This window comes from Bufo gargarizans, chromosome 5 (genome assembly GCF_014858855.1).
Source record: "Bufo gargarizans isolate SCDJY-AF-19 chromosome 5, ASM1485885v1, whole genome shotgun sequence".
Taxonomy (NCBI): domain Eukaryota; kingdom Metazoa; phylum Chordata; class Amphibia; order Anura; family Bufonidae; genus Bufo; species Bufo gargarizans.
In genome coordinates, this window is record NC_058084.1 from 393,812,304 (window position 1) to 394,100,661 (window position 288,358).

Genomic DNA, 288,358 nt, shown 5'->3' on the forward strand with positions numbered 1-288,358 from the left:
ATATACTTTCAGTAAAAACTGTTTTACAGTTATTGTTTTTGTCTTTTTTTATGTTATTACATTTTCTTCTCTGGTAATGCTTCTCCTGTGGACAACATTTCTGGTCCATCTTTTCCTGCATTCAGTGGTGGACCAACATGCTCACAGCTTCTCAGCTTCCTTCCTCATCTCAGCTGGCATAGTGATCTCATAGCGAATGAGATGAGGTGGCACAGACATCGTTCATCCAGCCTTCTGTGTTGTGTGCCGTGGCTGCTCTCTTCTCTTGAAAAAACTGCTCAGTCAGGGGGCGTTGGCCCTTCTATTGAATGACAGCCAAATCAGCGCTCTGCTGACATAATCCCCCTGCCGCCTGTATGTGCATGCGCTCTCCCGTTTGAGTCAGGAGTGACAGAGGCGCACGGTACAGAGAGACCGCGCATACGCTGACTTTACAGCTGAAGAAATGACAGGATTAACAGGTTTGACCGCGCATGAGCAGTTATGTGAGAGGAATAAACATACGAAGGGGGGCAAGAGATTGACTGCGCATGAACAGATATGCGTGAAGCTGGCCATCCAGCCTACAAGAAGACAGAGGAGGACACCTCGCAAGCGCGGCCATCGCGGAAGTGTTCCTGCGGTGGCCGTAACCATTGGCAGCCACATGTACACAACTCAGAGGAAGAAATGCAAATAGAGAGGAAAGGAGGAGGAATCGATTACAACATGTATTGGCTAAGTTGGATGTGGTGGGATAAAGAACACAATATTTGAAACTTTATTACATGGGATAACCCCTTTAAAGGGATATTCCGGGGCAAAAAAATGATTGCCCAAATAAAAACCCTCAGCTACATTTCAGAAATGTATTTTGATTTGAAATTTCTGTGATTTCTCTCTCTTCTTCACCTGTTTGTATAAGGCCTCATGCACACGACCGTTGTGTGCATCCGTGGCCGTTGTGCCGTTTTCCGTTTTTTTTCGCGGACCCATTGACTTTCAATGGGTCCGTGGAAAAATCGGAAAATGCACCGTTTTGCAGCCGAGGCCGTGATCCGTGTATCCTGTCCGTCAAAAAAATATGACCTGTCCTATTTTTTTGACGGACAACGGTTCACGGACCCATTCAAGTCAATGGGTCCGTGAAAGAACACGGATGCACACAAGATTGGCATCCGTGTCCGTGATCCGTGGCCGTAGGTTGCTTTCATACAGACGGATCCGAAGATCCGTCTGCATAAAAGCTTTTTCTGATCTAAGTTTTCACTTCGTGAAAACTCATTTCCGACAGTATATTCTAACACAGAAGCGTTCCCATGGTGATGGGGACGCTTCTAGTTAGAATACACTGCAAACTTTGTACAAGACTGCCCCCTGCTGCCTGGCAGCACCCGATCTTTTACAGGGGGATATGATAGCACAATTAACCCCTTCAGGTGCGGCACCTAAAGGGGTTAATTGTACTATCATATTCCCCTGTAAGAGATCAGGGCTGCCCGGCAGCAGGGGGCAGACCCCCCCCCCCACTCCCCAGTTTGAATATCGTTGGTGGCACAGTGTGCGCCCACCATCGCCCCCCCCTTCCTCCCTCTATAGTTAAAAATCGTTGGTGGCACAGTGTGCGCCCACCATCGCCCCCCCTTCCTCCCTCTATAGTTAAAAATCGTTGGTGGCACAGTGTGCGCCCACCATCGCCCCCCCTTCCTCCCTCTATAGTTAAAAATCGTTGGTGGCACAGTGTGCGCCCACCATCGGCCCCCCTCTCTCTATAGTAGTAACAACCATTGGTGGCAGTGTGCGGCCTCCCATCCCCCCCCCCCCGCCCCCACCACAGTAGAAGATTCATACTTACCTGCTTGCTGCTGCGATGTCTGTGACCGGCCGGGAGCTCCTCCTACTGGTAAGTGACAGTTCTTTAGCAATGCGCCGCACAGACCTTTCACTTACCAGTAGGTGGAGCTCCCAGCCGGTCACAGACATCGCAGCAGCAAGCAGGTAAGTATGAATCTTCTACAATTGTACTATTGCTAAGTAACCATGGCAACCAGGGATGCAGTAGCTTCCTGGTTGCCATGGTTACCGATCGGAGCCCCAGCGATTAAACTGGGACTCCGATCGGAACTCCGCTGCCACCAATGATGGGGGGGGGGAATGGGAGGCCGCACACTGCCACCAATGGTTGTTACTACTATAGGGAGAGGGGGGGCCGATTGTGGGCGCACACTGTGCCACCAACGATTTTTAACTATACAGGGAGGAAGGGGGGGGGGCGATGGTGGGCGCAAACTGTGCCACCAACGATTTTTAACTATAGAGGGAGGAAGGGGGGGGCCCGATGGTGGGCGCACACTGTGCCACCAACGATATTCAAACTTGGGAGGGGGGGGGGCTGCCCCCTGCTGCCTGGCAGCCCTGATCTCTTACAGTGCGGCACCTGAGGAGTTAATTGTGCTGATCACGGCCCCCTGTAAGAGATCGGGTGCTGCCAGGCAGCAGGGGGCAGTCATGTACACAGTTTTTCAGTGTATTCTAACCTGAAGCGTCCCCATCACCATGGGAACGCCTCTGTGTTAGAATATACTGTCAGAAATGAGTTTCACGATGTAGCTCATATCCGACAGTATATTCTAACATAGAGGAGTTCCCATGGTGATGGGGACGCTTCAAGTTATGTTCGGGTGTCCGCCTGGCCGTACGGAGGCAAGCGGATCCGTCCAGACTTATAATGTAAGTCAATGGGGACGGATCCGTTTGAAGATGACACACTGTGGCTCAATTTTCAAACGGATCCGTCCCCCATTGACTTTCAATGTAAAGTCTGGACGGATCCGTCTGAGGCTATTTTCACACTTTGGAAATGTTTTAACAATATAATGCAGACGGATCCGCTCTGAACGGAGCCACCGTCTGCATTATGAACACAAGTGTGAAAGTAAAGGGACTCCTGACTTTACATTGAAAGTCAATGAGGACGGATCCGTTTGCAATTGCACCATATTGTGTCAACGTCAAACGGATCCGTCCCCATTGACTTGCATTGTAATTCAGGACGGATCCGTTTGGCTCCGCACGGCCAGGCGGACGCCAAAACGACTTTTTTTTCATGTCCGTGGATCCTCCAAAAATCAAGGAAGACCCACGGACGAAAAAACGGTCACGGATCACGGACCCACGGACCCCGTTTTTGCGGGCCGTGAAAAAAAACTGTCGTGTGCATGAGGCCTAATTCTGTTGGTCTCAACATAGGAGGAAACATTATACTTGAGATGTCATCTAATCATTTGACCAAAGAGCTTTGGCTCAGATCTAGATAGTGTGTAAGCCTCTATCGTTTGATCCTCCCCCAAAATCTCCCTCATCAGAATAAATCTGCCCCCTAGCTGCATCACATTGGCCGCATCTATCCTGGATTATCCACATCTTCCAACAAGCTGTTCTATGATCCAGCAACACATCCACAGCTCAGGTGGCTTCCCTCCGCACCTCCGACTGGCATCTAGCCTATCACTATACCGTAGCTGACCACCTCACTATTTTCCTCACTTGTCATTTTCCCTTTCATCAACCCTCAGGAAATGAAAAAAGGAACATTGATATGATTCCCCCTACTAATCGGGCACTGATTCTGCTTGTGACAAGCACATACAGCAAACTTTAGTGTGCCCGAATAGCAGGAGGAATGGCAAATGCAGCTAGGGGGTGGGGTTATTCTAATGAGGCAGACTGAGGGGGAGGGGCAAATGGTAGAGGCTTAGACATTAGATCTGAGCCAAAGCCTGAGATCTGGGGTCAAAGGATTAGATAATGTCTTGACTAGAGAATGAGCGAAGTTTTGAAAAATTTGATTCAGCAGTTTTGCAGTAGTTCAACAAGAATTTTGTTTTGCAAATCATTATAAATCAGATACTGTATACCCAGACCAATCTGCCTAAAATAAACAGTGACCTGTAATACTGACGCACAGTAACTCTATAGCTAACAGAATGGATTAGCTATGAATATTGGAGTACTGCACACTTATGTACACAGCAATAAATTTGATCTGCCTCTAATACTGATGGCACAGTAACGCTACAGCTAACAGAATGGATTAGATATGACTCTTGGTGCACTGCACAGTTATGTACATGGCAATAAATTGTAGCAGAATCTGTAGTTCAGCAGTCTCCCTATTCTCTCCCTGCACTCTCCCTTTCCAATATTGTCTTACACTCTCTGTTAACAGTTTGCAGCAACACTGTCCCTAGTGCATGAGAGTCATGTCACTTCTTTCCCTATGCTCAGCTCACAGGAAAATGGTGGTGACTGTGGGGGATTAGGGTTTTATAAGGCTCTGTCTAGCTGTGACATCACAGGGGATAGCTATCTGCGGATTGACTGACTGCACGGCATTATGGGTGATCTTGCATTCCCGGGTTTGTCTCCCCTACACTTACTTTCACTCTTGAACATGTACTGCTGCCATTTTAGGAAAACCGACTCATTACCATAAAGCGCAAGGAAATTCAGATTTGTCTAGAAGTTTTTTGAAACTTCGGACCAAATTCCGCTTCGGATGATTTGTTTCGCTCAACACTAGACATAGGGGCGAACAGACTGTCTCATCCCCTGTTGAGAACAATAGAACTTCCGGTCATCTGGAACAGGTGACAGAGGAGAGAGGAATTATTGAAATTTCAAACAATGCAGTGTTGCTCCTATTCACTTCAATGGGAGGAGTGATGCAGTAGCCAGCTCCATTGGGGAATGGAGCTGTGTAGTTCTGGAACAGACTCCAGGCTGATCCCATTCCTATTACCAAGCAATGGGAAATAATTACATCACAAAAATGTGCTATTCTGGCGCAAGAACTTTTATAAATTTGGAGTATGTTAAATTCCACACCAGATTTGCACCAGAATTCTGCCAGAAATATGTTCATGTGCCAAAAATGTGTGTGTGCTGTGGCATTTGGCCACTAAATGAGAAGACAGACTACGAATACTATTCAACAGTAGGACAGTGTAAGCCTAAACTAAACCGATTTATCACAGTGGCTGGTCCTGGATGATAAATCTGTTGCACCTTTAGAGTGTCTAGCCTAAGTGTGAAACACTTTAAGGCCTCTTGCACACGAACGTGCCGGCCGCAATGCACAAACACCCACCGTGGGGCAGCCGCATCGGATCGTGGACTCATTCACTTTAATGGGTCTGCGATCTGGCCATTCCGCAAAAAGATAGGACTATCTTTTTGCGGAACGTAAGTACAGGATGAAACCCTGTGGAAGCACTCAGTAGTGCTTCCGTAGGGTTCCGTTCAGTACCATTCCGCATCTCCCGATTTGTGGACCCATTAAAGCGAATGGGTCCGCATCCGTGATGCGGAATGCACATGGAATGGTGTCTCTGTATTGCGGATCCGCAGATTTGGTTTGCAATACGGCCACAGAGCGCACACATTCGTGTGAAAGAGGCCTAAGGCTGAATTCACATCACCGTTTATTCTTCTGTTCTGATCCGTCCAACAGTTGATAAATGTGGTGCAAAGCATTTACACCACTTTTTGATGCAAATTGTACCAATAAACTGGCCCATTTTCAGTAGTAAATCTGCTCTAATTTCCCAAGTCACCCACAATGTATTCCACTATATGGGAACATTGAGGTCATGGGACAGTTGTGCCAAACCATGATTCCTGCGTGACCTGAAGTCGTTATGGAGACCTACTTAGGACTCCTAACAATCTCTCCTAACATACACTTTTTCTATCTTTTAGTATTATAAATTTAAATATTTGGAGAAAATTGCCTTTTTCATAAAAAGTGAGTTTCAGTCCGACAACATTAGCAACCGAGCAGCTATAAAAGTGCTAAAAAAAACATAGCAACCAAAATAACAAAAAAAAGCCCTTTTGTAGTAAAGCTGATGAGTTAACATGTGGCTCGCAGTGATTAATAATTTCTCCAATGTGTTTCAGATTCTAAGAGAGTCGGAGTGTTGACAAGTTCTTGGCATTGACGGATTCTGACTACATTGATGAGGAGCATTTAAAATAAAATACTTTCAGTTTACCATATTAAGGACCCCTGTATTTCATTGCATGATATGAAATACTATCTGGCGAACCGAGACTTGACCCACTGAGAAAATAAAAGGTCTTACCCTTTCCTAAAAAGAAAAAACAGAGCTGTCGATGCACATGTCGAATTAACAATTTGATATCTTTGATGAACTTTTATGCTCACTGTGAGAGGAATTGTTCAAATCCTTTATAGAATTTGTGTGGATATGTGAAATGCTGATTTGTGTTTGGATCTAGAATTCAACAACATAGTGTCGAAGTGTCTGTGTTACACTGGATTACACTAACCCCTTGTCTGTGGATGTTGTTACATGGATTTGACTTGCCCACATTGAACTTACATGGAAACATGAAAATCAACACATTTCTGAGAAATCTGCTCAATGAAAAGAAGGGATGTATTTGTTCAGCTGCCCACAAGCTCTGTGGGTTGTGTGATGTCACTGCACATGGTGGATTTATTGGATTATGTAATACACACCCATTTAATGTGGTGCATAGATTATTGCCAAAGATAGAGTGGAGCCAAGACATGTAAATGAGAAAATGGGACTGAAGATGCATGGCATAACCAACATAGCCAAAACTACTGATAAATATCTTTTACCCGGAGAAAGTTAAGGATTATAGACTGCTTTTAGCAGTAAATTATTATTATTATTATTATTATATGGTTATATAGTGCCATCACCAATATAGCATGCAATTTCCATACTATAATGCAGGGATGCTCCACCTGCGGCCCTCCAGCTGTTGCAAAACTACAACTCCCAGCATGCCCTAAAAGCTGTAGACTGTCCAGGCATGCTGGGAGTTGTAGTTTTGCAACAGCTGGAGGGTCGCAGGTTAGGCATCCCTGCTATAGTAAATGTAGTATGGGCTATAGAAGAGTAACCTAAAGCTCCTATACCCCAATGACTATGACTAGAGATGAGTACATTTTTGAAAAGTTTGATTCGACTGATTTACTGAAATTTACAAAACAAAATTTGCTTTGTAACGAATGACTTTTTTGTAAGTAGCGGGTGCAATGACAGGCAGCTGCGATTGCGCCACCCCCGTCATTGTACCCCTCAGATGCCGCGTTCATACATGATTGCGGCATCTGAGTATAGAAACAGAGTAAAATTAACATAAAAAAAAGGAAATTAAACTTACCACCTCCATTTGCTCGCAACAGGCCGGCCATCTTGCTTGAAGATCTGGCATGAAATCTTGCGCGTCGCGAGATTACATCATCGGGCTGGCTGGCATGGTGACATCATACGTCACTGCGCATGAGATTTTAGCCGAGATCTTTAATCAATATGGCGGCTGGCGGCCTGTCGCAAGCAAATGGAAGCGGTAAGTATGTTTTTTTTTTCCATTCGCTCACCTCTAACTATGACTTTTTGAGGCTCTTCAAGCACCAGGACTTAGGAACAACCGCAATCTTTTCACCCATACAGATATATCCTTGGTGGTCTGGTGGTGTTGCACCCCAGATGTCCCAGAGACAAACCTGCCCAATCAAGCTTCCATCATCAGGGCTGTTGTCTTACCAGGACAACCCATGTCTGTATGTCGGAGACCTACTCCCACTGTGACTGACCTAGCGTGTCCAGGCAGTACATGGATGGCCGTTCATTTGAATGACCAGCATGCTATGCTACATTTCCTCAGGAGGCAGTGGTCGCAGATTCTCCTGGCAATAAGAACCGGTCATTGAGAGTGACCCTAAGTTCACACCTGAGCGTTTTACAGCGCGTTCAAACGCGCTGTAAAACGCTCAACACTTGAAAACCAATGCTTCCCTATGGGAATGGTTCTCACCTGGGCGTTTTACAGCACGTACGATCGCGCTGTAAAACGCCCGACGCTCAAACAAGTACTTGAGCTTCTTTGGGGCGTTTTGACGCGCGTTTGTGGCCATAGGACACTGCAGTCAATGACACAAACGCGCGTCAAACGCGCGTTTACTATTACAAAAACGCGCGTCAGAAACGCGCGTCAAAAACGCGCGTTTGACGCGCGTTTGGGAAACGCTCAGGTGTGAACCCAGCCTAAGAGAAGCAAGCTCCTGAAAAAGGGGTTGTACTCATGAGTGTTTGCCTCACCAGGTCAACGCCTTTGCACATCTACTATTAGGGTCTTTCTAAAAAAGCAAACTGAGACTAAACAGGCTAAAATAATCAGTAATTTTATTAAATACAAAATATGACAAAAGACTCAAAAGCACAACTGTGACTGCCAGTTTATTGTTTGCCGTTTTTTACAATTTAGGTAGTTGCATATGCTTTTTGACATTTTCCCTTATTTTAGGGTTTAATATATATCTTACCTTTGTGTTGCACTACCTCTTTGTATTGCTACCTTGCGATTTAACACTAACAAGACAACTCCTGTGCATGCTATTAGGGTCTTTCTCAGGATTTCATAGGCAGAACAAAGAGCTATTAAAAATGTAAAGCGCCTGCTCTGATAGACATATCTTAGTTTATTCACACATTTTCATCAAGACAACACCTTAAAGGGGTTGTGTCAATTCAGCAAATGTCATTTATTACGTAGAAAAAGTTAATACAAGCCACTTACTAATGTATTGTTATTATCAATATTGCTTCCTTTGCTGGCTGGATTCATTTTTCCATCACATTATACACTGCTCAATTCCATCGTTACGACCACCCTGTAATCCTGCTGCAGTGGCCGTGCTTGTACAGTATGGGAAAAAGCACCAGTCTATGTAAGCTTCCCCTGACTCGGCCACCAGTGAGGCCGGCACTTTTTCCTATAGTGTGCAAGCATGACCACTGCTGCTGGATTGCTGGGTGGTTGTAACCATGGAAATGAGCAGCTTATAAAGTGATGGAAAAATGAATCCAGCCAGCGAAGGAAGCAATATGGATAATAAAAATACATTAGTAGGTGGTTTGTATTAACTTACTACGCACCAAAATGATACGCAACTGACAATACTAGCTAATTCCTCAGGCCGATGTTAAAAGCTGAGAACTTTGACAATATCTTCCAGTCAGGAACATATCGGAGCCCCTCATGCACCACGTCATTGTGTCTCAGCGCGCATGGGGTCCTACCACTAACCTGCCCGTGGTGTGTGAACAGGGTCTGAAGCAAATCACAGCCAGGCTCTCACATGCCTCTATAGTGGTATCACCAATGCACTGTGAGGTAAAATAAAGCTGTGAGCCGCACCCACAACAGACCATGTGACACAGAAGCTACCAGGTGCAAAAGAACGTTACCAGCAAAATGAAGTGGCACATTCCATACACATAAGGACAAAAACTCACAGAAAAAAGTGGCCTAAACGGGTGAAAATGCTCCAAACCCAGACACTGTAGCGTGTCTATAACCGGGGGAGCAATTCCTCTGCATGCGGAGGCAGGACCCCATGCGCGCTGAGACACCGTGACGTGGTGCATGAGGGGCTCCGATATGTTCCTGACTGGAAAATATTGGCAAAGTTCTCAGCTTTTAACATTGGCCTGAGGAATTAGCTAGTATTGTCAGTTGTGTATCATTTTGGTGCATTTTTTGCAGTGATTTTTGTATGTATATTTTTTCATCTGCACAATGTATCATTTTGTGTAAGATGTCCTTGTGGAGCAAGCGGTCCGCGCCGTCATCCTCCATTGTACGCATTTTCTGCTGGGGATTTCCGTTGTCTGCGGATCGCATGCGGACGAATTGCTCCCTCGGTTATAGACTCGCTACAGTGTCTGGGTTTGGAGCATTTTCACCCGTTTAGGCCACTTTTTTCAGTGAGTGTGTTTGTATCAACTTCCTCTACATAATAAATGCCACTTGCTGAAGTGAGAAAACCCCTTTAAAGAAAAAGGGCTAGAAATAAAGTAAAATTGCTAAACATTTTTTGAGGATGGCCAGTGATGTAAAACTTTGGGACACATCACCCCTCAGGCCAGTCATTGGCACCCCATTCGTGCCCTGGCCAGACGTAAACAAGTCTGTGACTGGAAAATTGCCAAACTGAGCAACTGCAGGTGAGTATGATTTTTTTCATTAGGTACCACATGCTAGTTAAAAAGGGCAATAAACCCCCTTTAAGGTTATATTTGACATGAAAGCTGCTTGCACTCAGAAAGAAATTTTAGTTTCATCTGCATATTGCTACATACTTCATTTAACATTTAGTTGAGAAATTAAATTTCAGCCTCCACTAGGGAAAATTCCAAAGTAAATAATGTTTGGGTGGATTTTTATTTACTTACCATTTCCTTTGAGAGTGATGTAAGAATTGCAAGATAAACCTAAAAGGGCTGTCCAACAGATTTTAACCCTAATACATTATCATGTACCGTATTTTTCGCCCTATAAGACACCGGCTAATAGGACGCACCTAGGTTTTTGAGGAGGAAATTAAGAAAAAATATATTTTGAACCAAAAGGTGTGCTTTTGGTGGGCTTTGAACTAATGGTAGCCTGTGAATTACACTATTATGGGGGATATGTGGATGACACTGTTAGGGGGGATCTGTGGATGATACTATTATGGTAGATCTCTGGATGACACTATTATGGGGGATCTGTGGCTGACACTGTTGTGGGGGTCTGTGGATGGCACTGTTATGGGGCATCTGTGGATGGCATGACACTGCTATGGGGGGATCTGTGGATGACAGATATATAGCATCTTATGCTATGTGTCATCCACATATCCGCCCCCCATAACAGTGTCCCTGTGTATTGTGAATGACCCCCAATACAGGGGGTAGGTGCTGGCATCTACACTAGTTTTGTAATGGAAGCGGGGCCTAGTGCAGTCACTGTATTCTATTGCACCGGGCCCCTGCTCACTGTACTAATCGTATCTAATTGCAGGCAATGTTTAACTATAGAATATCTTCAATCCAGCAGCCTGTACTTACGTCCGTAGCAGGTAGGAGGCAGGAGACTGGGCGGGTGAACAGGCACTGGCAGCATAACTCACTATTCACGTGCCCGCGCCGCCTGCTTCATTCATAAAGTATGCGGCGCGGGCATGTGACTAGTGAGTTACGCTGCCATCGTCCGCCCACCCGCCCAGTTTCCTGCCTCCTGCCTGCTACGGACATCAGTACAGGCTGCTTGATTGAAGATATTCTATAGTTAAACATCAGTTAGATAAAATGCAATAGAATACAATGACTGCACCGGGCCCCGCTGCCATTACAAAACTAGATACCGTCCCCCAGCCCTTCCTCCCTCCTCGATGATACACCTCCGACCGCGCTGTTCAGCATGCAGTCGGCGGTGTATCAGTCTAAACGGCAGCATTCACCCCATAAGACGCACTGCCATTTTCCCCCCTTTTGGGGGGGGGGGGGGGAGTGCGTCTTATAGGGCAAAAAATACGATACATGTACGTCATTATACTTAAGGCTTGTTCACACGACCATGTGAAGCCCATGCCTGTGCTGTGGACTGCAAATTGCTCTCGGCTAAGTACGGGCACCTGCCATGTTGCAGTCGCATAGGGATCGCGGCCCCATTCACTTGAATGGGTCCGCAATCCCTCGGTTCCGCAAAAAGATAGAGCAAGCTCTATATTTTTGCGGTGCGGAAGCACGGAACAAAACCTCAGAGAGCACTCCGTAGTGCTTCCGTAGTGTTCCGTTTCGTGGTTCCGTTTTGTGCACTGCACTTTCGAGACAACAGGCAGTGTAATGAAGAGGAAGTAGAGCTCGCATGGAGTGCCGCTTCCTCTTCAAACAGCAGACCTAGGTGCCAGGTGTCGAAAAACCCGCCAATCAGATATTAATGACGGTAAAAATCGATTGGGACATCTGTGAGGTTAGGCCTTTCAATTGAAGCCCTTGCAGCAAAATCGTGGTTGGTTAACATGACAGCCCGTCAAGTTTAACAAATCACCCCCTTTCCCAATTTTATATATAAAAATAAATAAACAATAAAAAAAATACACATAAGAGGTATCACCATGTCCCAAAATGTCCACACTGTTAAAATATAAAAATGTTTTTCTTCTGTGGTTAACGCAAGAAATTAGCGAATTTCAAAGCCGAATTTCCTCATGCTTCATGTTAGCGAGTCAATTTAACCTGAAATAATGTAAAAAAACAAAAAAATCATACTTACCTTAATTTACTCGCGACTGGCCGCCATCTTGATTGAAGATCTCGGCCGAAATTCCGTGCTTGGTGATGTATGACGTCACCACGCCGGCCAGCATGATGATGTCATCTCACGCCGTGTGAAATTTTGCGCCAGATGTTTAAGCAAGATAGCGGCGGTAAGTTTTATAAAAAAAAAATATTATGTTAATTTTACACCGTTTTTACACTCAGATGCCCTGATCATGTATGAGGGGTACATAACGGGGGGCGTTGCTATCGCAGCTCCCTGTCATTGCACTCGCTACTTACAAAACAAAATGCGCTGCTTGATGAAGTAATTAGTCACGAAGCAAATTTTTTTGTTAAATTCGGCGAAGCAGCCATATGGAACTTTTTAATAATTTGCTCATCTCTAGTTAACACTGTAACGAAAATGCACAATTTGCCATTTTTTGTTCATCTTTTCCACTAAAAATTTTTATGAAAGTGATCAAATAGTGTACATACCCCAATAATGGTACCAATAAAACTACAGTTCGATCTACAAAAAACAAGCCGTCATACAGCTCTGCTGATAAAAATAAGAAAAAGTTATGGCTGTCAAAATGTAGCAAAATGAAAACAGATTTTTTCAAAGGTTCTTATTTTTTTAAGTAGTAAAACAAAATAAAAACTATACAAATAAGAACGTTATGTCATTTTTAGCGCACAGTAAGCAATGCAATATCAATTCAAAACCTAATAAACCATGCAAGAATTATGGGATTTTTTTCAATCTCAAACCACAAAGATTTTTTTTCCTGTTTTCCAATACAAGATATGGTAAATTAAATATTGCCATTAAAATAATATAACTTTCTCCACAAAAAATAAACCCTCATATCACTCATATGTGACCGGAAAATAAAAAAAATATGGTTCTTGGAATGTGGGGAGGAAAAAACTAAATTGCAAAAGTGAAAATGGGCCAGGTCCTTAAGGGATTAAAATTCTCAGGGGAGCAGACAAGTTTATAAAATTATAAAAAAAAAAAAAAGCTTAACTCACCTGCTAAGGGTCCCTCCATTCCAGCGCGCTAGGAGTCCAGTTTCTGAATATCCGGTCACCATCAAACTTGTTCATGCACACAAGACCGCTGAGCAGTCACTTAAATTTGACAGGGACCAAACCTGCAGAGAGACCTTTCGCAGGTGATTTAAGCTTTTTTCCTTTCTTTTATACTTATTCCTGCTCCTTTGAGAGTTTTAAAAATGAAACTTTAGATTTTCAATATATTAAGATTATATTGTTCATAACTGACATGGTATAAATGCTTGGTCTTATTTAAAAGTTTAGATTGAGAGGTTTACATCTGTAGCTGCAACTCAATCCAAGATAATAATGGTTATAGCAGTCCTCGCCCCTTCTCACCCAGCCTGAAGGAGGGGGAAGGGGCAGTGGAGGAGGTGCTGACAGGCTGCAAGAGGAGAGACACAGATATTGTTCTGTCCCTGTCTAACTGTATATGGAGGATAACCTGGATTTCTGTGCATGTTATCTATCAGCCTCTCTTCCATCAATAAGATAGCATATTTTGTCTCTGATTTTTAAATATGACTATCTTCCTAGAAATGGAGAGTGAAGATTTTTTTCATCTAATCACTCCTCTGCACCTAATTAGACTGTATATTGATCCCGGACCATAGCGTAAGATTAATCACACCAAATATTTGTACTAGTCAACCCCCAGCCACAAACATCAATAAAGCTCCCATTTTACTTCCTTCCCATCCTGTTTGATCTTTAGTGTAATACATTATATGTGCCCTAAAATTGTTTAAAAATTACTTGTCCCACAAAAATCAAGCTAAATAGAAAAGTTATGACCGGAGGAACAGATAGGGGGAGAAATATCACTTGTTTACCCTTCCTGTTTCTGTAATGTGGATTTTATAAAAAGCCAAACAATAAAACAAGTTACAAGCATGACCACCTTCCTAGTATGTATGTAAAACCTGCATGCAGTTATGGTTGCTTGTACCAGCCATTTCGTGTAAGCATGCTTGGCTGTTTCCAAGATTCCTATAAAAGTGAATAGAAAGAACCATGCAAATGTGCTGCCACCTCTCCATTTATACTCTACCTGTAGCTAGGTCTGGGTCCCAGAAGTGGGGGGCATGCATTTATCTGACCCATTTATGGCATGTCTAGTGGATATACTATAAATGTCTAAAGTGGGATGCTGCATACAGAATACTGTCTATAGAAGGACCAAGCAGAATTTATACTTTGTAAGTGAATGGAGAAGAAAACAGTAAAGTAAATAAATAAATAAGTATGAGATGTGTAAAATATTTAGAATGTTATTCATGGAGTTTAAGGGGTGCGCAAAAGATCTGTAGAATTTGAAATCTAGCTTGCTAGGCACCACATGTGCTGAACCTTAGAAGGACCCCATGTACACAGGACTTTATCGATAAGTATGGACTTTGTGATACTAGGTGCTTTTGACCATGAGTCATTCATGTATGCACTATAATGTGAAGTATTTTTGAAACATAAAGAAGAAGATTATTTGGTTTTAGGTGCGTTTTTTCCTCTGGCACTTGAGGAGGAAGCACTGTGTGGGGACCACCTAATGGGACATCATACTGTGTGGCATCACTCTGGCACATTACACTGTGTGGGAGTCAGTTAAGGGTTCATTATATTGTGTGGGTGGGCCACTTAAGCAGACATCATACTGTGTGGAAGCCACTTAAGGGGGCATCACTCTTTTAACCATGAGGGGCACTTAGGGCCATCATATTGTGTGGGGGCACCAAGGGATCACCCTGCTATAAGAGGGCACTTAAGCGCCATCCTACTGTGAGGGCGCACTAAGGGAAAATCATTCTGTCTGTGTGGGGAGGCACTAATGGAGCACTATTACTGTGTTGTTGTCATAATGGGGATCAGGTGAGATCAGAGATGTGGCTTATTGTAAAAAAAAATTGCTGAAGGACTACACGCCTCTGGTGTGTCCATCCTTACATGTTTGTTTGTTTTGCAGACCTTCACCTGACGGTAGACCTAAGTATGTGGACCTTTACAAAAACTATGTGAATACCCCTGATTATATAGTGGTGGGATATATTTAGAGCTGGAAAACTTCAAAATGCTCATAAGTCTAACAAAAGAGCACATAGCTTAACACACAGGCAAAGATAAGAGGACAAATCTGTGACCCATAACCCTTGTCAAAGAACGTAGATATGTTTCCTTAGTGGAATTCATTACACATTCACTGAAACATGTTCTCTAAATTTGGAATAGGCTCAGAACTGGGTTAATTTTGTACAGTTTCACGTACACTTAAAATGACTTAATAAGGACAATGTTTAAAGATAAACATTTTAGAACTTTGGAATCTTTGCAGAAACATGCTTGGTATTAGGAGAAAATAGTTTACTATGTGTCCTGTATTTAGTTATTATTTTATTAACTTTGCCGAACTAAAGTTATGATTCTGGGGCTCAGACTTAGGCTTCATTCACATCACCGTTCAGCCTTTCTGTTCTCCTGCTCCGTTTAGAAGCAGGAAAATGGAAAGGACGGATTTGGCACATAACTGAGCTGAACGGAACCTAAGGACCCCATAGACTATAATGGGGTCCGTTAGGTTTCCGCTCAGATGATTTTGGAGCGGAGACAAAAGTAGTGCATGCAGGACTTTTTTGTCTCCTTGTCCGTAAGGAGAAGCTATACGGAGTAATGGTCAAGCGTACGCACTGCTGCTCCAAAATGCAATATGGAAACTATAGGAACAGCTTAGCACTCTCATTTGGGAGCTGTACCTCCCAATAAAGTTGTATCACACATGCATGGTTCTCCATCGCTAATACAATCCTTCCTCACCAGACATGTCCTGGTCTCCCAGTTCTAGAGATTACAAGGATTTTCTGGGATTTTAATATTAATGGCTTATCCTCATGATAGGCCATCAGTATCTGATCAGAAGGGGTAGTCTCATAACAATAATTTATAGAATATCCACGGGGACATGCATCTATCACACATTTATGTCATATCCTGTGGATTTGTCAGAAATGTCTGAGATAAGAATACTATTTTAATAGATGGGAATCCTCTGATTAGAATCCCCATCCCTGGACCAGAGTGAAAATGGTCCACAGAGAACATCTACTCCTGGAGACAATCTGTGTTGGGTTACACATACAGTACAGACCAAAAGTTTGGACACACCTTCTCATTCAAAGAGTTTTCTTTATTTTTATGACTATGAAAATTGTAGATTCACACTGAAGGCATCAAAACTATGAATTAACACATGTGGAATTATATACATAACAAAAAAGTGTGAAACAACTGAAAATATGTCATATTCTAGGTTCTTCAAAGTAGCCACCTTTTGCTTTGATTACTGCTTTGCACACTCTTGGCATTCTCTTGATGAGCTTCAAGAGGTAGTCACCTGAAATGGTTTTCACTTCACAGGTGTGCCCTGTTAGGTTTAATAAGTGGGATTTCTTGCCTTATAAATGGGGTTGGGGCCATCAGTTGCGTTGTGGAGAAGTCAGGTGGATACACAGCTGATAGTCCTACTGAATAGACTGTTAGAATTTGTATTATGGCAAGAAAAAAGCAGCTAAGTAAAGAAAAACGAGTGGCCATCATTACTTTAAGAAATGAAGGTCAGTCAGTCCGAAAAATTGGGAAAACTTTGAAAGTGTCCCCAAGTGCAGTCACAAAAACCATCAAGCGCTACAAAGAAACTGGCTCACATGCGGACCGCCCCAGGAAAGGAAGACCAAGAGTCACCTCTGCTGCGGAGGATAAGTTCATCCGAATCACCAGCCTCAGAAATCGCAGGTTAACAGCAGCTCAGATTAGAGACCAGGTCAATGCCACACAGAGTTCTAGCAGCAGACACATCTCTAGAATAACTGTTAAAAGAAGACTGTGTGAATCAGGTCTTCATGGTAGAATATCTGCTAGGAAACCACTGCTAAGGACAGGCAACAAGCAGAAGAGACTTGTTTGGGCTAAAGAACACAAGGAATGGACATTAGACCAGTGGAAATCTGTGCTTTGGTCTGATGAGTCCAAATTTGAGATCTTTGGTTCCAACCACCGTGTCTTTGTGCGACGCAGAAAAGGTGAACGGATGGACTCTACATGCCTGGTTCCCACCGTGAAGCATGGAGGAGGAGGTGTGATGGTGTGGGGGTGCTTTGCTGGTGACACTGTTGGGGATTTATTCAAAATTGAAGGCATACTGAACCAGCATGGCTACCACAGCATCTTGCAGCAGCATGCTATTCCATCCGGTTTGCATTTAGTTGGACCATCATTTATTTTTCAACAGGACAATGACCCCAAACACACCTCCAGGCTGTGTAAGGGCTATTTGACCATGAAGGAGAGTGATGGGGTGCTGCGCCAGATGACCTGGCCTCCACAGTCACCGAACCTGAACCCAATTAAGATGGTTTGGGGTGAGCTGAACCGCAGAGTGAAGGCAAAAGGGCCAACAAGTGCTAAGCATCTCTGGGAACTCCTTCAAGACTGTTGGAAGACCATTTCAGGTGACTACCTCTTGAAGCTCATCAAGAGAATGCCAAGAGTGTGCAAAGCAGTAATCAAAGCAAAAGGTGGCTACTTTGAAGAACCTAGAATATGACATATTTTCAGTTGTTTCACACTTTTTTGTTATGTATATAATTCCACATGTGTTAATTCATAGTTTTGATGCCTTCAGTGTGAATCTACAATTTTCATAGTCATGAAAATAAAGAAAACTCTTTGAATGAGAAGGTGTGTCCAAACTTTTGGTCTGTACTGTACATATTTCCCCACAAATTATCTAGTTGCAAGATGAGCGGCAGAGGTCATATTCGAATTCATGATATTTAGCGAATATTTTGTAGAATATTCGTCATATATTCCCGAATTTGTATATTCTTTATATTCTACATTCTTTTTTTTTTAACGCAAAAATCGGCAAGGTGATGATCGCGTAATATGCAAATATTGCACACTCAATACAGGCGTGGGTCAAAAACTAATATATAGCACTATAGAATATAGTGCTATATATTAGTTTTTAGAATATTCGTCATTTTTTACATGTGGACACATGATTCCTCCCTGCTTCTTGCTTGTGGGCCAATGAGTAATTGGCCCACAAGCAACTTAAGCAGGGAGGAATCATGACTTCAGATGGAAAAAAATGACGAATATTCAAAAATACAAATATATAGCACTATATTGAATAAAGTGCTATATATTTGTTTTTTTTTAATATTCCTCAATGCTGAAGTTGCTTGTGGGCCAATGACTCATTGGCCCACAAGCAAGAAGCAGGAATAATGTGTTCACATGGACAAAATTACGAATATTCAATATAACGAATATATAGCACTATATTTTAAATATTCGTGAATTCTGGAAATGGCGATATTCGCGATAAAAATTTGCTTTTTGAATATTCGTGCTCAACACTAGTTGCTAGTTGCTAGTCGGTGCCAGCAATTTTACACTTTGCAATCGTGTCATAGAAATCTTCTAAGAAGCAAAGATTGTCTAAAGTAAACAACCACTTTAAGTCACAAATGTGCTCCAAAATCTAAAAAGGATTTGACAATTGTCTTTTAAACTGTTGAATAATATAATTAATATGATTTAAAGTGTTCACTTTAGGCAATGATTTTGGGCCCCAAAAATAAGCTAATTAGTAATTTGTAGGTGAACCTAACAGAAAATGTTCAATCCTCCTGTAGCCCCACTTCGGGGAAAATTAAGCATTGCATAGTGTTTATTGAAACCTATGGACTGTCTACGTAATGCACTAAAAAGCCAAGAGAGATAGAGAGAGAGAGAGAGAGAGAGAGAGAGACATGCTTTCTACTCAATTTGATGGAAGTCATGACTGAGGGATTCTGTTATATTAACTGAGAATTCCCTAAAATGTTATTTGCAAACAATCTTTTTAACCAGTCAGTCTCATTAATTTCTAGACAGTAATTTTGAATACAAAGCCCAATCTACTTCTCTATACAGTACATTTCTTCCCTTCATTGGCTATTTATAATAAGTATATTTTTTTCTTTTTGGCCGTCCCGTCCCCAAAATCTCATGGGTGACAGGTGGAGCATAATGCATTAGCTGCTGCCAGGTCTGCAGGGAGACAAGTGGTTGTTGAGTCCATCAGCTTTGATGTAAACTGGTGATTTACTGTTTGAGATTCCTTTGCACCTGCCACCATCTAGTCTCAGAGCGTGACCACCAATCTGTATTTCGGCCACACATCTGGTTCTGTTTCCATAGTGATTTGAAATGTCTTTTTCTCAATTGATAAAGTGAGCAAATGCAATTAACAAGGCTGGGGAAAAAGAGGCAACTTACTTTATGTGAAAAGTTCAATTAGCGCTTTTACAGCAACTTCAAGTAAATAAAGCAAAAATGGATAGTATCTATATAATCAAAATACTAAGTATTGCTTGCAAAACTTTGTGTCCTGGAGGAAGACCAGCTATGATATTTTGGAAACAGATACATTTTTGGTTAAACGGCTATTCACACAACCATGTCTGTTTTGCGGACAGCAAACCGCAGATCTACAAAACACACACTGGCCATGTGCACTCCATATCACGGTGAGGAACTATTGACTTCAATGGGTCTGCAATCCGCATGTTGCACACAAAGATAGGACATGTCCTACAGTATAAAGGGTGCTGATTCTGATTAACCTTTGCTTACTATAGCTTGCAGGGTGTTTAAGATCTGGCAGATTCCCTTTAATGAGACATATGAAAATGAACGTAATAGTTAATAGAAAGATTGCAACATATAGTAGAAGTCAAAATTTCTAAGTTTTCAGAAATCGTCAAAAATTTTGCTTTTATTTTCGCCTAACAAAAAAGCAACAGTAGACAACATTTCAGCCTTCAAAAGCCCCTTTCCCAGTCAGTAAAGAGGCTTGAGTTTACTTGAAAACATTATCTAATGTTGCTTTTATGCAGGGCAAACATAAAAGCTTTGTTTTAGAAGATATATTTTGTACATTGCAAACGTGCAAATTACACAGGGGGAGATAGAATGGAAAGTTTTGGAAATTCTACAAATTCTAGAAAGTGTGTTATAAAATCCTATAAAAATACCCCTCAAGGACATTGTTTCAAGGACTTCTTATCGGTTTGTTCCCTGAACTGGCTACCTGACAATATGCATCCTTCCCACTGGTTATTTCTAATGACTATAGCCTTCTTCTCAAGGAAATCCCCTTATCTCTCAGTTCTCAAGAAGTACAAGGCTAAAGTGTGGGCTGGCATCTTGCTTACTGTATGCCTTACCAAATATCCTGGAATTATTTATTTGTCTACCCTGAAAACAATAATAAAGAAGAGCAAAGCAAAGAGAAAATGCCCTTTAACAGGAGGTTGATGATTGCGCAGGCCGCAGGCGGTACTGCGCCTGCGCGAGTTTTCTGGCCGCAGACAGGAAGGAGGACGGGGCATTTCTATAAGGTAGATTATGACGTGGGGAGGGGGGGCGGAACCGTTTGCCGGGCTGTGGGAGGCGTTTTGATGATCAGGAGGCTGTCTTGGGCACTGCAGGGGGGCGTCACTGGGCACCGGAGAGTGAAAAAAATGCCCCTCTGGGCACCGTGGACCCTAATTAGCATAACATAAAAATCGCTTTTATATCAAAACTACTAAACGAAAATAAGTAAAAAGAAGAGTCCTGGAAATAAGGTACTTTAGTCAACATAGCGATGGTGCCAGCTTAAAATGCTAAAAGCAGGTGACAGATTCCCTTTAAAGGAGTTGGCCACTTTCTGGATACTTCTTTGTACAGTTAGATGTCTATATGGCATTTACCAATATAGCCTTTATTGATATTCTGATCCATTTTTGGCCAAGTCTTTTGTGCTGTCAACATGGAGAGCCTGTCCATAAAATGGCTGCTGATGGAGGGTCATGTGACCAGGCAAAAATAACTCCAGACACATCACTCAGCTGTCACGGCTGAGGATGGGAAAAACCCTCAGCCGTGCGATGCCAGATGTTACGCGCTGCTTGACCAGGACGACAGTATTAGGGAGCAGGTCACCTCTTATCGCGTCCCTAAACTGACCCTGACTCCTATCCATATGAGTCAACCCTGAAGGTGGGAGGACTTATACACCGGATGCCTTGGGGTCCCTACTAGCCCTCAGGATTGCCCTGGAACAAGGAGCAGGGTAAGATGACCTGTTCCTTCTGGACACGAATGAACAGGAGTCTCACAGGCCAAGCTGCAGGGAAAGGAACATAAACAGCCTATGGATATGGCAGGAGGCTGAAAAGCACTTCCACACCTACCTGCCACAGACACACAGACTGGATCCCGTGCAAGACAGCAAGTGTCCACACCCAAACACACAGGAACCTAGATCCATAGGTGCATAACATAACAAAGGAAAACATCAAATGGACATAAACTAAAGAGTCACAGATAGTTTATGACCACAAGGGTGGCCCCCACTGGCAGATTGAATGCACAGGAGGCTGCTCCAGCTAAGCATGGCTGAAGCAACCCACTGAGACATGCCAAACACAGAGGCTTTATAGGCCTAAGTGGCCACACCTACACAGACACACCCAGTGTCTCACACACACAGAAAGGGAGTTAACCCTTCCACCACCAGGGAAGGGAAAACACCACTAAAAGGGGAAGTGCACACAATACATAATACCTAGTGCACACATACACACATATCACACGCAACCGCATGCACAACATAGCAAGCTGCCATGACACAACTCAGACTGCTATGCTGCCACATACACACTGTTGCCAGCGGCAACCACAGGTGAGGCAAATACCACAGCCCTCACCTGTGATTTACAACCAAACCAAAGACCGCTGACAACCACATGCGGTTCAGGAGTCATCGGCCTTCTCCATTCAAATACATTGCACCTGCCATCTACACTTGCACTGTTGGGAGTTTAGTGAAGGTCCAGTGTGTTAGAATGGAGGAGGCTGAGTGATGAGTCAGGTCACAAGACACTCTATCAGGGGCCATCTTATAGACAGAACCTATATGTGGACAGCACAGAAGATTTACCCAACAAGGGGACATGGCTTATGAAATATAGCAAATGGCACAGTATATCAACAAAGGCTAAATCAGTAAGTGCCATATATCTTACACAGACACTAGTCAACAGCAACCAGAAAATAGCCAACCCCTGAAGAACTTAACAACAATTTGTATTTAATAAATCAGTTTTTAATGGGAAAAAATGTATTTTGTGTGTGTTAAAATTGTTAAACATGTTATATTCCTTTTATTTTAGTCATACCATTAAATGACCTATAGTGAGCTCAATCACAATACGCATCAAAATTTGTGTACTGCAGTATATTATGGCATCAGCCTAATGGCAAACTGCCATTCTATTAGACTTTGCCTGTGGCAAGATGTAATGTGTATACAAAGATGGTCTCAGGGGCTAAATGGCAGATACCTCCAAGCCATTCAAGCAGAATGTTAGCTGTATGTTACAGATATAACACCTATTGCCGATGGTACAGACTCAGGCATATCACCCTAATGGGACCCTGTCACAATGAAAATGCAATGTAAGCTACCAGCACCATGTTATAGAGCAAGAGGAGCTGAGCAGAACTCTGGGCTTTGGAGTCAAGGAGGCAGTCCTACCAGTGATTGTCTTCCTTCTATGACTGTGTATACAGGTAGCTGTCAGTCAGTGATAGGACCGCCTCCTGGACTCCAAAGCCCAGAATGAGCAGGAATTTAAATGTATAAATGACAAACTATACAGAATATTTTTCCATAAAACTATATCAATCTGCTCAGCTCCTCCTGAACTATAACATGCTGCCTTCAGCTCAGATACCATGTTCAACGTGACAAGATCTCTTTAAGGCCCACCCACCCATGACATAATAATACATTATGGGATACAAAATATTAAAGGTGAAAGCAGTCACGCCAGCCCAATTCAACTCTTTGCAATTGCCATACATTACTGGATGCTGTACTTGGCTTCTCTTCTGAAACCCCACAGAATTGTATAGAAGCATGCATGGGTGACCACCATTCTATTCACTTCGGTTACTGTAGCACCTCAGTTTTACTTTTTATACAGTCTAACCTTTGTTAGGTATTGTGTTATGCTAAAGGAGTTGTCTCATCTGAGATAATTGGGGCATATCTACTAAACAGAGCCGCAAAAGTGGTGGAGGGCGCACTGCACATGCGCAGACGCCCCCCATTAATTTCTATGGAGCCGCCAAAAATATCCAAATGCTGGCTTGGCTATTTCCATCGGGCCCATAGAAGTGAATGGGAGCGGTGGCCAGTCATGCGCAATTCTCTCCCATTCAGTTCTATGGGGAAAACTCCAGCCACCACTTTAGCTCGCTCTGTTGTTGATATAGGGGCAGGTCTAAGCGATGCTTAGCTATATGCCCCCAATGTCTTAGATGAGACAACCCCTTTAAATATTATGTGTTGCTGTGCCTTGTCCTCTTGGTTAATTGACAGAAATTTCACTTCTGTGATTACATGAGCTTCTAAATATTTTTCAGAAATAAAGTATATTAGTAGGTTTAATTTATTTGTATTTGGAAACCAATCAAGAACTTTTTGTGTGTTCAGACATCCCCATTTGCACAATTCTGCATCAACAATGATTAAGGAGACCTATCGCACTATATGGTACTTTTAATAGTATAGACATCTGAAAGTAGAGGCCCCTGCAAAATTGAAAACATGTGTGCTGGCCTATAAGACTGATAATACATTGCACACATTACTACAGAGGAAATGCTACTACATTTAAATACACTTTGCATCATCCCTAAGGGATTTATACAGAGCGTGAGGTTTGTCTGGATTCATGTTATAAGCTGCCTTGTGATCTAATTTGATAAACCAGGAACATTTTCTACATTAACACAAACTTTGGAAATTTGCAACATAAGAGTTAGAAAGTGGGAGGATTACAAAAAATGACAATTTTATTCAAGTATGCTGCTTGAGGTGCTGTGAAAGCTACTTAAATTACTTTATATGAGATGATTTTACGACTTTTGAATAGCACTTAGTAGCTTGGTCAAGTTTTGGCAGAGAGAACTCTCAGTATGTAATGAATATTAAAAGAGATTGCTGTAAGAATCTTCACCAAGGCAACAACTAATACATATGGAACTTATAACTTTAGTTACACGGGGTGTGTGTGTGTGGATACCTAATGCATTACATATGTGATCAGGCCTTTAAAGTATCTATCTTCTGACTAGCTGCTGGAAAGTCAGGACAAGGCTCCAAGACACGGTGCAGTGGGACAGACAAGCCCCTATAATGGTCAGAAGATTAATGGAGCTAGAAGAGAATAATTCAGTGACTGATGAGGTTTTGGAAATTGCTTCCATGTGGGTTTGTGCTGTCAAATACACAAAGTTGTATTTAATGTGAATTAGTATGTGAATTACCATATTATCTCACACGGCACTGCTGTAATGAATGGGCTCTTAATGTGAATGTTAAACTATTTTTAGAAAAAAAGCATATTTCTATGATTATATATTATGGTCCAGGTAGAAGTTTTTTTTTGTTTTTTTTATTAGTCTTTATTTCAATTTCATAGAAAAAAACATCCAAAAAAGAACACATTAATCCAACAATAGATAAAAGTTAGATATTAACAATTAGTAATTACAATTTATCATTTTATTTTTTTTTCCCTTTTTTTTAAAATACCCTCCCACCCATGAAGAGAGGGGGGGGGGGGGGGGACGTGAAAAAAAAATAATTAATAAATAAAATCCAACCCTAAAGTAACCAGTTTTTCCATACTTGGTCGAGATTTTGTGATTTTTTAGTATGACTCTCCATCACACGTTCTTCTTTGATTAAATTATCTATTGCTTTTCTCCACTGTCCCACTGTCGGTGAGTCTGCCTTTATCCATTTCCTAAGTATAAGAAGTCTGGCCTGGAATAGTACTTTATTCAAAACCAGTCATATTTTTTTATTTAACTTCAAATGTTCAGTTGCCCCTAGAATACAGATTACTGGATCATTGGGCAACCGAACATTCAGGAGCAAAAACACGGTTTCCAATATTTCTGTCCAATATCTAAGGTCCAGGTAGAAGTTAAACATTTTGTGATAACTACAATGAGAATATTATAAATGGAGTATTGTATTGTATAAGAAAACTATTGTGCAGTAGAGAAACTTCTCACAGGGCACCCGTATCCAGGGTTAAATGCTCCGATTTATTTATGTATTAATGCCAGTTATCTGTAAATACCTTTAAAAATTATTACATTGTTTTAAAGAGCATCTGTCACCATGATCAACCCTATTTAATCAGGCATACTGTCTGGTAGGGTTGATCATGGTGAGTTTAACAACCCATCTCTTGCTGCAATCATTTCTTGTTGCAGATAACTTTATACATTTCGTATTATGCTAATGGGATGCTCAGAGCACTGAGGGGTAGGCCTAGCCCCTCAGAGCACTGCTCCTCTTCCTCCTTGACCCTGTTGACACTCCCTCATTGATTGACATCACATTGAATTCACTGGGGCACCGGCGCTGACCACCACAGGTCAAGCCAGAAGACCATGGGCTGCTACATCATCGAATGGGCGCATGCAACCACCCCCATGTAGTCAATCTTGGGCACGCAAGTACCATAATTATCTTCCATGTTGTGGTGCACATGAACAAGCTAATGTGACCACTGCTGTATATTACCGGCAGGCACCACTTTATCAGTGTGTAAATGGATGTGGTGCGGCACTTGTACCTTTTTCCCGGATAGGGATCATATCTATCCTTCATATCTGCATAGGGATGTGACCCTACCTATTGTCTTTGACTGTACTATTCAAGAGTGTTGATTGGAATCGTATGGCTGTAATGATTGACAGCCTGACACTGGTGACAATTTTACTTAGTGTCATCAGTGATGAGGAAGATTGTGTCCTATTCACGTTAATATTGATGCCTGTTAGGTCACTGAACTGTATGTCCCCTGATGAGCACAGGTCATTGGTGTGGGCGAAACGCGTTGGAACCATATATCTATACCAATAGTGCATTTGGCATCGTGATAGACGGCTGCGTTGTGAGAATACACCATTGTGTGCGCTAAGCAGCCGCCTATAATGCGTACCATAGAACATCTCTTTTCTCTTACTCTAACGACATACTGGATTTAGCACGTACCTATACGGTGCATATTTAGCAGTATATCTTGCTGCTTATATCTAAAAAAAAGTATATTTTTTATTATTTTCTGCATTTAGACCAGGTCATCACCAATTGGGCCTTGATTAGACCCAGCCCAATTATTCCCGGATAGGGTCAACCTAGGGCACTGCAGGAGGTTCCTGAACACGGGATCGCCCCTATCGGGCGGCTATTCCGTTTTTTAGGCAGGAATAAATATCTTAGGGCTATACCCAGGGACAGGCTCAATCGAGTAGCCATCGTCCTGCCTAGAATAAAGTGCTCTTTAGAGAATCTCACTGAGAAACAGAAATAATTTTTCTGAGTACCAACTGCATATCCACCCATGAAGTGTCGATTTTTCTTTTTTTCTTTGTGTGTTTGTCACTATGGGAGTTTGTTATTTTAAACGTGGTATACAATAAAGGCTACGTTTTATGGCAGGTGGTACCCTGTGACTATACATTGCAATCCTGGCTGTAATAATATCACCTATAGCTATAGGTAGCTGCAGTAAAGTGATCTGTACAGACCAAGAAGTGACACCTATTGCGAGTCTTAGTGGTCAGTGTGAAAACTGCAGGATTTTATGTTTTTTGTTTAAATATAGAAATTGGCATATGGATATAACACCACAAAAATGCTTAAACATAAGAATGTAATTTAAACAATAGGTCATTTTCTGACGACACATTTCCTTTAAGACAAGCCTATTTTGAACTTTTTAGTTTGTTTTTCCTTAACTTTTTTTTTTCTACATAGCTGTATAAGCATTCGTGGCACTTATTAAAAGTAAAAAAGTCCATGCTCATATAATATGGCGACACAAAAACAATAGACTCTAGCAATGCCTCGATCTGGCTGTTTTAGTGTAGAAACAGAAAATGGCAGTACAACACACAGGTGGGATGTTTGTATTTGAAATCACTGCCATAGCAAACAGGGGAGTAATTCATGAGGCAGGCAGCACTCTAACCTGTGCAACAAGTCAGCACCAGAAGTGTCTGGTAATGGCTCTCTCCTCTCTCTCTACCATGTATGTGTATGGGGGAGTCTAGAGGGAGACCGGTAATATAGCTGTTGGCCAAATGATCATTTGGCTGAAAGCTTTGAATGTGAATGGCCGGCCCTAGGCTGCAATATTCTCATCGCAACCATTCAGGGCATCAAATTGGGGGCAAATAGAGACAATCAGCAAGTGCTGTTCTACTGACATGCATGCATATTGTCTAACAACATCTCCTTGCATTTCAGATCTACAGATGAAGCACTGGTTAACCTGAGACTTATGGCTTTTAATGGCTTTTATTGTATTTAAGTTTGCTGAAATTGTATATTTAAAGCATTAAATGTTAAGTTACAGAATGCCACGACTGTACGCATGCTGCACACCTCTCTGTGCGTGGATGAGCAGTTCCATTGGACACCAGTAGAGGGCAGCTACATTTATTTTTACTATACACTGATTGTTGTACAGGACACTGAAGATGCCCCTTTCCTCATTTCCTCAAATAAAAAGTCATTCACCAACTTCTTGTTTAACTGCCCCTTTATACTGCCTGAGCATCATGCAGATCAGCGCTAAAAAGCATTCTTAGGAAAGCTTGTTAGTGATCATCTGTCCGTGTAAAGGTGCCCCCGAAACACCTATTCATCGGGTAATAAGATCGTTAGTGTGGACACCTAAATGATCATTTGCTGGCAGCAGATCATGCAGTCAAAACAGCACTCTGCTGCCAGCAAATAATGATTCTGTATGGGGACGAGTGATGGCATTAGTGATTGCTCCTCCTCATACTGTGGAGGAGATGTCGCTGTGTGTAAATGCAGTGGTCTATAGGCAATTTCTAGGAAGGGATGCTTGCTTTCAGACAATCCTATGCTCATTTGAGCAGTGTAAAGGTGCCTTTAGTTGACATTTTTGGGGTCTTGAACTGTGCTAAATTCTCCTCATAAGGGCACATCTAATCATCTAAGTGTTCACTTATTCTTCTCTTAAGATGCTACTACAAAATGGTTAGATAATTAAGAACCCAGAAAGTACTTTTTCCAAGAATCTTATCACTGTAAGGGTACATTCACACAACAGTGAAACAAATGCATGTTAGAAACAGATAAACTGTCAGTTTGCTATGGGCCTTTTCCATCTATCCGTGCATCAGTTTTCTGGCCATCTAAAGTCTGTCATTTTGCAGAGATGAATTTCATTGCCTTTTTTAAACCTCAACTCCTGCAGTGCCCCCAGTATATTTTAGGCCTCCCCACAGTGCCCCCAATATAAATAATGCCCCTCTGTAGTGATCCCGGCAAATATTGGCCCCTATAGATCCCCAGTGTATATAATTCTCCCACACAGTTGTCACTGCCTCCCCTGTGAGAGATCTGAGAAGATCAGATAGACTTGCAGCACGTGAGTCTATCTGACAGGTCTTTCTGTGTTTCCTTTCTGTTTGTTGTTGTGGGCTGGATCCCACCTCTTCACAGGTTCTGCTCGTTAGCTGGTTAAGAGGCTTTTTTTAGGTCCGCCTCTTACTGCTGACTTTGCGTTTGATATTTTCCTTCTGGAGTTCTATACTGGTAGTTTGTGGATCCTCTACTTCCCGCTCGTCTCAAGCTAAGTCCTACTGTTTTTTCCTTTGTGCGTGTGTTGCTCCTAGGTCTCAGGAAGACGCTGGTCCCTTCACGGTGGAAGGTACCGGCTGTCTCAATCCCAGCTCCCTAAGTTAGGGTTTGCTTCAGTGTCAGCAGGGCCTAGGTTCCAGCGTATGAGTTTGTTCAGGACTCAGGACTTGCTCATACTGTCAGCAGTCAGGGAGAGGCTCAGGAATTGTAAGGAGGTTACCATTCCCTCCTCCCTAGCTTTGGGGCCTTGTCTGTTTACCTGTTGCTGTTTGTTTATTGGTGTTCCTCTTATCCCCACTTGCCGTGACAACAGTGCGCTCGGTACATATATTGTCCACCCCCATATATATATATATATCCCTAATTATACTGAAAGTCATTTGCTTTTAATAGAAAAATGTGAGCTTGTAGGTTAAATCAAAATATTAGCTTTAAAAACATTGATTCAATGTTTGTGAATCCGGAGTGACCAAGAGAAGGGAAAATAGTGGTCATTGCTATATTCACTCAAACTTACTGACCTGTCCTAAACCACAAGCATCCAGCTGTACTAAGGCCTAAAACCATGGGTGTGATTTCCTATGAAAAAAGGTATCAGAACAATAATTAAAATGCAGTTTCTCATGTGATTAATCAGAAATGGTGTGTCACGTAATATATACTGTGAGTAATACATGTTACAGGAATGGATGCTTTAAAATTATTTATTGCCCTTTCCTATTTCTCCCTGAGGACCTCACTAATATGCTGTCTTTCTGCAGATTTTGTGTTGCAGATGACCTCTCTGGTGGTTCTGGTTTAGTAACATTATTCACCAGGAAATCGTTCACAACACCATAGTTCAATGTATAAGCATTGGCAAATGACCCTTTGAGGAATGTCACTGGGTAGAGAGGAAACCTGCAATTCAGAACATGAAATACAAGTTAATAGATTCATGTCAAGATCCTTAGCCACAGTGCAAAAGCTGTAAGAGAGCGTCCACCTACCATGTGCATTTCATACCAACATTTTCTTATGTGATAAAGGGGCTTTTAAACCCCTTCAGACACTAAGACCTGGTTGTGACTGCCACTGTCTATAGCAGGGATCAGCAACATCAGCACTCCAGCTGTTGTGAAACTACAACTCCCAGCATACAAATATGCTCGATTGTTCTTCTAACTCCTTCAGAAGTTAATGAAGCATTCTGGGAGTTGTAGTTTCTGAACAACTGGAGTGTCGGAGGTTGTTGATCCCTGGTCTATAGCTACACCCTGGGCTTATCATTAGAGATGAGCGAATCGAATCCCACAAAGTGGAATTTGATCCGAATTTCAGGATACATTCGATTCGCCTAGAAGCCAAATTTCCTCGTGCTTCGTGTCAGCGAATCGGTTTAACCTGAAATAGTATAAAAAACAAAAAAATTAAAACTTACCGCCTCCATTTGCTTGTGACAGGCCGCCAGCCTCTGTCTTGCTTGAAGATCTTGACCGAAATACCGTGCGGCGTGAGATTACATCATCACGCTGGCCGGTGTGATGACGTCATATGTCACCATGCCAACCTGCGTGATGACGTAATCTCGCACCACACAGGATTTCATCCGAGATCTTCAAAAAAGATGGTGGCACCGGCCCGTCGTGAGCAAATGGAGGCGGTAAGTTTGTTTGAATTTTTTTTATTTTATTTTACACTCAGATGCCGCGATCATGTATGAATGCCGCATCTGAGGGGTACAATGACGGCGCTATCGTACCTCCATGTCATGGCACACGCTACTTACAAAAAGATGCGCTTCGCGATGAAGCAAATTTTTTTGGTGAAATTTAGCGAATCTGCCAAATCGAACTTTTAAGAAATTCGCTCATCTCAAGTTATCATGTCTGGTATCAACCGGCATGAATGGCAACTCTTCTATAATATATAGTGTTGAGCAAATCAAAATTGACGAAGTGGAATTGGATCCAAATTTCAGGAAAAATTTGATTAATCGTGAATGTGAATTTCCTTGCGATTCGTGGTAAAAATCAGATTAAAAAAAAATTATTGCTGCTGCACTTGTTACATAGTAAAAGTAAGAATACCGGAAATGCGGAATCACCCATAATGCCGTGCAGACAGCCAATCATCAGATAGCCGGCCCCTGTGAGCTCTATAAAAAGTCTCATTCTGCACGGTCTCCACCATTTTTTGTGTGAACTTAGTGCAGAGAAACGTTATTCACACTATAGGGAAGAGAGCAGTGTCAAACTTGGCTAATTGTATCTATTATATCTATTCTATTACACTTTGCTGCACTAATTCCGGTTACAAAGTGTTCTAATACTACAGATTTTAGGTTGTTCACATTCTTTTATACATAAGTGATTCATTAATCCTTGATTCTGTTATTGAAGTAAAATTACGGTCTGATACAACTGATTTTGGGGTGTTCACATTGTTTTTTTTTACGGACGTAATTCCATTAATCTTTGATTCGGTTATTGGGGTGAAATTGCCATCTGATACAACTGATTTTGGTGTGACCACATAGTTTTTTTTATAATAATTATCAATTACTGACCAAATTCTGACCTGTGAAAGTGGAGGCTCAAAAGACATGATCCATTTTATTTGGGTTGCTCTTGTGACGGATCAGAAGAAGGGAAAAATAACCAGTGACGTCAACACAAACTTACTGCTGACACCCTCTCCACTCTGTCGGGGGGCTCTACTTGTATCATTGTGTGACAGAGTAGAAATCTATGTGGAATCAGCTGACGACGGTGTAAAAGGAGTGCGCTCTTTCACTCTATAGTAGGATCTTGGGCCTCTGCACGGTTCTTTATACCTCACGCTAACATCGACCTGTAAGACTGAGTTGACACTTCAGTTATTTGGTCAGTTTTGGACCTGTAACTGACCAAATAAGTGAAGAAGTGAAGTGTGAACTGATTCTAAGAGTGACGCTGTTACACTGATGCACAGTAACTGTTTCACTACCACAGCGGTCTAGCTATGCATGTTTCTGCAATGTACAGTGATGCATACCGAGATACACGTTCCCTGCAGCTGGGTTAGGGCTCTTTCACACTTGCGTTCTTTTCTTCCGGCATAGAGTTCCGATCAGTTTTATCCTAATGCATTCTGAATGGAGTGAAATCCGTTCAGGATGCATCAGGATGTCTTCAGTTCCGGAACGGAACGTTTTTTGGCCGGAGAAAATACTGCAGCATGCTACGCTTTTTGCTCCGGCCAAAAATCCTGAAGACTTGCCGCAAGTTAGCTTTTTCTTAATGGTTACCATGGCTGCCGGATCGCTAAAGTCCTGGCAGCCATGGTAAAGTGTAGTGGGGAGCGGGGGAGCAGTATACTTACCGTCCGTGCGGATCCTGGGGCTCTCCAGAGTGACATCAGGGCGCCCCAAGCGCATGGATCACGTGATCGCATGGCACGTCATCCATGCGCATGAGGCGCTCTGACATCATTCTGGAGCGCCCCGGGAGCCGCACAGACTGTAAGTATACCGCTCCCCCGCTCCCCGCTCCTACTATGGCAACCAGGACTTTAATAGCGTCCTGGGTGCCATAGTAACACTGAAAGCATTTTGAAGACGGATCCGTCTTCAAATGCTTTCAGTTCACTTGCGTTTTTCCGGATCCGGCGTGTAATTCCGGCAAGTGGAGTACACGCCGGATCCGGACAACGCAAGTGTGAAAGAGGCCTAATAGATGAATTTTAATGTGCTTCGTCCATGAATTAATTTGGATTGAATCCAAAATGTTTGGAAAATTCAGAGAAGCGTCTGAATCGAATTTTGGAAATCTCTAGTAACTATACCTACAGTATATGATGTCAAACCTTATCTGCCTATCCTGCATCTTCATCCACGTTTTTTTTACTGAAAGTGTAACCATTGCTTTATAAAACATTTGGCATTGTTATTAGGGATCGACCGATTATCGGATTTACCGATATTATCGGCCGATATTCAGGATTTTGAACGTTATCGGTATCGGCATCTATTTTGCCGATATTCCGATAACGTCCTGGGAACACAGATCGCGCTGCTGACAGCGCTCTCCGTGTTCCCTCAGCAGCAGCACAGGGAAGAAGGAGCAGTGTCTCCTCCCCCTGTGCTGCTGCTGCCGCTCCAGCCAATGGGAGGACAGGGGACAAGAGGAGGGGAGGAGCTATGGCCACTGCGCCACCAATGAAGCTTAATCTCACATTAATTCATATACAGGAGGCGGGAGCTACAGAATCACATAGCCGGCTCCCGGCCTCTGAGCTGTAGCTGCGATCTGCGGTAGTTAACTCCTCAGGTGCCGCGGATCGCAGCTACAGCTCATAGAGGTCGGGAGCCGGCTATGTGATCCTGCAGCCAGCTCCCGCCTCCTGTATATGAATAAATGTGGGATTAAGCTTCATTGGTGGCGCAGTGCACCCCCCCAAGCCCCCCAGTATCAGACATTGGTGGCGCAGTGCGCCCCCCCTCCCCCCCCCCCCAATATTAGGCATTGGTGGCGCAGTGCGCCCCCCCTCCCCCCCAGTATTAAGCAGTGGTGCGCCCCCCCCCCCTCCTACCCCAGTCGCAGTGCGCCCCCCACAGGATTCCCTCTCCCCTGCTCCTCCGATCGGAGCCCCAGCAGTGTAATGCTGGGGCTCCGATCGGTTACCATGGCAGCCAGGACGCTATTGAAGCCCTGGCTGTCATGGTAAGCTCCATGCTGCTGTGTGCACAAAGCACACAGCAGCAGGGACAGTGTGAGCTCCTATTCACCCTGATAGATCTCTATCAGGGTGAATAGGACAAGGGTTCTAGTCCCTAAGGGGGCTAAAAGTTAGTTAAAAAAAAAAGTAATAAAAATAAAAACACCAAAATATTAAATATAAATGAAAAAGAAAGATTTACAAAAAATAAAAATACCCATTAACAATAAACATTAATTTTCAGCAGATTTGTGGGAATTTTTTATTTTTTTTTTCAAAAATGAAAATTCCCAGAATATCGGTATAAATTATCGGCTATCGGCCTGAATGTTCACAAATTATCGGTATCGGTATCGGCCCTAAAAAATCAATATCGGTCGATCCCTAATTGTTATAGTGACATTTTAGAAGTTTTGATCATGGTGGTCCGGGTGCTGTGTTTTTTTTTACTTTGTCAGCTTTAGGCTACTTTCACACTTGCGGCCGAGAGATCCGGCAAGCAGTTCCGTCGCCGGAACTGCCTGCCGGATCAGGCAAAATGTATGCTAACTGATGGCATTAGTAAGACTGATCAGGATCCTGATCAGTCTTAAAAATGCCTGATCAGTCGAAAAAATGCATTGAAATGCCGGATCCGTCTTTCCGGTGTCATCCGGCAAAACGGATCCGGCATTTATTTTTTTCACCTTTTTTTCAGTCTACGCATGCGCAGAACGGAACGACCGATCCGGCATTCCGGTATTCTGAATGCCGGATCCGGCACTAATACATCCCTATGGGAAAAAATGCCGGATCCGGCGTTCAGGCAAGTCTTCAGTTTTTTTCGCCGGAGATAAAACCGTAGCATGCTGCGGTTTTCTCTTTTGCCTGATCAGTCAAAACGACTGAACTGAAGACATCCTGATGCAAACTGAACGGATTACTCTCCATTCAGAATTCATGGGGATATGCCTGATCAGTTCTTTTCTGGTATAGAGCCCCTGTGACGGAACTCTATGCCGGAAAAGAAAAACGCAAGTGTGAAAGTACCCTTAGGCTACTTTCACACTGGCGTTTGGTGCAGATCCATCATGGATCCGTTCAGATAATACAACCGTCTGCATCCATTCAGAACGGATCCGTTTGTATTATTTTTAACATAGCCAAAACGGATCCGTCTTGAACACCATTGAAAGTCAATGGAGGACGGATCTGTTTTCTATTGTGCCAGATTGTGTCATAGAAAACTGATCCATCTCCATTGACTTACATTGTAAGTCAGAACGGATCAGTTTGGCTCAGTTTCGTCAGACGGACACCTCTGCCTCCAAAGTGGAATGGAGACGGAACGGAGGCAAACTGATGCATTCTGAGCGGATCCTTATCCATTCAGAATGCATTACGGCCAAACTGATCGTTTTGGATCGCTTGTGAGAGCCCATGACGGATCTCACAAACGGAAAGCCAAAACGCCAGTGTGAAAGTAGCCTCAGCTACTTTCTTTGGATCCATACACCACACACTTGGCTCTCTGAAGAGGCACAATACTCAGCTTATTACTACTGCCCCTTTATTTAACCAATTAGTGGAGATCTCAGCATCTGCAACCCCACAACTTCTGACATGTGAAAACTTTAAATAACGACAGGAACGCTTTGAAGTTTCTCTCTTAGTATTTCATCAAATCTTTATAAGATGATCACCTTTAACATCCCGCATTCCCTAGCCCAGGGATGGCCAACCTGCGGCTCTCCAGCTGCTGTAAAACTACAACTCCCACCATGCCCAGCTGTAGGCGGATAGCTGAGGGCAGTCTGGGCATGCTGGGAGTTGTCGTTTTGCAACAGCTGGAGAGCCTCAGGTTGGCCATCCCTGCCCTAGCCAATTCTACATTGAGTTTCTTTGTTCATTCCCCATACAACTGCTAAAGTATAGAAAGGCTTTCCTAATGTGCGTACCCCATGCTTCCAAGAGAAAATTGGCAAAAAAAACATTGCCCTGACAACTTTACCTCAACATTTTCAGAGCATTCTTACATGACAACCTTCATTTGTAACTACCAAACTTCAACAATACAGAAAGCAACACTATAAACAAGCACTGTATGCAGGCAACATAATCTTACATGTAACTAAACCTGCTTTTTCTTCTATTCCCTTACTTTATGGTGAGTTAATCTGAAAAGGGTTGTCCTTCAAAGCCGCTTACCCTATGTAACGACAAAACATCAATTTACTATCTCGATCCACCCACGTTTACTAATCAATACCTTTCTTCTATTTCTTTACAGTATTGATGATATTGAAAATATGTCAATTGTTGAAATGTTACATGAACTCATAGATTGTAAGCTCTTGTTGACTTGTCTGTTGCTATATTATTTATCACTCTGTACACGAACCCCCTGATATGTTGACGTTATATAAATAATGATTATTATTTTTATTTACAAACAATGCAAACTTCTAATATATAATATTCTTGATATTATAAGAAACTTTTTTTTAAGTCTTAGGCCTAGTTCACACGAACGTATGGCTTTTTCAGTGTTTTGCGGTCCGTTTTTCACGGATCCGTTTTTTGTTTCCGCCGTTTTTTTTTTCATTTCTGTTCCGTTTTTCCGTATGCCATGTACAGTATACAGTAATTACATAGAAAAAATTGGGCTGGGCATAACATTTTCAATAGATGGCTCAGAAAAAACTGAACGGATACGGAAGACATTCGGATGCATTTCCGTATGTGTTCCGTTTTTTTTTTTGCGGACCCATTGACTTGAATGGAGCCACGGAACGTGATTTGCGGGCAATGATAGGTCATGTTCTATCTTTCAACGGAACGGAAAAATGGAAATACGGAAACGGAATGCATAGGAGTACATTCCGTTTTTTTTGCTGAACCATTAAAATGAATGAACACAAAAAAACGGCCAGTACACTCGCAAATAAAAAAAGTCCGTGTGAACTAGGCCTTACTGTTTCTTTTAGATGGAGCTGCAAATCCCTTGCTGGCCGCACAAAGGCAAAAGAATTAGAAGAAGCCTTTTGAGTTCAGATTAATACAGCACTCATTGTAGGAGTGCATTGTACATGCATTCATGTGAGACGCATGATGATGGGAACTAACCCACTTGCATTCGTAGTCACAATGAAAATATGTTCATATTGCTGCCGAAATCATAGATCCTGCATGAAAATATGCAGCAAGGGTACTATGGTTTTTATTATTCCCTAATTGGACTTGAGATAATCAGCCTACTGTGACATTCTGGATTTTTATTTCCAAAGATAAATTATTCAGAAAGCATAAAATGTCAGTTAGATATATTGTATAACTGAAGGAACAAATTGTAAGCTTAAAAGGTTAAAGGTCCGACTCTTAGCCTGACTGTAGTATGTATGACACATGCCATATGAGCCACACATAGAAAGTCGTTGGGAGACAGGCTGATAGTCTCTTCTTTATACTATATATGGCATTAGGATAGAGGAATGACGTAAGATCAAGTTATGAATGTAGCAGTGGTGAAATGTGATTTCCACAAATAGGGCAATACTCTAAGGGGATAGCAAAACACACTGCTTCAGTATATTACTCGGAAAAATGCAAAGATGTTTTTTTTTAGATAGGAGGACCAAACACCACTATTAGGGAGAAAAAAAAAATATATATAAATAAATAAATATATATATATATATATATATATATATATACATATATTTATTCTCTTTGAGAATGAACAGTTCCAAGGTTATAACCCACATTTCTGGCAGCTGCTAACGTTTTTTCAGTGGTGTAGTCTTTTTGTACAAGAAGATTGTAACATAGTAAGTGGCATCCCTTTCAGTAGGGTACTCTATGGCGCACCATATTTAAACACTTGGGCGGATATTTATGAAGACTGGCGTTTTCCATGGTGGTCTTGATTCCCCATGCACCGCCAGAGGATGCCCCACATTTGTGCAGAGGTGCATGCCTTCAATAGATTTGGCGCATCCATCCGCTGGCTGAGCAACAGTCTAAAATCTATGGCAGTCTCCCAGATGCCGTAGATTTCTGTCTTTATTCACGCCAGAAAACTCATGTGAATAAAGTTAAATGTGGCGGACCTTAAGCAACGCCCTCTCCCCTCCCTCGCCATGCCCCTTTTCTCGTCACTTCTAAAAAAATGGCGTGAAGAGGCAAAAGTCGCAGACTTTACAGGCAAATATGGCAGGCAACAAAATCTATGACTTTATTACACCACAAAATGGCGTAAATGGAATACTAAATCCTCCCCTTGGTTCTGTGTAAGGTTCCGTTTCACAGAACAAGTTTTCCAACTGAATTGAGTACTTCTAATTGAGAATTCAGTTTCAATATACAACATGTCACTGATCATATGGCAATTGTTTATGCAGATATCCAGTGATATAAATGAGGGCAACCAAGGACACTGGGACAGATTTAATAGGCCTATAAGTTTTCGCCCATAGTGCCTGATAACCCCATGTTAAAGAGGACCTTTCACCAGGATACATGTATTGAAATAGTTATATTACCTTATAGTGCGGCCCCCAGTGATGTGTCTCGGCTTTTTTTTTTCAAAGGACCCCCCTCTTTCACCCGCTGTGGTCCCTGTTTGTTTTGGCGCCTCATATGCTAATGAGGTGATTCGGTTCAACTAGTCGGGGACTTGAATTTGTCCTGGGCGCCGTTATCTTCTCCCTGGCTGTGAGCGCATCCAATCAGAGTGCCCCGCTCTTAGCCAGGGAGAAGGAGCTCAAGTTCTCGCGAGAATCGCAGCTCCTTCTCCTGCGAGAACTTGAGCTCCTTCTCCCTGGCTAAGAGCGGGGCACTCTGATTAGATGCGCTCGCAGCCAGGGAGAAGATAACCGCGCCCAGGACAAATTCAAGTCCCCGCCTAGTTGAACCGAATCGCCTCATTAGCCAAAACAAACCGGGACCACAGCGGATGAAAGGGGGGGTCCTTTGAAGAAAAAAAAAAAAGCGGAGACATATCACTGGGGGCCGCACTGTAAGGTAATATAACTATTTCAATACATGTATCCTGGTGAAAGGTCGTCTTTAAAATGCTGTAATTGTTACTCAATGTATGGAGAGCAGTCAGTCTGTCTCCAATGAGTTCATTTATTACTCCAATACACACAAAATAACACATAAGGCAACCTTGCCATTTTTGCACTCAAGGTGTGGGAATTAGTTGACTAGTGAGTTGAAAACCCCCCATTCACAGCCCCGATCTTTGCACATTTTAGACCAGGCTGCAGGTTTTAAAAACTGTAGCATGCACTTTTTGCCTCTAGCGATCAGCTGTAATAGAACTTGTCAATCGTGTTCAATCTCCGGGCAGCAACACTGGAGGAGAAATTAAATTGTAACTAAAGCTTTAAACAACTTTATTTAAAAAATGTTGGAAATTACCTTAAAATAATTTGCCTAATATACTTTATCAATGTATTTCACCTTTTTAATAAAGAAATTGGCCCCTGAACGTCAGCTCTTCTAAGGCCATTAGAATCGGTGCAATGTCAGCAGATGTACGTGTACAGATTCTACTGTCCTGGTGGAATGGGACCGTAGTGAGCGTTGTATGGATGACTGCTCCTGTGTGTGCCCCCTGAGCTTGGCTAATTCCACAGCACAGCACTTACCGGCAATGGGTCTTTCACTCCTTTAAAGGGGTTGGCCCATCTCGTACATTGGTGGCATATAGCTAGGATATGCCACCAATGTCTGATAGGTGCAGGTCCCACTTATGGGACCCACATCTATCTCTAGAATGGAACACGCAAAGTGAAGCTGCACTCCATTCATTTCTATGGGACTGCCGAAAATAGCCAATCGCTGGCACCGCTATTTCCATCAGCTCCATAGAAGTGAATGGAGTGGTGGCCACACTTGTGCAGCGCACTTCCCATTCATTTTTATGGGACAGTCCCCTCCTTTACTTTGCAGGCTCCATTCTATTGATAGGTGCGGGTCCCAGAGATGGACCACACACCTATCAGACATTGGTGGCATATTCTAGTGATGTATAAGATTGGCCAACCCTTTCGGTACAGGTCCACAACACAGCTGAAGATTTATCCAAATAAGGTTTGGGTCTTCAGTAAGCACTGGAAGTGTGAAACCAAACTGATTAGGACAATTGAATATTCCTTGTTCCAATCTTATTGCAATGTTGTCATATGTGAGTCAAGCAAACCTCACAGAGGATTATTTATTGCAGCAATACAACACATGCTTGCTCACATTCCTTTCGATGCATTTTTTGTGCTTAACAAGTCTAATGACTGAGTATTATCCACACATCCGGCATCTATCCAAATTGTTCTAAAATGATTTCATCGTGTCCACAATTCCCTCTTAGACTGCGGCTTTTTGTTGCCGATTTCATTCTATAATGGTTATTAGTCATTTATTGACACCACTATGAATATGGTCATTTCATGTTGAGTCATTTTCCCATAATGAATGTTGATACATCAAATAAAAATTGTAATGACTTTGGTCCAAATATGGATAATGGAAAAATCAGCTTTTTACCACCTTTTGCCTTTATATTAACAGGTATTTTGAAAAGTCTATAGACTTCGGCACGAGATGGAACGTAATTCCATAATTAAAAGTCCAGCACATTCACTTGAGTCAGTAATCCAAACCACAGAAGCGTTCTCAAGTCATTCAATCTTTCATGCATCTTCTCATTCAGACTGCAAATTGAGAATAAATCACACCCCGAATAAAGTCCACACACCCCAAATACACGCTGCCATCACCCACCATTACAGCCATTCCGTTAACATACAAGTATATCCTGATATGCTTTCAGGCATCAAATTCTCTTTGAAAGGCTACAGATTATTAGACCTACAAGAACTAGACTTCAAAGTTTAAAGCTTTAATACAAAAAGGTATAGTGCTTACAAAATATCAAATCACCACATAAATTTACATACAAGCAAATCAGTTAAACAGAATCTGGCTAATACAGCCTTAGGGTTTATGCACACAACAGTATTTAGCGTTCAGTATACTGGACATTTTTTGAGTTCAGTATGCGGAACATATACTGAACCATTCATTTCAATGGTTCAGCAAAAAATACTGAAGTGTCTCCGTGTGCATTTCACAGTATTTCAGTATTTCCGTGCCGTGAATAGATAGAACATGTCCTATTCTTGTCCGCAAATCACGGTGCTTGGCTCCATTCAAGTCAATGGGTCCGCAAAAAAAAACGGAACACATACGGAAATGCATCCGTATGTCTTCCGTATCCGTTCCGTTTTTGCTGAACCATTTATTGAAAATGTTATGCCCAGCCCAATTTTTTCTATGTAATTACTGTATACTGTATATGGCATACGGAAAACCGAAAAGGAAACGGGAACACAACGGAAACAAAAAAACGGAACAACTGATCCGTAAAAAACGGACCGCAACACACTGAAAAAGCAATACTGTCGTGTGCATGAGGCCTTAGGCCTCTTTCACACTACCGTTTTTTGTTTCCTTTTTGCGGACCGTTTTTTGCGTGCCGTATACGCTCCGTATACGGACCCTATCATTTCAATGGTTCTGCAAAAAAAACTGAATGTACTCCGTATGCATCCCGTTTCCGTATTTCCATTTTTCCGTTCCGTTGAAAGATAGAACATGTCCTATTATTGCCCTTCAAATCACGTTCCGTGGCTCCATTCAAGTCAATGGGTCCGCAAAAAAAAACGGAACACATACGGAAATGCATCCGTATGTCTTCCGTATACGTTCCGTTTTTTCTGAACCATCTATTGAAAATGTTATGTCTAGCCCAATTTTTTCTATGTAATTACTGTATACTGTATATGCCATAAGGAAAAACGAAACAACGGAATGGAAACGGAAACACAACGGAAACGTGAAAAACAGACCGCAAAACACTGAAATAGCCATACGGTAGTGTGAAAGAGGCCTTAAGGCCTAGTTCACACAAAGGTATGGCTTTTATAGTTTTTTGCGGTCCGTTTTTCACGGATCTGTTGTTCCGTTTTTGAGTTCCGTTGTGTTTCCGTTTTTCCGTTCCCTTTTTCCGTATGGTACATACAGTATACAGTAATTACATAGAAAAAATTGGGCTGGGCATAACATTTTCAATAGATGGTTCAGCAAAAACTGAACAGATACGGAAGACATACGGATGCACATTCAGTTTTTTTTGTGGAACCATTGAAATGAATGGTTCCGTATACGGACCGCATATGGACCACAAAAAAACGGCCCGTACACTCGCAAAAAAAAACGTTCGTGTGAACTAGGCCTAAGGCTGTAAGGCTACATGCACACAAACGTTAGGGCTCCGTGCTGCGGACCGCAAATTGCGGTCCGCAATGAACGGGCACAGATCTTGGGGCAGCCATATGCGGTTCGCGGACCCATTCACTTAAATAGGGTCCACGATCTACATCTGACGGTCTGCAAAACAAAAAAGTAGTGCATGCGCTACTTTTCTGCAGTGCGGAGGCACGGCCAAGAAACACCATGGAAGCACTCCGTAGTGCTTCCGCGGGGTTCCGATCTATGAATACGTTCCGGATCTCCGTGATTGCAGACCCAGTCAGACTCGCTGTATGCAGGCCACAATATGGCCATGGGGGGCACACGGCCATGTGCTTGTAGCCTAAAAATTTTGGTGTAGAAAAAAAAACAACCTAGAGGAATGTTGGTGTAAAAAAAATGTTGGTGTAAAAAGAAAACCTAGAGGAACTGAAGTTAACGTTATTATTAGAGATGAGCGAATTTTCCGGTTATGAAATTCGTTCATGGTTTGTTTACTGGCAAAAGGTGAATTGTGTTATAGATTCCGTTGCCACGAACCATAACGCAATTCTATACCACGAATGCATAACGGAATGCCTTTAGAGGCATTCTGTTATTAATTCCATCATAGTAGAAGTCTATGGGCTGCCTAACGGATCCGTCCCGTTTCCGTTATGCAGGAGGGGACTCCCCTGCATAACGGAAAACGGGACGGATCTGTTATGCAGCCCATAGACTTCTATTATGACGGAATGCGTTCCGTTATGCATGCCGTCATAGAATTGCGTTATGGTTTGTGGTAACGGAATCTATAACACAATTCACCGTTTACCAGTAAACGAAGCGTGAACAAATTTCAAAATATGAAATTCTGTCATCTCTGGTTATTTTTGCCATTGATTGTAGAATCTCAAATATCTTGAACATTTCTAAACCCCTTAAGGGTACTTTCACACTAGCGTTAGAAGAATAGCTGGATCAGGAAATCCGTATGCAAACGGATATCATTAGTTTCCGGATGCGGATCTGTTTGAAAAATGCATTGAAAATGTATTTTTTTCACATTTTTAAAGGTCTGCGCATATGCAGACCGGAAAACCGAGTCCGTCAATGCATCAATTTCCTGAACACTTGGTGCCGGATCCGGCATTAATACATTTCAATGGAAATTAACGCCGGCAAGTGTTCCGGAATTGTGGCCGGAGAAAATACTGCAGCATGCTGCAGTATTTTCTCCGGCTAAATACCGTAAAAGGGACGGAATGTAAGGCATCCTGATGCATACTGAACGGGTTGCTTTCCATTCAGAATGCATTAGGACAAAACTGATGTGTTTTTTTCCGGTATTGAGACCCTATGACGGAACTCTTTAACGCTAGTGTGAAAGTACCCTAAGCAATCTTAGGGTATTTTGTGGGTAAAGATTTAATTAATTTAGGCTCCATTTACACATCCGCAAAATGCTTCCGCATCCGTTCCGTAATTTTGCGGAACGGGTGTGGACCCATTCATTCTCTATGGGGACGGAATGGATGCGGACAGCACACAGTGTGCTGTCTGCATCCGCAATTGCGGAGCGCGGCCCCGATCTTCGGGACCGCAGCTCCGCAAAAGATAGAACATGTCCTATTCTTGTCCGCAGCTTGCGGACAAGAATAGGCATTTCTATGCAGGGTTCCGGGCTGGTGTGTTGCGGACCTGCAATTTGCGGGTACGCAACACATCACGGACGTGTGAATGGAGCCTTATTGGTATTTATCTAATAGAAGTATTTTTATTCTTAAGGGGATTCAATTTACTGTGTAATGAAAATCTAAAAAAACTAAAATACTTTGGTGGACATCTTTGCGGTTGTTTTTGTGTCCGTTTTACGCCTGTCTTTGCTTTGTAAGCCTGCACCAAACTTATGAAATGGTGCACCTTAATAATATATTTGGCGTGAGTTGCCATCAACATTAGGCAATAAGAATGAGAAACCTGCTTGGCCGATGCCAACAACTGTAACACACAGACAAGTGGAAATGAAAGAAATGTGTGTTTAGGTGAGCAAACAAGTTCCCATTCAGCATCCAGCAGATGTAAACATCCAGCCTGCATGTAGTGACAGCATGGTCAGCACCACAGAGGGAAGTAACAATGCTGTGCTCTAGGTGGTCAGCTAGTTAGACAAAAGGACTACCTAATCTGTCTTCTCTCAGCCAAACCACAAGTAGAGCAAACATCTATTATCTAGAGAAATTTAAGTCTGGAGACCAGGTTGCTTGTTCTAGTAGAATTCAGGTGGGCACAGTAATTAATGGTGAGTGCAAATGATCATTGTGTATTTGGCTGGCGTCCATGAGGAGGGTTGAGGTGGCCCCCTGGGCATTCGCCCACCAGGAAATTTCCCTTTAGGAACTATTGCCAGTCTGTCCCTGCCAAAGACATTTCTGGCTGAACAGGAGTCTATTTATCTGAGTTGGTTTATTCTTCCTAAGTGAATCATGCCATTCTTTGACCGTTGTGTCCATGTTAGCAAGCCACACCATGAGCCCCTCCCTCTCCCCAAGCAACATGGCACCTGTTAACATCATCCCAATACAGCTATCCTTCATAGCATTAACAATAGTATAAAATAACAGTTAAAAGTTCCCCAATACAGAGGGTGATCCTCCTGCACCCTTACAGGTCAACCCCTTTAAGGCAAGAGCTACACACCTTATAAGCAACCCAACTACAGTTGTACAACTTTTTTAGCTTGTCTTTCTCCTTGATATTTTATCACAAGGCACGTTAATGTTTGTCCTACACCATTTAATTGGTACCAGAGGGTGTATGACATGCCATTCTCAGTCTCTCTCTAAGATGTCGCTCCTTACATCAACTTCCTCCAGCCTCTTCTTGCTGTCCTCTGACCTTTCAGATTCAGGGAGGCCCATTTCAAGCTGCTGAGAGGCCTGTGGGGTCTCATTGTGGATGCTGCGTGGTACACTACTGCAACTAGCTGGTGAGAAAACACATATAAATGTACACCCAATTGCATTACAATTACCTTACATTAAAATACAGTATATCATAAAGCCTCCCTTTACATACGGTGGATATAAAAAGTCTACACACCCCTGTTAAAATATCAAGTTTCTGTGATGTAAAAAAATGAGACAAAGATAAATTATTTCAGAACTTCTTCCACCTTTAATGTGACCTATAAACTGTGCAACTCAATTGAAAAACAAATCTTTTAGGTAGAGGGAAGAAAATATATATATAAAAAAAATATGGTTGCATAAGTGTTCACACCCTTAAACTAATACTTTGTGGAAGCACCTTTTGATTTTATTACAGCACTCAGTCTTTTGGGTATGAGTCTATCAGCATGGCACATTTTGACTTGGCAAGATTTGCCCACTCTTCTTTGCAAAAACAGATTGTCAGATTGCGAGGGCATCTCCTGTGCACAGCCCTCTTCAGATCACCCCACAGATTTTCGGATTCAGGTCTGGGCTCTGGCTAGGCCATTCCAAAACCTTAATCTTCTTCTGGTGAAGCCATTCCTTTGTTGATTTGGATGTATGCTTTGGGTCGTTGTCATGCTGAAAGATGAAGTTCCTCTACATGTTCAGATTTTCTAACAGAAGCCTGAAGGTTTTGTGCCAATATTGACTGGTATTTGGAACTGTTCAAAATTCCCTCTAGCTTAACTAAGGCCCCAGGTCCAGCTGAAGAAAAACAGCCCCTTGGCATGATGCTGCCACCACCATGCTTCACTGTGGGTATGGTGTTCTTTTGGTGATGTGCAGTGTTGTTTTTGCGCCAAACATACCTTGTGGAAGTATGGCCAAAAAGTTCAACTTTGGTTTCATCAGACCATAACACCTTTTCCCACATGCTTTTGGGAGACTTCAGATGTGTTTTTGCTAAATGTAGCCTGGCTTGGATGTTTTTCTTCACAAGAAAAGGTTTTCGTCTTGCCACTCTACCCCATAGCCCAGACATATGAAGAATATGGGAGATTGTTGTCACATGTACCACACAGCCAGTACTTGCCAGATATTCCTGCAGCTCCTTTAATGTTGCTGTAGGCCTCTTGGTAGCCTCCTAGACCAGTGTTCTTCTCGTTCATCAATTTTGGAGGGATGTCCAGTTCTTGGTAATGTCACTGTTGTGCCATATTTTCTCCACTTCACTGTGTTCTATGGTATATCTAATGCCTTGTAAATTCTTTTCTACCCTTCTCCTGACTGATACATTTTAACAATGAGATCCCTCTGATGCTTTGGAAGCTCTCTGTGGACCATGGCATTTGCTGTGGGATGCGAAATGCGAAAATTTCAGGAAAGACCAACTAGAGCAGCTGAACTTTATTCAGGGTTAATCGGAGGCACTTTAAGTGATGGCAGGTGTATGCTGACCTATTTACCATGATTTTGAATGTGTACATTCATTCTGAACACAGCTACATCCCCAATGTGTACACTTATGCAACCACATTATATTAGTTTTTGTTTTGTTTTCTTCCCTCCACCTAAAAAGATTTCAGTTTGTTTTTCAATTGAGTGGTACAGTTTATAGGGCACATTAAAGGTGGAAAAAGTTCTGAAATTATTTATCTTTATCTCATTTTTTTACATTTCAGAAACCTGACGTTTTAACAGGGGTGTGTAGACTTTTTATATCCACTGTACATATGTCTTGCAACTCAATGTATTTCTATGTACTGTGACAGCCATGGTACAGGTGGTAATATGACTATAAAACATCTAGCTGTCTATTTCTAGCCCTATATTGCAGCTGGGGTTCTACAATGTTCTCTGTGTGTCTGTGCATCATCCATTGGTTAAAGGCACAGCTGACACTTGGGAACAGAGAACAATGGCAGCCTTACACTGTACAATGGACTAGTGACACTTAGTAATCCTCAATGTAACGTTGTTAATAGATGACCCAACACAAAGCACAATGACACTATGCTTCCCACAGAAAATTGTAAAGTGGCCCTTACCCCCACGACAATGTCATAGTAATAACTAGGATTTATGTACAAAGACAAACTGGCTTCAAATACCCCCAAATAATGGCAGACTGGCAGTAGGCATACCAGAACAATGGCACAATGTCTATACATACTATACCACTGAACAATGGCAGACTGAGAGTGGACTAATTAGAAGAATGGATCACTAACCATACATATATATCCTAAAAATAGGCCACCTCTTTAATGCACAGCCACCAGGCAAGAGGTATTAAACAGCATGCAAGTCTAGGTATTGTTTATAATCCTGGTGGTCTTGAGCAGTGAAGGGGTTAGTGTCTGCATACCTGGTATTCTATGGCAGTAAGGCATCAGTGTCAGCATCAATTGTAATCTTTGGCAATTTAAAGGGGATTTCCAGGATTTTCATATTGATGACCCATCCTCAGGATAGGTCATCAATATCAGAACGGCAGGTCTCCTGTCTCTCTTCCTGCTCGTCGCTGCTATATCGACAGCGAGCAGGAAGAGAGACAGGAGATGGCATGTACACATGGCACTTGCCTTCTCGTCATACAGCTTATTGGACCTCCGTTGATCTGATATTGATGACCTATCCTAAGGATGTTAAAAACCTGGAAAACCCCTTTAAGGATCAAAGGGCATCTGTCAGCAGATTTGTACCTATGACACTGGATGATCTGCTGCATGTGCACTTGGCAGCTGAAGGCATCTGTGTTAGTCCCATGTTCATATGTGCCCCCATTGCTGAGAAAAATTATGTTTGAATATATGCAAATGAGCCTCTAGGAGCAACGGGGGGGCGCGGGGGGGTGGAGTTGTCATTACACCTAGAGGCTCTGCTCTCTCTGCAACTGCTGTGCACTTTGATTGACAGGGCCAGGCAGGCGTGATCATGTTTATGATGCTTGGACCTGTCAATCAAACTACAGAGTACACGGCAGTTGCAGAGAAAGCTGGGCCTCTATGAATAATGGCAATGCCCCTGTTGCTCCTAGAGGCTCAGGATTTGTACCTTTTTTATACTAGAAAAGTGTTGTAGGAGTATGATAAGTCTCCCCTATTGAGTGTACTGTAGACACCTAACTAGACTTTTATAATTTCAGTGGCATCATAACAGTAAGCTTTTTTTAGAAAAATGGTTGACTGATAGGTTTCCAGAACAATGATAGGCTAAAGACCCCTTTACACGAAGACCCCTTTACAAGACCACCAAAACACGAGGCAATTATCAGAAATGAGTGGTCAGCTCACAAGAAGTCAAATATGGCTTATTTATTCCTAATTATAAAAACACACCTATGGGTCAGACCATAAGAATAAATGGTGCACTAAAAAAAAAATCGTATATATATATACAAATGACAATATAAAATGACAGTATCCTAAAATGGTCACGGTCCCTCCTTTATGGTGGGCTGCGGAGCTCTCGCAGCTCACAATTTCATATAGTGACTGCAATCCTATATAGCTTTATTGCAATTTCCTGTGTTATATAGTCCAGACTTTCGATGAAAATACAAGACTATGCAACTTTGGTTAATGTCCAGTGTGTCTGTGCGCATATATTCAGTGCGTCTAGTGGTTTAGTAGTAGCTTAGTATGACAAGATAGTCTTGTATTTCCATCAAAAGTCTGGACTATATAACACAGGAGATTGCAATAAAGCTATAAAGGATTGCAGTCACTATATGAAATTGTGAGCTGCGAGAGCTCCGCAGCCCACCATAAAGGAGGGACTGTGACCATTTTAGGATACTGCATTTTATATTATCATTTGTGTATATATATAAGATTGTTTTTTAGTGCACCATTTATTCTTATGGTCTGACCCATAGGTGTGTTTTTATAGTTAGGAATAAATAAGCCATATTTGACTTCTTGTGAGCTGACCACTTTTTTATTTGCTATGTATCAATAGCTATGGGATGGTAGCAGGTAGTGTTCTATTCTGGTGAGCTTCTCATTAAGTTATTTGTGTATATACAGGTCCTTCTAAAAAAAATTGCATATTGTGATAAAGTTTATTATTTTCTGTAATGTACTGATAAACATTAGACTTTCATATATTTTAGATTCATTACACACAACTGAAGTAGTTCAAGCCTTTTATTGTTTTAATATTGATGATTTGGGCATACAGCTCATGAAAACCCAAAATTCCTATCTAAAAAAATTAGCATATTTCATCCGACCAATAAAAGAAAAGTGTTTTTAATACAAAAAAAGTCAACCTTCAAATAATTATGTTCAGTTATGCACTCAATACTTGGTCGGGAATCCTTTTGCAGAAATGACTGCTTCAATGCGGCGTGGCATGGAGGCAATCAGCCTGTGGCACTGCTGAGGTGTTATGGAGGCCCAGGATGCTTCGATAGCGGCCTTAAGCTCATCCAGAGTGTTGGGTCTTGCGTCTCTCAACTTTCTCTTCCCAATATCCCACAGATTCTCTATGGGGTTCAGGTCAGGAGAGTTGGCAGGCCAATTGAGCACAGTAATACCATGGTCAGTAAACCATTTACCAGTGGTTTTGGCACTGTGAGCAGGTGCCAGGTCGTGCTGAAAAATGAAATCTTCATCTCCATAAAGCTTTTCAGCAGATGGAAGCATGAAGTGCTCCAAAATCTCCTGATAGCTAGCTGCATTGACCCTGGCCTTGATAAAACACAGTGGACCAACACCAGCAGCTGACATGGCACCCCAGACCATCACTGACTGTGGGTACTTGACACTGGACTTCAGGCATTTTGGCATTTCCCTCTCCCCAGTCCTCCTCCAGACTCTGGCACCTTGATTTCCGAATGACATGCAAAATTCGCTTTCATCCGAAAAAAGTACTTTGGACCACTGAGCAACAGTCCAGTGATGCTTCTCTGTAGCCCAGGTCAGACGCTTCTGCCACTGTTTCTGGTTCAAAAGTGGCTTGACCTGGGGAATGCGGCACCTGTAGCCCATTTCCTGCACACGCCTGTACACGGTGGCTCTGGATGTTTCTACTCCAGACTCAGTCCACTGCTTCCGCACAGTCCCCCAAGGTCTGGAATCAGTACTTCTCCACAATCTTCCTCAGGGTCTGGTCACCTCTTCTCGTTGTGCAGCGTTTTCTGCCACACTTTTTCCTTCCCACAGACTTCCCACTGAGGTGCCTTGATACAGCACTCTGGGAACAGCCTATTCGTTCAGAGATTTCTTTCTGTGTCTTACCCTCTTGCTTGAGGGTGTCAATGATGGCCTTCTGGACAGCAGTCAGGTCGGCAGTCTTACCCATGATTGCGGTTTTGAGTAATGAACCAGGCTGGGAGTTTTTAAAAGCCTCAGGAATCTTTTGCAGGTGTTTAGAGTTAATTAGTTGATACAGATGATTAGGTTAATAGCTCGTTTAGAGAACCTTTTCATGATATGCTAATTTTTAGAGATAGGCATTTTGGGTTTTCATGAGCTGTATGCCAAAATCATCAATATTAAAACAATAAAAGGCTTGAACTACTTCAGTTGTGTGTAATGAATCTAAAATATATGAAAGTCTAATGTTTATCAGTACATTACAGAAAATAATGAACTTTATCACAATATGCTAATTTTTTTAGAAGGACCTGTATGCAGCAATCATCTCCTCTATATGGGGACTAGTAGTTGCTACTGTGATCACTCATCCTCATAGAGAATCATTGCTTCTGAGCAGCAGATCACTGTTTAGATGTCCAGAAACAATGATTAAGGAGACCGCAAGAGCTGTGCCTTTACACAGGCCAATTGTTCCTAGTAACGAACTTCCCCGATAACTGCCCCATTCATTCGCCCACGTAAAGTTGAGATGCCAGAACAACAAGACCTTAACATTAACTTTCCAGGACAATCGGATACTGCCCTTAAAGGGGTTGTCTCCCTTCAGCAAATACAGTTTCTCATGTAGAAAAACTTAATACAAGGCACTTACTAATGTATTGTGATTGTCCATATTGCCTCCTTTGCTGGCTTGATTCAACTTTCCATCGTATTATACACTGCTTGTATCCAGGGGTTACGGCCCCCATTGTAGAGCAGATAAGAGGCTGCCGAGACGGGATCTGCTCCGCATGCGTGCCTATGCCCACTCCCACAGTCCCGTCCAACAGAGAAGCCAGCTCTTTTTCCTATAGTGTGCAAGCACAGCCACCGCTGGTGGATTCTAGAGTGGTTGCAACCCCTAGAAACGAGTAGTGTATAATGTGATGGAAGCATGAATAAAGCCAGCAAAGGAGGCAATATGGACAAGCACAATACATTTGTAAGAGCCTTGTGTTAACTTTGTCTACTTGATAAATGCCATTTGCTGAAATGAGACAACCCATTTAAGAAAGCTCGAGCATCAGCATATTATATATTACCAAATGGAACAGGGTGACTGTCAGGAAAGCTTAATGGAGCAAAATACAGAGATATTCTTATTGAAAACCTGATCCATAATATTCTAGACCTCAGACTGGGCCAATGTTTTAAGACAATGACCTTAATTACACAGCAAAGACAACACAGGAGTTGCTTAGGGACAACTCTGTGAATGTCCTTGAGTGTTCCAGCCAGAGCCCTGACTTGAACCCAATCGCACATTTCTGGCGAGACCCGAAAATGCCTGTCGACCGACATCCCCATCCAACCTAAGCTTGAAAGGATCTGCAGAAAAGAATTCACGTGTGCAAACCTTGTGGCATCATACCCAAGATGATTGGAGGCTGTAATCGCCGCCAAAGATGCTTCAACTTAGTCCTGAGTAAAGAATCTGAATACTTACCGTATGTTAATGTAATATTTTAGTATTTCATTTTCAAAAACAATTGTCAAGATTTTGAATATTCTGTTTTCCTTTTGTCGTTTAGGGGTATTGAGGGAACAATGATGGGGAAGCATTAGAATTTATTTCTTATTTTAGCACATGGCCACAACATAGCAAAATGTTAAAAAAGTGAAAGGATCCGAAGATTTTCCGAATGCATTGTATTTAGCCATATAATTACAGAAAACTGAAACAGGGACAACAGGAAATTAGCAAAAAATCGGAATTTGATATCATCTTTCCAGTAACAGGAATCTTTGAGCAGAGCAAATATTTTTTAAAGGGCTTCTGTCACCCCCCAAAAGTCATTTTTTTTTTTAGGCTAATTAAAATCCTTATACTGCGATTTTTCATTATATAGGGCTCTTACCCTTTTCTGTTGGCTAGTTTCTTTAAAAACCGCACTTTTATAATATGTAAATTACCTCTCTACCAGCAAGTAGGGCGTCTACTTGCTGATAGGCGCCGCATCCTACTTTAAAAAAAACGCCCACTCTTCCTGCTGATTGACAGGGCCGGATGCTATATTGCTCTATGCAAACTTTTAGGCTGTTTTATCAATTTACATATTTATTGTATTTATTAGTATACTGTACAGGTTTGCTGACTCTATTAAACACAAACCAGCTCTACCTGTATCCTGTTTTCTTTGTAATTTAGCATTTTATTAGGGATATCGTTGCTGATATGTACAAACCAAATAATAGAAGCGTCAGGTGAATTTTATGCCGGGTGGAGCATGATGACGCCTTAATTATGCAATGGTTTATGTCAGCATCGAAAACCCAGGGTAATTCACAGGGCAGTGACCAGGAACTATAATTTAGTCCTCCACACAGTTTTCTGTTTCATCTGGAACAAACTGTAACTGTCTGACTCCACCTAGTGAAGCCATGGGGGAATCTGCCGCACTTGGAATGAATACATCTGGACACTGACAACATTTTGGGAACTGATCTCCATTTATACAATACACATGCTGTGTTGCTATTCTTAGGGCACATCTGAAAATCATCTGTGTCCTAGAAAGCAAAAATTGGAATACTATACCGTGCAGCATAAGATCAGCCTTAACTTACTTGGACTGCAATAATCCATATGGTTTGACAGCAAGAGCCAATCATCCCACATAGTTCTTCGTCTCTCAGCAAGAGTCCGTTTTAATTACAGGTACAGAAATGGTGTTGTTAAGTACATAGGCCTCATATGCCTCTGATTACTCACTGCTGAATCAGTATTGAAAACGTGCCTCTATCCCAAACTGCAATATAAAGGTGGATATAATGAAAGCATGCTGATATCAATTTATCATGCATGTATGCCGCATTCATATTTGTAATATATATTACATTATATGCCAAGTTATTCTATGAACTCCATAACTATGATAAGTGCAACATATCAAATGATTTCTATAGGACATTCCATAAGAACCCTTTTACATCTAGACAGGCCGATGTCACACACAGGTTTTTATTGCAGCTTTTGAAGTAATTTTGTTTAAAAAAAAAAAGCCAGAAGTGGATCCAGCGGAGGGAAAAGTATAAGTCCTTCTTTTAAATTTCTCAATCCCTTCCAACCTACTTATAGTTTTGGCTAAAGAAACGGCATCAACAACTGCCACAAAAGCTGTGTTTGACACCACCTCCACTGCAGTTGAGCAGAATCTGGCAGAATACCAATTCATATTCACACTACTCCTGATGATAAAAGCCCCACAATAGTTATATTTGTCCTGTTTTCCCCAGCCCCTACCTAGTGCTGTCAGCAATTTAGCTGGCAGATTCCCTTCAAATGTCTTTGTTGCATTCCTTTATTTATTTTTTCTTGCATCCAGATGTTACAATAGTGTCTCCAGTGAAACACAAAGTAGTTTATATTTGGTGGCATTTGGTGGGGTGACACTTTGGTAGGCCTCTATGTAGGACAGGGATCAGCAACCTTCGGCACTCCAGCTATTTTGAAACTACATCAACAATAAAAGAGTCAGTCCTGTATCCTCACACGGACAGATTGCTTGTGCTGCTGCTGGTTCCGGAGTAGTGTGGTAGGTGTATCACACTGGAAATGCAGGTAATGAGAGTTTTTGGAACCGCGCTGCTCTGGACTATAATCTCCGGTCAATAGTGGATGGTGCCGGGCTCCAACACCTTTCCTTTCCACCCAAAAAAGGTCCAATCTTCCACAGATGGTTTCCTCTATAGGGTTCAAGGAAATTGATACAATAGTGAAGCACCCTTTGGCTTGATGTTATTAAAAGGTTTTATTATACTCACAAGAGTCGATCAACAAAAGGCATATATCAATAGATACAATCGTCTGGTTTCTGCCCGACCCGGGTTTCGCTGCCTCGCTTCTTCAGGGGCGACAACTGCGCATATGCGCAATGGGGCCCTTTAAATAGCCCAGCTTATTTCGATAAATGAGCCGGCGGTGATCCGGATCAAATCCCAACATTGCAGAAAAGTTTCCCATCATGCATTTTACAAGTATCTTCATATACCTTCCCATTCCGCATAAAAATTAACACATATACATATAAATAGATACAAAATTATAAAACTCTTGCTGTTATAAACAAGCTTGATCTCCAACACATTTATCTCTTATTCATCATTATTTTATACACCGCAATATTATTTAGTGGATATAGATCTTCATCCCACTTAATTCACCTACAACATTACATAAATCGTCCGATTTTCGATATGCTCTATACTTAAATATTCAAATATTCACAAAGCCGTCATTAATCCTCCACCCACTTTTGTGACGTCGCTTGGGTGCTCCGAACCCCGCCTCCTCCCTCCGACATCCGCGTCACACTCCGTCGCCATGACGTAGTTCGAAGGTCCTCAAGGAGCAGGGTCAGGAGAACCAAAGCAACGCGACTGGTCAGGGTGTTCTACAGTAAGCATGGTTTCAAATCAAATTCAATATTTAACCCACCTGGCTGTAGGGTTCCTAACTGATAAATCCACTCTACCTCCTTTCTATTGATTTGCGCCAGTGAGTCCCCCCCTCGCCAGTGTGGCTTGACAGTCTCTACACCCACAAATCTTAAACCCTTCGGGTTTTTTTCATGCGCGAATTTGAAATGGGCAGATACACTGTGGGTCAACAGACCTTTTCTAATGTTCCGTACGTGCTCCTGTATTCTGATTTTGAGCTTCCTTACTGTCCTGCCCACGTACTGGAGCCCACAAGGGCACTCCAGTACGTATATGATATTCTCATTCTCACAGGAACAGTTTCCTCTTATACGGAACTCCATTCCATTTTTTTTGGATGTTATACAATTGATGTTTATCTGTCGTTCTTTTGTATTCCTATTTTTACATCCTGCGCAAAACCCACACCAGGTGAATTTTCCTCCTTCTTTCTTTGGCTTAATGCTGACTGGAGGGATAGCACTATGTACAAGTTTTGTTCTGATACTAGCCGCTTTTTTGAAAATAAAGGAGGGATTGTCTGGTATAGTTTTTCTTAATACTGGATCGTTTTTAAGTATCCCCCAGTTCTTTCTCACCATTTTCTTGATGTTATCAGACATAGAACAGTATTTTGTCACAAAAGAGAATTTGTAATCTTTCTCACCCTTTTTTGCTTTTTCTCTCGTGTCTTTATTCTCTTCCTCTTTTTTCTACTTCCACAGCTTCTATGCATACGTCTAGATTTGCCTCCTCATAACCCCTTTCAATGAATCTGTTTTTTAGCACTTTGCTTTGTATTCGATAGTCTTCGACTTTCGTACAATTACGGGCCATCCTCTTGAATTGTCCTTTCGGTATATTCGTGAGCCAGGGCCCATAATGACAACTTTTTATGTCAATATAGGAGTTGACATCTGTGTCCTTAAAATGTGAACTTGTCATGAAGCGGCCATCTTCTATCCGTATGCATAGATCCAGGAAGGTGACAGAGACATTACTAATTTCTCCCACAAATTTTAAATTCCAATCATTAGTATTCAACTGATATATGAAGGACTCAAGGCCCTCCCTCCCTCCTTCCCACACTAGGAGACAGTCATCGATATATCTCCTCCAGAAGGTCAGTTTACCCCCTGGGGTGTCCGCTCCCAGTGTGGGAAGGATGGAGGCCTCCTCCCATGCCCCCATAAAAATGTTAGCGAAGCTGGGGGCGAATTTTGCCCCCATCGCCGTCCCGATGCACTGTACATAGTGCGAGTCCTTAAACCAAAAATAATTGTGATCAAGGCAATAGCTGAGGCATTCCAGGATAAATGTTCCCTGTGCATCTCCTAATTTCATATCTTTTTTGATCCTACTCTCTACAGCTTCCATACCCAACTTCTTCGGAATGACTGTATACAGAGATGCCACATCAATTGTGGCCATCCATGTATCTACAGTAAGGGGGCTTAGTTCCTTAATAAGTTGTAACACAGCTCCGGTGTCCTTCAAGTGCGAGGGGTTCTGCACCACATACCCCTGCAAGTAAAAATCAATATATTCGGTGATCCTGCATGTCAATGAGTTCAGGCCCAAAATTATCGGCCTCCCTGGAGGGTCGATTAAACTTTTGTGGACTTTTGGCAGGTGATATATTACTGGTACTAGAGGGAACGGTATGGTGAGATACTCATACTCTTTTTTATTCAATATTCCTTTTTTAAAACCCTCTCTCAAGATTCCATCCAGAATCTTTTTATATTCTTGGGTGGGGTTAATTTTCAGTTTTCTATAGGTTGTTCCGTCCGATACCAATCTGGCCATTTCTGCTTCATACTTCTCTTTGTTCATTATAACTACCCCCTTTATCCGCCGGTTTAATTGTTAGATCTGGATTTTTTTTCTTTCGATCTGGATCTAACAATTAAACCGGCGGATAAAGGGGGGGGGGGGGGGTAGTTATAATGAACAAAGAGAAGTATGAAGCAGAAATGGCCAGATTGGTATCGGACGGAACAACCTATAGAAAACTGAAAATTAACCCCACCCAAGAATATAAAAAGATTCTGGATGGAATCTTGAGAGAGGGTTTTAAAAAAGGAATATTGAATAAAAAAGAGTATGAGTATCTCACCATACCGTTCCCTCTAGTACCAGTAATATATCACCTGCCAAAAGTCCACAAAAGTTTAATCGACCCTCCAGGGAGGCCGATAATTTTGGGCCTGAACTCATTGACATGCAGGATCACCGAATATATTGATTTTTACTTGCAGGGGTATGTGGTGCAGAACCCCTCGCACTTGAAGGACACCGGAGCTGTGTTACAACTTATTAAGGAACTAAGCCCCCCTACTGTAGATACATGGATGGCCACAATTGATGTGGCATCTCTGTATACAGTCATTCCGAAGAAGTTGGGTATGGAAGCTGTAGAGAGTAGGATCAAAAAAGATATGAAATTAGGAGATGCACAGGGAACATTTATCCTGGAATGCCTCAGCTATTGCCTTGATCACAATTATTTTTGGTTTAAGGACTCGCACTATGTACAGTGCATCGGGACGGCGATGGGGGCAAAATTCGCCCCCAGCTTCGCTAACATTTTTATGGGGGCATGGGAGGAGGCCTCCATCCTTCCCACACTGGGAGCGGACACCCCAGGGGGTAAACTGACCTTCTGGAGGAGATATATCGATGACTGTCTCCTAGTGTGGGAAGGAGGGAGGGAGGGCCTTGAGTCCTTCATATGTCAGTTGAATACTAATGATTGGAATTTAAAATTTGTGGGAGAAATTAGTAATGTCTCTGTCACCTTCCTGGATCTATGCATACGGATAGAAGATGGCCGCTTCATGACAAGTTCACATTTTAAGGACACAGATGTCAACTCCTATATTGACATAAAAAGTTGTCATTATGGGCCCTGGCTCACGAATATACCGAAAGGACAATTCAAGAGGATGGCCCGTAATTGTACGAAAGTCGAAGACTATCGAATACAAAGCAAAGTGCTAAAAAACAGATTCATTGAAAGGGGTTATGAGGAGGCAAATCTAGACGTATGCATAGAAGCTGTGGAAGTAGAAAAAAGAGAAGAGAATAAAGACACGAGAGAAAAAGCAAAAAAGGGTGAGAAAGATTACAAATTCTCTTTTGTGACAAAATACTGTTCTATGTCTGATAACATCAAGAAAATGGTGAGAAAGAACTGGGGGATACTTAAAAACGATCCAGTATTAAGAAAAACTATACCAGACAATCCCTCCTTTATTTTCAAAAAAGCGGCTAGTATCAGAACAAAACTTGTACATAGTGCTATCCCTCCAGTCAGCATTAAGCCAAAGAAAGAAGGAGGAAAATTCACCTGGTGTGGGTTTTGCGCAGGATGTAAAAATAGGAATACAAAAGAACGACAGATAAACATCAATTGTATAACATCCAAAAAAAATGGAATGGAGTTCCGTATAAGAGGAAACTGTTCCTGTGAGAATGAGAATATCATATACGTACTGGAGTGCCTTTGTGGGCTCCAGTACGTGGGCAGGACAGTAAGGAAGCTCAAAATCAGAATACAGGAGCACGTACGGAACATTAGAAAAGGTCTGTTGACCCACAGTGTATCTGCCCATTTCAAATTCGCGCATGAAAAAAACCCGAAGGGTTTAAGATTTGTGGGTGTAGAGATTGTCAAGCCACACTGGCGAGGGGGGGACTCACTGGCGCAAATCAATAGAAAGGAGGTAGAGTGGATTTATCAGTTAGGAACCCTACAGCCAGGTGGGTTAAATATTGAATTTGATTTGAAACCATGCTTACTGTAGAACACCCTGACCAGTCGCGTTGCTTTGGTTCTCCTGACCCTGCTCCTTGAGGACCTTCGAACTACGTCATGGCGACGGAGTGTGACGCGGATGTCGGAGGGAGGAGGCGGGGTTCGGAGCACCCAAGCGACGTCACAAAAGTGGGTGGAGGATTAATGACGGCTTTGTGAATATTTGAATATTTAAGTATAGAGCATATCGAAAATCGGACGATTTATGTAATGTTGTAGGTGAATTAAGTGGGATGAAGATCTATATCCACTAAATAATATTGCGGTGTATAAAATAATGATGAATAAGAGATAAATGTGTTGGAGATCAAGCTGTTTATAACAGCAAGAGTTTTATAATTCTGTATCTATTTATATGTATATGTGTTAATTTTTATGCGGAATGGGAAGGTATATGAAGATACTTGTAAAATGCATGATGGGAAACTTTTCTGCAATGTTGGGATTTGATCCGGATCACCGCCGGCTCATTTATCGAAATAAGCTGGGCTATTTAAAGGGCCCCATTGCGCATATGCGCAGTTGTCGCCCCTGAAGAAGCGAGGCAGCGAAACCCGGGTCGGGCAGAAACCAGACGATTGTATCTATTGATATATGCCTTTTGTTGATCGACTCTTGTGAGTATAATAAAACCTATTTTGAAACTACAACTCCCAGAATCCTCCTTTCACTTCTATGGTAGTTACAAGAGTAGCAGAGTAAGTGTGCATGCTGGGAGTTGTAGTTTCACAACAGCTAGAGTGCTAAAGGTTGCTGATCCCTGCTGTAGGACCTAAAAGATTTACAGCATGACACTATATCAAAATGCCACCAAAAATGTATGTGAGGTGCAGTCACATCTGTGTTGTTGCAGAGTCCACACAAAAAAATTGACAAAGTGGAGCGGCATGCTGCCCTATTTTTTATGGTCAAATGAGAAACATCTTGATAGAAACCCAAAGGATACCCACATGGTCTGTTGGGTGCTGTTACTGTGTGACCACTGATGGTTCCAGTATTTCCATCACTGTTGCTGTTTTGCTTTTCTGATGCAGAACAACAAAGTGATTTGCAAAGGTGAAAAGCCCCCAAAACACTTGTTACAGATGAAAAAACACATTGATATCTTTAGGGCTCTTTCACACGAGCGGATGCCATGCGGGTAATCCGCTGCGTGAAAGAGTGCCAAGCCGAGCTCTGGACAGCAGAGACACGGAGCAGTAACATGATTGATAATGCTCTGTGCCTCTCTGTGATCTTTTTACTGCAAAATCACAGAGAGATAAAGTTGTCACCATAATTTTGTAGTAAAGAGATCACAGAGAGGCACGGAGCATTATCAATCATGTTAATGCTCCGTGTCTCTGCTGTTCGGAGCGGGGCTTGGCTCTCTTTCACGCAGCGGATTACCCGCACGGCATCCGCTCACGTGAAAGAGCCCTAAAGATGCGGTGCAGAACGGAAACAGGGAAGGAACCACATGGAAGCACAACGGAATGCTTCTTGGGGTTCCGTTCCTCCACACCGCAAAAAGATAGAACTTGCTCTATCTTATTGCGAAACGGACGGATTGCGGACCCATTCAAGTGAATGGGTCCGCGATCCGCATGCGGCTGGCCCACGTTCGGTGCCCGTGCATTGCGGACCACAGCACGGGCATGGAGGGGCAACGTTCGTGTGAACAAGCCCTAAATCAGATGTAAATGGAAGCCTCCCATTAGCATCCATTTGTAAATGTTTATAGTATCTGTTAAACAGAGCTGCTGAGCAGATGACTAAAATATAATGTGAACATACCTTTACATGCGTTTGATCATGCTGTTAAAAATATTAGAAAAACAACACTGGAGCAGATTTATGACACCGTCTTTACTCTCCATAACAACCAATCACAGCATAGTTTTGAAGGACACTATGAGAAATGAGCTGCGCTATGACTGGTTGCTTTGGCCAACAATGACAGTTTCTTAACCGTTTTTAAGGAAAAGTGTTTTACATGGTGTTTTCTATTTTGTAACACTTAACAAGCTTTTCTGCAGTTTTTTAAGTCCTATGAAGGCACTTATGTTTTGGTAGGGCCTAACAGGTATTACGGTATGTCACATTATGTCACTGCAGAAGTACTCAGAGCATCAGAGTATTGCAGGTTCAAGTCTCCTTCTAAAAATTAGGGCCCATTCAGACAGCCGTATGCTATCTGCAAAAATGCGGATCCGTTTTTTTGCGGATTAGATGCTGACCGATTCACTTCTATGGGGCCCTTTTCTATTCCACAGTTCCGCAAAACAAATGAAGCATGTCCTATACTTGTCCGTGAAAATCAGGACATGACCCCATTGAAGTCTATGGGTCCGCAAAAATACTGAATGCTATTATTTTTTTTGCGGATCAGTTTTTTTTGCGGATACGCAAAAAAACGGATAACATTCAGTATTTTTGCGGACAGCATACAGCCGTCTGAATGAGCCCTTAGAAAATAAGCGAACAAGGTAAGAAAATCTCTTGGGAAAAAAAAGAATTACATTTTTATGTTAAAAACACCTTCATTTACATAAAACATAAAAGAATTGATAATTGGTATTGCCACATCTATAATAATCCATACAACAAAATGTCACATTTTCTTCACCATACAGTGAACAATGTAAAAAAAAAAAAAATTCAAAGTTGCCTTTTTTGGGTTTTTTACACCTCCTGAAAAACACAATAAAGAGTAATTTAAAAGTTATATGCACCCAAAAAAAAATGTTATAAAAATGTTTTCATTGTACAAAAGTATGTATATTTGATATTTCCATAATCATACTGACCCACAGAATAAAGTTATCATGTTATTTATACCGCACGGTGAACATCATAAACACAAAGGGGGTCATTTATTATCCATATTTCTTGTGCAGATTGCAGAGCAAAGGTTATTTGCGCCACAATCTGCGACTTTTCCCCGCTCATGCCAGGTGTAAAAAAGTGGGCGTGCTATGGGCGGACAAGAGGATGGGCCAAATGGTCTAATTGTAAGCCAGCAAGGAAGTTGTCTTACATTTAGAAATGGCGCTGGATGCGCCGAAGTTATGTAGAGCCTGCTCCTCTTCATAACTTCGGCAGCTCCACCACCAGCTATAGGGGTTATTAAGTCCAGCGTCTAAAACGCCGGTCTTAATAAATGACCCCCAATGATTAAATGTTATACAATACAGTAGATGTACCCCAAAGTGGTGCCATAAAAAAATATTACTTGTCCTGCAAAAGTCCAGCCTAAGCACTCATATGGCTACACAAAAGTTCAGACTTTTGAAATCCAGAAATAAACAACTAAAATACCACCGCATCCTGAAGTCCAGAATAAGCAGCATTCTTAGGGCCTATTGGACCGCACTACTATCAGCAAATTATCAGGAACAAGCATGCGCATTAATTGGCTTGTATAATCTAGCAGCCGATCAAGCGCTCATTCATTAGCTGCTGGGCATCTTCTATCAGGATGACAGATGCCCAATTATCGGCAGCACATCGCCCTGTGTAATCAGGGATGTGCTGCCGATAATCAATAGGACAGAATGAGGGATCTGTTTGCATTGGCCTGTGTAATCCTGTCGGCGCGAATGAGCGCAGATGGATGTTTTATGATCCATGGGTGATTGCACTGCCCGTACATTGTGCACAGTAATACCACCTTTAAGGGGTTAATAAAGTTGTAGTACATTCCTCTTCTTTCTCAGTGCAACATTACCACTTTATTCATATCATCCTTGAAACTTTCATTCTGTTATGACCTTTAAATATTTCAGATTATAACTTGCTATAAAAAATCTCTACTACTTTCTGTTTTACATTGAGCTCAATAACTCAATTACAGTAGTCTTTGTGTTTGGCATATATTGCAGCAATGACTAACTTGCCCTGGCCTTGAATTATTATCCTGGTTTCAGTTTAATTGGCTATCATTTAACTAAGGACTTTCCCGGGTGATCCTATAATTAAGCTGAGGGTGCTTTCCACTAGATCAGTACTCTGACTTACTCATTGTTAAAACCGAAAGCTTGGAGGACAAGTCCTTTTTTTGTCATCTCTATGATCACTTTCAGGATTTCAGGATAATTAGGGTAATCCCACATGAGTAAACCCACCCATGAGGTGGTAGGCTTTAGGCAATGCAGACACAACTTAAGGCCTCATGCACACGACCGTTGTGTGCATCCGTGGCCGTTGTGCCGTTTTCCGTTTTTTTTCACGGACCCATTGACTTTCAATGGGTCCGTGGAAAAATCGGAAAATGCACCGTTTGGCAGCCGCATCCGTGATCCGTGTTTCCTGGCCGTGAAAAAAATATGACCTGTCCTGTTTTTTTCACGGCCAACGGTTCACGGACCCATTCAAGTCAATGGGTCCGTGAAAAATCACGGATGCACACAAGATTGTCATCCGTGTCCGTGATCCGTGTCCGTGATCCGTGTCCGTTTTTTCCTATCATTTCAATGGCAAACTTGACTTAGATTTTTTTTTTTCATTTTTCATGTCCGTGGATCCTCCAAAAAACAAGGAAGACCCACGGACGAAAAAACGGTCATGGATCACGGACCTACGGACCCCGTTTTTGCGGACCGTAAAAAAAAACGGTCGTGTGCATGAGGCCTAAGATGCTTGAATTACTGAGTCTTAAAACTAGATTTTACGTCCACCAATATAGCAAATTACTGGGCTACGTTCACATATGCGTTTTGCATTCCGGTTTTGAGATCCAGCAGAGAATCTCAAAACCGGAGCAAAATGTTTCCGTTGTGTCCCCATTAATTGTCAAAGGGGACAAACAGAACAAACCAGATCAGGATGCATTCCGTTCCGGTTTGTTCCGTTTTTTGACTGGCCTGCCAAACAGAATCCGGCATGAAAATCAATGTAAGTCAATGGTGCTGGATCTGGGTTTTTTCCGGTAATGAAAAAAAACGGATCTAACAACCATTGACTTACAATGATTTACTTACAATGATCTGGTTTGTTCAGTTTCTATTTAATACAACCAAATCCAGATGAAAGTGATGCATCCGGATGTATTAAATAAAATGGAAGTGTTTTATTCAGGCTTTGAGATCCTGTGCCGGAGTTCAAAACCTGCGCAGATGGTCCGATTGAGGCCGATGCCCATAAGTATCTATCGGGCATGCGCGGGAACTGACAGGATCAGGGAATGTAAGAACCGCCCAGCGCAGTGAATAATAATGAGCTGGGCGGTGCTGGGAATCGACAGTTGAGGCGCGGCTGGGCACAAAGGTATGAGAAAAAACACCCCTTGGGCATAAAGAAATGTGATTGACAGATGAATATAAAGTTGTTTTTACATGGTTTACAATGCGGACCGGGGGTACTCTTATATCATTGGAATACACTTTAATAGATCTATGACTGCATAGGAATAACGAAATATGTTTAAAGGGTTTATAGGGTCTGTCAGTGTCCCTTTAAGGTATAAAGCGTCTGTATGTGTCGGGAAGGGACTTGCTCGGACAGTCCTCTCCTTGCACTCACGATCTCCTGCTATATTTTATTAAGCTACTGACAGCAGGGGAAAACAGAGAGGTTAGCCGCGGTTCGCACTGTCACCCACCGCAGGGTGCACCGCAGGGTGCAAACTAGAGTCTGCAGGTGGGATCCAGAGAGGATCGCATCATCAACAGCGCTCAGATCTGACCGGCAGCGGGGGATGTGTACTACAGGTCGCAGAATAGAGTATGGGCGCGATGATATTATAATACTGCTATTTATTGAAGAGCATCCTGTCGGTTAGTTTAGACTACTGGTATTAGGGGCAAAGGTTACCGGCGGATCGCGCTGTTCCTCGTCGCAGAGCGCAAGCCCGAGTCTGCTAGTGGGATCCTGAGGAGATGGCATCAGAGGGATCCAGAGGGGATGGCATCATCACCAGTGCTCAGGTCTGATACTGACCGGCAGTGGGAAATGCGCACTACCGGTCGCAGCATATAGTGTCGATGTACTGATGTTGTTATACTGCTACTGGCCGAACAAAGATACATCCTGTCAGTCTGTTTAGACATAGTAACAGTAAAGTTACATTTTGGATATACAGCATACTTACACTAATACAGTAAGGCCTCTTTCACACTTGCGTTGTCCGGATCCGTCGTGTACTCCATTTGCCGGAATTACACGCCGGATCCGGAAAAACGCAAGTGAACTGAAAGCATTTGAAGACGGATCCGTCTTCAAAATGCGTTCAGTGTTACTTTGGCAGCCAGGACGCTATTAAAGTCCTGGTTGCCATAGTAGTAGTGGGGAGCGGGGGAGCAGTATACTTACCGTCCGTGCGGCTCCCGGGACGCTCCAGAATGACGTCAGAGCGCCCCATGCGCATGGATGACGTGCCATGCGATCACGTCATCCATGCGCGTGGGGCACCCTGACGTCACTCTGGAGCGCCCCGGGAGCCGGACAGACGGACAGTATACTGCTCCCCCGCTCCCCGCTACACTTTACCATGGCTGCCAGGACTTTAGCGTCCTGGCAGCCATGGTAAACATTCAGAAAATGCTAAATGTCGGATCCGGTAATGCGCCGAAACGACGTTTAGCTTAAGGCCGGATCCGGATTAATGCCTTTCAATGGGCATTAATTCCGGATCCGGCCTTGCGGCAAGTGTTCAGGATTTTTGGCCGGAGCAAAAAGCGCAGCATGCTGAGGTATTTTCTCCGGCCAAAAAACGTTCCGGTTCTGAACTGAAGACATCCTGATGCATCCTGAACAGGATTTCTCTCCATTCAGAATGCAGGGGGATAAAACTGATCAGGATTCTTCCGGCATAGAGCCCCGACGACGGAACTCTATGCCGGAAGACAAGAACGCAAGTGTGAAAGAGCCCTAAGATTATAATTATAAGGGACACACAGTATAAATTATAAGTGACATGAAGTAATTAAAATCTGCAATTATAATGGGCATATAATGGTTGTGAAAAAGAGAACTAATAAATAGATAAAAGTTGAAAAATAGTAAGAAGAGGGGGATAGGAAATACTAAAAAAGATTTTTTATATACCGGTATGTAAAATTCTTTTTTTATATGGGTAATAATTGATAAGAAATATATATACAAAATATATATATATAAAAGAATGTATATATATATATATATATATATATATATATATATATATATATAATTTATGATGGGAAAGGATATATATGTATATATATAATGATAAATGATAAAACTTACCAGGAAAAATTAAAGGACCTTAACATGTATAGCTTGAAAGAAAGACGAGGCAGAGGGGATATGATAAAAAAAAATTTGATACATAAAGGGAATCAATAAGGTAAAAGAGGAGAGAATATTTAAAAGAAGAAAAACTGCTACAAGAGGACATAGTTTTAAATTAGAGGGGCAAAGGTTTAAAAGTAATATCAGGAAGTATTACTTTCCTGAGAGAGTAGTGGATGCATGGAATAGCCTTCCTGCAGAAGTGGTAGCTGCAAATACAGTGGAGGAGTTTAAGCATGCATGGGATAGGCATAAGGCCATCCTTCATATAAGATAGGGCCAGGGGCTATTCATAGTATTCAGTATATTGGGCAGACTAGATGGGCCAAATGGTTCTTATCTGCTGACACATTCTGTGTTTCTTTGAGCATGTGCAGCCATCTCTGCAAGGTGGACAGAGAAATAAGAAAAAAAAATTGGAGGTATACACAGATTTCAATAAATAACTCAGTATCTATACTAAGATTTTAATTACATGCAATTACAAAAGTATTCCGATGGAATTGCTGAAAACTGCAGAATATTTTTTGTGGGACAACCCCAATTTTCTAATAGGACAGTTTTGAATATATTGCTCATTTACAAAATCAGCATTATAATTTGTAACTTGCTTAAATGCTTGTTGCCTGGTCTTTTCCATGATATGTATAATAACTGTGATGATAAAAGTGTTGAGTGAATCGAGCTTCGGATCTTAAGTCGATTCATTCAAAACTTCACTTAAATGCTGTATGGAGTTCCGTCTCCGTAAAGCATTAAAAAGTATGGCCTCCGGCAAGCTGAAATTCGTTATCACGAAGTCTCGTGAGACTTTGGTGAATAACTTTGGCCATCAATTTTTAAACTTAGAAACCATTTTAAACTTGGATCTAAAGTTGGCTTAGGTACCAGCTGGTACCTTGGTACCGAAGCCGACTTTGGATCCAAGTTTTAAAATGCTTTTCAAGTTGAAAAATCTAATTTATTCACCGAAGTCCCGTAAGACTTTGGTGACAACGTATTTCCCTCACCGGAGCCTATACATTTAAATGCTGTATGGAGACGGATCTTCGTACAGCATTAAAACAAAGTCTTGAACAAATCGACTTTGGATCTTGGATCGGAAGCTCGATTCACTCAACACTATTTATAACCATAGAATGAAGATTCATTTAGTTCTTACAATTTTGCTAAACACTAATGAACAATTGCATTTTACCATCACAGTTATTATACATACATAGGAAAGACCAGGCAGCAAGCATTTAAGCAAGTTACAAACTATGATGAGAAATCAATTCAAACGTATCCTATTCGAAGCTCGATTCGCTCAACACTATCAATGTCCTCCACTGGTAAGGGGGGTCCACATCGTCCACATCAAGGTTTTTGTCTTAGGTTTAATGTATGCAAAAAAGTATACACAGTGCCATTCATCACCATCACCTATACCATTTAAAAAAAGTACACGTTTACGTATAAATTTTTTGCTGGACTCTGCAGGATTATGATGCGTAGTATACTATGCTTTTGCATCATTTTTCTCCTCAAACATATATGTTAAACGTGGAGAAAAAACATGATGTGAACCCAGTCTACGTTGACATGTAGCTGATCCTATCCTTGATTTGTGGAATGTATCCACTACTCTATTATGTTTTTTCCGGTCAATATTTCGTCATCTTGCTTTACAATGTTTATTTGGAATGCTTTCTTTTCAGTACACCTTCTCAATTTCTTCTTCGTCATGCAAGTGTTAATTGTTCCTCTGTCATCATCTCTTCTCTCCTCACTTCATCTAAGGCCAAACAAGATTTTCTCCTGTCTTCACTGGGCTGTGTCTGTCTCTCAGCAGAATAGATGCCCTTTGATGTTACAGATCACTGCACATTTCTTTTGTAGTCCGAAACTCACCTAGTAACCCTGGACATGATACCTGGACCACTGCTTGCTTATCTATTTCAAACACCTGAGCAAACTCTTCAGTAATCAGTTTATTAGTTACCAGGGAATAATCCAGAATGATTGGAGCACTAAGGGCTTATTCACCCCTCCATGAATCATGGACGTATGCTGCCCGTGTTCTCCACAGCTAGCTCACATATCCATTTATTTTAATGTGTTTATTTACATATCATTCAATGAATTATATTTGATGGCAAATTCCCGTGTGATTTTCCCCGCTACCATGTACGATTCAGGTCCAAAGACTTGCCCATTCTAGTGAATAGGTGCTTGAGAGAAAAAGACTACATAAGGATGCCATGTTTAAAAACTCATCTGTGTTTAACCGCTGGAGTGCATGAGTTTAAAGGGCTTGTCCAGGATTTTGATATTGATGGGCTATCCTCAGGAAAGGTCATCAATATCTGACCAGTGATGGTCTGACTCTTGGCACCTCACCGATCAGCTGTTTGAAGGCCAATGATGACACGTTCATCAGTCACATGACGTGGGCGCAGTTCAGAACTATTCAAGTGAATGGACCTGAGCTGCAATACCAGTACACAAAATAAGGCACTGTGTTTGGTAAGTCTTGAGCCCTATGGTCTCTTCAAACAGTTGAGCAGCAGAGGTACTGTGAGTCAGTCACCTACCAACCACTAGTGAAGGCCATGCTTGCAAGAGCTTACAATCTAGGAGGAAATGGGGATGACACAAAAAAATAAAACTGATTGTTTTTTAAAGTGGCCCGGCCATCTTTGTACTAAAAAGAGAAGTGCAGATGGAGCTGGAGTAAGTATGGGGTGGTGTGATCATGTTTGGTTCTGAATAATGAGGGGCTGGGGTGGGGCTAGGGGTGTTAAATGGGGAAAAGTCGGTTTAGGGAACATGCTAAGCCTACCTATAAAGATGTGTTTTTAAGGCATGTTTTCAGAATGGAGAGTGCACGTAGGGTGGTATACAGATAGGAGGGAGGAGATGTATGGAGGTGCAGCACTGTGAAGAGATTTGTGAGTGAGGGTGAGGAGTTTGAACTGTATTCTATGGTGGAGAGGTAACTGTTACAGGCTAGAGGTAATGGTGTAATCTAAACATAATACTAGTCTAAGATTGTGTGTGCAAGTTGACCTAAGGGTGTTTTCACACATTTTTTTGTATTTGGGAATAAACAATAGTTTTTGTGTGAGTTTTTCCATGTAGTTTTTTTTTTAGACATAACATACAAAAGCATAAATAAAGGACTTATACATTTTCATCCTACTGGATCCACTCCTGGCTTAGGCTCCAAAAACTACTGTGGCATTGTTCCAAATACAGCCATGTATGAAACCACCCCTGGGACTCCTTCACACACACTATAATTTAAACATTTTTAAATGCTTGTGTAAAACGTTATGAATTTCACACATTTTTCATGGGCATTTATTTATTTTGAAAAACACTAACCCCCAAAAGTTGCAAAAAACTAAAACGCTGTGTATGTAGATTTTACAATATTTTAACATAGACTTTACAGTTCACATAATAGTAAAATAATAATTTTGTCGGCAACACATTGAATCTGTATGGGGACAAGCAATCAGTCGTCCCCATACAGAATAGATGACCCGCCTGTGGGTGCCATTCATTTGGACGGGCTGTTTTGGCAGCAAGCTCATGGATTTCTGCAAGCCCCATTCAGATTAATGGAACTGATTTTCTTTCACAGAAATTTTCTGCAACAAAATATGCCATGTGTGAAGGCAGTCTGTAAGTGTAGCTCTCACCTCTGCTCAAAGATCAAACAATTATCAGGAATGCAAAGTTCATTCCTGATTTTCTTTGGTGGGGTTCCTAGTGCTAAGACCCCAACTGATCATTAGGATAAGAAAAAAGGAGCACTTACATAGAGTGCTCGCTCTGCTCACTGCAGGAGTCTATGAGCCCACCTCAAGTTCCTGCCCTGCAGAGAGGAAAGAGGAGATTCTATGGGCGGCACGGTGGCTCAGTGGTTAGCACCGGTGCTGGGATCCTAGGTTTAAATCCGACCAGGGACAACATCTGCAGACTGGTGCCTCATGAACACAACTATGTCCGTTTTGTGGGCCGCAAATAGCAGATCCACAAAATATGGATGCATTCTGTGTGTGGTCTGCATTTTGTTGTGGACACATTGACTTCAATGGGTCCACGATCCACATATGGAAGGTATGGCACACTGCAGTCCTCTCCCAACAGCAGCATATGGACAACAATAATAATGATGGTTGTAGTACTCCCCTTTCACTAAGGACAATTTTCAGTCTCTCAGAACCACAGGCATGCAATGAGTTTACTCTTTAACTTCTGCAGTTCCTGGGCTGAGGGGTGAAGAACTAATTTAAGGGTTGCCAATCCATCTCAAACTATGGTAGGATGCTTTTACAATATTCCCATCCACAGCAGCAAAGTCTTTCTGAAAAATAAATGAGTGTATTACCTTGATGTCTAAATCCAATGCACGGCCTGGCAGGTTCTAGTCCTTCTTATTTTCTTCTCTTAGGGGTACTCTGATAGTAGAGTTGTTTCCTTAACAGCTAAACATTTAGAGACAAAGGCTCTCTGAACTTGAATCTGGAAAGCAGGAGCTTTCACACGACACACATCTTTTCTCTTGCTTTGCTCAGACTAGACTAACTAATCAGGGGTTAGACCCAGCCCATTTCCTGGTAACCTAAATAGTCTGCCAATTTGTAAACCTTTTGGTTGTCCATAGAGACATTGCAGTAGAAAGGGGATTTAAAGAGAATCTGTCACCAGCGACATCCCTATCCAACTGTTTGCATAGACAGATATCTGTGGTTGACCTGATTCAAACACTGCTTTCTTTTTTGTTGTTGTTCAAGGCTCTATTCCTGAGTTGTGATACTTTCTATTAAAGGGATTCTCTGGGAGTTAAGAAAATAAAAGTACTGAAATATTGATTTAATATAAATATATTTCCAAATACCTTTAATTAGTTATAATGGCTCATTTTGTCAAGGGAGCAATTATTAGGACAATTAAAATGGCCGCTGTCCTATTAATACACACAAAACCTGTTCCAATTACACAGGAGGACAAGTTACTTCACATCACTGAGCTGAAGAGCTGCCTCATCCTCCTCTCCTACTTTTCAGGAATGATGATCCTGAATACAGCATGAGAAGAACTTTAGCTGAATCTCTGTGAGAATGGAGTTCATGAGGAGACATGAAGTACAGAGAGGAAGGACAGGACAGACTGTGGTAATGGAGACTGCATACAAGTGCTGCTACTCATTATATACACCCCCACCCTCCTTTCTGTACTTCATGTCTTCTCATGAACTCCATTCCTACAGAGATTCAACTGAAGTTCTTATCAGCTGTATTCAGGATCATCATTCCTGAAAAGTAGAAGAAGAGGATGAGGCAGCTCTTTAGCTCAGTGTTCTGAAGTAACTTGTCCTCCTGTGTGATCAGGACACGTTTTGTGTGTACTAATAGGACGGAAGACATTTTATTTCCCCTGATGATTGCTCCCTAGCCAAACTAGCCATAATAACTAATAACATGTATTTTGGAATATATTTATAATAAAGTAATATGTAAGTGAGTGATTGAATTTTTTTTAAAATTCTGGAGAATGCCTTTAAGGTCTTATTTGCATATTCTTCTTAAAGGGAATGTGTCACCGATTTTTTTATTTTTTAAATCCTGACAGTAAAAACCACTGCAGTTTTTTTTTATTCTGGACATGATTATGGGGACTGCCATCTTGCCTCCGCTGTTCTTAACAGCATTTCAAAAGCATTAAGAAATCTGTTTCATGGCAGCCCCATGGTCCATAGACTCAGTGGACAGAAGAGGACCTCATTGACAGGGGTGCACCTAGGCTTTTTGCACCTAGGCGCCCCCGCCCATACCAAATTCTCAACCTAACCCCTTCCCTCCTAACATTACATATATCATTACAGAACATACAGGGTAATACAGCGCACATATCTCTTACATCCAGTGACGTCTCCTTTGATGTAGATGTTCTCTTTCCTCATCTTATCCTTTCAGACCTTCAGACCAGACCACCATTTTTAATCCATTTCTCGTCTCTGTAGTTTGACAAAAAAAAAACTACAACTTTTCCATCCTTCTATCTTCTGGACAAATCATCCTACCACCCCCAATATTGTGCCACTGTGCTCCCCAATATTATACTGCAGAAACAGATAAACCCCCGGATAATACTAGTACCATGCAGATTCATTTGGCACATAGTGTCCTAAAATAACTGTGCTAATAGTGTAAACATAATGTCCCCCAAAAATAACTGTGCTAAGCTGATACTGTGCCAAGGTGCCCCAGAAGTAAACATGCTCCCATAGTGCCCATACTAGTAATCATGTTCCCCATAGACACCCAGTAGTATTAAAGCCCACCATAATGCCCCCAGTAGTAATAATTCTCTTAATAATGTGACAGTACAAAAAATGCTCCCTTATAATGTGTGCCAGTGCAGAAAAATTGCCCTTTTAATGCCCCCCAGTTGAGCTTATGTCCCCATAGTGCCCCCATAATGTGCCAGTATAAAATACCCCTATATAGTGCCCCCTGTAAATTCCCCATAGTGCTCCTCTCCCCCTTCCTCTTAGTGCCCCCCATGATGTACCACTATAAAATGCCCCTATATAGTGCCCCAGTCGGTGCCCTCGGTGTTCCCCATAATTTGCAAGTGTAAAATACTCCTTCTTAGTGCACCCCATAGATGACCCCATAGTACTCCTCTTCGCCATAGTACCATAATGTGTTCCAGTATAAAATGCTCCTATACAGAGCCCCCATATAAAATACCCCTTTTTTGAGGCCTCAGTAGATGCACCCATAATGTTCCTCTCCCCCTTCCACCATAGTGCCCCCATATAAAATACCCCTTCTTTGTGGCCTCAGTATATGCCCCCATAGTGCCCCCCAATAATGTGCCAGTAAGAAGTGCCCCCATAGATGCTTCCAAAGTGTCACCCAATAATTTTCCAGTAAAAAGTGCCCCCATAGTGCCTCCCTATAATGTGACAGTAAAAAGTGCCCACACAGATGCCCCCAATAATGTGCCAGTAAGAAGTTCCCCCAATAATGTGCCAGTAAGAAGTGCCCCCATAGATGCCCCCAATAATGTGCCAGGAAAAAGTACCCCATAGATGCCCCCCAATAATGTACTAGAAAGAAGTGCCTCCATAGATGCCCCCACAGTGCCCCCCAATAATGTACCAGTAAGAAGTGCCCCCATAGATGCCCCCCAATAATGTGCCAGTAAGAAGTGCCCTCATAGATTCCAATAATGTGCCAGTAATAAGTGCCCCCCATAGATGCCCCCTAATCATGTGCCATTAACAAGTTTCCCCCCCCCCAATCATATGCCAATAACAAGTGCCCCCACAGTGCTCATCTCCTGTATGGTAACTTATAAAAAATAAAAATAAACTCACATAGTTACCTCCATCAGGAGGCCTCTTCCGGCCTGTGTCCCGCAATGTACGGCTCAGGCGGCGCAATGACGTCATCACGCCACCTACACCGGCCTCTTCTAGGCATGCTATGTGCAGAAGTCATTGTACAAGGAAAGAATAGATAAGCTTTGACAATCACCTATAGTGAATAGTGGATCCTGACTTATCTATACACAGAGGTGATATCATTACAGGCAGGATTAGACTGATAGGTAAGCAGGTAACTTCGGTAAAGTGATCTGTACTGACCAAAAAGTGATGCCTATTATTAGGCCTAGTGACCAGTGTGAAAACTGCAGGATTTTATGGTTTTTGTTTAAATTTTTATATTGACATGGAAAATTAAAGATAACATCACCTAAAATTATTTTAACCCCTTACGGCTCCGTGACGTAGAAGTTCGTCATGGCAGCAGACTGTCACTATATGTGCAGACATGTTGACAGAGCTGAGATCCCGGCTGAAGGCGGTCTCTGGCCGGTGATCGCTCTGATTGGCTAGTCTGTACAGACTAGCCAATCAGAGGATAATAGTGCCGGCGGAAGGTTCTGATCCCCACAGTCCATGACCTTCTTCAGGATGGCCGGCGGTGGCATGTAACGTGCTCCCCCACAACAACTATCTACATTCAGAAATGCCGAGCGTAGTCGTTGTAACAAACAGAGTGTCAGCTGTAACATACTGATGTCAGCCGTTGACCCCTTCCATGCCGTGGTCTGTAGCTCCCTCCCTCTCACATTGGGCCTCTGCTCTGCCATGGTAGTGGCCCGATGTTTAACAGAGAGAGGACGCTCCCTCCCCCATGAGGCCGCTGCGCTACTGTGGCAGTGTCCCGATGGTTTCCATGGACACAGGCATCCGGCTTGCCATGGTATATATGAGCCTGATCAGGCTCCTTCCAGAGGCAGGAGCCTGTTCAGGCTAAGTGTATAGCAGTGTATTTTAGAGCCATCAGACCCAGCCATCAGACCCACTGGATCTTGAAAAACCCAGTGGGTCTGGGTCCAAAAAATGTAAAAAAAAATAGAAAAAGGAAAAAAAAAAGATAAATAAATATCATTTCTTCAAAATAAATGTAAAAAATAGTCATATTAGGAATCACTGCTTTATAAAAATAGCACATTATCTAACCTGTCAGCTGAACATTGTAAAAAAAAAAAAACTGTGCCAGAACAGACATTTTTTGGTTACCTTGTTTCACAATAGGCATAATATTGAGCATTCAAAAATCATATGTACTCCAAAATAGTACTAATAAAACTGTCACCTTATCCTTTGGTTTCTAAAAGGGGGTCACTTTTTGGGAGTTTCTACTTTAGGGGTGCATCAGGGGTTCTTCAAATCTGACAAGATGTCTAAAAATCTGTCTAGCAAAATCTGTCCTCCAAAAACCATATGGCGCTCTACTCCTTCTGCACCCTGCTGTGTGCCCATGCAGCAGGTTACGGCCACATGTGGGGTGTTTCTATAAACTGAAAAATCAGGGTAATAGATATTGAGTTTTGTTTGGCGTTAACCCTTGTTGTGTTACAGGAAATAATGGAGTAAAATGGAAACTATGCCAAAAAAGTTAAATTTTGAAATTTCTTCTCCATTTTCCTTTCATTCTTGTGGAACACCTAGGGTTAACAATGTTAGTAAAATCAGTTTTGAAAACCTTGAGTGGTGTCGTTTCTAAAATGTCATTTATGGAAGGTTTCTACTATGTAAGTCCCATAAAGTGACTTCAGAACTGAACTCTTCCTAAAAAAGTGGGTTTTGGAATTTAAAAAAAAAAATTAAAATAAAAAAACTTAAGCCTTCCGATGTCCCCAAAAATTAAAATGGCATTTACAAAATGATGCCAACATAAGATAGACATATGGGAAATGTAAAAAATAAAAAAAAACTGTGAAATTCATATTTTGAAAATTGTGATTTTTTTTATAAATAAAGGTGATTTATACTGACTCAAATTTACCACTATTACGAACTACAAAGTGTCACAAGAAAAGAGTCTCAGAATGGCTTGGATAAGTTAAAGGGTTCCAAAGTTATTACCACATAACGTGATACATGTCAGATTTCCAAAATTTGGCCTGGTCACATGAGCGAGTTTTCCGCACGGGTGAAATGCGGCACCCGCACTGAATCCTGACCCATTTATTTCAATTCTGCGTTTGAAAAACACAGCATGCTCTATATCTGCGTTTTTCCTAAAGAAGTGAATGGGGCTTCAGTGAAAAACGCACTGTATCCAGAAGCAAGTCCGGATGCATTGCGTTTTTCACTGATGGTTGCTAAGAGATGTTGTTTGTAAACCTGCAGTCTTATCACGTGCGTGAAAAACACATCAAAACGCATTGCACCCGTATGGGAAAAACTGAATGCAATCGTAGACAAAAGTGACTGAACTTGCTTGTAAAATGGTGCGAGTTTCACTGAATGTATCTGGAGCCAATTCGCTTTCATGTGAAAGAGGCCTAAGGGAGAAATGGCTCAGTACTGAAGGGGTTAAAATATGTTTAACCCCCTTCCAGCCCAGCACCATACTATTACGGCGCGCTGATCGGGCGGTTGCAGGAGCTGCGCCCGCCCGATCAGCGGCGGAGTCTGGCAGTCACTGATAGCCGGACCCCTGCTGTATGCGCCGGCATTAACCCTTGATGTGCCGTGGTCAGCACTGACAGCGGCACGTGCGATGTCCGTGCAGGAATTGGAGCAGCCATCGGGTCCCCCTGCTGTGACGGGGACCCAATGGCAGGGAAGGCAGCCTGATGCCTTCCTTAGGCATCGTGGCTGCCTTCTGGGAGATCCAGTGAGATACAGCCCCCTGGATCTCACAGGGAGCAGGCTGTAAGTGTATTACACTGTGTAATACACTTACAGCCAACGCATTACAATGCAGAAGTATTGTGATACATTGTAAAGGGGATCAGACCCCCAAAAGTTGAAGTCTCAGAGTGGTCCAAAAAATACATTGAAAAAAAAAAAAACTTTAAAGCATAAAGTTTTACAAAAAAATGTAAAGTTTCAAGTAAAAAAAAAAAAAGCGTCCTTTTCCCAAAATAAAGTAAAAAACATTGTAAAAAATAGGCAAAAGAATAAAAGTAGACATATTAGGTATTGCTGCGTCTGTATCGACTGGGTCTATAAAAATATAACATGACCTAACCCCTCAGGTGAACACCATCAAAAAATAAAAACTGTGATAAAAAAACATTTTTTTGTCACCTTACATCTCTAAAAGTGCAACACCAAGCGATCAATAAGGCGTATGCCCCCTAAAATCATACCAATCAAACTGTAATCTCATCCCACAAAAAATGAGATCATACCTAAGACGATTGCCCCAAAAATAACAAAACTATGGCTCTCAGAATATGGAGACACAAAAACATGATATTTATTGTTTCAAAAATGCTGTTATTGTGTAAAACTTAAATAAATAAAAAAAAGGATACATATTAGGTATCACCGCATCTGGAAGAACCTGCTGTATAAAAATATCACATGACCTAACCCCTCAGGTGGACACCATAAAAAAATAAAAACAGTGCCAATCAATTATTTTGTCATCTTACGTCACATAAATTGCAACACCAAGCAATTAAAAAGGCTTATGCTTTCCAAAATATTACCAATCAAACCATCACCCCATCCTGCATAAAATGAGACCCTACCTAAGACAATCTGTCAAAAAATAAAAAAAGCTATGACTCTCAGACAATACACTAAAATATGTTTTTTTTGTTTTAAAACTGCTATTGTGCTAAAGTGAAATAAATAAAAAAAGTTGACATATTAGGTATTTCCGCATCCGTAACAACCTGCTCTATAAAAATATCACATGACTTAACCACTCAGATGAACACCGTAAAAAAAAAAGTGTGTCAAAAAAGCCATTTTTTGTCACCTTACATTACAAAAAGTGTAATGCCAAGCGATCAAAAACTCATATGCACCCTAATAGTACCAATCAAACCGTCATCTCATACTGATAAAAATGAGCCCCTATATAAGACAGTCACCCAAAATTTAAAAAACCTATGGCTTTCAGAATATGGAGACACAAAAAAATCATTTTTTTCAAAAATGCTTTATTATGTAAAACTGAAACAAAGAACAAAAAAAGTTGTCATATTTGGTTTTGTCTCGTCTGTAACAACCTGCTCTAAAAAAATACCACATGATCTACATGAACACTGTAAATAAAAAAAATAAAAAACTGTGCCAAAACAGCTATTTTTTGTTACCTTGCCTCACAAAAAGTGTAATATAGAGCAACCAAAAATGATATGTACTCTAAAATAGTACCAACAAAACTGCCACCTTATCCCGTACTTTCCAAAATAGGGTAATTTTTTTATTAGATTCTACTCTAGGGGTGCATCAAGGGGTCTTCAAATGTGACATGGCAGCTTAAAATGATCCCAGTGAAATCTGCCTTCCAAAAACCATATGGCGTTCCTTTCCTTCTGCGCCCTGCCGTGTGCCTGTACAGCAGTTTACGACCACATATGGGGTGTTTCTGTAAACTTCAGAATCAGGGCAATAAATATTGAGTTTTGTTTGGCTTTTAACCCTTGCTGTGTTAGCGGAAAAAAATGGATTAAAACTGAAAATCTGCCAAAAAAGTGAAATTCTGAAATGTCATCTCCATTTTCCATTAATTCTTGTGCAACACCTAAAAGGTTAAGAAAGTTTTTAAAAATCAGTTTTAAATATCTTATGGGGTTTATATTATGTAAGTCTCACAAAGTGACTTCAGACCTGAACTGGTCCTTAAAAAGTGGGTTTTGGAAATGTTCTGAAAAATTTCAAGATTTGCTTCTAAACTTCTAAGCCTTCTAATGTCCCCAAAAAATAAAATGGCATTCCTAAAATGATACGTAATGTACGGTATGTAAATAACAGTGAAGCTCTATTCTTAATCATGTTCTGCCTCTCTGCAGCAGTGGTCTTCCTATAGGGCAGTCATGTCCAACCTGCAGCCCTCCTGCTACAGTAAATCTACAACTCCCACCTTTCCTGGATAACTTACAGCTATTATGGCATGCTTAGAGTTGTAGTTTTGCTGCATTTGGAGTGGCGCAGGTTGGACATAACTGCTTTAGGGGCTTTGTGGTATATACGGGTAGTCAGGCTGCTGACACCCTGCTATTGAACTTGTGTGGCCCTGTTCACACTTATTTCTATATTGAGCCAAAACCAGTTGTGAGTCAAAAAGACCTGCAGAGAGCTGGTACCAAAATAACAGAGGCTACATAGTACATAACATAGTAACATAGTACATAAGGCCGAAAAAAGACATTTGTCCATCCAGTTCGGCCTGTCATCCTGCAAGTTGATCCAGAGGAAGGCAAAAAAAAAAAACTGGGAGGTAGAAGCCAATTTTCCCCACTTTAGGGGAATAAAAAATTCCTTCCCGACTCCAATCAGGCAATCAGAATAACTCCCTGGATCAACGACCCCTCTCTAGTAGCTATAGTCTGTAATATTATCACACTCCAGAAATACATCCAGGCCCCTCTTGAATTCCTTTATTGTACTCACCATCACCACCTCCTCAGGCAGAGAGTTCCATAGTCTCACTGCTCTTACCGTAAAGAATCCTCTTCTATGTTTGTGTACAAACCTTCTTTCCTCCAGATGCAGAGGATGTCCCCTCGTCACAGTCCTAGGGATAAATAGATGATGGGATAGATCTCTGTACCGACCCCTGATATATTTATACATACTAATTAGATCTCCCCTCAGTCGTCTTTTTTCTAAAGTGAATAACCCTAATGTTGATAATCTTTCAGGGTACTGTAGTTGCCCCATTCCAGTTACTACTTTAGTTGCCCTCCTCAGGTGCAGTTCTTTTCATTATTCCTAATCTCTGAGTAGCCTCCACTCCAGGTTTTGGCTCACAAAAAAAGTTGAAAATAACTGATCAATTTAATGACGTCTGAACAAGGCCTGTTTGAAGCGCTATGTCCGTATAAGTCATCCGCCATGCATGACCAGTGCAAAAATGGGTACACACACGGACACAGCGCTATCACACAGACATTTTATTACATTGGATATATAATAAAAAAAATAATTATAAACTCTTACCTCCTTAAGTACATAATGGGTTTTAAAAAATCCAGTTGACGTGTATATAAAAATATTTTTTTTTGATGACCCATCGCCACTGCGTTGTTTTAGATTTTGTTCTCTCCGATATTGGTCTCGGCAAGAGTACCACCGTTTTTTCAAGTCTTTGACTGTTCCAGGACAGATAGGACACAAAAAAACTGACCTTATATCGAATCTGTACCCAAAAATGACACATTACATATTATAATATATTTACTCACTAATTTTGTCACGTTTGGCGATGTCAGCGGACTCCCAGGAAGAGGTTATCAATTATTTCGCTATCTCCTCCCAACAGCGGTCCTTCAATGCACGGTTTTGATATTCTTCCTTCCTTGTATCCCACAAGGATGGGCGCTCCTGGATCATGATCATCAACTTTTCTACCTCATATGCCATGTTTTTTGTCGATTTTTCACTGAGCAGAGCAGACAGGATACAACTTTCCTTGGTACTGAAAGCACATGGCACAGGGGGCTGGCCTTTTTTTTTTCCTGTCAACGGATCTGCAAATGCGGATGACATGCGGATGCTTTTAGCACGTCTTCTGCATTTTTTGCGGATCCATTGACTACAATGGGACGACGGAACGGAAATTCAGACAAATAGTAGGACAAGGTATTTTTTTTTTCAGGATCCGCATGCACGGAACCCATGGAACGGAATCACGGATGCTGACAGCACCATGAGTGCTGTCCGCATATTTGCGGAGGCCATTGAAAATGAATAGATCCGCATAACGTTCTGCATTTTTGCGGGCCCTAAGTAAGAACTTAATGGAACTATTATTTGTTCCTCCTTCATTTACCTGCACCACAACACTAACGGCCCCCACCTTCCATCAAGCAGGAGACTCCAACCAGGGTGTACCCTGGGGGAAACAACTACTACTCCTATCTGCAGCTACCTCATCACTGTGTCAGCCCTGAAATTGAGGGAAGAGGACCCAGCCACCATGACAACTACCACTCCCATCCTCCCCTCCAAGCTTCCCACTGGGGTGTTGCAAAGGAAGGCTTAGGCTACTTTCCCACTAGCGTTTTCAATTCCGTTATCTCAATAGCGGAAGAAAATACTTCAGTTTCGTCCCCATTCATTGTCAATGGGGACAAAACTGAACTGAAAGAAACGTAATGCACTAAAATACATTCTGTTCCATTTGGTTGCGCTCCCATTGCGGACCGAATAAAGCAGCAAGCAGCGTTTTTCCGTCCGCGGTGTGTTGCGAAGCAAAACGGATCAATCCTGACAGACAATGTAAGTCAATGGGGACGGATCCATTTTCTCTGACACAATAGAAAACGGATCCGTCCCCCATTGACTTTCAATGATGTTCAAGACAGATCTGTCATGGTTATATAAGGGTACTTTCACACTAGCGTTATTCTTTTCCAGTATTGAAATCCGGTAAAGGGTCTCAATACCAGGGGAAAAAAACATCAGTTTTGTCCTAATGCATTCTGAATGGAAAGAAATCCGTTAAGTATGCATCAGGATGTCTTCCGTTCCTTCTATTGCACTGTATTTTTTCTAGCCAAAATCCCGTAACAATACCGCACTTGCCAGATCCGGAGATAGAGATGTATTAGAGCCAGATCCGGTCTGTGCATGCGCCGGGATATAGCTGGTTTCACTTTTGATCTTTGAATAAGTTTGCATACTGTTTGCTGTATCCGGCAGGCAGTTCCGGCAATGGAACTGCCTGTCAGATTCTAATAACGCAAGTGTGAAAGTAGCCTAAGATATAATACAACCGGATCCGTTCATGACAGATGCATGCGGTTGTATTATTGTAACGGAAGCGTTTTTGCAGATCCATGAAGGATCCGCAGAAAACGCTAGTGTGAAAGTAGCCTAAGCTACAACCGCTTTCATTAGCTGGTTTGGTACCGTAGCTGAATCTCCAACATGCCAGGGTATAGGAAATGGGAGAGGGTAATAAGAATCAGATGTAGTCCTGGATATTTACCTTGTTTATACTAAATAAAATGTAGTTTGTTTCACGGATTAGCAAACTGACAGAAAGTAACATGTCATCAGCTGCTCATTAACCGGGCATTTTCTCTATCGCTTTCCTCATTTACTCTTCAGGGCAGTAATTCTAGAATCTTTCCCTTCAGAGATAGGATGGAGTTCCCTGTTTATTTTTACACCCTGACTCACCCATCACCTTTATTTTACTTTCTTTCAAGCTGTCAGTCAAGTTATTGCAAATGATGGGAGTATAAAGAAAACACAGGGTGCTCAGGAAACTACTGATGCACATGGAGAAGCAACTAGTAAAAGAGTTAAATGTTACAATACCACACTTCCAGTTTAACCCCTTCCCACTGAAGCCAATTTTTATATCTCTAGTTTTCCTCTCCTCTTTTCAAGAGCCATAATATTTTACATGTTCTTCAGCAGGACAAGTCGTACTTATTAATGGAATTATTTCACTTATCAAATGTATTAAATAACAGAAAATCTTTTTGAGTGCAATTAAAACAAAACAACACAATTCTGCCGTAGTTTTTGAATTTTACTTTTACAGCATTTGTTGTGCGCTAAAACTGGCCAGTCCTGTATCTCACATGGATCCAGAGATCTCCCCATCCATTGCTTTGCTAGATTTATATCAAGCTGGAAGCTCAAAGGGAGTGTCTTTTCTGCTGCAGCTCAGGGGGCGTGTCTTTTCTGCTGCAGCTCAGGGGGCGTGTCTCAGCTCTACCAATCACAGCTCAGGAGGCAGTTGAAGGATGAAACTGAGCATGTGCGGCCATCTCAGTGAGCAGGTCAAAGAAATAAGAAAAAAAAAAAACAGCAGGTGGTGCTATATAGATACATTCTATTAAATAACTCAGCGGCTATGCTAAATGTTTAATTACATGCAATTACAAAAGTATTCAGCTCCAGGTGCTGGTTTCAAAACTGTAGAATATATTTTGTGGGGCAACCCCTTTAATATTTTCATTTAGATAGCTGTGTCAGAACTTGTTTGTTGCGAGGTAGGCTATAAGTTTCATTGGTACCATGTAGGGGTGCATGCAGCTTATTTATCACTTTTTATTCCATTTTCTATTCTGTGGGAAAGGTGCCCAGAAATGGTTACTCAGCATTCACTGTGCAGGATAAGTATTTTAATATTTTAATAGTGCAGACATTTTTGGACGTGGTGATGCCATTAATGTTTTTTATTGTTTATATATAAGATTAGGAAAGAGGGCTCATTTGAATTTTTAATCCTTGTTCTTTTTATATTTTTAAAAACAATTAAAAAAAAAATGTTTGTTCCCCTAGGGGACTTGACCCTATGCAGGACCCCATAACAGGGGATATCTTCAAATAGTTTGTTATATAATTTGTACTGTTATGTAATTTTACCCAGCATAGCCGTGTATGGATGGCACAACCAAATTTCAGAGAGAGAGGATGCTGTTGCCCCATGTTCCCTCTTCTTTGGCCCAGTAAGCTACAAAGACTCACTGATCTCTGCAGGAAGACAGAAAGAGAAAACTTAGAATCTGCATGGTGAAGCATAGGAGTTGGCAAGGTAACCTGCTACTACAGCCATTCAGACTTTGCTGAAATGAGGGACATCTTTAAGTCACTCTTCACATTTGGATATGTGCCTTCAAAACCCTGTATCCCACAGCAGACATGAGTACTAATGCTCACCATAGCTTCTGTTGAAAGATACTTTAGCTAGATAGAGAGGAAAGAGGGCCATAACTCTCATCCTTGGCTAAATCCATACATCGCTGAGACAGAATTTAACTGTGTACAGTTCCCACTGTCTTGCTATAACTGGATATACTATAACTCCCATTTTTCACTTAACTAAAGAAAGACATTAATTCTTCTAGAGTGGGGCAAAAAAGTATTTAGTCAGCCACCAATTGTGCAAGTTCTCCCAATTAAAAAGTTGAGAGGCCTATAATTTCCATCATAGGTATACCTCAACTATGAGAGACATAATGAGAAAAAAAAATCCAGAAAATCACATTGTCAGATTTTTTAAAGAATTTATTTGCAAATTATGGTGGAAAATAAGTATTTGGTCAAAAACAATATCTTTGTTATATACAGTGGGATGCGAAAGTTTGGGCAACCTTGTTAATCATCATGATTTTCCTGTATAAATCGTTGGTTGTTACGATAAAAAATGTCAGTTAAATATATCATATAGGAGACACACACAGTGATATTTGAGAAGTGAAATGAAGTTTATTGGATTTACAGAAAGTGTGCTATAATTGTTTAAACAAAATTAGGCAGGTGCATAAATTTGGGCACCACAAAAAAGAAATTAAATCAATATTTAGTAGATCCTCCTTTTGCAGAAATTACAGCCTCTAAACGCTTCCTGTAGGTTCCAATGAGAGTCTGGATTCTGGTTGAAGGTATTTTGGACCATTCCTCTTTACAGCCTGCATTCCCTGAACTGGATGGTAGCCGTCATGGCACCCAACAGGTAGGTTACAATGCAGGTACGTGGAACCTACACTCCCTGAAGTGTATGGTAGCCGTTATGGCACCTAACAGGTAGAATTTAGCGTAGGAACCCGTCTAACAGAGAACGCCTTGACGCTTGGCAGACGGGCTCAAATAATTTTGTACAAAATAATTTGCCAAGTATCTCGCACTTATAGTGTAGCACTTGTTATTTCCATGCAATTTTTGTACTTTATATTGCAGTGCATTGTCACATTGCATGTCTGTCTTTCTTCTAGAGTGGGGCAAAAAAGTATTTAGTCAGCCACCAATTGTGCAAGTTCTCCCAATTAAAAAGTTGAGAGGCCTATAATTTCCATCATAGGTATACTTAAACTATGAGAGACATAATGAGAAAAAAAAATCCAGAAAATCACATTGTCAGATTTTTTAAAGAATTTATTTGCAAATTATGGTGGAAAATAAGTATTTGGTCAAAAACAATATCTTTGTTATATACAGTGGGATGCGAAAGTTTGGGCAACCTTGTTAATCATCATGATTTTCCTGTATAAATTGTTGGTTGTTACGATAAAAAATTTCAGTTAAATATATCATATAGGAGACACACACAGTGATATTTGAGAAGTGAAATGAAGTTTATTGGATTTACAGAAAGTGTGCTATAATTGTTTAAACAAAATTAGGCAGGTGCATAAATTTGGGCACCACAAAAAAGAAATTAAATCAATATTTAGTAGATCCTCCTTTTGAAGAAATTACAGCCTCTAAACGCTTCCTGTAGGTTCCAATCAGAGTCTGGATTCCGGTAGAAGGTATTTTGGACCATTCCTCTTTACAAAACATCTTTAGTTTATTCAGGTTTGATGGCTTCCGAGCATGGACAGCTCTCTTTAAGTCACACCACAGATTTTCAATTATATTCAGGTCTGGGGACTGAGATGGCCATTCCAGAACGTTGTACTTGTTCCTCTGCATAAATGCCTTAGTGGATTTTGAGCCGTGTTTAGGCTCGTTGTCTTGTTGAAAGATCCAGCCCCGGCGCAGCTTCAGCTTTGTCATTGATTCCTGGACATTGGTCTCCAGAATCTGCTGATACTGAATGGAATCCATGCGTCCCTCAACTTTGACAAGATTCCCAGTCCCTGCACTGGCCACACAGCCCCACAGCATGATGGAACCACCACCATATTTTACTGTAGGTAGCAGGTGTTTTTCTTGGAATGCTGTGTTCTTTTTCCTCCATGCATAACGCCCCTTCTTATGGCCAAATAACTCAATTTTAGTTTCATCAGTCCACAGCACCTTATTCCAAAATTAAGCTGGCTTGTCCAAATGTGCTTTAGCCCACCTCAAGTGGCACTTTTTGTGCTGTGGGCGGAGAAAAGGCTTCCTCTGTATCACTCTCGCATACAGCATCTCCTTGTGTAAAGTGCGCCGAATGGTTGAACGATGCACAGTGACTCCATCTGCAGCAAGATGATGTTGTAGGTTATTGGTGCTGGTCTGTGGGTTGACTATGACTGTTCTCACCATTCGTCGCTTCTGTCTATCCGAGATTTTTCTTGGTCTGCCACTTCGAGCCTTAACTTGAACTGAGCTTGTGGTCTTCCATTTCCTCAATATGTTCCTAACTGTGGAAACAGACAGCTGAAATCTCTGAGACAGCTTTCTGTATCCTTTCCCTAAACCATGATGGTGAACAATCTTTGTCTTCAGGTTATTTGAGAGTTGTTTTGAGACCCCCATGTTGCTACTCTTCACATAAAATTAAAAGAGGAGGGAAACTTACAATTGACCCCCTTAAATACTCTTTCTCATAATTGGATTGACCTGTGTATGTAGGTCAGGGGTCACTGAGCTTACCAAGCCAATTTGAGTTCCAATAATTAGTTCTAAAGGTTTTGGAATCAATAAAATGACAACAGTGCCCAAATTTATGCACCTGCCTAATTTTGTTTAAACAATTATAGCACATTTTCTGTAAATCCAATAAACTTCATTTCACTTCTCAAATATCACTGTGTATGTCTCCTATATGATATATTTAACTGACATTTTTTATCGTAACAACCAACGATTTATACAGGAAAATCATGACGATTAACAAGGTTGCCCAAACTTTCGCATCCCACTGTATCTTTTGTTGGCAATGACAGAGGTCAAACGTTTTCTGTAAGTCTTCACAAGGTTTTCACACACTGTTGCTGGTATTTTGGCCCATTTCTCCATGCAGATCTCCTCTAGAGCAGCAATGTTTTGGGGCTGTCGCTGGGCAACACGGACTTTCAACTCCCTCCAAAGGTTTTCTATGGGGTTGAGATCTGGAGACTGGCTAGGCCACTCCAGGACCTTGAAATGCTTCTTACGAAGCCACTCCTTCGTTGCCCGGGCTGTGTGTTTGGGATCATTGTCATGCTGAAAGACCCAACCACGTTTCATCTTCAATGCCCTTGCTGATGGAAGGTTTTCACTCAAAATCTCACAATACATGGCCCCATTCATTCTTTCCTTTACATGGATCAGTCATCCTGGTCCCTTTGCAGAAAAACAGCCCCAAAGCATGATGTTTCCACCCCCATGCTTCACAGTAGGTATGGTGTTCTTTGGATGCAACTCAGCATTCTTTCTTCTCCAAACACAGCGAGTTGAGTTTTTACCAAAAAGTTCTACTTTGGTTTCATCTGACCATATGACATTTTCCAAATCCTCTTCTGGATCATCCAAATGCTCTCTAGCAAACTTCAGACTGGCCCAGACATGTACAGGCTTAAGCAGGGGGACACGTCTGGCACTGCAGGATTTGAGTCCCTGGCGGCATAGTGTGTAACTAATGACACTAAACTGTGTAAAGTAATTAATACTGAAGGGGTCAGTATACTACTACTGAGAGATCTGGATAGACTGGAGACTTGGGCAGAAAAGTGGCAGATGAGGTTTAACACTGACAAATGTAAAGTTATGCACATGGGAAGGAATAATGCAAGTCACCCGTACATACTAAATGGTAAAACACTTGGTAACACTGACATGGAAAAGGATCTAGGAATTTTAATAAACAGCAAACTAAGCTGCAAAAACGAGGGTCAGGCAGCTGCTGCCAAGGCCAATAAGATAATGGGTTGCATCAAAAGGGGTATAGATGCCCGTGATAAGAACATAGTCCTACCACTTTACAAATTGCTAGTCAGACCACACATGGAGTACTGTGTACAGTTCTGGGCTCCTGTGAACAAGGCAGACATAGCAGAGCTGGAGAGGGTCCAGAGGCGGGCAACTAAAGTAATAATTGGAATGGGGCAACTACAGTACCCTGAAAGATTATCAAAATTAGAGTTATTAACTTTAGAAAAAAGACGACTGAGGGGAGATCTAATTACTATGTATAAATATATCAGGAGTCAGTACAGAGATCTCTCCCATCATCTATTTATCCCCAGGACTGTGACGAGGGGACATCCTCTGCGTCTGGAGGAAAGAAGGTTTGTACACAAACATAGAAGAGGATTCTTTACGGTAAGAGCAGTGAGACTATGGAACTCTCTGCCTGAGGAGATGGTGATGGTGAGTACAATAAAGGAATTCAAGAGGTGCCTGGATGTATTTCTGGAGTGTAGTAATATTACAGGCTATAGCTACTAGAGAGGGGTTGTTGATCCAGGGAGTTATTCTGATTGCCTAATTGGAGACGGGAAGGAATTTTTTATTCCCCCTAAAGTGGGGAAAATTGGCTTCTACCACAGTTTTTTTTTTGCCTTCTTTTGGATCAACTTGCAGGATGACAGGCCGAACTGGATGGACAAATGTATTTTTTTTGGCCTTATGTACTATGTTATGCCTTGTTATTTTGGTCCCAGCTCTCTGCAGGTCATTCACTAGGTCCACCCGTGTGGTTCTGGGATTTTTGCTCACCGTTCTTGTGATCATTTTGACCCCACAGGGTGAGATCTTGCGTGGAGCCCCAGATCGAGGGAGATTATCAGTGGTCTTGTATGTCTTCCATTTTCTAATAATTGCTCCCACAGTTGATTTCTTCACACCAAGCTGCTTGCCTATTGCAGATTCAGTCTTCCCAGCCTGGTGCAGGTCTACAATTTTGTTTCTGGTGTCCTTCGACAGATCTTTGGTCTTGGCCATAGTGGAGTTTGGAGTGTGACTGTTTGAGGTTGTGGACAGATGTCTTTTATACTGAAAACAAGTTCAAACAGATGCCATTAATACAGGTAATGAGTGGAGGACAGAGGAGCCTCTTAAAGAAGAAGTTACAGGTCTGTGAGAGACAGAAATCTTGCTTGTTTGTAGGTGACCAAATACTTATTTTACCGAGGAATTTATCAATTAATTCATTAGAAATCCTACAATGTGATTTCCTGTATTCTTTCCCCCCATTCTGTCTCTCATAGTTGAAGTGTACATATGATGAAAATTACACCATCATTTGCAAATAAATTCTTAAAAAATCAGACAAAGTGATTTTCTGGATATTTTTTTTTTCTCATTATGTTTCTCATAGTTGAGGTATACCTAATAGTTGAGGTATACCTATGATGAAAATGATAGGCCTCTCTCATCTTTTTAAGTGGGATAACTCGCACAATTGGTGGCTGACTAAATACTTTTTTGCCCCACTGTACCTCTGGCCTGGTTTTCTGTTTCCTACACTATATGCTGGTCAATGTACTCCACACGCCCTGCCTTGTACCCATACAAACACTTAACATCATGGACACCCCAACTACCATCAGGCAGGAGCCCCAGAAACAAGGAAGAAAAAAAATGCACCCTTCTTTCAATGCACGGCCCTTGAGAGCAACAGTGTTAGGAAAGCCACTGTGATTAACTGTAACAGCCATAGCCACTACCGTTCCCATCCTCCATCCCTCCTCCTCCTGGGCCACTGCATCAAAAATTGGCATCTGATTGAGACTCCATGTCTTACTAAGAATTGGCCTAATTGTTGTGTGGACCGTAAAAAGACTTTATTGTTCTGTTGGAGTGACTGTTTTGTGAATTGTGCGACCACACTGTACTATACTGCTATGGATTATCTCATAAAGACACAAGTAGCGGAGTTATAGAATATTCACTTACACAAAGAGCAAAAACCACTACAATTTTACTTTTAATAGTATTAAATAAAATATTATTAACCCTTACATAAATATGATAGCTTATAATAATCACAAGTCCACAGAAAAACTAGTGTGACATGATATACTAAATATACCACGATAGCTACTAGCGATATAATTGGAACAAGCAAATAGGATTATCTAGGGCATAATATATCATACACATAAACAGTGCGAGACACTTGGTGTGGTTACTCATGGTTCCCGTGATTTTTGCGTGGTGCCACTTGAAAAAGTGACTCACGGTTACTGTGATTTGGGAAGATAACGCCCACTGGGTTGGATGTCTTGTCCCTGGGTGTCCCTTTTGAAGGTGCTGCTTGATGGATAGATCCACGGTTTCTATAGATTAAAGAATGGCGCCCATCGGATTATGAACTCACAAAAGGTGGAAGTGGTTGGGAGATGACTTGTCCCTTTTTTAGGCTATTCCTGCCTAAAAGCGGAGCACCCGCCCCGAAGAGGGCGACCCCATTTCTTGGTAGACTTGTGATTATTAATAATTTTATTATAAGCTATCGTCTTTATGTGAGGGTTAATTATATTTTATTTTAAACTATTAAAAGTTACATTTTAGGTTTTTTTTGCTCTTTGTGTAAGTCTATACTGCATACAGTTTTTTTTGTCAAGGCCGATAATCGCCCTACCATCTGTGTGCCAGCCTAAAAGGGGTTAATTGGCCATGATGGATCCGTCAAAGCTCTTCCCACTCCAGAGTGGGAGAAAGGAGCATATACCCAGCCTAGGCTGGAAAAGGAACTGCCACAGCCTGCCTAATGAGAGGAACCTACAGCTCAATAAGGGTGAGGACGCAGCTCACTGCGCTCTGTGGAGTTTGAATGTCTGGCACAATTATTCACAAACTTTATTTTCCAAAGGAAAGCTTCCTGAGAGAGAGCCTTTGCTCATAGGACAGAAACGGCTGTCTCCAGAAGCTGCCATACTGCTGAATCAGTTTGAAGAGAGACGGCAGGACTCCACCATTTGTAAAGATGGTGGTAAGAAGACTGAAGCCTCTGTGGTCCTCCATAATGTGGGTCTATGAACCCAAATTGTTGGAGCTCCTGGAGGACTTGAAGGTGGCCAGAGAACATGTCCTGCCACCCGTACTACCATCGCGAGCCGCAACTGCCAGTGAGGCGGTCATAGTCAGAGCTTCTGCTCCATTGCCTGGTCAGGGATTGGTCCACTCTACTAGTTTACCTACTATAGGACGAGGCCACAAGTTTAGGACAACTTCATCAGAAAGACAAAACGCACTGAAAAAGACCTCATCCTCTACTGCTGGCCCCAGCACTGTCACCACTGTAAGCCCAACCATCATGGTCACCACTGGTCTTAGCTTCATCTACAATTTGCCCTGGAAGTGGCCAGAGGATCAACAAGAGCAACACTGGGAGGAACATTATGCTAAGGATTTTTGAGGGATTCTTCCTGATCAAGCTGTTCCTGCTCATCTCTGGAAGAAGCCAGAAAGACTGCCTACTTTTTGAGTGTTTTTTGCTCTATATAACCACCCTAGTGCCTCTCCACCTTCAATGGACTCAACCATCTTTAAATCTCCAAGTTGTGTATGTTGCACTTCCTCATTCCTTCTCAGGCTAAACTCATGAGCCTGATAAAGACTGTGATGTCACTAGAGTTCTTTTGTTTGTCTCTTGTGTTTGTGTGTCACGTAGTGATGTGGAAGGGAACACCACACCGACAACAGGAGGGAAAGGAAAAGGAATTAGGCTTCAAAGCTAGGGAAAGGGAAACGGACACCACCCCGGACAGCCTTTGGCTGTGTGGGCATGCTGGGAGTTGTAGTTTTGCAACAGCTGGAGGCACACTGGTTGGGAAACACTGATATAGAGAAAGGATAAAAGAAAGAGACAAGAAGGTTCAGAAACCTGCATGGCTGAGCAGTGGAGTCAGTAAGGTATCCTGCCACCTAACCTATTTAGACTTTGCTACAGTGAGGGGAATACTGTTAAGACACCCTTTACACTTGGACACAACTTGGTCAGTCGTTTCTATAAAAAAAATTGTATGCCTCAGTTGCGAATTACAGGCACAATTGCAAGAGTGAGATTGCCACCCATAGATTCTGCAGGAGGAGACTTGAGAAAGGTAGACAGTACCATAATTCCCATCCTTGACAAAAATCTATACAAAACCATCTGGGAGAGATTTGCGCCCTGATTTCACTGCCTAGGAAGCAACAGTGTGAGAAAAGCTACTGCGATTGACTGTGACAGCCAGAGCCACTACCACTACTATCCTCTGCTTCTTCTGGGTTCGCTGCACATCAAATCATTCGATACCATATCATGCAATACTAGAGGAAGGTTACATTGGCTTGCCTAGGAACTTTCACAAGGCTACAATGACAGCTGAATAGCACCCTTGATTTCGCTGTGGGGGGCCAGTCGAAAGACAGCGGGAGTCTCTTCCTTCTGTGCAAATGCTCAAATGCTGTGGTTGCTACTAACCATGGCATCTAAGGACCAGGATCCGTACTATGTTGAGTCGCAGTCCCTGACTGGCTGTATGGAGCCTACTGATTGTATGGAGCCTACTCCATACACTTCTTCCTCCATGACGTACATGCATTTCGAATGTAAGGAAGAGGTTAATAAGTGTATTTTTACACTTCCGGCAGAGGATTCCAGCAGGTAGTTCCGTCGCCGGCATTGATGGCATTTGTCAGACGGATCAGGATCCTGATCCGTCTGACAAATGCATTGAAATGCTGGATCCGTCTCTCTGGTGTCATCAGGTAAAAAAGAATCCGACATTTATTTTTTTCACATTTGTTTACGGTCTGAGCATGCGCAGACCGCAAAAACCGATCCGTTTTACTGGAATACTCGGGGCCGGATCCGGCATTAATGCATTTCAATGGGAAAAAATGCTGGATCCGTCAAGTGTTCCGGAATTTTGGACAGAGTTAAAACCACAGCATGCTGAGGTATTACCTCCGTCCTGAAAAGGCAAAAAGACTGAACTGAAGACATCCTGAACGGATTGCTCTCCATTCAGAATGCATTAGGACATGGATGTCAAACTCATGGCCCTCCAGATGTTGCAAAACTACAACTCCCATCATTCCCTGATAGCTGTAGTATGCCCAGGCATGATGGGAGTTGTAGTTTTGCAACAGCTGGAGGGCCACGAGTTTGACATCCCTGCATTAGGATAAAACTGATCAGTTATTTTCCGGTATTGAGCCCCTAGGACGGAACTCAAAGCCGGATAAGAATAACGCTAGTGTGAAAGTACCCTAAATGAAATAAACATTTCAGCCAAAAAGTTGGGTTGTGAGTGTTCTCTACTAATAATTTCCCTTTTTTAAGTGTTGTACAAAAAACATTCATATCACTCTCCCCAGTGGGGCACAGGGTAATTTTTCACATTAAGAATAGCTCTGCAGACTACGCTGTTCTTGCCGTCAGAAATTTCAGAACCACTTACAGAAAGAGAATAACGCTAATGTGAACAGAGCCTTAGGTGAAAGTTCACTGTTTTAAAAAAAAAAAAAAAAAAAAAAAAAGACGCATCCATCAAGTTCAGCCTTTGTAAGATCTGGCTGTTTGATCCAGAGAAAGAGAAGAGGAAATCCCCAGAGAAATTGTAGTCCAAAGAAAGAAATGTCTTCCTGACCCCACACAACAGGTCAGTCATGTCCCTCTATCAATTAAAACATCATTCTCTCATTGCCATTGGGGTATGGCCACACGGTCAGGAGCTGAAATCAGGACCGGATCATAAAAGAAAAGAAAGTATAAAGGACAGACGCAACTTTTCTTTTTTGATTTCACTCCTGATTTTGATTTCCCAGTGGCCGTAGACCCCAGTCATGAGATAATGTCCAGATCAATGTATCTGCAATAACAACCTCTGGTGGTAAGACTGACTGTGAAGAACCCTTTCCTATAATGAAGATTAAATTGTCTTTCCTCCTAGCATAAAGGTGACGTTGAAATTTACAGGCGGGGGAGCACGTCAATGGCAGAGGGGCGTCAAAGGAGCCAAAATGCAGCAGTGGGGTGCAGAGATTCCCTCCACAGGTCCAGCAAGGTGGAAGGGTTTTGGCAAAAAGGTCTCCAAAGGTGGACAACCCCTTTACGTGCCCTAGTTTTGGCCTTTAGAGTTTTTTTTTTTTTTTTTGCATCTATTATTTATAAAGTTTCATTTTTATTCCTATATAGCTATTAATGGTTTCTTTTTTTTTTAAAACATTGAAATTATTTTGGGGGTACATCAAGTACTCACAGTGGGTTAAAAATAAAAAAAGAAGTCATTCTCACCATTACCAATCTCCTGCTGCTGTAGCTCCAACATTTACCAGTCCACTTATGTACTTTTCTCGGCTCAACACCCAGGAAATGCCAGAAAGCACTGGTTGAGACATTCACCGCTGTGACCAGTGACTGGCGTTTCCAGGCATTTCATGTGAGCAGGGGTCAGGAAGCTGAGAGCAGCAGGGACCGGTAACATTCAAATGGCAGTGGTGGGGTATCGGTGAGGATGAGTATGGCTTCCTTTCTATTACTAAGCCCTGTCAGCCCTATATAACAGGGTCTATAACTGGACAGCTATGGGTCCTTTGTTAGGCACCAGGCTGAGGTGAAAAAGGGAGTCCCTGGCTCCTCTCAATCTGTCAGCGTTGCGATCTACATTGATCAGAAAGGTGATCATATACATAACAGGGTAGTTGGCTGGGAGTTTTCTTTTACTCAAGCTGTTAGTCCTGGACGGTGGCTGTCAATCACAGCCTGCCTCTAGTGAGTGAGCAGCATCTGTGCCATATACATATCAGAGTGGATGCAGGAAGGGGACATTTCCTGCATGTGGAAAGGGGTTAAAGGGAACCTGTCACCGGGATTTTGTGTATAGAGCTGAGGACATGGGCTGCTAGATGGCCGCTAGCACATCCGCAATACCCAGTCCCCATAGCTCTGTGTGCTTTTATTGTGTAAAAAAAAAAGATTTGATACATATGCAAATTAACCTGAGATAAGTCCTGTATGTGAGATGAGCCAGGGACAGGACTCATCTATATATATATATATATATATATATATATATATATATACACACAGTACAGACCAAAAGTTTGGACACACCTTCTCATTCAAAGAGTTTTCTTTATTTTCATGACTATGAAAATTGTAGATTCACACTGAAGGCATCAAAACTATGAATTAACACATGTGGAATTATATACATAACAAAAAAGTGTGAAACAACTGAAAATATGTCATATTCTAGGTTCTTCAAAGTAGCCACCTTTTGCTTTGATTACTGCTTTGCACACTCTTGGCATTCTCTTGATGAGCTTCAAGAGGTAGTCACCTGAAATGGTCTTCCAACAGTCTTGAAGGAGTTCCCAGAGATGCTTAGCACTTGTTGGCCCATTTGCCTTCACTCTGCGGTCCAGCTCACCCCAAACCATCTCGATTGGGTTCAGGTCCGGTGACTGTGGAGGCCAGGTCATCTGGTGCAGCACCCCATCACTCTCCTTCATGGTCAAATAGCCCTTACACAGACTGGAGGTGTGTTTGGGGTCATTGTCCTGTTGAAAAATAAATGATGGTCCAACTAAACGCAAACCGGATGGAATAGCATGCTGCTGCAAGATGCTGTGGTAGCCATGCTGGTTCAGTATGCCTTCAATTTTGAATAAATCCCCAACAGTGTCACCAGCAAAGCACCCCCACACCTCCTCCTCCATGCTTCATGGTGGGAACCAAGCATGTAGAGTCCATCCGTTCACCTTTTCTGCATCGCACAAAGACACGGTGGTTGGAACCAAAGATCTCAAATTTGGACTCATCAGACCAAAGCACAGTTTTCCACTGGTCTAATGTCTATTCCTTGTGTTCTTTAGCCCAAACAAGTCTCTTCTGCTTGTTGCCTGTCCTTAGCAGTGGTTTCCTAGCAGATATTCTACCATGAAGGCCTGATTAACACAGTCTCCTCTTAACAGTTGTTCTAGAGATGTGTCTGCTGCTAGAACTCTGTGTGGCATTGAACTGGTCTCTAATCTGAGCTGCTGTTAACCTGCAATTTCTGAGGCTGGTGACTTGGATGAACTTATCCTCCGCAGCAGAGGTGACTCTTGGTTTTCGTTTCCTGGGGCGGTCTGCATGTGAGCCAGTTTCTTTGCAGCGCTTGATGGTTTTTGTGACTGCACTTGGGGACACTTTCAAAGTTTTCCCAATTTTTCGGACTGACTGACCTTCATTTTTTTAAAGTAATGATGGCCACTCGTTTTTCTTTACTTAGCTGCTTTTTTATTGCCATAATACAAATTCTAACAGTCTATTCAGTAGGACTATCAGCTGTGTATCCACCTGACTTCTCCACAACGCAACTGATGGTCCCAACCCCATTTATAAGGCAAGAAATACCACTTATTAAACCTGACAGGGCACACCTGTGAAGTGAAAACCATTTCAGGTGACTACCTCTTGAAGCTCATCAAGAGAATGCCAAGAGTGTGCAAAGCAGTAATCAAAGCAAAAGGTGGCTACTTTGAAGAACCTAGAATATGACATATTTTCAGTTGTTTCACACTTTTTTGTTATGTATATAATTCCATATGTGTTAATTCATAGTTTTGATGCCTTCAGTGTGAATCTACAATTCGTAGTCATGAAAATAAAGAAAACTCTTTAAATGAGAAGGTGTGTCCAAACTTTTGGTCTGTACTGTATATAGATAGATAATATAGGATCTGCCATTCACAATAGGTGATATCGCAGCTTATTTACTCTCTCCTGACCACAGGTCACTGAGCATAGCTTGAAACATAGATGTCAATGAGGTCCCCTCCAGTCCATTGTGTCCATGACCCATCTCTAAATGCTATTAACAACAGCTCAGGCAAGATGGCAGCCCCCATAATCATGTTCAGGAAATGGAATAAAAAAATCTTAAAATCAGGAAATAAAAACATATAAAAAAAAAAAAAAAGGATGTGACGCTATCTGGTGTTAACTAGCAAAAAAAATGATAGGTGACACATTCCCTTTAAGACTTTAACTACATAGAGGTTCTCCTATCCGACACATTTATGGGCTTCTCGGACTCCCACCTACTTGGAGAATATGGAAAGAAACGTCTTATGTCCCAGAAACTACAACGGAGAGAGCATTAGACACAGCTCGTTTCCATGGTTACGACCACCCTGCAATCCATCAGCGGTGGTCGTTTCCACACTATAGGAAAAAGTGACAGCCTAGCGCGACCACTGCAGTTGGATTGCAGGGTGGTCGTAACCATGAATCCAGCCAGCAAAGGAGGCGATATGAACAATCCCGAACATATTTGTGGTCCATATACTATCCACACTTTTTGCGGGTTGGGGTGTGCACCCATTCACTTCAACGGTGCAGACAGCACAGCCACGTAACTGGTCCGTGGCAACCGCAGAAATATAGAACATGTCCTATTACTGTCGCATTACGGATAAGGACAGGACTGTTCTGGGCAAAATGCGGAATGTGTACGGCCGTTACCACAGAAACGGCTACGGCCGATGTATGAGCCCTCAAAAATGTCCCTCTATGTTTTTTGGTAAAGAAAAAAAAAAAAGCTGCCTTGTTTTGTGGCTTTTTAGTTTTTGTTAAGAAATAGTGCGTCTCAGATAAGAACTCCCCTCAGAATGGCGTCCCTCCAGCCTTCTGTATCACTTCCATCCATCCCTGGTACATGAGGCGCCGGCCACAGGTGTCACCACCCCGGGCCCCTGCCTGCCCTGTGAGGTAAAGGCCACTGCTCCCCTTCCCAGTGCGCTCATGGAGGGTCCCAGAACAAGGCAGCCTGTGAGACGGGGCCAGGAGAAAACAAAGAAAAGTGGGAGCGCGAGCCGGTGACATCATGCTCCACCAATGTCTCCCGCCCACACTGCTCTGCCCGAAGCGGCCGCGCCGAGGATTCACAGAGTGCGGGTCCTGGTCTCCTAGCAACTCCCAACTCTGTGCGCCCCGTCACAATAGGACGCCAGAATCGTGGCATGTCGCAGCGGAGGAGCGCTGCCGCGACAGTGCCGAGCCCATTGTCCGCCTGCAGAAGGTGTGCGCTGCTCCCTGTCGGCCGCGGTCTGATCACCTTTTGTTTTGGCATGAGGCGGCATGCTAATGACTTGAAGTTTCTCGGACATGCGCTGAGGCGCGAGCTCGCGCTGCCCCCTGCTTTATAAAGCCACCTGTGTGCTGAACTTGGAGAGCGCGGCTGTGATTGAAGTGCGAGAATAGGCTCTTTGTGTGCGGCAATGGCAGCGCAGCCGGGCACCGCAGGTTGGCACTGCCTGTAGCGACCAGTGCCCCGCTCTGTCACAAGCCAATGCTGCACGTAGAGGAGAAGCCGGGGCATCTGCAGGAGGCGATATGCAGACGGCCGTCAGTGTGGAGGCGCAGCCCGGGCTCCCCGACACTCCTGCGCCCCTCAAAGCCTGCCTGAGGTGCACCATGCCGGGGGCAGCCCACCCTCCGCGCTGGCCCCTGGGCAGAGGCGCCCCCGGCAGCAGCCTGCTGGCATTCGGCCTCATCTCGCTGCTTCTGGGACTGTGCCAGTCAGGTGAGTTCTTGCTGTGGGGAGATGGGCACGGGGGTGGCAGCAGGTGCCAATGGCAGTGGTTCTATATATACACACATACACACATATATATATATATATATATATATATATATATATATAGTGTATTATGTGTGTGTATAATGTATATGTGTATTATGTGTAAGATATATGTGTGAATATATATATATATATATAGTGACATACCGTATAAATGTATAGAAGATTAATGTCTACCGCTCAGCGTTGGTTTGTATTCCGTTATACTTCTATAGTAAGGCGGTGGTATCCTGGTTTATTCCTTAGTATTCATTAAACCCCAGCCATCACCTGCTGAGGGGACCGGTATATATTGTGGGGGGCCGCAGTGATAGTAATACACCCACCGCCATACAGGGTGCCCTTTGGATCCATTCTCTATCTGGATGCTATATGCACTTACACAGTCCATATAGCCGCCTGTATACGGTATATAGTAATGTGCAGTATATATGTGAAGGCCTTTCCATGTACCTAGAGTCCATATAAGTGGGTGTATATATGGACCTAGATGTACATTTGGAGTTGATATAGCAGCGTATATGTATAGGCAGATACACTAACATATCTGAGAGATTATCTTCACTATATATGTATACAAGTGGACTTTTATTATTATTATTATTATAATATTCATTTCTATATTCACCGTGCTGCCACATAGCCCTGGCTCTGTGAGGTACATATAGCAGTATCTATAGGTAGATATCACTGTATACAGCCCCATATATAGACCTGAATCTATAAGCACACGTGGGGTTCATATAGTGTATATACTGTGACACAGTGAGAGGTATTTTGCTCCCAGCATGTGCTGCTGGGCAGATTAATAGCCAGGTGAGGTCAAATACTGGACCGGGTTTTGGCAGCACCTGGCTGTCCATAAATAGGCAGCTGGGCTCAGAAGCCAGGTCTCTGTGTTGGGATCTGGGAGCCTTGTGTCTGGATGAAGGCTTGCTACCTGTTTGGCATGAAAACAGATTGGTGCTGCTATCAGCAAGGACTCTTTGAGGCAGAGGTGTGAATTACCATTAGTGTTGAGCGAACTTGTGTTTTAAGTTCGGTGTCTAAAGTTCGGGTTATCGAAGAATCGCGTTAAAGATTCTAAATTCCGTTATGGTCCGTGGTAGCGGAATCCCTAACGCGATGATTCGATACGCCGAACTTAAAGCACAAGTTCGCTCAACACTAATTACCACGAACACCCCAAGGTGACTTTCTGTTTGTATATGACGGCTTGTTTTGTCACTTGCCTAAAGTGTTAATAAAACACTGAACTGTTTGATCCAAAGAACTTGTTGTTGCCTCTATACTGCGTCCGCTAATCCTGTCTACCAGAGCGAAACCCCATAATACATAGATCCTCTATTGCAGATATAGCCCTTGTAACTTTAGTATCTGTCCATGTAGACCTTGGTCTATAGGTACATATGGGATTTATATAGCGGGGTCTATATCCCAGATAGCAAGTAATTGTGCTGCAATTTTGAAAATGACTATTGCAGACTTGCCAAGCTTCATAAGTATGTTGCAAACTTGCTGCAAGTTCTCGGTAAGTTATTGTGCTCTTGCTAGAGACTTGCCAAGCAAATTTGCTGCAAGTTGAAAAAGTGTCAACTAGAATTTGTGCTGCAAGTTCTCTGTAAGTGTACAACTGCAGCACGTTAACAAGACTCACAATTTAACCCTGCCACAAGTTTGTGGCAAGTTATGCTTGTGATCTGGGATGTAGACGGTTTATTACATAGCTATCACTGTGCCTGTATAGATAGACCTGGATCTATAAGCCCATGTGAGGCTTATATAGTGTCTATATGTAGATTCTGTATTACAGATATAGCCCTTGTACCTTTAGTATCTGCCCATGTTGACCTTGGTCTATAGGTACATATGGGATTTATATAGCAGTGTATATACTGTATGTAGTTGTGCATGGTGTATTATATGGATATCGCTGGATCTATAAGCACATATGGAGTTTATATATTGTATATATGTAGATTCTCTATTACACATGTATGATGGTACCTTTAGTATCTGTATAGCTGTACATATATGTAGACAATGGTACATATGGGGTTTGTATAGCAGTGTATTATAGAGATCACTGTATGTATAGACCTGGATCTATATGCACATGTGGGGTTTATATAGTCTGTATATGTAGATTCTGTATTACATATATATGGCTGTAACATTAGTATCTGTATATCTGGACCTCGGTCTATAGGTACATATGGGATTTATATAGCAGTGTATTATATAGATATCACTTTATATAACCCTGTATACATAGACCTGGATGTACATGCACACATGGAGTATATATATATATATATATATATATATACAGATTCTGTATTAAATCTATAGCGCTGTACCTTTAGTATCTGTCTAGCTGTACCTATATGTAGACCTAGGTACTTCTGAGTTCATATAGCGGTGTGTGTATATATATATATATATATATATATATATATATAAAAAAGCTATGTGTAAGTAGATTTCACTGTATGTATTGGACACATATATATCAGCAACTCCCCCCCCCCCACAACCACAGTCCCCCAAATCAGCTGTAATATTATACAGTCATTATTCCAGCGGTATGTACATAGGGTCCCTCCAGGGAGCACAATGGATGCACATGTATAAATAACCTGGGCCGGCGGAGCTAGTACAAAGAGAACATATTGGGTGACAGGGATCAGAAGAGATTCCCAGCCCCGTACAGGACATTTGATGTGGTGCCCAGGACGACTACTATAGCTTCTCATCATAATGGCATTAGTCACAGTCCTGATGTAGGCACACAGCCCCTGCCGCCGAGTAGCTGAGAGCACCATGTGCGCCGCCGACTACCAGCCCTCTTTGATGGCCGTGGCTGCAGACAGCTGGCAGACTGACGTTCACATGCTTCACTTTTGTCATGCCGGCAGATTAGAGGCCACGAAGCGACTGTTATGTGTGCTCCATAGAGGAGCCTGTGTCAGGAGTTCACATCACTGATGTCCACTTATGTACTCTGGATGATCCTGGTAGATCCCGTCCCTGCTCGGAGGTTTACGTGAAACTATCAGAGATCTTTACAGGATATTTGTCAGGCTCCGATATTATGGGCACCAGACTGACACTGGCTAAGGTTACGGGCACACGGTCAGGTTTCTGGATGCGGTTTTGGAAGCCAAAATCAGGTGTGGATTCAAAAAAGAGAAGTCCTACCCGTCCTTTATGCTTTCTTTCCTTTTACGATCCACTCCTGATTTTGCCTTCCAAAACTGCATCCAGAGTGGTCGTACCCTAAGTGTTATACAGGGTATATTTGCCCAATTCATGTACGCAGAACCTTACATAGGATGTGTCCCAATAAGATTTCATACTTGGGCAGTGTAAGGCTACTTTCACACTGGCGTTTTGGCTTTCTGTTTGTGAGATCTGTTCAGGGATCTCTCACACGCCGTCCAAAACGGATCAGTTTTGCCCTAATGCATTCTGAATGGATAAGGATCCGCTCAGAATGCATCAGTTTGCTTCCGATCCATCTCCTTTCGGCTTTGGAGGCAGACACCAAAATGCTGCGTGCAGTGTTTGGTGTCTGTCTGACGAAACTGAGCCAAACTCAGTTTCATCCTGGGTATGTCATAGACTGCGCAGAGGATACATCCTGGGTATGTCATAGACTGCGCAGAGGATACATCCTGGGTATGTCATAGACTGCGCAGAGCATACATCCTGGGTATGTCATAGACTGCGCAGAGGATACATCCTGGGTATGTCATAGACTGCGCAGAGGATACATCCTGGGTATGTCATAGACTGCGCAGAGGATACATCCTGGGTATGTCATAGACTGCGCAGAGGATACATCCTGGGTATGTCATAGACTGCGCAGAGGATACATCCTGGGTATGTCATAGACTGCGCAGAGGATACATCCTGGGTATGTCATAGACTGCGCAGAGGATACATCCTGGGTATGTCATAGACTGCGCAGAGGATACATCCTGGGTATGTCGTAGACTGCGCAGAGGATACATCCTGGGTATGTCATAGACTGTGCAGAGGATACATCCTGGGTATGTTGTAGACTGCGCAGAGGATACATCCTGGGTATGTCATAGACTGTGCAGAGGATACATCCTGGGTATGTCATAGACTGCGCGGAGGATACATCCTGGGTATGTCATAGACTGCGCGGAGGATACATCCTGGGTATGTTGTAGACTGCGCAGAGGATACATCCTGGGTATGTCATAGACTGTGCAGAGGATACATCCTGGGTATGTCATAGACTGCGCGGAGGATACATCCTGGGTATGTCATAGCCTGCGCAGAGGATACATCCTGGGTATGTCATAGACTGCGCGGAGGATACATCCTGGGTATGTCATAGCCTGCGCAGAGGATACATCCTGGGTATGTTGTAGACTGCGCAGAGGATACATCCTGGGTTTGTCGTAGACTGTGCAGAGGATACACCATGGATATGTCATAGACTGTGCAGAGGATACACCATGGCTATGTCATAGACTGTGCAGAGGATATGTGACGTTGACTATAAATGTCTTGTCCTGACTATTAGTACAACTGTTCATTTACATTTCCTTGTCAATGCATAATTGCCAATTTTATGTATAACCCATAATGTCTAGATAGCAGCCAGTGTAATGTAGATGACCCTCGTGATATGTTTTGGATATAGGATACAGTGTGTGTGTGTGTGTGGGGGGGGGTTGCTGAATTATGTGCCAACCGGTGCTGACATTCATTTGGGCACATGCACTTTAATTTGTATGCTGTGTGTGGGATGGATATGTTCCTGGACCAGGCACGATGTGCCTACTGTAGATACTGGAGTTGGTACTAGGACCTAACTTTTTGGGTAATTTCCATGTGTTTATGGAAATTACTTGTATACTGCAGTTTTAGATTTAATAACCAAACCAAGTCACTCACTTTGTCAATGGCCGATCTTCACAGCAGAAATCCAGGGTTGTCACTATTTGATGGATTTTTGCTGTGGATGTGTCAGCAGATCCACATGCCGATTATTTCCGGTGCCTCCATTCAGTGGGGCTAATCCGTGGCTTCTCCGAGTAGAATTTGTGCAGACAATGAGAGAGCTGCAGATTATAAGATCCAAAGCTGTCATTATTCCGCTCTGATGAATAGCGCAATCATTCGCTTCGTATACAGGGTGTCGGGGAATCATCATCAAATCCTGAAGGTGTGAATACAGACCAGAGTGTACAACCTTTTTTGGTCAGAGGGCCACGTTATTAGAAGACTGTACCGCAACAACACTTAAAAGGTTATCCCTAGCTAAGGCTCCATTCACATGAACGTATTTTGACAGAATACGGCGTTCTCCTTCAGATGTCATGTAACTAAGCCATTCTCTCCTAGAAGTATGAAGGCACCCTATGGCGGCACAGTGCCCGGAGGTATAATGTATGGAACAGCAGAAGAGCTGTATCTACTCACTATGTAGAGAAATGATGACTGAAGTCTGCAGTCCAGAGACATGACCAGACCGAGCCACGTCTGAACTGTTGAGTGCCTTCACCACATGATAGATGAGGCCTCTGCATGTTGTAGTCTACTACTCCCCACTGGAGACTCCTGTATTCTCCATAAATAACACGCAGAATCTGCATGCCCGATGGTAATGATGGCACCGGCTAGAAGAAAGCCAGATAGCACTTGTGTCCAAAGCAGAGCAATGCAGTATCTGGCCATGCATTTCTATTTAGAAGACAGTTTCAAGTAATGGCCTTGAGAGGTCGAGCCGGGTCACCTAGAAATAATAAACTAGCATCTATCATTAGGGCGAACATCATTCCATATGAATCGTTTAAAGGGCAACAGGCACTAGGCCCCCTACTCTGTCATATTTGCTTTACATACAGGGATGTGTTATCTTATAGAGAATCCTTGTGTTGAGCACATGGCTGGATTCTGGGCAGGCAGGCAGCGGCTTCACTGGATTCTGGGCAGGCAGCGGCTTCACTGGATTCTGGGCAGGCAGGCAGTGGCTTCACTGGATTCTGGGCAGGCAGGCAGTGGCTTCACTGGATTCTGGGCAGGCAGGCAGCGGCTTCACTGGATTCTGGGCAGGCAGGCAGCGGCTTCACTGGATTCTGGGCAGGCAGGCAGCGGCTTCACTGGATTCTGGGCAGGCAGGCAGCGGCTTCACTGGATTCTGGGCAGACAGGCAGCGGCTTCACTGGATTCTGGGCAGACAGGCAGCGGCTTCACTGGATTCTGGGCAGACAGGCAGCGGCTTCACTGGATTCTGGGCAGACAGGCAGCGGCTTCACTGGATTCTGGGCAGACAGGCAGCGGCTTCACTGGATTCTAGGCAGACAGGCAGCGGCTTCACTGGATTCTAGGCAGACAGGCAGTTCCCCAAAAGCAAGCAGAACTGTCATAGGAACTCCATATTGTTGTAGCATTGTTACCATTTTCATGGCCTCACGCACACAACCGTATCCGTTTTGCGATCCGCGGATTCCCCATATACATATGCGGTCTGTGTGCTGTCTGCATTTTATTTGTGGACCCACTGTTTTCGATGGGTCCGTGGTTCCATTTGCGGAATGGATGATCCATGCGCTTTCTGCATCCATATGTCCTTTATGCAAAAAAACCACAGAACACCTCCCGAAAATGTGGACCATGGACCCATTGAAGCCGGATATGCCATTTGTAAGCCACAAAAAGGATACTGTTGTGTGCATGCAGAGTTATAAATGGCAGATGATAGCTGGGGGGATTTTGTATTGGGGTGCAGCTATGACTCATTCGGTAGAGTTCATGTACATTACACAGGATACATGTGGATGTTTTGCGGTGAAGCCTCCGGTATAGATGAGACAGCGTCAAATATCTCTCTGAAAAATACTCTCAAAATTCTAATCAAGTCTGACTGTATGGGACATCAGCAGAATAAGCAGCCTGCACGCCGTCAGTGCCTTGCTGACGCAGACCGTCTGCACGGATTGCCTCCTCTGTGTCGGGATTATGGGATCACATCCAGACATGAAAAGAGCAATTGCATAATAACTTTACACTGTATATTCCCAAGTTCTGCATCTAAATACAGTAATGGCTCTGAACTGGAACTTGGCTGTAACTCCATTGTGTTATCCTGTTTGATGTAATTGGCCCCAGCGTGTGTCCCCGTGCGCTACTGAAAACGGCTCTACTTTGAGAATGAACCATTATTCAATTAAAATGGTTGTTCAAAATTCGAAAAATAGCAGCTGCTCTTTTTCCAGAACCAGCGCCTCTCTTGTCCATAGACTACATCTGGTATGACAGCTCAGATGAACGGCGATACTGCACAAAGCCTACGGACAAGAATGGCGCGGTTTCTGGTGAAGAAGGCAAACTGCTGTATTTCTAGTCCTGTATAACGGCTTTTTATATCCACTCCCTATACCGTGTATATTTTATATGCTCTTTTTATTTAGTGTCAGCGCGTGCGCCCCAGCGCCTTGGGTATCTAAAAACCGCAGGTACGTCTCGTTAGTACATTGCAGTGTAGCCATTTTCTGGCCATGTTCTCTGATAAAGGTCACAGTCAGACAATATTTCCCTCCGGAATTCCTCGCTTGATCTGTAGAAAGGTTAGATTTTTCCACCCTTCGGCATCGCAGAGACTTCATCTAAGACCACAATTATATTTTCAGGGCTCCGTGAGGTGGAAAATAAGTATTATCTCTGACAGTTTTATGCTGTAACCCAGTGGCAGATATCCATACAAGGTTGCTGTAGCATACCTCAGCCTGAGCAATAGTAACTTGTCTATGGCAGGTTGTGTGACCGGATGATAGCATGCAGGTTTTCTCTTAAAAGGGTTTTCTGGGTTCAGGATATTGATGGCCTATCTTCAGGGTAGACTGTCAATATCAGATCGGTGGGGGTTCAACGATTGGCACTCCTGCCAATCGGCTATTTGAAGGGGCAGGGGCATTCCTGCTTCTTCATTGATTACATGGAGCCATCTACCTGCCCGCTGTTTATTTAGTAGTGGCAGAGTAGGGTATGAAAGCTTCTTCCCGTATAAATGACATGACAAACCTGCTATAGCCTACACCGCCACTACTAAGTAGGTGGCGTTCTGGTAGACAACGTGGCCCCTTCATACAGCTGAATGAAGGGTCCACGTTGTCTACCGGAACACCATCTACTTAGTAGTGGCGGTGTAGGCTATAGCGGTTTGGCAACTTTATCTCGCTGTGATTTTGTAGTAAAAAGATCAGAGAGGCAAGGAGCATTATCAATCATGTTACTGCTCCGTGTCTCTGCTGTCCGGAACGGGGCTTGGCTCTCTTTTACGCAGCAGATTACCCGCACGGGATCCGCTAGTGTGAAAGAGCCCTTACTGACAGTCTGACAATGTCCAATCAGTGTGGATAAGGCCATAGTAACACCCAGTTCTCAATTTATTCATAAGTTTCCAGCAGTGTTGGACTCGCGTGCCTAGGGCCCACCAATAAATTCATTCTGGGGGCCCACTGTACAGCTACATGCAAATACTACCTGCTCACAGAGCGACAGGCAGCGAGAAGACCCTCAAGATGACTGACCGTGGTGGTCTCTGCAACAACTTTGAGAAGGCAAGTTCCTTGGAAAGAAATAATTTAGCTACCCGATGCATCTACAGTATAATAATAAACTGGGTAGTTTCTTAAATAATTTACCCAGTTTTTTATATGCATGGAGACTGGTTGAGTTGATGTGCTGGGGGCCACCTATGTCAGGGGTCCACCTGGGGATTCACCTGTTCCCCTGTGGGCCAGTCCAAGCCTGGTTTCCAGTACGAATAACACAATGGAGAGGGAACTCATAGGGGGAGATTTATCAAAACTGGTACTGGGTGCAACCTTTTTTCTGTTGGGGCATACCCTTGGGGCCTCCTGCCTGGTTGGGTGCCCTTGGTGTGAGGCCTCATGCACACGGCTTTTGCCTGGCCGTGGCTGTATTGTGTCTCGAAAACAGCGGGTCCGCAATATGCGGCCACCGGCCATGTGCTCTCTGCATCAAGGATGCGGACCCACTCACTTGAATGGGTCTGCAGTCCGAAGCTGCGGTGCGGAACCGAGACACGGAAGCACTAGGGAGTACTATATTTTTTTCAAGTTGAATGGGTCTCGATCCGTCCCGGCTGCCACACGGACGTTGGCGGTGCATTGGGTCTCCAATGCATGGAACGGCTGCACAACAGTCGTGTGCAAGAGGCCTAAGACTGTGGTGCAAGGCAGGAGAGCAGCTACAGGGCTGGCAGATGGTGGAGGAGTCAATAACCAAGGGTGCTTGGTTTGAATAAAGTCTCTCTCTCTTGACTGAGCAGATGATGGGGGCTACAGTACAAATGCAAACAGCAGGCTCAGTTCTCAGGAATTTACCACAACAGGATTCTTCCAAAGGTTGTATATAGAAGGGGGAAATTATAGCAGTCGTTTTCCTTCTCTCTAAAGTCTTTCTCTAGATACCCAAATCACCACAGGCATGCAGACTCTCTCTATATATTCTGCAGTCGCAGGCTGCAGTCCTTAGGTGCAGACAACCAGTCCGTCTCAGAAGTGTGGCAGGCTCCAGTAGCTAATAACCCTTACCACAAGCAGTAAAGCCTATTGCCAATAAACATGCATTTATCTTACTGTATCAGTCCAGCGTGGCCTTTAAAATGGTTCTCAGCATTCTCTATGTATAGTCAATGCTATTGTTTCTCTCTGAAAGCAATCCATAGTAAAGATGTTTTCCACTCTCAGGAATGGTGTTTTCATGGATAAGGCTTCTCTCTAACCTACTTGGCAGAGCTCACCAAATCAGGTCTTGTTTCTTGCCTGTTCAGCAGCAGACTCTGTACTCTACAAACCACGGGGGCAGGAGCAGCCTAACAAACTAAAGAGTGCCAGGTTAACTACTTCCCACCTATACCTTTTGGGATTCACAGTGCATACATTGTCATCACAATAAACATTTTGGAGTAGTGAACCTGAGTATTAACCTTTTTACCAGTGAACCATAGTATTAACCCTATCCCCTGGGTCACTGAAACAGCACCCTACTGTACATTCTGCAGTGGCTGCACGTGATGCTACCCGTAGTTTTGTTCCATTCACTTGAATGGGACGGAGCTGTAGTACCACACTCGGCCAGTAGAAGACGGTGCCTGGTCACGAAGAGGCTGCAGCGCTCACCGGATCTTTTACATCATTTCTTGGATTCTCTATTAAAACTGTAATGCAGAAACCTTAGCTGTGAACAGAGGAAACAGAGACATCTTCATAATGGATATTAGGAAGGGGTTCCCTTTTCTGCTGCTCCACCACAAGGTATGACTACACGACCGCTGAATTGGCTACTGCAGGAAACCACGGCCATTAACACCTTGTGGTTCGGTTGAAAACCTCATCTGAAAACCGCACGTGGTTTTACCGCCGATTGCCGCTCTTTTACTCCAAAAAGTACAACTCCTCTGGAAAGTTCTAGGGAAGCAGAGGCCGTGTTATCTCTGTTTTCACATGGGCTCTATGATTTTCTGACTCTGCTGTGAATTCTCAAAAGGTCTGTGTAGTGTATATGGTAAAACACCATGAGCAATGTGTGGAAAGACTCCTTGCAGCCCTATGACTGGATCACTCCTATGTGAGACGCATTAAAGTGCTCCAAGGGTCAACTTCAGTATCATAAATTGCTGATAAAGTGGCACTTACGATAAAGCGACTGCTTCTGAAATGGCCTCTGTTTACAGAGCCCGTCTGTGAAGTCCTCAGGGTTCGAGGGCGAGGTGGAAAGTAAGAGTCATTGCATTAGATGGGGAATTCGCTGCAGTGTTGGGTTTACCTTTTAGAAAATCATTTATGAGCGTACTCAAGCTTTCAATTCAAGTAGCAGAAGGGAAATCCCAGAGCAATGACCCTACAGGCAAAACGTAGCAGTATAGCCATTCTGCCGGCAAGTGCGCTACAATACGTTTCTGGGGAGAGGGCCGTGCAGAATATTGATTCACCTTTCAGTCCTTGCTGGGTTCACACCTCAGCGTATTCGATAAGCGCTGTTTACAGGCGTTTTTATCGGGCATTTTTGAGGCGTATTTTGGGGCGTTTTTGTATTTTTCAAACGTGCGTCGTACGCACGTTCTTGCTATTGACCGCAGAGGCGTACAATGAAAAACAGAGGTGTTACGCGTGACCATATGCCCAAAAGAAGCTCCTTTACTTCTTGGGACGTTCGTACGCACTGTAAAACGCTCAGGTGAGAACCATGCCCATAGGGAAACATTGGTTTTTGCCTGTTGAGCGTTTTACAGAGCGTAGGAACGCGCTGTGAAACGCTCAGGTGTGAGCCTAGCCTAATCTTAGGCTACTTTCACACTTGCGTTGTTAATTCCGTATTAGAGTCGGCAGAGGATCTCAATACAAGAATGAAACCGATCCGTTTTGATTTTGCACATCAGGTTGCACCCGTTCTGTTAGGATTTGGTTGTGTGAAATCAAAATGGGGGAAAAAAACTGATCCGTCACTAAATACATTGAAATTCAATCAGTGACAGATTTGTTTTTTTAGCCTCCTAAAAATCCGTCAACATTGACTTACATTGTTTTCAGTGCCGGAACCGTTTTTTCCCCGTTTTTATGACCAGACACAAAACTGCAGCTTGCAGCGGTTTTGTATCCGGTCACAAAACGTAATGCTGCCGGAACGGAAGACATCCTGATGCGCCAGTGGATTTCCCTGATCATCAAGAGTGACGAGTGCCATGATAGGAGGCATCTATTATATGATGAGGCGCAGTCCTAGTCATAACATAACTACCTCCTGCAGCAGTCCGTGTGCCAGACTCAGATCTACTGCACCTCGGAGCTGCTGTTTTTTTTGGCCATTATTTACCCCAGTTTTTGTTTCGCTCCCTTTTTGAGAACCGCATTAAAAATGGCAGTTGTGCTAAAAAAAAAAAAAAAAAAAATCACAAAACCGGGCCTTGCGACTTTTTAACACTAGAAAACTGGCGTAAGGGGGATGATAAATTCCCCCCTATACGTATACTGTAGTAACAAATAAGCCATGGCTGATCATGGAAGTACAGGCCTCTCATTCATTTGATAGAAAATAATAAGTGTATTTTAGCAGGTGTGCATTTCGGATCCGTAAAAATAAGGAGTCGCAGAACGTGAGTCACGGTGAGCTCTTCAATCATTCAGGTCACGGCTGTTAAATGTCTGAGACAACTGCGAGTATTTCCAGTAGTTTGAGGGTCTTTGCCACTTTTATCAAGTCTGCAGTGTTTCGCTTCAGTGCTGACGGCTCTCCAGCTTCATACAGAGGCGGTATTGTTCCCGAAGAATGTGCTATTTAGGGAGAGGGCTTCTGCTCGGAGCGGAGGGCTCTGTTTGTACTGATTTGTTTTACATATGCCATATCAGATACTAATCAGCCACCCACTGATTCCCTGTAGTATCTCTCGCTGCGTCTACACCCAATGTTCAATGCGCTTCCTTGTTTTTCTAAAATGACATTTATGGAAAATATCGCCCTATCTATTTACATACACGTTTTCAATCACTTTCATTTTTTTTTTCTTTCAAAGAAAGACCACAATGTCTGTTCTTTCTCACCATGCGACTGTGAGACCGCTTTCAGCCGGGCCTCTGGTGAATTGGATACCCCTGTATAATCCCCAGTGGAAATGAAGTGAAATATCCTGGAGGTAGTCCACAAATATTATATAGCGATGCCCCACGTTTGCTTTTCTTAGTAACGTCAGGATGTATTTCTTAACTGTTAATGTATATTTTTAGATTTGGATCAGTATTGTCTGAGATTTTTAAAATCCTAGTGTTTTTCCGAGTGCTCCTTCACCTCTGCGTTCAGCTTACTAGTCTTCTGATCCGTCCGAAGAGCAGAAAAGGTAAAAATAATGGATCCATCTTATTTTGAGCATCAGTTTTAATTACTTTGTGTCACAGGAGAAAAAGTCCTGCATTCTCCCATCAAAAGTAACTGATCTCTGACAGAAGTGGCACAAACTGAGCACAACTGATGCTCAAACAGTAATGTGGCGACATTTTAGCCACAGTGGCCATGTGACGTGATAAATCATTGCACCAGAATCAGAGTAAGGCCTCATGCACACGACTGTTGTGTGTTTTGCGGTCCGCAAATTGCGGATCCGCAAAAACACGGATGGCGTCCGTGTGCATTCCACAATTTGCGGAAAGGCACGGCAGCCATTGAAATAACTGCCTATTCTTGTCCAGAAAACGGACAAGAATAGGACAGGTTATATTTTTTTTTGCCGACAACGGAACGGAGCAATGGATGCGGACAGCAGACGGAGTTCTGTCCGCATCTTTTCTGGCCCCATTGAAGTGAATGGGTCCGCATCTGAGCCGCCAAAACTGCAGCTCAGATGCGGACCAAAACAACGGTCGTGTGCATTAGGCCTAACAGAGACAGCAGCATAAAGAGAAATCCTCAGGCCCCATAGCAAGAGTTAAATTGGGCCCCACTGAGAGCCTTCCCAGATGGACTAGGCCAGGGATGGACAAACTGTGGCTCTCCAACTGTTGTAAAACTACAACTCCCAGTATGCCCAGTCTACCTACAGCAGGGCATGATGGGATTTGTAGTTTTACAACAGCTGTAGAGCTGCACTTTGCCTAGGCCTTTTAATATACTATACTAATTAATTTATGGCTTCCTAAATGTTTTACTGTTAGTTGCATGCAGCCGCCACAAGGGGGAGCAAACCGCATATAGATCTTGCATTGACATTGGACTCAATGGGAGCTGTATAAAACAGTGTGTATCGCGTTTCCCTGGCAGTGGCTGCAAGTAATGAAGCTAGAAAAGCAGTTCAGTACCTTACCATGTAGACTTATCAAAGTGCCGACATTTCAGATGTGGCGGTTACAGAATTATGTTTGCAGTTGTCTTTATAATTTTTCTGCATATTAAAGGCATTATCCCATAAATCTTTTCATGCCAAATGTCCTCAAAAGCTGTTTGAAAATAATAAAGTTTTCTGCTTCAAAATTACCTTTTTCATTATTTCTTGCTTTCTTGTGTCCCCCTTGATGCTGCTTGGATTCTTTGTTTGTCTCTGGACAGAATCAGTCTCCTTCTGCCTCTGGCAGCTGACAATAAGGTTGCTTCTTACTTCCCCTGCATAAGGGGTCTTTTCAGCTATACTGCCATGTTTCAGCAGAGGATCTATTCTTTGTCTGACCAGCAAGAGAGAAAGCTATTTCTATAGGCTATTCTGCAGTAATCAGAGGATCACTATGCATAGACCTGGTTGTGGGGAATGTGACTTTCGCATGCATGTGTACCAGCACACAGCTCAGTAGATGAATGTGCACGTTGAAGACTGGGTGGTGCCATTCTACGTAACTGATTGGATTGGTTTTAAGGCATGTAAAATCAATACTTTTTGTAAAATCTGTGCAATGACTATGATATTTAGTATTGGGAAAATCCCTTTAATTCAAAATGTAAACTATACAATGTGAATGTATGCTTTTAGAAAAAACTGTGCTTTCCTGAGCCTTGGCAAACTTAAAAATTCCTTTAGCCGCCCTTGATCATGATGTATTTGTCAGTAGCAACTTGAGCCCTTTAAAGCAGGGTTCCCCAACTGCAGTCCTCAGGGCCCACTTGCCGGTCAGGATTTAGGAGTATCCCACAGAATGAATACCTGTGGTAAATCCTGATGGATGGACACTAATTATATCAGCTGCCCAATACTAAGGAAATCCTGAAAACATGACCGGCAGGTGGGCCCTGAGGACTGGAGTTGAGGACCACTGCTTTAAAGAATCACTGTATCTTCACACAATTTCATTTAATAGAAAATAGTGCAAATTTCTAAGTAACTTCATTTTAAAAATCTGCCTGTATCCACTTGAAAAAAAAGTTGTAAAGTCATGCAGTCCACTGCCTGTTGTCATGCAAGATCCGTCCCTGGTAGCAGAGACTCTGAAGACGGCTGAGAGGAAGTGGAGGTGTCAGAACTAGCTGAGATCCTGAGCCTGATAAAACAACTGCTTCTGAACATCACCTCCTGTGTGTCTGTTAGTGTGATTTATCCCTCCTTATCCATTCTCTGAGCTCTGGAGCTGAAAAAAAACAGTGGTAAGGAAGGGAAAGGATGTCACAGCATTGCAGTGCTAGTAGACTTCCATAGAAGGGTTATGTCCCCTGCTTCTGAGTGAAATGCATCTAGCTGTGCAGCTGAAGAGAATACTATGGCTGAAAAAAAACATTAGGAAAGCCCTTCACAGTTATGATTGTACAAAAGAAGCACAGCTATTATGCAAACATCTATCCCTGTGCCGTCTGTGTTATCCCTCCATATTACTTGGTTGTGTTGAGGCCCATCTGTGTGTTAACTGACCTAAACTCACGGCATCATAGTGGACAGATAACATGGCTGGCACATGTATCTGTGAATCCAGCCATAGGTAAGTTATAGCACAGGACATACAAATAATTCTTCCATGGTATCACTATATGTTCAGAATATATTCATTATGTGATGACCATGTGATCAGAATCCTAGACATTCACACTTATTACAGCGGATTATGTGTAGGCTTCAAATATTACCTAATGAGTGAAGAGTGTGCTTTACAACCACTCACACACTAGCTGCAATAAGGCAACAGATACACCAGATCAAATATACCAAAGAACAAAAAGAAACAAGAAAGTTATTAATAAATCAACAATAAACTATGGGCCGTAGCACCACCATGGGGGAAACGTGCCTACAGGGTGGACTGTATTCCTAGCTTAGGCTGGGGTCTCGCCTAACGAACATGTCACGGTTGTGAATGCGACTGAGAATTGTATCAACATGGTTTCACCGCCAAGCGATGTGATTTTCAAGCTCATTGTGGTTGCGCTATTTGTGGTTAACAGTTTTGGCTACTTTCACACTAGCGTTCGTCGGTCCGCTCGTGAGCTCCGTTTGAAGGAGCTCACGAGCGGACCCGAACGCCTCCGTCCAGCCCTGATGCAGTCTGAATGGATGCGGATCCGCTCAGACTGCATCAGTCTGGCGGCGTTCAGCCTCCGCTCCGCTCGCCTTCGCACGGACAGGCGGACAGCTGAACGCTGCTTGCAGCGTTCGGGTGTCCGCCTGGCCGTGCGGAGGCGTGCGGATCCGTTCAGACTTACAATGTAAGTCAATGGGAACGGATCCGCTTGAAGATGTCACCATATGGCTCAATCTTCAAGCGGATCCGTCCCCCATTGACTTTACATTGAAAGTCTGAACGGATCCGCGCAGGCTACTTGCGCACTTGCGAAATTTTTTAAAGTTATTAATGCAGACGGATCCGTACTGAACGGAGCCTCCGTCTGCATTAATATGATCGGATCCGTTCAGAACGGATCCGATCAAGCGCAAGTGTGAAAGTAGCCTTAGGGTACTTTCACACTAGCGTTTTTCTTTTCCGGCATAGAGTTCCGTCACAGGGGCTCTATACCGGAAAAGAACTGATCAGGTATATCCCCATGCATTCTGAATGGAGAGTAATCCGTTCAGTTTGCATCAGGATGTCTTCAGTTCAGTCGTGCTACGGTTTTATCTCCGGCGAAAAAAAACTGAAGACATGCCTGAACGCCGGATCCGGCATTTTTTCCCATAGGAATGTATTAGCGCCGGATCCGGCATTCAGAATACCGGAATGCCGGATCCGTCGTTCCGGCATGCGCATGCGCAGATCGGTAAAAATGCGAAAAATGTACAAGACGGATCCGTCGGTCCGCATGACAAGCGGAGAGACGGATCCGTCCTTGCAATGCATTTGTGAGACGGATCCGCATCCGGATCCGTCTCACAAATGCTTTCAGGCAGCAGCAGATCGGCGGATCCAGCGGCCAGCTCCGACGACGGAACTGCCCGCCGGATCACACTGCCGCAAGTGTGAAAGTAGCCTTAACCGCTAGACTGCACGGTCATTAACGACCAGTTTGGAAACCTGGCAGATTCGCTGCCATACCACATATTGGTGCAGTTATCGGTCACATCGCAGCTGCACCTTGATTGCGCCATTTTTCCTTCCATGTCCGTTTAGCCTTCAGATGGTGGTTCACTGTAGACCTCTGCTTCCTGTGAGACATTTGGGATGGGAAAGCATTTATACATTGTGCCTCAATGGTGTTAGGCGTCAAAATACGGTCAGTAGGCTGTGCCAGGAAAAACTTGATTCGTGAAGGTCTGACTGCTGGGACACCCACTGACCACAAGGCCGGGGGCCCTAATGTCTCCTGTAAATCAGGGAGAAAGGAAATGGAGAAGTACATAAAATGCATGACGCAAAATTGTAAAACCCCTTTAAATATGAATACCAATCTGTGTATACAACGTTTCTGTAACTTGGCCATGTCCTGTGCGCCCCTGATCGGTGCAGCCTTGTCCTGGGTCGGAGCCAGCATTGTCCTGTAGTACTGAGCTCGGATCTTTGCGGTTGACATAAGCATACTATTTTTTTTTCCAAGTAAACTTTGCCTAAAATATATCCAGGGCTTGGAATCTGGTAGAATTGAATGCCTGCAATTTTAGCTACTGGAGATGGCTTGTTTGAAGTCTTGGGAAAGCATGCTATGAACTTGCTTTTATTTCTAAATAAAACTTTATGCTGCATACTCGTTGGAAAGCTGAAATATCATGGACAGTGTGACCGAGGTCCTGGCTGGGATAGTAACCTGCGAGATGTAGACGAGGGCTGCTCCTCTGTGTTATGTCTGTAGGCACAAGACTAAGCCCCGTGTTCACATGGCATTCTCTATATATTTGTGGAATAGCAGAACTTTGTGCAGCCTTAGGCCTCATGTTTTTCTCGTCATCCGTTCAGTTTTTTGTTTTGTTTTTTGCGGCTAGGATGGGGACCCATTCATTTCAATGGGTCAGCAAAAAAATGCTGATAGTTCATCCGTTTGTGTTCCGCGTCCTTTGTCTGTGTTTCCCTTTAGCAAAAAAAATAGTGCATGTCCTACTTTTTTCACATTTGCGGACAAGGGTAGGCATTTATTACAAGGGATCTGTGAAAAAAAACGGATCCTCAAAAAAAAAAAAAAAATGGATGCTTCATTCATTCAAGTTTTAATATATGCAAAATAGCCTCGAGGAGCAACAGGGGTGTTGTCATTACACCTAGAAGCTCTGCTCTCTCCAACTAATGCGCCCTCTCCAGTTTGATTGACCGGGCCAGGGAACAAAAACATCATAACGCCAGGCCCTGTCAATCAAAGTGCAGCAGTTGCAGAGAGAGCTGAGCCTCTAGGTGTAACAGCAACACCCCCATTGCTCCTAAAGTCTCATTGCTGTCTGTAATAATAAGTGGATCCTGAAAAAAACCTTAAAGGGGTTGTCTCACATCAGCAAACGGCATTTATCATGTGGAGAAAGTTAGTACAAGACACTTACGAATGTATTGTTATTGTCCATATTGCCTCCTTTGTTGGCTGGATTCATATTTCCATCACATTATACACTGCTCGTTTCCATGGTTACGACCACCCTGAAATCCAGCAGCGGTAGCCGTACTTGCACACTATAGGAAAAAGGGACATCCTATGCGTACTCCCATGATCCCGGCCACCAGAGAGGCCGGCGCCTTTTCTTTATAATGTGCAAGCATGACCACTGTTGCTGGATTGCAGGGTGGTCGTAACCATGTATAATGTGATGGAAAAATGAATCAAGCCAGCAAAGGAGGCAACATGGACAATCACAATACATTAGTAAGTGCCTTGTATTAACTTTCCCTACATGATAAATGCCATTTGCTGCAGTGAGAGGACCCCTTTAAGTGTTGATTAGCCAGACTAACCTGTGTGTGATCAGCATTCGTCCACACATACTGAATATGATTGCTCCATGTAACTTGAAGTAAACTAGGAGCAGTCCACTTATGACATCGCTAATGTGCGCTAGTTACAGAGTATAAACAGGCCCTCAGGGCATCTACAAACATGGCTATTTTAATGATGGTAATTGATGCCCTTTATCTTGCCCCCAATATTTGGAGTTTGAGCATTTTGGCCTTCATCTGGAGCCCTGTTATGTTTGACCCAGATAATTTAGTTCCGTGATCTTCTTAAAGGGGTTGTGCAGTGCTACAGTACCGACGACTGATCGTCAATAGCTGATCGGTGGGGGTCCAACTCCTGGAAGCCCCTCCAATGAGCAGTTTGAAGGGTCTGTGCGAGCGCTGCCTCCTCTTCACCATTTAGCTGCACGCCGTCTAGCTGGTTGAGACAATGCAGGGCAATTACATCTGTTCGTGCCATTCGCCGGGAGGAGCACTTTGAGTTACACTGCACCGCCTCTACATGCTAGACTACGCCCCGTCTAACATTGATGCAGCGCTCAAACGACCCATTCGAACAGCTCATCAGTGGCGGTCCTGGAAGTTGGACCCCTGCCCATTTGATACTGATGATCAACCTCTTTAAATATCTTACTTCTAGTCTTTTGTTCCCATCATTCTTATATATGGACCATGGTTACTATTCATTTACTATAAATGAAATCGGAGTAACTTCCAGTGTGATCGGACGCTTCATCACTGGGCCAGCTCCCAGGAGGGATCCACAAGGTACATAAACTTATAGCATTTTTCTCTTTTCTGCTTGTTGATCCACAGTTGTGACATTCCTAATCACAACTGCTTGTCCTAATAAATAAACCCACTTATTCCAAGTGATGGCATAGATAACACGGCCTAGAACAAACAAATAGCTGTGATTCTTTAGTTAAGGAAGTGCCAAGTGGAGGTCAAGTCTGGGCCCCAAGTCATGTCAGATGGCTGTACAAATGATTCTGACACTTACCCCTGCTGAAAACCGTGTCCTATTAAGTGCTCTTAGTTCACACATCTATTTGGAGAATAAATGATGTCATACCTACCAGACATTAATATTTCGGGAGACACATTCCTAAACTAGAGGCTATAGTTAAGGATGTGTAGCATGCACTTATTAGTACAGCACTTATTAGTGCAGCTACCCATAGCCCTCCATAGAAGTTTCCGTTCAGAGGGAAAAAAATGAAATGTCAGGTTTTGTCGTGTCTGCATTTCTGAAGAAAATATTCTGACGTCAGTGTTTTTATTTGACTTTTTTTTAACTGATTACTAGTGGCCTCCCTTTTACTTTGTTCTGCACGTTTGCCCCTTAGAACTAGAGGCAGTTGTTTTGACCTTAAATTTGCCATTAAAAGGGGTTTGTTGTAGATATTTATGACCTATCCTCAGGAGAGGTCACCAATATCAGGTCGGTGGGGATCCAAAACCCAGATCCATTACCAAGCTGCTCTTCTCAGCAGCCATGGATGGACCCAAAGGCTCCCTGGGTACTGCAGCTCATCTCTCCACACTGCCAGATCACAATGGCAGGAGATCTGCTTCTGGCTCTGTCCACTGTGTTATATCCGTCATTGGCTACTGCTAAGAGAAACTGATTTGTGGGCATTCTGGGCGTTGGACACCTAGCAATCTGGTTTTTGTGAGATTAGGTCACCTAGAACAAGGACAACCTCTTTAACCAAGATGATCGATGTTGTGACTTGTGGAAGCCATCTTGCTTCCTGTTTGGAGCTCCTTCAGATTACACGAAGAGCTAAACCAGGGATCGTCAAACTCCGGCACTCCAGGTGTACTGAAACTACAAGTCCCAGAATGCTCCATTCACTTCTATGGCAATTGTGAGAACAGCAGTGCATGTTTGCATACTGGGAGTTGTAGTTTCACAGCAGCTGGAGTGCTGAAGGTTGCTGATCCCTGGTCTAAACAGTGCTCGAGTGTAACAACTAGCTGTGTGTTATAGCCCCAAGTCCCGTTCCTTTGTCAGATTGTTCCTAATCCTTGACTCTACTTTGAACCCATCTTCATAAGCGTTTTTCTGAAGACCTTTATCGACTTCATGGCTGTGCTCTGCTCTTTTTTTTTTTCAGGCCATTACATTTTACCAGTGTTTCACCACTAACAACTGGATCCAAACAGTGAAAGCAGGCCAGAAGACTCTCCAAAAGCGTACAGTAGTGTAGATGGGTTGGGTGATCAAGACCCTGATATGAACAAAATGTGATTTGAAGATATTTCTTATATTGGAACATAAAACATCACCCCATAACTCTTCACTCAAGTTTTTTTTATTTAGTGACCTACCTAAAGGGGTTATCCAGGAAAGATATTGCTGATATCCTCAGGATAGGTAATCTGTATCAGATCTGCGAGGGTGCGACAACCAGAACCCCCGCCGATCAGCTGTTTGAAGAGGCCTTGAGCACCGCAGCCTCTTCTTAGGCCAGTGACATCACTGTACATCGGTCATATGGCCTAGTTGTAGCTGAGCTGCAATACCAAGCACTGCCACTTCACAATGTACAGCGCTATCCGGCAGCCTGCATCACTCACTAGAGCTCCAGTGAGCCCAGCGGCTCCTGACAGCTGATCGCAATGGATGCTGGGACAAGGATCCCCCCCTGTTGTGATAATGATGACCTATCCTGACTATAACACAAAGAAAAAAAAAACAATGCAACAGCACTCTGCAAACCAAATAAATTAAATTTAATGAAGGTCATTTTGACACCAAAAATGATAAAAAGCGGAGTGGACCCAGCATGCATGTGGAACCTGCACTCCCTAAATTTTATGGTGGCCGTTATGGCACATAACGGGTAGCATTTAGTGTTAGGTTCGCGTCTTACAGAGATCGCCTTGACGCCGGCAGACGGGCCCAAATTATTTTGTACAAAATGTATTTGACAAGAATCTCAAATTTACTAAATAAGTGTAGCATTAGCACCAGATAATTTTCTATTACTATGGCATGATTGTACTTTATTTGGTTTGCAGAGTTATGTTTTTTTCCTTTGTGTTTCTAGCCATGGCAGCGCGCACCTGCGCATTGGGATGTGCTGACTGACCCCCTTTTTCTTTCCTATCCTAAGGATAAGTCATTATTATCTTTTCCAGGATAACCCCTTTAAACTATTTCTCATTACAGAGTTTTAGCCAAATCCCATGTGTAGTAAAATCCCATAAAAAGACAATAAGTCATTGAAGCTTCCCTCAAGTCAGGAGCTAAAAATGTAAGTACCTATAGGGGAGTGCTATTTATTTTCCTCAGATCTCGCTCCTTGGCTGCTCTTTAGTTGAGCTCCATCAGGTCAGAACGGTGATGTGAGACTACAGTTTAGCGCCAATGTCTGGGGTAGTCTGAAACGCACCCCCGCTTCATCATTGGCTCAGGCTGCTGTAGATGTCAGGCCAGCTTCAGACCCGCTGTCTGCCCACAACGCAACCTAGAGGACACATTGGCGTCCGTCACAGCATATGGCCTGATGCTGGTCATCTGGATGAAGTGTATGGTTGTGTCTGCATTTATTGGGCTGTGGTCAGACTGATTTACAAATGATTTTCTTTGTTCTGTTCCATTATGGTACAGACACCACCATGGACTAAAATGGTCACTTTACTTTCATGCGACATATGTTTATTTGCTTCCCAGTGTCCGAAATAGCAAAAAATATAAATCCCTTTAATTAACGAAAAATTATTTTCTTACCCCTCTAAAAATGCTTTTAATTTCTGCCAATTCTTGGTCTCTCTTCATGCTTATTTGCCACCACTGCTGGTTGTCATCCGCAGTACGTCTCTAGCTGGTTTCTGGACGTCGGGGCGTGTCCTTTGTGCTTCTGCATTAGGCTACTTTCACACTAGCGTTCAGAGCGGATCCGTCTGGGGTGAAGTGTGAAAGTAGCTTCAGACGGATCCGTTTGAAAATTGAGCCATATTGTGTCAAATTCAAACGGATCCGTCCCCATTGACTTACATTGTAAGTCTGGACGGATCCATTTGCCTCCGCACGGCCAGGCGGACACCCGCCTGCTGAGCGGAGCGGAGGCCAAACGCTGCCAGACTGATGCATTCTGAGCGGATCCGCATCCACTCAGAATGCATTAGGGCTGGACGGATCCGTTCGGGGCCGCTTGTGAGAGCCTTTAAACGGAACTCACAAGCGGAGCCCCGAACGCTAGTGTGAAAGAACCTTACACAGACCTCATGGCCTGACTGTACACAGCCTCTGCAAAGTAAATCTGCTGTGACTTTTATTCTCCGGTTTCTTGTCTGTACAACAAAGAGAAGAAACCAGAGAATAAAAACCACAGCGCGTTTACTTTGCGGAGGCTATGTGCAGTAAAAGATAGAAGCAGGGATGAACTGAGATGATGAGGATGATGATTTGGGGGAGGGCAGCTGTATAGAAGGGGCACAGGTCAGGGCATAGACTGGGGAGGGTACCAGATATACAGCCCTCTCCCCCAGACCATCATCATCCTCTTCATTCCTGCTCATGTCTTTCACTGTACAAAGCCTTTACAAAGTCAATGGACTTTAACTTTTCTGACTTCTCTTCCCATACTGTAATATAGCAAGGTTTCCTCAGGACACAAATCTGATTGGACAGTCAGTGGACAGGAGGGCTCGGCATGTGTAATGCTGGCAGACTTCAGAGCTGCGGAGCCGCCCCCAGAACGCCAGGGAGGGAGCGGCGGGAAGGTTGGAGCACCAAAACACCTTTCTAGACCAAAAGGACCATATGTACTACAAGCCTGTGCCTTTAGGCTAACATTGTCTAATCAGATGCTAAAATCCACCTAATGACTCACCAGAGGACCGTGCTGCAGCCAGCTGCCCCATGCTTTACACTGCAGTTGTGTTTATTAATTTTTCTGCAAGTGTTGCTTTGTCCTACATGAAGATAATGCTGCTAAAGCTGCAACACATGGACAATTCTTACTATATAGCGAGGTCTGGTGACCGCTGGAGGCGATTTCTTTCAAGTCTTTGTTCTGTGAGATACAAAACAGTACGTTCCCGGAGTTTCTCTGCGTGGAAAAATAGAGGGGTGCACTGCACCATTGACTGGTATGGGTCCATGTGCAGCCCACGCTGATAGGACAGGATATATGTCCATCTGCATCAGGCAATGTTCCATGGGACAAAAATATGCAAATTAGTGGAGGGCTAATTTACATTCTAGTAATGCAATAGAAAGTATATGCTTCTGTCAGTACCATGGACAGTAAATGTGGTCATGTAAAAGTTGCAGCTACAGTTTTAATTTCCTTTTTTATTTTATTTTTTCTCAATAGGGAGAAATCAATTAAACCGGTTTAACCCGACCTCCCAAGTGTCCCTACATTGGAGGGACAGTCCCTCTTTTGACTCAAGTCCCTCTTTGCTCCATAAATGTCCCTTTTTGATTCTGAAGTATAGATTTTTATTACTGCTTTACAATATTGATCCAAAAGTTTTTGTCTGGTTCCTCTCTGGATATTAGAGCCCACCGTGTATATTATTTCAGCCCACCTTGTATATTTAGAATTTTAGAATTTCATGAGAGAAAACTATTTAAGGTTTATAAATATGTAGGAAAAAGGATCTTTTACGCAATGAACCATAAGTGTCCCTCTTCGAACATCCAAAAAGTTGGGAGCTAATAAGAACATATAAGCGAGTACCATTAATATACATTTCCAATTTGCAACTTAGCAAAATAAGATGAAAAAATGACATGCATAACAAAGTTAACCAACGAGGTTCACAATCCAAGTCATATAGCATCACAGGGTACAGGGTACAGTATGTACAGGAACCGCTAGGAAATACGGAATAAGACTGAGAGAGAAATACATATATAATTTACAAGAACTACGAGGAAACGATGGACCTAAATTCAGCAGACTCTTAACATATCCAGTAATGGCAGGATTTAGGAAATTTATCAGTGATACCTTCCTGTCAGGCATTAAGATCCTCCATTCTCATGATCTCCTGTACCTTGTTAAACCACAAAGAAATGGATTGAGATGTGACTTGTCTCCAAAGAGAAGGAATCCAGAACTGACCAGTCGGTGAACCACAGAGCACCAGTATCTAGACAGGGAAAATGTCACTGACGCTGGGTTCACACCTGAGCGTTCGCGATGGAGCGCTCTGTATGCGCGATTGTACCGGCTTTTGCAATCGCACATACAGAGACAAGAGAACGCCCATTGTCGCGTGTTCCCGAAAGTCTATGTACGGGAACGCGCGACAAGACGCCCCAAAGAAGCTCCTGTACCTCTTGGGGCGTCGGTCGTTTTACAGCGCGATCGTAAAATGCCCAGGTGAGAACCATTCCCATAGGGAAGCATTGGTTTCTCCTTGTTGAGCGTTTTACAGCGCGTAGGAACGCGCTGTAAAACGCTCAGGTGTGAACCCAGCCTGAGAGGCAGGTAACTAGTGTAAGACAGTCTGTAAATCTAGATGTTCTATGCCAGACGTCTGACCAAAAGCAGGCCAAAAGACATGAAGGATTGTCCCTGGATTCCTAAAGCACCTCCAGCGCAGTCTTCATTTTAATATTTGGCTCTCTAGTGCCACCTATTGGATGGCGATCCTGTAATATAATATCTGAGCCTATAAAATAAGCTTGGAACATGACTTAAATTAAAAGCCAAAACCAGAATAAAAAGCCAACCACCCACAGACACCAGTTTCAGGGTGTGTCCCTCGTCACTACAGAGCAGGGTTCTGGTTGCTTAGGAGAAAGGCGTTTGAGGTGGGTCTGGGGGAATTAATTTTCCACTTGTGGAGACCGCCAAGTTAACTAACCAGTACCCTGCTCTGCACTGCCGAATGGCAAAAACCCTGAAACAGTATCTTTTTCTTGCGCAACTAGGATAATCTTGGATAAGAGCTTATTCCCAGGACGCATTTTCTGGCCTATAAGACTTCCTACACCAACTTGGTAGTCTACACAAGGAGCAACTTAATTCCTTTAGGGTACTTTCACACTAGCGTTTTTGTTTTCCGGCATAGAGTTCCATCCTCGGGGCTCAACACCGGAAAAAAACTGATCAGTTTTATCCTAATGCATTCTGTATGGAGAGCATTCCGTTCAGTCCCTCTTAGGCCCCTTTCACACGGGCGAGTTTTCCGTGCGGGTGCGATGCGTTCATTCTATGGGGCTGTGCACACGAGCGGTGATTTTCACGCATCACTTATGCGTTGCGTGAAAATCGCAGCATGCTCCTCTTTGTGCGTTTTTCACGTAACGCAGGCCCTATAGAAATGAATGGGGTTGCGTGAAAATCGCATGCATCCGCAAGCAAGTGCGGATGCGGTGCGATTTTCACGCATGGGTTCTAGGTGACAGTCTATTCACTGTATTATTTTCCCTTATAACATGGTTATAAGGGAAAATAATAGCATTCTGACTACAGAATGCTTAGTATAATAGTGCTGGAAGGGTTAAAAATAATAAAAAAGTTAACTCACCTTCTCCTCTTGTTCGCGTAGAGGCCGGTCTGTTCTTTAGCTGTGGCTGAAGGACCTTTGATGACGTCAGATCACATGCTCCATCACCATGGTGATGGACCATGTGATTGGAGCATGTGATCTGACATCACCTCAGGTCATTCAGTCCACAGCTAAAGAACAGACCGGGATCTACGCTAACAAGAGGAGAAGGTGAGTTAACTTTTTTATTATTTTTAACCCTTCCAGCACTATTATACTATGCATTCTGTAGTCAGAATGCTATTATTTTCCCTTATAACCATGTTATAAGGGAAAATAATACAATCTTCAGAACATCAATCCCAAGCCCGAACTTCTGTGAAGAAGTTCGGGTCTGGGTACCAAACATGCGTGATTTTTCTCACGCGAGTGCAAAACGCATGACAATGTTTTGCACTCGCGCGGAAAAATCGCGCATTTTCCCGCAACGCACCCGCCTCTTATCCGGGCAAAAAACATGACGCCCGTGTGAAAGAGGCCTTACGTTTTTTGGAAATGTATGCTGCAGTTGTATCTCCGGCCAAAAATATTGATCACTTGCCGGCATTAATTTACATTGAAGCGCAATCTCGGCAAAATGGATCTGGCTTTCCCGTCTGCGCATTCTCAGACCTTTTAAAAATGCAAAAAATATATATATACCGGATCTGTTTTTCCAGATGACACAGGAGAGACGGATCCGGTATTTCTATTTGTATGACTGATCCGGATCCGTCTGACAAATGCCATCAGTTTGCGTCCGTATTGCCAGATCCGGCAGGCAGTTCCGGTGTGAAAGTACCCTAAGGCTAGTAATGGTGGTAATGGTACTACATGTCATGAAACATTGTAGTATTAGACGTGTCAACAATGTCTTTCCTGCTAAAATGTAAAAGTTGCCCATACATCTGTGAGATGCGCTTTTGTGTGAGATGGTAATATATACTGTATATATATATACTGGAGTTGTATATATGTAGACATTAATCTCTCTTGCATTGCTGTTTCTGTTTCGTGGTAGCTCCTATAATTTTATTCATAGACTCGAAATGGACAGTGATAATGGATATCATCCGTGTGCTGTCTGCATCCGTGTGACCGTTCTGCAGTTTATAGAAAATGCCCTAAAGTAAGAATTTCTACTGTCGGGCCCACGGAAAGTGTGGGCTGCACATGGCCGGGTTCCGTATTTGGTGGATCCACAATTTGTGGACCGCAAAACGTCTCCAGCCATGTGCATGAGCCCTAAGGTGTAAGGTAACTAATAGATGTTTTTGTTGAAGGCTACAGAATAAAGTCATGGGGCGGTGTTCGGGTCACATAGGGTAAACTATCCCTATAGGTAATGTTGTCGTACCCAAACAGTATACAGATAATGAGTACAGGACTTACACCTTAATTTTGATCAAAATTATGTGCAAAGATCTTCTATTTTTTCTTGTAGAAGTATAGCAACAATGCAGATTCCCCTTTTTTCATAAATTCACTGTTTACTTCTGTCTTTGTGCATTAAGCAGCCTGCTGTTACTTGTAGTTCTATGTAGGACTTAAACCTCAGACATGGTTAACATGTGAAAGACTGCGGGGGCGCTGACACCTTGACGAAGCTACTTGTTACTGGAACGAGCATTGACGTGTCAGCACGCCCGCATCCTTCCCATGCTTTTACTGGCTGGCTGTGACAACATCACTGAATTATACAATTATAATATATACATTTGGCGTAGATTTAAAATATCATTCACACCTTTGGAATAAACCCACCCACTTTCCTTTAGAAAAGTGAAAAGTTGCAAATTATGGGTCAAATATGGCATGCACCATAATTAGAATTTTTTTTTTTACACCATAACAGTAGCATAAAAGATTTGATCTGCCCCAATACGCTTGGGGTGTACAACCACCTCCGCCTGTGGCGTATACTACTGGATAAGCGTACAGTGACATCGGCTATAGACCGCTCTTCTAAAAGAATTTCCGGACCATGTAAGAACAGTAATTCATTCTTTCCTATGCAGTTAAAAACAGTGTACTGACATATAATATACCTGCCTGGATCCCCATAGTCCGACCCTCCGCTATCAATCTTTTATGCCGTCTGCAGTCGATTTAAGACCAAAGTTTAAAATGGAAGGAAAAAAGCCCTTAAGGAATCATGTCCTACAAGGAGTAAACCGGGCCCCGATACAAAACATTGAACAGGGCCCCTCTGGTACAGATTGCCAGTTCTAATACTGGTGTCGGGCACCATGTTTCGCTGTAGCCCCTGCGTGTCATTAGGTTGGTATCTTGCGTGTGAGATGGGACTTACTGGGGCCACGTTGGGGCTGATGTGTTTCATGACTCTGTGTACGGGAATATTTTAGGGCTATCCAAGGAAGTGTTTGCACTACAGGATCGTCGTAACCTAGTGGCAACCATTTTAGCAGTTTACTGCTATGGAGACTCAGCCGGTCATTGGCAGTGATAGAGTCGAGGCAGCGCGCGCCACCGCGCCACACAGCAGATATTGTGCTCATTGTCTGATAGATCCTGGATGACGCTGATGGGACACGTTGATAGTTTGTGTACACAGTAAGGCATGCGGAAGATAGAGCACAATGTTGCCAAATATTTTCCTGTGGAATGTGTTGCCGGATCTTTAGTGCTGAATCAATAATGACATTATGTGGGAAATTACATTTTTTCCCTGTAAAGTAACCGTCTGTCTGTTTTGCATTATAAAATACTAAGCTGAGGACAGCTATGTTTCTAGCCGGTATCTTTGGAACGGCTATTGTTTTACAGTTTGCTATTAAAATGTTGTATTATTTCTTTTTTATGTATAAATGAACATTTTGGCCTTTTTTTAACATTTAACACTAGTTTAGACACATCACTATTGAACTAAAGCATGCCACAAAAATGATTTGTTAATATTTGTAGTTTTTCAGTTTAAAGTCAATGGGTGATGCATTGTCCTCCAAAGTGAGAGCTACTCTTCATAGATGGCCAGACCATGATCTGAGGGGCTCTTAGGTTACTATATATCGACCATAGGTTTCCTGATCGAACAACTCCCTTCAACCACCACCTTCAGACAGCTTTCCATCAAATAGGTGTTTTGTGCAAAAATGGAAGGTCTTTTCACATTAGTTCACAATTCTGGTCATACACATAGGGGGTCATTTATTAAGACTGGCATTTTAGATGTCGGTCTTAATAAGCCTATGCGCTGGCGGTGAATCCGCTGAAGTTATGTAGAGGCGTCAGCCTCTACATAACTTTGGCATAGCCAGCGCCAGTCTAAATGTAAGCCAGCTTCTAAGCTGTCTTACATTTAGACCATTTTCTATGCCTAAAACAGGCATAGAAAAAGATTACATAGTTAATACGGTGGAAAAAAGACATACGTCCATCAAGTTCAACCAAGAGATAGGTGGGGATGCAAATCCCAAAAGGAATTGAGACTCAATTTCTACACGTTTTCATAAGCATTAATGTTTTTTACTTTTAAGAATTTGTCTAAACCCTTTTTTGAAACTGTCCACTGTTCCTGCTGTGACCACGTCCTGAGGAAGTCTATTCCACAGCTTCACAGTTCTCACAGTAAAGAAGCTTTGACGCTTCCGGAGACTGAACTTTTTCCTCTCCAGTCGGAGGCAGTGCCCCCTTGTCTTTTGAGGGCATTTTACATGGAACAGTTTTTCACCGTATTTTTTGTATGGCCCATTTATATATTTGTATAGGTTAATCATGTCCCCCCTTAGACGTCTCTCTTCTCAAGACTAAATAAATTCAATTATTTTAATCTTTCTTCATAACTAAGACCCTCCAGGCCCCTTTATCAGTTTAGTCGCTCTCCTCTGTACTTTTTCCAGCTGCAGTGCGTCCTTTCTATGTACCGGTGCCCAGAACTGAACTGCATATTCTAGATGACAGCCCATCCTTGCCTTGTCCACTTCTTTTGAGCTGGCGTGAGTGGGGAAAAGGCTCAGATTGTGGCACAAATAACCTTTGCACCACAATCAGTGCCAGAAATACGCCTAATATAGGTGTGTTTCTGATAGTAAATGACCCACATAATGTCTTTAGGCTCGGAACATGACCGTCTGTAGACTTCTGTACACTCCTATGCCCCCATTGTCTGAGATGGCAAAACTCCTTTAATAACTGTGTCCCATACTCCAGCCTGACTCCAGACCCTGACTTCTAGTCACCTGCCCTGACCTTAGCCTGTTTCTTGGATTGCCATATTGCCACCTGCCTTGACCTGAGACCTTTTTCTCTGATTTGTTTGTACACTGACTACCCCCACCATGGCCTGTTATCAGGCTACTTACACTTATACTGCCTGACAGTCTATGAATTGTTGTCTCTGACCCATGGGTCATCCCCCAAGTACCAGGACTATCTGAAGAGTTAACACTGTGGTGGCTCCCCTGCAGCTAAGACCAGATTCCTGTATAGGGGTTAAAGGATGAAAATCAGGGTACCGCCAGGATAACTCCCTTAGAGTTAGTCCAAAGTCAAACCAGTTAGTTAGTACAGTGGGTGCAAACCAACTGCCCATGACATAGGGAAGGAAAGTTTATGTAAAAAATGGCTTCTACAAATGAAAAGTGCACATACATTCTCCAGGTGCGTAAAAGCGTACCAAAACTGCATCACCACAAGTAAGCGTGGATTACGAGTGCTGATACATCTAATATGTACCCATATCGTGACAACTGACACTGCAGGTTATAACAGCGTTTATAGGCTCCTTTTACACTGCATTAGCAGTTTACGTGTATTATATGTGTCATTTTGGCCCCCCTCAGGCCGGGAATTATCAGGGACCATGATGATGGCCAGTTCGCAGTGTTCGCCAGCAAACACATGCGATCTGCCATCTTAACTGACAAGTCCGGCGAGGCACAGGTAAGTCCTTACCTGTGCCTGTGCGCGAGCCGGTCTGAAATGAAACGCGGTGTCCGGGAGCAGGCAGTTCCGAGAACAGCCATCTCTAATCAGGGAATTGCGCAGCAGAATGTATTATTCCATACAGATTCCTTCACACCATGCAGTGTATGGGTTTTTAACATGGGTACCTAATAGATAAATATCACTGGGGCCAACTACCTAACATAATAGATACCATAAAAGTATACCTCCAAGGTTTCCATCAGGAAATCCTCCCGTTGAAAATCTTGAATAGAGCCTTACAATTGTCTTCATGCAAACTTGTGCACACTTCTGACACAGGACACTCCTTGAATATGCTGTATCTTCTCTACAGATACTGGTTATCTTGCTAAAGACCCACGTTCACTGATAGCCTACTGTATTATACACCAGTCTGTAAGCAGCGACTGTTTCATGGATGTGATTCATAGAGTGGTAGGAAAAGTGACAGCATCCAGTAGCGGAATTAAAGCGGCCTTTATTCCTCCAACTCACAGAGGTTTTTCTCAAGTTCTTTTGTGGGTTGAAACGTTGTGTTGTACATGTTGGAGGAATAAAGGCTGTTTAATGTCACCTACTACTATTGTGTGTATGATGTCCTTGAAGGACCCCTGGATTTGTAGCTCTACACCCTTTAATCTCTAAGGCTACTTTCACACTCGCGTTTGGTGCGGATCCGTCATGGATCTGCACAAACGCATCCGTTCAGATAATACAACCATCTGCATCCGTTCAGAACGGATCCGTTTGTTTTATCTTTAACATAGCCAAAACATAGCCTTTTTCTATTGTGTCAGTGAAAACTGATCCGTCCCCATTGACTTATATTGTGTGTCAGGACGGATCAGTTTGGCTCAGTTTCGTCAGACGGAAACGTCCGCCTCCAAAGCGGAATGGAGGCGGAACGGAGCCAAACTGTGCATTCTGAGCGGATCCTTTTCCATTCAGAATGCATTAAGGGCAAAACCTTAATCCATTGTGAGAGCCTTAAAACTGATCTCACAAACGGAAACCAAAACGCCACTGTGAAAGTAGCCTTAAAGTGAACCTGTCACATTGAACATGGTGTCTGAGCTGTAGGCAGAATATTATAGAGCAGGAAGAGCTGAGCAGATTGATATATAGTTTTTTTTGAGGAAAGATTCAAAATAACTTGTATTTCATTCACTAAAAGGGATTGTCAACTTTTTACTATTGATGACCTATCCTCAGGATAGGTCATCCATATCAGATCAGCGGGGGTCCGACTCCCAGCACCCCCGCTGATCAGCTGATATGAGCGCTGCCTTCTCTGCTCTGTTAAACTGCTGCTGCAGCAATTGCAGTGGTGAACAGGTGTCATTACAAGTATGGAGGCCTCATTTACTTCTATGGGACGGCTCTGTCTGTTCAAGTGAATACTTCTCTTCAAACAGCTGATCGGCAGGGATTCCGGGAGTCAGACCGCCGCCTATCTGATCTGACCTGAGGATAGGTCATCAATTGTAAAAAGTGGACAGCCCCTTTAAATTCCTGCTCATTCAGGCTTTTAAGGGGGTTGTCTGGGTTCAGAGCTGAACCCAGACATATCCCTAATTTCACCCAGGCAGCTCCCCTGACTTGAGCATCGGAGCAATAACAGTTCATGCTCCAATACTCTCCTTTGCCCTGCGCTGAATCGCGCAGGACAAAGGTATTTTCAGGAGATCCGGTGACGTACCGGGCTCTCCTTAGGGCTGCCAGATGGCGGCTTTCGCTCAGCAGCGAGCCCGGTGACGTCACCGGCACTGATGGGCGGCCCTAGGCAGTGTGTTATTGTAAAGAAAAGAGCCCTTGACCTGCGCGATCCAGCGCAGGGCAAGGGAGCGCGTCAGAGCATAAAATGCTCCAATGCTAACATCAGGGGGGCCTGCCTGGGTGAAATTCTGGGTATGTCCGGGTTCAGCTCTGAACCCAGACAAGCCCTTTAGGTAAAGGTGGCAGCCCTATCAGTGACTGACAGCCTTCTCTCTATGACTGTGAATACAGAGATAGCTGTCAATCACTGATAGGACCGCCTCCTAGACTTCAAAGCCCTGAATGAGCAGGAACTTAAATGAATAAATTGCAAGTTTTACAGAATCTTTTCCCATAAAACGATATATCAATCTGCTCAGCTTCTCCTGTTCTATAACATGGTGCTGTCAGCTTGCATTGCATTTTGAGGTGCCAGGTCCCCTTTAATTTTTTCTGTTCACAAGTGGAGATTGTAGATTGTAGCTCATTTTCAACTCTGACTTGCAAAAAAATCTTTCTGTCCTTGCTATGGGTGAGCGCAGATGTGCAGAATAAATGCACCATTTCCTCTTATTTCAGCTAACAAATTTGGCATCAAATATGTCTCCTGAGGCACAACACCAATTTTCCTCTGCCTTTTGGCAGTGAGGAGAAAATGTGCTAACTTTGCTTAAGTTCAACATGATTTTAAAAGGATTTTCTGCAATTTTAATTTTGCTGACCTATTCTCAGGATAGGTCATCAATATCAGATCGGCGGGGGTCCGACACCTGGTCCCCCCGCTGATCAGCTGGTTGAAGAGAAGGCTGCACGAGCGCAGCCTTCTCTTCACTGTTTACCTGCTCGCCGTCGACATCGCAGCGGTGAGCAGGTGTAATAACAAGAAGCCGCCCCATTCACTTCTGTAGTGTACACGTCAATAGGAAGGAGCCATCCCATAGACATCAATGGGACCGCTTCTTGTCATTACACCTGCTCACCGCTGAGATGTCGACGGCAAGCGGGTAAACAATGAAGGGAAGGTTGCGCTCACACGGAGCGTGGCCTTCTCTTCAAACATCTGATCAGCGGGGTTACGGGTGTCGGTCGTCAATATTAAAATCCCAGAAAACCCCTTTAAGGAGTCATATTTCACCTAAAAACTGACATAAACACATTGGTAAATGTGGGTCACCAATGCCATATTGCTACGGTAGACATCGGTAATCTGTGATTCTCTCCAATCATTAGAATAAAGTGGCCGGGCGCCAGGTAATGGTGTGTCCTAGCTTTATAAGATGTGTATACCCCTGTCTCACTAATAGCATTGCTTATATACAGTGATCATCGGCTTCCATACCTGAAAGGTTAGCCGGAGAGCGGTGCATTAAACAATTATAGATGGCTGGCTTGGGTTCTGTGAAAAGTTTCCGTATTTCTGAAATATTTATTATTGTGTTTGGGAAAATGGAAAATGGTTTCAGGAAAGCAGTATTTCATACAGCAAAGTAGGTGTGATTTCCCACATTCCAAAAATTATATGGTGACTGCTTTCCGTTTGTTTTTCCACATCACACATTTATTAGGGAAGGTTACATTATACAGATAGGCCTGCCGTAATCCAGTCAGAAAATAACCCTCACATTCCCTTTGCAGGTAGCAAACACGTCCCAGGCGACTGATGGAGAGCCAACAGGATCCTGCTTTGTAGTCCATTTATAAAGGGGATAAATAATGGTCTCGGAGGAAAACTTTCCTCCTCTGTTCAGACGTTTGATGTTAGACAGATAACTTGTTTTTGACAGAAATGTATTCTTGGCTATTTATGAAATTCTAAGCTCAGGAACAGAAGACTCCCAGAGCCAATAAAGGAAGTGCAGCGTCTGAGGTTACCCTATGTACGGTATCTCATAGATATGGCGGTATGAACGTTCGGATGCCTAAATAGTGCATATCCTCCAGTCCTGATGGACAAGTGGTTAAAAGGGTTGTCTCACCATAGACAAACCCTTTGAGCTGACAGATCCCCATATATTAGGCTGCTGCCATACATGGATTCCATTCAGATGAATGGTTAAAGTTTGTAATACATGGATGGCTCGATTCCACCGGTGTACTAGTTAGCAGCCCTGGCCCATAGGGAGAGTCTCTTCTGGTTGATATTAGCATAGGTTGTCCTGATGGGACAAGGGAAGATGTCAGCAGTTTCATGCTGCTCTAACCGCAGGCATTGTGATATATCAGACGTTTGCCTCAGTACAATGAACTATGTTTTAAAGGGAGCCTGTCAGCAGTTTTGTCAATGCAGAACTGCTGACAGACATAGGTAGGGGAAGGGAACTAGAGGTAATACTTATCAAAAAGTGGGATAGTTACTCCCAAGAAGTGTTGGCTTGATGCAACCTTATGGGCCAGAAATGCACCACATCTTGCCACATTTCATATGCCAGCCTTAGTCAAAAGTCCATTGGCGCATCTTTGGCCTGTCCATGAAACCCAATCTGAAATCTACTCCAGCTATGAGCTGGCGCAGATTTCCGCTACGATGTATGCCAATTTTCTGGTGTAAATTATGATAAATATGCGGCCTGGAGAGGCCCTCGCCCGAGCCTTCAGCTAAGCCCCTTGTATATAAGTAGATGTTCAGGTCTCAGGTGGTAGGAATAAATTCCAATTCAGCTCAGATCCGGAGTTAGTCTGAACTCCTCAACATGTCAAGTAAGTCAAGAGGTTGATCCAGCAAATAAAATCCAAAGATACTTTATTTCTTAATTTAAAAATAATACAGCACAATTTCCATATTCTTCCCGCATCTTCTGACTCGTTTCTACCGACTAGGTCTTAATCATATGACAAAGACCTAGTCGGTTGAAACTATTGAGCTAAGCCCCACCTGAAACTTGGTGTGAGTGGAGGAAAATCTCAAAAAGTTGCACATTTTCATGCAACATTGTGTGCACCAAAAGTTAAATTTTTTTTTTTTAGGCTCTCTCATTTTGGACTGTCTGATTTATAGACTCCGGAGATATTGTTTGCGTTCTACTGAATTGGAAATCTATATTGGCTTGGCACAAAATGTGTGTTGGCATCGTTATTTGACCTTCAAAAAGAGACTTGGAAAAAACAATGGTCACATTAGACACCCTGCCTAGTTTTTCACATGCCCTCTTCGTTTTTTCTCCATCACAGGTTGGCATCTTTGGTGTTTTGCAATTCCATAGAATCACAAAAGGACAGTAAAATGAACGAAGGAACAAACCTTTTGTAATGCCACTTTATAACCACTGGCAGGAAAATCGTTCTTGTCAATCTGCCAGTATCAATAAATACCACAGGCATTAGAGCTACCTTCTCTGTATGAGGAAGGAGACAAAGTCAACAAGTACTTTACAGCTTTATTCTAAAAGGACTTTTAGTCATATTTCAGTATTAAAGAATAACTATTTCAGCTTTTATACTATCCAAAGTTAGTGCTCATTTTTCTTGAACCTCTTAGACCTATTGTGTGATTTAGTGTTTGTCCACCTTTATAATATAACTTCCCTGGCATCAGGACAGACAGCTTGAGATGCGGCCACAGGTTCAGGTTTTTTTCTGCAGTTTTTGAAGCCAAAAGTATGTAGAATTAAGTATTAAGGGAATGTGTCACCACATATATCAGCATTATTCCAGCTGACATCCAAGACGTGCACTTGTCAGCTGAATGTAATGCTGTTGGTCTATAGGTGACCACAATGTAGGGAAAATAGCGGTTTTATAATATGTAAATTAGTAGACGGGCAGCAGAGCCTCTCTTACTGCTATGAGGTGCAACGGCCCGCCCTCGTTGCACTAAGAGGCTTTGTTCCTTATCTCCTATGCTGTGCCCCACTGCTTTGACTGACAGGCGAGGGAGTGAAAACATATTCACACCTGGCCATGAAGTCTCCAGAGAGTACGTTGTACTGGACCAACAACGTTACATTCAGCTGACAAGGACACATTTCGCACGTCAGCTGGATTAATGCTGATATATGTGGTGACAGATTCCCTTTAAAGGGAATGTCTGGTTTCAGGCTAAAGCTGGATTACCCCCAGGACCCCAAGTACCTCCTAGATCCTACGCCACCGATCTGGATCTCCTGGCTGGGCTATATATACCCGGCTGCAGCAGTGACATGTCGACAACACATGGCTGCTGCAGCCAATTACTGACCTCCTCAGTGATTGGCTGCAGCAGTCATGTGCTGTCAACTTGTCATCACGGCTGCAGAACGGGTAAGTAATTTTCTGTTCTTTATGTCAGGTGGATCCTGAGTGTTGTTTGCTCCTGGAACAACCCCTTTAAGGGTCCATTCACACGTCCGCAAAATGGATCCGCATCCGTTCCGCAATTTTGCGGAACGGGTGCAGACCCATTCATTTTCAATGGGGCCGGAATGTGCTGTCCGCATCCACATTTGCGGATCCGCACTTCCGCATCCGTGCTTCAGTTTCCGCAAAAAAATAGAACATGTCCTATTCTTGTCCGCAATTGCGGACAAGAACAGGCATATTCTATTAGTGCCGACAATGTGCGGTCCGCAAAATGCGGAACGCACATTGCCGCTTTCCGTGTTTTGCGGATCCGTGGCTCCGTGTATCCGCAAAACACATTGCGGACGTGTGAATGGAGCCTTAGGCTACATTCACACGTCAGTATATTTTCTTTCCAGATTTGCGTTCCGTTTTTCTGCGGATCCGTGTTCCGTTTTTTTTTTTCAAAAGTGCATCCGCATCTTTTCAGTGCTTCTGTGTTTCCGCAAAAATCTGAAAAAGAAGGCGGAAAAGGTCACATGGGGCAGGATTCTTTTTCTATTTCCTGCAGATCCGCAATTTATGATCCACAATTGCGGAAGACATGCGGATGACATTTGACATCTTTCCGCATGTCATCTTTTTTTGCGGACCCATTCACTTCAATGGGGCGACGGTCCGCAATTTGCGGACAAAAGTAGGACATGCGGTACTTATTTGACGGATCCGCATTGCGGAACGGTACGGAATTGCGGATGCGGACAGCATACTGAATGCTGTCCGCATCTTTTGCGGCCCCATTGAAATGATTGGGTCCGCATATATTCCGCATTTTTGCAGAAAGGATGCGGAAAAAAAATGCGGACGTGTGAATGGAGCCTAAGGGCAGATGCTACCCTTTTCTCTTCTTTCGAATCCACTTCTGGTTTTGGCTTCAAAAATTGCGTAAAAAAACCTGAGCACTCTAAGGGCTTGTTCACATCTGCATTTGAGGATCCGTTCAGGATGCAAAAAAACAGCTTCCCTAACGGAAACCGAATAGATCCCATTGTAGTAAATGGGGTCTTTTCAGCTCTGTTTGTCAGTTATGTGCTTGTATAACCGGACAGATCGGTGGAAGTTAAGAACGCTGGTGTAAACCCAGACTTGGGGATCTTTTACACATGCTTTTTGTGTGGTGTTTTTTTATTTTTTTATTAATTCACATATTTTTCATATGCGTTTTATATTTCTTATAGACAAGCCTATGGTAATATGTATTAAATATATGCCACACCTCGAGCTTGCTGCATTTTGAACATGCGCCAAAACTTTCACCAAAAGAAAACAAAAATACTGCAAAAGAAAAACCCACTGGGGGATATTTACTGAGACGATGCATGTGCGTTGTCAGAAATTAGGCGCATATACAGACGTGGACAAAATTGTTGGTACCCTTTGGTCAATGAAAGAAAAAGTCACAATGGTCACAGAAATAACTTTAATCTGACAAAAGTAATAATAAATTAAAATTCTATAAATGTTAACCAATGAAAGTCAGACATTGTTTTTCAACCATGCTTCAACAGAATTATGTAAAAAAATAAACTCATGAAACAGGCATGGACAAAAATGATGGTACCCCTAACTTAATATTTTGTTGCGCAACCTTTTGAGGCAATCACTGCAATCAAACGCTTCCTGTAACTGTCAATGAGACATCTGCACCTCTCAGCAGGTATTTTGGCCCACTCCTCATGAGCAAACTGCTCCAGTTGTGTCCGGTTTGAAGGGTGCCTTTTCCAGACTGCATGTTTCAGCTCCTTCCAAAGATGCTCAATAGGATTGAGGTCAGGGCTCATAGAAGGCCACTTTAGAATAGTCCAATTTTTTCCTCTTAGCCATTCTTGGGTGTTTTTAGCGGTGTGTTTTGGGTCATTGTCCTGTTGCAAGACCCATGACCTGCGACTGAGACCAAGCTTTCTGACACTGGCTAGTACATTTCTCTCTAGAATTCCTTGATAGTCTTGAGATTTCATTGTACCCTGCACAGATTCAAGACACCCTGTGCCAGACGCAGCAAAGCAGCCCCAGAACATAACAGAGCCTCCTCCATGTTTCACAGTAGGGACAGTGTTCTTTTCTTGATATGCTTCATTTTTTCGTCTGTGAACATACAGCTGATGTGCCTTGGCAAAAACTTCGATTTTTGTCTCATCTGTCCACAGGACATTCTCCCAGAAGCTTTGTGGCTTGTCAACATGTAGTTTGGCATATTCCAGTCTTGCTTTTTTATGATTCGTTTTCAACAATGGTGTCCTCCTTGGTCGTCTCCCATGTAGTCCACTTTGGCTCAAACAACGACGGATGGTGCGATCTGACACTGATGTTCCTTGAGCATGAAGTTCACCTTGAATCTCTTTAGAAGTCTTTCTAGGCTCTTTTGTTACCATTCGGATTATCCGTCTCTTAGATTTGTCATCAATTTTCCTCCTGCGGCCACGTCCAGGGAGGTTGGCTACAGTCCCATGGATCTTAAACTTATGAATAATATGTGCAACTGTACTCACAGGAACATCTAGTTGCTTGGAGATGGTCTTATAGCCTTTACCTTTAACATGCTTGTCTATAATTTTCTTTCTGATCTCTTGAGACAGCTCTTTCCTTTGCTTCCTCTGGTCCATGTCGAGTGTGGTACACACCATATCACCAAACAACACAGTGATTACCTGGAGCCATATATATAGGCCCAATGGCTGATTACAAGGTTGTAGACACCTGTGATGCTAATTAGTGGACACACCTTGAATTAACATGTCCCTTTGGTCACATTATGTTCTGTGTTTTCTAGGGGTACCATCATTTTTGTCCATGCCTGTTTCATGAGTTTATTTTTTTACATAATTCTGTTGAAGCATGGTTGAAAAACAATGTCTGACTTTCATTGGTTAACATTTATAGAATTTTAATTTATTATTACTTTTGTCAGATTAAAGTTATTTCTGTGACCATTGTGACTTTTTCTTTCATTGACCAAAGGGTACCAACAATTTTGTCCACGTCTGTATGACAGTCAGTGCACCTGTTTGAAAAAGTACGCCAGCCCCTGTAAAGTAGTAAATTTGCCAGTGTCAAAGTGCCCCCACTCTGCCCCCATCCTGTCCATCTGTCATACTTGGCATAAAACGCCATTGTGACAAAATATTGTCACACAGGTATTAAAATAGTCTCAAAATGCCCTTTGACTATTTTTTATGCCAGGTGAGCTTTGATAAATGACCCCCACTGTTTATCAGACTATCTGGTCTCAGCATTTTTGGTATAAAAAAATTAAAACCCACATACTTGGTAATTGATATAAAGGTATTTGCAACTTGTGACTAGTGAACAGAGAATTATTCTTTCTGGGCAGCAGATTACACAGGACAGTCTCCTGCCCATAAAAAATGATTTTGGCGTCCGCATCAATGATGTTTTAATCCAATGGATAAGTGTTCATCGAGTGAACAGCAGCAGCACCTTTACACAGGGCCATTATCAGGAACAAGCATCTCTAGGAATGCTCCTTCCCAATAATTGCCCGATTCTTGGCCTGTGTAAAGGTGTCTTAAGCAGTCTTTTTCCAAACAATAGAACTTCTGTTTTGATAAACTGGGTGCTGTAGTTCACCCATTCCCATAATTAGGCTAAGGCTACATAGTATAGCAGGTCAGCCATAGAAATAAATGGGATCCCAGTGCAACTCGCATGTTTGCCCCAACAGGGAACCTATTATTGCAAGACGTCCAGCAGGGCTGGATTTTTAGTGATTTAGGGGCTGCACCCATTTAATTAAACAAATGCATCGCCAGGTGCACATGAATGGGGGAATGCCATAAAGTGTTAAAAATGTGAAGGATTTAAATTCCAATGTTTATTTTAGAAACTGAAATAATAGCAGTAGCAGGTTGCTCATGTATTTTACAGTATATCTCCACCAGGGAGCGCTGTTAATATTAATATTATTTCCATTTATTGAAGTAAGGTTTTTGGCTGTAAAAGAAATGACCTCTATAGATAAGGCTGTGTTCACATCAGGTTTGAAGCCTAGATTTGACGTATACAGTGGGAAGAAGCGTTGGATGACCATATATTTATAGCCCATCTGTCAGCAGATTTGTCCCTATGACACTGGCGGACCTGTTACATGTGCACTTGGCAGCTGAAGGCATCTGTGTCTGTCCCATGTTCATATGTTCCCCCATTGCCGTTACACCCAGAGGCTCTGCTCTCTCTGCAACTGCTGCACCCTCCCCACTTTGACAGCACCAGGTGTTATCATGTTTTTGCTCCCTGGCCCGGTCAATCAAATTGGAGAGGGTACAGCCGTTACAGAGAGAGAGGAGCATCTGGGTGTAACGGCAACGCCCCGTTGCTCCCAGGGGCTAATTTGCATATATTAAAACGTAATTTTTCTCAGCAATGCGGGTACATATGAACATGGGAACAACACAGATGCCTTCAGCTGCCAAGTGCACATGTAACAGGTCAGCCAGTATCATAGGTACAAAACTGCTGACAGATGCCCTTTAACAGGTTAGAAAATATAACCATCAATAGAAAGGTCAGCTAGAAAAACAGACGCCAATCCTTTCACTTTGTATAAAAGATGCTGCTAGTTGTCATCGTTAATAAAGTTAGTGCCCCTGATCCTGGATGATACCCCCTAGATCAGTGAGGGTCTGTGTCAGTACAGCGGCAGTATGAGCCAATATCTGTAAGCAGTAAAGAGGCTGGGGGGCTTGCCCGAGTACCGCGCCCCTTCAAACAGCTGAGCAACACGGTTGCCGAGGGGCAGGTTAACCAATGATTTTATATTGTTGGCTTATCCTAGGGAGTGGTCATCATTTTAGATAACCCCTTAAGGGTCCATTCACACGTCCGTTTTTTCTTTCCTGATCTGTTCTGTTTTTTGCGGAACAGATCAGGACCAGATCTGGACCCATTCATTTTCAATGGGTCCTGGAAAAAATCGGACAGCACAATGTGTGCTGTCCGTTTCCGTTGTTCCGTTCCGCATGTCCGTTTAAATATAAAACATGTCCTATTCTTGTCCGCAAAATTCGGATCCTGGTACAATACAAAGTCAATGGATCCGCAAAAAACGGAAGACATTCGGATGTCATTCCGTATGTCATCCGTTTTATGCGGAATCCGTTCCTGGAAACACATAACAAATTTATTTTATTTTTATTTTTTTCAATTTTTTTTCAAAGAAATCCAAACAACTTTATTTGATTATTGAACTTTATACATGTTTCCGTTTTTTGCGGATCCGCAAAAAACGGATGACATACGGAAACATTTTCAGGAACAACGGATCTGCAAAAAACGGACCGAAAATCGGGATATAGGAAAATACTGACGTGTGAATGTAGCCTAAATGACTTACACATCCTGTGAGATCACACCAACAAAAGGTAACTATTCCCTAAGTGTCCCCTAGAATCTATGATGAGTCCTCTCTGCATAGCCCTTCCACATTACTACACGGGGGTTGGACAGACTGGTACCCATACTGTACTCTACATGTAAATGTTGCACCCTGTGTTTTTTTGCAGTTGAAAACAAGTGTTCCTCTCCAAATGCAGCTACGTGCACAAGATGCCTCGCACTGGGCCCCGAATGTGGATGGTGTACTCAAGAGGTATGTGCCACATGTATTACTGCATTCCTGTTCATCTTCTGGCCAGCAATCAGTAAAGTCGCTGTAAGATGGGATGAAATGAGCCAAAATGACAATATAAAGGGGAAATGCCCCCCACCCCATATGCCCTAACGCCCCCCCCTATGACATAACTTTGGGAGGTGTTTGTCGGGTGCAGCGACTGCTACTACACCGATGTTGTCGTTTCCGTGATTCACAGAGGTCTGTCGGCTGCTCTGTCAGCGCTCGGCGTGGCAGCTCTTTCTGAAGTGATGTTCCTCATTTGCATATAATTTCCCCGTTCATATATAGAACAACTGCTGTTCTATTTCAGTCACATGAAACCTCGCTCTATATTCTGTTATCTCGTCTCTGGTACATTCTTTTTTCTTTTTTTGCTTTAAAAACAGTTATGTCATGTTTTGGAACAGACCTCCCTCTGGGGAATATTTTTCTTACTGAGCATGTGTTATCATCCTGTTATGTAACAGTGTATATTGCAGACTTCTTTTTAGGGTACGGCCACACGGTCAGTTTTCTTGATGCAGCTTTGGAAGTACAAACCAGGAATGAATGGATAGGTCATCAGTATCTAATCGTTGGTGGTCCGACCCCCAGGACCCCCACTGATTAGCTGTTTGAGAAGACAGCTTTCCCTAGACCATGTGGCAACACGTTCATCGGTTGCGTGGCCTAGGCACTCTATATAATGTATAGCGCTGTGCTCGGTGAGCGCTGAGAAGGCCACGGCGCTCACAGGAGACCCCACCGATCAGTTCTAAAGTCTTGGAAGAAAAAACCTTTTAAAACTTTCTCTCCTGATTTTGTCTTCCAAAACTGCAACAATAAATGTGACCGTGTGGATGTAACCTTAAAGTTGGAGACATCGGTTTCACAAAGGTTGGAAAATATGAAGGAAAGATTAAGGGCCGTTTCACACGAGCGGATGCCGTGCGTGGCATCCGCTCCGTGAAAGAGTGCCAGGACCCGCTGCAGACTGCAGAGGCACGGAGCAGTAACATGACTGTTAATGCTCCGTGCCTCTCTGTGATCTCTTTACTACGAAATCACAGTTGTCACTGTGATTTCGTAGTAAAGAGATCACAGAGAGGCACGGAGCATTAACAGTCATGTTACTGCTCTGTGCCTCTGCAGTCTGCAGCGGGTCTTGGCACTCTTTCACGGAGCGGATGCCACGCACGGCATCCGCTCGTGTGAAACGGCCCTAAGGGTTTCTGAAAATTGAGTATTTTTGTGCGCTAATTTGAAGACCTTTTCTGACACAGTTAGGCCTCTGTCGCACAACCATTTATTTTTTCCGTTTACAGGCCGTTTTTTTGCGTTCCGTATACGGAACCATTCATTTCAATGGTTCCGCAAAAAAAACGAATGTACTCCGTATGCATTCCGTTTCCGTATTTCCGTTTTTCCGTTGAAAGATAGAACATGTCCTATTATTGCCCGCAAATCACGTTCTGTGGCTCCATTCAAGTCAATGGGTCCGCAAAAAAAAAAAAAACACATACGGAAATGCATTTGTGTGTATTGGAACCTCACAAAAAAAAAAAAACTAAAGGAAAAAAAGGCAAATTAGTCATCATTTCACACAAAACTCTAAAAGTAGGCCAGACAAAATTGTTGGCACCTTTACAAAATTGTGGGTAGACAACTTTGTTTCAAGCATGTGATGCTCCTTCAAACTCATCTGTGGAAAGTAACAGGTATGGGCAATATAAAAATTACACCTAAAACCAAATAAAAAGGGGAGAAGTTGGCTCAGAAGAGAAGAACTGTCTGATGAATTCAGAACCAAAACTGTGGAAAAATATCAACAATCTCAGGCCTCATGCACACGACAGTTTTTTTTCACGGTCCGCAAAAACGGGGTCCGTGATCCGTGACCATTTTTTCGTCTGTGGGTCTTCCTTGATTTTTGGAGGATCCACGGACATGAAAAAAAAGTCGTTTTGGTGTCCGCCTGGCCGTGCGGAGCCAAACGGATCCGTCCTGAATTACAATGCAAGTCAATGGGGACGGATCCGTTTGATGTTGACACAATATGGTGCCATTTCAAACGGATCCGTCCCCATTGACTTTCAATGTAAAGTCTGGAGTTCTTTTATACCATCGGATTGGAGTTTTCTCCAATCCGATGGTATATTTTAACTTGAAGCGTCCCCATTACCATGGGAACGCCTCTATGTTAGAATATACTGTCGGATATGAGCTACTTCGTGAACCTCAGATCCGACAGTATATTCTAACACAGAGGCGTTCCCATGGTGATGGGGACGCTTCAGGTTAGAATACACTACAAACTTTGTACAAGACTGCCCCCTGCTGCCTGGCAGCACCCGATCTCTTACAGGGGGATATGATAGCACAATTAACCCCTTCAGGTGCGGCACCTAAAGGGGTTAATTGTACTATCATATTCCCCTGTAAGAGATCAGGGCTGCCAGGCAGCAGGGGGCAGACCCCCCCCCCTCCCCAGTTTGAATATCGTTGGTGGCACAGTGTGCGCCCCCCATCGGGCCCCCCCTTCCTCCCTCTAATGTTAGAAATCGTTGGTGGCACAGTGTGCGCCCACCATTGCCCCCCCCTCCCTCCCTCTATTGTAATAAATCGTTGGTGGCACAGTGTGCGCCCACCATCGCCCCCCCTCCCTCCCTCTATTGTATTAAATCGTTGGTGGCACAGTGTGCCAACCACCATCGGCCCCCCCCTCCCTCTATAGCAGTAACAACATTGGTGGCAGTGTGCGGCCTCCCATTCCCCCCCCCCCCCCCATCATTGGTGGCAGCAGAGTTCCGATCGGAGTCCCAGTTTAAACGCTGGGGCTCCGATCGGTAACCATGGCAACCAGGACGCTACTGCAGTCCTGGTTGCCATGGTTACTTAGCAATAGTACAACAGTAGAAGATTCATACTTACCTGCTTGCTGCTGCGATGTCTGTGAACGGCCGGGAGCTCCTCCTACTGGTAAGTGAAAGGTCTGTGCGGCGCATTGCTAAAGAACTGTCACTTACCAGTAGGAGGAGCTCCCGGCCGTTCACAGACATCGCAGCAGCAAGCAGGTAAGTATGAATCTTATACTGTTGTACTATTGCTAAGTAACCATGGCAACCAGGGCTGCAGTAGCTTCCTGGTTGCCATGGTTACCGATCGGAGCCCCAGCGATTAAACTGGGACTCCGATCGGAACTCCGCTGCCACCAATGATGGGGGGGGGGGGGGAATGGGAGGCCGCACACTGCCACCAATGTTGTTACTGCTATAGAGGGAGGGGGGCCGATGGTGGGCGCACACTGTGCCACCAACGATTTATTACAATAGAGGGAGGGGGGGGGGTGATGGTGGGCGCACACTGTGCCACCAACGATATTCAAACTGGGGAGGGGGGGGGTCTGCCCCCTGCTGCCTGGCAGCCCTGATCTCTTACAGGGGAATATGATAGTACAATTAACCCCTTTAGGTGCCGCACCTGAAGTGGTTAATTGTGCTATCATATCCCCCTGTAAGAGATCGGGTGCTGCCAGGCAGCAGGGGGCAGTCTTGTACAAAGTTTGCAGTGTATTCTAACTAGAAGCGTCCCCATCACCATGGGAACGCTTCTGTGTTAGAATATACTGTCGGATATGAGTTTTCACGAAGTGAAAACTTAGATCAGAAAAAGCTTTTATGCAGACGGATCTTCGGATCCGTCTGTATGAAAGTAACCTACGGCCACGGATCACGGACACGGATGCCAATCTTGTGTGCATCCGTGTTCTTTCACGGACCCATTGACTTGAATGGGTCCGTGAACCGTTGTCCGTCAAAAAAATAGAACAGGTCATATTTTTTTGACGGACAGGATACACGGATCATGGCCTCGGCTGCAAAACGGTGCATTTTCCGATTTTTCCACTGACCCATTGAAAGTCAATGGGTCCGCGAAAAAAAACGGAAAACAGCACAACGGCCACGGATGCACACCACGGTCGTGTGCATGAGGCCTCAAGGTTACAAGTCCATCTCCAGAGATCTAGATGTTCCTTTGTCCACAGTGCGGAACATAATCCAGAAGTTTACAGCCCATGGCACTGTAGGTAATCTCCCGAGACGTGGACAGAAAAGAGAAATTGATGAAAGGTTGCAATGCAGGATAGTCTGGATTGTGGATAAGCAGCCCCAATTAAGTTCCAAAGAGATTTAAGCTGTCCTGCAGGCTCAGGTTGCATCTGTGACTGCGCGAACTATCCATCGACATTTGAATGAAATGAAACGCTATAGCAGGAGACCCAGGAGGACCCCACTGCTGACACAGAGACATAAAAAAGCTAGACTGCAGTTGGCTAAAATGTATGTGAGTAAGCCAAAATCCTTCTGGGAAAACGTGTTGTGGACAGATAAGACCAAGATAGAGCTTTCTGGTAAAGCATATAATTCTACCGATTACCGAAAATGGAATGAGGCCTACAAAAAAAAAAAAAACACAGCACCTATAGTCAAATATGATGGAGGTACAAAGATGTTTTTGGGTTGTTTTGCAGTGTCAAAAAGATGGGTTTGCTTCCTAGGTCATGGGTTTTCCAGCATGACAATGGCCCCAAACATACTTCAAGAAGCACCCAGAAATGGATGGGAACAAAGCGCTGGAGATTTCTGAATTTGGCAAAGAGTCCCCTTGACCACCTTTGGAGAGATCTTAAAACTTCTGTTGGGAAAAAGCGCCCTTTAAATATGAGACCTGGTGCAGTTTGCAAAAGAAGAATGGTCCAAAATTCCAGTTGAAAGGTGTAAAAAGCTCTTTGATGGTTGTAGGAAGTGATTGATTTCAGTAAAGGGTGTGCAAACAAATAACGGTAAAGAGTTTTGCGTGACATTATGTCATTTTTGGCTTTTTGTTCTGTTTTTTTTGTGTTGTTCCAATACACAGAAAGAAAATAAACATGTGTATAACAAAACATGTGTAACTGCAATAAATTTCTGGGATAAGTACTTCATTTTCTGGAAAATTTTCAGGGGTGCCGACACTTACAACCATGACTGTATTAGGCTACTTTCACACTGGCGTTTCTAGGTCCACTTGTGAGATCTGCTTCCGGGCTCTCACAAGCGGCCCAAACGGATCAGTTCAGCCCCAATGCATTCTGAATGGATAAGGATCCGTCTAGACTTACAATGTAAGTTAATGGGGACGGATCCGTTTTTCACTGACACGATATGGTGCAATTGAAAATGGATCCGTCCCCTATTGACTTTCAATGTTAGTCAAGACGGATCCGTTTTAACAGACTTTTTTTTATGAATAGGGCAAACTGATCCGTTATTAACGGATACAAGCGTTTGCATGATTCGTGCGGATCCGTCTGTGCAGATACAAGACGGATCCGCACCAAACGCGAGTGTGAATGTAGCCTTACCTGTCTACTGTTATGTTTTGACTGTTGTGCAGGGGACATTATGGAAGAGTGCCCTACGGCACAGCCAGGACTGCCGAGAGTTAAAAGCTAGAGAAAATTATACTAAATGTAGACATTCCCTGCTTCAAAAGTCAGACTATACTGGAAACATTTAGACATACATTCATTTTATTAGAGCTAAAATAAGCTGAAGCTATAAAAACCTGCTTCTGACCTATTTTTGCCTCATTGAATTTTTAGACAGCAGACTGAAAAAGGCAACTTTATGAGGGAAAATAAAATCGCGTGTGACTGCTGCAAGCCATGTTTCTAATACATTCCCGCACTTTGTGTCCCCTTATATTCTGACACCTTGCAGCTGGGACATATTCCAGTGGTTTCAGGCATCCTGCTGGATAAGGTTTTATGGAAGTGCAGCCGTGTACGAAATGCAGCCACAGAGCGGTGGGGGCTGGGATGGTTCATTAAAGGACACATACTTTTTGTTCTGTAGTTTTTACTTACACAGCTGTTTATTTCATAATTTTGACTTTCATACAGTCACATGTGAAGCAGGTGTAGAATCTGGAAAGATTTCAATGTGCAGTGTGTGGCGGTTGTAGAATATCTTGTTTATGGGCGAAATTTCCAACCCCTTGCTGTGTGGTCATCGCTGAAGTAGCAGGCGTTACTTTGATAATGGCATCGGCACAGAGGGAGGCGGACATGTTTAGACCTTTAAAGGTTTTTTTCTAGTTTCCTGAGGATAGGACATCAATATAAGATTGTAGGGGTTCAACCTCTGCATCCCTACAATCAGCAGCTGCCAGTGCCGCAAACAACACTGTGGACATATCGAGAAGCAGAAAGTTCTGTCCTCTGTGCCAGTTGCTGCAGCTCCGCTACCAATCAAGTCAAAATAGGTCATCAATAGCTAGAAAGTGGAAACTCCTTTAAATAAGCGCTCTACAAACAAACTTTGCTTAAATCAATAAAACAAGTGAATATAAGAAACTTAATATATCTTGTTAGAGAAATATCACTTTTGAGCCCTTTCCTATCCTCCCCCCCCCAACCCCCTGCACAGCCTAAATCCCTAAAATTAAAAGACAAGTTTATCAAATCTCTGAGGGATCAGGTCATGTGCTTCCCATAGACATCCTGTGGAGAGTGTAGGAGGAGTGAGCTGCCAGAGGGAGAAAGAGGCACCAGCACACATATTCTGCTGCCTCTAGTAAGTTTCCTATCTCACCCCAGTGCTGGATTCATAGCTACACCACAAAGTATTGTTGTATAATGTTCCAATCACTATCTCAAGGAAAAACTGACAACTCAACATCGAGCCTGCAGAGGGGAAACTGGAGATATGTACAGGACAAAGCCGTATAATGGGGAGATATAGTGTTGTTCCTACATTGAACTTTTCAACTGAACTTCTGATTTTAGAGCGTACATATACCAGGGGTGCACAACTTGCTGCCCAGAGGCCACACTTAACCCACAATGCCATTCTGTGCAACCCCCAGCCAGCTAATGACAGGCATGCTTACCTGTTTTTGGTGTATTTTTTTAAAGGGCATCTGTCAGCAGATTTGTGCCTATAAAACCGGCTGACCTGTTGCATGTGTGCTTGGCAGCTGAAGGCATCTGTGTTGGACCTATGTTCATATGTGCCCGCATTGCTGAGAAAAATGTTTTAATATATTCAAATGAGCCTCTAGGTGACACCTAGAGGCTCAGCTCTCTCTGCAACTGCCATGGCTTTTGCACTTTGACGGGACCAGGAACTGTAAATGTCATCACGTCTGGTCCTTACTTCTCCTAAAGTCGTTGAAAGTTCATAGGACGCAGCATTTACAGAGAGAGCAGAGCTTCTAGGTGTAATGACAACGCCCCCATTGCTCCTAGAGCCTCATTTGCATGGATTAAAACATCATTTTTCTCAGCAATGTGGGCACATATGATCATGGGACCAACACAGATGTCTTCAGCTGCCAAGCGCACATGCAGCAGATCAGTCAATTTCATAGGTACAAATCTGCGGACCGATGGCCTTTAAGGTGAGCAAGAAGACAAGTGGCATAGGAGCAGGCACTGGGTAACTATTGATAGTGCACTGTACGACTATCTCGGAAATTCTCATATATTGGTTGAAAGGGGGTTTCCAGAAAGGAGTAGATGAAGTGGAGAGATGTTCAGTCGTATGTGTGGCTATCTTCATTGTAGTTTTACTGGAGTAGTGGAACCAGCATAAACTACTATGAGTAGAGCCGCATACATGCATGGTCTCCTCCCTTTTAAAGTCCGGACAGGGAAGAAGGAGACCCCAATACCCCTGATACTCCCGATAGTTGGAGTTCATGGAAGTGGAACCCGCATTTATTCATATACTTTTGCTATCCTATAAATATTGCAGATGGTAATAATACATTTTGTTGCTGTTTTGTGATTGGCTAAGTCAGACAATGTGGTCCTCGGAGCAGGAGAGCTTGTACATCTCATGTAGACAATGCCTCACCCATGTATCTCCCCACGACCACAGTCCTTGATACTACTGCCCAGGGACTGATATTTGATGCAATGTAGGGCTTTCATAAAGTGTTTTAAAAAAAAAAAAAAGCCTTGCAAAAGTACAAATTACGGCAGTTGTTCTTTGTGTGTGTTTTTTATTACAAAGGACCATGGGTGGAAGAACTCCAAAGTTCTTCCAAATTGCTGTTACGGCCATTGCCTTGTGGGTAATACATGCTTTGTTGTGGTTTCATGGTTTTTCCTAAAGAAGCAATTCTAAGAAAAGTTTCATGGTGTACAAATCACAATCAAGTTCACTACGTGTGTTTTTGAGGTTTCCTCAATGTACTCCATGAGGAAAAACCACTGCAAGACCATGAGAGCTAGAGAATGAGGTCGATTTTCAAATGCAGAATGCAGCTGAGAAAAATAGACTTGGCATTAAAGAGGATGTTTTTATGAACCACTTGCATTCTCCATATAATTAGAATTGTAAAGCATTGGTATGACTCTATAATGTGCCAGCCCTCTATTATTCCTGCTACAAGCTTATAAATAAGGGGGGGGGGGGGGGGGTTATATGAGCTATTTTTAAAGACCAATCAATGTTCAAAGTTTGATTTTGATCAATTTGGTCCATATTAGGACTGTGTGTTTATTTTTGGGTATTATGCTATTTTGGGGTCTTTCTTTGGGAACTGTGCCTGTGTTACTTCTCTAGGTACTGTGAATGTGTGGTCTTTGTCTGGGTACTGTGCCTGTGCGGTTTTTGTCTGGGTTCTGTATCTATGCGTTCTTTGTCTGCGTACCTTGCCTGTGCATTCCTTCTCTGGGTACTGTGCCTGTGTGGTTTTCGTCGGAGTACTGGGCCTGTGCAATCTTTGCCTGGGTACTGGGCCTGTGCGATCTTTGCCTGGGTACTGGGCCTGTGCGATCTTTGCCTGGGTACTGGGCCTGTGCGATCTTTGCCTGGGTACTGGGCCTGTGCGATCTTTGCCTGGGTACTGGGCCTTTGCGTTACTTCTCTGGATACTGGGCCTGTGCGGTCTTTGTCTGGGTAGTGTGCATGTGCGTTACTTCTCTGGGTACTGTGCATGTGCATTACTTCTCTGGGTACTGGGCCTGTGCGGTCTTTGTCTGGGTAGTGTGCATGTGCGTTATTTCTCTGGGTACTGTGCATGTGCGTTACTTCTCTGGGTACTGTGCCTGTGCGTTCTTTGTCTGGGTACTGGTCCTGTGCAGTCTTTGTCTGGGTACTGTGTCTCCTTACTTCCTGCTCACTTCTCCCCCTTCTCCTCTCTATAGACTTGCATTGACATGTGTAATATGATACTCCTGCAGAGATGATCCTGACTTGAATGGGAAAAAGTGAAAAGCAATTAGGGGGAAGGAGGTGTCCTGGGCTATGCCCAAACAGCACCACTGAAGCATGGTACCACTTGGTACTGTACTTTTTCCTGCTTGTTCCTATATAGTAGTGATGCCCAAACTGCAATCTTACAACCCGCTTATTTAGGCTACTTTCACACTGGCGTTTTGGGTTTCCGTTTGTGAGATTCGTTCAGGGCTCTCACAAGCGGTTCAAAACGGATCAGTTCAGCCCCAATGCATTCTGAATGGAAAAGGATCCGCTCAGAATGCATCAGTTTGCCTCCATTCCGCTCTGGAGGACCAAAACGCCTGACGATGCGGGCGCAAAATGTAAGTCAATCGGGACAGATCCGTTTTCACTGACACAATATGGCACAATAGAAAACGGATCCATCCTCCGTTGACTTTCAATGGTGTTCAAAACGGATCCTTTTTAGCTATGTGACCGATAATACAAACGGATCTGTTCTGAACGGATGCATGCAGTTGTATTATCGGTGCGGATCCGTCTGTGCAGATCCAAGCCCAATATAGTATATCTTCCATGTACTTTATCATTTAGCTATAATAGCCTGCCTACATTCAGTGCGCTGCCTGTGCCACTCATAGTGCGCCCTGCGCTGATGAATGGCTGGAAAATTCTAAGGCATATTGGTACACCATAGACTTTTTCCAGGGTGCGGGTGCCCACAGAGAGGGCTCTGAGTGCCGCCTCTGGCACCCGAGCCATAGGTTTGCCACCACTGCTATATGGGGTTTAGTATGTTGATCATATAGGGTTCCCTGTAAGTTCTGCTTTTTCCATCAAACAACCTCCTAGGGTATGGAGTGAAGCGCGCCAGTTTCTTCCTATCCAACTCTTGTATATAAAATAGCTTCCTAGGATAACATTAGTGCCGTAAGTACAGTGGCACAATGAAATTGTAGGAAATGTAACGAGTAATGTATTATTCCATTGTCTTATGTAACCGCTCAGCGAGATTTAGTAAGACTATAACACTAATTAGTAAATCAGCTCCATTCAGTCTATGATATAAAGCAGAACTTCAGAGCCTCCAACCATATCCGCCTGTTTGGCAACCTCTCGATGCTTCTGTGAAGACCCATCTTTTAATTATCTTTTTTTTTTTTTATTGCCTCTCAACAGGATTTTATGGTGGATTCGCTGGAGAATGAAAGATGCGACACTGTGATTAATTTAAAATCCAAGGGCTGCAGAGCAGACTCCATAGAGCACCCGTCAGCACAACTTCAGACTGTGAGCAGCAAGGAGGCGAGCAGTCAGGTCACCCCGGCAGAGGTGTCCGCCCAACTTAGACCAGGTTAGTCCGATGTCCTGGCTACATACCTATTTCATGTGTTTGTATTGTTATGTTTATTACTGATGGGTTAGGTTTTTACTTACCGTGCTCACCCATACGGCTCAGTGGCCACGTCATGTCCATAGACTACAGTACAAGGGGTCACAGTTTAGCTTTTTAATGGAGTTTCCCTTTTAGCCAGCATTATTTTTTTCTGCAAGTTCTTTAGAAAGGAGTGTTATCAGGTAGATGAGGGACACGGAGTAAATTGATCAGGAATAAGACTTAGGCTACTTTCACACTAGCGTTTCTATTTTCCGGTATTGAGATCTGTCATAGGGTCTCAAAACCAGAAAAAAACACTTCCGTTTTGTCCCCATTCATTGTCAATGGGGATAAAACATAACTGAACAGAGCAGAGTGCTCCAAAATGCATTCCGTTGCGTTCCCATACCCAGCATGCTGCGGTTTTCTTTCAGCCATGGGATGTGGAGCAAAACGGATCCGGCATGACCCACAATGCAAGTCAATGGGGACAGATCAGTTTTCTCTGACACATTAGAAAATGGATCCGTCCCCCATTGACTTTCAGTAGAGTTCATGACTGATCCATCTTGGCTATATAAGACATAATACAACCGGATCCGTTAATAACGTATGCAGATGGTTGTATTATCAGTAACGGAAGCGTTTTTGCTTAAACCTGCCGAATCCAGAAAAACTGCTAATGTGAAAGTACCCTTAGGCCTCATAAACTTGTCTGTATTTTTCATCCATTTTTTGTCTGTGCCCCCTTGTGGTGACTTTGCGACACCATTTTCTCCTCTAGAACCAGTGCTTCTAGTGGACAATAACTACATAAAAATGCCAGTCAATGGAGAATGTTACATTTTTGTTATGCTCTGTGTATGAATTTGTGAAGAAACGGACATGTCTCTGTATGGAATCGGCAGCATGCAGAGATACAGTATTGACCCATGGCTATGGCTACAGTGTCATGGATCCATACAATACACATCTGAAAGGGCCTGTTCACACTGCATTTTCTGCCCCTAATTTCGGCTTGTTTTCTGCACGGAATCCTGAATGAATGAGATCTTTGGGTCCATGCGAGGTACGGGGCTGCTTCTATCTTTGTTGGGAAGAGATTGCCATGTATTAGATGATGTCTGATCTTCATCTTTTACACTAGCCATGGGATAACCTCTAAAAAACCTGCTTTTAAAGTCTGCATTGATCTTGTGAGCGTACCCTTATACTGCCGTGTACGTGAGGCCTAATCCACATTATGCAGGACTGTTCGGAGAGCTGATTTATTTGCATAGGTTTCCTATGACTTCAGGGTCGCCGGCAGCGTACTCAGCTCCTCCGCTCCGTGGCCTTCTTCTACTGTACTCTGACTTACTCATAATATGACCTCACTTTAGAACTATGCCAAGCAGATTATATTGTATTACAAGTTCCAGAGAGATATAATGACCGCTTAGTTTATAATTGGATATTAGAGGATAACAAATATCACCCTTCCATGGAAATTCTTAGCTCATTCAGTGTGAAGTGCGCGCTGCAGCTAGAAGGTGTAAGTTTAAGGGGTTGTCCAGACCCCACCGCAGTTGTAGATAACCGGAAGAAACAAGGCTACTTATTTAGTCACCACCTCCCATTTCAGTGTCGAGGGTCCCATCCCCACTGCTTCGGGTGCCATGTGTCCCATCCATTGTCACGTGGACCACTGCAGCCATTCACTGACATGCCACGATCCATGTGACGATGGCCAGGATGTAATACTTTTCTATTGAACAGCAGAACACTGAAATAACGTTAAAATACCCCACATCACTTGGTATTGGTAGGTGTCTCTGCAGATGAAATCAGTAAGAAACATGTTATTATTTGAAAAAAAAAAAAGAGAAGATGACTCAATCTTAAGTCAACACATTTTATAAAATCCCCTAAGGCTTTAAATTATGCTGCAAATAATGGCTGGTTAGCTGTAGATTTATGTTTAGTGGTTTTTAGTTCAATTTTGCATCAAAGGGTTGTTTTAACGTCTTTTTGTAACCACTTCTTGTGCTAACCGTTATTTTCTTAGTCGTCTTGGCCGAGCGCCCATGTTTGCTGGGTTCTGCTGAAGGTGTACTGTAGATTTCTTGGGATCCTTAGTTCACCTTGGTTCTTGCTTTTCTGCTGTACACTTATTAACTAGAGTTCCTGGAGACCTAGCGACTACTCCGGATTACAGAGGTGCAGATGGGTCTACTCTTATCCATGACTCCAATTTCCTACACTATAGATTTCAGAACTCACATTTATTTTTCAAAGCTGGTCGCCTCGCACCAGTCATCTTAGGATTTCTCATGCCAAAAGGAAAGTTAAAGGTTTGGTCACTTTTGGTAAATTTAGAAAATGCCATGAATGGGTATGTTTTGTCCATAAATTCTGGACCCCTTATTGCTTACCCCAGCTTTTCATTTTAATGACCATACCGGTATGTGAGACTCTGGGTCAGTCCACGTGGCTTCCTCACCTCCCATTAATGAGGTCTACATGTAAATATTTCACATTAACGTTCGGACATTATTTTTTTTTGTATGTTTCGTTATGTTACCGTGTGGATCAGTTATTCCTGTGTATTCTTTATTCTTTCTCTGTCTTTATCTATTAGCCGGTGATATAACACAGCACATCACAGTATTAGCAGGCAGCAATATACGGTGACCCAGAGGCCACTGCTAATAGTAGAATTGACTGCTAATAATGGAGTTTTTCACTTGGTTAGGTATAAGCAATGTTTTTTCATTGTTATGTAACTCCTGGTTGAAACAGAGAGGGTTAATTGCCAGTTTCCTAGCAACTATCCCTAGGCAGTGGCGGACCCAACCCTTTGGGAAGGGGTGCCATTAGGTTAAAGGTCTGAATGTTTTGTCCCAGGCCCTGAATGTACTGTCCACCGGCAATTGTTCCCTGCCCTGCCATTCTCTCTCATAGGCTGCAGGCAACTAGGCCTGAGCTCTTTCAGGCGGGTCTTAGGGAGTACGATGACATAATGGCGCATCGGCGCCTAGATGCAGGCGGCGCATTGACTTCAACGCGAGTGCCTGAGAAGCAGGGAACACATGTCTGCTTTACTAACAAAGGTCGGAAATCAGGTGATTATCCTTTCCCCCCCCCCCCCCCCTCTTGTCTGTTGGGTAGCATGGGGGGGCATTATAAGGTCTGGGGGCACTACAGGGGGCAACTTTAAGGTCTGGAAACTGTAAAGGGGGCACTATAAGGACTGTGGGCGCTATAAAACTGCGGCCTCTACAGTGGGCAGTTTAAGGACTGTGGGCACAACTGGTGGCAGTATGGGGGCAGTTTAAGGACTAGGGCACTGTAGAGAGGAAAAATTCCAGAAAACCATTCAGTTTGAATGCAGCAAAGGATTTATAAACAGAAGATTCAGCAGCCAGATTGGAGGGTGCGAGGAAGGCAGACTGTGGAGGTAACGCAGGTTCCTAGTCATATGAAAGAGATCACAAATTGGTTTAAAGTTTATGCCCCCCAGTGGGCATTGTAGAAACATTTTGGGATAATATTGCACCCTTTAGCTGGACTACAGTGAAGCATACTGGGATATCAAAAGTGCATTCGGATGGGGTTTATGGAGTTAATTCTCTTGCTTTAGCCAGGAATTTATTGAGGCTGTCAGGCCTCATCCACGTGTCTGTATGTATTTTGCCGTCCGCAAATCGTGAATCTGCAAAATATGGAAGTGATCCATGTGGTGTTCACATTTTCTTGCAACCTATTAACTTAAACAGGTCCATATTCAACATTTTGCAGCCAAGTATAGGATATGTTCTATCTTTTTACAGAACGGACATACAGATACAGAAAGCACATGGATTGTCTGTAAACTTTCCGCATCCGTATGTTTGTTCGGCAAAAAGGTAGAATATGTTCATAAAATGCGGACCACAGACCCATTATTGCAAAAATAATAATATAATATATATATATATATATATATATATATATATATAGTCATGTGAATGAGACCTCACAGAACTGAAGTGTAGGCACAAAGTAATGATTCATTTTTCCATGACATTATACACTGCTCTTTTCAATGGTTACGACCACTCTGCAATCCATCAGCGCTGGCCGTGCTTCCACACTATGGGAAAAAGCACCAGTCAATGTACGGTCCCATGGTTCCGGACACCAGAGAGGCCCGCACTTTTTCTTATAGTATGCAAGCACGACCACCGCTGATGGATTGCAGGGTGGTCATAACCATGGAAACGAACAGTGTATAATGGGATGTATAAGGGCTAGCACATAGTAAAATAAACAAAAAAAAATTCCAGTAAAGGCTATGGGCACCTTTTCACTGTATGGTGGCCTCTGGCGGAGAATAGATCTGTAACACGGCACTTTTTTCTGTCTGAGTTTGTGCAGAGCCATAATATGCGCCATACCATGATGCCTTACCATAATCTTTATTTTTGCCAGTTTGACTGCAGCGATTATCTTGGGTCTGGGAAGGTTGCATTTCTCTTGTTGAGCTCACGAATAGTTAACTAGTTAAGATACTACTCAATTAGCAATTTACACTTTATGCTACAAATTGCCTAAAGCAATATGAGATCATAAAAACAACTTATTAAAATCCTGAAATAACACGTCAATGAAATAGTGGAAAATATTCACTCAGATGATCGCTGCTAAGTCTTGTGTAGCCGAAAACGCTGTGTACTTTAGGTAATGAAAAGTCTAGACTTTTTGGGGCCGAATGATCAAATACTCTGAGCAGCACTACTAAAACGCACGAGTGGGCACACTGGCAAACGGGACCTGGCAGTATATTCTCCGTTCTGGATTTCACCCTACTTGTGTATGTGTTGCAGGTGACAACCAAAGGAGTTATAAAGGCCAGGATAGTTTATGTCATCCAGTAGAAGGAATCCTTGAAATGAGACTACCGTATGAATATTGAAAGCAAGACTGCCAGGTGTTCAGTGATGCAATTCAATAATTATGTTAAAATAACGTTCTTTTCCTTGCCAGGAACAACAGTCCGCCATCAGATGCCCAGTTGAAAATTCCACTATGTCCAACCCTTCTTAATGCAAAAACCAGATCTCTACAAATACCATTTTTAATCCAGTTATTGTAGCTGTGCTTTATGCTTCTCTAGGATACATTTGTCTTTAGTTGTATCTCCCTTTAAAGCCCAGTACTTTCATAGCGCTATATAATAGCACAGAGGTCTGATCTAAGGTATTGTATCTGTAGAGTAAAATAGATCTGTAGATGTACTGCATCTCTTTTGGTCTTCTTACAGCATATGACTTCTTAGGCTTTATTCACACTGGGGTCAATGCTTCGTTGTGTACATGATTTATGGCGGATCCATTATATGTCTGTAATGTGTCTGTCTGGCTTCTGTTTTTTACTGATAGTAATGGTGGTAGTACTGATAGTAATGGTGGTAGTAATGGTAGTACTGGTGGTAGTGCTCTAAGCTATGCTATTTTAGCCATAAAAAACGAACACCTGTCAGAAAACGGTAAGGGCTCATTCAGATGGCCGTATGCTGGCCGCAGAAAAATGCGGATCTGTTTTTGCGGACCGTTCAGCATGTCTGCAAAAAAAAAAAAAAAAGATTGCTTTTCACATTTTTGCGAACCCATAGACTTCAATGGGGCCACGTCCCAATTTCCACTCCAAGTGTAGGAGGCGATTTATTTGTGTTGCGGATCCGTAGAACGGAAGAAAAGCGCCCCATAGAAGTAAATGGGTCTGTGTCTAATCCGCAAAAAAAAATACGGATCCGCATTTTTGCAAACAGCATACGGCTGTCTGAATGAGCCCTTAGTGTGAACAGAGATATTATTGGGATTCTGACTTTATCAAGAACCGTCTTCAGCGTGGACTTGAAGTCGCTCTCTGTCGAGGCCTGTGAGATGCACATTGAGTATCTCAGAGGCGTGCACGGAGAAGCTGACCTCCGGTCCACAGATAAGACTCTGAGAACCAGCCAGGGTAATGTGGTATAACCAAAGGCATGGAACAGGGCTGAGCGTTCACGAAGAAAGCCACGGGTGAGAGAATAAACAGCAAATCTAGTTGCGGGGTGTCCATTTCAAATGGAATAAAGAATAACATTTGGCCAGAGTGCCGCTTTCATTTTTTCTATTCAACCTCTAAATTGTACAGGGCTGTGATATGGCACCAAAACGTCTGTTGTACCACTGTATGTCTCCATATTAGATATATGGAAGCATGCAGTGTCGTCCCCCCCCAGATTCCTCTTCTAGGGGATGAGGGGGATACTACATCTCCTTATGGAGAGCGCCTGATAGATCAGGCAACACTCCTCTGGAATTCTGGGAAGAGCTCTTTGCAAGCTCTTTCTCTAATGCCACCAAATATAAGGTAGGTATCCCATACATAGCTACCTTACATGATGGCATTAGAGGCAGAGCTTGCTCAGAGCACATTTGCATCCCCCTTCTAGGGGATAATAATTCCACTATACAACGCCATGCAGAGCACCATATGGCTGGCTGCAGGGAGGCACTCCATGTGCTTCCATGCTGTGTGCATAGCATTTGCCACCCCAGCACTGTGAGCTGCCATGCCTAGCGAGAGCTAGATGTACGCTATTAGGTGCTGCAAATATTCCTGTAATGAGATCATACATGGCACAGTATAACCTGCCCTATCTTATAGACAATAAAGCTATTGTTAGATGAGGAGAAACATTGTAGGTTTCTCTGTTGCATTACGTAACCCTAATGCTTGTGTATGCGGAATGAAATGCCCCCAGCATTGCTCAGCTAACAGTCCCCTGAACGTCCTGGGAAGCCGTGCCAGCTGGTAAAATCCTGGAAGAGAGGTGCTAATGCGGACAACACGTCATCTGATTATTCAGGCCTCAGCACAGCTTCTTAGTAAGCATCAGACGGTCCAGACGCAGTAGTTGTTGTAGAATATAAAACAGACACCGCAACTTCCTGGAACATGGGGACTTCACCATATAGAATTGGTCATGCTGACATTTTTCATTCTTATTTTTTTCACCCTTCCAGGTTTTTATTATGTATACACACAATACGAATCGGACACCTCTCCGCTGCTGTGAACATGCTTTAATCTACTTGGCTGAACCATCTAGGGATGAGCGAACTTGTGTTTCAAGTTTGGCGCACAAGGTTCGGGTTATATAAGAATTGCGTTATGGATTCCGCTACCACGGACAATAACTTATAACGTATTTCTTAGATAACCCGAACCTTGTACGCCAAACTTGAAACACAAGTTCGCTCAACATTTCTTTATTTGTTCAAGGGGTTGCCCTTACTGTGATTGATAGATAGATAATCACTAGCTCCATCAACCTTGTAGTGGAGAGGGCTCATTACTATAGTGCTGCTCCCAAGTTGTCACCACACAGTGGACAGGTCTGTGTAGTTCCAGGCTGACTTCCCGAACTCCTGCATTCAGCTGCTCTATCCTGAGGATAGGTCATCACTTAGTAAAGGCTGGAAACCCTTTTAGGTGTTTCTACTTTTTAGAGGATTCATTTTACTGACATAGTAATTTGAAGAAGTTGTCTAAAAAATTTACATGTGATATTTTTTCTGTGTTCTGGTGAAAACAAATGGGACCAGATGCCGCATGTTAGTGATTTGTAGAAATCCTATTCCTTCACTTCGTCCCAGAGCTGTGTGTTCTCTACAACATCAGCTTGCTTTAGCTAGCTCCCTAGCGTTTCTGTAACGTTTTCCCCCATGACTTGAGATTGACGACAGCGATCTGGGCTTGTGCATGTGGTAGATAGCAGGAGAGCAGTTTCCCACAGAAGCAGCTCTAGGAAAATTGTCGGTCACCCCAATTTAAAATAGATAAACTAGTGCGTTCCAGGCACTTCTCAGTAGATGGTTGTCATTGGCTCGTTGCCTGGATGAGATTTGACCACCTTAATTTCTAATTTGTGTGCCGTGAAAGACATTTTTGACACAACTTTTTAACCACTCAATGACCAGGCCTGTATGTCCCTAAATGACGAGCTGCAGTTTTTTTTCTTTTTCTGGTTTCGGCATTGTTTTTTTTTTTTTTTTAACAATGAGGAACCTGATAACTAATCCTTCAGGTTATTACAGTCATGTTTTTACCTAATAAGTGTGCGATTGCTTTGTTTTCATGTAATCTATTCACAAGAAAAGGTATTTTGTACTAAATGATTGCGTTTGTAACAGTTTTTTTAAAATATTTTTTAAAAAAATTATTTTATTTCATTCTTTCTGTAGGCTAATACATTATACCTTATCACCATACGTTACAATTAGCGATGAGCGAAGAAATTACTTTGTCAAGAATCACTCTCCATTGTATGGAGCGGGCACAATGACGAGGAACGGTGATCGCGCCGCCCCCGTCATTTAACCCCTCAGATGCCGCGTTCAGCACTGATCAGAGAGGCTGTCCGCTCTCGTCTTGACTGAAGAAAACCCGCCAAAGGACCTGCGGCAAGCGTGATGACGTCACCACATGATCACGCTGGACACGCTGACGTCACCACTGATCCGGGACGCCACCGCGTGCACCCTGCGGGATCACTTGGTGAGGTTGTCATGCTCGCCGCAATTCCTTTGACTGTTTTTCTTCAATCAAGACTGGAGCAGACAGCCTCTTCGCGAGCAAGTGAAGTATAATTTTATTTTATTTTTTTCAGCCACCATTTTGGGAAAAATGTATTCATTACCATGAAGTGCGAGGAAATTCGGCTTCATGACAAATCAAAATTTAGCTGAAATTTGGATCCAAGTCCACGTTGGATACTTCGATTCACTCAAAGCTAGTTATAATACATTGCACCTTATCACCATATCACTATGACAAGCTGTTATGACAGCAACACTTTCAGTGCCCTAACAGCATGCTTGTACTAACATCACTAGAGTCCTTCCTAGGTCCCCAGACCTCACTGAATGGGAGTCCTCAAATCCCAGATCCTATTTAAGGGAAAAGTCCCTTCTTATTATACTTGAGTGCAATGATAGATTATTAAATAGCCAGGAACAGATGTTCCTCTGATCCTAGTTAATAGAGCAGCTTAAAGGAAATGTGTCACTAAAAATGTATCTGCCAGTTACAACTAGATAACTACGCATATTCTATTTTTCTAATCTCTTTTTATTTTCTGATTCCAGATTTTTTAATTCTGTTTTCTGAACATCACTATGGGGGCGGTCATCCTGCCTAAGCTGTTCTTAACAGCATTTACAAAGCATTAAAATTGCTTTACGGCAGCCAGAGGTCGCAATAACGCCTGTACAAGCGTCATAGACGCCTGTTCAGGCCATTTTACTCCCTGGAAAAAGCCTTATACTTTTCCCTATGATTCATCAGCGAAGGCCGCGCTGTGAACGTGCTGTAAATGCTGTCTGTGCCTGAAGTAACCAACAACAAAGCACCTTACAGCAAGGAGCTTTGGTATTGGTTGGTTTGAGCGGGCTGCCGACCATTCGGCACGCCTCTCTGAAGCTGCACCGCGCAATCTAACTAGGTGCAAACACCATCTGCACAGGGCAGCTCTCGCAGTGGGTGCTGCCCTCACTCTACAGCACCCGACTGACCTGTCTGACTAGTGATAAAGTACAGGGGAGATCCACTATACTAGACTATACTTTATCACTTTGCTATAATTGCCTGCTGTTTTTAAGACAAGTAACGGTTCCCTGCACACCCACCTCTTAGGGCCCGTCCACATCACCACTATTTATTTCTGTTGTTCTGCAGAACAATGAAAATAACGGAAGTGCTGGATCAGGCACATAACTGAGATGAACAGACACCATTAAGGCTCCATTCACACGTCCGCAACGTGTTTTGCGGATACACGGAGCCGAGGATCCGCAAAACACGGAAAGCGGCAATGTGCATTCTGCATTTTGCGATCCGCACATCGCCGGCACTAATAGAATATGCCTGTTCTTGTCAGCAATTGCAGACAAGAATAGGACATGTTCTATTTTTTTGCGGAAAGGAAGTGCGGACCCAGAAGTGCGGATCCGCAATTCCGTGTCCTGGCAGCACATCATGCTGCCCCATAGGAATGAATGGGTCCGCAATTCCGTTCCGCAAAATGCAGAACGAAATTGCGGACGTGTGAATGGAGCCTTACTGTTATGGAGTCTATTCAGTTTCTGTTCAGGATCCTGTCTTTTTACCAGACAAAAAAGTTCTCATGTAAGGTTTTTTGTCCGGTCTTTGACAGAATCTGCGACAGAGCCTCGTACAGAGCCTCCAGCGCAGATGTGAACAAGCCCTTAACATTATGTAGGCCTACTATTAGTTATTTCTACTACTTCAAGTTTCGTACTCCTCCTCGCCTAAAAATACTCCTCAAAAATGGTAAGAGGAGTATTTTTACTCTTCCGGAAAAAATGTAGTGCGACCTCTGACGACAGCCCCATGGACCATAGACACACTGGTCAGGCGGGGACCTCATTGACTTCTATGGGAGAGTTTTCTAGGCATGTTCTGTGCCCTGTGCAGAGGTCATTGTACAAGGAAGGAATATATATGCTTTGACAATCGCCCATTGTGAATGGTGGATCCTGTCTTATCGGTTATTGTAATCCTGGCTGTAATGATATCACCTATAGCTATAGGTAACTGCAGTAAAGTGATCTGTACAGACCAAGTAATGGCTCCTATTATTAGACATTGTGGCCAGTGCGAAAACTGCAGGATTTATAGTTTTTTGTTCAAATATAGATATTGGCATCATCAACAATTCTATAAAAATATGTTGAACATAAACGTTTTTAAACAATAGGTCATTTTTGGATGACACATTCCCTTTAAAAAAGACCTCTTAAGGGCTTGTTCACACGAACATGTGATGCCCGTTGCCCGGACCGCATTTGCGGATCAGCAATACACGGGCACCGTTCCGTGGCCATTCCATATCACGGATGCGGACCCATTAATTTCAATAGGTCCGCAAATCCGGAGATACAGAACGGAACACTACGGAGTGCTTTCTGGGGTTCCGTTCCGTGCTTCCGCACCGCAAAAAGATAGAACTTGCTCTATCTTTTTGCGGAACGGAAGGATCGTGGACGCATTTAAGCAAATGGGTCTGCGATCCCCATGCGCCTGCCCCACAGATGGTGCCCGTGCATTGCTTCCCGCTCGTGTGAACGAGCCTTAAAGGGAACCTGTCACCGGGATTTTGTGTATAGAGCTGAGGACATGGGTTGCTAGATGGCCGCTAGCACATCTGTAATACCCAGTCCCCATAGCTCTGTGTGCTTTTATTGTGTAAAAAAAAACTATTTGATACATATGCAAATTAACCTGAGATGAGTCCTGTATGTGAGATAAGTCAGGGACAGGACTCATCTCAGGTGAATTTGCATATGTATCAAATCGTTTTTTTTACACAATAAAAGCACACAGAGCTATGGGGACTGGGTATTACAGATGTGCTAGCGGCCATCTAGGAGACTATGTCCTCAGCTATATACACAAAATCCCGGTGACAGGTTCCCTTTAAGGACCATCGTAAAAACAGATATCACAGTCGTAAAGGGTTTAGACCATTGCGGTCCTCTGACCAAGGCCTTGTTTATCTTTATTTCATCATTACATTGGCCAGATGTGCACATTTTTAGATTGTGAACATATTTCAATCTTCAGATATGTTTTGATGTGTTTTTTTTGTTTTTTGTGCGATTACCCCAGCCCCCCCAATTCTACTGTATGTAGTGCATGATACTGGTTTTTCTACAACAAAAGACGTTGTATTACATATGCTTCTTCAAACATGTTTTGCTGCAGTTTATTTATTCTTTGGTGCTTACACTGTGCAGATTTAGTGATAATTTACATTCTCTCTCTTCCCAGTCCTATTTCAGTATCTCACACACATTTTCACAGAGGCCAGTTAATGATGTTTTTAGAACAGGTTGTTCCTGTACTGTGCTAAACACTGAACACATAGCTTGCCAATCTACAGGTGCGTTATTCAATGGCCAGGTGACATCGACGAGTTGCTTTCAAGTTAATGAACAGAATTGAAGAGCAAATGATGACGGCCATATCTAGGTTGTCATTACTTTCTTCTCATTGCCACCTTGCTGTTGTCCAAACATTCCAGAACTTCTACAAAATCAGAAAGAAACTAAACACCTTCCTTTCCACCGCATCCCAGCAATGAACATCTCGAGCTTATTATGTTTAATACATAGCTGGGTTAATTAGTGTTCCAGCCAATACATTCGTGAGTTAATAACTTCTGGTAAGTAGAGAAAAAGTTTAGTTCCTAATAACAAGATCCAGAAAAGTCCAATACTACAGGCACTTGTCCATATTAATAATAACAGTCTTTATGGTGGCTCAGTGGTTAGCACTGGTGCCTTGCAGCGCTGGGGTCCTAGGTTTGAAACTGCCAAGGACAACATCTGCCTGGAGTCTGTATGTTCTCCCTGTGTTTGCGTGGGTTTCCTCCGGGTTCTCCGGTTTCCTCCCACACTCCAAAGACATGCTGATAGGGAGCTTAGATTGTGAGCCCCATTGGGGACAGTTGGATACTAATGTCTGTAAAGCGCTGTGGAATATAGCAGCGCTATATAAGTGCATTAAATAAAAAATTAAATGTATTGCCACTTGCAGAAAATTGGCCATAGTAATATGCAAGGCTACCAAGGCTCACAACGGTTCTATCAGCCTTTTACTAAGTTTAAAGTCAGATTGGAAGGGTCGATCTTCTGGCACACCCATTGATCTCTCATTGAAGAGATTGCAGCGGTCTGGGGAGCCAGGGTGCAGTTCATTTTATACCAGGCACAGTACCATATGTTTTGTAATATCTGTGGGGCTGCAGCTCTCTGTGAATAACATAACTACAATAAAATGTAGAGTTGTGCCTGATAAACATTGTAGGAGACACTACTCTCACCAGAGTGCCGCAATCTTTTCATTGTGTACATGATTGTGTTTACCTGGGCACCTTCCGCTTAGTAGTGGCAGTGCAGCGCATTGCAATTTTGTTCTATTCAGGTGAATGGGATGAAACTACAGTACCCTGCACCCCAACTATTAAGTAGATGGCTTGCAAGTAGAACACAGTGTCTCATTCAAACATCTGATTGACGAGGTGTCAAGAGTTGAATCCAAACTGATCTGATACAAATAGCCTATCCTAAGGATTAGACCATCAATATTGTGATCCTGGAAAATCCCTTCAATGAATCCCCTCCTCTGATACTTCCACAACATATCAATATTTCTACTTTCACGGCATGCTAGCATATGGAAATAGGGAATTGCAAGTCTCACCATTTTCTGACGACATATTATTTATTTATTACCAACCCAATATGTATATTTTTGCCTCTTTTAGAACATATGCAGGTCTGAGGAAACTTGTTTTTTGTAGAAACTGTAACTCCACAAATCCACATCCCGACATTCTAAGATCGTTTCCAAAATCATTTAAACAAACAACAGAACACAAAAAAGTTACTAAAAAAACAGAAACTGACCTTTAGAGAAACATCATTCTTGACCAAAATAGTGTCTTCCCAAACATGTTGTACACTAAGCTGTCTCACTCTATTTCAAACTGTTATGACTAGAGGATGTGGAACCACTGTGTCAACCAAACAGTTTGACTTTGGGCTAAAACTAAGGGCATTATCCTGGCAGTCCCCTGGCATTTTCCCTATACAGGGATCTGGACTTCACTGCAGGGAAGTCACCAGGGGCTACCGACTAGAGTAGTATCGGTGTGGTGGTTAGCTGACCCACAGGGGTCAGAAACACTGGTGCATAGCACTGAGGGGTGAAGCAAACTCCTAGTCGGTAAGAGGCCGAAGTCAGAGCAGGCAGAGTTTGTGGAAATCTGTGAAAACGGTACAATGATAAGGCATGGGTCAGGTCATGCTGCAGAATCTGGGAAACAGGCAGGCAGTCATTGATAGACAAGCAGCACCTTTGCAGGATCTTGCAAGCTAGTAAATATATTGCTCAGGCAAAGGATGAGACAAATTACATGGTATATGTAACAGAAGTTATAGCACATTGGAAACAACCTAGCAGATGGACACAGAGCCAAAGGAGGGTTTAACCCCTGCAGCACTGCAGAATGAGTTGAGTTATATGAGCAATGTTCCTTAAAGACACACAGGAAATTGGAGTCTGGGCCTACTGCCGGAGTGCAGTAACTGCAACAGACATCGGGAGAGTGGAGCAGCGCCCATGCCTGCCTGAAGTAGTGCGGCAGCAGCGGGCACAAATTGCTGACATAGCACTAATAAAATTGTAAAAAATACAGAATATTGCTGATCTTCTTACTCATTTGAAAGGCTAACTAGTAAGCCCCCTAATAGACATACACTTCTTAAAAAAGCATAAGCTTCAACTACCACAGCATCTTTCTCCATACATTTCCACACAGACACAACAGGAGAAAACCTTAGTTGTATCACTGTCATCCCTAACACCCTGCTTTCATAGTAGAGAATTTTAAAAAAAGACATGTCCATCAAGTCTAACCTATAATCTTACAGTATTGATCCAAAGGCAGAAATCACTATGACACAGATGCCAATTATTCCATGATATGAAAAACTATGACTCCAAATATGGCAATACCTGGATCAATGATCTGTCTCCAGCAATCTACTGCACAAAACCCGTAAGAGACATTCAAGCCGCTCTTAAACTCATTCAGTGAATCAACCATCACCGTGTACTATGGCAGAGAGTAGGGGTGGGCGGTATAGGCGATATAGGCGATATGCGATATGAATTTGGGCCACGATATGGATTTTCGCCAAATCGCCGGACCGCGATATGATCGCGCACACCATTTTCTCCTGAGCCGACCGGCACAGAGGAGGGAGGAGGAGGGAGTCCCTCCCTCCTCACTGTGCGCGGCTGCCGCTGAACACCAATGAGGACAGAGTAGGAGGAGGAGGGGAGGGACTGTGGCCACTGCGCCACCAATGAATGTGCCGGCCATATCCCACAGGGTCCCCCCCCCCCCCTCCGATCGGTTACCATGGCAGCCAGGAGTCACGCTACTGAAGTCCTGGCTGCCATGGTATGTTAGTGAGCAGCGCATTATACTCACGTGCGCTGTGGCCGCCGGTCGCTCCTTCTTCTGTCTGTGCGGCGGATTGCTAATGCTTACAGCATTAGCAATGCGCCGCACAGACCTATGAGAAGGAGCGATCGGCGGCCACGGCGCACGTGAGTATAATGCGCTGCTCACTAACATACCATGGCAGCCAGGACTTCAGTAGCGTGACTCCTGGCTGCCATGGTAACCGATCGGAGCCCCAGCGTTACACTGCTGGGGCTCCGATCGGAAATGCAAACTGCCACCAATGATGGGGGGGAGGAGAGGGACCCTGTGGCCACTGCCACCAATGATTGATACTGGGGAGGGAGGGAGGGGGGGGGGGTTGTGTCATCAGAGGCTGGGGGGAGAAGATCAGAGGCTGGGGGGGAGGCAGATCAGAGGCTGGGGGGAGGCAGATCAGAGGCTGGCGCCATGGTCAGCTCCCTGCTGTTGCACAAAGCACAGGGCAGCAGGGAGAGTGTAAAGTCCTATTCACCCTAATAGAGCTCTATTAGGGTGAATATGACAAGGGTTCTAGCCCTTAAGGAGGCCAATAGTTAATAAATAAAAAGTAAAAAAAAAATAAAGTTTAAACACCCCCCCCCCCCCAATATAGAAAACAATATATCGCAATATATATTGCATATCGCACATGCTTAAAATTATATCGCAATATAGATTTTAGGCCATATCGCCCACCCCTAGCAGAGAGTTTCATAGTTCACTGTTCTTACAGTAAAGAACCTTTGATGGACGTTTCTTCTGGGTAATGGAACTTTTGACATCCATTTGATACTACCTCAGGAAAGAAACTAAAACAAAGTCCAACCTACTTTTGTTACTGTATGTTCATAACCCATCTTTCCTTGAGGGCACACATCATTTTGTGTTTGTTACACCTTGGATAATGTTCTATGTGCACCATGAAATAAAAAGTTATTTGGATGTATCCATATGGAGTTCGTCCAGAGTAGCACTTCACAAACGCATCTGCAAAGTTGTCTCTTGTTGTAGTGTGCTTCTACGTTCAGCTTCCTAAACGCAGCAGGTACTAGACATTGGTGTAAAAGATGAGGAACCTATGTTTATCCTGAAATGGAGACCATATAAGTTATCAATTATCTGGCATAGATGTATCCAGGGGAGCAGAGCTTCTAGCCAGGCATGACACCTCAGACAAGTGCATAGCTTAGCGTAACATTTCTTGTATCACAGAGGGAGACTCTACCTTCAGAGTGCCCCTTGTTATTAAATGTAAACCTATATTTAAGGGTGGTTTCCCTGTTGGAGCTCCACAGTCATAAGCTGGCAGACATAGTAACTATAATATCTTGAAGGGGTTTTTAGAAATACTTTAAATGTAGATTCTTGTTCACCAGCCTGTATAAATGACTGTTTAAAGGGGTTTTCCCCTTAAGAAACACTTACAACCCATCCACAGGATAGGTGGAAAGTGTCTGATTGCTGAGGGGCCGACCACAGGAACCCCCACTGATCTTGAGAACAAGGCTCCATTGCCCCAATTTAATAGTATGGTGGTCACGCGTACACACTAAGCTACCTCTCCATTCAGTCTTCAGTCAAGTATATCTCTGTCAGTCCCATAGACTTTGAATGAAGCAGCAGAGGACCTGTGTGATCATGGTTCTATTCAAACAGGGAAATGGGCCAGACATTTATCACCTACCCTATAGATGCAGTGCGTCTTAAGTGCTGATTATGGGAGAAACCTTTTAAGAAACCACCAAGCAAGTCCAGTATTGTCATTAGCCTAATTATCACCCAGGCTATATCTATTGGGAATAAATGGTTCCTTCTTAATGAGGACTTGTCAGCTGCTCTCCTGGGATGTCTTAAAACTGCATATTGTGCCATCCCCCTGTTATTCCACCTGGAAATGTATGGATACGTTTATGGCAGGGTGTTATCATTCTGCTTTCAATCGGCCCTATCCCTTCACACCCTGACACTGTCCAATCTGAACTGACAATGTGGACTGTAAAGGGATAGGCGGACTGGCCATAGACATTACAGGGAAAACTCATTTCTGAAACACTTTTAGCTGTTCATTTTTTCATAAAAAACTTAATTAATAAAAAATAAGTTGTAATGTTTTTTCTTTTACCAGGGGCTTCTGTGAACTTCTTGCTCAGAATTCAGCGTCTGGAGAAGTATCCACTGGACCTGTATTATTTGGTTGATGTCTCCGCTTCAATGATTGCAAGTATAGAAAAACTTAATGCCATTGGATCTGACCTGTCTCAGAAAATGTCAGACTTTTCTCCTGACATTAGGTTTGGATTTGGATCATTTGTGGATAAGCCTGTATCACCTTATATTAGCATTCATCCTGAGAGATTAAAGAATCAGTGCAGGTGAGTGTGAATTGGTTGTACCTAATGCCAGCATTGGATGCTCAGGTCTTTATTGCTCAGGTCTTTATGCAGGGCTTTTGGACACCTTAGGGAGCAATATTTTTTATTTTTTTATTACTGCATTAATACTTGTTTTGGGCTGAAAGTAATTTTTTTATTGGTCTTTCTTGAACAGTTTCAGTCACTTTTCCAGTATAATGGTGTAAACTTTGTATTTGCAGAGAAGCAGGGTTCTGTGTTTACATTGAATCCAGTCATCTGACAGCTCATATGAATCCCTTATCTGTGATCTAATGAAGCTCATAAACACTTTAAGCCATATTCTAATACAAGACATATGCTTTCCGAATTCTGATGGAAATTTCCATATTTTGCTGGAAATTTTAATAATGACCAATTGGAAAAAATATATATATATTTTTGCCCAAAATGAATAGTATGCAATGATAAAAAATATATGCTCCCAAAGGCGTCCATAGCCTTTAATCTGTTCCTGCACAAATCTGGTAATTTATCAAGAAGTAGAGGACAGATGGATGGCAATGAGACTGCAGGATCAAATAACACAGAATTCTTTGGAGTCTTTTACCGTGGAGACTCCTAGGTCAGCATAGAAACTGTATACACCAAATAATAAGATATTTTTTATCTGACTATTTAAATAGTTGCTTTATATTTCATGGTAGATGCAATGGAGTAATGAATCACAAAATTGTTTGTGAAAGGTAGCATAGCCTTTCATGATCCCAATACTGGAGGAAACCTATCACTATATACTATATTGTCATCAAAATATCCATGTACTTTTTTATACAGCTGCAACAAAGATGCCCAAGCATAAGAACATCTTCTAACATCCCAGCTATTATAACCTCTGGCACCTTCAACACGTATTTACTAAAAGGATTTTCCAGATCATTAAATTGATGGCATAAGAATGGTTTCACATTACTTTTTTTTTTTTTTTTTGTGTTTTTTTTTTTCTTTCTTTACAAATAACCTCACAGCCACTCTGGCTGTGGTGGGGGTTTTTAGCTCTATTTTTTTATTTTTTATTTTTATTTTTATGTGGAATTTTTTCACAGACTTTTTCCCAAAAATGTATGTATAGGAAAAAAATGGCTGAAAAAATATCAGTTGTAATAAGTCAGAGTAACTATTTTCTTTTTAAGACGTTTTGCTAGTTATCTGACTGTCTTTCTCACTTGCATTAAATACTGGTGACTCATGCTTCAGTTAGCATAATCTGCAGGGGAGGAATGGACATAGACCCAAAAGGGATATTTTTCAGTAGGCCAATGCCCAGGTGTCTGCCTGAGTTCTCCTCATGGCCGCTGGCCGGGTACATAATAATCTGATGCTCTCAGCATTAGTTAATGCTAAAAGCATTATGTAGTTATGTACCTGGCCAGAAGCTCCAGGTGGCCTCTTGAATTCAACCGTGTTGGATCTGCCTGTCTTCTGTCAGTTCTGACCCACCTAATACATGTGGCCTCTTTTAGGCTTAAAGGGCTACTTTACGTTACAGCCCACTCCTGATAATCTGTTTATCATAATAACAACCTAACAGCTTCACTCATACAAATGGCGATCAACATCTTGCCTCTATTAGTTCCTTGACTTTGTGTTGATTATAATAAACAGATTATGCTGTCTGAAGCATGAGTCACCACTATTTAACCCTTTCACAACATGTGACATACTATTACGTCACATGTCGGGTCTTTAAGCATGGCGCCCGCAAGCAACTGGGTGCCCGCAAGCAACTTTCACACAGAAGACATGGCGCCCGCAAGCAACTTTCACACAGAAGACACCCGGGGTAAATAGCCACAATTGGCAGTAATCCCAATGATGGATATTTAACCCCTCAAATGCCATTGTCAAATGTGACCATGGCATCTGGGAGCGCAAAAACCAGGAAGCGCATGTTTCCAGGTGTGAACCAGCTCCTACTAGTGAGGATTGGGGGAGCTGGATTTTGTGTGCGCCAGTCTCTGTACTCCTGAAAGATACCAGGCTGCCACACATAGGTCCCTATAGAGATCCTGCCTATGGCAGGGCTCCATTGGAACATAGCATAAGTCTCATAGACCCCAATGCTAATGCATTGGGGTCTATGAGAGAAGCAATCTGATGATTGCTTATTTAAGTTCCCTAGAAGAACTATTAAAAAGTGTAGAAACTAAATGTTTTTAAAAATCTAAAAACAAAAATATAAAAATTCAAGTCACCCCAAAATAAAAATATAAATAAACAATAGAAAAATAAACATCATGGGCATCGCCACATGCGGAAAACTATACAAATGTGGTATCACCAAAATCTTACTGACCCAATAAATGAAGGGCGCAAGTCAGTTTTACTGCATAGTGAACATTGTAAAAACAAAACCCATAAAACTGTGGCGGAATTGCACATTTTTTCCAACTCTACCTTATTTTTCCAGCTTCCCACTACATCCTATGCAATATTAAATGGTGCCATTAGAAAGTACAACTTGTCCCACAAAAATGGAAAATTGCTCTGTCTTCAAAGGGTTAATGCTTAACATTTCTTGTACATGTCATTCTTATTGAGAAAGCCAGTTGGGTCACTAGTGAAATGTTTTCAAGAAAAAATAAAACCCAGTCCAGGTGCTCTGACTTATTACTACCGATATACCATGACCTAGATGAATGAGAACCTTCACCGTCAAGCTGAAAAAAATATCATGGGACCAAAAAAACACCATCCCCCCCAAAAATAATTTTTATTGTTTTTTTTTTACCAGGCGAAAAAGACGTGGAAAAAAAATGTAGAGTGTCAGCACCCTCACCTTAGCATTGGCCAGTGATGGCAAACCTTTTGGCGAAGTTTACCCTGAATACTACATCTTCCATGTACTTCCCCTATATTAGCCGGCTTACTTTCAGTGCGCTGCCTGTGGTGTTCATAGTGCGCCCTGCGCTGATGAATGGCAGGAAAAGTCCAAGGCATATTGGTACACCATAGACTTTTTCCAGGGTGCGGGTGCCCACAGAAAGGCCTCTGAGTGCCACCTCTGGCACCCGTAGCATAGGTTTGCCACCACTGGCATAGGATGTCAATATTTGATCGGTGGGTCCGACAAACAAATGTTTGAATGGGCCATGATGCCCATTCTCGTGCCGTGTCTCCTTCATTGTTTCCCAGACACAGCTCTGTTTTTCTAGTAATAGCTCTGTCATGTATTTTGATTTACTACAGTTTTGTCCCATTTAAGTGAACTGGCATTTATCATGTAGAGAAAGTTAATACAAGGCACTTACTAATGTATTGTTGTTGTCCATGTTGCCTCCTTTGCTGGCTGGATTAATTTTTTCATCACATTATACACTGCTTTTTTTTCCCATGGTTACGACCACCCTGTAATCCATCAGCGGTTGTCGTGCTTGCACACTATAGGAAAAAGCACTGGCCTCTCTAATGGACGGGACCGTGGCAGCTAACATAGGCTGATGATTTTTCCTTTAGTGTGCAAGCACGGCCACTGATACTTAAAGGGAACCTGTCACCTCCCAAAACCGTCCCAAGCCGCCAGCAGTACCTGCGTGTAGCCAGCAATGTGTTTCTGATGATGCCTTTCTTCCTGAAGGCAGATGCAGCAAAAGTACTGAAATCGTTCTTTTATCCCCTGCCCGGCGCGCTTCTCCACGCTTCTCCTTGCTTCAAGTCACGGTAACCGCGTCCCCTTCCCTGCCCCTTTGCGGTGACTGACGGCGCTTATGCAGAGAGTTCGGCAAAGCCAGCCGAACAGCCGGCTGTCAGTCACAGTGAAGGGGGCGCGGTTACCGTGACTTGAAGCAAGCAGGCCGCTGCCTCCTTGACTTCAAGCATGTGTGGAGAAGCAGCGGCGGGCAGGGGATAAAAGAACGATTTCAGTACTTTTGCTGAATCTGCCTTCAGGAAGAAAGGCATCATCAGAAACACACTTCTGGCTACACGCAGGTACTGCTGGCGGCTTGGGACGGTTTTGGGAGGTGACAGATTCCCTTTAATTGCAGGGTGGTCGTAACCATGGAAGCGAGCCGTGTATAATGTAATGGAAAAATGAATCAAGCCAGCAAAGGAAGCAATATGGACAAGCACAATACATTAGTAAGTGCCTTGTATTAACTTTCTCTACATGATAAATGCCATTTGCTGAAGCGAGCCAACCCTTTTAAGAAACAGGATGACCCCTTTACATGTGTTCTAGGAATTTGGAGTCAAACCATAGTTTTAAAGTTTGCTTTTCTTAATGGTAAATGCCGGCCATTGTTAGCTGGCTGGTCAATATTTAGTACCCATTGATGGTTTTGTGTTGCAGCCTTGGGGTGTAGACACAGGTGGCTGTGTGTAGTAACCGTGTGACCGTGATTTCCTTACAGTGTCTACAACAAGAACTGCATGCCACCCCATGGATTCATTCACGTGCTCTCCTTAACAAACAACATCACTCACTTCAAGGAAATTGTTAGTAAGCAGAAAATTTCCGGAAATATAGATGACCCCGAAGGTGCGTTTGATGCTATGCTGCAGGCAGCAGTTTGCCATGTGAGTATGCGTTGAAAAATATTTATTGAACTAACTTAAAATCAAGCAAAAAATTAGACCCTGAAATCTTAACTCGCAGCATTTTTTTTCCATTTATTATATACTCAGATTAGGATTTGAACATTGTTTGAAATGATAGATTAAGGATTATATAACAGCACTGGCCTCTTAATAAATTAGCGTATTTTTCACCCTATAAGACACACCGGCCCATAAAATGCACCTAAGTTTTAGAGGAGGACAGTAAGAAAAAATATTTTTCATTAGACCTCAGGTCAGACCAGCAATCAGATCTCCAATGTCAATCAGACCTCAGATCACAGCTCCAATCAGATCCCCAATGTTAATAAGAACCCAATAAGACCTCAGATCAGATCCACATTCAGACAGCTCACACCCAAAAGTGAATGACCCCCAATCAAACCTCAGATATGAGCCCAAATATAAGTAAGCCCCCATTCAGACATCAGATCAGACCTTCAGTCTCAAATCAGCTCCTCATGCCTCATTTGATCAGCCCCCATGCCTCATATCAGCCCCATGCTCATATTGGCCCCCATGCCTCTTTTGATCAGTCCCCAGCCTCATATCAGCCCCCATGCCTCTTTTGCTCAGCCCTTCGTCTCTTTTCACCAGCCCCTATTGCCTCAGATGACATAAAAGAAAAAAATCACTTGCCTCCAGTGCTCCAGACAAAAAAATATATCAAGGAGCCATTGGTTCCTGATCTGAAGAATTTAGGAGCCAAATGAAATTTTCTAGTCGCCAAATTATTGTTGTAACGTAAAGGTCATAAACAGGGTTTTCTTTAGCCTCTTGGCTATTAGTTTTTCCATTCATAAACCTCCCACCACGATGGCACTTCTGGTGTGACATCACCTGGGCACATGGTCTTTGCTTAGCAGAGGTTCCGTTCTCGCCATGCTGTCCCTGGCACTTGAGGAGCAGTCAACAGTGGCACGTCCTCCCCTGCTCCATAAATGGCAGTAAAATTTAGGAAATTATTTACATTTACTTCGTTTTGCAGGAGCCTTGAAAAATTTACTTAGAGCTGTTTTTAGCAGGCTCTCGCACCTGGCGGGACTGTGCCAGACCGGAGACTGCAAAGAGTAAGGAGCAGAGCGATGAAATCTGCTGGGGGGATGTAACTCAGGATCAGTACAGGATAAGTAATGTAACGTACACAGTGACTGCACCAGCAGAATAGTGAGTGCAGCTCTGGAGTATAATACAGGATCAGTGCAGGTTATACATGTACTTTTAGGACAGGTCTGATGAAGCAGTTGTGGATGCAGGGTTGACCACTAGGGGCACTCTACCACCAGTTCTTAAGGGAGGGTTCACGTCCTCTGTTTTGGGGACAGGTGATGACCAGTAACTTCAGAGCAATTACTGAGCATAGATTTTAGGGTACCCTTTACATACACCCCCGTTGTGAAATTCCTGTCCTCTGCCGGCGGTCTCACCTCGATTGTGGGTTTCTTGGTCCCAGTATTGGTCTCCTAGTCTTCCTCCGGCTGCTCCCCCTCTTTCCTCTGGGCAGGGGGCAGTGTGAACAGTCTCCGGTCTGACAGTCTGGAGTACACGGCTACGGTGTGGGGAAAGCGGACTGGGGTGACAATACGCAGTCCGGCATGCTTCCCAGGTGTGGTACGGTACAGTAGGGGCCGCAGTGAACACTGAACAGACGCGTCCACTTTGGGGTTCACCTGAACCCCTACTTCTTTGGTGTAAGAGCGGCTAAGCCCCAGCTCCGGCCCCAGCTGGCTGAGCAAGGCCTGCAGCTGAGCCCACCGGTAGTTATCCAGGCAGTCAAAGGGAAGGGCAGACTTCATGGACCCTGGGGCCCCCTTGTAGGGAGGCTTCTGGTAGGGCCCCTTGGGTTTGTAGTAGGGGGGCTGCTGCCGGTAAGTGGGCCCATAGTTCGGGAAGGGTGGATAGGGAGGGTACATTACTCCAGCCATAGTGCCTGATCAGAGTCCTGCAAGGAGCAGGTGGGCTGAGCGACTGCCCCTTATATCAGCCTTTATAGCAGGCTTGTTACTTTAACGACCGGCAGCCCTGCGGCCTTAACCCCTTCACTGCCAGCCACACCTGAGCCTCCCCAGCATGGTGGCATCTCCGCACCGTAGACTGTACAAATGGCGAAGTGCTCCCTCATACCGATGGAACTGGCCACAATCGTACTTCTTATGAACCTACAAAAAAACTGTCTATAATTGACAGCACAACGTTCCACCTGGAATAACATACAATGTCATAACAAAAAAGCCAGTGGAGATAATATATCCAAATTCATATCACTTTATTATGTATAAAATATAGGAGAGAAAGGGCAAGATGGAAAAAGTATACAGAAAAGCAAAGGGCATATATTCCACTAGACTGTCATGTATCCCCACAAGGCTGATAAGCACTTACCGGGTACCAGGTCACCTCCTGACAAGGCCGCTGAGGTGGAACGCGCGTCAAGGTCCTGCGCTTAGGGCTATTACATCCATCTGGGCTTGGTCATGTCTTCAGGTACGTCCCAGGAGAAATATGTCTATTGAGAAATCATTATAGACACTTCCATATACAGCCTATGTTATTGATTAGGTCATATGTATATCATCGTGTGCTGTGCTTAGATTAGGCTGTGGATACTTTGGTACCAGGCACCATATACATATGTTGCTTACGGCTACCAAGGATGTAGACTGTGGATCGCACTAACATTCATGAAATATTCTTTGCTACAATTGTATTATATTATGCAATTTTCCATTGGGGTGTGTATATTATATATCACCTCCTTGGCATTCAGTGGAGACACAGAATTGGCCTGGTACCCGTTAAGTGCTTATCAGCCTTGTGGGGATACATGACAGTCTAGTGGAATATATGCCCTTTGCTTTTCTGTATACTTTTTCCATCTTGCACAATCGCACTTCTATCAGGCTAACACAAGAAAAGCCCCCCTTCCCCCCCACACTTCAGCATAAAATTGGAGGCGTGCAGAGAGGTAGGTAGGTGGGGAAGGGGGATACTGGCCAGGCGGCAGCCAGCAGCAAGTGAAGTGGCGAGGTGATCATCAGTCATCTCGCCACTTGCTAATGATAAGTTTCTGCAAAAAAACTTGTCAAGCTAACCTGTTTTATGGAGCAGTCGGCATGGAGCAGGCTCCCCGTTTTCATAACTGAAGAGCACGCTGCTGCTGTGTTCAGCGCAGGAAAATGGGGGTGGTGTGAGAGGAGCAGCGAATGGCAGGGCAGCCCGCGGATACTATGACCAATCAGCAGCCTCCTCACTAATAACAGAGCTGTGTACTGTGCGGAGCTCTGTAATTGGATTCTGTGTGTCTGCTGTATAAAATCCTATTCTTCTTAAAGTGGAGGGTCTAGGCACAAATGGCGACAAGACTACAAAGTCTTGTCGCCATTTTGCAATTCTAAGACGCATTGGCGACCATTTTGGTCGCCATCTAGAGCCCTGCTCTCCTGCTCCACACCGCCAGCACTCTTATTCCTTCTCCTCTGCTGTGCTGTGAACCGGCACGCACAGCGATCGTGACGTCACAGAGAGCCCTCACGCTATGCGCAGCTATGGCACAGCCGACAGCGGAGGACCAGGAAGCGGTGAGTACAGAGCCTTCACCGCTTCCTGGTCCTCCGGTATTAAGGAGCGCTTCTATTATGGAAGCGCTCATTAGTATTCACCCCATAAGACGCAAGGACATTTTTCCTTCACTTTGGGGGGGGGGGGGGGGGGGGGGGAACGAACTGCGTCTCATGGGGTGAAAAATACAGTAAGTGCATCACACCAGTCTTGATAAATGTCCCTCCTTATTATTGTCTTATTAAATATAATAAAATAAATGGAATTGCACTTGCACTGGTACATCTGTACACTCACTTTTCTTCGGTACCTTTTTATTCGTTGCAAAGTCTTCATGCACAAATATGAGGTGAATATCTTATGAACTACAAAGACCGTCTCCTCTTTCATATTGTGTCTTGGAAGGACAAGTTATAATAAGTCATTAACTATGTTTTATGTTGTAAAGGAAAGTCGATGCAGGACAAATGCAAAGGAGAATAGTCTGTTTAGTTTGGCAGCAGAAAGTACAAAAAGCCTACCGATTTATTTTTATTTAGCATGTCCTCTCTCCTTGTGTAAATGGATTCCCTTACAAATTAATTTTCATGGAGTGCTTAATTCATTGGAGCAGATGTATGAATCCTGCCTGAAATGTAGAGAGGGTAAATGTAGTCTAAAATGTATTGCAGTGAATCCACTGAATGCCAAGGAGGTGATATATAATATACACACCCCAATGGAAAACTAAAATGCACAGAACGGAATGCTCCAAAATGCATTCTGTTCCGTTTGGTTGCACTCCCAGACCGGATAGAAAACCGCTGCAAGCTGAGGTTTTATGTCCAGCATGGGATGTGGAGCAAAACAATTGACTTGCATTGTGTGTCATGCCGGATCCATTTTATCGGACATAATAGAAAACGGATCCGGCACCTATTTACTTACAATGGTTTTAATGCCGGATCCGTCCTTGCTATTTTAAAGATAATACAACTGGATCTGTTCATAACGGATGCAGGCGTTTGTATTATCAAAAACGGAAGTGTGAAAGTAGCCTAAGCCATGCCCGCTCGTGCATTTGCTTTAAAAATAGGCATTTCTACTCCAGAAATGAACCATTTGGCCCATTATTTCAAACCTCAATATACAAGATCACCAGCAAGCCTCCTTGTGTCCTTGATGTATTGGTGCACACCACCACACCATCCAGGTCACTGAGGCAGACGTATTAAGATGTTTATTTTGCACCAGAATATTTTGTCGGACTGGGAACTTAAAGTGGCCTTGGAAAAATAAACTAAAAGTGGCCCCAAGTTATAAGCGAGTTCAAATTGACAGGAGATGAGGCAAAACAAGTAGGTAGAGCCAACAGAAGCCACGAGTAGGCAGGGACAACAGAAGTAGAGTCCGAAATACCGTAGTGCAAAACAAAATACCACAGTGCAGCATAAAATACTGCTCTATCACCATACTGAGGACTGTGTACCTGATGCTTCTAGCATTAATTTAATAGAATCTGTCACCTAGAGAATTGATATTAAACCAAAGGATGTCCTTACAGCACTTCATTCCTTCTTTCCATAGGTTTTTCTTTTTCTTTGGAGCTAGTGTTAGATCTTCATAAAATTCACTTTTATCCATATGCTAATGAGGCATTTAGGTGGCCAGAGGGGCATTATTTTTATTCAAAGGTCGCTTGGCGCATGCCCAATGAAGCTGATGCCCTCATTTGAACTGGAAGATAGCAGGCGGCAATGTTTGGCGCTGCACCTGTCGGCTTTGCTGAAGGGAAAGGCTGGGCGGGGTTATTGGCCTCTCATGACATAGCCGGGGGGCAAGGCAACAGCACTGATGAGGGCGTGGTGTATGAGTGGAGGAGAGGCGTGCTTGGGCTCTGTAGGGGGGCGGCCTGGGCACTTGATGGAGGCGTTCCTGGGCACCTTTGAATAAAAATAACGCCCCTGTTGGCACCTAAATGCCTCATTAGCATATGGATACAAGAGGGTTTTATGAAGATATAATACTAGCTCCAAAGAAAAAGAAAAACCTATGGAAAGAAGGTATGAAGTGCTGTAAAGACATACTTTTGGTTTATTATCGATTCTCTAGGTGACAGATTCCCTTTAATACTAAGAGTATTGTTATGTACCTGGCTAGTAGCCATGAAGAGGGCTTGGGTGGCCCCCTGGGCATCGGCCCACCTGTAGTGTATGACCAGTCCGCCCCTGGTGTCTAGGCCATTTTTAGCTCGCGAGGCATGTATGGTTTGAAATGTTAAATGTGTCTGTGATGATGTTTTAGAAAGTGGAGAAGGGGGAATGGAACCCACTGGGGGACATTAACTAAAGCATTTATGCCACTATTGGGGCGCAAAAAAGTTACAAATTTTGACGCATGCCATATTTGCACGATAATTTGTGACTTTTTGAGGTTCTCGCCACTTTTCTAAAGTGGTGCGTAAAATGAACTTGACTTAGCAGAAGGGGCGGAGCTTCAAGCAGCCCGCCAACTGGAGTAAGTATTTGGGGAAGTCTACACCAGCCCCTAGCTACCCCACGGCAAGGTAGAGATGCACCTAAATAGGAAGCATCTGCCTCTTAATAAATTAGGTGCATCTCATGCCATTGCAGGCAGATCAAGACTGGCTTATGCCACAAAAATCGCCATTTGTGATACAATGGGCCATAGGACTTTATACTGTAAGTATTGTTGACTACTTTTTATACATTACCGCCTTTTAAGCTGGTATCGTTTTATACCAAAAACCGTCTAAAGCTGCCAAAAAAGGTTTAGAATTGGACTTTACAAAATGTTGGCACAAAACTGTCTAAAAACCTTTGTATAGCATGTCATAAATGAAACAAAATTATGGCACATACACTCATGTCAAAGCAAGCAGACCACAAAGTCTGACACAAACCGTGACACGTTCCAGGTGCAATGACATTGATACGTGTCAAAAACTTGCACACTAAGTGTCATAAATACACACAAAATAATAATATCGATAACAAAACCGTGAGAAATATATAAAGAATTCTATATGTGTCTCAGTAGATCTGTCCGTCCCTTGCCTCCTTCTCAGAAACCTTAGATCAGACTTGTTTCTAGGTATAAGGCAAGTTGCATAAGACCATCCCCAATCTGCTATAGGAGTAATGGAATGATTTAGCCCTCCCAACCATTGCCAGCTGAAAATGGAAAGGAACTGAAGGAAAATATCACCTCTGCTGCCTGTGCAGCGACCCAGAGGAGAGGCACAGGGCATAGAGGATGGGAGTGGTTGTTGTGGTCCTGAAAGGGGTAGTAGTACTCACAGTTCACAGTTGGCATTCCCCCATTCTTGGCAGAGTATAAAGGGCACACATTTTCTTTCCTCGAGGCACTTCCTGGAGTTGGGGCTCCTTCCTGGTGTTAGGTGGGGTGACTTTTATTTGATGTTATGTGTTTGTGTGGGTGCATGGTAGGAGTGCAGATGAAGTGGCTGGCAAATGGTGTAGTCAATATGCAGGTTGCAATAAATAAGTTCCTTGACTAAGTTGATGGTCAGTTTTGCAGGATCTTGCTGGACGTTCCCAGTTCGGCGGATGGTGGAGTCACTAACCAGGCTGTAGGCTGCAATAAATAACAGTCTCTTTACTGAGTAAATGATAGGAATAGTAGTAGTACACATAGCAGCAAAAGCACATTTCCAAAGTATATCATAGTGCAGTATTCTGTCATGTACAGTGTAGAGGCAACAACAATGATGGTAGTTGTAGTACCCCCTCAGTCTGACCCCAAACACTTTGCTAGCTTCATAATTCATATACAGTGGATATAAAAAGTCTACACACCCCTGTTAAAATGTCAGGTTTCTGTGATGTAAACAAATGAGACAAAGATGAATAATTTAAGAACTTTTTCCACCTTTAATGTGACCTATAAACTGTACCACTCAATTGAAAAACAAACTGAAATTTTTTAGGTGGAGGGAATAAAACAAAAAAGCTACAATAACTTGGTTGCATAAGTGTGCACACCCTCTTATAACTGGGGATGTAGCTGTGTTCAGAATTAAGCAATCACATTCAAAATCATGTTAAATAGGAGTCAGCATACACCTGCCATCATTTAAAGTGCCTCTGATTAACCCCAAATAAAGTTCAGCTGCTCTAGTTGGTCTTTCCTGAAATGTTCTTAGTCGCATCCCACAGCAGAAGCCATGGTCCACAGAGAGCTTCCAAAGCATCAGAGGGATCTCATTGTTAAACGGTATCAGTCAGGAGAAGGGTACAAAAGAATTTCCAAGGCATTAGATATACCATGGAACACAGTGAAGACCGTCATCATCAAGTGGAGAAAATATGGCACAACAGTTTGGTTGCCTTCTGTATTGCTATTGAGTGAAAAAACATAATAAATCACAACATTTAACTCAATAACATTGCATTAACGCTTTGGCAATAATTAACCCTTTGCAGTGCTCCTACTGGAGTACTGCACCTTCAGGTCCCTCCTGGAGACTGATGAACACTTCTCCTCACTATTCATGGCTTGCCGTCTTGTTGTAGTGAAACGGTTTTGCCTCCATGTCATCCTTCTATGACAGATCTTCCATTAAGTTTTTTAAATGTCATTTTACTTGGTGTTGTTTTCCCCGGATTTGGACATTAGATCCCTTGTCATATGATTATGATAGTGAGGGTCTTGTTACCCCCTGTCTATGTTCCAGAGTGGATAACCAGCTACTTGTACAGACTCAGGGTGTCCATGTGGAGTGTGCTGGCAGCCACTGCATAAGGGATTAATGTGCTTGTTTTATATATCATCTTCCCAAAGACTATATATATAGGGAATAGGGTTACGGAAAGAACTGCTGGATAAGGCCATGTTCACATCTGCATTTTTGCTGTCCAGTTCTGAGATCTGGCATGGGATCTCAAAACCACAGCAAAACGCTTCCTTTCTAATAATACAACCGGCTGCGTCCGTTCAGAACTGATCAGTTTGTATTATATCGAAAATAAAGAAACCGGATCCGGCACTAAAACCATTGTAAGTCAATGGGCTTCAGCACCTGGATCTGGCACCATTGACTTACATGGTTTTTGGTGCTGGATCCGGCTTCTTCAGTTTCCCGTGCCGCGCACAAAAAAACTACTTACAGAGATTTTGTCTCCGGAATGGGAACACGACACGCCAGAATGGAATGCGTTCTGGTGCACTCCTTTTCGGTTTGTTCAGTTTTGTCCCGATTGACTATGAATAGGGACAAAACTGAAGCTTTGTGCTGCGGTTTTGAGACCCTGTGCTGGATCTCAAAACCGGACAGCACAACACAAGTGTGAAAGTAGCCTAAGGCCTTATGCACACGAACATATTTTCTTTCCATGTCTATTACGTTTTTTTTTTTTTGCGGACCGTATGCTGGACCATTCATTTCAATGGGTCCGCAAAAAAAACTGAGGTTACTCTGTGTGCATTCTGTTTCCATATGTCCGTATTTCAGTTCCGCCAAAAAATAGAACATGTCCCTATTACGGACAAGAATAGTACTGTTCTATTAGGGGCCAGCTGTTCCGCAAAATACAGAATGCACATGGACGTCATCCGTATTTTTTGTGGATCCTTTTTTTGCGGACCACAAAATACACATGTGCATGAGCTCTAATAAAGAAAATTTAGCTGCCACACAAGGGAGAGTGCTGAGAATCTGCCGCGGAAGGTAAAACACCCATACGGTGGCTATAGATCTTGGTGGGGTAATAAATATTAGGTCCATCCTAAGGAGGAGAGACTGGCAATCTGTTGGACATACTGCACCGTACAGAGCATACTGACAAAGGAAGGGTGAATCGGAGATATTATACCCTTCAGCCTAAGGGTCCATTCACACGTCCGTTTTTTCTTTCCTGATCTGTTCAGTTTTTTGCGGAACAGATCAGGACCAGATCTGGACCCATTCATCTTCAATGGGTCCTGGAAAAAATCGGACAGCACAATGTGTGCTGTCCGTTTCCGTTGTTCCGTTCCGCATGTCCGTTTAAATATAAGACATGTCCTATTCTTTTCCGCAAAATTCGGATCCTGGTACAATACAAAGTCAGTGGATCCGCAAAAAACGGAAGACATTCGGATGTCATTCCGTATGTCATCCGTTTTATGCGGGATCCGTTCCTGGAAACACATAACAAATTTGTATTTCTCGTGCTTTTTTCCATTGGGGGACACAGACCATGGGTATAGCTTAGAGGTATTAGTAGGAGGGACACTATGCAAATGAAAGAGCTCCTCCTCCTCGGGCTATACCCCCAGACTCCACCAGGAGGAACTCAGTCTTTGCTTAGTGTCTGGTGAAGGAGGTTGACACTCTCTGATTCTACTCCTTTTTGTTATTTTTATTCTAGATGGGGACACGGGTCGGCATGGCGCCTTCCTGGTCCCCCGTGGAGTGCCCGCCGCCGTCTTTGGGACGTTGCCTGGCTGCCTCCATTTCCCCCCAAGAAGATAAGTGGATCCGGGCTCGACCTGTTAGCTCCGGCATCCCACCAGCTGCTGGGACGCCTGCTGCCTACCCTCCTCCAGAGCACTGTTCTCCTGGATTGGAGTCAGAAGTCTGAAGAGGCGCATCCCTGCTGGTCTGGACATCGAGGGAGCATGCTGAGCAGATAAGTGTTGCAATCCCTCCCCCTCCCTCTGTGTCTATTTGTCTGTGGCTGCCTGGGTGAGCTTGAAGAAGGATCCTGATGGGGCACTTTCTTCATTTTGGCACTGGAGTACTGGCATCTCTTCCCCTTAAACTGTGGGCTTCAGCGCTTCTCTCGTCGGGCCTTGGCTGCTGCGCTCCCTCAGCGCCCGCCGGCAGGCCGCTCCTCCACGTGGTGCGCTTATTTTCGCGCATATTTTCGCGCGCGCGCATATTTTCGCGCGCGCGCTTATTTTTCGTGCGCGCGCTTATTTTCGCGCGCTTTTTTCGCGCCATAATGACGCGTTAGGGGAGGCGGAGCCTCGGCATGCCGCTCTGACTCTCCTTACACCGGAGACTCTGTTTGCTCATGGCCGTGCAGCTCCTCATCACTCTACTCCGTTTTGTGCCAGGCAAGCTGGTAGCTCAGTGGTACTGCTGCTGTTGCCCCATGTCCAGGCTTTCTGAGTTCAAAGCCCCTTTCAGCCTTCAAAAATTGTTCATATTATTCTAGATGGGGACACAGGTCGGCATGGCGCCTTCCTGGTCCCCCGTGGAATGCCCGCTGCCGTCCTTGGACGCTGCCTGGCTGCCTCCATTGCCCCCCAAAGAAGACAAGTGGATCCGGGCTCGACCTGCAGCTCCGGTATCCCACCAGCTACTGGGTCTCCTGCTGCCACCCTCCACCAGAACACTGCACTCCTGGACAAGGAGTCAGAAGCCTGATGAGGTGCATCCCTGCTGGTCCTGGAGTCGAGGGAGAAGTTCTGCAGGAGCAGATAAGTATTACCTGCATCCCTGCCTTACCCCCCTCCTCCACCCCTCCTCCACGTCCCTGGGGGCCTGCGGTCCCCGCTTGGGCATCTGCCATGTCCAGCGCGGCCGCTAAATTGGTCTTAGTCACCAAGGCAACCATGTCCTTTAATCCTGTGGCGCTAACGACTCCATCTCTCTCAGTGGTCCCCACAGTGGGTGACTGACTACGAAGAGGCAGCGTGAGCGGCAGCATCCCACCTCGGATGTCTCTGTCTCTCCACCCCCCTCACCTCGCCGGTGGCGCTTGCGGACTGCTCTTCCCCCTCCCTAGGGAGAGTACTCCGAAGGAGAATTATCCGGCTCGGACGAGCCACGTCCTTTTTGGACTATAGGGCATTTTCAAATCCTGTGACGCCAACCACCTCTCTAAGTGGTTTTCCACAGAAGACGCCCGAATACTAACAGGGAGCGTGAGCAGCAGCATCCCTCCTCGGATGGCTCTGGCTCTCCCCCCCCCCCCCCCCCTCGTCTAGAGGCGCGTTCGGGCGACTCTCCCCTCCCTTAGGGAGCGCAAGTCTGAAGGAGAATTTCCGGCTCTGATTAGGTCATGGAGCGGGACCCCTCGCCTAAGCTCTCCACCAGGGTGGCTGACTTAGTGGTGACTGTCCGAGACACCTTTATTCTCCAAGGGGATTCTCCTCCTTCCACTGGTCAGGAGTTCCCCCTTTTTCCGTCCAGGCAGGCGGAGACTACCATGTTCCCGGTCCATGAGGGATTTTTCCGCGGTCATGTCCAGGGCCTGGGGTGGTCTTAATAAGGTTCTCGACCACCCAGCGCATGAATATACTTTCCTTTCCCTGCTGACGGCGAGGAGAGGTGTCTCCTCCCCCTAAGGTGGATCCTCCGGTGGCCGGATTAGCCAATTATGTGGCCCTTCCTGTCTTAGTCAGTTCCTCTTTCCAGGATGCTGTAGACAGACGCATAGACTCTCTTCCAGGTCCTTTTTTCGCTGGCAGCGCGTCCCTGTGACCTACCTTTCACTCAGCAGGGGTAGCCAGTGCTCTCTCGGTGTGGTTACAACACCACCACCAGGAACTGGCGGTACGAGATGCGGCTACTAACACACTGGAGTTGGTTCTCCAGATGTCTCAGGCTTCTAACATTCTTTGCGAAGCTTCTAGGGACATTGTTTCCCTCTTTGCCCGCAGGTTGGCCATCTCTGTCACTCAGCGCGAAGAGATCTGATTGAAGGTGTGGGACGCTGACGCCTCCACCAAGCGTTCCCTTGCTAATCTCCCCTTTGGGGTTTCCAGGCCTTGTGGGGATCAGCTGGACGAGTTCGTCTCTGCATGCCTTTTGCCATTTCTCATCTGGTAGGCCGTCGCCTGCTTCCTCCGCCGGGGGTCTCAGGTCGCCCGCAAAGAGGCCTTCCTTTGCACCAGCCTTCCCGGCACTAGAGGGCCCAGTCAGCCCGCCCTGCTGCTCCTAGGCCTATCACATGTCCCGATTGCGGAATCCCACCATTGATTCCTGCGCTTCGCCATTATGGGTCGACACTGTCAGTTTGTCGCCCTTCCTTCGGGTTGGCGACCACCCCGCGGGTCCTTGCCACGGTCCTGGACCGCTCATGGCGCTTCTTCGTACCAGGGGCATTCCTTTGCTGCCCTGTCGGGACGATATCCGGATAGAGGCCCCCCTCTCTACCGCAGACCACGGACAGCGTCCGGATCACTGTTCAGACCCTGGAACGGTTCGGCTGCCTGGTAACTTTCCCAAACTCCTGCCTCTTCCCGTCCCAGAGGCTCTCCTTCCGGAGGGTGATTTTGGACACCTCGGCTGCCAAAGTATTCTACCAGCCTTCAAGTCCTCCCAGGTCCAGGGGGCAGTGTCGCATCTGCTGCGCTCCCCGTGCCTCTCCATTCGGGAATACTTGCAGGTCCTGGGTCTTATGGTAGCCTCTTTCGAGGCCTTTCCATATGCCCAGTTTCACACTCGCCTGGCGCAACAGGAGATCCTTTACCTTTCAGCGGGTTCGGGCAGTTCTCCCTTGGTGGCTGTTCCCAAAGAACCTGAGGTCGGGGAGTTCCTTTCTCGCATTCTCCTGGACGATCGCCGCCACCGATGCCAGCATCCTGGGTTGGGGGGGCGTTTTCCAGTCTCGCACGGTTCAAGGAATTTGGCCGGCGGCAGAGTCTCGCCTTCCAATCAACTTTCTGGAATTGAGGGCGATTTTTTCCGCTCTCTCTCTCCTATTGGACCTCTCTCCTTGCGGGCCTCCCAGTGCGGGTTCAAACGGGCAATGCCGCGGCCGTGGCCTATATCGACCATCAGGACGGGACCCGCAGCCGGATGGTGATGCAGGAGGTGAAGTGAATTCTGACGTGGGCGGAGACTCACGTTCCGGTGTTGTCAGCAGTTTGCATTCCAGGAATGGACAACTGGACAGCGGACTTTCTAAGCCACAACACGGTGGATCCAAGCGAGTGGTCTCTGCATCCAGAAGGGTTCGAAGAAATCTGCCACAGATGGGACCGTCCGGATGTGGACTTAATGGCGTCCGGGTTCAACAACAAGATCCCAGTGGTCCTGGCTCGCGCCCGAGATCCGGAGGCGTACGGATGGATGCGCAGGTGTCTCCGTGGCAGGACTTCAGCCTCCTCTGTTTTCCTCTCCTACCAAAGGGTCTACGCCAGTTCGAGGCGGAAGGGACTCCGACCGTTCTCATCACCCCAGAGTGGCCTCGCCGCGCGTGGTTTTTCGGACGTGGCTCGGTTGCTGGCGGACGCCCCATGGCCTCTTCCCGACGGACAGGACTTACTGTCTCAGGGCCCGTTCTTCCACCGGAATTTGCGGTCTCTTCGTTTACCGGCGTGACTGTTGAAACCGCCATCCTGATAAAGATGGGGTTCTCGGATTCAGTGGTTAGGACCATGATCAGTCCGGGGAAGTCTTCTTCCTCCCGGATTTACTATCGTACCTGGATGGCCTTCCTATCCTTTTTTGAGGGTTCGGGGTTCCCTCCCCTTCGGTTTTCCATCTTGATGGTACTGTCTTTTCTTCAGTCTGGGCTTGTGCAGGGACTGTCGCTTAGTTCCCTGTAAGGTCAGGTTTCGGCGCGGGCCGTCAGAGGTCCCTTGCTCTTAAGGGTCCGGTGGTGACCTTTCTTCGGGGGTGGCGCATTCGGTTCCCCGTATGTTCCCCCTTTGTCTCCTTGGGATCTCAATTTGGTTCTGCGCGCTCTGCAGTCGGCTCCCTTCGAGCCTTTGAGGAGGGTCTCTCTGACTGTTCTCATCTGGACTTCCTTGTGACCATAGCTTCTGATACAGCTACATAGCGTAGTGATTAAAGTTCTGGGCTATTATGCAGTGGCTGTGAGTTCACGTCCCATCACGAGCTTTTAGGTCAGACTGGTGTCGAAGCTGGCCGCTCTTTCCTATCAGGAGCCTTAATGGTTTTCCTCCAGGATTAAGTTGTGCTCCGTCCAGTCCCCTTCTTTTTGCCCAGGGTGGTCTCTCCCTTCCGCCTTGATGAGGATCTTGTCCTGCCTTCCTTTTGTCCTTCTCCGGCTAACCCCAAGGAACGCACTCTGCATTCCCTGGATGTTGTACGGGTCCTGAAGGTGTGTCTCGCGGCTACTGCTTCCGTCCGCCGTTCTTGGCGCTCTGGATCTGCTTGGCTATTTCCGCGGCTTGTCACGCTTGTGGTGGAGTTCCCCCGGCTAGAATTGCCGCTCACTCCATTGGGGCGGAGGGGGCTTCCTGGGCAAGACGCAGTCGTGCCTCTGCGTCTCAGCTGTGTACGGCGGCCACCTGGTCGTCCTTGCATACCTTTGCAAATTTTTGTCAGTAGCATTCACTGGCTTCGGCTGATGCGGCTTTGGCCGCAGGGTTTTGCAGGCTGTGGTTCCTGTTTGACCGTTGGGGCGTTCCTCCTGGCGGTGCTGATATTTTTTCCCACCCCATGGACTGCTTTTGGACGTCCCATGGTCTGTGTCCCCCAATGGAAAAAAGCACGAGAAAAGGAGATTTTTGTGAAACTCACCTGTAAAATCTTTTTCTCGTCTTTTCCATTGGGGGACACAGCTCCCACCCATTATTCCTGTTGCAGGAGGGGTCTTTAGTTCGGTTTTTCTGTTTCTGGTTGGACCTTATGGCTTGGTCCGATGGTTTCCATGATTTTTTCTTGCTCCTTCTCCTACTGCTTGTGCAACGCCTGAGTTCCTCCTGGTGGAGTCTGGGGGTATAGCCCGAGGAGGAGGAGCTCTTTCATTTGCATAGTGTCCCTCCTACTAATACCTCTAAGCTATACCCATGGTCTGTGTCCCCCAATGGAAAAGACGAGAAAAAGATTTTACAGGTGAGTTTCACAAAAATCTCCTTTTTTATTTTTTTATTTTTCTATTTTTTTTTCAAAGAAATCCAAACAACTTTATTAGATTACTGAAATTTATACATGTTTCCGTTTTTTGCGGATCCGCAAAAAACGGATGACATACGGAAACATTTTCAGGAACAACGGATCCACAAAAAACGGACCGAAAATCGGGATATAGGAAAATACTGACGTGTGAATGTAGCCTAATTGGGAATATTGCATTAGTTATCAGGAAAGGGTCCTCAGAGGTAGCCTTATGCTGTTTATACCCCCTATACATCGCCTTGGAAAGCTGACTACCTCTGCCAGCATGTGTATTTGTCAACTGCAGAGGTTGACAGTAAGATCTGTTAATTCAGAAAACTCATCATTGCATGCACCAACACCTGAATCGCCATGGACTCATACTTTGCCACCTTCAAGGGAACCCTGCCTTGCACCCCCAAAACCCACCAACACCATGGGAATCCAAGCCCACCATCAGGCAGGAGATCTCTAAAACAGGGTGTGTCCAGAGGGAACAAGGGGTCACCCTCCCATCACTGCACTGCGCATAAAGCGCCAGATTGGGGACTGCCACTACTGCTCCCATCCTTGCCACCACTCCTGTACTCCCTGCTCTCTCTTCCCTCACCTGGGCTCACTGCACACGTATCATATAGACTGCTATGAAACGACATTTCCAAAAAACCATCAGCCGGTGACCTCTTCCCCAAAAACAGCTGTTTGCCATCTGGATGCCGGGTGATCAGCAGATCACTGCGGAGGTTTTTATATCACTCTTCTCTTATTTGGGATTTTTCAGAAATCCACTTTTATGAAAAATATTTTCGCAGAGGATGTGGACGAAACCTTAGCTGACATATGCAAAAAAAAGAAAATGACTACTCAGTAAACACAACTTTTGTGTAAATCTAGTGAAACACAGATGATTGTCCTAATAAGTGACACCGCCATCTGTCTGCCTCACTGCAAGGGAATGTCGCTCTACAGTGTATTCAACTACTGAGCTAATCCGTCCAGTTCCAAGGTTTATACAGTACGGTGTTATGTATTAATATGTATTAATTATTGCTGTATAATAAATGCTTTGTGCAGAGTCAATCCCCACATTATGATGGAGAGTTTGTAGTTGTAAATGGTTTCTGTTTGCAATTCATTTCCTCACGGCGAGATTTTCTGTAAACCGCTTTCAATGCTTTTATGCTTTTATGTTGCAGAAAGAAATCGGCTGGAGGAAAGAAGCAAAGCGCTTAATTATTTTGATGACGGATCAGACTTCTCATTTAGCACTTGACAGTAAATTAGCAGGGATCGTGACCCCGAATGATGGCAAGTGTCATCTCAAAGACAATGTTTACACTAGAGCTTCCGATATGGTAAGGACCTGTCTGTATGAAGGGGTCATAATCTTGGCCCTAGTGCAAGTTTTAATACTGATGACCTGTTCTCTGACCGGTCAGGTTCCATCTGCCGATACCCTCGCCGATCAGGTGTTTGAAGAGACCGCGGCACACGGTGGCTTTTTCTTAACCCGGTGACGTCATGTTCATTGGTCACTTGGCCTAGGCGCAGCTCAGTCCCATTTAAGTGAATGTGGCGGAGCTGCAATACCAAGCACTGCCACTATCCAATGGACAGCGCTGTCCTTGGTAAACTGCGAGGAGGCTGCTGCACTCAACAGAGCGCCATAGTCTTTTCAAACAGCTGATCAGAGGGACCCCCCACCTATCGCATACTGATGACCTATTGTATCCCAAGAATTGGTCATCAGTATTAAACACTCGGACAACCCCTTTAAAGAGAAAGGTTGTCAGGAAGAGGGTTTTGTTTGTAGGTATGGTTGACATATTCAAAAGCGTCAACATATGACCGTGGCTTTAAAATATTTTAAGTATTGTTAGTACAGTGATTGCTACCACTTTAGATTGACCCTCCAGACTCCGTCACCTCTCCTGACGTCTGTTTCTGTAAGTACTTGCAGTCTCCATGTAAGAACATTTCTGGAGCATCTATTCTCTGTGATGCGCCATTATTCTGTCATTTCTGCTAGAAGCTTATGAATGAATTGTCAGCAGTCTGCAATAAAGGACTCACTGGGTGTTACCAGTTGGAGGTGTGTCCCTGCACAGTCTGACACTATCCAATCAGTACAGCCAGTGTCAGACTGTGCAGGGACACCCCCCCAACTGGTAACACCCAGCAGGACCTTTATTGCAGACTGCTGACAATGAATTCATAAACTAATAGAGGGAGTCATTAGAATAGGTGCCCCGGAATGGGTCTAAAACATGTAGAATGCAAGTAGCTACTAGTACTTAGCACCCCTCAGGAGAGGGGACAGGTCCTCTTTAAACAAGAACATCATTATTTAATGCTCATAATGAGCAAAACATATGGGTGCTAAGAACATGTACATGTTCTAGCGTATACTGTGGATGGCACACAACTACAATGGGAACTAGGGAGGAGTTTGATGACAGACCGGCTTTATTGGCTCCAATCAGTCAATTAATATTGGTTGACAGGCATAAGGCAAGTGACCGACAGCAACTCGGTGCTCTTGTCAAGTGTCGTAGCTGGGTGCCAAGCACAATTAGGTGCCCAAGCTCTTTGTACCAGGCGCACTTAGCACCCAATTCTTTACCTCTTTCCCAGATTGAGACACCTCAAGAAAAAAAATCTGACCAAAATCCTTATTTAGTGACAGCCAAGCTATGGGAGGGGTTTCCAAGGAACACCCAGTACATAGAGCTGTAAACATTGTGTACTGCACACAGGAATGTGCTTATAAATTGTGGGTTTCGTCTTGAAATTTCATTTACTGTGCTCAATTTTCTTTGATACAGACATAATCTTAAATTGCTGAGTAAACTTCATAAGACACTTGGATCACGGGATGTAGGTTCCGTGGCAACATCCTGTAATGTGCAGCTGCTTGCTTCCAATTTCTGATGTCTGATAAACATGCAGTATGATAGGAAAGAGCATCTAGTCTATCGTGTAATAGGTTCAAATTACTGTTATCTGTCATTTACAACCAATACCAGTTTTAGAGACCAACTAAAATCTTCTCTTGCCAGTGTATACTGTAGTATTCCTGTAGGTTTATATCAGGTAAACATACTGTAGACTAAAAGAGTGGGGCAGAATCAGAGTGGCTGGTGCACCCCTATTAGTTGGCTTACTTTATGCCAAATGTTTGTCACATATTTTGGCGCACATTGTTGCCTTGTTGGTCGAGTCGTAAAAGTGTGTAAAACAATTAATGAATGTGGTGCCAATCACGTACACCTGTTTTTTTGGTCCAATTTGCGCCAGAATTCTGCCAGATTTTGATCCAGCGTATACATATGTCAGATTTTATCCTGTATCAGGATAGATACACTATTCAGAACTGCAAAGAATCCGTTTCTAAAATTAAAAGCAGATGTCTTGTTGTACTGTGGCTCAATACAACACGGATGTATAATACAGTCCATGGGAGGAAGTTACCATGAAGGTTATATTTGAAGGCAGTTTTTCTTAAAGGGGTTATGAGGATTGTGCCGCGATCCTGTGCCCAATCACATGCCTTCTGTGAGCGCGTGATCCAAGCCTGGGGTTAGAACTCAAAAAAAGCCCACTTCCCCACACAGGTTTCAAAACTGGTGGTGTAAAAATGCAAAAAGTTGCAAAGTAATACTGCCTCCGATTGCCCGATGAATGAGCAAACGCTCGTTCATCAGACAATCCAAATCTTTTGACATGTTAAAAAATGATCATTTACAAGCGGCAGATCGTGGTGTCTAATAATGATCTTATGCCAGCAAACTACTATACAGCATGAGGACGGGCAATGGCACAGAGAATGCTCCTTCCCAGAGGAGAACGCCTTCCTCCTGACAATCGTCTGCCACATCGGGCTGTGTAATACAGCCTTAACTGTTAAAAAGGAGATTTTGTATAACTTACCAGTTAAATCTCTTTCTCGCTCTTCCTTGGGGGACACAGACCTTGGGTATAGCTCAGCTCCCTAGGAGGCGTGACACTAAGTAAAACTGTTAAGCCCCTCCTCCATCAGCTATACCCTCAGCCTGGAGATAGAGGCTACCAGTTGCGTGTCCAAGTAGTGAAAGGAAACAACCAACAATGCAAACAACAGCCAACAACCCAACGGGGCGCCAGCCAAAACCCTAGAACCAAACACAGAAGGGTGGGTGCTGTGTCCCCCAAGGAAGAGCGAGAAAGAGATTTAACTGGTAAGTTATACAAAAATCTCCTTTTCTCGCCCATTTTCCTTGGGGGACACAGACCTTGGGACGTTCAAGAGCAGTCCAAGAAGGGAGGGACCATAACCCAAGGCGGACCACCGGAGCATCAGGAAACCGCAGCCTGCAAGACCAGGCGGCCCAAAGCAGCATCCGCCGACGCGTGCGTATGCACCCTATAGAACCTGGTGAAAGTGTGCAAAGAGGACCAAGTGGCCGCTTTGCACAACTGCTCAGCCGAGGCTCGATGCCTCTGCGCCCAGGAAGCCCCGACTGCTCTGGTGGAATGAGCAGTGACGCCGAAAGGCGGAGCCCTACCCTTGGCTCGATAAGCCTCAGACACCGCCAGTTTAATGAACCGGGCAATGGCCACCTTGGAGACCGCCAAACCCTTGCGCGAACCCTCCGGGACCACAAACAGGGAATCCGTGCGCCGGAAGGATCCGGTGACCTCCAAGTAAATCCTCAATGCCCTGACCACATCCAGACGGTGCAGTTCCCGTTCTCTGGAGTGGGAAGGAGAGGGACAGAGCGACGGAAGGACGATGTCCTCATTGATGTGAAAGGCGGAGACCACCTTTGGCAGGAAAGCCGGGACTGGTCGGAGCACAACCTTATCCTGGTGGAAGATCAGGAAAGGTTCGGAACAAGAAAGAGCCGCCAACTCAGACACCCGCCGGAGAGACGTGATGGCCACAAGAAAGATGACCTTGCAGGACAGAAGGCGAAGGGAGACCTCCCGCAAGGGCTCGAAGGGGGCAGATTGAAGCGCCGAGAGCACCACATTCAGGTCCCAGGAAGGAACCGGAGGGCGATACGGTGGAACAGAGTGAGCCACCCCTTGCAAAAAGGTCTTAATCGGCCCCAGAGGGGCCAGGGGACGCTGGAGAAGAATAGACAGCGCCGAAATCTGTCCCTTCAGAGAACTGAGGCCCAGCCCCAGGTCCAGGCCCGACTGGAGGAAGGACAGGATCGTGGGAAGAGAAAACCGGAGAGGTGGGACGCTCCGGGACTCACAGAACCCCAGATAGGACCTCCAAACCCGATAGTAGATCCTCGAAGATACGGGTTTACGAGCACGGATCATGGTGCGGACAACGTCCGCGGAGAAACCCCGTCGCGTTAAGACGGCGGTCTCAACAGCCACGCCGTCAAACGTAGCGAGCCTAAATGCTCGTGGAAGATCGGACCTTGAGAGAGAAGGTCCTCCCTGGAGGGCAGTGGCCACGGAACGTCTGCCAACAGCAACATTAGGTCGGCGTACCAGGACCGACGGGGCCAATCCGGGGCGATCAGAATCGCGGGAACGCCCTCTGCCGCGATCCTCCGAAGAACCCGTGGCAGGAGGGGAAGAGGAGGAAAGATGTACAGAAGGGAGAATTGGCACCACGGAAGGACAAGCGCGTCGGCGCCGTAAGCCTCCGGGTCCCGTGCCCTGGATACGTATAGGGGAACCTTGCGGTTGAATTTGGAGGCCATGAGGTCCACGTCGGGGCGACCCCAGCGAAGACAAAGGGCCTCGAACACCTCTGGGTGCAGGGACCATTCTCCCGGATCGATGGTGGACCGGCTGAGGAAATCTGCCGCCCAGTTGTCTACCCCCGGGATGTAAATCGCAGACAAGGCTGGCACGTGCGTCTCCGCCCAGAGGAGAATGAGGGACACCTCTTGCATCGCCGCAGCGCTGCGAGTGCCTCCCTGATGGTTTATGTACGCCACCGCCGTGGCATTGTCCGATTGGATCCGAACAGGGCGGCCCCTCAGTAGATGGGTCCAGTGTCTGAGGGACAAAAGAACTGCCCTCAGCTCCAGAATGTTGATCGGAAGTCTGGACTCCGATAGAGACCAAACGCCCTGGACGGATCGGGGAGGGAAAACCCCCCCCCACCCCCGTAAGCTGGCGTCGGTGGTAATCGCCAGTTCAGTGGAAGGAAGGACCTCCCCCTCAGAGGGAGATGCAACCACCAGTTGAGGGAAGCCCGAGCCAGGGGAGGCAGAAGGAAGGTCCTGTCCAGACTCCTCGGTGATTTGTCCCAGGCTGACAGAATCGCCCTCTGAAAGGTGCGGGAATGGAATTGTGCGAACGGCACTGCCTCGAAACAGGCAACCATCTTCCCCAGCAACCGCATGCCGGATCTGAGGGAAGGCCGGTGATGACGGAGAAGGCTGCGAACCGACCCGCGAAGGGCCAGACGCTTGTCCGACGGAAGACGGACCTCTGCCAGTTCCGTATCCAGGAGCATCCCCAGGAAGATCAGCCGTCTGGAGGGGGTAAGGGAAGACTTGGGGTGGTTGATAATCCAACCAAACCGCGTCAGGGTCTCCAGAGTGAGATCCACACTGCCGGATGCCTGTGAAAGGGAGGGTGCCTTGACCAAGATGTCGTCCAAGTACGGAAGAAGAAAAACACTTCTTGAACGTAGAAGGGCCAAGACAGGGGCCAGGACCTTGGTGAACACCCGAGGAGCCGTTGCTAGACCAAAGGGAAGGGCAACGAACTGGAAGTGATCGTCCCCCACCGCGAAGCGTAGGAAGCGGTGATGACATGGAGCAACCGGAACGTGGAGGTATGCATCCTGAACGTCGATGGAGGCCATGAAATCCCCCTTTTCCAGGGAGGCCACTGCGGACCGGAGAGACTCCATCCGGAATCTCTGCAGGCGGAGGAAGCGGTTCAGGCGCTTCAGGTCCAAGATCGGTCGCACCGAGCCTTCCTTTTTGGGGATCACGAAGAGGTTCGAGTAGAACCCCCTGAACCTTTCCGTCGGAGGCACCGGGGCGATGACACCCTTGTCCATGAGTGAGCGAACGGCCGCGAAGAAAGAGGCCGCTCGTACGGGGTCCCGCGGAGGACGGGACCGGAAGAAACGGTCTGGCGGAATGGCCGCAAATTCGATCTTGTACCCGCAAGATACAATCTCGAGCGCCCATGCATCTGAGATGTGGTTCCGCCAAACGTTCCTGAAAAGGAGAAGGCGGCCCCCCACCCGGGTGGGTGGGGGCGCACCTTCAGGCAGAGGGCTGCTGGCCTGTGGTAGCCCGTGCAGGCTGGGTCTTGCGCCAGGTAGGTTGCGCCCGAAAAAACGGCTTCTTGCGTCTATCCTGGGTTGGGCCAGAGGAAGAAGAACCGGCCCTGGGTCTAGATCCGGAGGGCTTACGAAAGGACCGAAAACGGGACGAACCCGCGCGACCCCGTGGGGCGCCCTTTGGCCTGGACTGGGGAAGGAGAGTACTTTTCCCACCCGTGGCCTCTGATATAAGCTCGTCCAGGCGGGTCCCGAACAAGCGGGAACCCGTGAACGGTAGACCGGCCAAGGAGCGTTTGGAAGCGGCGTCCGCCGCCCAAACCTTCAGCCAGAGTTCCCTCCTGACAGAAACCGCCAGGGCAGAGGAACGGGCAATGAGGGCCCCCGCATCCAGGGAGGCCTCACAAATAAATTTTCCAGCCTGGATAATTAGCTGGGCTAAGGAACGGAGGTCCTGAACAGGAACGTCCGACCCCAACTCCTGCTCCAGCTGCAAACCCCATTCAGAGACCGCTTTGCCAACCCAGGCGGAGGCAAAAACCGGTCTAAGGGCTGAACCAGAGGCAGAAAATATTGCCTTGGAAAGGGATTCCGTCCGACGGTCCTCAGCGGACTGGAGGGAAGATCCGTCCTGTACAGGAATAGCAGTGCTTTTGGACAGGCGAGCCACAGGAGGATCCACCTTGGGCGGAGATGTCCAGGTGGTCACAGACTCCGCCGGAAAGGGATAACAAATGTCCAGCTTTTTTGGTGTAACAAAGCGGACGTTTGGCCGAGTCCAAGCCTTGGATACCACAGAAGAAAAATCTGCATGTATGGGAAAGACCTTGGAGGCCTGTCTGGGTCGGAGAAAGGACACGCCGGCCTGTTCAGAGCTGGGGGGGTCATCGTGTATCTGAAAGGTATCGCGGATACTAGTGATAAGATGCCCCACCGCGGATGACAATTTTGACGGAAGCTCTGAGTCCATGTCCACATCCGAATCCGCCAGTTCTCCCTCAGAAGGCGTATCCCTTTGAGAGGATAGGCTTGACTGAGCTCGCACGCATGGCGGAGAGAGCGAAACATCAGGAGAAGATGTGCGCTCAACCCTTGAACGTTTCTGAGTACGCCGGGCCCTGGAAGATTCACTGGGAGGCAGGGAATCAGTGGGGGCGGCAGAAACGGCATTCCCAGCAGGTGCGACAGGGATTTCGGCAGTCTGCGGGAGAGGCGGTCTATCCACGAGACGGCCCACCACGTGTGTAAGGCTCTCCACCGCCAGAGACAGAGACCTAGCCCAGTCAGGGGGTTCAGAAACAACAGGGGGCACAGCAGAAAGCGGGCCCTGCACCGGGGCCTGACATGCAAGGCAATGCGGCTCAGATTGCCCACTTGGAAAAAGTGCCTTGCAGGCGGTACAGGCGTGGTACCAGGGTTTGGGGGCACCCGTGGGATCAGACATGCTGACAAGTGGTCGTACCTTGATACAGGGACAAGGGATTGCAGCGGCTATGACCAGTGGGGTTAGGAGAGGGTTAACAGCCCTACCAGTGCCTCAGAAGAACGTCAGGTCAGATCCCTAGGAGCGAAGGTCCAGATCAGCAGCCGCGAGGCAGCCAGAAAACCAGCGTGCGTCCCCAGCGATGCACCGGTGTCTCCCACGTGTCTCCACTTCAGTCCGGAGTGAGGAAGCGCGGCAAGCTTGAGCAGAGACGCGGGAACAAGCTCCGCCCCCTCCACGCTTGAATGTTTCATAACGAAACTCCGCCCCCATGACGCGCGCGCGCGCGAAAAAACACCCGCACCCCGTGCTGCCCGAGATTCCCAGGCATATGTTGTCAAAGAAGGGCCCGCAGGCCCCAAAAACGCGGCGGTATAACCGGACGTCGGAAGGTAAGGTGGTCACCTGACCCCCGTCCCGCCGAACCGAACCACCGATGCCGGGCCTAAGCCCCGCCCCCTCGATCACGGTACGGAGCGGGCGGCGGCGGGGAGGTAGTAAGAAGCAGGGGCTATCTTAAGCGTAAGATCGGGAGGTACATGAAAAGCAGGCAGATGGGGAGATCCCACAGAGCGCTCTGAGAAGCGCAGGAAACGGCCGACCACGGGTGCCCCCCCCCAAACCCAGTGCAACAGGGACAGGGAATGGGCTGGAAAAGCCATCTTACCTGTCTTCACCCTCATTTCCTTCCAGCAGGGTCGCCCCTTCAGCCCCTGGCACCGCAGTGGCAGGAAGCTGGAAGAGGGGCTTGGCGTGCGGGCGACCCCCTAGCTGGCGGGATGTAGGGGAGCCGGTGCTGCCCAGATCCTCCTATTGCTTCAGTGGGGGAGGCAGCAGCGCAAATACGTTGGCACTGGTGCAGCTCAACCCCGGGAGAACAGAGAGGTCCAATGCGTCTCTGGTATCCCTAGGAAAAAACAAAAATAAAATAACAAAATTAGAGAAAAAATTAAAACAAGGAGAAAACAGCCCTGCAGTAGCAGGGGGTGTCTTGCCTCCTTGGACACTAAGCTAAAACTGGTAGCCTCTATCTCCAGGCTGAGGGTATAGCTGATGGAGGAGGGGCTTAACAGTTTTACTTAGTGTCACGCCTCCTAGGGAGCTGAGCTATACCCAAGGTCTGTGTCCCCCAAGGAAAATGGGCGAGAAAACAATGTTCGATATTTCCTAATCCCATCTAATATGTAGACAGAGTAAACTTTAGACAGTCTGATGCTGGATGATAAACCTGGCACCTTCTATTTGTGGTACTTGGCTTTATGTCAAAAATCTGTCCACATGCCCTGAAAATGTGTCCTAATGAGCCAAAATTCTGTCCACCAGAAACTTTAGATGAACTCAAGTTTGGTCTAATTTTCACCACTTTTGCACCAGAACCAGGGATTTCATCTTCATAAATGTATCTACAAGATGGACAACAGCTGGCCATGCCTACATTCTAGTATGAAACGATGAAGTGTCGAAGAAAAAGTTATTTTTTGGTCACCTGAATAATAAATGTGTAATAACATAAGATTCACCAAAAGTGGGGAGCTTAGCATAGTAAATGTGAGCCGATTATTTGGATATAAGAATATTAGAAGATAGCGATACTCTATATACCTGGAACACAGGCGAGTTTATCCTGTATAGAAAGTAGCATCGCTGTATGTAACGGAACACATCATTAAATAGTTAATACGTGTTTGTGTCTTTACAGGAGCATCCATCACTAGGTTTGCTGGGGGAGAAATTGATAGACAACCATGTTTATGGGCTGTTTGCTGTCAGGGGAAGTGCCTTTAACTGGTATAAGGTAAACATGTTTTCAGTGACTGTGAGTTCTTGAATAGATTGTTTCCTTTTAGTTGTAAATGACCTTTATAATGATTTTTTTTATAGGATCTTTTACCATTGCTGCCAGGAACAATTGCCAAAAAACTGGATGCCACTACATCAAACATTAAGAATGTGGTGGTTGAAGCTTATCAGGTTAGTATTTCAGAATATACAGTAGTAGTCATGTTGGGTAGATGTTACCATAAGATTAAATTTTCTTTTCATGAAGTAAGCATTGAATATTTTCCAGACGGGGTTCGAAAAACTTTCTGCCAATTCCACTGCAATGTTCACAATCTCTATGCAGTACCTTCTTGACTTGCTGTCCCCAGTGGAGCTCACAATCTAGGTTCCCTATCAGTATGTCTTTGGAGTGTGGGAGGAAATCGGAGAACCCGGAGGAAACCAAAGCAGACACAGGGAGAACATACAAACTCCATGCCAATGTTGTCCTTGGTTGCATTTAAACCCAGAACCTCAGGGATGCAAGACACCAGTGCTAACCACTGAGCCACCGTGCTGCATACTGGTCAAAGGAGGATCATACTTGCGTACTTTTTGCAATGAAAGGAATATATAATTGTGTCCACATTAATATGATGTATTTCGGTTGGTTTTCCCACTTTTTTATGCACATGGGGGTAATTTATCAAGCTCTTCAGGTCATAATTCTGGTTTCAAAATGTTGCAAGTAGGGGCTTTTGACTTTTGGAGTCACCTGTGCAAACTTTTTGTGATATTTTTCTTTATTGTTTTGAGCACTGTGCCTTCCAGCGCCACCTACAGATCTGGAGTGAAAATGTGGTCAGGATGTCAAAGTAGATGACACATTTATGAAGTGTGACTTTTTAAAACGTTGCAGCTTCAACGCCAGGCATCCCCCAGACATACTTTTACTGAAACAAGTGCAACCGCTTTGCATTTGTGCCATATTTATTATTACATTGTGCAATTTTCATAAACGTGGCACATGTGCACTAGGCAGATCCAATCTAAAATCTAACCTTAAATAGACGGACCATGATATATTGCTCCCTTAGTTTCAGAAGTTAAAGACACAGGTCCTTTAAAGGGCATCTGTCAGCAGATTTGTCCCTATGACACTGGCTGACCTGTTACATGTGCACTTGGCAGCTGAAGGCATCTGTGTGCTCCCATTTTCATATGTGCCCACATTTCTGAGAAAAATTAGGTTTTAATATATGCAAATGAGCCTCTACGAGCAACGGGGGCGTTGTCGTTACACCAAGAGGCTCTGGTCTCTCTGCAACAGTCGCACCCTTTGATTGCTTGGACCAGGCGGTGAAAACATTACACCAGGCCCTGCCAATTAAAGTGCAGAGGGTGCAGCAGTTGTAGAGAGAGCTGAGCCTCTAGGTGTAACGGCAACGCCCCCGTTGCTCCTAGTGGCTCATTTGAATATATATTAAAAAAAAATTCTCAGCAGTGCAAACATTTATGAACATGGGACTAACTGTTGCGCACGTGCAACAGTTTCATAGGTACAAAGACGCAGCAGAGTTTGACCTGATTTTTTTTGCCTGCACTTCAGAAGTGACATCGCTATCTCCTTGCGGACTTGGTAGGTGATGTTCTCATAATTACTGGCTTCACCCCTACGATGAATGCAGTGTGCAAGTGACATTAAACCTCTGATCATTTTACGGGTGACCCGCTGTTGGCTGTCAGAATAGGGGAACTTTCGGCGTGATTAAATGGCGCTCCTCTGTAGAGCACGTGTTTCCATGCAGCTAGTGAACGGGGCTTACAGAGAATTCTTTATACATGGGAAGCTGTTCATCTACTGTGACAATCTCACACAAACAAGATGTTCATCACCCAGTGGAATGAAGCAATGGCTGCTTATGTAAATAAAAGCTAACTTTGATGTGTTCCTTTTAGGCCCTCCTCTCAGAAACGAAGATCCAAGTGGATAATCCTATGAAGGGTATTTCTGTAAATATTACTGCTATATGTCCAGATGGAAGCAGACGTTCTGGGATAGAAGGATGTCGTAACGTACAGAGTCATGATAAGGTACAGTATATCTGAATATCCTCCACCGCGGTGTAAATGCCTTGCCTTCTATATCTGCTCAAGTAACCTCGTGCTTAATCGTCATTCTGTAGATTTCATCCAAACTAGCATTTTTTCATCTGTTCCTTGTCATTGCTGATGAAAGAAACTTTTATCAAATGTACAACCTCATTTAGGATGTTGAAATAAAAAAGTTCTGCATGTACAAGCCTCATATATTATGCAAAAGTGGAAAAATATGCTGAACACATTAAAAATTATGGTTTATATAAATTTAAAGAGGATTTGTCAGTTCTGCTGACATGTCTGCTTTAGAAAATGCTTGTATTCCCTATGAAATAGCAGGAACATCTTTTCTCATGAGTCTTGGGCTTTTTCTCTATTATTACTCCTAGAAATTTTTGAATAAATTGACAGCTGGGTGTTAAGGGGAGAGTCCTTACACATTGATTGGACATTGCCAGAACGTGCAGTGACATGCCCTCAGCTGGTAATGCCCCTTTGTCGATTAATGCACACATTTCTGGGAGAAATAACACAGTAAAAAAAAATATATTTAGCGTGCTAAAAAAAAAGATGCTCCAGAATGATTATATTTTGAGGAATGCAATTATTCATTATACCAGACCAACCTAACCGTCTGACTCCACCTTGGCTGTGTATAATACTTTCTCTCAGAGCTGCTTGAACTTTCCCTGTGCCTTGACAATTGAGGGAACCATTTTCACACCGAGGAATTTGCTTCCTGGACTAATAAAATACAGTATTACAAGGTTAAAGGGTTTCTGTCATCAGTAAAATCGTTATGTAGCTGGCTGATATTAGCAATGTGCTAATGTCAAGAACATAGCTGTATAACTTATATCTCCTGGCCTGCAGCCGTTTGCGCAAAATAATTACTTTTATAATATGGGAATGAGCCTCTAGGTGCTAGTGGGGCGTTGCTGCAGCACCTAGAGGCTCCGTCCTATCACCGTTTGGCGCGCCCTTGTAAAGGTGATTGACAGCCTCGGTCTCCTCCGTGCCCCGAAAATCCTGCGCCTGTGCTGTCCATTTTAGTGTTAATATTTCAATAGTCTGCGACTATAGTTTCCTGTTTCTGGTCTTATCATTTGAAATAAAACTTTTATTCGTTCTTTATTAAACAATACACTGCCACGAAAACATAAAGTGAAAATGTAAAAATACATATGGAGGGCTACTATATTTGGGGCTGAGGGTATAGTATCTCTACTTTGTTGGTAGATCAGAAGGATATTACTGCATATCCATCTAGGAATAGAGTGTAGTCTATATCATTATAATTTGTATGTCTGCAATGTCATGCAACACCAGCCACTCTATCATCTGGACTGCACTCTATCGGCTGATTACCCTACAGGAGGTGCTCTTTTGATTGTGTCTGGCACCTTTCTAGGAGTCTCTCAGTAGCTGTGCTACTGGCACTTCAATTTCTATCTGTGCTGCCCCTATCATGTAGTTGTATATGCTCGGCGTCTGCAGCTCGCCGTGCTCCTATTAGGTTATTTGCCCTGCCATAATTAAAAAAAAAAGGTATTAAAGATGAAGCTCCCCGACATTATTTCACCGCTATATGCGGCGTCTTCAGGGGAAAAAGGAGCTACTATCAACGCTGATCAAATCAACGTTGATAGTAGCTTCTTTTTCCCCTGAAGACGCCGCATATAGTGGTGAAATCATGTCGGGGGAGCTGCATCTTTAATACCTTTTTTTTTTAATTATGGCAGGGCAAATAACCTAATAGGAGCACGGCGAGCTGCAGACGTCGAGCATATACAACTACATGATAGGGGCAGCACAGATAGAAATTGAAGTACCAGTAGCACAGCTACTGAGAGACTCCCTAAAAGGTGCCAGACACAATCAAAAGAGCACCTCCTGTAGGGTAATCAGCCGATAGAGTGCAGTCCAGATGATAGAGTGGCTGGTGTTGCATGACATTGCAGACATACAAATTATAATGATATAGACTACACTCTATTCCTAGATGGATATGCAGTAATATCCTTCTGATCTACCAACAAAGTAGAGATACTATACCCTCAGCCCCAAATATAGTAGCCCTCCATATGTATTTTAAAATTTTCACTTTATGTTTTCGTGGCAGTGTATTGTTTAATAAAGAACGAATAAAAGTTTTATTTTAAATGATAAGACCAGAAACAGGAAACTATAGTCGCAGACTATTGAAACATTAATTTTGACCTCCTCGGTACAGTGGGTCATTTGAAACATGAACATTTTAGTGTTAGGCGCAGGCGCAATGAGTGAAGGACGGCAGCAGGCAAGCGTCCTTCACTCACTGCGCCAAATAATAAAATGGACAGCACAGGCGCGGAATTTGCGGGGCGCGGAGGAGACCGAGGATGTCAATCACCTTTACAAGGGCGTACCAAACGGTGATAGGACGGAGCCTCTAGGTGCTGCAGCAACGCCCCACTAGCACCTAGAGGCTCATTTGCATATTTGAAATGTTCTTATTTAGCGCGAGCGGCGGCAGGCAGGGAGATGTAAGTCATACAGTTATGTTCTGCTGACATTAGCACATCACTAATGTCGGCCAGCTGCATAACGATTTTTCTGATGACAGAAACCCTATAAAGGGGTTGTCCAGAAGTAAAAAAATTTACCTAAAAGGCAGAAAATATAAAATAATCATCAACAGTTACTCACCTGTTAAGTCCGCCAATGGTCCCTCAGTCTTTGTTTGGATGAAGTGCTGTAAGAACGGTGATGCTACCATGCCCGTCACGAGGGCCAGTGGATGCAAGGCATATAATCCATTAAAATGAAAAAAAGACCGATGAGGACCACCGGGGCTTTGGCACTGGAGCAGAAGGGGATTTAACAGGTGAGTAATGGTTATTTTTATCGTTTTATAACATTTTCCTGCTTTTTCAGAAGGACTTCCACAGAAAATGTTTATTCTTTAACCTACTAGAAAGGTACATGATGTAATCTGTAGTGAATGTAATCTTCTCATCAGTGTGTTTGTGAGTTATCCCCTCCCTTCTGATCCTTAGCTGTGTCATGTGACCAACTCTCTGATCTCCAACTGACACAGGACAGGAAGTTAGTTACTTTTCTATTCATTCCTATGAGACTGACATTGAGGCTCCCATAGAAATACATAGAGAAACTGACTTCCTGTCCACATAATTAGATGCTGTGTTATTTGGAAATTCTGATTGTTGGTCACATGACACGGCCAAGAAGCAGAAGGTAGGAGATACCTCACAAATACAGACACTGGTAAGAAGATTACATTCACTGCAGATTACATCATGTACCTTTCTAGCAGGTCAGAGAATACTTTTTTTTTGTTGCAGGAGTTCTTAAATTTTTTTTTAAAGTTAATTTTTTAAAGTTTCCAGATAACCCCCATGTTTACCAACTGTATGGAACCACTTTCTTGTTATTAGGGACAGATCTCTAATGATCATTTATTTTTTATTTTTTGTCACACTGAGGCACATAAAAAGCTGCAGAACAAGGACCAGGCAAACAGCCCCCCCCCCCCCCCCCCCCCATATCCCAGTTTCCTGGAAGTATAGTTGGGCAGTACAGCTAACAGATTTTTTTCATTCAAACAAGACTTTTTTCTATTCTCACTTATAAATTAGACAGTTTGACTGGCCGTCAGGGGCGGGTATTTATTGTGCTTGTACAATATAAATTTGCTGTGCGTTTGTACTGAGCATTTACTATAGTCTGCAAATCGTTACATGTAAATCATCAATTGCTCTCACTTGATAGGGCTTTAGCTATGGATACAGCAGTCCTGTGTTAGATAGGAAACCTAATGTTATAAGACTGTGATGCTAACATTAAAGACTAAGATTAAAATGAACTATTTTTGTTTCCTTTTTTTGCATGTTGCTATAGTTGCAGCACATTTCGCATAGCTTTTTCCTTTCGGAGAGTTCTAAAACACAGTGTCACCTATAAAACTTTATGCAGCTGCGTTTGACCTTTGTGTGACTTGCACATCTGTTATGGGAAATGATTGCACACACTGTAGATTAAAAGTGTCAAACTATCCCATCTGCACTTTCCACCTTCAGCTACGTTTTTCATCATTACACACTGTTGCCAAGATGTCTGACCGTGTCACAGCTCCAGCGTGAGCAAATGTTCTGAAGGTCGTTTTAGGAGTCCCTGCACAGTGAAATGCTGAACACCAGAAATATTGGGTTGTCATCTGTTATTAAGGACTTCTCTAAAACATGATACACACAGTGTGTGTGCGCTTTATTACAGGGAGCAGGAATGAAGTGGCCTATTGTTAGTTGCTTTTTAAGGAATATATTGAAACATGGTCTACCTGCATGGTGGATCTTCTGAGTTGACATGGATAGAGGTCAGCTTTGGTATTAAATCCATGAGCAACGGCTGATGAGAGTAGAAACCAGTTCACAGTAGTAAAATCAGGAGACAGGATTTGTTGTCTATTAAAGAGGTTCTCCAGGAATTAAGAAAATGAAAACACTTAAACATTACTTTATTATACATATATTTCCAAATACTTTTCATTAGGTATAATGGCTTGTTTTGTCTATGGAGCAATCATTAGGAGAAATAAGATGGCCACCTTCCTATTAGTACACAGAAAACCTGTCCTAATCTATTTGTAGGACAAATTGCTTCAGAACACTGAACTAAAGAGCTGCCCCATCCTCTCCCTGCTCTGCTTGTCAGGGATTATAATCCTGAATACAGGTGATAGACAGCTTTAGCTCAATCTCTGTAAGAATGGAGTTCATGAGGAGACATTAAGTACAGAGAGGATGGACGGGACAGACTGTGGTAATGGAGACTGCATACAAGTGTTGCTGCTCATTAGCCACATCCCCACCCTCCTCCCTGTGTCTCCTTATTAACTCCAGAGATTCAGCTAAAGTTCTTATCAGCTGTATTCAGGATCATAATCTCTGACAAGAAGAGCAGAGAGGAGGCTGGGGCAGCTCTTTAGCTCAGTGTTCTAAAGTAACTTGTCATCAGTAACTGTGTGATTAGGACAGGTTTTCTGTGTACTAATAGGACGGCTGCCATTTTATTTCCCCTGATGATTGCTCCCCAGACAAAACAAGACATTATAACTAATATAAAGGTATTTGGGATATAGTTATAACAAAGTAATATTTAAGTATTTTCAGTAATTTTATTTTCTTAATTCCCAGAGAACCCCTTTAAGCTAAAGGTCAGGACTGGCAGAGTTAATGTAATACAATAATCCAAGCAAAGTCTAAGGTAAGCCAGGGCCAATCCAAACACAACAAAAACTAGCAAACCTATTGCTCAGGCTAGGATCAGTCGGGGAGGGGCTTAAATAACCATACAGTTCAATACTGAGTTAAAGGGGTATTCTGGTTATGTATAGTTTTCCCCTATCTACAGCGGTAGTACCCCGACTGATCCCGGGAACGAGACCCTGTACCCTGTGGACCCCCCCAAAACGAATGGAGCAGCTGGTTGTGCATGCACTCGGCTTCTCCATTTATTTCTAAAGGAGTTCCAGATATAGCCAAGTGCTGTACAAGGCTATCTCTTGAACTCCCATAGAAAAGAATGGAGTGGTCCTGTGCATGCCTGACTGGCTACTCCATTCATTTCGGGGACTCCATGGGGTCCACATTCTGTAGATTAGTGGGGTCTCTGCAGATCTAATAGTTATCCCTTATCCGTTGAATAGGAGATAACTTTACATAACCGGAATACCTCTATAAGGACTGTTTAGTTGCTGAATTTAGTGTGGTCATGTAAGATAGTAAAATCAATTAGCACAGATAGTATAGCTGAAACATGGTATCCGGTCATTGTGGGCGGACAGCATGATTATTATTTTTTTAGGGGAGGGGTGTTAATACTACTTTTCATACATTTCTGATGTAGTTTTTTCCAAATGGCAGCCTGGCTAAGCCCACATGGGTTAAGATGCCACATTCTTGGTGGCGGCAGTCCAGGGCCTCTGACAGTCTGTCCCTAAAGACTTGTGAGATGTACATCCAGTAGTGTATATCATTGTTCATCATGTGTAGGTAATGATCAAATTCAATAGCGTTTTACATCAGCCTACTCACCTCCTTCTCTTTCTGTATATTTATACTGTATGTACAGATATTTCCGCCCTTACCTCACTAATTTCTCTCCAATATAAATTCAGTACGTTATCGCAACATGCTAGGAAAACACTCAACAAGCTGCAACTCACATCACAACCTCTATGTGGCCACATATAGGCATGTAGCGTCTTGCACCACTCATCTCGGGATATATTAAGACGAGCGTTCCTCCCTCAGCGAGTCCGCATCACAGATCACAGCACCTGTCCTGACCTCCCAGCACTGACCTGATTCACATAGCATTATATTGATTTATGATGCTATGTAACCCTTACAGTTCTGGAATGTATTGTATTACACTGGCAGCATTATGCCAGTGTTATCCAATACATTACAGAACTGTAAGGGTTACATAGTATCATAAATCAATATAATGCTATGTGACCCCCGGCAGCGCAGGGAGGTCAGGCCGGGAGCTGCATTGCGGACTCACTGCGGGAGGAACGCTCGTCTGCAAGGGGCCAAAAGGTTTTAAAAAAAAAAGGTAAATCTATATGTTTGTGTATGTACACACATGCACACTATTGCACACCCAATATATTAGTAAATTCTAGTTGCTCTGGAGCAGACTTTACACCAGATGGCTTCAAACTACTTCAAACTGCTTGACGGCTGTCGAGTGATGGACAACAGTTTAATGACACCTATAATCCCTCTCCAAATTGAAAAGTGGAGCAGTAGTCTTAGATGTCCTCATTTGGACGGCCCAACCCAATGTTTTACTATTATGTGATGTGCAATTCTTGTAGTTATTCATATACAGAACATGCACAAAATGTATTGATGAAGCACATACAACTTTCTTACTATTTTGTTGCAGTGTTGGATGATGATACCCAATAGTGTTAAGGGAAGTTATCAAAAATTCTATTAAGCTGCTTCGCCAAATTTTACAAAAAAATTTGCTTTGTGACTAATTACTTCTTCACGAAGCGCATTTCTTTGTATATAGTGGGCACAATAACAGAGAATGGTGATTGTGCCGTCCCCTGTTACTGAACCCTTCGGATGCCTCGTTCATTGTTGATTTAAGGCATCTAACCTTAACATTGATCGTGTAGAGGCCGCGGCAGCCATCTTGATGGAAGACACTGTGCGAGATGTCACGCTGTGACGTGATAACGGCATCACGCTGCCCAGTGTGGTGATGTCATACATCACCGCACGCAAGATTTTGCCCATTATCTTCAATCAAGATGGCCGTGGCGGCCTCTTCTTGCGGAAATGGATAAGGTGAGTATGTTTTCCCCCCCCCACCATTTCAGGGAAAATTGATTCATTACCACAAAGCGCAAGGAAAATCTGCTTTGCGACGAATGAAATTTTTCCTGAAATTCGGATCAAAGTCTATTCATTTGAGTTTGATTAACATAGCACTAATACCCAATGCCAGGTATGTGTGATGGAAAAAGTTACAATCACCAGTTATATTGCTGCAACGTTTAGGACACATTTTTTTATGAGTTGCTTAAAAAATGTGGCAAAATATTTGTATGACCTCTCAGTCATTTGCCTTTGGGGTGGGTGTTTGCCAGTATGTAAAAATATATTAAAGGGGTTCTCCAGGCTTTTTTACAACGCGTGTCCTTTCTTCTGCCCCCTTCCACTCGCAAGGCTGCGGGCTCTTCTGCTTCGGTCCCAACTGGATGTCTTCCCTAGCCTTCCTGTTCAACTGCATAGTAGTGAATGAGACTTTGCAAAAAGCCAGGAGAGCCCCTTTAATGAACATTGTACACAGAAATATCAGAACTTACTTTGGCGCACACGTCATAATAATTCAGTGGTGGAAATGTAGTGCAAAATTTAAACCTTTTTTTAAATATGTCCCGATGTGCTTAGTCATTATAGTACTGCCATGGAGAGCTTGTGCGGATTCAGATCACCAACCATATCAATCTTCCCACCAGGTAAGAAGTGCACATTGATACAGATGGTGATTTGTATCCACACACGTTACCTAACAGAATGCAGAACAGGAAATGTTCTCATCAGGACCTTGCAGTGATGAGAACCTGGGCTTTGGGCCAGTTACTTCAAGCAATCATATCTCTGCACAGGAATAAGACGTTGCGAATGTGAGGTCCTTTTATACAATTCTTCTAGCAGATCTTCTTCAAGTTTAATTGCAAACGCAGTTTTGCATTTGTCTTTACTGGTCGATTAACGTCATTTGACAGGTTTTATTGTATGTCCAAATTTCCCTGCCAAAGCGAAGACCGAGGAACTGAATGAGCGATATAATAAAACAGAATGGCTTAAGTTTAAATCTTTATTTGCTGTGCTGCCAAAAGGACAGAGTGTGGCTAAGTAGAGGGCTTATGCGGGATGGTATGTTCTTTCTCACTAGCCAAGTAAGGTGTTAGCAGTTCATAATAGTGTGTTTTTTTTTATTTATTTTTTAAGGAGGTCCTACATATCTCGCATATGGTCTATGGCCTCCCTGTACAGCGAGCTGCAGCCTCTATTGCCTAAATGCACTGCACTCCTCAGTTCCCAGAATAATTAAATGTTCCAAGGAGACATGTCTTATTGCACAGACCTGACCTGAAAGTCATTGTTGCATTATGTTTTGTGTCTGGGATAGATTCTGCAAAAAGGGTTTTCTATATTTTAGTTTTCTGTTTCATTTGGGAAGTTTTCTCCACAATCGTAAAGCTATATTAGTCATAAGCCAGGACTGAGCGGAGGAATTAGCAGGAGATACAGTCATCTTTGTTAGGATGTATGTTAGTCCTCAACTGGTACAGTGGCTTCATTTAATGTCAGTGTTTTTTGTTGTTGTTTAGGTTCTTTTTAATGTATCCGTTACTATGGACTCTTGTGATGTAGAAGGAGGACATAACTACATCATACTTAAACCTATTGGTTTCAATGAAACTGCTAAAATAAAGATCCACCGAAGTTGCACATGTCAGTGTAACAATCCACTAAGGCATAAGGACAAGTGTGTCACCGAGGTCCATCCAGACTGCCCAGGAGTTCCATGCACAGACAGCAACTGCAGCTCGGGAGAGAAGGAGTCTCAGTCTGAAAACTGTAATCAGTCCCCATCTGATTCTGAATGTAGTGGAAGAGGAACGTGTCTATGTGGAAAATGCTACTGCTCTAAAACCAAACTGGGGAAAATATATGGGAAATACTGTGAAATGGACAATTTTTCCTGCCCATACAACCTGGGAAAACTATGTTCTGGTAAGTAGCTTGGCCTTATTGTGGGCTATGTTCCCACCTACATGGCTTTAGTCCACTAGTCTCCCAAGCGGTGGTCTCACATGTGTACTTGCACTTCAAATATAGGACTGATGGAGGTAGTCGAGTACAGTACTCGGCTGCTGTATCTCCTTTAGTCCCATAGACATTCAATAAAGCAGCAGGCACATTCTTGGCCACCACTTCATTTAAACTTCAGGTTGGGACCCTGTATTCATCAGTGGCAATGAGGTCCCCAACAATTATATATTTTTAACTTATACTCTAGATAGGAAAAAAATGCTTTTCGTGGAATAAACCCTCAAACAGAACCATGACCAAAATTGTTGAAACCTAAATGGAATTCAGTGGCAATCAAAGTTTTTTTTTTTTTTCCTGGTCTGCAAACATAGTACTCCAGCTAATTTATATAATAATAAAAATAATAAAAAAAAGCCTCAAAAAGTACGTTGCCTAATAGTGTCGCAGGTTCGAATGGTGAAGTGGGTGTAGTTCACACAGGTAAATGCTACTGTGAAACTACAATCCAAAACATGCTAAAAGAAATGTTGAGAATTTTAGTTTGATGAGAGGAGGAATGTCTCTGATATGCACAGTGATATGGACAGTGAAGCGTTCTGTGTAGTAGGAAAATGTACTATAAGACAGCCAGGTTTAGGCAACAAAAAAACGGAGAAAAATGTTTTCTTATTAAAGCTTCCCAGGGGGCTTAATAAATGGCTGGGACAATTTCAGTAACTTACACACAGCACTGCTACAAAGCTCTGCTACATGCATACTCACAGCTCTGCTACAAGTACACAACAAACAGCTGTACTACATGCACAGACAGCTATGTTACATACACACAGCCCTGCTACATGCCCTCTCACACACACAGCTTCTGTAACGCACACACACATAGACATACGGTACAGCTCATTTTCCTGCACTTCCCATCTAACCCCACCCACCGGTGACATTATGGAAGGTCCTTGCAGGACAGAGCTTTCATCGAAGCGTTCTTCCCGCAACTTCGACTGGATTTTTTTAATTTTTTTACTATCACACTACTCTGGCAGCATGTGTTGAAAGAGATGGTTCACCCTTCTCTACTGCCTGCACTGATCTCAGGGAGAGAGAAGTATGCAGACACAAATTTCTCTCATTGATTGGGCAAATAAGCACTCTGCTACATCATCAAGGAAGTCGGGGAGGTTTCTTGCTTAAAAAATCTATAAAGTCTTATAGTCCAGAAAATATGATAGTTAAGAGGAATCAAATTTTATTTGCACTAGTTTTTTTTAAATATCTATCAGTGACCTTGTTGCCCATGGCAGTTGAGACTCCTGTGGACATCTAGGCCACTCTTCCCCATTTAACATTTCCTTATAACTTAGGAGCAGTTCACAAAGTTTTTGACTGCTGAAAGTGGATTTGACACTTGTCCTGTCTTGGCACTGTTGCAGCAATAAGCCATGACTGTATGAATGGTGGCGCAGGAATTCATGCCAAATTCAGCTGTCAAAAAACTGTGTGCACGGCCCCTTATTCTGCCTGAGCAATTTTGGGCTATTACAGTCTGACTGACCTGGGACGATCATGTTTTTGTACCTTAACGAACACGTTCATCCGGTAATGGGTCAGATACTAGTTGTGACCTAGGTTTACAGCTTACAACAGGCACTTGCTCAGGAAATGAAGCGTTGTAAGACTTCATTGATCAGTATTAAATCTGCCTGGAGCTCATAGGACCCCCTCTGCTTGAAACTCGTGTGTACCATGAACATGTACGTTATTCATAGCGTGTGAAAAGGCATAAACTTTGAGAGCTAAATGCTGCATTGCAGATGATTTGTGGTGTTTGTTATGTTAAGCAGACGTTCCTCTGCAGGGGAGCCATTCAAAACACCACTGAATTACATTTGGATTTGGAATGTTTTTCCTAGACACCCCTAGAACAGGATCATTTATCCTGGAATGCTTATGGCTTATGAAACACAGATCATTCTGTAAGCCATCCTGCAAAGTCAAAAGTATTGCTTTAAAAAAATATCATGAAACGTTACTAAGAATTTCCAGTTGACATTTATGATGTTTATCGCAAATAGTCATAAGAATCAAGTCAGTGGGGGTCTGGCAGCAGGGGTGCACAGTGATACTGAGAAGAAAAGAAGTGGAGAAGTGGAAATGCATGCATATTTTCTTACTATTACAATCAATGGGAGTCATAGAGAGGACACACATTTCTGGACCTGTGGTAATTGACTGTACTGTACATCTCTGTCTCTCCATGAACCTGTGTTTATGAGATCAGTGGGGTCCTAGCTGTGGGGTCCCTACCAATTTGAATATATTGTAGGTGGTTTGAAACTTTATGAAAGTCTACTTTGAAAAATCATTCAGATCCTTATAAAGAGAGCATTTGCCATGGATGGTGAAGCCATAAGCACTACAATTGTCAATGATGTAGTCATTCTTAATATAGTAGTTCATAAATAACTCAACCTGTAAAAATGGTTCCAGTTGATATATACAGTGTTTGTGAACCCTTTAGATTTTTCTATATAGCTGCATACATTTGAGCTAAAATGTCATCAGATTTTCACACTAGTCCTAAAATTAGATAAAGACAACCAAATCAAAGAAATGAGTAAGTAAAAAAAATTAGACTTAATAATTTATTTAAAACCTACAAATAACTTCCAGACCGTTTGTAAGTTAATATCATTTTATTACATAATTGCAAAAAGCTATCTCACAAACATGATTAAAAGAACATAGGTGCAGGGGAAAAGCGCCATCATCTGGAGGATGAACACGTTCATGGATCTGTCCATCTATACAAATATGGTTAACAATAAGGTGCCAGTGCAGAAAACATATGACATAATAATCGAATAGACAACAAACAATTACCCATGCTGTGCCCACTCCAGGATGGCGCCAGCCCCGACGCGCGTTTCAGCGAACCTTCGTCTGGGGGTGGCAACCACAGGCTTATGTGTGTATTTATATTCATGTGTTTGAGAAGTTAAGGAATCCCTGGATGGGGCATATAGGTTATTTGTTTGATTTGGTTATCTGTATTTAGTATCTACTTTTAGGACTTGTGTAAAAATGTTATGTAGTTTTAGGTCAAATTTATGCAGACATAGAAAGTGCAGAAGGATTAACAAACTTTTAAGCATCACTGTACAAATACAACATATAATATAATGTTGCCGATACAATATAAAGGGGAAAAATAAGCAAACACTAGAGCTGAACGTGTGCCAAATTTATAGGACCCATAGCGAAGCCAGAATAACCCTCCTTTACTTATAGACAGGAGGCTGAGAGAAAGTGATCGATAGGATAACACGTGGCTTTCCGTTCACCTGCATGTTTCTTCCCAGCTCTTACCAGCTGAAGATATAGATGTTGATAGGGAATATGTCACCTCTTTCCAGTGTATGTAACAAATGCCAATGCATTCTAGTTCCATTTACCATCATGTACGTTTGTTAGGGATATCACTGTTTTTGATCGGCAGAAAATGTAAGTTTGTTACAAATGCTAATTAGCCTTCAAAGTGCCCAGTGGTGCGTAATTACCAGTTGGTGGAGCCCAAGTCCGCCTCTTCCAAGCCTGTCTCCATGAAGAGCCCAAGCTCTCCCCCTCTACTCAAGTTCTCAGTTCCTTGTGCCTTCATGTTGGCCCACTGCTCTGCAACATCACGATCTGCATATAACTTTGCCTGCCTGTTAATCGTGTGCAGAGCTATTGAGTTGTGTGCAGATCATGTGTAGCAAAGAATTTGGGACTTATTTCGATTAGAAAAACAAAATTGTATTCGGTGGTGGACATTTGCTTTAGGCCTCATGCACACAGCCGTTGTTTTGGTCCGCATCTGAGCCGCAGTTTTGGCAGCTCAGATGCGGCCCCATTCACTTTAATGGGGCTGCAAAAAATGCGGACAGCACTCCGTGCGCTGTCCGAAACCGTTGCTCCGTTCCGTGGCCCCGCAAAAAAAATATAACATGTCCTATTATTGTCCGCGCTTTGCAGTTATATTAGGCTGTCCGTTCCGTTCCGCAAATTGCAGAATGCGCACGGACGCCATCCGTGTTTTGCGGATCCGTGATTTGTGGACCGCAAAACACACAATGGTCGTGTGCATGTAGCCTTAAAGGCATTTTATAATAATAATAATTTTCTGGGAGTTCAGTATTGATGACTTATCCCTGGGATAGGTCATCAATATCTGATAGGTGGGGTCCGAATAATGGAACCCCCTGCCAATCAGCTAGGTAAACTTATGCAGTGGCCTCTTTCTAGGCCAGTGATGTCATGTTTGTTGGTCACTTAGTTCCACTTAAGTGAATGAACTTGGGGTGCAATACCAAGCATAGCCGCTTGGTGCAATGCTTAGGTATGCTGACCGATGGGGCTGCTGGAAGGCGGACCCCCACCAATCAGATATAATACATATATATTTTAATTACTTTGTTGTCATTTTCACTTTTTGATAACTTTCTTTTTAAATCTGTGATGCTAGTGAATTTATGTGGCCCTAATCAGTGTTTGTCCTTTTTTTTGTATGATAGGTAACGGTGAATGTAACAATGGAAATTGTAGATGTCACAGTGGCTGGGAAGGTGACCGATGTCAATGCTCCTCATCAAAGAAACACTGTATGGATTCTAATGGACTTATATGCAGTGGGAGAGGAAGCTGCATCTGTGGCAAATGCGAGTGCACTAATGACAAAAGCTTTGGCCCTTTGTGCCAATACTGCTCTGGATGTAGCAATACCTGCACAGACAACTGGTGTGTTCTGTTTGTTTGCATTTTTTATCAGCAATCTGAAGTATTGTAATTGTAGTTAGAAGTATGCTACCTGGTATAAATAATGTAGACAACCATCAAATCCATGAGGTCTACCATTTCAACCATAGGTGTGTTTAATGAAACCTAGAGCATTATAGTTGCCAAAGGTGACTTTTCCAATTTCTACCCTATTGCAAGGATGGGAAGTTTTTAGTAAGGATATTTCCTGGTGCATAAACTGATTTGTCAAGTTTAGGGTAGGAGAGCTTATTTGGGTGTTTGAGCCAGTTGAACAGTGCTTGAAGAACTACAAGCTTACTCCAGCCTGTTTAACCCAACTTCTTTGCCCATTCTCAAAAACTTGGAATTTGTGTTATTCAGGTACTTGAATGCAGATAGCTTGTACTGCATAATGTTATATGTACTTAAAGGGGTTATCCCAGGCTTATTGTAATTTTTTTTATCATATCTCATATAATACATGACAATATCTTTCTAACAAAGCTAGAACCATCCCTGTGCCTCACATGGATCCAGAGATCTCCCCATTTATTGCTCTAGTTGCTCTGCTAGACCATCTTCATGCTGGCAGCTGAAGGGGCATTTCCTACTGGTGGCAGTTGAAGGAAGGAGCTGAGCATGTGGGTCTGCCTCAGTGAGGTGGATATAGACATTAGAAAAAGAGCAAACAGCAGGTGGCGCTATAGATTTCATTGAATAACTTTTAATCACATGCAATTAAAGTATTCAGATCCACGTAGTGATTTGGAAAATGTAGAAAATTATTCATGGGACAACACCTTAACTTTTTTTAAAGTTAAAATCTGATTTTGCTTTTCTACATAAGCTCTCCAAGTTTCCATCTCAGTAGATAGATGGCGCATAATTTACACACTGTATTGTATCTTGAATATGGTGAGGAACTGAAACTCAAAATATATGTAGGAAGTTGTATAACTTTTCATTATACAGTGATTTACACCTCTCACACAAAATAGTACATCAGGGTGGTTAGGTTGTCAGCACACCATGATATATTAAGGTAATTGCATGGGCAGTACCACTGTGACCACATGGATACTGGGGGGGAAAGCTGTGAAAGATAGCCACACTCCCACCACAACCTCCATGATCACAGAAGACTCATATCCTGGCAGTTTGTAAAAGGCTCGAGCCAAAACTAATCACTGATAAAGCTATTATGCTTTGAATAAAAGTTTCTTCATATCGTCAAGAAAGTGAGTACAGCTCCTTCTTCGCTATTAACCCTCTGATTGTAGTGATCAAGCCACATTGCTGGGACTGGAGCTATTATGGAGCTATGTAGAAAAAAGTCCTAGCCTTGGGATAAAAAATTCAAGGCTTTATTCAATCTTCTTAAAAACTCTCCAGAACACATAGGCAAGGAAGGCTCCACATTGATGTTTTCCAGGTTTACTGTACAATGCATCCTTAGTAGAGTTGAGTCCCGTGGATGTTCGGATTTGCCGGGTTTGGCCGGACCCTATTGAAGTCAATGGGGACCTGAGCTTTGGTGCACTAAAATGGTTGTAAAATAGTCGTAGTAAGGGCTAGAGGGCAGCAAAATGACGCAAAATGCCCTGCAAACAAATGTGAATAGGGAAATGGCTTAAAATAACATAGAATAGAAAAAAAATTTAAATAATAATCTTCGAACTAGGAGGCGGAGGTAAAAGTGGAGTAGGAGGTTGAGAAGGCAGTGGACGTGGCGGTGTAGGTGGAAGCGACAGTGAAGGAGGAGGAGGTAGCCAACACTGTTTTTGTTTTTTTCATTCATTTTTTTTTTTTATATAAATTTGGGAAGACCCCAAAACATTGGGAAATAGAAAATAGAATGCAAAGATAGAGTGCGCTGGAGTGTAACAATGGCTGGGTGCGGCCGGTATACTTGTCTACTCAGCCCAACGTACAGACAAGTCCTGTGGGATCTATGCCTGGTTCATTTTAATGAGCGTAAACTTGTCCACGTTGGCTGTGGACAGGCAGCTGCGCTTGTCTGTGATTACCCCCCTGCCATGCTAAACACACGTTTGGACAATACACTTGCTGCAGGGCAGGCGAGCACCTCCAAGGCGTAAAGGGCAAGCTCAGGCCATGTGCCCAATTTGGAGACCCGGAAGTTGAATGGGGCAGACCCATCAGTCAGTACGTGTAGGCATATACACACACACTGCTCCACCATGTTGCTGAAATTCTGCCTCCTGCTAAGGCGTTCCATATCAGCTGGTGGTGCTGGTTGTTGTGGCGTGCTGACAAATCTTTTCCACATTTTGGCCATGCTAACCCTCCCTTCTGAGGTGCTGGCGGTGCCCCAGCTGCGTTGGTGACTTCTACCTGCTCCTCTGCCTTCTCCTTGTGCTTCCACTGAGCCCCCAGTGTCAGGTGGGAATGCCATCAGCAGTGTGTCTACCAGCGTGCGCTTGTACTTGCGCATCTTCTGATCACACTCCAGTGACGGAATTAAGGACAGCTAGTGTTCCTTGTAGCGGGGATCCAGCAGGGTGGCCACCCAGTAATCAGCACTGGTTAGAATGTGGGCAACTCGGCGGTCATCATCAGCACTGGCCATGTTGGTGGAGTACTAAAAACAGCGCAACACGGCACACACGTCCTGCATTGAGGCCCACTCATTGGTGGTGAAGTGGAGCTGTTCCACAGAGCGTCTCACCCATGCATGGTGCAGCTGAATCTCCACTATCGCCTGCTGCTGCTCGCACAGGCTCTCCAGCATGTGCAAGGTAGAGCATGTGCAAGTTGGTGAGCGGGAAGGCCGAAGTCACGCTGCAGCGCAGACAGGAGAGCAGCAGCAGAGTGAGAATGCCGAAAACGCGCACAGACGGCGCATACTTTCTGCAGCAGCTCTGACATATTGGGGTAATTTTTCAGGAACCTCTGCACCACCAAATTCAGCACATGCACCAGGCAAGGGATGTGCGTCAAACCGGCTAGCCCCAGAGCTGCTACGAGATTTTGCCCATTATCGCACACCACCAGGCCAGGCCTGAGGGTCAGCAGCACCAACCACTCATCAGTCTGTTGTTCCATGCCTGTCCACAGCTCCTGCGCAGTATTATTATTTTTTCCCCCCAAACAGATGAGTTTCAAAACAGCCTGGCTGTGCTGACTTTGGTGGTGAAGGTGTTACGCTGACCGGATGAGGAGGGGGTAGAGAAGGAAGCAGAGTAGGAGGCAAAGAGAAATTACCCGCAATCCTCAGTGGCGGTAGGACATGAGCCAAACTGCTATGCGCCTCAGGCCCAGCCACCACTGCAGTGTGCAGTTAGGGAGATATAACGTCCCTGCCCGTGCTTACTGGTCCACGTATCGGTAGTTATGTGGACCTTGCCACAGATAGCGTTCCGCAGTGCACACCTGATTTTATCCGCCACTTTTGAATCCGCCAGTTGTGCAGGACAGGTATGGCTGCCTGGAAAAGTAGTGGCGGCTGGGAACCACGTACTGTTGGACAGCTATCGCCATAAGGTTTTTAAAAGTCTGTCTCCTCCAAATGGAATGACAGCATTTCAAAGGCCAGGAATTTTTAAATGCTGGCATTCAGGGCCAGGGGTCGTGGGTGGGTTCCTCTTTCTCTCCAGTGTTTGGGGGATGGACAGCTGAACGCTTCCATGGGACAGTGTGGACATGCTGGGTGACTGTGGTGGAGGTGGTGGTGTTGCTGCCACATCCTCTGTTTGCAGGGTGGCAGATGCCACTGTCCCTCCAGAGGGTGAGGAATAGGCAGAGACCGCAGCAGAAGAGGGAGCAAGAGGAGCCTGAGATCTTTTGTGGTTTTTCAGCTGTGTACTCCACTGCAGCTCGTGCTTTGCATTTAGATGCCTGGTCATGTAGGTTGTGCTCAGGTTTAGAACATTTATGCCTTGCTTCATTATCTGATTGCACAGCATGCAAAGCACTTACGTCTTGTCGTCAGCACATTGTCTGAAGAACTGCCACGCCAGGCAACTCCTTGGAGCTGGCTTTGCTGTGCTCGGTCCCTTGGTTCGGTGGGCAGTAGCAAGCGTACTGGCTAGGGGATGGCCACTCTGCTTTTGCACCCTGCTCCTTCTTTTGCTGTGCAGCTGGCGCTGTGTGACCACCACCTTTTTCTCTGAACTGCACATGTCATTCGCATGACCTTGATAGAATGTGGGGTCTAGGACCTCATCATCCTCCACATCATCTTCCACCCACTCTTCACCCTTGCCCTACTTGCCGGTCTGTACACGGCAGAAAGACACAGCAGTTGGCACCTGTTTTTTATCATCATCAGAGACGTCCTGCGATGGTCCTCCCATGTCCACATCCTGAAACATAAGTGGTTGGGCATTAGTGCACTCAATCTCTTCCACTTCTGGGGCAGGTCTAGGTGGATGGCCCACGGAAACCCCGCCATTCTTTGAGGTCACCCACTGAACTAACAGACAGATTAACTATATTAATTTCCCTGTCACGTATGCAGTGCACTTGTATTTCACACCAAAAATGGGTATATATGTCACCCACCGAACTAACAGACAGATTAACTATATATTTTTGTGTCAGAGGTACAAAAATGGTGCATTGCAGCCACAAAAAATCGCTATAGGTCACCCACAGAATTAACAGCCAGATTTATTATTATATTCCTGTGTCAGGGGTGCAAAGCTGGTGTATTGAACCCACAAAAAAACATTATAGGTCACCCACAAAACAAATAGCCAGATTCCTAACACTTTCCCTCGCTTCAGCTGCCTGCTTCCTGTCCCTGCACCACTCAGAGCCGATGGGCGGTGCTACACGTGATCCAGCTTGTATAGAGGCTGGGTCACATGATGCACCGGCCAATCACAGCCATGCCATTACTAGGCATGGCTGTGATGGCTTCTAAGTGCCCTGCAGCCTTTCAAAAGCTTTATTAAATGCACAAACTCGAACCCAAACTTTTCCGGCAAAGTCAACTACTTAGTACTATGGAGCTTCTCTTGTAAAAGACTGTTCGGGCATACTAGTGAAATGCCCATACTGTGCCTATGCATATTTCTATGAACAAGCACAATATACTGGCATATATAAATATTCCAATATATTGTATTAAAAAATGAAATTAAAATGATGTATGCATGTCTCTTCATGGGATGAAAAAAATAAAGTATTGGTAATAAAACAATATACGGTAATAAACATGATGCAAAATATATTTTCTTAAATCCTATATTAAAACATTGAGTATCCTCTTAACCACTTCCAGACCAAGCCAATTTTCTCCTTCCTGACCAACTTAATTTTGCAAATCTAACATGTCATTTTATGTGGTAATAACTTTGGAATGCTTTTACTTATCCAAGCAATTCAATTTCTCATGAAAACTTCTTACTTTATGTTAGTGATAAATTTGAGTTGATTTGGTTTGATTGTTCAAATGAGCAGTTTTTTAAATCTGAATGTCTCTGCTTTTGAGACAGATAGCTGATAGTTCACAAAATAGTTACTAACATTCACCATATACTTTATTTTGGCATCATGTAAATGTCATTTACATTTTTAGGATTTTAGAAAGCTTATAGAATTGTAGAGGCAACTTTTAAAATTTTCAAGAAAGTCACTGACTTTTTAAAGCACCAATTCAAGGGCTTACATATTGGAAACCATGCATAAATTACCCCGTTTTAAAAACGACAGCCCTCAGATTATTCAAAACTGATTCCAGAAATGTTGTTAACCTTTTAGGTGTTCCACGGGAACAAAAAATGGAGGTCAAATTTAACTTCCTTTGTTTTGTAGATTTTTGTTCCTGTAAGGCCTCATGCACACGACCGTTGTGTGTATCCGTGTCCGTTGTTCCGTTTTCCGTGATTTTCTGCGGATCACGGATTACAATCTTGTGTGCATCCGTGTTTTTTCACTGACCCATTGACACAAGATTGTCATCCGTGATCCGTGTCCATAGGCTACTTTCATACAGACGGATCCGAAGATCCGTCTGCATAAAAGCTTTTTCAGATCTAAGTTTTCACTTAGTGAAAACTCAGATCCGACAGTATATTCTAACACAGAGGCGTTCCCATGGTGATGGGGATGCTTCAAGTTAGAATATACTACGAACTGTGGACATGACTGCCCAGTGCTGCCTGGCAGCACCCGATCTCTTACAGGGGGCTGTGATCCGCACAATTAACCCCTCAGGTGCGGCTCCTCCTACTGGTAAGTGACAGATCATTAAGCAATGCGCCGCACAGACCTGTCACTTACCAGTAGGAGGAGCTCCCGGCCGGTCACAGAGCGCAGCAGGTAAGTATGATGCTTCTAATATTGCTAAGTAACCATGGCAACCAGGACTGCAGTAGCGGCACAATTAACCCCTCGGGTGTGGCACTTGAGGGGTTAATTGTGCGGATCACAGCCCCCTGTAAGAGATCTGGTGCTGCCAGGCAGGAGGGGGCAGTCGGGCAGTCATGTACACAGTTCGTGGTATATTCTAACTTGAAGCGTCCCCATCACTATGGACACGGCTCACGGAACTATGGAACCCGTTTTTGCGGAACGCAAAAAAAACGGTCGTGTGCATGAGGCCTAACACAGCAAGGGTTACCAGCAAAACTTCAATATTTATTTTTATTTTTTCCTGACTCAGTATCACCCCATATGTGTCATAAACTGATGTATGGGCACACGATAGGGCTCAGAAGTGAGTACCATTTGCCTTTTGGAGGGCTCATTTTGCTGGATTGGTTCTTGGGCACCATGTCACATTTAAAGAGACCCTCGAGTGGAAACCTGTAAAAGTGACTTTATTTTGGAAACTACACCCCTCATATTCAAGGTGCGTAGTGAGTACTTTGACGCCACAGGCTTTTCATAGAATTTAGAAATATTTGGCTGTTTAAAAAAAAATATATATATATTATATCTTTAAATAAAATGCTGCTTTAATCGCAATTTTTGAAGTAGTAATAGGAGAAAAAACACTTTTTAAGAGTACAACAACACCCGATAAGTGGTCATACTGCTGTTTGGGCACACTGCATGGTTCAGAAGAAAAAATAGCACTATGTTTATTCAAGGCCTAGGTGATTTATACAGCACTGGTCAACAACTGAATTTACCAAAGGGTGTACTAAGAATTTTGACCACACAGGTGTTTTTCAAAAATTTACCCATTGAGCCCCAGAGGAATTTTTGTTTTTCTTTTCAATTTTCTACTCCCTGCCTTTCCAGAGCCATACGTTTTTATTTTTCTGTTCACATAGCCAAATGAGGGCTTGTTTTTTTCAGGACAAGTTGTACTATTTAATATTCCATACGATATACTGTAGGGGGAAGTTGGAAAAAATCCAAAATGGAGTGAGATTGGGGAAAAAACAAGATTCCACCACAGTTTTACAGGTATTGTTTTTACGGCACTCCCTGTTACCTTCGATTTCTGGGTCAGTACGATTACAGCAATACCACATTTATATTCCATATTTTCCTCTCTATAAGACACACTCCCCCCCGCCCCCTAAAGTTGGGGAAAAATGGCAGTGCGGCCTATAAAGCAAATACTAGTGAGTGCTTCCATAAGTATCCATAGTATGCAAGAGTCACGGGGAGTTGGGATTGAAGAGCTGCTACCACTGCCGATACTTACTTCTCCCTGCTTGATCTTCTCTGCTGCTTGATCATCAGGTGCATCTTATAAAACCAAAAATATGGTATTTTTTTGTGTTTTGATACTGAAAAAAATGGAAAACATAGATTTTTTTTTTCTTTTTATCTTCATATTCTCACCCCCGCAATTTTTTATATATTTACATATATGCAGGGTCAGACTGGCCCACCAGAGGATCCTCCGGTGGACTCAAGCTCTGCCAGTAATTGACACTAAATAAAACAGAGCCCTTGGGTCCTATATACACAGATGGTGGACCCCCAAAATCATTTACTCTGGTAGGCTCAAGGGACTTTAGTCCAACACTGCATATATGGTGCTGTGTAAGGGCTAATTTTTTGTGGGACAATCTGTAGTTTTCACCAATACAATTTTGGGGTATTATCACTTTTTTATCACTTTTTATTCAAATATTTTGGAAAGAGAAGTGATGGAAAAAATGGCAAGTCAGCTAGTTAGATTTTTTTTCTTAATTTTGCCGTTTGCCATATGGGGTACATACTTTTATGTGTTAATAGTTTTAGGACATGGCGATGCCTATGATGTTTTTTTTTTTTTTTAACAGATTCCCATTTCTATTCAGTAATGAAATTTATTCCTGAATAGATAGGTATATTCCAATACAGTTCTGCCACCTGCAGGTCTGCATTGAAATATATCAGTAATAGACCTGGAAGCCTTGTACAGGCTTAGGCCTGTTACTACTAAGGAATGCCTTATATGGGGGATGGGGGGGGGGTCATTTTCTGTGCGATAAGTTGATGTTTTCATTGATACCATTTTGAGGTACGCAAGACTTTTTGATATTTTTTTGGGGGCGATGTGACCAAATAATAGCTGGTCTGCCATCGTTTTTATATATATATATATATATATATTTTTTTTTTTATAGCGTTCACCTGATGGGATAGATTGTGTCATATTTTCATAGAGCATGTTGTTATGAACGGCAAGTGGTGATTGATGATACCAAATATATATATATATATATATATATATATATATATGTGATTTTTCAGTTTTACAGTAAAAGAATTTTTGAAAAAAAATCAAATTTTTTTGAGAGCCATATTTTTTATTTTTTGGGTGATGCTCTTGTGCAGGGGCTTATTATTTTTTTAGGAATGAGGTGACCTTTTTATTGGTGCCATTTTGAGGTACTGTACATACAGTCGTGGCCAAAAGTTTTGAGAATGACACAAATATTAGTTTTCACAAAGTTTGCTGCTGAACTGCTTTTAGATCTTTGTTTCAGTTGTTTCTGTGATGTAGTGAAATATAATTACACGCGCTTCATACGTTTCAAAGGCTTTTATTGACAATTATATGACATTTGTGCAAAGAGTCAGTATTTGCAGTGTTGGCCCTTCTTTTTCAGGACCTCTGCAATTCGACTGGGCATGCTCTCAATCAACTTCTGGGCCAATTCCTGACTGATAGCAACCCATTCTTTCATAATCACTTCTTGGAGTTTGTCAGAATTAGTGGGTTTTTGTTTGTCCACCCGCCTCTTGAGGATTGACCACAAGTTCTCAATGGGCTTAAGATCTGAGGAGTTTCCAGGCCATGGACCCAAAATGTCAACGTTTTGGTCCCCGAGCCACTTAGTTATCACTTTTGCCTTATGGCACGGTGCTCCATCGTGCTGGAAAATGCATTGTTCTTCACCAAACTGTTGTTGGATTGTTGGAAGACGTTGCTGTTGGAGGGTGTTTTGGTACCATTCTTTATTCATGCTGTGTTTTTGGGCTAAAATTGTGAGTGAGCCCACTCCCTTGGATGAGAAGCAACCCCACACATGAATGGTCTCAGGATGCTTTACTGTTGGCATGACACAGGACTGATGGTAGCGCTAACCTTTTCTTCTTCGGACAAGCCTTTTTCCTGATGCCCCAAACAATCGGAAAGAGGCTTCATCGGAGAATACGACTTTGCCCCAGTCCTCAGCAGTCCATTCACCATATTTTCTGCAGAAGATCAGTCTGTCCCTGATGTTTTTTTTTTTTTTTTTTTTTGAGAGAAGTGGCTTATTTGCTGTCCTTCTTGACACCAGGCCATCTTCCAAAAGTCTTCGCCTCACTGTGCATGCAGATCCGCTCATACCTGCCTGCTGTCATTCCTGAGCAAGCTCTGCACTGGTGGCACTCCGATCCCACAGCTAAATCCTCTTTAGGAGACGATCCTGGCGCTTGCTGGACTTTCTTGGACGCCCTGAAGCCTTCTTAACAAGAATTGAACCTCTTTCCTTGAAGTTCTTGATGATCCTTTAAATTGTTGATTGAGGTGCAATCTTAGTAGCCACAATATCCTTGCCTGTGAAGCCATTTTTATGCACACGTTTCTTTGCAGGTCACCATGGTTAACAATGGAAGAACAATGATTTCAAGCATCACCCTTCTTTTAACAGGTCAAGTCTGCCATTTGAACCCAATCAGCCTAACATAATGATGGGTCAACATTCTCATCTGAGTTAACAAGACAATTACTGAAATGATCTCAGCAGGTCCTTTAATGACAGCAATGAAATGCAATGGAAAGTTTTTTTGGGGATTAAGTTAATTTTCATGGCAAAGAAGGACTATGCAATTCATCTGATCACTCTTCATAACATTCTGGAGTAAATGCAAATTGCTATTATAAAAACTTAAGCAGCAACTTTTCCAATATTTATGTAATTCTCTAAATTTTGGCCACGACTGTACAACTTTTTGATTGATATTTTTTGGTAGGCGAGGTAACCAAAAAATTGCTTTTTTATGGCTTTCATCTGACAGGGTAGATCATGTGATGTTTTTATATAGCTGGTTGTTACAGACACGGCAATACGTAATGTCTTTTTTTTATTTTTATTTTTTTACAAAAATGAATGGCTTGATGAGGGGAAAGGGCCTTTTTTTTTTTTTTACACTTGAAGCTTTTTTTTATAAAACACTTTTTTAGTTTTTTTTTTATTCTTATATTTTTATCTTACACAGTTTTTCACCATCAATACCTTCCCTATCACTCTATACACAGCAGGCTCCCCACTCAGCATCTGCACAAATAAGGGTACTTTCACACTGGCGTTTTTCTTTTCCGGCATAGAGTTCCGTCACAGGGGCTCCATACCGGAAAATAACTGATCAGGCATATCCCCATGCATTCTGAATGGAGAGTAATTCGTTGAGGATGCATCAGGATGTCTTCAGTTCAGTCATTTTGACTGATCAGGCAAAAGAGAAAACAAAAAACTGAAGACTTGCCTGAATGCCTGATCCGGCATTTTTCCCCATAGGAATGTATTAGTGCCGGATCCGGCATTCAAAATACCGGAATGCTGGATCCGGCCTTCCGGTCTGCGCATGCGCAGACTTTTAAAAACGTGGAAAGATAAATACCGGATCTGTTTTGCCTGATGACAACGGAAAAACGGATCCGGTATTGCAATGCATTTTTCTGACTGATCAGGATCCTGATCAGTCTTAAAAATGCCTGATTAGTCAGAAAAATGACATGCGTTTGAATACAGTTTGCCTGATCAGGCAGGCAGTTCAGGCAATGGAACTGGCCTGAATCCTCTGCCGCAAGTGTGAAAGTACCCTAAGCTATGATTTCTGGACTGATGTTTTAAAATGTCCATTTAGAGATATGTCCTGACTGAGTGGACATATATAGTCTTTGGGCGGTCGGGAACTGGTTAATTGTCATAGCACTATAAATATAGGTCAGTGATGAACAACATAAAAAAAGTGGTGAAAATATGGCTGCATGGTAGCTTTTTTGCTTTACCCTCCAAAATTAAATCAATAAAAAAAAACTCTATAAAAATGTACCCCAAAATTGAAAACGCAAATCCAATGCAAAACAAGACTGCTGCAATAATGCAAAAAGTTGTTGGTAACCGAGTGGTGAGATGAAAAATTCTAAACTTCTTTTTGGTCCCTAAGACCAAAATAATTGCCTAGTCCTGAAGTGTTAAGCTTTAATTACATAAATACTATAAAACCTCTTTAAATAGTGTCCCTTCTGTGGCGCTTATCTATGGGGTCCTCATCTAGGGTGCTCATTCTTTCTAATAAATATTTTCTATTTTCCACATTTTCCGCTAGCAGCTGCTTATGATAACTGAGAGGCAAAGCTAGAAGCCAAGCTGTAAGCATCGAGATGCCTATACACAAATCGGTGTGCAGTAAGTTGATGAGTCATCACAACCACATTTGTAAGCCCTCCCAGCCCTATAATCTATTTAAATGCTACAGACACATTTGGGAGCAATTTTTTTTTATCATTGCATTTTTGTCATTTTGGGCTAAAAAATTTTTTCAATTGGTCTTTATTACATATTTTAATGGTATCTAAAGACATTGTTTTCTGCTCCACTGTGAATCTCTCAGGGAGCCTCTCTGACTGCTTAATTTTTAGCCCTTATCTCTGAACTCCTGACAGCTCATAAACACTCATTTCTTTCTCAATTCTTATCAAAATGAGCTGTCGGGAAAGTTTATATTTGTGCCATCAGAGCAGCCCTCTGACAGATTCAGTGGGAAGCTGATATTTTAAAAGTAAAAAAAAAAAATGTAGAGGAAAAACTTCACAACATCTAAGACCTCAATAATATAGTAATTTTGAAGTTTTCTGGTTTACAGTACAGTACATGAGGTATGACCTAATTTTTGAGTATTATCTTTATATAATGCATTATGTTTTTATGGATATAATGACAGAATGGTAGAGTATACAAAAATATAAAAATAATATAAACGTGATGAGCGAAGCAAGCTTCTGATGCTACATCCGAAGTTGCTTTGTTCAAAAATTTGGATTAATACTGTACGGAGATCTGTCTAAATACAGTATTAAAATTTACGGGCCCCGATGAGCCAAAGTTAGTTATTTGCATAGTTGCGCGTGACTGTTGAATAACTTCGGTAGTTGATTTTTATAGTGTAAACGCACTTTTGAACTTAAAACCGGACTCTGCTTCGATTCCGAGATATCAGTTGGAACCGAAGCCGAGTTTGGTTTCAAGTTCAAAAGTGCTTTTTCACTTTAAAAATAATAACTACCAAAGTTATTCAACAAGGTCACGTACAACTTTGCAAATAACTTCAGCTCATCGGAGCCCATATATTTTAATACTTGACTGTACCGTACAGTAATAATTTGAAGTTTTGAATGAAGCAACTTCAGATTTAGCATCCGAAGCTTGCTTTGCTCATCACTAAATATAATCATTAAAAAAAAACTTTCTCTAGTACTAAATACTTACTAAATAAATACATGTAGTGCACATTTTCCCTATTTTAAGAATGATAACTTCTATGTTTTTCCCTCTGAGTTAAACATTGTAGAATCATATCCTGTTTGCTTATAAACCAAGGCATGAGCTGCAAATCACAGCCTCTATCTGTTTATACAGCTACTCCCTTCCATCCAGCATGCAGAAAATGTTTTTGTAATACTAAGGCAAAGCTTACACGGTTCATGTCCCTTACAGAATATGAAACCACTGTTCATTATATTCTGCTTCTACTTGTTATCTTAAGAAATACCAGTACATCCGCACATCCTCAATTTACATAATCATCGTCTTCCTTAAGGGTTATTCAATTGACTTTTATTTCATTTTATTGCCTCCTCCTTCTCCCACTATAAACATGTGACAGGTGGGAGTATAAAACTCATGAGGGAGGCAGTGTAACATGATAAGGTACAGGCAGTAGTGAGAAGAAGGCATATTGTATAATAGCTGGAAGTATTGAGAGTATATGATGGAGGAGATACTATAATGTCATGCAATCTGGACCTTGTTGCATTTTTATTGGGCTTTTTTTTTTTTTTTACTCATTTTGACTTTGACCTTCTTTGAATCACATATTGATGTTGTAGATCATTTGTGGCCTTTGTGGCCACCTCTTTGTTATCATTTGGTCCAATAATCTATTTTTTGGGGATAAAAATGTATTTGCTTGACTTCAGTAGTAGTAAAAATATTGGAAACCCTCCTGAAAAAGAAGATAGCAACTTATTGGATCCAAAACAGCATGGCTTCACGAAGGGCAGATCATCAAACTATTCTTATTGATTTTTTTTTTACTGACACAAAAGTGCTGGACAAAGGTGGCACCATAGATATTACATACCTGGACTTCAGGAAAAGCCTCTGAAACAGTGCCACATAAATGGCTGATAGATATTGAACATTGCACTTAATCCCTGGATAGTTCAGTGGTTTGCGGTTGGCTGATGAAAAGGCACCAGAGTGTTGCTGTTAATGGTGTGCATTCTGAGAAGAGTCTTGAGCCCTATTCTATTTAATATTTTTGTAGGTGACCTACAAAGAATATTTGGAAAAAGATTTAGATTCTCTGGATAAATGATCCAAATGATGTAAACTGTAGTTCAATGTGTCCATGTGTAAAATAATGTACTTGGGGATAAGGAGCTCCAACGCTTCAGAAGACAAGGATCTAGAGTTCCTGATATCCACTTCAAAATGAGAGAACATTGTGGGCAGGCAGCTGGGAAAGCAAGTCGGATGCTTGGCTGTATAGCTAGAGGTATAACCAGTAGAAAGAGGGAGATCGCGAGACCACATCTGGAGTTCTGGAGACCCTACCTACAAAAAGATATAGATAAAATGGAATGGTTGCAAAAGTGGGTTACAAAAATAGTGGAGGGTCTAAAGCATAAAATATCAGGAGAGACTTACAATCTATGTACAGATTCAGAGGCAAATTTTTTTATAATTGCATTTTACTAAATTTGTTCCAAAAAAAAAAAAATTATTAGTTTTTATTAAAATATTGAGACTTTTTATCACAAAGGGTTAACTGTCCAGCTGTGTAAATGTACTTTTTACTTTCACTTTGTGCCGGTCATCTAATAACCCTTATCTCTAATTTACTAAACATTTTTATCAGTAAGATGCAGTAATGCAATAATTATTTTAAAAAATGCCCCCAAAGATGTACATAGCCTTTAAAAGAATGTAATCTGTATAGCCTTGAGAAAGAAAGGGAAAAAGGGGACACGATCAATACCTTTAAATATGGTAAAAAAAATAGGTAAGGATGAGCGAACAAGTTTTTTGATATTTTATGGACGGCAAACTAAACCAAATCTTTTCGGGTGTGTTTCGGATGAATCCAGTAAAATGGTGTGTATGAAACACAGATACCGACCATGTGCATTTTGCTTTTTGCGGACCTTACACGGCCGGCCCTATGATGGAAATGCCTATTCTTGTCCGCTTGCGATTGCGGACAACAATAGGACATGTTCTATCTTTTTTGCGGGGCCACAGATTGGAACTACGAATGCAAACAGCAATGTCAATCTTTTGCGGCCCCATTGAAATGAATGGGTCCGCACCCAGCGGATGCGGACCCAGAACTACAGATGTGTGTATGGACCCTAAATGTATGTGAATACTGTGTCAATATCATCACATTAAAAAAATTATTACAAATAAATGAAAAGAGATAACACGTTTTCCTAAAAATGATGAGTCCTAGGAGGCTAGAGGGGGTTATATGCCAACATTCAGGGTAATTTGAGCAACTTCGATTTGACCCAAACCAAACTTTTTAAAACATTTGGCGAACCGGACCCGAAACGAATGTTGACTGGTTCGCTTATCTCTAGTTAAAGGAACAAGGGGTACAATCTAAAATTAGTTGGAGGAAAGATCAGAACCAGTATCAGGACATATATTTATAATCTGAAAGGGTATTTCTGGCTTGGGCCAAACTACCAGCAGAAGTTGACAGTAAGTTAGAAATGTAAGTTAGAATAATAGGCAGCTGTAGCTCTCATAAGTGCTTTAGAATCCCTATATTTTTGCACCACCATGAATCACTTCTCCGGCCTGTGCCCCCTGATCTGGCTAAATCCTGGCAGAGCACTTATCGATGCACAATGCCAGGATTTAGCTGATTGGAGCAGGCTCCTGTCTGAACCCACTCCGCTGACGTGGAAGCTCGGAATAGCACATTGTTACAGGGGAGCTTTCAGCTGAGCAGAGCTATGTAGGTCCTGCTTTGCACACCTGAAAGCACTCTGTAACAATGTGCTATTCAGAGCTTTCAAGTGAGCGGAGCAGGCTCAGGAAGGAGCCCGCTCCACCCAGCTAAATCCTGGCATAGCGCATTGGTAAGTGCTGCGCCAAGATCAGGAGCAGTGGTCGCTGCGGCTCCGTTTCACAGTACAGTGGAATCCGTACACATTTACACTACTGACATGTGATTCTAAAAGAGTTTAGGAGAGCCCACGTTCAGCTGCCTATTTCTTTAGTAAAAAGGCAAGTACATTAATAAATTATATGACGAAAAAAGTTTTTAGGACATTTCCAACATTTTTAAATATCTTTTTTAAACATTTAATTGCTCTTTGAACATGCCTTGGATAAACACATATCTATCCTAAGATAAGCAATAATATAGACTAGATGGCCTACGTGATCTTGTGACCATTTCCTTTTTCACCTCACACACTCCAATTTTGTCTCCATTTCACCTCAGTAAAATTGTAGTGTAGAACGTGGAGTAACATCTCAAGAAAAATGTTCATCTTAAAGATGCACCAAACTTGGCTCAGATTAGGGCAATGCAGACGCTTTCAAAATTGTCTTTAAAATTCCCCTAAGGATAAATTCCCCCATGCTTATTTATATAACAGAAATAATGTTGTCATTGGATTTTTCTGTATTACATGGAAGAGGGTGGCCTGTTCTGTGTCTGCCAATCTGTATCGTAAAGGGGTTATCCCATGACTAATGTAAAAGATGAAAATCAAACCTCATATAGTACATGACAATCTCTTTCTAACAAAGCTCGAACCAGTCCTGTATCTCACATGGATCCAGAGATCTCCCTTTTCATTGCTCTGCTAGATTTATATCAAGCTAGACGCTCAAGGGGAGTGTCTCTTCTGCTGCAGCTAGGGGGGCGTGTCTTGGCTCTCCCAATCACAGCTTAGGAGGCAGTTGAATGATGAAACTGAGCGTGTGCGGCCTTCTCAGTGAGCAGGACATAGAAATAAGAAGAAAAAAAAAACTGCTGGTGGAGCTATACAGATATATTTTATTGAAAAACTCTGCCAAATGTTTAATTAAATGCAGTTACGAAAGTATCCAGATCCAGGTGGTGGTTTGAAAACTGTAGAATTTTTTTTTTTCTTGTGGGACAACCCCTTTATTAAACAAAAAACTTCCAGAGGCTCAATATACAGATTGCTTCTGATCAGCTATTAGGCCAGTATTGTTTGACTTGTAGCCTTCATCCTGCAGTGTTTCTCTATTAAGAAGTTGATGTGACCCTTTAGGGCAGTGTACAGTCAATATGATGTTTACTTACAGAGTTTAACTTCATTGATAAAAAGTTAGGTCCAAGAAGATGTTCATGCTTTTTCAAGTACAGTTTTTGCTTGCTTGTTTTTTTTTCTTTTGTTTCTTTTTGCCTGCTCCCACGCATTAAGTCATCCTATTGAGAAACCGCTTTAATAACTGTGTGACTAATCTCTTCTGTTTATGTAATACACAGGAACTGTGAGCACTCTCATGGCTCACTAAATGCATCTGTCAAGCCAATGGATCCCTATAAAACAAAATGTAACACGCTGGTGTACTATATGGATCAGACTTCAGGTAACAACAGCTTGGATAAAACATTTTGCCTTACACTAAGTATTAGGATTTTAACCACTTAGCTCATTAGACATTTTGGACCCTAACGAGTAGATACAGTTTATAACATTTCTAGCATGTGTAAGTTTAAGGCCCCTTTCACAAGGGCGAGTTTTCCGCGCGGGTGCAATGCGTGAGGTGAACACATTGCACCCGCACTGAATCCGGACCCATTCATTTCTATGGGGCTGTGCACATGAGCAGTGATTTTTGTACGCATCATGCTCTATATTGTGTGTTTTTCACGCAATGGCCCCATGGAGGTAAATGGGGCTGCGTGAAAATCGCAACCATCCGCAAGCAAGTGCGGATGCGGTGCGATTTTCACGCACAGTTGCTAAGAGACGATCGGGATGGGGACCCGATCATTATTATTTTCCCTTATAACATGGTTATAAGGGAAAATAATAGCATTCTTAATACAGAATGCTAAGTAAATTAGGGATGGAGGGGTTTAAAAAATATATATAATTAAACTCGCCTCACTTGTTCGTGCTGCCCGGCTCGTCTTCTTACTTCTTCTTTGATGGCCTGGGAGGAAAAGGACCTTTGGTGACGTCACTGTGCTCATCACATGGTCTCTCACACGGTCCATCGCCATGGTGATGGACCATGTGATGAGCGCAGTGACGTCACCAAAGGTCCTTTTCTCCTAGGTCCTCAAAGAAGAAGAAAGAAGCGAACAAGTGGATTAAGGTGAGTTACATATTATTATTTTTTTAACCCCTTTAGCCCTATTTTACTAAGCATTCTGTGTTAAAAATGCTATTATTTTCCCTTATAACCATCTTATAAGGGAAAATATTAAAATCTACACAATACCTAACCCAAACCCGAACTTCTGTGAAGAAGCCTGGGTTTGGGTCTGGGTATCATATTCAGTTTTTTCTCACGCGCGTGCAAAATGCATTGCACTCGCACAGAAAAAACGGAATAAGGCAACGCAATCGCATACAAAACCCACCCCACTCGCAGGCAAAATCGCATGATTTTCCTGCGACGCACCACTCTTGCCACTTTTGAAAAGTGGGTGGGTAAGTGGGCGTGGTTAAATAGCCAAGTAGCCAGATTTAACATAATTTCACTCAATTAGGGGGTGGCTTAAAAACTGGAATAACAATTGTAAATATATTAAACATATGCCAAATCTATCAAATTGTGTGCATGGTTTTCATACATTTGTGCATATTACAGGAGCAAGAATTCAGGCTAAACAGATTTTAGAACTCTCCCCCGTAGTGTTCTTTGTAATGCAGTAGCAATGTAGGGATAGTGTTTGTTTTGGTCAGCCATACGGACCGTGTCCGTTTTGCGGTCTGCAAATTACAGATCTGCAAAACACGTATACTCGCGGTATCCATCCTGCATTTTCCCCTTCCGCAGATCCCACACTATGTAACGAATGTGCCTATTCTTTTCCACAAAATTTACAAGAATATTACATGTTCTTGTTTTTTTGTTTTTTGTGGGGACGCGGAACGGGCATACAGATGCAGACAGTACACGGTGTGCTGTCTGCATCTTTTGCAGCCCCTTTGAAATGAATGGGTCCGCATACAATTCGCTAAAAAATGTGGATCGAATGTGGACTGAAAATACAGTGAATGTGTGAATGGACTCTAACTGTATGAACAAGCTTTACATAATACTATAAGTGAGGGTGTATAGGACAAAACGCATGTACTCTATATACCAGACACAATAAAATATTCACTTCTCAAGGCAAATTACTGGAGGTGATACTTAAAAGGGTCAATAGTGTACTTGAAAATACGAGAACATGTTTTTACACCACAAAGCCTGAGCTCTGTTACTTCTATGCCCTCATATGCTCTGGCCGTGTTTATGCGTATTTTAGTGATGTGGTTTTGAATCACTATCCAGATCAATTCCTACATCCTAGCTGGCGTGAATTACTGTCCTGTTTGTATATGTGTTTATATTGATGGTGCTTTAGATCCACATTCTCTTCCTAAGACAGCAGGACAAGAGCATAAGCAGAAGTGTTTTCAGTTAGAGGTATTCCAAACTTCACCCATGTGAAGAATCCTGGCTGCCACATCCAGGCGATGAATGAATGGAAAGGTGGCTACACATGTGAAAGGTTCTTTCCATTCACTTCTATAGAGGTTCCAGAAACAGCTGAAGAAGCATGATCAGCTGTTTCTGTAACTTCCACGGTAGAGAATGGAGAGAACTGCCACATGCACAGCCAGCTCTCCATTCATTCTCCACCAGGATGTGGCCTCAACGAGCCAGGTTAGTACTAGTAAGTGACCCAGTGTTTTCATTGCAGCATAAAACTGGTGACAGATGCTCTTTAACTAAATTGATCTGTTTACCCATAGAGATAACAAATGTAATGTCGAGAAAAGGGTTAAATGCTGTCTTACATATTCATCCAAAAAGTTTCAAGTCACCAGTTCAGGAAACTAGTGATCTTATACATAAACACATATATGCTGGGAATCAGTAACATTGCCTATGACAGGGAGAAATGGAGCAAGTGGTGTTTACCTAGTCTTTAACATCAGGATAATTGTGTAGCCGAAGAAATGATTTGTCTAGATGAATTCCAGACCTCTTGTACGCACTTCAAAGTTATGGAAGGTCATCGTCAATGGCAAGGTCATGCTGTCTGATAAACTGAAAGTCAAGTAATTTGTAGACTTACAACAGCGTAATATGTCATTTTTCCAAATATGTTAAGGTTATCAAAAGGTCTTGATGTATCAGGCACAGACTGTTCCTCCTTCAGCTTATTAACAGCCTCCTATTGTGTTTAGGAAGTCAGGGGAATTAGAAGTCATAATCTTACAAGACAATGACTGATGACTTGCAGTCTTTGAGGATATCCAAGAGACTAGTTTTCGTGGGAGTCATTAAGAACTATCAGACTACCTAGTGAAAGGCCTGCAGAGCATGTAGGATACAGCACAGAACCTTCTCCTGACCAATATGAATGTTGCTTTCACACTTATATGTATTAATATACCTTACAGTGGAATATTACTGTTACTGACAATGGTAGCGGAACCACCATGTCAACTAACCGGATTGACTTTGAGCCGGCATTTCTCAAGGCATTGTCCCGGTGGTCACCCTTTAACCCCTGTACAGGGATATGATCTTCACTGTAGGAGAATAGCCCCAGTTTATGGCAGCTGACCCACAGAGGTCAGACACACTGGGGCAAAGGCAGGCAGAGTGCATGGGAATCCTAAAAACAGGACCAGAGGCAGGCAGCACAGGGTCAGGATAATAGGCCAGCAGACCAGGGTAACAGACACAGATCAGGTCAGATGACAGATGGACAGAATAGGGAGTCAGGCAGAAAACACTCCACAGACAGACAGACTATATCTCCTTCACAGGATACAGCAGACTACAATGACCAGACAGAACCTGTTGCTTAGGCCAGTGGTGAGGCACACCACACAGAATATATAGCAGGGCTGATTAGCCCATTATCCATTATTCAAGCATGTGCACACAGAAACCAAGGAGCATTAACCCTTGTAGTGCTGCACAGAATAAAATAATACAGAAACAAAGGAGCGATAAACTCTAGCAATGCTACAGAAGGAGGGGAGTGGGGCAGCAGCAGGCACAGACTGCCAATGTAACAATTACAAAAAGAGTGCATGTATATCATAACTCACTAAAGCAAAAAAATATATAAAAAAATGTAAAAGAGGAACCAAAATGTTCTGTAGGCAAAGATAACAGAAGCAAAATGTTTAATTGCCTGATCGTGAGGGTGATTGCTACTCTTACATGCAGCAATCATCTCCCCTTTTATGAGGATGAATGATCACTACTGTGATCGCTCATCCCCATACAGATCCATTATTTGCTGGCAGCAGATCCCTATTTACAAAGGACAACGTGCGGCCGGCAAGCAATGATTTTATGCGCCACATAAAAGATGCCATCACCCGATCAATAAATGTTTGCTTCTTCATTGGTGATTGACCACACATTTACACATGGAATTATTAGGAACAAGTGTTCCCTCAAATGCTTATCCCCAATAATTACCGCAATCCTCAGACCAGGTAAAAGGGACCTTAAAGAGGACCTTTCATCAGTTTAGCCTTAGTCTAATTATGGTCTTACCTTATAGGGCGGCCCCCACTGATGCCATGGCACTTTTTTTTCCCCCAAAGAACCCCCCCATTTATGCGCTGTTTGCCCCGTTGATTTCGGCACACCTTATATTATAATGAGCCGACTGGGTTATACTAGGCGGAGACTCGCAGTTTCGCTGGGGGCGGTTCTCTTCTCCCTGGCTGTGAGCGCAGCCAATCTGAGCGCACCGCTCTTAGCCAGGGACTCCATTCCCAGGTTTGTTATTTTTGATCAGAGAAAATGTACTGTCTGCAGGACTTTTTTACATCCAACATAACGAAAGCATGTTTTTAACATTAAAGTCAAAGAATGACGGATGAAAATGGAAAGTGTTCGGTCCCTTTAACGGTTCTGTCTTTCTATTCCTCTGTCAGAACAACACAATGGAAAAGGTAATACAGATGTCAAAAAAGCCTTAGAATGCAGATAACATTTAATAGGGCATTATGCCAGTGTTATCCAATACATTCCAGAACTGTAAGGGTTACATAGCACCATAAATCAATAGAATGCTATGCAACCCGTCAGTGCTAGGGAGGTCAGGACGGGAGCTGCTGCATACTCGCGCTGCGAGTCCAAAGCGTGAAGCTTGCTCGTCTGAAAGGGGCCTTAAGGCAAGTCGCAGTAATATCTGGCAATATCACAACTTGCACGACTACTTCAGTATTTCCCAATGGGGAAGAAGTTACAACCACTAGGTAACCATCGAAAAAAGACCATTTAGAAAATTTTGAGATGGCTGCAAGGGCGCTTTCTCTGCATTTTCTGAATAAGGATTAATGGAAGTAGCAATGTGCGTCGCGGTGGTCTATAATGGATTTCTACACCTTGCATCTAGCGTGACAAGAAGTGGAGGAGATGTTATTGTTAACATGAATTTGTCTTTTTTTCCCCCATCCCAGAATGCTTCTCCGATCCTTGGATCCTGAAGATATTTTTCATCATCTTCACAGCAACTTTCTTAATTGGGTTTCTTTGTGTACTTCTAATTAGAGTTAGTATTTTACAATGCAGTAACAACAGGAGGACCTCATCATCTGACTACAGGGTGCCGACATCAATGAAGGTAAGGACTCCCAACAAATGCAGTCTCTTCCAGTCTCTTTTAGGCTGTTTCATCCAAATTTTTTCTACCCCACAGGATAAAAATGGCTTGCACAGTGTGTACTCGAGGACAGTAACATATACTCGGGAAAAACCAGAAGACATTAATATCGGCATTGGAAAACTGGCAGTACATGAAGCATTCAAGTACAAGTTTTAAGGACCTGTTTGCATTAGGTGACCAACATCATCCCGTGTGGTTTGCATCTAGTGACTTTTATGCCTCCTGCTATAAACATTTTCTTTGAAAATGTAAAAAAAATGAAATTAATGTCATATAAATGGGCAGGGCCTGTTTATTCAGCACGTGCCAACACGGAAAACCACCAGAACGGATGCCATACTTTTGCTAAGCAAGCACCAGTGGTAACAAGACATTGGGGCATTCTGCAGGTGATGGCATGCAGTTACATTGTGCGTTTTCTCATCTTGTATAGATTTGGGAACTGACAACTACATAGAATTATTCTTTAGCTGCTCTAATGGATTCATGTGCGTTACTACTGTACGGTACAAGGTTTGAATGTAGCACTTTATTATTTGTATTTTCTTTTGTATGTTTTATACAAAGCACTGGTTACACTTTAGCTAGATTTTCTGTGCACTCCGCAACGAGGTTTGCAACCTTGTCATAATACGGATGCAGTTGGCCTGAGTTTGTCATCTGGCGCAAAGCTTTGTCATTATTGTTGATGCACAAAAGAAACTGTTGAATGACACATTTAGCTCTGCTACATCTGCAGACATGAAACAAAAACAACTTTTGAGTGCTTGATCTGCTGCAAAAGAAAATGTAGGCGGTTTTGATAAATTCAGTTTTGACTTTACTTAAAGAGGACCTTTCACTACAATAAAAAATCTAAACTAACTATACAGACCTGGAGAGCGGCGCCCAGGGATCTCCCTGCACTTGCTGTTATCCCTGGGCGCCGCTCCGTTCTCCCGGTATAGGCTCCGGTATCTTCATATGTTCGTCTCAACTGGGTGGAACCTGCCGGCGTCTCCTTCTCCCAGGCTGGAGCACTGGCCAATCGCAGCGCTCAGCTCATAGCCTGAGAGGGTTTTTTTTTCTCTCAGACTATGAGCTGAGCTCTGCGATTGGCCAGCGCTCCAGCCCGGGAGAAGGAGACCCAGGGATATACCGGGAGAACGGAGCGGTGCCCAGGTATAACAGTAAGTGCAGGGAGATCAATGTCTGTATGCTTAGTTTAGATTTTTTATTGTAGTGAAAGGTCCTCTTTAAGAAAGTACTGTAATGGTGGGCTTTAAACTCCTATGGAAACTTGTGTGCAAAAATAACAAAAACATGCACCTTTTTATGTGTTGGTCTAAAAAAAATAATGAAAGCAGATTATTTTTATTTTTTTAAGTTTAAAACTAAAGTTGGAGATTGAGTTATCCAAAAGTATATGATTTCAAACAATATAACAAACTAAAAGCAGCACAAAAGATGAGGAGCTTTTAGATCAAAAACCATCCCTTAGGAGCCTCTAGCATTTATAATCCAACTCTACAAGCAGGGACTTAATTCCCCCAGACTCATGTCAAACCTTCACCAGGGGCAAAAATCCTGAAACAGCTGTCTGCGGATGGAAAAAGATTGGTCCTGGCTTCTATCCCAAGTCATGCACCAAGGCCTGTTTAAAGGGATTTTCCAGCATTTTTGTATTGATTGTTACACCAGTGCCTCTCCCAGTGGATTGCCGAGTGTCAGACTCCTGTCAATCAGATACTGATGGCCTATCCTGAAGAAATGGAAAACCCCTTTAACGGTAGAGTCAATGACTTAGCCACCTAGAGAGTGGGCTTTTGTCCTCTTAGATAAGAGCTTATAATACTATAAAGGGGTTGTCCAGTCGTTAATATTGCTGACCTATGGTCAAGATAGGTCATCAATATCTGATCGGTGGGGGTCTGAATCCCAGCACCCCCGCTGATCAGCTGTTGGAAGAGGAGACGACGCTTTGTGCGAGCACCGCTTATTCTTCATTACGCTGCACTTTGCTTCGGGAACTGCAGTGTAATCCAAATACCCGCTCCATTCAAGTGAACGCAGCGAGAACTTGTAATTACACCGCTCCACAGGAGACGAGGTGTAGTGTAAAGTCCAAGAAGCGCCGCCTCCTCATCAAACAGCTGATTGTCGGGGGTGCCGGGTGTCAGACTTCTGCTGATCAGATATTGATGACCTATCTGAACGATAGCTCATCAGTATTAACGGCTGGACAACCCCTTTAACAACTGCAGCCTGAATGGCCATATTGGTGCATTTTCAGGATAATTTTTTTTCTGGTTTCTTTATTACAGTTTACAAATCATATGACCTTACAAAGAGGATCTGCTTTTATTTTCCAGAAACAATACCACCTTTTTCTGTGGGTTTTATATGGTACTGCATAGTCATTTTGAATAGAATCAGTATAATGGTAGTATAATTGTTCCTCCACCATTACCATGACTTGTGGCCATACGAGTAGCAACTGTTTTGTGTGAGATGGCAGTACTAAATATAGTAATGAAAATTTTTGTAAATGTAATATCACAATAATTCGCGATAATGGGTGTGGATTTTCAGGAGAGAGCCAAAAGTGAACTGAATTGTCTGCAGTATTACAGTAAACTGCCGCCTGTCAACGTGTTACCTCTATGGCCATCTGAAGTAAAGCAAATCAGTTAGATGTTTCCATTCTGCTATGTTAGCCTCTGCGCTATACTATAACGTGTGTCACATTCTGTTTTATCAGATTATTTCAGAACACTAAACGGCTTTGAACCAAGTATTGCAGCAGTACAAAGTGAATGCCGGAGCGTACACCAGACCTCCGCTAACTTAATAAGTGTTAGTGAGCTATATCAAGAACATCAAAAATAATGTGAAACATTTGTTTGACATTACCTTAAAGCACGTTCCCAACCATTTTAAAAGGACCATCATTTTATTTTGATGAATTTCGTAATATATCTTTATGGCGGCTGGAGTTCAAGCTTTGAGACACAGATCTCAAAAGTTATCTATCTGCCACTAAGGCCTCATGCACACGACCGTTGTTGTGTTCCGTTCCGCAAAATGGGGTTCCGTTGTTCTGTGATCCAGTTCCGTTTTTTGTTTCCGTGTCTTCCTTTATTTTTGGAGGACTACCAGACATAAAGGAAGGTAAAAAAAAGTCTAAGACAGGTTTGCCATGCAAATGATAGGAATAAAACGGACACAGATGACAATCTTGTGTGCCTCGCGTTTTTTATCGGTCCCATTGACTTTAATGGGTCGGCAAACCGTTTTCCGCAGACAAGAATAGGACAGATTATATTTTTTTGACACACTGGAACCACGGATCACGGACGCGGATGGCAAACGGTGCGCTAGCCGCATTTTCAACGGCTCCATAGAAATGAATGGGTCCGCATCTGAAACGCTAAAATCAGCGGAACGGACACGGAGACAAACAACGGTCGTGTGCATGAGGCCTAATTGTGAATGCCTAAGAGCTTGCTGTTTATACATTGAATGGCATAATAAACCAATATGCACTATGGGAAAAATGTATCAGAACCTCTGCACCACTTTTGTGGTGTAGAAATGGCGCAGGTGTTGTCTGTGCGTGACATTTAGTGCATATTTTTATGACATTTGGTCAGATTTTCCAAGTGAGCCTCGCCACTTAGAAGTGCAGTGAAAAGTAGGCCATGATTTCAGACTAGAACGCTTTTAAGTCTTATTTACGAGAAGTTGCATCTCCAAGCCAGGCAACCCTCCCTGGTGTACATTTACAGACACAGACCACATTGCACTTGCGCCAAATATATCATTAATTTGTGCTATTTCATAAATTTGCCTCAACCTCACATTGCAAAGACAGACTTAAAACTGACACCAAAACTGCTGTGATATGAATGATAAGTGTCTTAGCTCCCCCTAGTGGTGGCTGAAGGCAGACCAAATGTTTTTTTTTTTTGTTAACGCTGTGTCTGTACAAGGGATTTGGAGGTCTACATCAGATAAAGAGAGCTCCACCACCATAAAGATATATTAAGAAATTCATCATAACTGATTTTGGACCTTAACATGGCATGATCTTAAATGGGGGATATTTATTGCAATCAAATAAATGTTGAGGAACTGGTGACCTTAGAGTCAACCTTACAGAACGTTAAAGCCACCCCAGACGTATCGCTTTCAAAATTGTCAGTGTTCACTACGAAACATCCCAATTACTGATGTGATCTTATATTAAATGGGTTGTATACTTGGATTTCAATATTGCCATGCTATCCTGAGCTAGGTGCCAGTGTTGCTATGTTGAGAGTACATTGTCCGATATCTACATGTTTGTGGTAATATGTAACATGATGAAGTATCATTTACTGACTGTTCCATAATGATCTATTGCGCCCGGGATTTTGCACTCAATTGGTTCCAGTAATATTCTAGAGAAGTGACCTAACAGTATTACAAAAAAGTCCTGACTTGCCATACCAACCAAAGTAGCAGCGATGCAGACCGGACTCTGGTCCAGAGCTATTATTGGGTAACTGTTCACTTGGTATAGTTTAGCAATTATTCTCTTTCCACTACATATGATGCCCACCTTTCATAGGGCACTGATGGCAATAATATTGGTCTGATTCTTCTGTGCCTTTTCTTTTATGTAAAGGAAACAAGGAGAATATTATGTATATATTTTTTTTAAGAGTTGTGTTCTCTTTGTGGACCTGGTGGTTTGACTTCTGATGGGGGATCGAGTGGCACTTCAACGACCTTCCTTTTCTGTACAAGTACGAATCTCTGTAGCCACTGCATATCATTAGCACACTTTGGTATCTGTAAAGCTACATTCACACGACCATATGTGTTTTGTGGTTTGCAAAAAATAAGTATGACCTTCGTATTGCATCCGTTTTTTTTGTTGAGGATCCGTTGTAACAATGCCTATCCTTGTCAAGAATAGGACATGCTCTATCTTTTTTTGCGGGGCTACGGAACAGACATACATATGCGGACAGCACATAGTGTGCTGTCCAAATTTTTTGCAGTCCCATTAAAATGAATAGGTCTACCTCCTATCCGCAAATAAAAACGGACACGGAAACAAAATATGTTTGTGTGCATGAGGCCTAAGTGATAGACCTGAAGACACAGATGGTTCATAACATTCACATACGGTAACTTGCCCAGTGTCTTTCATAGTAGCAATAACAGTTAAATGTTGTCCCAACATTTTTGATAGTTTGTATATGATCTTTTTAATTTTTAAAGGAGTGACTTTGTTTTCTATAGTCATAACCTCTTTGATATGCTCAGAGGAAGGCACAATGTGTCGGCAGAGCCACAGCTTTTGGTACTTAAAGAATATGTACCCTTTGTGGAGACATATGGCTTTATTAAATTCTTACAAGAGAATGGGATCAAAAGAAAACCAAAAACAACCAAAATGTTAATAGTTTTTAAAAAGACAGAATGTGCAAACCACTCATTGAATTAGCAGCCAAATAGTCCATGAAATGAAAAATGCAAGACTGATGTGACAAGGTATCTAAAGGGTCTCAGGGAATGATTAAAAGACCACAACGTTATTATCTTGGCATACTTGCATTTGTATTTCACTGAAAAAAATATGGAACCAATGATTTACATACTGGTTCATTTAATGTTGCTTAGCAACTTGATGTCATATTATCTAAATGGCATTTTATTGCAGTTTTCCAAGAATTTAACCAAAAACAAACGTGTTCTAATGTTTAATTGGGATTGTTTATGTTTTCATGGGTAACATTTATTATACTCAGGGAAAGTTGTGGAAACAAATTGTGCCTTCAGGAGTATATATCTTCAAGTGGTTATTTGAATTTCAGCTGAAAAGTATCAAAAAACATGAACAAATGCTACTAAAATAGGCACTTGAGAATATTCAAAAATTACTAAGAAGAAAAAACTGCCATAAAAAGACCCCAAAATAATATATTTGTTATCCTGTTTGAACAGCCCAAACAATGCTATGAAAAAAGAACCCTACAATGTGGGATCATCACTGTTTCAGAAGTAAAAGGAATACTCAAAGCAAAACTGATCTAGTGGAGGAGATCTACTATCTAAATGTGGCTGAATCTAGGCCAAAAATGGTTTTAGACAGGCAAGAAGGGAGTGGCTTAAAGGGATTATCTCTCTTCAGCAAATGGCATTTATCATGTAGAAAAAGTAAATACATGCACTTACTAATGTATTGTGATTGTCCGTATTGCCTCCTTTTCTGGCTTGATTCCATTGCATTATACACTGCTCTTTTCCCGGGGTTACGGCCATTGATGCAGTGCGGATACGAGCTGTACAAGAGCTGCTGTGCATGCATGCCTATGTGCGCTCCCACAGTCCCAGCCAGTAGAGAGGCCTGCACTTTTTCCTATAGTATGCAAGCATGACCACTGTTGCTGGATTGCAGTGGTGGTCCTAACCCCTGGAAATGAGCTGTGTATAAGGCAGTCCAGGGGCACACGTTCACTAGCGGCAGGACGGATCCGACAGGCTGTTCACCCGACGGAACAGCCTGACAGAGTTTTGTGCCGCTAGTGTGAAAGTAGCCTTACTTGGTTTAAGTGAATGCTGTTTTAATATTAGGATTAGTAAATCTTCCTAGTACGTTATGCCTGCGGGGTCAGTGCATGACTTCCTAATTGCAGGAATTCTCTTATTGGTGTTCTTTTGAAGGAACTATGTATCAGCCGGAACAGAGATTCTTTATTTTTAGCAATATATTTTTATTTTGATCAACAACCACACATGATGCAGTTTTAAATGTATTTATTGTATTTATTGTATACTTATCCTCTAGTTCGCCCTTTTAATTCTTTTTGTCAGAACTCTCTTCAGTCACTAGAAGAAATTAGTTGTGAATGCTGCATTTCTTAGTTTTTTTGAGATTGGCCTTTTTATTCTAGCAATTAGCATGTCTTCAAATGTTATGTCATTTTTGTTTTTTAATGTGTACGGACAGTGAATGTAAGTTCTTGGTAATTTTTTTTTTCCATTGGAAAGATAAAAGGGAGCCCTGCTGCCCACGATCAGCACTGGCAGTAGATCAAGTACAGATGTAGCAATCCTCTTTTTGATTCTTAACGTGTTAAGTAAAGAATGGCAAGACATTTTTAACTGACTTTTTCAATGGCTTTTGTGTCATGATATCATGGGGTGACAAGTTGAAAACTACTACATCTCTATGCAGGGAAGCTTATAAAATTATATATTTTTTTAGTAATATTTCTTACACAAGGGAGGCAGGGTTGGGGTAGTGGCTGGAGCAGGGAGAGCAGAGGCAAGCTGAGAAGGCTGCCCCTGCAGCTTACACGTATGGTACCTATACAGGATGCTGAAGATGGAGTTTCTTTAGCCACGCTCAGTTAGAGGGTTGGTAGGGGAACACTTTACATGCAGTTTTCTAATAAAAATGAACACACTCACATTCACTGTCCCTACATATAAATGAAATGAATACACTTTAATATACATACCTACCTACAAATGACTGCACACTGTGATGTAACCCATTCTAAAACCTGGTTTGGTAACTGGTATTTCTGAGGAACTTTTCAGATAATTAAGCATTAGTGTGTCACTTTGTTCCCATTGGGTGTGGGAGCAGGACAGCCACAAACAGATTGATTGCTGCTTCCCTTCTTACCATTAGCAGGCTGTAGATCCTGAAATAATCAGACTTCACTATTTGTGGACTGCTTCCACAGCGAAAGCATGTCTGCCTTCTTCCAAAAACAGCGATAACAATGGAACTGTTGTAAGGTTGTGTGTGGTATTGCAACTCAGCCCCTTTCACTTCAATGAAGAAGAGCTGCAGTACCACACAAACCATGTGTCATCAGCTTCTAAAATATAGAAAGGTGATTTTCTAATCCAGTGCGACCCCTGTAATATATATATTTTTTTATATTCTTATAATTTTGTGGCAAATCTTCTACAGGTTTGACATTTTTCCCCATATTTATGCCTAAAATAGGTGCTAATATCAGACAGACTTGCAGTGTTGTGTAGTCATAGTTGTTAGACACCGGTAGATTATCGGGAATCGGGAAGTTATTAGAAGATGGTTAGCTCGAAAAGCCATGCTTGTTTCTAAGCTTTTTTCCTCCTAGAAAAATAATAAAGATCTTGTAGTGCAGATGCCACCGTTATAAAATGTTCTTAGATACCTAATGCTGCTGGGGCTGTAAAGTGCAATCTGTACCTAATACTACCTGTTTGTCTTATCATAGATGTCAACCCCAAGTATCTAATGATCCCCACTGGACATAGCTAATGAGCATGACATTGATATGGTAAGAGTGTATCTTGCCTTGTTAGAAACAGTAGGTTATGGACTGATTGTAAGGCTTTTAGGACACTAGGGTTTTCAGGGTTAGGGTCCACTCAGACGTCCGTAGTGTTTTGCGGACCGCAAAACACTGACACCGCACATCGCCGGCACTATATAGAGGATTCTTATTCTTGTCCGCAGCTGCGGACAAGAATAGGACATGCTCTTTTTTTGCGGAGCCGCGTACCGGAAATGCGTTTTGGTGTCCGTCTCCAAAGCGGAATGGGGACTGAACTAATGCAAACTGATGCATTCTGAGCGGATCCTTTTCCATTCAGAATGCATTAGAGCAAAAACTGATCCGTTTTGGACCGCTTGTGAGAGCGATGAACGGATCTCACAAACGGAAAGCCAAAATGTGAGTGTGAAAGTAGCCTAAGATGTCTGGTACTGTCATTCAAGGGAAATGGGGAGTCTCTTGAGCAACAGGCCAACGCCTCGCTGCAAAAAAAAAAAAATAGTTTTGAACAAATTTGATTCTTTTGAAACGATTCACTCATTTCTAGCCCCTTCACATTAAGTTGATCACAAATTGTCCCCCTGCTGGAACCCCCAGTGATCAGATATGATCTATGGGGAAATCTGACAGTAAGTGTTCAATTTTCTTGCAACGACAGCTAAACTCATTCAAATGAAAGGGTGGTCCTCCAGCGTGAGAGACACCATTTTTAACCATTCTCCAATGTGGCTAGAAAGTTAGTACAGTTTGAAGGGTTAAATTAGTTGTTTCTTTATTTGAGCATATGGATGTCCTAGAGTGGGGTCCTCTACTCCAGACTCCCCTCTACGTGCCAGAACAGAGAGCTGCTATGATTGGCCTTTGCTCTGGTGGACCCTCTTGATCCATTTATTACATAGGTAGCCATTCATTGTACTACTTAAATGCATGCCTTGCGTTATCTTCTCATGCCAAAATAGTAACAGATGATCGCCTACTGTAGATGGATTTCATCTGAAAAAAGGGTTGTGTTTATTTATGTGAAAAGTAATAATTTACAGCGTCTCTTTATTAGCACCTATTTAGCCTATGCTTCCATAGTTATGTCTTAGTGATGTGGGTCTTCTTGGGAAACTATAGTTAGTAGTGCGGAAGTTAGTGTGATATGATATGAATAAGCGAACTGTGGGATCAAGGGAGCAGGATAGTTTAATGTACGTTGTAATTGAATTGACTGGAATTAATCTGCACATTCTAAGTGCTCTATGGGAACAGGGAGTCGTGCATTTTGTTGACTCCAAGCAGTAGGCAGATAGTCTGGAAGCTGAACTGCTTTGACAAGACGGATGGAATTCCTAGTGGGTGACAAAGTGAGATATCTGGTCTGTGTAATGATCCTTTCTCACATTATACACCCATCTGATCAGTGACATTAATAGAGCGTTTTTTTTTTTTTTTTATCAACCATCTTTAAATCTTTTCTTGTGGTACAGAAAAATAGTTTTGTTGCATAGGAAACTGGCCAAAAAACTCTTGTGTAATTCTCCTTCCATTGTTTTCTTTACAACATTCTTTCTTTGAATTATGGGGGAATTTTCAAAGGACAATTCTGTTTCTCAAATTGTGAGGCATACTGTATTCTTTCCACCCACTTAAATATTTATTGTCAGCTGATAATATATTTGCTTTTCAACTAAATAATATATTTATGCTGTACCTCCACTTTCAGATTACTTTTCAAAATAAGCTGGCATGTTTGTGTATATGAGGAGTAACAGTGTATGTGGCTATTATATGACATGTGTTGGTTAGCAGTCTATCCTTCTACAGACTCTCTCATTCTCAGTTCTTCCTGGGCTAGTGGGTGGAGACCTAGATGCTATGTCTCCCCATAGACTACACATAGAGAAAACAGAAGATTCTGATTATGCAGCCAGTGAGAATTAGTCAGAAGCACCATGTAGGACATGATAGAGAAGTACAGAACAGTATTGATGTGACTAAAGCACTTAGGGTGAAAACTTGATATTAACTGCTGCAGCCTCTGTGTCTATTCCTGTATCTCTCTCACTGCAGCTCACTCCTCCCCTCTCTATCCTCTTTTGTGGGCAGCTGTCCATCTAGGTCTCTTTAAAGAGAACCTGTCACCGTGAAATGCAATGCAATGTGCACACAGCATGCTATAGAGTAGGTGAAGTTCAACAGATTGATATACATTTTTGTGGGAAATGATTCAGCAAAATGTGTAATTTATACATTTAAACCTCTGCTTTTTCTGACCTTGTCTGCCTCTGTATACAGATATCAGTGACTGACAGTTATATATGTAAACACACACAATGCTATGAATCACTGGTAGGACCTTTCCCGTGAACAGCTATCAGTGACTAACAGCCATCTCTGTATACACACACAGAATTGTATCAATCACTGATAAGACCATCCCTATGTACAGATGAGATCAGGAATAGCAGAGTTTAAATGTATGAATTACAAGTTTTACTGAATCTTTTCCAACCAAACAATCTGTTCCGCTTCTCCTGTTTTATAACATGCTGACTGGAGAGAAAGTACTTTTGTATGACTTTTTATCCTGCCAAAAAATACTGATACTGACAGAAGTGACACAAAATGATCATAACTGATGCTCAAAATAACAGATTCATTTTTATTTTTTTCTGTTCTTCTAACGGATCAGAAGAACAGAAAGTTAATTGTGCCGGAAGCTGCCTAAATGTCTGTCGGCCCCATTAACTATAATGGTGACCGGTGGAGATCTGGCCGCAGCCCGGCAAATATGCCGCGAATCGGCCGGTAGAATAGAGCTGCTTGCAGGAGTTTTAGTTCTTGCCATGTTTGCTAGGTTGCCTATTATTTGCTATTCGGTAAACCTGTGCAGACAGTCTTATCTCTAGAGAAACGTACTGTTGGCAAATAAGTGGGTAAAAAAGGATATGGAAACCCAATAATCAATATAATCAGGGGCCATTATTCTATGGGCTTTGCAGTATGGCCAACTCTCTTTTACATACCCTACTAGGGCTATCCAATTGCCTTCCAGTAATAAAGCTGTTGGATGAGGTGCGGGTCATAATTCCTTTAACATTTAGTGGGTATTCAATCTAGTGGCAGCTGCAATGATGCCACATTTTTAAGTTTTGTAAGTGAATGAAAGTCCATTGTTAAAAACAAAATAGTTTGGTTTTAATACTTTCAATATAGGATTTAGCTGTCGTTGGGTTCTCAGAGAGTATTTTATATACCGTAATCAGTTTCACGCACCATTGTCTTTCTTCTTCCTGATAGGTAATAAACTGGACAGGCAGTTACATTTCCAGTATAAACATGCCTTGTTCTTTTTCTGGAATATTAATATGGATGTGCAGCATTGGGGTAATTACATTAGAGCCTTGAGACTTTATCAGATTTGCATCGGCATGATAAAATAGTTTCCTTTCAACTTCCAAACAAAATTTTTTTTTTTTTTACATATTTCCCAAGTATAAAATATGCTTCTCATTATATGCAGTCCTTTATCATGCCAGTTAATATTACAATGTGTTATACTGTGTATAGCTACCTGTTTATTTAATGCATTTCACACTGATATGTACTTATTTCTATATTTCCAAAAATGGCCACATTCTAAAATAGGATTGCCTGGCAATTAGACACAAATATCCTTAAATACTAATCACAGGATTTATACAAACCCTAGGTGCTCAAATAGCATTTGCCTATAATTTTCTTTTTTGACTTTTACGCTTCATGCACATGACAGATGCTGTATCACACATACTAGTGACTTAGCATTAGTACGGATCCGGCAGGCTGTTCCCCTGCCAGAACAGCCTGCCGGACAAGCCTAACGCTAATGTGAAAGAAGCTTAATACGCCACCCAATGGAACATAGTACATTTTTCTGTCGGATCCTATATAAAACAAACAGAACATTTTTCTATATAACTTTATGCAAAATCAGATGCACATGGAAGAACAGTATGGCCACAGAGAAACATACGATAATACACCTGTGTGCATGATGCCTTCATACGTAACATATTGTTTTTCTTCCAACCCGATTAGCCCCCCCCCCCCCCCCCCCCCAACCACCACACATTAGAAAAGCAGGTATGCAGTGGCTACATTGTGATAAATGCAAATTTTTAAGTTCTGTACATTTTCATTTCTAAGTTTTTTGTGGATAAAATATCATTGTATTATCATTTTTCTTCTGATTTTAATTCCTGGAATGTTTCAGTTCTTGTATATATTATAATTTTTAATAGTTAATTTAATGACTACTAAACTGTATGTTAATATATTTATTAATGAACTGACACTGTAGAATATAGAGTTTATTTTTTTAATAAATTTGCTGTTTTGTAACAGTTTTCATTTCTTTGGCTCGTTTATTATTGGGTGTTGTAGGCATTCTGTGGGAGCCACTAGGTGTCAGTATGCTATTACAGTATACAAACCGCAAAGTCAGTCTGCAGGTGAGAATCATGAAAAATACAACAATATGTAAAACAGGCTTGATTTCTATTCTTCATCTCTTCTACCCAGTAGAAAAAGGAGAGAAGTAATTCTATGATTCGCCCAAGCATAGTGCTCTGAAATACTGTGTTCACAACAAAAACCTTTATTCTTCATGTTCCACATATAAATCTACTTATAAAACGCAAAGGTAAAAGCCTTATAAAATATATGTATACAAAAATATTTGCGCAAGTTCCCATTGAAAAAGTCACAAACTTCAATTTTGCAACCTTTTCATTCCACAAATGTGGGGTATTTAACCGATAAATTTGGTCCATACTCTGTTACAGTTATGCTCCTTATGTCTTGCTAACCTACCCGATGTAAATTAGCAAAAAGTAGGATGTTTAGTGCTGTGCTGTCCGGGTGTTGAATGAAAAGCACCGAGACTGAACACTGACACATTAAAGTCGATGGGGAAGATGAAGGAAAACTGGCTTAGTTGCCCATAGCAACCAACCAGATTTCATCTTTCATTTTCCAAGGGGGTCTGAAAAATAAAAGGTGGAATCTGATTGGTTGCTGTGGACAACTAAGCCAGTTTTCCTTTACACCAGTTTTGATAAATGTCCCCCAGTGTGTCAATTCACGTGTGTCATTATCCGCACAGGCTATTGTTCAATAGTAGCATGTACCATCCAGGTCTGATTTTCTCGCAAGCCTCACCATTTCTAGTGAATGGGTGCAGAAGAAAATTGGAGTGAACACAAATGACATCCATGTGTTGTCCATTTAAATACTCATCCATATTTAGTGGCGGGAACTTGGGCGAGTTTGCCATTGCTTGTATGAAAGAGTCCTTAGATCCTCATATGAAAATTAGGAGATTTCCAATCAAGATTATTTACAAAGTTGATACATCTTTAAAGTTAATCCATCTTCAAGATAGGTTATCAATATCAGATCGGCCAGGTTCAACTCCCGTCACACCCCCTGATCAGCTGTGTGAGGCCGTGGCACTCTTGCAAGTGCTGATTCCTCTTTATTGTTATCCACACGCTTTTTAGATTGTAATGGAGGTGCAGTTTAATTGTAGCTTCCTCTCCCATTTAAGTGAATAGGAAGAACAGGTGTAGTTACACTGCACCACTGCTACAATCTAGATGGCACACAGGTAAAAATTGAGGATGGAGAGCTTGCACAAGCGCCGCGGCCTCTTCTTACACATTGATGATTTGAGGATAGGTCATCAGTATCATGAAACTGCACAACCCCTTTAAGAAAATGTATTCAAAATGGTGCATGTGGCATGACAAATGTGATGCAATAATGTTATAGGCACATCTCCAAACAGATTTTCAGAGGTTCTGACATTAGTGACCCATCGTCAAGATAGGTCATCAATATCCAGCCGGTGGGGGTCCAACATCAGGCATCTCCACCGATCAGCTGATTCCTACAGCCTCTTGCTCTTGAACTACTACTTTGAACAGAGCCCTGTTCAAAGTGTAGTGGCCATGTTGGGTTACTGCAGCTCAGCTCCCATCAACTTGAGTAACAGTTGAGCCGCAGTAACCCTACATGGCCACTAGACTTTGAACAGAGCTGTGTTTTCAGCTCTGTTCAAAGTAGTAGTTCTGAAGTAAGAGGCTGCAGGAGTCAGCTGATCGGTAGAGGTGTCAGGTGTTGGACCCCCAATGATCAGATAATGATGACCTATCAGTCATCAGTATTGGGATCCCGGAAAACCCTTATAAACAGGTTTTCCCACGCTTATGGCATATCCACAGGATGCGTCATAAATGTCAGAAAGATGTGGGTCAGACCTCTGGGGCCCACACCTATCTACGGAACAGGAGTTTCACAGCCTCTCTCCCATAAAGAGATGACTATACATGCACTGTTGTTTCCATTCACGTCTATAGAAAGTGAAAGGCATGCTTTGCTGTTTTTGGACCCACACACCCACAGAAATGACTAGAAAGAAAAGAAAGAAAAGCAAAGGCCTTTGTACCCATTATCCATGACTCCAACAGAGTCACTAAGAGAGACACAAGCACTATAGTTGAAGCTTTGTAGATTCTACCATGCAAAATATAATCTAAATAGCAGAGGTGAAGTTCACACTCAAAGAGAAGCTGTCACGGCTGTGTCATGGTCTGGTGTAGTGGACCATGACACTTTTGCCATGCCTGCTTGTTGCTGGTGGCAACATGTTGTTTTGCATGTTTTGACACTTCCCCTTTAAGTTGTGTGTCCCTTCCCATCCTGGTGTGTTCGGGGTTAAGATGTGTGCTTGGTGGAGCTGGGTGTGTCCTCTGGCTCTTCTTATACAGTGTTGTGAGCTTGAAGGTCAGTTGGTTGTTTGCCTGTATATGTGTAGGAGCAATGCTCCTTTCTGGATGTGTCATCTTACCTGTGTGAGGGCATCCTAGTTGGACATCCTTTGTCTCCTTTCCCCTACTCACCTGTTATGTTGTTTAGTGTGGTTTATGTTGGGGTTTAGTTGTTTATGTCATGTCTGGTGTTCTATGTCAGGTCGGTTTGGTGTTGTGATCTGCATGGATGATTGATATTTTCCCCTGTCTGTTGTTACCTCTGAAAGGGGGTCCCATTGGTTTCCCGGAGGGGTGAACCTAAAAGATATTTGCAGCCTTGCATGGGGGTCCAGGTTGTTTTGGTGTTTTTCCATCTTTGCTGCGGCAGGTAAGTGTTTGATGTTCTGGTGTGCTGTTGTTTCTCCAGGTGCTTACCTGCCGTTCAGTTGCTGCTGATTCTATCTTTTCCCTTCTGTTACTAGGCCACTGGAGACTCTGGTTTGTCTGTTTCCTTGAGGAACCTTTTGTCTCCTATTCCTGACCTCTATGCAAGGGACCGTTAGGGTCAGTAGGATCCAGGTTCGAGTGTATGAGCCCTCCCACCTTTTAGGGGGCGCTCATACGGTCAGGAGATCAGGGTCAGGATTAGGGCGGCTGTAGGAGGTGACCTGCTCCCTATCCCTGTTTTCGGGCTTAGTAACAGCTCTAATTATACGGTGGGGGTTTCTCCCACTCCCCACCATGACAGAAACCATCACTGTATACAGGAAGTTCAGCACTCACTTTCTCTGCTCTCTTTCTCCACCCAACAAGCAGAACACTTCAATCTTTCACAATACAAGGAAAATCCCAAATCTTGAAAAGCATGCCAAATACCTTGGACCACATGGTCTCCCTCCTCAGTATTAATTGACCTTTTAGCCTTTACTCTTGTTTTATATGGTAAAATATTTCAATGAAGATCTGTCAGGGACCTTTTTGACCCCTAAACTTTACTTGCTTACATATCAATAATTCACAAACGGAGGAAGATCCTGAAGCTTGCAGTAACTATAGGTCAATCTCTTTATTGAATATATGGTAGACTTAAAAGTATTTACCAAGCTACTTGCACTAAGAATTCAACTACTTCTCCTGACACTGATCGATTACGACCAAGTCAGTTTTGTAATGGAGAAAAAGAGTAGTGATAACACATACGTAAAAGTTTTAAATCTTATCCAACTAGCACAACAATACAAAGACCTGTACAGGAAAGCAACACTATTTAAATTCCAATTTCCCCCACAATTTGTAAATACAATATTTACTACAGTTGTGTTCAAAATAATAGTAGTGTGTTTAAAAAGTGAATAAAAATTTAGTATTACTGTTCAAAAAATAGCAGTGTTTGTATTCTTCTTTATAAACTCAAACATTCACTATATAAACTGAAAAATGTTTGAAGATTTTGCTTTCCTTTGAATCACTTAACTAATATTTAGCTGTATAACCACTGTTTCTGAGAACTGCTGTACATCTGTGTTGCATGGAGTCAACCAACTACTCGCACCTGTGAACAGGTATTCCAGCCCAGTATCCACGGAATGCGTTTGCTGAGCCATAAGCTTGCGCATGCGCCGTGGATACATATATTTTTCTCAGTTCAGGTTTTTGTCTAACGTCTAAATAAATGAAGGCAATTCCCAGATCCTTAAAGGGTATTCCCATCTGAGACAATGGGGGCATATGCAACACGCCAGACCTGCAGGGTATAGCGAAGCGAGGTCACGGTTATGGGCAATCGAGGGTTACTCACTGTATTGGAGAACCCTGGGCAGGCGCGTGGCAGTGAAGGAGAGGTATACACGGTTCCTCTGGGGCACACTCTGCATGGAGGGACCAGGCCTGATGGTGGATGAGGTGCCCTGGATGTTACAGGTATTTTGAGTGCCTGGGGCAAGGTCCCTGTTGGATTCGTGACGCCAGTGCCTTTGGACGGTGGCATGCCGCTTGGTAGTTGGAATGATGTAGGTACACAGGTAGAATAATGAACCAAACGTTACTTTTACTGGACAGTTCAACTTTGTACAGCAGGTGGTAACACAGTCTTTCAATCACAGTTCCACAAGTAGGCTTATTCACAAAACGGCAGGTAATAATTATGCAAGATACGCAGAGGGTAAATTCACAATGCACTCAGAAGCAGGTTGTACCTTTCCTCAGAAACAATGTACACAGTTCTTTCTAGAACTCCTGTTCTGGCTTTATATCCCAAGGCCCGGATGCCTAAAGGGTGGCTTAAATCCTTGGTAACTATCTTCCTCTGGTATTAATTAAATCCTTGCTTTCCTTTCTATTTGCATCTGCCCATCAGGGTTACTTATCTTTCCCTGGCATTTCCTTACTCGGCTGGTGATTGACTGTGGGTTGCTCCCAGGAGGTTCTGTCCTGCCACTGGGGTATCTTCAGAGCTAACTAAGGCTCTCTTGGCTTCAGGCAGGCTGGATCTCCTCACTAGCCTCCTGGTCATAGCTAGCAGCCGGGGCTATCAAGCTGCATGTCAGGAGCAGGCTTTCTAACCTCTGTCTTCTCAGACTCCTGACTCTGCACACCCTTCTCCCTGTCTGGGCCTGGACATTTATACTAGGGGCTCCCTATCTCCCTCTAGTGTCTGGGATGTCTAACTACACCCAACTAGGCCTGCTATTGCATCATACAGGGGTACATTGCATATAACAACACATTAGAACATACATTAAATGCACAATTAAATATAACATTTCTGTCCCTTGTGAGTAGGAGTAACACGCACACCAATTGACCCTTGTGTAGTGCCCACCCCTACCTAGTGGGACACTACATACCCCCACGCTATAACGTTGCCCGTCCTCGGCGCAACATGGAAGGGGCCCTGCTCAGCTGGATACTGCACCTGAAAAAGAGAAAATAATGCAAAGCAGGAAAATTTCATCTACATTTGCGAAAATACATTATATGTATATATCAGGCAGTTCCACTGGCTTAGGAGCAAGTAATGGTGAAAAGGGCGTCGTTCTCTTCTCTCAGGATAACACAATGGGAACAGGGGCGCTGACCTGGCACAGCGTAACAATAAATACCAGGATAGTCCATAATAATACTTTCAAGTGCAAATTGTCCATGATAGAACAGTTGTAGTCCATGGAAACTGTAAAAACATTAAATAACAATTCTTGGAGGCTCAAAGCATATAAAATGAGTCCGTACCCAGGTTCTTTTTCCATCCACCAAACAAGTAAGGATTTCCCAGACGATAAAGCAAGAGGAATAGGATCACAGAGGCTCGCACATGGTGGAGTCCATCTCTGGGCACATTTCTTTAAAATAGTAGCAATATCTCAGAGGCTCATGTGCATTTGAGTCTATCCCTGGGCACAATCTTGAAATTTAAGTTGCATAATAAAATAGCAGCACATAAAATAGTCCACATTATTTAAATGGCATATATAAAACAAGTGCTGTAATACCCTTAATCAACCTGAAAAGGGGGTGAAAGGGTTAAAGGTGCAACTTATGAAAACAGGCACAACTGGGTTTTCACTCTGAGAAAGCAGGCAGGAGGTCCTGTAAACAAGATGGCCTTGCTGCACAAGGTATTTCAGTGGTTTGCCGCCTCCACTGAGCCGTGGGTAACTGGCAGCAGCAACAGAGGGCCAAAACAACGAAGGACTCCTATTCTGAAAGGGTTAAATCTTCTTTAGGATCCCTTGGCAAAATAAATCAAACATCAAGGGCCTAGCAGGCCAATTCACAGGGGCAATTCATATCCACTTTGCATTTCAGTGGTGCTCCCTGGCTCCATTTGTATATTGGGCCTGTACTGAGGATCAACAGACGGATGTGCCCACAACACTGTATTGGGGGGCAACTGCAGCATAAACGGACCCCTAATAGGTATAGGCCCCATAGGCCTAGGGGTTATCAAAGTCGCTGACCGCACCGGAGCAGGCATAACAATCGTGGGCTGCTGCACTGGCCTGGGTACCACTGCTGCAAGCGGTCCGGTGGGTTCTGGAACGACTGGCTCTGTGCGCCGGTGCACAGCGTAAGAAGACCCCACCGCAGGTGCCGTTACTAAGGAGGGACGACTGGAAGGGACAGGTACTCTCACCTTGGACCCGGAGACGTCCGAGTCCTTACGTCCACTTTCTTTTAGGTCAGGTGGAGTCCGGATCCTGGCGGAGGCAATCTGGCGTAGCTCCCGTAGTTTCATCTCCAGCCGCACGATCTGGTCGTCCAGGCTTTCGGAGTCGGGATTGCTGTTCTCCGCTGTCGCCGTCGGCACTTGGAAGGTGGGTGGCTCGTCCTGCGCAGCCGCTGCAGGCTCAGGTGAGGCGTCCGCTTTCCTCCCTCTTCGGATATTCTCCAGGGTGGCTCGGAATCTTTCTGAATCTTGAAGTTCACGGACAGTTTTCTCCCTGCGAGGCAGCTCAGGTGAGGGCCATGGGCTAACCCTCTTCTCCACCACTGTTGGTTGCCAGAATACATTTGGGCCAATGAAAGAGCCCCGTTCCTGAAAGGCATGATGGGCCGGTTCTGGAGAGCACACAGGTTTGCGCTCGCAGCCAGGGTGGTCCTCATCAAGGTCCCAGTCCTCCGATTTCTTTTTAGGACGGGACACGGCAGTGGCGTAGGGGCCTCGCAGGCCCTCAGCAGGGGTGAACTCAACCTCCTCTCCCTCGCGGAGGTTATGCAAATGTTCTGGGGAGGTAGCTCCGCTTGACGGACCTCCGATTTACATACAAGTCTCTTCCAGTAAGGTAGTCCTTTATGAAACCGAAGCCTCGGTCCTTGTCAAAGGCCACAACCAACCCCATTCTCCTTTCCAGGCGGGGTTGGGTGTCAGTGTGGCACTCATGAACGGTCTTTGCCAGTTCTTCGTAGTAGATTTTGGTTTTAGTAGTCTTCTTTATTGCGGCCTCCCGAATCTCTGCCATCAACGCTGACCACTTGAACGAGGGCTGGAAGAAGTCTCTCCAGGAGCCATAGTAGGTCTCCGGTTGCGTCCTCGGTGGCGGGCAGGCGGGTCTCTCCGGTCCCGGAGAGTAGGCCGGTGGAGCGTCCTCTTGCTCTACACCAGTCACATTCATCGTTAGTAGATCAGGCGCAGACATCTCAGCAGAGCAGTCCTTACTCCTCAACATGCTCGATCCTTCTCTGGAGAGCGACAGGGTGGCGCCAACAATTGCAGACAGCTCCTCCCATTGCACTGGGAGGCCGCCCCCCAGGTACTCCAGTATGGGGGAGGCGGAGTCCATTTCAGCAGACATGCAAATGTCCAGACAGGGCGGTGGCGCCAGCATACAGCCTTCCCGCACTTTTCCGCAGAAGGCGCCAATTTTTACCGCCAATTCAGGATGAAGATGACGCAGCAAACAAATCCAATCAAGCTCAGCGGCCATCTTTGTGCAAAATCGCTGTCTATTCACTGACAGCAAGCGGTGGCTTAAATAAGCAGAAAACAGTCCATACAATGCAATTTTCACACCGCAATTATTACAGTTCACTTTGGCCCAGCAATTTTCAATAAAACAATTGGGGCATATCACTTTAAGACAATTTACAGCACACAGTTTTTAAATCCGCAATGGCGCAGGAATATTCGTATCCTGTTTGTGACGCCAATTTATGCAACACGCCAGACCTGCAGGGTATAGCGAAGCGAGGTCACGGTTATGGGCAATCGAGGGTTACTCACTGTATTGGAGAACCCTGGGCAGGCGCGTGGCAGTGAAGGAGAGGTAGACACAGTTCCTCTGGGGCACACTCTGCATGGAGGGACCAGGCCTCATGGTTGATGAGGTGCCCTGGATGTTACAGGTATTTTGAGTGCCTGGGGCAAGGTCCCTGTTGGATTCGTGACACCAGTGCCTTTGGAGGGTGGCACGCTGGTTGGTAGTTGGAAGGATGTAGGTACACAGGTAGAATAGTGAACCAAACGTTACTTTTACTGGACAGTTCAACTTTGTACAGCAGGTGGTAACACAGTCTTTCAATCACAGTTCCACAAGGAGGCTTATTCACAAAACGGCAGGTAATAATTATGCAAGATACGCAGAGGGTAAATTCACAATGCACTCAGAAGCAGGTTGTACCTTTCCTCAGAAACAATGTACACAGTTCTTTCTAGAACTCCTGTTCTGGCTTTATATCCCAAGGCCCGGATGCCTAAAGGGTGGCTTAAATCCTTGGTAACTATCTTCCTCTGGTATTAATTAAATCCTTGCTTTCCTTTCTATTTGCATCTGCCCATCAGGGTTACTTATCTTTCCCTGGCATTTCCTTACTCGGCTGGTGATTGACTGTGGGTTGCTCCCAGGAGGTTCTGCCCTGCCACTGGGGTATCTTCAGAGCTAACTAAGGCTCTCTTGGCTTCAGGCAGGCTGGATCTCCTCACTAGCCTCCTGGTCATAGCTAGCAGCCGGGGCTATCAAGCTGCATGTCAGGAGCAGGCTTTCTAACCTCTGTCTTCTCAGACTCCTGACTCTGCACACCCTTCTCCCTGTCTGGGCCTGGATATTTATACTAGGGGCTCCCTATCTCCCTCTAGTGTCTGGGATGTCTTACTACACCCAACTAGGCCTGCTATTGCATCATACAGGGGTACATTGCATATAACAACACATTAGAACATACATTAAATGCACAATTAAATATAACATTTCTGTCCCTTGTGAGTAGGAGTAACACGCACACCAATTGACCCTTGTGTAGTGCCCACCCCTACCTAGAGGGACACTACACATATCGCTAGGATATGCCCCCATTGTCTGATAGATGCGGGTAACACCTCTGGGACCCACATCTACACAGAGAACGGAGCCCCGAAAGTTGTGGAGGGCGCACTGTTCATGTGCAGCTGCCCACCATTAATTTCTATGGGGCCACCGAAAATAGCTGAGCGCTGGCTCGGCTATTTCCGTCGGCCCCATAGAAATGAATGTTAGCAGTGGCTTCTCATTCACTACTATGGGGAGAGCGTTTGATGGTGTCCTGGACCCGGGGAAACCCGAGGTCCTCTGGCCACCACCTTCCCGGCTCTGTTCTCGGTGTAGGTGTGGGTCCCTAGAGGTGGTACCCGCACCTATCAGACAATGGGGGCATATCCTAGCAATATGCCCCCATTGTCTCACATGGGAATAACCTTTAACTTACCACTCTCCAGTTAAACTCGCCATTTAATTGGTTCCCCTCTAATATACGTTACTTAAGAATATCTATAGCAACCAATTTTAGCCTTTTATACAGTCTAAACTATATTCCACTTTTACATAAGTTAGTGCCTTTTACATCTTGTATAGGCAAGAACAACACATCAAAATGTTTAATCATGCCCAAGATAATGTACTTATTCCAGAAGCTGCAAATAGAACTTCCTTAATCCTTTGCGTCTCTTTGCTCGCTTTATTTGATAAACTGGACAAGCAAGAATTGCTTATAACACACCTACCTGATTGGATCGCAGTAGAAGTATACAAGACCAAGAAAGCAGTAGAAGTATAGTAATACATCAAATAAGAAAAGGTAGGGCAGCACTCACCACTGTAAATCAAAGCAGGTCCTTTATTCAGCAATACACGCTTCAGTACAAACAGGCTGGGGAAGCACGCGTATCAAACACACATGGCGGGGAAGGCCGTTTTGCACAAAAATGCGCTTGCTCAGGCCACTAAACATCAGCACGTACTCCCGTGCTGACCTTTAAAGCGTCCCACCGCGTAGGTTGCCATGGAAACACATGACTCTACTATGCCCAGACGTTCTCAATGAAATAACATACACAGTTAAAAACAATATATCTTAAACAGGATCCATTTCGCTTCTCTCTGGAGGAGGAGTCGATGTCTGTCACCGCCCTGTGGCGGCTTAGAGACTGCCTCAATACCTGCAAATCTTATAGGTTCAACACTGCCCCCATGTGCCTCTCTCACAAATTCAATGAATCTGGGACAAACTTTCCCCGATCTTACCGAGTTCATGTGTTCTCTCACTCTTTCAAAGAGGCACCTAATCGCTTTCCCTATATAGAACCGGCCGCATGGACAGATTAACAGGTAAACTACAAATGTACTCCTGCAGGTATTTAAATCTTTCACTTTATGATGGATACGTCCAAAATTCAATATCCTCCTCTGTAAATTATATTTGCAGAAAGAACAATTCCCACACTTAAAATTCCCCTTTGGCCTACTCTCTTGCAACCAATTGCCTCTACTTTCCCCAAATAGCGGCTCCTTGTCACTCTGTCTTTGATTGTATGACCGAGGGAATCCTTTGATCGCAATTCGAGGGGACCCTGTGGTGGGGATACAGCAACAATTAAGGATGTTTCTACAGAAGTATGTGATCAGAGATTTTCTCACTAGTAGAATGGCAGACAAACGTGTACCACTTTTTCCCACTAAGCTATCGTGGTATTTACTGCATAAAATCCACAAGTCGCTGGGCCAACCCCCTGGCCGCCCTATTGTGGCGGGAATTGGCTCAGTGACTGAACCGCTGTTTAAGTATGTGGATTTGTTTCTCAGACCCTTACTTGATTGTGCCCAGTGTATATACACAATACCAACAAAGGATTTTCAGCGGCAGGGGAGCCTGTATACCCGCATCCCCCACAATGCTGGGTTGCAGCATTTTTCGACGTCCTGCGGAATGTGGGCAAGAGTGGTCTTTTTTGTGATTTTGTGGGAGAGGCCTTGTATTTTATTTTGACCAACATTGTGTTTAGGTTTGGGGATCAGTGGTACAAACAAAAGCATGGTACCTCCTCCATGGGGGCCCCTGTTTCTTGCACACTTGTGAATATTTTTCTGGCTAGACTTAGGTTCATTTTCACAACTAGCAATCCATATCTGTGCATCATATATGTGGACGACATCTTTATGGTATGGTCAGGTACTGAGACCCAGTTCGGAGAATTTGTGGATTTTTTGAACAGTGGCAATGATATGGGTATGAGCTTTACTCTAAATTTTGGGGGCCGTAGGCTAGAATTTCTAGATGTGGCTGTCTTGGTGGTTGGCGACAAGTTGGTCACGGAGGGCTTTTGCAATCCCATGGCGACCAACTCTTTGCTACACTATGACAGCTTCCATCCTTATTGTCCCTTATGGACAATTTATTAGACTCAGAAGAATTAATAGTGAGAAAGAGGGATATATTAAACAAGCGATGGAACTAAAATGTTTTCTGTATTGGGGCTACCCGAAAGAGATGTTAAAGAGGACCTTTCATCTCTTTAACCCTAGTCTAATTAGGTTCTTACCTTATATGGCGGCCCCACTGATATCATCTCACTTTTTTTTTTCAAAGTTAGTCCGCTGTTGTCCCCCGTTGATTTTGGCACCTTCTATTCTAATTTGCCAACTTGGTTAAACTAGGCGGAGACTGGAGCGGTTCTCTTCTCCCTGGCTGTGAGCGCATCCAATCAGAGTGCACCGCTCATAGCCAGGGAGGAGAAAGTGTCAGCAGTAAGTGCCATGGATGAGATAAAGGAATAAACACCACACCGACAACCAGGGGGGAAGGGAAAAGCCACTAGGCCTCAACGCTAGGGAAAGGGTCACCACCTAAAGAACCCTACTCCTGGCCCTGACTACTAACCGTATAGGCACCCCTTGAAGGTACAAATGCCCATACACATGAACCTGGAAGCCCTGGAGACCCTGAGGAGCCCTAAAGTTATTGGCAGGGCTGAGACAACTCGCTCCTTCCAAGATGAAGTAAAGGGTTGTCTCAGCCCGTTCCTTCCAAGATGAAGGAACAAGAGTCTCCCTGAGGCCTAGTAACCACAACCAAGGGGAAAAGACAGCATACAAACAAGCGAGACACTTAGCTTCTGTTGTAGAAGGATGAGCAGGAACACAGGGAGAACCACACTCCAGCTCTTTCCAAAACCAAATGAAGCAATCTACTGCATAGTCAGAAGGGCGGGGTCAGACTATAAAGGGTAGAAGAGATGACCACTGAGCAACAGCTAAGACGAGTGAAGTAGGCATTAACCCTATCAACACTGAATCAAGAGAAATTAATGAGGCTGTTAGATTCCTCCACGCTCAGCCAGTCTTCTTGATCTCCAGACATCAGTCACCTGAGGGACCATGACAATACCCCCCCCCCCCCCTTCTACGTGACCTCTGGGCACACAGGACCGACCTTATTAGGATGGGCTCTGTGAAAGGCCTTTACTAGACGATTCGCATTAACATCGGCCATTGGAACCCACATCCTCTCCTCTGGTCCTTAACCCTTACAGTAGATGAGATACTGAAGGGATCTACGGAGAACTCGGGAGTCCACAATCCTGCTGATTTGAAATTCTGAATTACCATCCACCATGACAGGAGTGGGAGGCAAGGAAGACGGCTCAACAGGTTCGACACCTTTCTTCAACAACGTTATACATTATGAATTTTCAAAGCCTGAGGAAGTTCAAGACTGAAGACTACAGGGTTCATATGGACCAATAAATCTTGGGCCCAACTTCCAAGAAGGTACCTTAAGCTTAATGTTTCTAGTGGACAGCCACACAGAATCACCCACTCTCAGGTCCGGACCATTCATACGTCTCCTGTCAGCCACATGCTTTTACCTGTTGCCCATCTTTTTCAGGTTATTTAAAATTTTCCGCCAAATCGAAGACAAAGAAGAGGAAAACTGTTCCGCCTCAGGAATATTGGAAGTTTGAGAACCAGAAAATGTGCCAAACTGCGGATGGAATCAATATGTCCCAAAAAATGGCGACTTACCAGTGGACTCCTGTGTACAGTTATTAATGGCAAACTCCGCTAACCACAAGAATAAAGACCACTCCTGCTGGGTCTCCGAAACAAAACATCTCAAGTAAGTCTCCAGATTATTATTGTTGCTCTTCTGCTGTCCGATCAACTGAGGATGAAAAGCCGAAGAAAAGGACAATTGTACCCCCAGTCGAGTACAGAATGCTTTCCAGAATCTGGAAACAAACTGAGTCCCCCGATCAGACACCACATCAGAGGGAATGCCATGTAGTTTCATGATGTTATCGACAAACATCTGTGCAAGAGTTTTGGCACTAGGTAGTGCAGGCAATGCTATAAAATGCACCATTTTGCTAAATCGATCAACTACCACCAGGATCAAGGTTTTTCCGAAGAATTTGGTAAATCCGTGATAAAGTCAAGGTCTGGACGTGATGGGTAACAGAAGAAGAGATCCAGAAGGCCGAGTACTGTATGTGTCACCTGAGCACGAGCACAGGTACAACAGGCTGACACATAGTCCTCAACACACTTACACAACTCCGGCCACCAAAATCTACATGAGATGAGATTGACAGTGGATCTACTCCCAGGGTGTCCAGCCAAGACAGTACAGTAATGTTCCTCAAATACCTTGTGACGTAAGTCTGAGGGAACAAACAATTTCCCTGGAGGACAAGAGTCCGGCGCATCCTCTGTGGCCTCCAACACCTTAGCCTCAAGATCAGGATATAGGGCAGATTTGACTACCTCTTAAGACAAAATAGGACTAGGATCTTTAGAATCGCCCCCCCCAGGAAAGCTGCGCGACAAAGCATCCAACTTGAGGTTCTTAACCCAGGGCGGTAGGTGACAATGAAGTTAAATCTAGTGAAAAACAGCGATTATCTGGCCTGCCTTAGATTCAGTTGTTTAGCCGACTCAAGGTAAGCCAGATTTTTGTAATCAGTATTTACCATAATAGGATGAATTGCTCCTTCCAACCAATGGCGCCATTCTTCAAAAGCCAACTTAATGGCCAGCAATTCTCTATTACCCACATCATAATTTCTTTCAGCAGTCAAGCGTATTTTAGAGAAAAAAGCACATGGGCGCAATTTACTAGGTGAAGGACCTCGCGACAAAACAGCTCCCACGCCTACCTCGGATGAGTCAACCTCTACAATGAATGACACATCTGGTTGCATCAGAATAGGGGCTGAAGCAAAACATTCCTCCACAAAAGAAAAGGCTTGTAATGCCGCCTCGGACCAAACAGAGAAATCGACCCCCTTCCTAGTCATGTCTGTTAAAGGTTTAACCACAGTCAAATAGTTCAAGATGAATTTACGGTAGTAGTTGGCAAATCTTAAAAACTGCATAAGCGCTTTCAGATTTTAGGGTCGATCCCAGTCCAACACCGCACGGACTTTCTCAGGATCCATACGAAAATCTGAGGATGAGAGCAGGTAACCCATGAATTGCACTTCCTGAACAGCAAAAACACATTTTTTCCATCTTTGCATACAATTTATTCTCTCTTAGGACGTGTAACACCTGTTTCACATGATCCTGATGAGTCCCCATGTCTGCAGAATAAATTAGTATGTCATCCAGATATATAACAACAAATCTCCCCACCAGATGATGAAAGATTGACAAAGTGTTGAAAAAACGCTGGAGCATTGATTAACCCAAAAGGCATGACCAGATTCTCAAAATGACCCTCAGGGGTATTAAAGGCCGTCTTCCATTCGTCCCCCTCTTTGATCCTTACCAAATTTTATGCCCCCCTTAGATCCAATTTAGAAAAAACCTTGGCACCGACAATTTGATTAAACAAATTCGGAATCAAAGGAAGGGGGTAAGGATCACGGACAGTAATCTGGTTGAGCTCACGGAAGTCCAGACATAGTCTAAGGCCTCTTTCAGATGGGCATTCCGAATTTGCTCCGGATGCGTCCCGGGTGCATTGCGGGAAACCTGCGCGAGTGCGCACACAATTTCAGTCAGTTTTGACTGCGATTGCGTTGCGTTGTTCAGTTTTTATCGCACGGATTCGTTTTGCACGTGTGGCGTGTGATAAAAAACTGAATGTGGTACCCAGACCCGAACTTGAAAATAGAAGATCCTTCTATCTTCATTCAGCAGGATCTGCGCTGACGTGGTGAGCGCGATTACATCATCAAAGGTCCTGAAGGAATGAAGGAAAGGGTTGTCTCAGTCCGTTCCTTCCAAGATGAAGGAACAAAAAGTCTCCCTAAGGCCTAGTAACCACAACCAAGGGGAAAAGACAATATACAAACACGCAAGACACTTAACTTCTGTTATAGAAGGATGAGCAGTAACTCCAGCTCTTTCCAAAACCAAATGAAGCAATCTGCTGCATAGTTAGAAGGGCAGGGTCAGACTATAAAGGGTAGAAGTGATGACCACTGAGCAACAGCTAAGACAAGGGAAGTGGTCATTAACCCTATCAACACTGAATCAAGAGAAATCAATGAGGCTGTTAGAGTCCTCCATGCTCAGCCAGTCTCCTTGATCTCCTGACATGAGTCACCTGAGTGACCGTGACAGTAAGTTTGTGTTGATGTCACTGATTATTTTGCCCTTCCTCCGATCCATCAGAACAATAACCCCCCAAAAAAGGATCCTGTCTGTGGAGCATCCGCCTTCATTCGGTCAGCATTTGGTCAGTAATCCATTAGTATTGCTAATGCCAAAAAAACAGGAGTGGATCCAAAACAGAGATGACACGTGAATGGAATATTTGAATGTCTTCTGTAGTTTGTACCCACTCATGCTTTTGGTTACCAAATCATAAGGCAATTCTGATGAGACATACAGGCCTTACAGCTGCTACACAGACAGGATCCACTGTGCATCTCATGTTTCCTTCCTTCTGACAGATCAGAAGAAGGTTCAAATAAATGATGATGTCACCCAGGCCGAAAGGCAAAATAGTGGCCCAGTCATGAAGTGGGGGGGGGGGGGGGAGCATAAGAAGTCCACAGAGTTGCCCTATGACATAGTAGTGAGGTAGAAGCAGCATGAAAAGGCCACAGAGCGGCACAATGACAATGTGGAGGTGGTAGAAGCATGAGGAGACCACAGAGCGGCACAATGACAGAGTCTGGAGGTAGCAGAAGCATCAGGAGGCCGCAGAGTGGCACAATGACAAAGTCTGGACGTGGCGGCAGCATCAGGAGGCCACAGAGTGGCAAGGTGACATAGTGTGGTGGTGGCAGCATCATCGGGAGGCCGTAGAGCGGCACAATGACATAGTCTTGAGGTGGCAGCAGCATGAGGAGACCAGAGAGCGGCACAATGACAGAGTCTGGAGGTAGCGGAAGCATCAGGAGGCTGCAAAGTGGCACAATAACAAAGTCTGGACGTGGCGGCAGCATCAGGAGGCCACAGAGTGGCAAGGTGACATAGTGTGGTGGTGGCAGCAGCATGAGGGGGCCACTGAGTAGAATGGTGACATAGTGTAGAGGTGGATGGCAATACCAGTACCCTCTGAAGATATTGGGTGAAATAAGGAGCACTTGAAATCAAATGTGTGGGATCAGGCGGGTGGCAGCATCTGAATAGTTGAGTCATGTAGCCAGAACAAACCAGTCTCTTTTGTCAAAGTGTTGGTGTGGCACCATGGATGATCTAGTCTGATGCATCAGGAATTGAAGAAAGCTGCTCATTAGCGACTCTAGACTCAGGCTGCCGCTGATGGAGATGGTACTGCTCCTGCCACCCCACCCTTCCCCAGCAGCCATGAATGTGGAACTTGAGCGCAGTGGTCCCCCGGTCAGCCCTGCAAGAAGATGGACGTTGGCGCAGATAGGCAGCCCCCAACTCACTACATAGGATGTCTCTATAGTAGTTCAGTTTGTCCTCCCTGTCAGCGGATGTAAAAAAAGACCCCCATTTTGGAACGGTAGCGAGGGTCCAACAAGGTAGAGAGCCAGAAGTCATCCCACTGCCAAATGGTGACAATTCGGCTGTCACTACCCAAGCAAGTGAGCATGCTCCGGGCCATTTGCGCAAGTAACTCAGAGGGACCCCCTGCCAACATCATCACTGCATACTGCCACGGTGTGTCTGGGTCCTCTGCCTTGTCCTCATCGTCCTGTAGCTCCTCCGGCTGCTCCTGCTCCTCCTCTCCTGTCCCCTGTGTAGAAAAACTATCCATTTCGCTACACATTGATTGTGCATTAATGTCCTCCTCCTAGCCCTCCTCCTCCAGTTCAGCTCCCACAGGGCTCATGTGGCCATGATATCTAGGCGCCACGTCTCCAGCCCCCTGACTAGCCAGATTTATCAGCATCTGTTCCAGGACATGAAGCAGTGGAATAACATTGTTTATCCCGTAGTCCTAGCAACTGAAAAATAACGTGGCTTCCTCAAAGGGCTTGAGCAAACGGCAGGTATCATGCATGAGCTGCCACTGGCTGACATCAAAATTACACAGGGCAGTACTCCTGTCCGCTTGGATCATCAAGCACCATAAAAATGTTATTTCCGTTGTCGGCCACCATTTTTCCGATTTTCAATCGTTGCAGAGAAAGCCAGGATTTGATTTCTTGCTGAAGGACACAGAGCAGTTCCTCTCCTGTGTGACTCCGTTCGCCCAGGCAAGCGAGGTGCAGAACAGTGTGACACCACTGTGCCCTGCACATATGGTATGCTGGAGGGGCACTGTGAATTGGCCCTGCAGTGGAGGCTGAGGACACAGTGAAGGATGAGGAGGCAGATGCGGACGTGAGGATATGGAGGCGGAAGTGGCGTCACCTTGCCAAGTTGCTAGTGTGGCTTTGCAGGAACCACATTCACCCAGTGGGTCGTAAAGGACATGTATTGTCCCTGACCGTAGTTACAGCTACACATGTCGTCGCTTCCGTTCACTTCGGCACACACAGACAGGCTCAAGGACTGGCCCACCTTCTGTTCTACATGTGTGTGCAGGGCTAAGATTCTACATATGGCCATGTTCACCTCCTCCGGCAGCTTAACATAAAACTGCCACATCGCAGAGTAGCTGATTTTACCCCCAACAGTACACACTAAATGACTGCTACCCAGGGGCGTCGTTAGGTCAAAACATTCGGGGCTGGTGCCCCAAATGTTTTTTTCCAGTGCCCCGAATGTTTATGCCGGTCGGGAAGAGCTATACTCACCCTTTACTTCCTGGCCCTGGGCGCTCCACTATGAAGGCTGCACAGCAGACTATACAAGAGGATTACCGAGTGGTGAAGAGCAGCAGCATCCGGAGCAGGAACTGTAAGTGTTTTTTTTTATTTATTTTTTTATTTAGGGGCTGATGGAGGCACTGGGGGCTGAAAAGAGGCTGCTGGGGGGCTATGGGGCACTGGGAAGCTGATATGGGGCACTGGGAAGCTGATATGGGGCACTGGGAAGCTGATGTGGGGCACTGGGAGACTGATGTGGGGCACTGGGGGGCTGAAGAGAGGCTGCTGGGGGCTGATATGAGGCACTGGGGGGCTGAAGAGGGACACTGGGGGACTGATATGAGGCACTGGGGGCTTATATGAGGCTGCTGGGGGGCTGGAGAGAGGCTGCTGGGGGGCAGAGGCAGAGGGGCAGTGTTGGGGGCTGATATGAGGCATTGGGGGGCTGAAGAGGGGCACTGGGGGATGATATGAGGCACTGGGGCTCTTATCTGAGATCTGATTGGGGGTCATTCACATTGGGGTCTGATCTGAGTTCTTATTGGGGTTTTATTAACATTGGGTGTCTTATTGGGGCTTTCAGCTGAGGTTTGATTAACATTGGGGGTCTGATTGGTGGTCTGACCTCGGGTGTAATGAAAAATATTTTATTCTTATTGTCCCCTCTAAAACATAGGTGCGTCTTATGGGCCGGAGCATCTTATAGGGTGAAAATATGGGTAAGTTTGAAAATTATCTCTTCTCAATTCATTATATTGATAGTGCGGGTCTGTATGTATGTATGCAGAGTGTATTTGTGTATATACAGTTGCAAGAAAAAGTATGTGAACCCTTTGGAATGATATGGATTTCTGCACAAATTGGTCATAAAATGTGATCTGATCTTCATCTAAGTCACAACAATAGACAATCACAGTCTGCTTAAACTAATAACACACAAATAATTAAATGTTACCATGTTTTTATTGAACACACCATGTAAACATTCACAGTGCAGGTGGAAAAAGTATGTGAACCCCTAGACTAATGAAAGATCATTCAAAGTGTAGGGAAAGAATAGGGAGGCACTATCCACACTTTAAGTAGTGAACACAGTCCAATGGTGAAGTGTAAAACCTGAGTAATATGAGCAATTTTATTACACCTTGCTGCACTAATTGGGAATCCAAATTGCTGTTAAACTGCTGCTTTTAGGTTTGCACTATATAATTAGAGTTGAGCGGACACCTGGATGTTCGGGTTCGGCAGGTTCGGGCGAACTTGAAAAAAACTGTTCGGGTTCAGGACTCGAACTTGACCCGAACTTGACCCCGAACCCCATTGAAGTCAATGGGGACACGAACTTTTGGGCACTAAAATGGCTCTAAAATAGTGGATAGGGAAAATACTTAAAATAACATTAAAATACAGAAAAATTAAAAATAACAATCTGGATCTAGGAGGTTGAGGAAGCGGTGGATGTGGTGGTGTAGGTTGACGTGGCGGTGTAGGTGGAAGCGGCGGTGAAGGAGGAATAGGTATCCAACACTGATTTGTGTTATTTTTTATTTTTAAATTGGGGTATCCCCCAAAATATTGGGACATATAACACAATAAAACTAAGAATAAGTGCACTTGAGTACAAGAATGGATGGTTGAGGCTGGTATAAATGTCTATTCTGCACAAGGTACGGACAAGTCCTGTGGGATCCATGCCTGGTTCATTTTAATAAACATAAGCTTGTCCACATTGGCTGCAGCCTGTGATAATGCCCTCTGCCGTGCTAAACACACGTTCACACTATACACTGACTGCAGGGCAGGTCAGCACCTCCAAGGCTGACAAAGCTTTTCTACATTTGGGCCATGGTGCCCCAGCTGCGTTGGCGACCTCTTCCTCCTCCTCTGCCTTCGCCTTGTGCTTCCACTGTGCCCCCGCTGTCAGGTGGTAATGCTATCAGCAGCGTGTGCTTGTAGTCGAGCATCTTCCGATCAGTAACAGATGTTTTCACTAAATTTAGTTCCCTGTCAGCAATGCAGAGCAGGGGTTCATTCACGGCAAAAGGGGGTTCATGTCACCCAGCAATACAACAGAGGATCTTTAGAGATTTTGGCCTCTGTCACCCAGGCACAGCAGGGGTTCATTCACGGCAAAAGGGGGTTCATGTCACCCAGCAATACAACAGAGGATTTTGAGAGATTTAGGCCCCTGTCAGCAATACAGAGCAGGGGTTCATTCATGGCAAAAGGGAGTACATGTCACCCAGCAATAGAACAGAGGATTTTGAGAGATTTAGGCCACTGTCAGCAATGCAGAGCAGGGGATCATTCACGGCAAAAGGGGGTTCATGTCACCCAGCTATAGAACAGAGGATTTTGAGAGATTTAGGCCCCTCTCAGCAATGCAGAGCAGGGGTTCATTCACGGCAAAAGGGGGTACATGTCACCCAGCAATACAACAGAGGATTTGGAGAGATTTAGGCCCCTGTCAGCAATGCAGAGCAGGGGTTCATTCACGGCAAAAGGGAGTTCATGTCACCCAGCAATTGAACAGAGGATTTTGAGAGATTGAAGCCCCTGTCACCCAGGCACAACAGGGTGACAGGGGCCAAAAATGGTAAAATGTCACCCGACAATTGAAAATAAGATTTTTTTCAATTTAGGGCACTAAATTGATTTTTTTATTTATTAAAATGGCTCTAAAATAGACCTTGAAAAGGCTAGATGGATGTAAAAGGCAGTAAAATGTGCTTAAGAGCATGGCAACTGCTCTGCAAACAAATGTGGAAAGGGAAATAACTTAAAATGAAATAAAATAACAAAAAATTACAAATTATTAACCTGCAACTCAGAGAAGAAGGTGGATATGGAGTCGGAGGTTGAGGAGGCGGTGAATGTGGTGTTGTAGGTGGAGGCAGCAATGGAGGAGGAACAGGTAGCCAACAATTTTTTATTTTATTTTTATTGGGTAGGTAACCCCCAAAATATTGGGCCAAATAAAAAAAAAGAAAACAAAGAATCATTGCACTTGACTTGAGTACAAGAATGTATGTTTGATGGGGGTATAAATGTCTGTACCTTCTGCAGAATAGACAAGTCTTGTGGGATCCAAGCCTGGTTCATTTTAATGAACGTGAGCTTGTCCACGTTGGCTGTGTACAGGCGGCTGAGTCTGTCTACAATGACGCCTCCTGCCGTGCTAAATACACGTTCAGAGAGTACACTGGCCGCAGGGCAGGCCAGCACCTCCAAGGCATACAGGGCAAGCTCTGGCCATGTGGACAATTTGGAGACACAGAAGTTGAATGGGGCAGAACCATCAGTCAGTACGTGTAGTCGTGTGCACAGGTACTGTTCCACCATGTTGTTCAAATGCTGCATCCTGCTAACACGCTCCATATCAGCAGTTGGGGCCGGTTGTTGCGGCGAGGTGACAAAGCTTTTCCACATGTCGGCCATGCTGACCCTGCCTTCTGAGGTGCAGGCACTGACACAGCTGCGTTGGCGACCTCTTCCTCCTCCCCTGCCTTCGCCTTGTGCTTCCACTTGTCCCCTGGCTTCAGTCGGGAATGCTCTCAGGAGCGCGTCTACCAGCGTTCGCCTGTAGTCGCGCATCTTCCGATCACGCTCCAGTGAGGGAATTAAGGACGGCACATTGTCTTTGTAATGGAGATCCAGCAGGGTGGCCACCCAGTAGTCCGCACACGTTAAAATGTGGGCAACTCTGCAGTCTTTGGGCAGGCACTGCAGCATGTAGTCGCTCATGTGTGCCCGGCTGCCCAGAGGTAAGGACAAGCTGTCCTCTGTAGGAGGTGTATCATCTGCATCCTCCATATCCCCCCAGCCACGCACTAGCTGCGTTGGATGCCACCCCGCTGTGAACATGCTTCATCCCCATCCTCCTCCTCCTCGTTCTCCAGTAGTGGGCCCTGGCTGGCCAAATTTGTACCTGGCCTCTGCTGTTGCAAAAATCCTCTTTCTGAGCCACTTCTAAAAGACTGGCCTGAAAGTGTTAGAGATGACCCCTCTTCCTCCTCCTCGTCCTGGGCCACATCCTCTTCCATCATCGCCCTAAGTGTTTTCTCAAGGAGACATAGAAGTGGTATTGTAACGCTGATAATGGCGTCATCGCCACTGGCCATGTTGGTGGAGTACTCGAAACAGGGCACACAGGTCTCGCATGGAGGCCCAGTTATTGGTGGTGAAGTGGTGCTGTTCCGCAGTGCGACTCACCCATGCGTGCTGCAGCTGAAACTCCTCCATGGCCTGCTGCTGCTCGCAGTGTCTCTCCAGCATGTGCTAGGTGGAGTTCCACCTGGTGGGCACGTCGCATATGAGGCGGTGGGCGGGAAAGCTGAAGTTACGCTGCAGCGCTGACAGGCGAGCAGCAGCAGGATGAGAACGCCGAAAGCGCGCACTTTATGCAGCAGCTCAGATATGTCGGAGTAGTTGCGAATGAATTTCTGTACCATCAAATTCAGCACATGCACCAGGCAAGGGATGTGCGTCAAACCGCCTAGTCCCAGAGCTGCAACGAGATTTCGCCCATTATCATACACCACCAGGCCGTGCTTGAGGCCCACTGGCAGCAACCAGTCATCGGTCTGTTGTTCTATACCCCACCACAACTCCTGCACAGTGTGGGGCCTGTCTTCCAAACACATCAGTTTAAGAACGGCCTGCTGACATTTAACCCTGGCTGTGCTGAAGTTGGTGGTGAAGGTCTGTCGCTGACCGGATGAGGAGGTGGAAGAAGAGGAGGAGGAAGCCAAGTAGGAAGAGGAGGCAACAGGAGGCAAAGAATGATGCCCGGCGATCCTTGGTGGCGGAAGGACGTGCGCCAAACAGCTCTCCACCTGGGGCCCAGCCGCCACTACATTTACCCAGTGTGCAGTTAGGGAGATATAGCGTCCCTGGCCGTGCTTACTGGTCCACGTATCTGTGGTTAGGTGGACCTTGCCACAGATGGCGTTGCACAGTGCACACTTGATTTTATCCGATACTTGGTTGTGCAGGGAGGGCACGGCTCTCCTGAAGAAGTAGTGGCAGCTGGGAACGACGTACTGTGGGACAGCAAGCGACATGAGCTGTTTGAAGCTGTCCGTCTCCACCAGCCTGAATGACAGCATTTTAAAGGCTAGCAGTTTAGAAATGCTGGCATTCAGGGCCAGGGATCGAGGGTGGCTAGGTGGGAATTTACGCTTTCTCTCAAAGGTTTGTGAGAAGAGCTGAACACTTCCGTGTGACATGGTGGAGATGCTTGGTGACGGAGGTGGTGTTGTTGGTGGCACATCCTCTGTTTGCTGGACGGCAGGTGCCAACGTTCCTCCAGAGGCAGATGAAGAGGCTGAGGCAGCAGCAGAAGAGGGAGCAGGAGGGGCCTGAGCCCTTTCTTGGTTTTGAAGGTGCTTACTCCACTGCAGCCCGTGTCTCGCATGTAGATGCCTGGTCATGCAGGTTGTGCTAAGGTTCGGAACGTTAATGCCTCGCTTCAGGCTCTGATGGCACTGCGTGCAAACCACTCGGGTCTTGTCGTCAGCACATTGTGTCAAGAAGTGCCATGCCAGGGAACTCCTTGAAGTTGCCTTTGGTGTGCTCGGTCCCTGGTGACGGTAGCCAGTAACAGGCAAACAGTTTTGGTGACGGCTGCTCTCCTTTTGCACCCTGCTCCCGCTTTTGCTACGCTGTTGGCTCGGTCTCACCACTGCCTCTTCCTTCGAACTCCGAAAGTCAGTGGCACGACCTTCATTCCATGTGGGGTCTAGGACCTCATCGTCCCCTGCATCGTCTTCCACCCTGACCTCCTTTTCGGTCTGCACACTGCAGAAAGACGCAGCAGATGGCACCTGTGTTTCGTCATTATCAGAGACGTGCTGAGGTGGTATTCCCATGTCCTCATCAGGAAACATAAGTGGTTGTGCGTCAGTGCATCTATGTCTTCCACCCCTGGGGAAAAGCTAGGTGGATGCCCTTGGGAAACCCTGCCAGCAGAGTCTTCAAACAGCATAAGAGACTGCTGCATGACTTGAGGCTCAGACAGGTTCCCCGATATGCACGTGGGTGATGTGACAGACTGATGGGCATGGGTTTCAGGCGCCACCTGTGCGCTTTCTGCAGAAGACGGGGTGGGAGATAATGTGAACATGCTGGATCCACTGTCGGCCACCCAATTGACTAGCGCCTGTACTTGCTCAGGCCTTATGATCCTTAGAACGGCATTAGGCCCGACCAAATATCGCTGTAGATTCTGGCGGCTACTGGGACCTGAGGTAGTAGGTTCAGTAGGACGTGTAGCTGTGGCAGAATGGCCACGTCCTCTCCCTGCACCAGACGCTCCACCAACACCACCATCTGTCATGGATGATGTAGCAGAAAACAAGAAGTTACAAATAAGGATCCAATTGGCTTGTTCCAAAACTAAGGAACAAAAGGGTAAGCCCTATTAAAGCCCTGAAGCTCTCCTTGTCTTCTCAGCCCATGCAAAGATCTCAATGATAGAAGGTTGCATGCCAACATGCCTAGACTGAGTGACACCAGCAAACCCTATAATAGTGAGGGGACACGACCACCGGCTCTCTGCACTTAATACGGAGGGAGTCAGGGCCACCTAGAATCAAGCCAACATGAAAACAACAAATACAGACATAGACTCATCTGAAGAAGCAGCTGTAGCAACTCCAAGCTGAGAACACAATCCAGGAAGTAGTATAAACTGCAAAGTGAGGCAGTATGGGAGGAGATATATAGGGAGGCAATCACTGCTAATAGATGACAGCTGGGAGAGGGAGGAGAGATGTCAAAGCGAAAGAAAAACAAAAGAACATCATACAGGAGGTACTGAAAAACGTCTATCAGAACTTCTCAGAGACCTGGCGGTGACACCTTCATGACCACGTCCCTTATTAGATGTTTGCCTCATAGTTAGCGTTTCCAAAGCAAAGTAAAAAGTGGTTAAGTCTGTTAAAAAAAATGAACCACCAATAAAAACCCTGATGTAGGGTATTGCACTCAATTTTTTTTTTTTTTACTCTATATGACATCACGTGTAATCCCAGATGTTCAGTATATCTGTAGTGTCCCACAACATAAGGGTGGGCACTACTAAGGGTCATGTTGCCCCCACCTCCTGTGGGAGATTGGTATTTTGTATTGCATTATAGTGTGTGTTGTCATGTTGTCTCCTGTGTACCAGGCCTGTTAGGGGTGTAGTTCCTCCTCCTAGGCAGTAGAGGGAGCTAGGGAACCCCCTAGTATATATATAGTTAGGCCCAGACAGGAAAAGGGCAGTCCAGTCTAGTCCAGAAGGCTAGGTAGTGCAGTCTAGCCTGCCTCAGGTGCTGAGCAAGAAAAGCTCAGAAGTTAATCCAGGAGAAGGAGTTGCCTCCTGAAGATATCTAGTACATTGAAAAGTACAGAGCAGGGCCACTTTTATCCAGCCAAGTAGAGAGCTGAAGGGCAGAAGGATATTCACAGCAAGAGGATATATACCAGAGGAAGGTTTCCCTACCCAAGAATAAAGCCAGCAATAGGGCATACGGGCCTTGGAGAAAGCCAGACAGGATCTGAAGAAAATACAGCCTGATCTGTGAGTGTTTATTCCCTCTGTGTATCTTGCGAAGACTTTACCTGCCATTATTGTAAAGCCTGCCTGCTATCAAGACCCTGCATATGGAACTAACTTAAATCTGTATAAAGTTGAATTGTTCAGTAAAAAGGAGTTCTGGTTCACTACAACTGTGTGTACCTCAATTATTCCTACAATAAATCGGTGTGTCACCGTTACCGGCACTGGCGTCACAAACTATAAGGGATCTTGCCACAGACACACTAAACCTGCAACACTCAGGGCACCTCACCTACCATATGGCCTGGTCCCTATATACAGAGAGTGCCCCAGAGGATCCACGTGCCAGCCTCTCCATCACTGCTGTATGCCTGCCCAGGGTATATAAAAACTGTGAGTACCAATAGCAACCCTCGGTCCGTTAACTGCCCCTGTGACCTCACCATCGCTCACCCTGCAGGACTGGCGTACTGCATATTTTGGTGTCACGCCATAGTGGAATCCGAACTGTGTGCCATAATTGCCTACTAAGTGATAAATGCCCTATCTGTTTATTTGAAAATTTTGGGGCCAAAGAACTGTGAAAAATTGCAGTGTGAAAACTGTACATTGTGGACTGTTTGCCGAGTCACTGCTTGCTGTCAGTGAATTGACAGCATTATGCTTAAAGATGGCTGCCTAAGCTGACTGGATAATCGTTGCGCCATCGTTGTGTCCATCTGGCGCGAAAAAGAAGAGAAGGTACCGCCCTGCCTGTAAAGAAGATACTGCCTACCTCGAATCCTGAAGCTCAGAGAGGCCGCTCCCATCTCCGGACGCTGCGCGTGGGACCTCCGCACGACGTAATCACTTACCTCATGAGACTTGGACTGCGCATCACCGGAGTGAGTAAACTTTTGGTATTAACAGGCCCCTTTGTATTCAAGTACCGGGAGGGTCCCGATCCTTGCTGGGAGACTGGGGGAGGTCTCTTGTTACTATTAAAGGACTTGATCCAGTGGAAAACACATTCAATTTGGATTTTGGCCTGCTTCGTCGCTCCTTAAAGGGTCATACCTTCTCCGTGGTCACCCTTAGCAACGGCCTAGAGAGCAAAGTCCAGCGTGAGTCTGCCTACAGAACTTGCCTCCATAGACCACGCCATGTCCGCAGCTGAGGGAACGAAGCAGGTGGCCCCCAACAAGCCTTTTGTAATGCACGCAGCTGAGAACAGGGCGCCCGCCGCTGCGGCAGCAGCCAGTCTGATGCCGCTGACCATGCCATATTACTTCGGGTACCCCTGGTTCCCGCGATATTCCGGGGAAGTCCACAAATTGAAAGACTTTAAAGATCAGATCCTGGCCTTATTCCGGCTCTATCCTATCTCCGCTGAGCAACAGATGGAGATTATTTTGGCACAGTTAGAAGGGGCCGCCCGCATGGAGGTCATGTCATGGCCCAGCTCCGAAAAAAATAACATGGAACAGATCTTTGATTGCCTTGGCACCACGTTTGATACCAGGACGGTGTCGGAAGTTAAGATGCGATTTTTCAGCCGGAGGAAAGCAACAGCCCGGTGAGTCACTCTCCGTGATTTTGCTTTGTCCCTGCAAGAGACCTTGGGGGTGTCACGGCTGGTGGTGGGGGAAACCGCCAGCCGTGCGGTGCCAAAAGATGGTAGGGTTACCCCTTGGCCGGGACCACAGAGTTAGGGAGCAGGTCACCTCCTATTGCGTCCCTAACGCTGACCCTGTCTCCTGTCAGTATGAGCCGACCTTGGTGGTAGGAGGGCTCATACGCCGGAACCTAAAAGTCCCTACGAGCCCTCAAGTCGGCCCTGAACTAGGGGACAGAGTAAGACGACCTGCTCCTCCTAGACACGGAGGAGCAGGAGTCTCAACGGCCAAGCAACACAGGGGGATACAATAACAGGCTTATGGCAGTGACAGGCAAATGGGACCAACACATCACTCACCTGCCACAGACAACAAACCCTGGATCCCATGTGCAGGTGCTGCGGTTCAGACACCGACGAACACAGCACACACCAGACATCCCACAGGAACCCAGGACCACAAGCTGCACTAACATAAAACCCCACACACACCTAAATAACACCGTGAAACATAGAATATACTGACAAAGGTTTTATGACCAGAAGGATGGTCCTCACCAGGCAGATGGAGGAGACAGGAGGCTGCTCCAGCCAGCATGGCTGAGAGCAACCTACTGAAGCCTGCAAGAGACTCAGGCTATATAGGCCAAAAGGCCCCACCCACCAGTCAACCACACCCAGTGACATCACACCCACTGGGAAGGAAGTTAACCCTTCCAGCACACAGAAGGGAAAACACACATATAAGGGGAAGTGCACATAATACATAACCCACACCAACCCACTCACCTGTTACCGCCAGCAACGGCATGCATGGCCACCATGTTCTGGGGAACAGCCCGCAGGCCGAAACCCTGCCACCACATGCATACAACAACAGACGTTGCCGCGGACAACCACAGGTGAAGGGAGGTGTCTACGTGCATACAACACATAACCTCGTGCACCACAAAACTACAAAGGGAGTGCACATAAAACACGTTGCCAAGGGCAACCGCACGCATGCCTATTGTCCGCGGCAACCGCACCTGAGGCAGACAACTAAGTGTCCCCAGCTGCGGTTGACAACACCAAACCGCGGGCAACCGCATGCGGCTCCCAAGGAGTCACGACCATGACCAAGGGTCGTGACAGGGGGCCAGTGGTCCAGGTGGACCCCCATGAGGCTGAGGACCAGGACCGGACTCTGAGAGAGCAGTTCATTGCGGGTGTAAACGCTGAGCACTTAAAGGGCCAGCTGAGGATGCTATCGGCCCAACACCCCACTTGTGCATTTTTGGACTTTAAAGAGCTGGCCATCAGCATCCTGGGTCAAAACCCACCCACAGGGCTGGCAGCCTCCCTTGAACCTCAGGCCTGCCAGCCAAAAATTATTGATGTGAAACCGTCCGGAGCCAGTCAACCTACCCAGGCTCCAGTAACAGATGTGGTGGTGGCATTAATGGAGCAAGTTAACCACCTCACTAAGAGCCTGGAAAAGGAGTGCAGGAAAATAGAGGAATGGGAAAGACCATTGTTATTGGAAGACGAAAGTCCCCTACCTCAAAGGCTCCTCCCGCCTGCATATAAAGAGGTCTACCCCAAAGAACCCGATGGACGACCGAGTTACCGGTCTAAGAATCGCAAGCAGCCTGTCTGCACTTATTGTAAAAAATATGGCCATACTAAGACAACGTGTTGGCAGTTAAACGGGCCACCCCCGAGGCCGAGGACCGCCCCTCGGGAGGTAGAACAGTAGGTCGAAAGGATCCAAGTTGGATGCCCAGATACGTAGGATCTCGTCCAACAATGAACATATGCATCAACAGGGATACCTTTTTGAAGCCCTGCTGGATACTGGGTCTCAGGTCACCACCATCCAACGACCCACCTTTGACACATTCTGGGATTCAAGTCTCCTCACCCAGCCACCGGAATCCTGGCTGAATATCATTGCTAGCAACGGCAAGCCGGTGAAAGTCCATGGGTACTGGGAACCTACCCTTCAGGTGGGAGAAGCCACCTTACCACAGCAAGGTGTGATTGTGGTGCAAGCCAGAGATAAAGGAGGACACCCCGTGATCTTAGGGACTAATGTCTTTAAAAATTGTTACGCCGAGGTGCTTGAGGCATTGAACCAATCCATAACTTCAGCTTCACCTGCTTCTAAAAGAGTCATTCAAAAGACTATCAGTGTGCTGTGTGCTCAGCAAAGATTTGCTAATGGAAAAGGAGAAATCTGTACTGCCCGGATCCAGGATAACCGGCAGGCAATCCTGCCACCGAATTCCCAGATCATTCTGTGGTGTCGTGCTCTACTAGGGATTCAGGGTCAAGACTATCAAGCCCTGGTGGAGCCTATCCAAATTGAGAATCATCCCTTCGTGCGAGCAGCCAAGAGCCTGGTGACTGTACCTCAAGGTAAAGTGCCTGTCCGTCTGATTAATTTCAGTGATCACCCTGTTATTCTCTCTAAGCACTGCCTTGTTGCCCAGCTTTTCCAGGTATCCTTCCAGGATGTTATCCGTCTGCCTGCCACGGAGACGTCTCAAACCGCACAAAGCAGCAGCGCCCCTGCCAGCGCCTCTTCAGTATCCTGGTGGGAGGAACTTCATGTGGGGAACGAATCCACCCCAAAGAGATCAAATAGAGGGAGTCCTGAATCTGGTGAAAGAGCATCACCAGGCCTTTAGCAAGCACTCCACGGACTATGGAGTGGTCAGTGTAATCAAACACACCATACCCACTGGCTCTCATCCTCCTATCAAGGAGAGATACAGACCCATACCACCTACTACCAACCAGTCCGTAAAAGAGATGATACAGGAAATGAAGGACTCTAATATAATCTGGGACAGTCATAGTCCCAGGGCTGCGCCCCTAGTTCTTGTTCGCAAAAAAGATGGCAGCATTAGGTTCTGTGTGGATAAAAAAAATCAATCAAATCACCCACAAAGACGCTTATCAGTTGCCCCGTATTGAGGAGTCTTTGACTGCCCTGGGGTCATCAGCCTACTTCTCAACTCTTGACTTAACCAGTGGATACTGGCAGGTACCTATGGCCCCGGAGGACCGGGAAAAGACCATTTCACTACGCCTATGGGCCTGTTTCAATTCAATTACATGCCTTTCGGACTGTGTAATGCTGCAGGGACATTCCAGCGGTTGATGGAGCGTTGTTTAGGCCATGAGAACTTTGAGACTGTATTGCTATACTTGGATGACGTCATTATCTACTCCAAGACATATGAGGATCATTTAAAACATCTGGCTGAAGTGTTTCAAGTCCTCGTTAAATATGGCCTTAAAATCAAGCCGTCCAAGTGCCATCTGCTGAAACCAGCGGTAAAGTACCTGGGACACGTTGTTAGTGCAGAAGGAGTCCAGCCTGGTCCTGATAAACTTGCTGCTGTCCGTAATTGGCCTACTCCTACCACCGTAAAGGAGGTGAGAAGTTTCCTCAGCTTTGCAGGATATTACAGACGCTTCATCCTGCATTTTGCACAGATTGCGGATCCGATCCAGGAACTCCTAAGCGGGCATCCCAAAAAGAGTCCAAAGACTCCTATCCGCATTGAATGGAATGAAGAGCTTGCCTTTAAGCTCCTAAAGAAGAAGCTGACCGAACCCCCTGTCCTGGGCTACCCGGATTATCAGAAGCCGTTTCACCTCTATACGAATGCCAGTAAAAGAGGCATGTTGGCTCAGGTGCAAGACAACAAAGAGAGGGTGTTCGCCTATGCCAGTAGATCCCTGAGGGGGGCTGAGAAAAACAATCAGAATTATAGTTCCTTCAAGCTGGAATTCCTTGCTTTAGTGTGGGCTGTGACTGAAAAATTCAAGGACTACCTTGCTGCCACTCCATTTGTCGCCTTCACTGACAACAATCCCCTGGCGCATCTGAATACAGCCAAGTTAGGGGCTCTGGAGCAACGATGGGCCTCCCGCCTTGCCAACTATGACTTTACTGTGATATACCGGGCAGGCCGCTCAAATGAGAATGCTGATGCCGTGTCTCGGCTTCCCACTACAGAAGCACCAGATGAGTCAAAGGATGCCTGTGAAGAAGTGGAAATGCAGGCGTTTTACAACAAGTTTGCTCAGCAAGATAATGTTCACACTGAAAATAATTCAGCTGCTGATCCCTCTCCACCGAATAATCCTGAGTCCAGGGGCGAACAAGAAAGGTGGATTAAGCTCCAGTTAGAAAGTAGAGTCCTCGGTGAACTGCTCAACTTCTTACTAGTGGAAGAACTCCTGAAAGAGTCCGCAAGAAGAGTGCAGACCCAGAACTATTGAAATTGTGGAGACATCCCCACCAACTCTTCCTTCAAAAAGGCCTGTTGCTAAGAAGGAGCCTGGATCCAGTGTCCTGTGATAGGGTGTACCAGATCCTCATACCACGTTGAGACGCTGGTCTTGTATTAGAGATGTATCATAACCGGTCCGGACACTTCGGCGTGCAGAAAACTGAGGTCATCATTTGCAGAAGGTTCTATTGGATTGGGATGAGGGAAGACATTGAAAAATGGTGCCGGGAATGTACTGTCTGTGCCGTCAGGAGAAGTGAGCGCCATGACCAGAGAGCGCTCCTCCATCCTATTGTAAGTAAAACTCCCCTGGAGCTTGTTGCTATTGATCATGTGCAGTTGGAGCCAAGTTGCTCAGGTTATACGTATGTCATGACCATTATTGATCACTTCACTAAGTTTGTTGTAGCAGTGCCCGTGAAGGACCTGACAGCCAAGACTGCGGCGGAAGCGTTCTGGAAGCATTTCCTCCAGCCCTACGGCTGCCCAGAAAGAATCCTCACTGACCATTTCCTCCTGCGTTTAAATCACAGTTGTTCCAGGAGATGTGCCTGCTACACAATTGCCAGAAAGTCCGGACCACAGCCTATCGTCTGCAAGGTAACGGACTCTGCGAAAAGATGAATCACTCTCATTGAAATGTTGAGAGCAGTACCCCCTGAGACAAGGGGTGATTGGCCTACTCTGCTGCCACAGCTTATGTACACGTATAACAATACAATTCACTGCTCCACCGGGTACACTCCTTTCTATTTGATGTTCGGCCGTCAAGGGAGGCTGCCTGCCGACCACTCCCTGGACGTGCAAGTACCCGACATCATCAACCCACTACCAAAAAATGATTGGGTGGTGGAGCATCAAAGACGTCTTCTTAATGCCAAAGAGATTGTTCAGGAGCGCATGGAAAGTGCCCGAGAGCGGCAACAGAGAGACTATGACCTGGCTGCTCATGCGGAACCTCTTGCTATAGGAGACGTGGTGTGGTTGAGGAATAACCACCGAACCAGTAAACTGGACAGTAAGTGGGAGAGGACTCCCCACGTCATAACTGCTATTCCTAATGCTGAGACCCACGTTTACCAAGTTTCCAGGGAAGGTAAAGGCTCCCAGATCGTACACAGGAATCGTTTAAAGCCCTGCGTAGAAGGAGAAATTACAGCAGGGGGCATTGAGCCAGAGTCTCCTGAGCCAGAGTCGTCAGCCCAACCTGTTGATCCTATGCAGGCTGTTGAGAACCTGTTACATGACAAAGAGCCACTTCATTGGTTCCTCACACCCTGGTTGAACTTGGTGGTACCGGCTCCGGTTCCTGCTAGTCCTCGACCCCAGGATGACCTATTCCAGGGTATAGCTGAAAGGGCTCCAGAGACCGGGGAACCCTCTGGCCCCCCTAAGCCAAGGCAAGAAGAGTCTCTGGCAGTAAGGAGGTCCACGCGGCCTACTAGAGGGCACCCACCCGTGAGATTCGGAGACTACGTTGTTAACCAGAGAAGCCCCTCCCGGGAAACTCCTGTGTAACTGTCTACAAGACCCGGGTACGGACTCATGTTTTCTTTTGAGCCTCCAGGAACTTATGTTATTGTTGCAATTTTATTATTATGGACTATCCTGGTTATTCCTGATACGCCATACCAGGTCAGCGCCCCTGTTTCCTGTTCTATCCTGAAAAAGACAACGACACCCCTTTTCACCGCACTTGTTCCTTTGCCAGCGGAGCTGCCTGATATTTTATTGCAAAAGTAGTGATTGTCGTATATGCCTGCTTTGCATTTTTGTCTTTCAGGTCGCAGTTTCCAGCTGGGCGGGCCCCCTGTGTTGCGCCGAGGACGGGCAACCTCAAAGCAGCGGTGTATGTAGTGTCCCACTATGTAAGGGTGGGCACTACTAAGGGTCATGTTGCCCCCACCTCCTGTGGGAGATTGGTATTTTGTATTGCATTATAGTGCGTATTGTCATGTTGTCTGCTCCTAGGCAGTAGAGGGTATATATAGTTAGGCCCAAACAGGAAAGGGGCAGTCCAGTCTAGTCCAGCAGTCTAGCCTGCCTCAGGTGCTGAGCAAGAAAAGCTCAGAAGTTAATATAAGAGAAGGAGTTGCCTCTTGAAGATATCTAGTACATTTAAAAGTACAGAGCAGAGCCACTTTTATCCAGCCAAGTAGAGAGCTGAAGGGCAGAAGGATATTCACAGCAAGAGGATATATAAGACTTTACCTGCCATTATTGTAAAGCCTGCCTGTTATCAAGACCCTGCATATGGAACCAACTTAAACCTGTATATAGTTGAACTGTTCAGTAAAAAGAAGTTCTGGTTCACTACAACTGTGTGTACCTCAATTATTCCTACAATAAATCAGTGTGCCACCGTTACCGGCACTGGCATCACAAACTATAAGGGATCTTGCCACCGGCACACTAAACCTGCAACACCCAGGGAACCTCATCTACCATCCGGCCTGGTCCCTATATACAGAGAGTGCCCCAGAGGATCCATGTGCCAGCCTCTCCATCACTGCTGTACGCCTGCCCAGGGTATATAAAAACTGTGAGTACCAATAGCAACCCTCGGTCCGTTAACTGCCCCTGTGACCTCACCATCGCTCACCCTGCAGGACTGGCGTACTGTATATTTGTGGCTTATTTCACCCGAGTAACCAAAAAGTCGTATTTCTGGCCTAAATGTGACACTCACTTATGCACGTGTAATCCCAAATGTGCAATATATTAGAGGCTTTTTTCACCCCAGTAGCCAAAAAGGCGTATTTCTGGCCTTAATGTGACAATCACTTATGCATGTGTAATCACAGATGTGCAGTATATCAGAGGGTTTTTTCACCCCAGTAACCAAAAAGGCGCATTTCTGGCCTTAATGTGACAATCACTTATGCACGTGTAATCACACATGTGCAGTATATCAGAGGCTTATTTCACCCCAGTAACCAAAAAGGCCTATTTCTGGCCTAAATGTGACACTCACTTATGCATGTGTAATCCTAGATGTGCAATATATTAGAGGTTTTTTTTTCACCCCAGTAACCAAAAAGGCGTATTTCTGACCTTAATGTGACAATCACTTATGCACGTGTAATCACAGATTTGCAGTATATCAGAGGGTTTTTTCACCCCGGTAAGAAAAAAGCTGTATTTCTGGCCTTAATTTGACAATCACTTATTAACGTGTAATCACAGATGTGCAGTATATCAGAGGGTTTTTTCACCCCAGTAAGAAAAAAGCTGTATTTCTGGCCTTAATGTGACAGTCACTTATGCACGTGTAATCACAGATGTGCAGTATATTAGAGGGTTTTTTCACCCCAGTAAGAAAAAAGCTGTATTTCTGGCCTTAATGTGACAATCACTTATGCATGTGTAATCACAGATGTGCAGTATATGAGAGGGTTTTTTCACCCCAATAAGCCAAAGCAGGATTTCTGGCCTTAATGTGACAATCACTTATGCACGTGTAATCCCAGATGTGCAGTATATTACAGGCTTCTTTCACCCTAACCAAAAAGCTGTATTTCTGTCCTAAATGTGACAGTGACTTATGCTTGTCTAATCCCAGATGTGCAGTATATTAGAGGGTTTTTCACTCCAGTATGCCAAAGCTGTATTTCTGGACTTGCAGCTAGCCTATGGTGGTGCACTATTGTTGCATAAAATGGCTGCCGATCAGGTATTGATATTGATGAAATGAAGAAATAAAAGCTAGTTTTCAGCAGTAGTTGGCTCAGGGTAGGCTTAAAAAAAATTGTGCACTGCAGCCACAAAACACTTTTTCTGTAGATCACTGAGTACATAAACCAGTTCTTGATAAGATCGCTCCCTGATTTCTCCCTCACAGCAGCTGCAGCCTCTCCCTACACTAATCCCAGCAGAGTGACGGGCGGCGCTAAGTGACTCCAGCTTAAATAGAGGCTGGGTCACATGCTGCAGTTGGCCAATCACAGCCATGCCAATAGTAGGCATGGCTGTGATGGCCTTTTGGGGCAAGTAGTATGACGCTTGTTGATTGGCTACTGTGCAGCCTTTCAAAAAGCGCAATAAAAATCGCCGAACACCGAACCCGAACCCGAACTTTAACGTAAATGTTCGGGTTCGGTGCCGAAAAACCTAACGTTCGGTACGAACCCGAACTTTACAGTTCGCATTCGCTCAACTCTATATATGATAGCTCAGTAATTCCAGCAAACCTTGCTTGTTATTGGGGTGCAAGTGCTGTGTGATACAACCAGTTTTGGTGTGTATTAATAGGAAAAATAAGTACTTGTTATTAGCCATTCTGCAGTGAATTTCCATTGTTATACAGCTATTGCTAGGGTGTATTAATAGGAAAAATAAATACGTTTTATTAGCTGTTCTGCGGTGAACTGACATTTTTATACAGACATTTTTGGGTGGTATTATTTTACTTTTAATTTAATTTTTTATTTTTTTGCAGTATGTCAGACAGACAAGCGACAGGCCCTCAAAGGTTGAATGGTTGACTTGGTCTTCTACTTCATCTCAAGTGACATCAGACACCCCCAGCCAAGAGTCGGTGGGTTCCTCTGACACGGTGCTTAGTTTGCATGGCCCAGTGCCCTCAACTGTCCTCAACCTGCCTCTGTAATTTTCTGTTCCCTTAGCGCGAGAATTTTGATATGCCATAGGCTCGGCTCCACCTTTCAGTGATGACGAGCCACTAGTGGACAGTCAGCAGCTACTGCCCAGCCAAGATCTGAAGGAGACATCCTCCAGTAGGCGGGCAAGTAGTGATGATGAGAGTTGCGTAAGAGCTGGTGTTGCGAGCAGTCAGTAGTGGATGATAATGTAGCCAATCGCACTTGGGAGCCGGGTGAAGAAGGGGCTTCATCATCATCAGGAGAAGAAGGTGGCAGCTTGCGTGTTAGGTAGTGGCTGAGCCAGCAAGGTGGTAGCATGACCGTGAGTCAGCAGGGTGGCAGCAGTGGGAGGTCTGGATTCAAACGTCCCCAGGGTAGACCACTCGCTTCACAGGAGCATACCTGCCTGGAAAGTAGCGGTGCAGGGGTTGAAGAAGGCAGCGGTAGCAGGCAGTCAGCGTGGAGTGTTGGGGGGGAAAATGGCATACTCGGCAGCCTGGCAGTTTTTTGTCAAGCCGCCAGAGGAGGTAAATATGGCCATTTGTCGAATCTGTGGGCAAAAGGTGAAGTGCGGCCTTGCGACAACACATGCAGCGTCACCATGAATTGGCCTGGGAGAATGGTGGTGCTAATGTAGTGATCCAGCCTTCCACAGAAACTGAATTGTCACCATTTGGCAGAGGGATGACTACTGGCTCTCCACCATGTTAGACCCTTGCTACCGGTCCAAAAAGGGGGTCCTTGTCACGGCTGTTTGTGAGCAACAAGAGTATACACAGAACAAAAAGCTACTGACCGGACCCAAACTAGGGAAGATAAAGGGTGACCCCTGTCAGACCCTCAAAGCTCTCTCTATGCTGCTAAAGCACATGCCCGGATCCAAATGGTGGAACGAGGCATGCCCGCGTACCTAAGACTGATGACCACTGTAACCCCTACAATAGTGGAAGGGGCACGGCCACCGGTGCCCTGCTCAGTATATGGAGGGAACCGTGGCCACCTCATATCCAGTCAGAAAATAACCAGGTACACAACAATGTCTGCACACTTAGCTGAAGGAGCTGCAGCCGCAGAGAAGACGGATCCAAGGACAGCTGGCAATATCCGGAGTGCTTGCTGCAGCAGAACACAGGTCCAGTGAACTGATAGCTTACAAATGAAGATACTCAGGCAAGAGCTACAACTGAAATGAGAAATATAATCCACGCCCTACAATAGGAGGAGGGGTGATTTAAAGGCAGGGAAATCAAATGCAGGAGGAACAGCTGGGAGTAAAGACCTCATCACAGGGGTGGAGAAACATCGCAGTGAGAACTCCTCCTAACTCTAAGTGACATCATCACAGGGGTGGAGGAACAGAGCAGTTAGAACGTCTCAAAGCTCTGGTAGTGACAGTCTTCTTTCCTCCCGCTGAGAGGAAGGACAAACTGAACTACTATCGAGACATCCTATGTAGTCAGTTGGCCACTGCCTATGTGCACCATCGCCCATCCTCATGCAGATCTGATGGGGGGGGGCCTCTGCGCTCACGTTCCTCTGCCATGGATGCTGGGGGGGGGGTTGTAGAAGCAGTACCAGCTCCATCAGCAGCAACTTAAGTCTAGAGTCGCTGATGAGTAGTTTTTTTTTCACCCGC

At 43.8% G+C, this 288,358-nt stretch overlaps 1 protein-coding gene across 1 annotated transcript; it reads left to right on the plus strand.

Annotated features, from left to right (window-relative positions):
• Window positions 1-96,728: 96,728 nt before the first annotated feature.
• Window positions 96,729-238,560, plus strand: ITGB8 (integrin subunit beta 8). Its single transcript, XM_044293186.1, has 14 exons — window positions 96,729-97,370; window positions 140,278-140,363; window positions 150,779-150,953; window positions 168,191-168,437; window positions 172,829-172,994; window positions 189,591-189,749; window positions 198,829-198,924; window positions 199,011-199,100; window positions 200,850-200,984; window positions 209,914-210,319; window positions 214,906-215,128; window positions 232,298-232,401; window positions 237,474-237,637; window positions 237,713-238,560. The coding sequence occupies exons 1-14, from the start codon at window positions 97,181-97,183 to the stop codon at window positions 237,833-237,835; spliced, it is 2,364 nt and encodes a 787-aa protein (XP_044149121.1). The 5' UTR covers window positions 96,729-97,180; the 3' UTR covers window positions 237,836-238,560.
• The last annotated feature ends 49,798 nt before the right edge of the window (window positions 238,561-288,358 follow it).

Excerpts from the sequence above, each read along its gene's own strand:
- ITGB8 (XM_044293186.1), top strand. The coding sequence starts at position 97,181 with ATGCAGACGGCCGTCAGTGTGGAGGCGCAGCCCGGGCTCCCCGACACT. Across the intron at positions 150,954-168,190 it reads GTCCGCCCAACTTAGACCAG|GGGCTTCTGTGAACTTCTTG; the intron begins GTTAGTCCGATG and ends TTCTTTTACCAG. Across the intron at positions 198,925-199,010 it reads GTGCCTTTAACTGGTATAAG|GATCTTTTACCATTGCTGCC; the intron begins GTAAACATGTTT and ends TTTTTTTTATAG.